We start from the raw sequence: 288,358 nt of genomic DNA, 5'->3' as shown, positions 1-288,358 counted from the left end.
CCTGTGATTCCACCCAGGGTTGACAGCAAGGATTTAACACTAACGAGAAGTTAACTCTCAGCCTGGATGGCATCACAAGTCCAAGAAACGTATATAGGACCATTTCATTGTCGCCTCGCAATAAAGGGGCGGCATCACCAAGGGGGGCAGCAGGCACCAACAAGGATGTCACATATGATATGTTACTGATTCGTGTTGAGACATTTAATCCTGCACAGTGTTGAGAACCGTGCAGTTTTTTTTTTAGCTGAAGAAAATTGGGATCCATTTTAGGAAGGCCCAAATAAGGCAAGCAAAAAATTGTTGATTAAGTTTAAACTTATACCATGCTTTAACTTTACAAGTTTGTGCCACTAAATGCATTCAACTATTGTACATGCTTGTAGTTGCATTTGTATGCCATTGACTCAACAGTAGCCTTGCAGTGCTGGGGACAAGGATTGTGTTCAAATCCCACTAAGTACAACATCTGAAAGGAGTTTCTATGTTCTGTGTTTGTGTGGGTTTCTTCAGATTGTTTCAGTTTCCTCCCGCTTTCCAAAGACATACTGACAGGGAATTGGAATTTAGATTGTGAGCCCCAATGGGGATAGTGATGGTGATATCTGTAAAAAATTAACGGTGCTATATAAGCAAGTAAAAATAAATAAGGTATAAAAACGAAAGAGTCACGAATTGGAGCCTGCTATGGCATAAGTCTAGTTAATTGAAGACCATGGTAATGTTCCCAATGTATATGCCAGACTCGACATGATTATAGCCAAAGTGAGAAAATTCCCATTAAAAATATTAAACACCTACAGGGAAATTCTTGAAGCATAAAATGATTTCAGTGTAATATGTTGAAGGAGAAAATGTCATTTTACCATAATTTAACTCCTAAAGTGCTTGCGAGACCAGAGCTACATTAATGAATTGGCAGTTATCATACATTATTTTTGGGTGACAAATGTAAAGTTACCTCAATAAATAAATGCAGCTTTCTAGAGATAGCATTTGTAAAGTGAAGAGCCGTAGAAATGTAATAACACATAGTGCTCCTAATGCAACTATCAATAACAGCTGTAGAGCACCTATTGATTTTTGCTCTCCGTACAAATGGCAGCAGCCTGCACTTATTTCTCGGTCTCATAAAACTATATCTCTGCACAGAGAATAGAGGGGAAAAAAGTTCACTCGCTAAAGTGCATCACTACAATATTGATGCACTTGAAAAAAAATATGCCACATACCAACTCTAAAGTCAATTCATTATGCTAACTTAATAAAAACAAAGTTGAATCTGAGCACATACTACTATGCTTTTAGCATTCCAGGAACGAATCTACTTAGAGCGTACACCTTTTAATTCCATAACAAAAAGTGGCCATTTCATTATATACATCTACCCAGCAGCGAGGTGCTTCCCTAGTAACCATGTAATGAAAGCCCTGAAATTACTTGGGGTGGCCTTGAAATGGTACTAAAAGGGATGCAGAAGGATTTTGCTCATTGTGATCAAATACATTTTAGAAATGTTATCCGCTTGTGAATCAATATTTCATTATATATATTTCATTATATAAACTGATAAATGATGAGTTTTGAATGCACAAAATATTTTTTACTCTGTAGTATAAATGGGCTGCTCTCTCCATAGTTTATATTTTTTAAGGTCAATAATTATGTGACCCACTAACATCTCCCTACACCGATGTAATTTCTCAGATGTCTGCATAATGATAATATTGTAGAAAGAGAGAGCACCAACATGAAAATTTAGTCTATATTATGAGCCAATTTTAGATGGTTGGCAGTCGGGAGATTATTGTAGCCATGCTTCCCCGTTTATGTCCTACCCATTTTGTGCCAATCTCTGCTTCAGTCTCCCAAGAACACTTCTACAATAAACCTTCCAGAATTGTTCTTTTGACGATTATGAGAGTCTGGGAGGTCTCTACTTTCTCCAGAAACCTCCTCGATGTTCCAGGGAGAGTTGGCAAGTTTGATTACATGTATTTAGTACATTTCAACTGTTTCACTTATGTCCAATTTAATTCTTGCAAATATATAGAGTATATAGCCAGTTTATATAATTTACCAAGTCTCAAGAGGCTCATGAGTAACACATATCTGTTGTTTTGGCCACCACGGATTTCAGCTGTGGGCTAGGAGAGAACATTGGGGGCAGCAGGGTATCTCTGTAAGGACACCATACAACCAAATTAATGGAGTTTTCAAACAATAAACATTTATCAGCTATCATATGGATAGCTGATGAATGTTTGAGCTCTTCAAGATCAATCTAGAATGGATGTCCTGAGCCACCTTTCCCTTTCAATGCATGACCACAGTGAGGAGAACTCTGAAACAACCAATGGTTGAACACTAGCCCTGATACTCATTGAAATAATTTCTAGGACTGATGGACACAACTGAATATAGAGTTTACCTCTTTCAACTCTACACGAAATGTAGCAGCAGTATGGCTGCTTGGCCACCATTACATTCAAGCTCCTTCTGACTTCAGTTCTGCAGATAGCAGGAACAGGGAATTTAGAAACTTTGATGTAATGATTATTATTATGCTTTGCTTATTTAACACCATCATATTCCACAGTGCTTTAAAGCCATCATTATCACTGTCCCCATTGGGGCTCACAATCTAAATTCCCTATCAGTATGTCTTTGGAGTGTAGGAGGAAATCAGAAAACCCAGAGGAAAGTCACCCAAACACAGGGAGATCATACAAACTCCTTGCAGATGTTGTACTTGGTGGGAATTAAACCCAGGACCCCAGCGCTGCAAAGCAACAGTGCTAGCCACTGAGCCACAACAAGTGTCACAAGGCTACAGCCCCACTATCAGTATTTGGTCAGTATTATTTCTCAGGAATAGGTCCAGAACCAGGAGTGGGTGATAAATACAGAATTGGTGACTTGTTTCTATTATACCTTTTCTCTGATTGTCCTTCACCTGGTTTTGGCTCCCACTCCTGAGAAAAAATACTGCCTGAATACTGACCAAATACTGATAGCGGGGCCGTGGCCTAAGGTTGAGGCTTCTAACAATAAGACTTTTCTTTTTATCTGTCCTTAGATAGGAGAGGTCTCAATTATTGTAAAGCCTTTTTAACTCTGGGGCAAGTAGAACCAGACAAGCCAAAAGCAGATTTTAACTTTTTTTGCCTGGGGTGACTAAAATTTGAATTTTGAGCAAGGAAATTTGGTAAGCACCAATATAGGGTTTCGTTTTTGTTTTTCTAGGTCATTACTCATTTTAAGATTTTTAAGAATACTTGGGTACTATGACTCCTTCTTCTGGTATTTTGTCATCAAAAAATCATTTAATACACTGACCCTTAAATAAGTGAAAACCACTAGAATGTAAACATGTGGTGAAGTTTAGAACTTTAATTGGAACCTGTAAGAATGCTGTTACAACTTGAGATTTTTGTCTTATTTTTAGTTCTAGTTCCAAATGAATTTAAAGGTCACATTATCACAGGTCTCCACAGTGAAAACTAAACCTTGGCCACCTCATGTGTCTTGCCAGGGTAGTCAGATGCATTGGCCCTTCCATCATCCTTCCACATCCAATGTTTTCTTTTAATACTTTTATTGGGATTTGGCTAATACTCATCTGGGCCCTTTGCCCAGCCCACTGTAGTCTTGACAAGATGTTGGCTAACCGCTGTACTTCCCTTGAACTTTTGCTCTAATAAATCACTAACATACATTGAAGTCAGCCAAGCATTGTAGCACATTTCCACATATAAACCAGAACTTTTGACTGAGTCTAACAAAGACTATGAGGAATTGAACACTTTTGTTATGTTTCAATGATTATTACAGCTGATTGCTGGGGACTCAACAGCCTGCAATCAGTTATTTCTTACCCAGTGAGGAAATATTATTCAAAAACTAATAGTTATGTAAAGTTTACTCCATTTTTCAATAACACTTTGGAACAACTTCATCAAAGTGTTCACAACAGTTTTCTTGTCTAAACACTTTGAAATGTATCAAATATTTTATGCAATGTGAAGTTACTCAAAATCTTTCCTATTTTTGGCATTTGCATGCCAGTTTGGAACAGCTACTCCAATATGGGCAGCGCTGGAGAGGAATGGGGGTGGGACAGGTTGTGGCTATGTTCACCCATCAAATTCTGCAAAAGTGCAGACGTTTCAAACTTCAAAAATACATTAGTAACAGTAGCATATATGGTGAGGAGCACAAAGGCCCATCCACTGAGAAGTTGCATCAAGATCATTAAGTGGCGTGCACCTTTTAATAAATTTGGCAAATTGTACTCCAGCAAAACTTTCATTAAGACTGACATGAGCAACGCCAGTCTTCTATAATTGGCTCCTATATGTTTAAATATGCTGCTTTTCACAGTTTTAAAAGTTGGATGCACATGAGCCATCTGGAAACTTTTGCAATTTTTTAGGGTCATATGCTCTACATTTTTGCCAAAAAATAGCAGTCTGGAGGGTCGTATATTAGGTGCAATGGAATCCACTAGCTTAATTGATTTAGTATATTTTGTATATAATATAATTTAAAGGGCATATGTATCCTAAAAATACAAGTCTACTGGTATCATGGTACAGAACAGGAGGATGAGCTGAGCAAATTGACATTTTTGTGCCAAAAGATTTGGTATAATTTTTAACTTGTTGATTGAAATCCCTGCTAATTTGGGGTTTAGGAGTCCAGGTGGGTAGTGTTGTTCTCGTACTGTCCATTGGACTCCTAAGACCAGGATAAGTAGAGGTTCAAATAAATAAATAAATTGGAAGTTATACTGAATCTTTTCCCATAAACCAATATACACTGCTCAAAAAAATAAAGGGAACACTTAAACAGCAGAATATAACTCCAAGTAAATCAAACTTCTGTGAAATCAAACTGTCCACTTAGGAAGCAACACTGATTGACAATCAATTTCACATGCTGTTGTGCAAATGGAATAGACAATAGATGGAAATTATTGGCAATTATCAAGACACATTCAATAAAGGAGTGATTCTGCAGGTGGGGACCACAGACCACATCTCAGTACCAATGCTTTCCGGCTGATGTTTTGGTCACTTTTGAATGTTGGTTGTGCTTTCACACTCGTGGTAGAATGAGACGGACTCTACAACCCAGAGAAGTTGCTCAGGTAGTGCAGCTCATCCAGGATGGCACATCAATGCGAGCTGTGGCAAGACGGTTTGCTGTGTCTGTCAGCGTAGGGAGGCTGGAGGCGCTACCAAGAGACAGCCTGTACATCAGGAGACATGGAAGGGGCTGTAGGAGGGCAACAACCCCACAGCAGGACCGCTACCTGTGCCTTTGTGCAAGGAGGAACAGGAGGAGCACTGCCAGAGCCCTGCAAAATGACCTCCAGCAGGCCACAAATGTGCTTGTGTCTGCACAAATGGTTAGAAACCGACTCCACGGGAGTGGTGCAAGGGCCCGACATTCACAGATGGGGGTTGTGCTCACAGCCCAACACCGTGCAGGATGCTTGACATTTGCCACAGAGCACCAGGATTGACAAAGTCGCCACTGGCGCCCTGTGCTCTTCACAGATGAAAGCAGGTTCACACTGAGCACATGTGACAGACGTGACAGAGTCTGGAGACGCCGTGGAGCGCGATGTGCTGCCTGCAACATCCTTCAGCATGACCGGTTTGGCAGTGGGTCAGTAATGGCGTGGGGTGGCATTTCTTTGGAGGGCCGCACAGCCCTCCATGTGCTCGCCAGAGGTAGCCTGACTGCCATTAGGTACCGAGAGGAGATCCTCAGACCCCTTGTGAGACTATATGCTGGTGCTGTTTACCTTGGGTTGCTCCTAATGCAGGACAATGCCAGACCTCATGTGGCTGGAATGTGTCAGCAGTTCCTGCAAGATGAAGGCATTGAAGCTATGGACTGGCCCACCCATTCCCCAGACCTAAATCCGATTGAGCACATCTGGGACATCATGACTCGCTCCTTCCACCAACGTCACATTGCACCACAGACTGTCCAAGAGTTGGGGGATGCTTTAGTCCTGGTCTGGGAGGAGATCCCATAGGAGACCATCCGCAAACTCATCAGGAGCATGCCCAGGCATAGTAGGGAGGTCATACAGGCACGTGGAGGCCACACACAATACTGAGCCTCATTTTGACTTGTTTTAAGGACATTACATCAAAGTTGGATCAGCCTGTAGTGTGTTTTTCCACTTTAATTTTGGGGGTGACTCCAAATCCAGGCCTCCATTGGTTAATAAATTTGATTTCCATTGATGATTTTTGTGTGATTTTGTTGTCAGCACATTCAACTTTGTACAGAACAAAGTATGCAATGAAAATATTTCATTTATTCAGATCTAGGATGTGTTATTTAATTGTTCCCTTTATTTTTTTGAGCAGTGTATTGATGTGTTCACCTCCCCCTGTTCTATAACATGATGCCGTTGATGATGTGATAGGAATAAAATAATTGTAAGATGGCAAATTTAAATAGGTGCCATATAAATAATATATAGCGATCATGCAAATATTTCATATTATGTGTTTAATATATTATATATATATTTTTTGTCTGTTAATAGATTATCAGTTTTGTTAGACTGCTTACATCAGTGTGCCACTGGTGCAAATTTCAGTGATTTAACTTAGTTTTGAGAATGCTAAACACATACATCTCCCTGGAAAAATCATACATAACATAGTAATAATTCTAATGGAAAAAAAACAGTCGATACCTTCAGCATGTTCAACTATGGCTCGTATGTTAGCATGTAAATAACATTATATTGTATTGTTCCAATACTGGAATAACTTACCGTATGTATTGATTGAGAAAACAATATAACCTGGTAACAGCTGTCTGGTTCTATAGGAGAAGTTTTAAAACTATAAATAAGGTGCAATCATTGAAGATTAGTCATATAATGCATAAGATCATTTTAAGCTTCATATTTTTGTGTGTTCTAGTAAAATGAAGCTTCACATTCACACATTAATTTACACATTTTTAGGCATTCTGTAAGTTGTGACAAGTGTACCATTAGCAATTACATTTACTTTTAAACAACTAATTGTAGCTAAGAAAAATTTGAGCATGAATTGAGTGGATTTGAGCCAAGTAATCCAATAAGAATTGACTGCAAGTCGAATTTTCTGAAAATCAAAGATCCCTGTGAATGCAATTTGAATCACGAGAATCTCAAAAATATAAAATTGTTATAATGCTTTGTCACATGGTCTACTACAGCCAATCAGAGGAGACTATCACAGACACTATAAAAGGTGAAGGCAGGGCCAGCAGCGGCCATTTTTAGGATTTTACAGCCTAGTGATAGGTGATCAGAGTATTACACATGGTGATATAACAAAGCCTAAATTTGATTGTGATATTTTACTGCAGTGCTGATGCATATAAAAAATAAAAGTGGTGGTCTCAGTCTTTGAATATTGCTCCAAAATATTCAAGGTATAAGGAGGTGCTGTGCTTGAATAGTCAGAATGACTGTGAATTGATTGATCTGTGATTTACTTCAGTAAAGCACCTTAATAACACCATGTCTATTAAACTTCACATACTAGAAATATGGAATATGGTTTAAAGCCCCTCTGTCCTAATTTTTGCTACTGTAGAAAAATCCTGAAATCAAGGCTTTTGAGCCTGAGAAAATTTACTTCCATCCTGATTTGTGAGATAGACAAGCTATCATTTGTTTTGTTTTTTTCTTTAATTTTCACATTCCATAAATTTAAACCAAAAAATCTGCCTCACATGTGTGAATGTTGTAGAAAAAAAATATTTTTCACACACTTCCTTGTTGTAATAATCCAATATTAGACCAAAATACACAATCTGAATACAGCATCCTGCTGCAGGTGCTTGGGACGGGAACCTCTATAGCATCATTTCTTGTGAAAGAGTCATGGCTTCTACCTTTTTGCACTGTTTGAGTATAAACACCAGCAAAAAAAGCTAAATTCCCCAGAAGGGGATAATTTTTTGACAATGTTTACAATTGAAGCAGCCTAAAAAGTCTGGTAAAAATGTCTCATACTGCAAAGTGTTGTTAAATGAGCTGTTGATTTTCACCGGATATCATCCGTTTTCACCTAGCTAGATATGTGGAGGTCACTTGAACATTAATTAGGCTATATTTGCACTAAAGAGCATGCAAGACATCGGCAGTGTCAGCCTATTGTGAGGTCCAGTGCAGAATTCCCAAATATCCATAAACTTACTAATGGCCAGCTATAAGTTAGATGTGCTCATTATAATTAGCATTCACAGACTTGCATTACAAATAATATTAAAGGACAACACTGTATATAATATAAAGGGAAGATACTATATGTAATAAGGGGCGATGGGGAAGAGGGAACAAACACATCTGAGTGGATGCCCAAAGCCAGGTTTTGAATAGATCTGTATATACATGCTATATATGATTGAGCAGTGTAAAGCTACACTGCCCAGTATAACCCCTACAAAGGTAACAGTATCCTGGGAACTGTTGTTTTACAGTGTTATCACCAGTCATAATCAATCTGCGGATCAGACAGTGATCAGAGGCAAAATAAAGTGTTACATTCAGTACCATTTAGGTGATGTCTACTTCGGAGTTGCTCTCTTTCTTTTCTTCTCCATCTGCCCTGTCCATCATAGTGACTCCTCTACAATTTGTCTCTGCAGTGTTTACTTCCTTGCCTTTGCTGCAGATCCACACATTGTGCCCCTGAAAATAGCAATATACACTGCTCAAAAAAATAATGGGAACATTTTAACACCCGAGTATAACTCCAAGTAAATCAAACTTCTGTGAAATCAAACTGTCCACTTAGGAAGCAACACTGATTGACAATCAATTTCACATGCTGTTGTGCAAATGGAATAGACAATAGATGAAAATTATTGGCAATTATCAAGACCCACTCAATAAAGGAGCAGTTCTGCAGGTGGGGACCACAGACCACATTTCAGTACTTTATGGCTGATGTTTAGGTCACTTTTGAATGTTGGTTGTGCTTTCACACTCGTGGTAGCATGAGATGGACTCTACAACCCACAGAAGTTGCTCAGGTAGTGCAGCTCATCCAGGATGGCACATCAATGCGAGCTGTGGCAAGAAGGTTTGCTGTGTCTGTCAGCGTAGTGTCCAGAGGCTGGAGGCACTACCAGTAGACAGGCCTGTACACCAGGAGACATGGAGGGGGCCCTAGGAGGGCAACAACCCAGTAGCAGGACCGCTACCTCCACCTTTGTACAAGGAGAAACAGGAGGAGCACTGCCAGAGCCCTGCAAAATGACCTCCAGCAGGCCACAAATGTGCATGTGTCTGCAGAAACGGTTAGAAACCGACTCCGTGAGGGTGGTATGATGGCCTGACGTCCACAGATGGGGGTTGTGCTCACAGCCCAACACCGTGCAGGACACTTGGCAATTTCTAAAGAACACCAGGATTGGCAAAGTCGCCACTGGTGCCCTGTGTTCTTCACAGATGAAAGCAGGTTCACACTGAGCACATGTGACAGACGTGAAAGAGTCTGGAGATGCCATGGAGAGCGATCTGCTGCCTGTGGGGTGGCATTTCTTTGTAGGGCTGGACAGCCCTCCATGTGCTCGCCAGAGGTAAGTGACTGCCATTAGGTACCGAGATGAGATCCTCAGACCCCTTGTGAGACTATATGCTGGTGCAGTTGGCCCTGGGTTCCTCCAAATGCAGGACAATGCCAGATCTCATGTGGCTGGAGTGTGTCAGCAGTTCCTGCAAGATGAAGGCATTGAAGGTATTGACTGGCCTGCCCGTTCCCCAGACCTGAATCCGATTGAGCACATCTGGGACATCATGTCTCGCTCCATCCACCAACGTCACGTTGCACCACAGACTGTCCAGGAGTTGGTGGATGCTTTAGTCCAGGCCTGGGAGGAGATCATCTGCAACCTCATCAGGAGCATGCCCAGGCATTGTAGGGAGGTCATACAGGCACGTGAAGGCCACACACAATACTGAGCCTCATTTTGACTTGTTTTAAAGATATTACATCAAACTTGGATCAGCCTGTAGTGTGTTTTTCCACTTTAATTTTGGGGGTGACTCAAAATCCAGGCCTCCTTTGGTTAATATATTTGATTTCCTTTGATGATTTTTGTGTGATTTTGTTGTCAGCACATTCAACTTTGTACAGAACAAAGTATTCAATGAGAATATTTCATTCATTCAGATCTAGGATGTGTTATTTCAGTGTTCCCTTTATTTTTTTGAGCAGTGTATATGTAATTCCAATTTTAAAGGGTGCAATGCATTTATAGTGGCAAACAGTGGTGCTTGAAAGTTTGTGAACCCTTTAGAATTTTCAATATTTTTGTTTACATTTCAACTAAATCTCTTTCAGATGCCCCTATACACCTATGCCCCTATAAATAAAGAGTATATCATTAGCCACTGTGCCACCAAAATATATATATCGTTAGCCACTGTGACTCCCTTAATATATAATTAACTACTGTGCAACCTAAATATATACAATTAGCTTCTGTGACTCCCTAAAGATATATAGTTAACCACTGTGCCCTCTCCCTCCACAACAATAATAAAAAAAATAAATGATCATTCACATTCCATGAGGGTAATATGCAACTTCTTCTCCTTGCAGTCCTGGCTTCTATTGGCCAGTGTCTTTCTGAATGAACTGAAGCTGCAAGTGACAGCTTCTTGCACCTCTACTGATACAATCAACTGTGTCCATAATAGTGTGTAGATACAAAAAGCCGTGGCCAGCCTCTTACCTCATCACCCACACTAAAGAAAAAACAACCTTTCATTTCATTGATCACATGTGTGCAGGCAAACCGGTGAGCAGTGTCAGTGATTTACTAAAGTAAGACGGCCATATAACTTGGACAAGGATCGCAACTAGTGTTGAGCCACCCCCGAAGTGTTCGGGTTCGGTTCGGTTCGTCGAACACCGGGATGTTCGAGGAACTGTTCGTCAAACTGTTCGTCGAACACCTTAGAACACCGTCGAACACCGTTAAAACCAATGGCAGGCAAACAAAAACACATAGGAACACATAGAAAACACCTTCAAAGGTGTCCAAAAGCTGACAAACTGCTCAGAAGACGCTTTCTTTACAAAAGCCGGCCGGCAATTCCGCAGCGGCATACACCGGTACCCGACAATTTAGACATGAAGGAATAGAGCATCACACATAGATTAGATAGATAGAAACATGTCAGTCACATATATATGAAGTACAGTGACAGTGTTGCTTACTGTACTTGTCATTTAGTGTAAAGGATTTATTAAAAAATATAATAGTGTTTTCGTGCACCGTCTCATTAAAAAAGCCGGCCGGCAATTCAGCAGCGGTACCCGACAATTTATAACAGACAGAATAGAGCTTCACACATAGATTAGATAGATAGAAACATGTCAGTCACATATATATGAAGTACTGTGACAGTGTTGCTTACTGTACTTGTCATTTACTGAAAAGGATTTATTAAAAAAAATAATAGTGTTTTCATGCACCGTCTCTTTAAAAAAGCCGGCTGGCAATTCAGCATCTGTACCCGACAATTTAGAATAGAAGGAATAGAGAATCACACATAGATTAGATAGATAGAAACATGTCAGCCACATATATACGAAGTACAGTGACAGTGTTGCTTACTGTACTTGTCATTTAGTGTAAAGGATTTATTAAAAAATATAATAGTGTTTTCGTGCACCGTCTCTTTAAAAAAGCCGGCCGGCAATTCAGCAGCGGTACCCGACAATTTATAACAGACAGAATAGAGCTTCACACATAGATTAGATAGATAGAAACATGTCAGTCACATATATATGAAGAACTGTGACAGTGTTGCTTACTGTACTTGTCATTTACTGCAAAAGATTTATTAAAAAAAATAATAGTGTTTTCATGCACCGTCTCTTTAAAAAAGCCGGCAGGCAATTCAGCATCTGTACCCGACAATTTATAACAGACAGAATAGAGCTTCACACATAGATTAGATAGATAGAAACATGTCAGTCACATATATAATAAGTACAGTGACAGTGTTGGTTACTGTACTTGTCATTTAGTATTAAAATAAAGGATTTATTATTAAAAAAAATTGGCGTGGGGTTCCCCGTAATTTTAGTCTCTAGCGGAGGTTAAGCAGACAGCTGGGGCAGATGTTTGAAGCCTGGGAAGGGGGTAATACCCACGGAGCTTCCCAGGCTACTAATATCAGCCCCCAGCTGAATACCTAGCCTTTACTAGCTATTAAAATGGAGGACCCCCCCCAAAAAAATGACGTGGGGTCCCCCCTAATTTAATAGCTAGCAAAGGCTAGGCAGACAGCTGGGGGCTGATATTAATAGCCCAGGAAGGGAGCCATGAATATTGGCCCCCTCCCAGGCTAGAAACACCAGCCGTCAGCCGCCCCAGAAATGGCGCATCCATAGGATGCGCCAATTCTGGCACTTAGCCTCGCTCTTCCACGCTGCCCTGGTGCGGTGGCAGGGGGTAAGAGGGTTGGGGTTGATGTCAGCTTATAATGCCAGCTGACATCAAGCCCAGGTTAGTAATGGAGAGGCGTCTATAAGACACCCCCATTACTAACCCCATAGTCAAAGTTAAAAAAAAAACACAAACACCCAGAATAAAGTCCTTTAATTGAAATAAAGACACAATTCTTTATTGTTCTAAATTAAACCATACTTACCATCACGCCCATTCCAGCTGAAGCCAACGATCTCCTGCAATAAAAGAAAAATAATAAAGCAACCTCATCCTTACCTTTCCATGGCTCCCACGACAGCTTCAGCTCTGCTACATCGAGATGACAGGCTGGACCGCAGCAGAAAGCTGCCATCCAGCCTGTCATCCCGCAGACACTGAGAAGCGCAGGCATGATTGCGCTCCTCAGTGTCTGACTGTGACGGCATCCAGATGAGCCGACAATGAACTCGGCTCACCTCATGTACGTCACTGACAGCGTGGGAAAATTCTCCTGCACTCAGCGCTTCAGCGTGAGAATTTTCCCACGCTGTCAGTGACGTGCATGAGGTGAGCCGAGTTCATTGGACATGACCTCGGCTCATCTGGATGCCGTCACAGCCAGACACTGAGTAGCGCAAGCAAGCCTGCGCTTCTCAGTGTCTGCGGGATGACAGGCTGGATGGCAGCGTTCTGCTGCGGTCCAGCCTGTCATCTCGATGTAGCAGAGCTGAAGCTGTCGTGGGAGCCATGGAAAGGTAAGGATGATGTTGCTTTATTATTTTACTTTTATTGCAGGAGATCGTTGGCTTCAGCTGGAATGGGCGTGACGGTAAGTATGGTTTAATTTAGAACAATAAAGAATTGTGTGTTTATTTCAATTAAAGGACTTTTTTCTGGGTGTTTGTGTTTTTTTTAAATACTTTACTAGAAATTCATGGTGGTCGTGTCTAATATTGGCGTGACCCCATGAATTTCGGGCTTAGGGCCAGCTGATAATGCCAAGCTGGCCTTAACCCCTTTATTACCCAGTGAGCCACCGCACCAGGGCCCTGGATGAGTTGGGTACAGCGCCAGAAGATGGCGCTTCTATGAACGTGCCACTTTCCGGGGCGGCTGCGGACTGCAATTTGCAGCGGGTGGGGCCCAGAAAGCTTGGGCCTCCCTGCGCTGCAGATTCCAGCCCCCAGCTGCCTAGTTGTACCTGGCTGGGCACAAAAATAGGGCAAAGCTCCACGTATTTTTTTATTAAATTCATGAAATTCATGGAATAATTAAGAAAAAAAGGGCTTCCCTATATTGTTGTGTCCGGCTAGGTACAAGTAGGCAGCTGGTGGTTGGGAGCAGCCCGTTCCTGCCTGCTGTACCTGACTGGACACAAATATAGGGCGAAGCCCCACATCAATTTTTTTTTCATTATTTCATGAATTTCCTTAAATAATTAAAAAAAAATTGACGTGGGGCTTCGCCCTATATTTGTGTCCAGTCAGGTACAGCAGGCAGGAACGGGCTGCCCCCAACCACCAGCTGCCTATTTGTACCTGGCCAGACACAACAATATAGGGAAGCCCTTTTTTAAAAAAATTATTTCATGAAATAATTAAAAAAAAATTGACGTGGGGCTTCGCACTATATTTGTGTCCAGCCAGGTACAGCAGGCAGGGACGGGCTGCCCCCAACCACCAGCTGCCTATTTGTACCTGGTTGGACACAACAATATAGGGAAGCCCTTTTTTTCTTAATTATTCCATGAATTTCATGAAATAATTAAAAAAAAAAATGCGTTGGGCTTCGCCCTATTTTTGTGCCCAGCCAGGTACAACTAGGCAGCTGGGAGCTGGAATCCGCAGCGCAGGGAGGCCCAAGCTTTCTGGGCCCCACCCGCTGCAAATTGCAGTCCGCAGCCGCCCCAGAAAACGGCGCGTTCATAGAAGCGCCATCTTCTGGCGCTGTACCCAACTCATCCAGGGCCCTGGTGCGGTGGCTCACTGGGTAATAAAGTGGTTAAGGCCAGCTTGGCATTATCAGCTGGCCCTAAGCCCGAAATTCATGGGGTCACGCCAATATTAGACATGACCACCATGAATTTCTAGTAAAGTATTTAAAAAAACACAACACCCAGAATAAAGTCCTTTAATTGAAATAAACACACAATTCTTTATTATTCTAAATTAAACCATACTTACCGTCACGCCCATTCCAGCTGAAGCCAATGTCTTCTGCAATAAAAGTAAAATAATTAAGCAACATCATCCTTACCTTTCCATGGTTCCCACGACAGCTTCAGCTCTGCTACATCGAGATGACAGGCTGGACCGCAGCAGAAAGCTGCCATCCAGCCTGTCATCCCGCGGACACTGAGAAGCGCAGGCATGCTTGCGCTCCTCACTGTCTCGCTGTGACGGCATAAAGATGAGACAAGCTCATGTAGAATGAACTCGGCGCACCTCATGCACGTCACTGACAGCGTGGGAGAATTCTCCTGCACTCAGCACTTCAGCGTGAAAATTCTCCCACGCTGTCAGTGACGTACATGAGGTCAGCTGAGTTCATTGGACATGAATGAGCTCACCTCATGCACGTCACTGACAGCGTGGGAAAATTCTCACGCTGAAGCGCTGAGTGCAGGAGAATTTTCCCACGCTGTCAGTGACGTGCATGAGGTGAGCTCATTCATGTCCAATGAACTCAGCTGACCTCATGCACGTCACTGACAGCGTGGGAGAATTCTCACGCTGAAGTGCTGAGTGCAGGAGAATTCTCCCACGCTGTCAGTGACGTGCATGAGGTGCGCCGAGTTCATTGGACATGAACTCGTCTCATCTTTATGCCGTCACAGCCAGACACTGCAGAGCGCAAGCATGCCTGCGCTTCTCAGTGTCTGCGGGATGACAGGCTGGATGGCAGCATTCTGCTGCGGTCCAGCCTGTCATCTCGATGTAGCAGAGCTGAAGCTGTCCTGGGAACCATGGAAAGGTAAGGATGAGGTTGCTTTATTATTTTTCTTTTATTGCAGGAGATCGTTGGCTTCAGCTGGAATGGGCGTGATGGTAGGTATAGTTTAATTTAGAACAATAAAGGAATGTGTCTTTATTTCAATTAAAGGACTTTATTCTGGGTGTTTGTGTTTTCTTTTAACTTTGACTATGGGGTTAGTAATGGGGGTGTCTTATAGACGCCTCTCCATTACTAACCTGGGCTTGATGTCAGCTGGCATTATAAGCTGACATCAACCCCAACCCTATTACCCCACTGCCACCGCACCAGGGCAGCGTGGAAGAGCGAGGCTAAGTGCCAGAATTGGCGCATCCTATGGATGCGCCATTTCTGGGGCGGCTGACGGCTGGTGTTTCTAGCCTGGGAGGGGGCCAATATTCATGGCTCCCTTCCTGGGCTATTAATATCAGCCCCCAACTGTCTGCCTAGCCTTTGCTAGCTATTAAATTAGGGGGGACCCCACGTCATTTTTTGGGGGGGGGTCCTCCATTTTAATAGCTAGTAAAGGCTAGGTATTCAGCTGGGGGCTGATATTAGTAGCCTGGGAAGCTCCGTGGGTATTACCCCCTTCCCAGGCTTCAAACATCTGCCCCAGCTGTCTGCTTAACCTCCGCTAGAGACTAAAATTACGGGGAACCCCACGCCAATTTTTTTTAATAATAAATCCTTTATTTTAATACTAAATGACAAGTACAGTAACCAACACTGTCACTGTACTTCATATATATGTGACTGACATGTTTCTATCTATCTAATCTATGTGTGAAGCTCTATTCTGTCTGTTATAAATTGTCGGGTACAGATGCTGAATTGCCTGCCGGCTTTTTTAAAGAGACGGTGCACGAAAACACTATTATATTTTTTAATAAATCCTTTACACTAAATGACAAGTACAGTATGCAACACTGTCACTGTGCTTCGTATATATGTGGCTGACATGTTTCTATCTATCTAATCTATGTGTGATTCTCTATTCCTTCTATTCTAAATTGTCGGGTACAGATGCTGAAATGCCAGCCGGCTTTTTTAAAGAGACGGTGCATGAAAACACTATTATGTGTGAAGCTCTATTCTTTCGGTTCTAAATTGTCGGGTACCGGTGTATGCCGCTGCTGAATTGCCAGCTTTTCATGTTTCACTGTTGGCACTTTTCCCATCGATTTGGGCAATCACTGTAATGCTACAACCACCATGGCTGTGGCATTACAGTGAGTGGCAGACAATCCCTTCATGATTGGTGCTCTAAATAGCGCCAGACATGCAGGACACGCTTTTGGTGCACGAACAGTTATCGAACATAACCTCGAACAGCCGAATTTTTTGCAAATCGTTCGGGTTCGTCGAACAACTCGAACACCACCCAAAACAGCTCGAATTTGAGATTGGCGAACAGTTCTAGTCGAACACCGCTCATCTCTAATCGCAACGCGATGCTTAGACTGGATGTCGGCTCTCCCCACCCGAGCTTGACAAAATGTGTTTCTATACAGCTGTCACACTCGGGTCGGGAAAGCCACTGGCCAGTCTGAGCACTGCATTGTGATCCTCATCCAAATTATACGGCCATCTGACTCTTCCCTAATACTGATTGGTCTGCCTGCACTCTCGGTGTCACTATGCACACCCTTCATCTCGGCTTTGGTAGCAGACAGATATGGCATATGCTGTGGCTATATCTATCCCCTTTTTTTCTGGCGTGTCTCTTAAGAACTGTGTTCTATTAATCTAGCTTGAGTACATTTGAGAGCATGGACTTTATATTCGGTGGGGCATTTGGTTGTCAATATGTTCGACTTATTCTTTTAGTCTCAATTGTCCAGAAAGAGCATGTTGACAATCCTGGCCTCGTGGCCAATGTGTAAACTTATATATTTCAAGAATTTGCTTTACTTTTAGAAATTAAAAAATTATATATTTTTCACAAGCCTATTTTTAAAATAAAAACATAATTCAAACAAAGTGACATTTTATGGTTGTTGATTGCTAATGAAGAAATCAATATACCTAAAATATATTATCCTTATTTACCTTAGTTGAGTAAATGGGTTCATACTCAAGCACCACTCCAGGGTTTTTTTTGTTTTATTTCACCACTGGAGTGGTGTCATTAATCTAAGTGTAATACTCACCAGCAGCCGTCTTCATCTGTTATCAGCGCCATTCCGGATGGTCTTCTGCAGTTTGTGACCTGCTGGATCGATACAAAAGTCCCTACTTAATTTAAGTCTATGAGAACCAGAATGAGGATCTCATAGACTTACACTGAGAACTTGTGACCGTTACCTCTGACTTCCGGTCAGTCAGAAGTTGTGATCAAAAGATAGTGGGGTGGGACCGGAGCGGTGCTGGGAAGAGCTGAAGATGGCATTTGGTAAGCATATTAATAGAATCAGGGAACTTAGATTATTGGCACCACCCTAGCGCTGAAAGAAAAAACACGATGGTGTGGTGCTTTAATGGCAGCTTATATATATATATATTTTCCTTTATAAAGCCACGTTCTGACGTTCAGTATTTGGTCAGTATTTTACATCAGTATTTCTAAGCCAAAACCAGGAGTGGTTGATAAATACAGAAGTGGTGACGTGTTTCTATTATACGTTTCCTCTGATTGTTCCTCTCCTGGTTTTGGCTTACAAATACTGATGGAAATTACTGATCAAATACTGAATTTTGAATGTGCCCTAAGTTATATGGTTTTAGTTATTATGTTTGTTTAATTAAAATATATTTTGCTTCTTCGGCTGCTTGAGACGATATACTAAACCAGCCCGGAACCTCAAGGCAGATATCATAAACAGCTCTCCGGTAAAGGACACTGCAAAGGAGAGCTTTTAATCTGATTGACGAAATAAATGGGACGTAATCTATCCTTCTGTTCAACAGTTTGCCGATGATATGAAAGAATTCCTGTTTGAGCCAGCACGGGACCGAAGAAGAAAAAAAAAATACAAAAAGAGAAAGAAAGGGTCCTTTTATCTTATCCCTGTCAGGTCCTCATTTCTTTTCTTTTTTTTTTTTGCAAAAGTTAAGTTTTTCATCATGGTTCAGGGGAGATCTTGTAAAACGTTCATTGAAAATTTCAGTGCAATTACAGTGTCAGACAGCAAGAAAAATTGCTTTTACTGAGTGAGAGTTGTCTGACAGATGCATTGTGGGAGAATTGATTTGCAAAAGGATAAGTGAACTGTCATTGTAGTCTTATCTGGTGACATCCACATAGATGTCATCTGATTTGTTAGGGGAGATTTGAATCAGACAACTGTGTTCAATACTAGACTGTATCTAGGTGAGTCTTGGGAGAAATTGCTCTTTTACTCTCTGTATGGGACATGCTCAATTGTTAAAGCTAGAAAAAAACAAAAACGGACAATGGCTGCAAAAAGTCAAAAAAAAATAAAAAGATACAAGGAAAAAAAAATCTTTATAGGCACTTGAGAAGAGCCTGGATTCTTTAAGCAGCAGGAAAGTATGTCAAATGCTGGAGAAAACCACATAGTGAAAAGATCAATCTAATCTACAGGCTCCATTAGTCTGATTTATAAGGGGAAGAGGTAACGCTGGTCCTTCGGTAGGGATAAAGCTACATTATTCTTGGGATTATGCAGCACAGAAGATGGAGAAAAAAAAACTTATACCAAGAAGATTTGTATTGGGACAGAGCTGGAATGAAGGGGATTTGTCAGGTAAATGTACCATGGAAAAAGCATTGCATTGTATTTAGAAAGTGGTGTAATTAATTAGGTCTTCATTAGCATGAGCAGAATGAATGTACGGCAGGATAAAAAAAAAATAATAAAATGATAAAAAATAGAATTATTGCTCTTAACCTTCTAGAAGTTTGATTTCTTTTTATTTATTTATTATTAGGTTTGTAGCCTTTTCTGCTACATATATTGCTGGTATTTAGATCACATTGCTATTGCTATCTCTGATAATTATGTAGGTCTCCAGGTCTCCTAGTGCTGCTTATCAGTACCCAGTATTGATGTTGTTTACACTTATTATTGCTCTTTATTTACTAATATATTTGTATGTCATTTAATTGTTTGTTTTTTTTCATGTTTAATGTCTGTTGCATAGATGTATGCCAAAAAAATAGCAAGCTTAAGAAAAGGTATCATTGTATAGATTGTTTTGGTTTCAAATATTATCTGTTGCCTCCGATACTATTATTTGATCGTTTTCAAAGTTAGAAAGCACATTCAGTGTTTTGCCAAGGACGAATATCCTGGCACTAAATATTCCCTTTTGTTTAAATCATACAACCTTGATTCAAGGGAAATAAATGAATGCCGATTAATTAAAATGAATACCATTTGAGGTCTTAAGACAAAAAAATAAAAAGTTATTATATTGGTTGATTATATAAAAAAAAATACAAAACAAAAATAAGAATAATATCAAAATATTATGGTACAATCATATGTTTCTCATAGGATTTGTTTGCATATTTTAATTACTTTTTCAATGTCACAATCATATATTTCTCATAGGATTTGTTTGCATGTTTTAATTACTTTTTCAATGCTTTTCATTGAATGCAATGTTGTGGTATAGCCAGCTAGGGCTTTGTATAGTGAAATAAATAAAAGTACCTTTTCTTTACAACTAAAAAGGTTATGTTGCACTAAATGTATCCTGTGTATCTCATCAAACGTTCATTTACTTCATTAAAGTGCAAAGCTGAATATATTTTCAATTGAACAAATCCCATAGGACTTGAGGATTAAAATGTGACAAAGATTTAGTGCTCAATAACTCAAGTGTCTACGCTTACTATACTTACTTGCTATAATTACACTAAAGCTTTCCAAAGCTGATTGCTGACTGAAAACTACACATGCTACTTAACATACTCTTCATTTATAACTATGAAAATTCCAACACTGTTTGCGTGAATCTGAAGATCCGAGAGTGTCAACAGAAAATGACGATCAGCCTTATGAATAGCATTTTCATAACATATCGTATTCGTATGCATCATAACATAGGTCCCATTAATGGAAAACAGTGACATCGGATAAGTCTAGACCCCTTTACTGTTTATTTATGGAGCATGCTCGCCACATTAAAACAAAAAAAAAACTTTTTTCTATAGCGTTTGTATATTGGCGTCACAAATAATTATATTTAAGGGAATAATAGATCACAGAAGACCATGGCAGAGTCTTCTGTAAACAGTCCATGTGAGGTCTTGTCATTGTTCTTGGTGTCTCTCAAGACTTTCTCTTTTGTGTGTATAATCAAGTATAAGCCACTCACTAGACCAATAATGGACATGAAAAAGGTTGGAGGATTGGGGAGTGGCACATAATACCTTGGGTTGACTGTTAACCTGTTGCCTGTTTTTAATAGAAACTAATATCAAGTCATGTCAAATAATGAAATAACTACAAAATTAAAAATTTATTTTTGAAGAAAGAACAAAATTAAAAAAAAATGTTTAAATACTGCACATAATATAAACAATAAACATATTGTTATTATTATAAAAAATACATAGAAGCATCTATATATTTTTTTTAATTACACAATTATTCTTAGTTTTTGGATCTTTTTAATCATTTTTTTTTCAATTTTGCCAGTTTTTATATCTTAACAGCTTGGATCCCTTTGGGATCCTTAAAAATATGACAATTTTTTTATGTTAGATTAATGAGTTATCTCATAAAAAAACAACCTTTTTGTATTTCCATATAACAGGAGAAGCATATAAAGGTACAGTAGGACTTCTAATGTCTTCCGCAATATGCCTCCATGGCTTCATACAATCTAAAGAATGGAAAGAGCCGTAATATGGTTTTGTGCAGAGATGTAACTTATAATAATTAAGCAGAATTAAATAGAACAACAATATGTCCGCATCATGGGTTTTGCATACAAAGTCCAAAGATTTAGGATCCATATATTAGTGTTAAGTGGAGAACCAGTAGCTGGATCCCCAACGAACTAACATAACAATTGTTCTATGTCACTGGTTGTTAGGAATTAAGCAAAAAAATTCAATGAATGTAAATAAAATTGGTACCGCTGAAAACGTCATCTTGTCCAGCAAAAAACAAGCAGCCATACAGCTCCATCATCCGAAAAATAAAAAAGTTATAGCTCACAGAATAAAACAATACAAAAAAATTCCTTTTTCTATAAAACACTTTTTATTGTGTAAAAGCGCCAAAAAATAAAAAAAAAATATAAATGTGGTACCGCTGTAAATGTACTGAACCGAAGAATAAAGCTGCCTTATCAATTTTACCACTCACAGAATGGCATAAAAGAAAAAAACCTCCCAAAATTTTGAATAGAAAGTGATCAAAAAATGACACATGCCTGAAATTGGTAACAATAAAAACATCAACTTGTCCCGCAAAAAACAAAAGCCATCACATGACTCTGTCAGCCGAAATATGGAAAAATTATAGCTCTCAAAACATGGCAATGCTAAAACTAGTCTTCGCAAAAAAAATGTTTTTTTTTAGTGTGTGACAGCTGTCAATCATAAAAACCCATTATCAATCTGGTATCTCTGTAATCGCATCGACCTGAAGAAGAAAGTCATGTAATCACCTATACCGCACGAGGAACAGCGTAAAAAATATATTTTCTAGGGTTAGGGTTGTGTTGGATTAGGGTTTGCTAGAGTTAGGGTTGTGCTAGGGTTAAAGTTAGGATTGTGCTAGGATTGGGCTTGGGTTGGAGATGGTGTTAGGCAAGGGTTAGGGTTGGGCTGGGGTTAGGGTTGGGCTATGGTTAAGGTTGTGCTAGGGCTATGGTTCGGGTTGTGCTAGGGTTAGGGTTAGGATTGTGCTAGAGTTGGGCTTAGGTTGGGCTAAGGTTGGGCTAGGGTTAGGGTTGGGCTGGGGTTAGGGTTGAGTTAGGGCTAGGGTTGTGCTAGGGCTAGGATTAGGGTTGTGCTATGGCTAGGGATAGGTTTGAGCTAGGGTTAGGGTTGTGTTAGGGTTGTGCTAGGGTTAGGGTTGTGCTAGTGCTAGGGTTAAGGTTGGGATAGGGCAAGGTTTAGGGTTGAGTTAGGGTTAGGGTTGTGCAAGAGGTAGGGTTAGTGTTGTGCTAGGGTTAGGGTTGGGCTAGGGTTAGGCTAGGGTTAGGGTTGTGCTAGGGTTAGGGTTAGAGTTGGTCTAGGGTTAGGGTTGGGTTAGGGTTAGGGTTGGGTTGAGGTTGGTATTTTTTCAAAAGTAAAGAAAAAAAATGATGACGATATGCTGACTAGGGTTGAGTAGAAGTGCTCGCTACTTGAGTTTGAATTGGGTGCTCAGGTAGGCATCGAGTATCACGGGTGCTCGAGTGACATGCTCAAGTCTCCGCCCCATATGTTTTGCAGCTGTTATACAACCAAAAAAACCTTGTGGGGACTGCCTGCCATGCACAAGCGATCCCCGCATGGATTTTTTTGGGTGTCTAACAACCGGGAAACATGTGGGGTGGGGACATGAGCATGTCACTTGAGCACCCGCGATACTTGGTGCATACCCGAGTACCCGATGCAAACTCAAGTAGCGAGCGCTTGTGCTCAAGACTAATGACAACTTATTCAATATGATGACCTAATGTTATCAAATTCTGTGTCGAACCTCTGGGTTCAAAATGTTCACTAGAACCCTTGATCAAATTCTTTAGTGGTCTAGTTTCCAAAATGGGGTCACTTGTGGGGTGTTTCTACTGTTTAGACACAGCAGTGGCTCCCCAAACACAACATGGTGTCCGCTAATTATTCAAGCAAATTTTACATTCAAGAAAGTCAAATAGTGCTCCTTCCCTTCTGAATCCTGCCGTATCACCCAAACAGTGGTTTTCCACCACATATGGGGTATCGGCTTACCTAGGAGAAATTGCACAACAAATTGCATGGTGCAATTTCTCCTGTTACCCTTATGAAAATGCAAAATTGGAGGCTGAAAAACATTTTTGTGGGAAAAATGTGAACATTTTATTTTTACGGCTCAATATTATAAACTTCTGTGAAGCACCTGGGGGTTCAAGGTGCTCACCACACATCTAGATAAGTTTCCTGAGGGGTCTAGTTTCCAAAATGGTGTCACTTGTGGGGGGATTCCACTGTTTAGGCACATCAGAGGCTCCCCAAATGCAACATGGGGTCCGCTAAATATTTAAGCAAATTTTACATTCAAAAAGTCAAAAAGCGCTCCTTCCCTTCCGAGCCCTGCTGTGTGCCCAAACAGTGGTTTTCCCCCACATATGGGGTATTGGCATGCTCTTGAGGAATTGCAAAAATTTTGGAGTCCATTTTTTCCTGATACCCTTGTGAAAATAAAAAAAAATGAAAGTCTAAATTAAATTTTTTGTGAAAAAAAATAAATGTTCATTTTTTTCTTCCACATTCCAAAAATTCTTGTGAAGTACCTGAACAGTTAATAAACTTCTTAAATGTGGTTTTGAGCACCTTGAGGGGTTCAGTTTTTAGAATGGTGTCACTTTTGGGTATTTTCTGTCATAAAGGCCCCTCAAAGTCACTTCAAATATGATGTGGTCCCAAAAAAAATGGTTTTGTAAATTTTGTTGGAAAATGAGAAATCGCTGGTCAACTTTTAGCTCTTATAACTTCCTAGCAAAAAAAAATTTTGGTTCCAAAATTGTGCTGATGTGAAGTAGACATGTCAGAAATGTTATTTATTAACTATTTTGTGTGACATATCACTCTGATTTAAGGGCATGAAAATTCAAATTTTGAAAATTGCGAAATTTTCGTCAAATTTCTGATTTTTTCACAAATAAACTCCAGTCATATCGAAATTTTACCACTATCGTGAAGTACAATATGTCACACAAAAAAGCAATCTCAGAATCAGTGGGATCTGTTAAAGCGTTCCAGAGTTATTACCTCATAAAGTGACAGTGGTCACAATTGTGTAAATTGGCCTGGTCATTAAAGTGCAAACCACCCTCGGGAGTAAAGGGGTTAATTGAATTTTCCAGGAAATAGGAACAGGAAAATTCTAATTTTGCTTGATCTGCTCATCTTTACTAGATGTTTTAATAGGTAATATTTCAAATAAGTGATGGACTTTGGGAAGAATAATATGGTCTCCCTCACTGTGCGAGAGTGCATTAAAACTTTTATAAGATCCTTACCCTATTGTACAGCACCCCAACACAGATAAACAAATGTTTCCTATCTTTATTTGATAGACTCTGGAGATGTCTTGGGTATAGATGTTCCTTTCTACACATTTGGTGGCTTTGCCCTAAGATACAATCTTATTGGATGAAAACAACAAAATGAATCTCTCATAAAGCTATGCCTGATGAAGAGACCTGAGTAGTCTCGAAAGCTTGCAATTTGTTACCATCTTTTCAGTTAGCCATTAAAAGGTATCAACCACTGAGGACTCTCAAATCTAAATATTTTTTATAAATCTAACACACCTTCCACCATTAGAACAAAAACAAAATATTTCTCAATCTGCCGGTAAGGCTAAGTTTACCCAAGTGTATAAAAAAATCACCTGATTTTCATCCAGAAAAGACAGTTTTCATCTGTATTGTCACTTGTATGCCATCCATGTGCAATGCATTTGGCCTTTGTTTTTTTGCATCAGCAGTGAATAAAATGTACCAGTTTCCTAAGTTAATAATTGAAATGTATCTGTAAAAATCTATAGGTGGTATACACACCTCACTGCTCACTTTGCTGGCCATCCCTTCTTTTTCCTGCCCGCCATCGAGTTCTCCGCACTCCAGAGTTATCACATCCCCCATCCCAGTATACACTCTAGGCCAGGGACTCTAACTTCCTGTTGATTCATAAAATTCATGTACATTAGCTACGATATGTAGACTATCTTTTGTATTAAACCATACTGTATTAAAGGTGTGACCTGTTAATGTAATCCTGCTTCTGATAGTAGAAAGCCATGCTGAATTTTTTTAATAAAAAAGCAAAAAATACTGTATGAGTCTCAAAAGTCCCCAATGGCCAGTGTAAAAATTGCAAGATCACTAATTTTGTCTTTTAATGAAGATTGTAATATGGAAAAAAACATTGGCAAAATAAAAAAAAATTTGAGTAACACAAAAACACGATTTAAACACTATTTTTTTTTCTGATTATAGCTGTATAGTTTTTTCAGTGCTTTATGGCATTATCCCAAAATGTATGTTTTCTCTTTTCACCTCTTGTCACTATCCAGCAGATTCACTTCAAAATGACTACTGAGCTACCTGCCCCTGCTTTTATGCAGGCTATGATAGATCCTCTTGATTGGCTGTACTGGACCATGTGTTGTGATAACTGCAAGGCATTATGGGCAAGTCCACAGAGCTATGCTTGAGGTCATTAGTGATGAGCGAGCATGCTCGCTACTGCTCGGTGCTCGCCCGAACATCTCACTGATCGAGAAGCTCGGCGCTCGCCGAATATTTCCGAGGTTGCTCGGCGGGAGCTCAGGTCCCCTCACTGCATGTTTGGCACTCTTTAGAGCGCCAATCAACATGCAGGGATTGCCTGCCACTCACTGTAATGTCGTAGCCATGTTGGTTGGGCATTACAGTGATTGGCTGGCCACACAGCATCATCAGGTCTATATCAGACCTGGCACCGCTGTGCTCGTCACAGTCACTCCGGAATCAGGCAGAGTAGGGAGAGGAGCTGCTGCGTCAGGGAGAGATTTTCTTGTGTATTAGGTAGTGTAGGGAGAAAAACATATCCATCTTAACAAACAGTCCTTTAGAGGACTAACTAATCCATCTGCAGAGATATCAGGCAGGCAGTGTATATAGGCAGGCAGGCAGGGTATATAGCAGACTGCAGTGCATATAGCACAAGAGGCTTCATTCCAATTCTGCCTACTGCTGCTGCTAGATATTTCTATACAAAGGCCCATGTCTCAGGGGCCATGAATACTTTTCTTTGGAGCTTAATCCTCATTATTTGCTTAAAAAGCAATCCAGAGAACACCATTATTCTGCGGCTTTTGCTTGTTGGCACTGCAGAATACAGCCAGGTCCTTACCATATTACAGCGCTAGAAATCCAGCTATTTAAAACCGTGTTTTCTCCGTCAAACGGATCACATATAACTTGTCAGAAAATACTGCCATTTCTGGCCTCCATTAAAAATTTCTTTCAGTGTGTCAGTGAAGCAATTCACTCCAGTTTACTGTTCAAACTACTTACCTACAGGGCAGGTATTTAAAACGGTGTTTTCTCAGTCACAATGATCACATATATACAGTGCCTACAAGTAGTATTCAACCCCCTGCAGATTTAGCTGGTTGACACATGCGGAATTTACTTGGCATTGTGACATTTGTACTGTAGATCAGCCTGGAAGTGGGAAATGCACTGCAGCAAATATTGTTGTTTTTTTTTTTTGTTTTTTTTTTTAAAAACGTTAAAAGTTAATTCAGAGTGTCATTTATTATTCAACCCCTCAAACCACAAGAATGCTGTTTGGTCCCCCTAAAGTATTAAGAAGTAGTTCAGGCACGAAGAATAATGAACTTCACATGTGTGGATTAAAGATCTCTTTTGCCAACCTTTTCTGACTATTTAAGACCCTCCCCAAACTTGTGAACAGCACTCAGACATGGTCAACATGGGAAAGACAAAGGAGCATTCCAAGGCCATCAGAGACAAGATCGTGGAGGGTCACAAGGCTGGCAAGGAGTACAAAACCCTTTCCAAGGAGTTGGGCCTACCTGTCTCCACTGTTGGGAGCATCATCTGTAAGTGGAAGGCTTATGGAACTACTGTTAGCCTTCCACGGCCTGGACAGCCTTTGAAAGTGTCCCCCCGTGCCGAGGCCAGGCTTGTCCGAAGAGTCAAGGCTAACCCAAGGACAACAAGGAAGGAGCTCCCGGAAGATCTCATGGCAGCGGGGACATTGGTTTCAGACAATACCATAAGTAATGTACTCCACCGCAATGGTCTCCGTTCCAGACGAGCCCGTAAGGTACCTTTACTTTCAAAGCGTCATGTCAAGGCTCGTCTACAGTTTGCTCATGATCACTTGGAGGACTCTGAGACAGACTGGTTCAAGGTTCTATGGTCTGATGAGACCAAGATCGAGAACTTTGGTGCCAACCACACACGTGACGTTTGGAGACTGGATGGCACTGCATACGACCCCAAGAATACCATCCCTACAGTCAAGCATGGTGGTGGCAGCATCATGCTGTGGGGCTGTTTCTCAGCCAAGGGGCCTGGCCATCTGGTCCGCATTCATGGGAAGATGGATAGCACGGCCTACCTGGAGATTTTGGCCAAGAACATCCGCTCCTCCATCAAGGATCTTAAGATGGGTCGCAATTTGATCTTCCAACAAGACAACGACCCAAAGCACACAGCCAAGAAAACCAAGGCCTGGTTCAAGAGGGAAAAAGTCAAGGTGTTGGAGTGGCCTAGTCAGTCTCCTGACCTTAACCCAATTGAAAACTTGTGGAAGGAGCTCAAGAATAAAGTCCACATGAGACACCCAAAGAACCTAGATAACTTGGAGAAGATCTGCATGGAGGAGTGGGCCAAGATAACTCCACAGACCTGTGCCGGCCTGATCAGGTCTTATAAAAGACGATTATTAGGTGTAATTGCAAACAAGGGTTATTCCACAAAATATTAAACATAGGGGTTGTATAATAATTGACCCACACTTTTATGTTTAAAATTTAATAAAATTCAACTGAGCAACATAACTTTTTGGTTTGTAAGATTTATGCTTCTGTTCATAAATCCTACTCTCGTTTGCAGTTTGAAGGCTCTTATTTGCATCTTATCAAACCAGCTAAATCTGCAGGGGGTTGAATACTACTTGTAGGCACTGTACGTTGTCAGAAAATACTGCCATTTCTGGCCTCCATTAAAAATTTCTTTTAGTGTGTCAGTGAAGCAATTCACACCAGTTTGCTGTTCAAGCTACTTATCTACAGGCCAGGTATTTAAAACTCTGTTTTCTCCGTCACGGATCACATATACGATGTCAGAAAATACTGCCATTTCTAGCTTCCATTAAAAAAAATTTTTCAGTGTGTCACTGAAGCAATTCACCGCAGTTTGCTGTTCAAACTAGTTACCTACAGGCCAGGTATTTAAAACTCTGTTTTTTTTGTCACACGGATCACATATACGTTGTCAAAAAATACTGCCATTTCTGGCCTCCATTAAAAATTTCCTTTAGTGTGTCAGTGAAGCAATTCACACCAGTTTGCTTTTCAAGCTACTTATCTACAGGCCAGGTATTTAAAACTCTGTTTTCTCCATCACACGGATCACATATACGTTGTCAGAAAATACTGCCACTTCTGTCCTCCGTTAAAAATTTCTTTCAGTGAAGCAATTCACACCAGTTTGCTGTTCAAACTACTTACCTACAGGCCAGGTATTTAAAACTTTGTTTTCTCCGTCACACGGATCACATATGCGTTGTCAGAAAATACTGCCATTTCTGGCCTCCATTAAAAATTTCCTTTAGTGTGTCAGTGAAGCAATTCACACCAGTTTTCTGTTGAAATTAGCTACCTACAGGCCAGGTATTTAAAACTGTGTTTTCTCCGTCACACGGATCACATATACGTTGTCAGAAAATACTGCCATTTCTGGCCTCTATTAAAAATTTCCTTTAGTCTGTCAGTGAAGCAATTCACACCAGTGTGCTGTTCAAGCTACTTATCTACAGGCCAGGTAATTAAAACTCTGTTTTCTCCGTCACACGGATCACATATACTTTGTCAGAAAATACTGCCATTTCTGACCTCCATTAAAAATTTCTTTCAGTGTTTCAGTGAAGCAATTCACACCAGTTTGCTGTTCAAACTACTTACCTACATGCCAGGTATTTAAAATTCTGTTTTCTCCTTCTCCGTCTCACAGATCACATATACATTGTCAGAAAATACTGCCATTTCTGGCCTCTATTAAAAATTTCTTTCAGTGTGTCGTTGAAGCAATTCACAGTCACTTAGCCACCACCACCACCACCACAGTCTTCCTCACGGTCAAGTCTCAGTAGCCGTGAGTCTGGACCGCATATTCCTCACCCTTATTCTCCTTCCTCCCGCCATGCTGAGTGCCCGGAGACAACTTATCCCACACTTGGACACTCTGAAGAGCTGCTCACTTTTCCTTTATTGATTCGGGCCTCTCACCCGGTCCACTTGAAATGGGGCAAGAGGAGATCGCATTTAGAGATGCCCAAATATTTGAGCAGCCACGGTCACACGAAGGTGACGGTGGGAAAGTGTCACAAGAGGTGGACGGTGATGAGACACAATTGCCAGAAAGTCAGGAGGAGGACCAGGGTGTGGAAATGGAAGACGAGGTGGTGGATGATATAGTAACTGACCCAACCTGGCAGGAGGACATGCAGAGCGAGGACAGCAGCACACATGGGGAGGAAGGCAGAGCACCCCAACAGGCAGGAAGAAGAAGTGTGGTGGCCACAGACAGAAGGCAGGTAACCGTTCCCTGTAACACCAACACGAAGAAAGTTGCCAGTACAACTGTTAGGTCTTCCCGAGTCTGGTTGTTTTTTAAAGACTCTGCCGATAACCCCAAAAAGGCCATTTGCACCACCTGGCAGGCCAGCATCAGCAGGGGTGGCAAAACGACCAGCCTGAACACCACCAGCATAATCAGGCACATGGCAGCAAAGCACCTGACTTTGTGGGTCGAACCCCAGGGTCCAGGAACATTGTCTGCAGGTGGCACCATTGCTTCTTCTGCTGTTGTGCATGCAAGCCAATCCCCTGTCCATGGTGCATGCAAAGATGCCTCCTGCCCTGCACCTGTCATTGCGTACTCTAAAGTAGCAGCATCAGGAATCACGTCCATGTCCTTGTCCCAGCGCAGCATTCAGTTGTCCATACCCCAGTCCTTGGAACGAAAGTGCTAATATGCAGCCAACACCCCACAGGCCACACTACTAAATTCTCACATTTCATGACTGCTTGTGCTCAAAATTTTGCCTTTTAGGCTTGTGGAGACGGAAGCATTCCGCAACCTGATGTTGCAGCGGCCATCCCTCGGTACTCGGTCCCAAGCAGCCACTATTTCTCCCGGTGTGCCATCCCCGCATTACACAAGCAGGTGTCCCAAAACATTAGCCGTGCCCTCAACAACGCAGTTACCGGGAAAGTCCACCTAACCACGGACACGTGGACAAGTGCTTGTGGGCAGGGACGGTACATCTCGCTGACGCCACACTGGGTTAACATAGTGGAAGCGGGGACCAAGTCAGACCTTGGAACGGAACACGTCCTCCCGACTCCAAGGATTGCGGGCCCTAGGTCAATCAGGGTTGCCCCCACAGTCTACAGCTCCTGCACCTACCCCTCCCATTGCACAGGCTCTGAGGCGTGGGGTACTCTCACAAGGAGTGCAAAGTTTTGGAAGATGCTGAGGGAGTACCTTGCCGACTGCAACAACATCCTCCGTGATTCCTCTGTGCCTTATAATTATTGGATATCCAAGCTGGATATGTGGAATGAACTGGCTCTCTATGCCTTGAAGGTCCTGGTCTGCCCTGCAGCCAGCATTTTATCAGAGCGGGTTTTTAGTGCCGCTGGTGGAATTATAACTTATAAGCGCATCCGCCTGACAACTGAAAATGCTGACAGGCTGACTTTTATAAAAATGAACAAGGGCTGGATTGTGTCAGACTTCTCTAGACACCGAATGATAGCAGCATAACATAAACTCAAGTCCAGTGTCTTTTTTGGGAGGTTTATTCCCATGCACCTTTTCACACCAACACATGGGTATACGCTTCCTGATTTTGGCTATTTGCTCTTGTCCTCCTCCTTCTCCTCATCCTCCACCACCATATCACCAGGGTGACCGTGGTCCGTGATGCAACACCCACATGATTTTTTTAAAGTGTGTTTATGATCTCCGTAGTATTGAGAGAGTATGTTCCATTAACCCTTTCGCCGGGCAGAGCTCCGAGTATTTATAGCTGCTCGGTGATATGGTTGAATCGCTCCCGTGTTCATGATTTGCAACTGTTTGACAGCTTTATTACATGTGAGGAATGTCTATTTCTTACACATTCCTCACATGTAATAAAACTGTCAAACAGTTGCAAATCATGCATACGGGAGTGATTTAACCTTATCACCGAGCAGCTATAAATACTCGGAGCTCGGCCTGAGCGTACTCGGACAAAACAAACTCGCTTAACACTAGATGCCCGTAAAAAATTTTTTTATACAGTATGTTCATGTATACCCCCCAGGGGTAAATGTTTGTCAGCCCATACACTTGTGCATGGGCATTGCAAGTATATGAGGCCCTCTCCTTTCTAATGGGAACATTTTTTTATGAAGCCACCCTCCACGTCTCTTCCAAGGGGCATTGAAGTGCCTCCAAATTTTTGGCAGCCCTTGCATTCACTGCATAGGCCGACACTATGGGAGACTCTCTCCTTTCTCATGGGAATTTGTCATTACTGTGGCCCTGATCTATGTCTCTTTAAATTGTTGGGTTTTTCCTAAATTTGGTCAGCCATTGGACTCACTGCATACCCTATAACTGTATAGCAGACTCTCTCCTTTCTAATGGAAACATGTCGTACTTGTTACTGTGGCCCTGCTCTAAGTGTCTTTAAATTCTTAGTGGGGTTTTTCCTAAAATTGGTCAGCCGTTGGACTCACTGCATACCCTATAACTGTATAGCAGACTCTCTCCTTTCTAATGGGAATTTTTCATACCTTGTTACTGTTGCCCTGCTCTATGTGTCTTTAAATTCTTAGTGGAGTTTTTTCCTATAATTGTTCAGCCTTTGGACTCACTGCATACCCTATAATTGTATAGCAGACTCTCTCCCTTCTAATTGGAATTTGTCGTTACTGTGGCCCTGCTCTATGTGTCTTTAAATTCTTAGTGGGGCTTTTCCTAAAATTGTTCAGCCATTATATAGTATTGCAGCCTGTGGGTGGGTGGGTGGCTGCCTGCATACTTGCGCTTGCATTCCAAGGAATGGGGTAGGGACAACTGAACGCTGCAGTGGGACAAGGACATGGACGGTGATTGTTGCAAGTCTGCAACGACAGGTGCATGGTGGGAGGCATCTTCGCATGCGCCAAGGATCACTTATGATGAGCACACTTTTAGGTAGTGACCTGGGAGTTAGAGATGCTTCCAGAGGTCTTCCCATGCTGTTCCCATGTCTTTTCAGCACTGTATGCATGTGTCTGATGACGTGTCACACACCACATGGCCAGATAAGGTTGTAAAATGTTAAAATGACATTTCCCAGTGAATGCATTTGTCTTTGTTGATAGCAATGCAAAAGTGCAAAAATGCATCAAAAACGCTATGTGTGAACATAGCCCAAGGTGTGGAGTAGTATTTTTGGTTTTGGTTATTTATTTTGACTTATATACAAGTCATTACCCTGGAAAGGATGTTCCTTAATATATTTACCAGGAAAATCAATTTTGGTTTTGTTTTTGTATGTTTTAATGTGAGTCCGTAAAAGTGGCGTAATACTCTGACAACATTGTTGACAGCAGTGACCTGCGAGTCAGAAATGCTTCCAGGGGTCTTCCCCATGCTGTTCCCATATCATTTGAGCACTGTTCCCATTGATTTGGGCAATTTTTAGGCCCTCTGCAGATCACCGGGGGGAGCCGCCTGAAAAATGCTCGAGTTTCCCATAGACGTACATTGGGCTCGTTGCTTTGGTCGAGCACCCGAGTATTCCAATTTGCTCGACCCAAGCAATGAGTACCCGAGCATTTTAGTGCTCGCTCATCACTAGAGGTCATGTTAGACTTTTATGGCTGATGTAATTTCCTGTAATGTGTAAAATGGATGTGGCTATTGTTGGCGATTGACTCGAATCGTTCAAATCTAATACATATATGTAACTCGTATATATATTAATATTTCTAAAGTATAAATATATATTGCAAAACTTTTTTGGCAGTTGTAAAATAAATTATGCGAAGTAAGAATGTTTTAAAATATAGAGAAATCATTAGTTTAACTTTTAAAGGAGAAAAGGAGGGCGCACTAGATCAAAATAATTAGTATATCAAAAAAGTTTATTTTATCAAAATAATTTAAAATATGTTATAGTATACAGTACAGACCAAAAGTTTGGACACACCTTCTCATTTAGAGATTTTTCTGTATTTTCATGACTTTGAAAATTGTACATTCACACTGAAGGCATCAAAACTATGAATTAACACATGTGGAATTATATACTTAACCAAAAAGTGTGAAACAACTGAAAATATGTCTTATATTCTAGGTTCTTCAAAGTAGCCACCTTTTGCTTTGATGACTGCTTTGCACACTCTTGGCATTCTCTTGATGAGCTTCAAGAGGTAGTCACCGGAAATGGTCTTCCAACAATCTTGAAGGAGTTCCTAGAGATGCTTAGCACTTGTTGGCCCTTTTGCCTTCACTCTGCGGTCCAGCTCACCCCAAACCATCTCGATTGGGTTCAGGTCTGGTGACTGTGGAGGCCAGGTCATCTGGAGTAGCACCCCACCACTCTCCTTCTTGGTCAAATAGCCATTACATAGCTTGGAGGTGTGTTTGGGGTCATTGTCTTGTTGAAAAATAAATGATGGTCCAACTAAACGCAAACCGGATGGAATAGCATGCCGCTGCAAGATGCTGTGGTAGCCATGCTGGTTCAGTATGCCTTCAATTTTGAATAAATCCCCAACAGTGTCACCAGCAAAGCACCCCCACACCATCACACCTCCTCCTCCATGCTTCACGGTGGGAACCAGGCATGTAGAGTCCATCCGTTCACCTTTTCTGAGTCGCATAAAGTCACGGTGGTTGGAACCAAAGATCTCAAATTTGGACTCATCATGATGGATAAGTATCTGCCTTTATTTATATATTATTTATGTGTATATATAGAGATACAGAGATACTTATACATTATGAAATATCATCAGGGAGTCATCTAACGGGCTGCAAATTTATGATATATATAATTGTATGCATAATTATATACAGTCATGGCAAAAAGTGTTGTCACCTTTGAAATTGTTCCAGAAAATGAAAATTTTCTCCCAGAAAATTATTGCAATTATACGATTTGTTATACACGTTTATTCCCTGTGTGTTTATTGGAACAACATAAAAGAAAACACATAAAAAGGCAAATTGAACATGATTTCACCAAAAAAAAATGGTCTGGACAAAATTATTGGCACCCTCAACTTAATATTTGGTTGCACACCCTTTGAAATTAATAACTGTAATCAATCTCTTCCTATAACCATCAACAAGCTTCTTATACAACTAAACTGGAATTTTGGACCACTCTTCTTTTGCAAACTGCTCCAGGTCTCTCAAATATGAAGGGTACCTTCTCCCATCAACAATTTTGAGATCTCTACACAGGTGTTCAATGGGATTTAGATCTGGACTTATTACTGGCCATAACTTCATAACTCTCTAGTGCTCTGTTTGCATCCTTTTCTGGGTGTTTCTTGAAGTATGTTTGGGGTCATTGTCCTGCTGGAAGACCAATGACCTTCGACGCAAACCCAGCTTTCTGACATTGGGCCCTACATTATGACCCAAAATCCTTTGATAATCTTCAGATTTCATGAAGCCTTGCACACAGATGCAGGAAAACAACCCCGAAACATCTTTGAACCTCGACCACATTATAGGCACTGTGTTCTTTTCTTTGTAGGCGTCATTTCATTTTGAGCAAATAGAATGATGTGCTTTACAAAAAAGTTCAATCTTGGTCTCATTTGTCCACAAGATGCTTTCCAAGAAGGATTTTGGCTTATTCACATACATTTTGGCAAACTTCAGTCCAACTTTTTGTGTCTCTCTGTGAGCAGTGGGGTCCTTCTGGGTCTTCTTGCATAGCGTTTAATTTCATTCAAATGTCAACGGATAGTTCGACAGCTGGCACAGAAGCACCCTTAGCTTGCAGGACAGCTTGAATTTCTTTGGAACTTGATTGGGTCCGTTTATTCACCATCCGGACTATCTTGTGTTGCAACCTTGCATCAATTTTTCTCTGCCGTCCATGTCCAGGAAGCTTACCAACAGTGCCATGGGTTGTAAACTTCTTTATTATGTTGCACACTGTGGAAAAAGAAACTTCAAGATCTGTCGAGATAGTCTTGTAACATTAAGATTGTTGATATTGTTCAACAATTTTGGTTTTCAAGTCCTCAGACAGTTCTCTTCTCCTCTTGCTGTTCTTCATGCTTAATGTGGCACACACAGACACACAATGCAAAGATTGAATCAATTTCTCCCCTTTTTATGTTTTCAGTTGAGATATTCATATTGCCCACACCTGTTACTTGTCAGAGGTGAGCTTGAACGAGCATCACATACTTAAAACAAAGTTGTTTACTTACAAGTTTGGAAACGTGCCAACGATTTTGTCAGGTCCATTTTTTTTAACTTATGTCCAATTTGCCTTTTTTCTCTGTATTTTTGTTTTGTTCCAATACACAAAATAAATAAACATGTGTATAACAAAACATTTCTAATTGCAATAATTTTCTGGGAGAAATTATTCATTTTCTGAAATAATTTCAAGGGTTCTAACACTTTTGGCCATGACTGTAAATATATGATAAGTGACTAGGGCTCTAGAAAAGGGAAAATTAAATATTTAGAATAAGAGCTAAACAAAAACATTTTGATGTACTGTCTTTTCATTAGTGTGTGCAACCAAGATGATGCAGTGTCTAAACCTCTGGTACTGCTTTAGCTGATTCAGTACAATATGAAATGAAAGGTGTCCCACAGGAATATTTAGCTGTGTGTCCATCTAACACTGCATTGAGAACTGAGACCATGTGTGAGGGTACAAGGTTGAAGGAAATGGGAATTCAGAATCATAAATAAGAAGTCTAGAAATTGGTGGCAAAGGAGGGAGAGAGGAGCAATTAAATGGATGCTTGTTGATTGACAGTTATCATGTTGAACTTCAAGAACACATAATGGGAGAGGGATGCATTCTATAGTCCCTACCTTGGGCATGAGAAGTGCTGCATCTGGAAACCAGGATCAAGTGCACATTCCCACCTATTGCCACAAGTTGTATCCTCATAATAAGGATTATCATTGTAAAGAGGGTGCATTTAGAAGACCTGACAATCAGCCAACAAGCATTTTTAATAGTGTTTGTTGGGGATTATCAGCCCATGTAAACATGAGTAAAACGCTAATTCATCAGGTGATTGGGACATTTAAAAAGGGGATGAGCAGGCAATAATATGATGTCGTATGTGGACAAAAAATATAATATTATCGATTGTTTGTTATCATCAATATTTGATGACATGTATAAAGCATTATTGGCTTCTACCGACTTGTCAATGACCAAGATCAGCACCATTAGATGTCACTGATGAATTTTGTTATCTTTATGTTTGGATGACTTTCTAGTATATGCCCCAATCCTAGCTGGGTAAGATGGCAGCTACCATTTCTTTGGTAGTAAGTCTTCTCAGTATCTCCTTCGCCACTGTTCTATCTTCTCCACTTTGACAATTGAGTCTTTCCTACTATAAGTAAAAATCTAGTTATTTACAGTCATATACTCACACATACAGTATATAACACTAATGCGCTCTTAATCCTAGTTTTGCATCTGTAAATTTAGTGAATAATTGCCATCTTTTATATAATTGCTGAGCTGAAAGTATAATTGCCTTTCCATTTCTTTATCTTTAGATTTTGCCCATGTAACATTTTAAAAAAAGATCTGAAACCCATTTACTGTTTCATTTTTGAAACCCTTCCCAAATTAATCAATGATTGAATGCGTTCCCATACACATGGAGAAATATTTAATTTACTTTCGCTGTGAAATAGATAAACAATATCTTTTGTATATCCCTGTTGAAACTCTTATCTTCTGCATAATTAATGGAGCCTTTTTAAGAACACTTTGGAAATATCCATCTTTTGTGGTAGTGAAAAGAATGACACAGTGATTATGTCTGTGAAAGATAAGTACATATGTGCTCTGTTAGATCATCAGAATTTAGGAATCTCAGCTACTCCTGCCTGTCCGTAATTTGGAACCAAACTATGAATGTAAAAAAAGGCAGAGAAAATATTAGTTCATAGTTTCTTAATACCGCAAAGAAAATGGAAATTACTTTGTGACTAAAACATTATTTTACAAAGCCAACCTAAAAACAATTTGTGCTTTATCGATTCATACTACTGTACTGTATAATAAGCTGAATAAAATAAAAATAATTGCAACTTAGAGAAAATCTAATGTACATTCATCCAGTAAATAGTAAAGTTGGCATTTTTTGCTAATATAATGAAAACTAGGAAAATACACTAAGGTAGATATTAAAATAATACATTATTAATATAATTTTTTCTTAATTAAAAGTATCTTGCTTAGTTCTGCAAGTCATAGCAACAAAATTTGAAATTGGATCTAGCCCAAAACTAATTGATCAAAATCTATAAACTAACTTTTATAAGACTATGTTGAAATTTTAGGAATACCCACATATACAACTTATTATTTTGCCTACATATAAATAATAGAAAGGGGTGTCCCACTCTAGCATGCACTACAGTTCCTACGTTCTGCAGGGGTTGGCCCTTAACTAAACACACATCAACGGTTTATTATAAGAGTATGCAAATCTTTCCCTGATTAATTCCATCATGTACTGTGTTATTATTGTGCACTGTAGATATATGATTAATATGAGCTTATACCTTATTTGGAAAGCAATCCATAAGAAATATTGGTGAGTGATTGGGTCCAATGTCAACTTTAACCCTACAATGCGTATCGGGGGCCTTTTAGGCTCCGGTGCTTACTTTTTTGCTATTATCTGCAAAATTACTTTAGTTAGAATTTTGAAACTCTAGGTATTCCTCAAGTATGTCATTGTTGGTAATATCCAGTTGTTCATATAATTTTTTTGATAGGCAATTTCGTGTAACAATACTTTTTTGGGGAAAACCACATCTGTACGGAACTGGGACCTTTTAGGCCCCTGCTATTTTTATCATGTACTCAGCAGTGTTTGTGTCTCAAGTTACTTTATTTGTAGTCAGGGTTGCTAGTGGAGGGGCCAAGGGGTGGATCATGCCATGTGAAGATGTCATGTGATTTTGGGAGGGAGTGATAAGGCCTAGAAGGAAGACGTATCGCTTCTGCAAAATATAAGTCTTGGAAAAATATCTTAAAAGAGGAACTTTATGCATATATTGGACTTTTACTGCTGGCAGAGAGTCAAAAATCGACTGATGTTCCAATCAGAGAATTATTTCTCGATCCACTTTCTTCTAATCCACACTACAAAGCGACAATGGCAGTGGACAGATTTGAGGAAATTAGAAGAAATATTCGATTTGATGATAAGCGAACTCATACAGCAAGGCCCTCGTTACGTAAAAGTGTAGATTTGTGATGACACGCATGCTAGGGTTAAATAGGGTTGTCTTCTGTCTTAAAGGGTTTTATTGTCAACAAGAAAATTTATCATATCTGCTGGATAACTGATACTTTTATGATAGGGTTGGTCTAAAGAGAGCTGTCAGGAAATCAAGTTATCTTGGATTTATCTAGAAGTCCCAAGACAGAGCATTTCAGAACCTCATTCTCAGATTGGTCAGATACCCACTGATCAAAAAGTTATCCCTTATCCTGTAACTAAATGATATCTTTTAATATTTAAAGGGAATCTGACCGGATCAACCTTTCAAAGCCGTATATATGAGCATGCAGGCCATAGAAAGTTGTATAAGATGATACATTGATATCATTGATGTTTTATTCCAAAGTAATCTACATTTTTTAAATATGTAAATAAGCTGTAAAGATCTATGGGCAGGGCATAGATCTCCATGAGAATCTGTCTCTAAAGATTACTGTAAATGAAAGTGTCGTTATCAGTGTGAGACATGTAATGACTGAGAGTCTGCTCTCCTGATCTACATGTCTCACACTGGTAATAGCCCCTTTCATTTAAAATAAGCTCTGGAGGAAGATTCTTGGGGAGATCTATGTCTGGCCCATAGATCTTTACATATTTAGCTAATATACAAATTAAAAAAAAACTGGATTTCTTTGGAATAAGTCATCGGATTGCAGATATCAGCATATAATTTTATTCAGCTTCCTATGACCTACATGTTCATATAGACGGCATAGGAGGGTTGATCCTACTGACAGATTCCCTTTAAAGTGCACCTGTCAGCAGGATTGTGCTTAGTAAACCACATACACTGCCAGGTGTACACTGAGTAAAATGATACCTTTGTTGATAAAATCCATCCAGTGTTTTTTTATAATCTTTATTTTAATTTCTGACATAATGAGATGCCCGTGCATCCTGCTGACAGGTGCGCTTTAAAGAGTCATTTTAATTTCCATTTCATAAATCAATAGTACACATGAAAATAAGAGATTTTATAATATATGTTATTGGAGAAATCTTCTTATTTTACCAACTGGGTTGATCTTTCACTATCAAATCATGGATAAAATCTGTATTCAGTGAAAACAGATTTTCACATTACTATGATAGGAAATGGCATTTGGTGCCTGTATTTATAGAGTATTATATGGAGGACGGAAGAGCTAGAGATGAACACAAACATTCTGCTGCAAGATCACCTGGAATGACAATTCTCCATAGAACTTTATGATCACAATTCTCCATAGAACTTTATGATCACCAACTGTCATCTCCTATCTCAGTAATGGTAAACACTGTATTCACTGGAGACAGATTCTACACACAAATTGAGAATATTGAGAGTCCAGGAGGTGAAAGAAGCTTATTTCTCTGATATACTAGATATACTACAAAGTTTCTTATTTTCATGTTTATTATTAATTTGTGAAAAAAATTAAAATAAAATGTACTCTTTAATTTTTTTCCAAGTACTTTCCATCTGCATCTAGAGGTCAGGGGCTCTTAAGAATCTAGTTGACAATGGATGCAAACTTTCAAGGTTTCTCTTCTTCAGGAATTTCATAAAATGTGTAACAATGAACACGTTAAACATGTCTGGTAAAAAAAAACACATGCTCATAAAGCATAAGGTAACTGAAAAATTATTCTTTTCTGTGATCTGATAAACCTCCTTCCTCCGTATTTGCTCTAAGCTTGATGGCAATTGGGCCTTTAGCTTTAGGGATGCTACGGATCTGTTATTGACAGTCCCTTAATAACCATATTATATTAGATCAGCTGCTTAGGTCAAAGCTAGAGTAGACAACATGCATGAAAAAAAGATATCTTTAAGGAACATTCACGGGTGGTTAGGCACATCATTATTTACCTAAATGTCTCCATGCAAAGGGTGTATTGGGCAAATTTTTTACCTCAAAATCGCCTATAGCCTCATTCAGATGTGCATTTTACACGTACATGTCCTATCTGTGCTTTCAATGATGGAATACATAAATATTAAAGGGGTTGTACAGCCTTAGGGTACAAGTCTGCAGTCACTTGATGTGCATGCTGTGAGGTGCCGGCACTAGGAGTGACAGGATCGTGACAAAGTATGCGATTTGCAATCATCTGGCCACATTTCGACTAGACATGTCTGGCCTCACTCAATACACTTGCATTGAGCAAGGCCTCGTACGACTAGTCAGCCTGTGACCGCATATATGCAAATCGCATATTTGAAGTTATGCGCTTGTCACTCCCGGCACCGAAGAATCATCACAGCGCGTAGTGTCCACGATGTGAGGATTCACAAGTCTGCAGTCACATAGAGTGACAGCTGACTAGTACCCTTAGGTCAGACGACCCCTTTAAAGAGGTTGTCCACTACTAGGACAACCCCTTCTTAAATATTATATTATATTCTCCCTTGTAAAATAACAATACCCTATACTCACCTCCGGTACTTGTGCCATTGCAGAAATGTCTGCAGCGGATCTCACATTATATTGTTACCCCATGTAAGCCCTGCAGCTTATCAATGGTCGCTAATAGGCTTCTTCGATCACAGTTCTTTTGGAGTCCAAGATTCATCCAAAGAAAACAAGAGCACAGCAGCTGAACAGCAACCACTCATTGTCTACTGGGCTCACATGGCATAAAGACGTCACAGGAGCCTCGAGAGGCCCGGCTCCGACATCACTGGAGCAGCTAAAAGTATGGGAGGTTATTGCAGAGTATTTTCATTTTACAAGGGGGAATATAGTATTTAAGAAGGGGTTGTCCTAGTAGTGGACAGTAGTAACCCCTTTAAAGTCTGTGGTGCTATTCACACGTCTATATTTCTAAGCAGATTTTGTATCAGCAAAAAAATCATGTCCATTTTTTATCAGAGTTGCAAATTAAAATTACCTATACAAGTCTTTGGGTCTGCGGAGATCACGGGCAGCACACGAATGGCATCAGGGTGCAGTCCGTGTGCTGTTCATGATTAACATCGTAAGGGAAGATTTGTCATGTATTTATTTTTCCCTAAGATGAAAAACTGATGGTAAAATCTGACACACTGATGAAACCCTGATGAAACTTGTATCCAAAACACTGATGACTCAGACTGCTTTTTATGTGCATGTAAAATCACGGACGTCTGAATGACGCCTTACCGAATGGCTGACCTCTTTTACCATTGCAGCCAATGACAATTTTGTATTTGTCGTTCTTTAACAATTTTAATTCTTCTAAGAGCCGTAACATTTTTATTTTTCTGTTGACATAAGCAGTATGAGAGGTTGGTTTTTTTTCAGAACGAGTTGAAGTTTGGAGTGATGCCTTTAATTTTAGCTTTCAATGTATGGTGAAACAGGAAAAAAATCCAATCAAAACGAAGTTGGAAAAAAAAATAATTCCGCATTTGTTTTTTGAGTTTTGATTTTACGGTGTTCATTGTATCATAAAAATGACATGTTTTTTTATTTTTTGTTATGATTTTTTTTTTTAATAAAGAATATATTCATATTTTTGATGCCTTTTTCTGACACTTGCAATGATTTCATTTTTCTGTCAATGGAGCTCTGTGAGAGCTTGATTTTTGCGTGGTGAGCTGACATTTTGATTCATACCATTTATGGGTACATATGAAATTTTGGTTGCTGGTTACTGATTTTTTTTAAGCAATTGTAGTGACAGAAAAGCTACAAATTAAATTTAGTTTTGCCATTATGATGTTTACTAATCGGGTTAAATTCATTAGCGTTTTTGATAGTTAAGATTTTTAAGGATGCAGTGATAAAAAAAAAACTAAAATGAATATCTTTGTCTTTACTTTTACTTGGGATCTGGGGAAAATGAGTTGAATTTTTAGAATTTTTGTTCATATAATAAAAACTTTTTCTATTTTTAACTTTTTTTTTTTTAGTCCCTTTAGGGGATTTGAACCTGTAATCATAAAATGAAATAGTGAAATTACGGATCTTCTATTAAGTTCCATCTAAAGCTGAGCTTCACAAAAGGACTAACATGGTAGACAACATCTGCAAGGAGTTTGTATGTTCTCCCCGTGTTTGTGTGGGCTTCCTCAGGGTTCTCTGGTTTCCTCCACACTCCAAAGACATAGTGATAGGGAATTTAGATTGTGAGCCCCAATGGGGACATTGCAGATAATGTCTGTAAATTGTCTGAATTGTAAAGCCCTGCGGAATATGTTGGCGCTATATAAATAAAAAGATTATTATTATTATAGTTACAGGGGCCTTCAGCAAATGATCGTGCTATTTAAATTCCGATATCAGATATTGACAGCGGCATTTAATTAGTTAAATGACAGCAATCGGAGCAAACTCCAACTGCTCCTGTTACAGGAAAATGTCAGCTATTTAAAGCAGCTAGTATTTTTCCCAGTTTGGTGCAGGCTCAACTCATGAGCCCGCTCTATTCACATGGACCCAATCTGTGGCATACTATTATGTCACACGTCAGGAACGGTTTAACAGACTAGGCTCCCCCTTTTTCTCCCTCCCCTATCTAATTTGTAGCTAATGGCTTTCAGCTGTGCTACCTATCATCTATTGCTCGTACACACATTATTTTTGGTCCGAGTTCTATCCGGTAAAAAAACGGATCACACTCGGTCCAATGTTATTCAATGGGGCTGTGCAGGTGACAATTATTTTCACTGACTGAATGTATCTGAAAAAAATTTCAGTGTGCCCCAGTTTCATCCATAAATGAGATGAGGCTCACTCATTGAAGTCTACTGGTGCGCAAAAAAATTGAATGTTGTACGGAGCCACAGTACAGAATCCAATTTTAACAGATACATTGCAGTTCTGTAACATAAGAAACTGTAAATGGTCTTGTAAATGATTGACAGCTGCTGCTGGAAAAAAGAGGATTGTATACGAACATCACACAGATGACAAGTGAGAAAATCATAGCCCCACTGTTCTGGATGAAAGATTTTTTACAGGTTTGTGTGAATCTACCCTAATTGTTCATCTGCACTGCCCCATTGAATAACATTGGTCAGAGTGCTGTCCGTTTTTTTTAACGAATTGCACTCGGACCGAAAATACGCATGTCTGCATGAGCCCTTGTTGTGAGCAGGGTAGGCGGAAGGCAGAGGAATAGATCCCGTCATAAATAAAGCAGATTCATATCTATGAGTCCAATGTTTTCCTTTATTGCTCCTATTGCTAAGTTCTGTTTGCGCAGTCTCTTAGGTTTTCTTCATTAATGGAGCAAAAAAAAATCAGAGACAAAAAGAAAAAAATGCAATTGAATTTGTTAATGAATCTTTTCAAGTTTTCTAATGTATAAGACAAAACTTTTTACAGGGGCTTCATTTGTACGCAGCATATTTCTGTGTAAAGTTATGCTCACGTGGCGTCTTGTTTAGGCTGCTTTGGAGTAAGTCCACTCCAAATGCCATCTGAAAAAGCGCTTAGAAAAAAAAACAAAACAAAGAAAATTTTCATTTCTATGAAAAAAAGGACTTGCTGTGCATATATGTTCAAGCTCAGTAGTATTTTGTCTTCAAAAACTTCACTCTTCAAAAGATGCCAATGCTAGAAATGAGCGAACCCTAAGTTCGGCGTTTGTACTGGACAGTTAGTGTCCGGTGCAAAAATCCAAACATAGGCTTCTCCTGGAAGTCCGTTGCAATTCTAGGAGTTCCGGGGGAAGTTCGGGAGAGAGAGATATTTTTCCAGTTCAAAAGTTCGAGTCCCTTTTGTTTTCAATGGGGTTTGACCCGAACCAAACTTTGGAATATAGTTCAGGGTCGTGTACTAGAACCCGAACTCCCATGGGTCCGCTCATTCATAGACAATACTTAAAAGAGGTGACCACGGCATTATTCAGGCATCTTTTACTCTGAAGACGTTTAATACTTTACAATGCAGATCAATCTGAAGGCTCAAAAAGCGTCTTGTTAGTTTTTATTCTTTAAAAACTACTATTGGATTCGTCATTGGTGAATGGAGTAAAAACTGCTAGCATAAAAACTTCTCCAAAAGTATTGGGAAAACTCCAAAAAAAACCACTGCCGGAATAAAAAAAGACCTATGGAAATGATCAAAATATGTTAAAAAAGATGCTTCAGGTTTTCAAAAATCTGTTGAAAAGGAGATTTTCCTGAAGCATCTTCCATTTGAAAATGATCTTTTTGGGCCACCTGAAAAGGACGTAATTTGCACATACCCTGGCTGTGCCTTTATGTAGTACAACCCCTGGCAAAAATTATCGAATCACCGGGCTCGGAGGGTGTTCATTCAGTTGTTTAACGTTGTTGAAAAAAAGCAGATCACAGACATAGCACAAAACTAAAGTCATTTCAAATGGCAACTTTAGGGCTTTAAGAAACACTAAAAGAAATCAAGATTAAAAATGTGGTACTCAGTAAGGGTAATTTTTTTCAGACCAAGCAGAGGAAAAAAATATGGAATCACTCAATTCTGAGGAAAAAATTATGGAATCACCCTGTAAATTTTCATTTCCAAAGCTAACACCTGCATCAAATTAGATCTGCTCGTTAGTCTGCATCTAAAAAGGAGTGATCACACCTTGGAGAGCTGTTGCACCAAGTGGACTGACATGAATCATGGCTCCAACACGAGAGATGTCAATTGAAACAAAGGAGAGGATTATCAAGCTCTTAAAAGAAGGCAAATCATCACGTAATGTTGCAAAAGATGTTGGTTGTTCACAGTCAGCTGTGTCTAAAATCTGGACCAAATACAAACAACATGGGAAGGTTGTTAAAGGCAAACATACAGGTAGACCAAGGAAGACATCAAAGCGTCAAGACTGGAAACTTAAAGCAATATGTCTCCAAAACAGGAAATGCACAACAAAACAAATGAGGAACAAATGGAAGGAAACTGGAGTCAATGTCTGTCACCTAAAGGAAATGGGATTCACATACAGAAAAGCTAAACATAAGCCATCATTAACACCTAAACAGAAAAAAACAAGGTTACAATGGGCTAAGGAAAAGCAATCGTGGACTGTGGATGACTGGATGAAAGTCATATTCAGTGATGAATCTGCATTGGGCAAGGTGATGATGCTGGAACTTTTGTTTCGTGCCATTCCAATGAGATTTATAAAGATGACTGCATGAAGAGAACATGCAAATTTCCACAGTCATTGATGATATGGGGCTGCATGTCAGGTAAAGGCACTGGGGAGATGGCTGTCATCACATCTTCAATAAATGCCCAAGTTTACATTGATATTTTGGACAGTTTTCTTATCCCATCAATTGAAAGGATGTTTTGGGATAATGACATCATTTTTCAAGATGATAATGCATCCTGCCATAGAGCAAACACTGTGAAAACATTCCTTGAAAGAAGACACATAAGGTCAATGTCATGGCCTGCAAATAGTCCGGATCTCAATCCAATTGAAAATCTTTGCTGGAAGTTGAAGAAAATGGTCCATGACAAGGCTCCTACCTGCAAAGCTGATCTGGAAACAGCAATCAGAGAAAATTGGAGCCAGATTGATGAAGAGTACTGTTTGTCACTCATTAAGTCCATGCCTCAGAGATTGCAAGCTGTTATTAAAGCCAGAGGTGGTGCAACAAAATACTAGTGATGTATTGGAGTGTTCTTTTGTGTGTTTGTTTTTCATGATTCCATAATTTTTTCCTAAGAATTGAGTGATTCCATAATTTTTTCCCTCTGCTTGGTCTGAAAAAAATTACCCTTACTGAGTACCACATTTTTAATCTTGATTTCTTTTAGTGTTTCGTAAAGCCCTAAAGTTGCCATTTGAAATGACTTTAGTTTTGTGCCATGTCTGTGATCTGCTTTTTTTCAACAACATTAAACAACTGAATGAACATCCTCCGAGCCTGGTGATTCCATAATTTTTGCCATGGGTTGTATAAGCCAGAATATTCCAGAATATACCATTCTGTCATCGTTTTTGCCTGGTTGAGATATAATAAAACAGGCGGGACACATCCAATATACACTATGTAAGCCCAATTACATTTTCAGATTTCCAACCCAAAGATGCCGATCACTGATATAATAAGACCCTATCACTGGTCGTTAACAAGACCCTATTATTGATACACTCATTCGTCTCCCGTACAGTTTTCATATTGTTAACAGCACATCCTTTTTAACTGGGATTTAGAGATCTGCTTAAATGATCTTGCTTGTTCATCGGTTGATTAGTGCCATTTTGACATGGGCCAATGATCAAGAACAAGCAATCAAGTGCTTGTTAGGGCTCGTGCACGTGACCATATTTTCGGATCGAGTGCTATTCATTAAAACGGATCACACTCGGACGAATGTTACTCAATGGGGCAGCAAAGGTGAACATTTTTTTTAACTGACCGAACCTGCATGTGAAAAAAATTGCAGCATGTATGATTTTTCTCCAAACATAAGATGAGACTCACCCATTCAAGTCTATGGGTGTGAGACAAAAAACAGATGCCACAGTACAGCATCCAATTTTTATGGATACATTGCAATTCAATAACATAGGAAACTGCAAATGATCCTGTAAAAGATTAATAGCTGCTGAGTAAAAAATGGATTGTATACCGATGACAAGTGAGAAAAAATCGTCCCATTTTTCTGAATATGAATTGGACTGATTTTTTATGCTGTTGTGTAACCTCAACCCCATAGTCTGTTTGGTTGGTCTCACTAACCGTTGTTTAAAAAGAGAAAAAAAATTTCTATAAAATTATTTTTTACCTCTTTTGGAAAAAATACAGGAAAATATCAGTTAAAGAAACCTTTATTGGACATTTCCAGTTCATTTTTTTTTCCAAATTTGACTTCTTAAATAAAGACAAACATACCAAAACCATATTTCTTTAATCATCTATTTTCTTATGATCATTTGCATGGATTATATATCCATATATTCTAATAATGCCTTTTTATAAGATATATAAAAAGTGTGAAGAAAGCGGTGGGCTTGTATGAGATTGCATAAATATTACATTTTTATCTCTATGATATATTTTCTTTGTCTTCGGGTTCAGTTACTTTCCTTGACTAAAACCAGACCACCCTTTTATCTGAGCTGGGTCATCCACACCTCATATATTCCCACAATTCATAGAGATAGAATATAAGACCCCAAGGAAAAAATATATATAATTTTAGCGATGGGAATTAATATCTCAGAAAAAGTGCAACCATTAGGTTTTAAACATTTTATTTAACTTTATTGTACAAAAGGTGAGTTTTATAAACACTGCTGGGCTTCGCTTAGATAGGAGTGCTGCATTGTCTTTCATTAAAAAAAGGAATAAAGGAAAAAGAGGATGAAATACAATAATTCAATTAATGGTTTTAACTTGTTTTTGATGTGTTTTTGTACTTTTGCATTGGTTTCAACCAAGACAAATGCATTCACTGGGAAACGTCATTTTAACATTTTACAAACTTATCTGGCCATGTGGTGTGTGACACATCATCAGACACATGCATACAGTGCTGACAAGACATGGGAACCGCATGGGGAAGACCCCTGGAAGCATCTCTGACTCCCAGGTCACTACCGAAAAGTGTGCTCATCATAAGTGATCCTTGGCACATGCGAAGATGCCTCCTGCCATGCACCTGTCGTTGCAGACTTGCAACAATCACCGTCCACGTCCTTGTCCCAGTGCAGCGTTCAGTTGTCCCTACCCCATTCCTTGGAATGAAAGTGTAAGTAGGCAGCCAGCCACCCACCCACAGGTTGCAATAGTATACTGCCAAATTTTTGACAGCTGTTGGCACTTGAAATGTGGCCTTTTGGGCTCGTGGAGGCGGAAGCTGTCCACAATCTTATGGCGGTGGAGACCGGGTATCCATAATTGGTCCCCGGCCGCCACTATTTTTCCCGGTATCTTCTCCGCCTTCCACAAGCACGGGTCCCACAACATTACCCATGCCCTCCCCAGTGCACTTACTGGGAAGGACCGCCTAACCACAAACACGTGGCCAGGGACGGTACGGAGCCATTCCACAGCTTTTTTTGCTGAGTTGTATTTCACCACAGCCATATTCTTTAGCTTGGTGAAAGGACTTGGGAAACCATATCTACTGAGCTGTCATTTCTCCCAGGAAGTCCTCTAAGGCTGCTTTCACTTGAAATGTGGCCTTTTGTGCTAGTGGAAGCGGAAACTTTTCATAACCTCATGCCGGCGGCAGCCCAGAGTCCATACTCGGTCCCCAGCCGCCATTATTTCTCCCGGTATCGTCTCCACCTTCTACAAACACGGGTCCCACAACATTCCCCATGCCCTCCCCAGTGCACTTAGTGGGAAGGACCGTCTAATCACAAACACGTGGACAGGTGAATGTCACCAGGGATGGTACAGAGCCAGTCCACAGCTTTTTTTGCTGAGTTGTATTACTATTTTGAACAGCAATCTGGAGTCAATTGCTTCACTGACACACTGCAACAATTATTTAATGGAGGTCAGAAATAGAGATGAGCGTTGTTCTACTCGAACTGTTCGCCAATCTCAAATTCGAGCTGTTTTGGGCGGTGTTCGAGCCGTTCGGCGAACACGAACGATTTGAGAAAAATTCGGCTGTTCGAGGTTATGTTCGATAACTGTTCGTGCACCAAAATCATAACTGGATTTTTTCTCAGTAATGATGAAAATTAATGTTAATACGCAGTTTGAGTGTACAGCGGGGTGGGGGGAGGGGCAGGGGATGGATCTCTGCAGGAATAATGAAGATCTCCATTTTTTTTTCTCTTTCCCGCATTTGCAGTGGGGAGGTGCAGTCTGTCAGCCTATCAGCAGCGCACACACGGAGCGAACTGCTGTTTTTCACACAAGCAAGGGCATGTGTCATTGGCAGTGTATGTCACATGTCCTTGCCCTATAAGACCAAGCCATTTTCCCCGTCGCCACCATTTTCTCACTGCTGCAGCTGCGTGTTAGACGGCACCGCTGTTGCTGTGTGCGCTATACCTTGTTAATTTCAAGCCAATTTTCGCACAAATCTACAGATAGCTTGGGAGTAGGGAATAGTTGTGATTGCAGTCCTTTTAAGGACTAGGTTACAGCATTTCCTACGACAATATCAGGCAGGTCTGTGCTCTTAAATAGATAGATTGTGGGAGTAAAGACTAATTGTAATTGCAGTCCTTTTCAGGACTAGGTTACATGAGTTCCTATCAGTTTTTGCCAGGCAGGTCTGTGCCAGTGCTGTGCAAGTTTATTTCAGAGCATTTGGCTGAATCTAGCAAAGCTAATCCTTTTTGGCCTATTGCAGAGTGTGTTAGTCAGTGGAGTAGCCTATCTGTGTTGCAAGATATACCACCTGTGTATAGAATACCAATTTTTTTACTGCACCTAGTGAAGTAAAATCTTTTGGGCATAGCATCATTCTATTAGTCTATCTATACTGACCTCCATCAGGTTGCAAATTGAATATAATTTTTTTCGGCATCTAGCTCTGAAAAAATATTTGGGCTTCTAGCAGTGTGTGGGACTTGTTCTATTAGTCCATCTATACTGACCTCCATCAGGTTGCAAACTGAATATAATTTTTTTCTGCATCTAGCTCTGAAAAAATATTTGGCCTTCTAGCAGTGTGTGGGACTTTCTCTATTAGTCCATCTATACTGACCTCCATCAGGTTGCAAATTAAAAATAATTTTTATCTGCATCTAACTCTGAAAGAACATTTGGGCTTCTAGCTGTGTGTGGGACTTGTTCTATTAGTCCATCTATACTGACCTCCATCAGGTTGCAAACTGAATATAATTTTTTTCTGCATCTAGCTCTGAAAAAATATTTGGCCTTCTAGCAGTGTGTGGGAATTTCTCTATTAGTCCATCTATACTGACCTCCATCAGGTTGCAAATTAAAAATAATTTTTATCTGCATCTAGCTCTGAAAAAATATTTGGCCTTCTAGCAGTGTGTGGGACTTTCTCTATTAGTCCATCTATACTGACCTCCATCAGGTTGCAAATTAAAAATAATTTTTATCTGCATCTACCTCTGAAAAAATATTTGGGCTTCTAGCTGTGTGTGGGACTTGTTCTATTAGTCCATCTATACTGACCTCCATCAGGTTGCAAACTGAATATAATTTTTTTCTGCATCTAGCTCTGAAAAAATATTTGGCCTTCTAGCAGTGTGTGGGACTTTCTCTATTAGTCCATCTATACTGACCTCCATCAGGTTGCAAATTAAAAATAATTTTTATCTGCATCTACCTCTGAAAAAATATTTGGGCTTCTAGCTGTGTGTGGGACTTGTTCTATTAGTCCATCTATACTGACCTCCATCAGGTTGCAAGCTGAATATAATTTTTTTCTGCATCTAGCTCTGAAAAAATATTTGGCCTTCTAGTAGTTTGTGGGACTTTCTCTATTAGTCCATCTATACTGACCTCCATCAGGTTGCAAATTAAAAATAATTTTTATCTGCATCTAGCTCTGAAAAAATATTTGGCCTTCTAGCAGTGTGTGGGACTTTCTCTATTAGTCCATCTCTACTGACCTCCATCAGGTTGCAAATTAAAAATAATTTTTATCTGCATCTACCTCTGAAAAAATATTTGGGCTTCTAGCTGTGTGTGGGACTTCTTCTATTAGTCCATCTATACTCACCTCCATCAGGTTGCAAACTGAATATAATTTTTTTCTGCATCTAGCTCTGAAAAAATATTTGGCCTTCTAGCAGTGTGTGGGACTTTCTCTATTAGTCCATCTATACTGACCTCCATCAGGTTGCAAATTAAAAATAATTTTTATCTGCATCTAGCTCTGAAAAAATATTTGGCCTTCTAGCAGTGTGTGGGACTTTCTCTATTAGTCCATCTATACTGACCTCCATCAGGTTGCAAATTAAAAATAATTTTTATCTGCATCTAGCTCTGAAAAAATATTTGGCCTTCTAGCAGTGTGTGGGACTTTCTCTATTAGTCCATCTATACTGACCTCCATCAGGTTGCAAATTAAAAATAATTTTTATCTGCATCTACCTCTGATAAAATATTTTGGCTTCTAGCTGTGTGTGGGACTTGTTCTATTAGTCCATCTATACTGACCTCCATCAGGTTGCAAACTGAATATAATTTTTTTCTGCATCTAGCTCTGAAAAAATATTTGGCCTTCTAGTAGTGTGTGGGACTTTCTCTATTAGTCCATCTATACTGACCTCCATCAGGTTGCAAATTAAAAATATTTTTTTTTCTGCATCTACCTCTGAAAAAATATTGGGCTTCTAGCTGTGTGTGGGACTTGTTCTATTAATCCATCTATACAGACCTCCATCAGGTTGCAAACTGAATATAATTTTTTTCTGCATCTACCTCTGAAAAAAATATTTGGGCTTCTAGCTGTGTGTGGGACTTGTTCTATTAGTCCATCTATACTGACCTCCATCAGGTTGCAAACTGAATATAATTTTTTCCTGCATCTAGCTCTGAAAAAATATTTGGCCTTCTAGCAGTGTGTGGGACTTTCTCTATTAGTCCATCTATACTGACCTCCATCAGGTTGCAAATTAAAAATATTTTTTTTTCTGCGTCTACCTCTGAAAAAATATTGGGCTTCTAACTGTGTGTGGAACTTGTTCTATTAATCCATCTATACAGACCTCCATCAGGTTGCAAACTGAATACAATTTTTTTCTGCATCTACCTCTGAAAAAATATTTGGGCTTCTAGCTGTGTGTGGGACTTGTTCTATTAGTCCATCTATACTGACCTCCATCAGGTTGCAAACTGAATATAATTTTTTTCTGCATCTAGCTCTGAAAAAATATTTGGCCTTCTAGCAGTGTGTGGGACTTGTTCTATTAGTCCACCTATACTGACCTCCATCAGGTTGCAAATTCAAAATAATTTTTTGTCTGCATCTAGCTCTGAAAAAATATTTGGCCTTCTAGCAGTGTGTGGGACTTTCTCTATTAGTCCATCTATACTGACCTCCATCAGGTTGCAAACTGAATATATTTTTTTTCTGCATCTTAGCCAGTGAATAGTTTTGGCCTAATACCACAGTTTGGCCACTCAGCTCTGCTCGGTTCCCATCCATTGCTTTTTTGTGCAAACAACTCCAGAGTTGTGAATTAGTTAACCACCAAAATGAGTGTAAAAAGGCCTGCTGCTGGTGGAAAGGGGAATAGGCGTATTGGGAAGGGGAAAAAAGGTTGTGTCCGTGGGGTAGGTGTTAAAGCAACAGTAACATCTGCAGAAGAAAGACCATCTTCCAGCCAAACTAAAATGTCTACTTCTTTTAGCGGACAATGTGATAAGATCCCTTTCTTACGGCCACGCCAATCGCTACAAATTCCAGATGAGGCACAAAAACAGCAGGTGCTTCAACGGATATCAAGTGCTCCTTTAAGTGGGCTCTCCTCCACATCAACTTCAACATCACAAATACTCCAGTCCTCAAAGGTGTCACCCCAATCGCACTTGCTTCCTCACAGCTCCCAAATCTCCAGCTGCCCGTCTGAGTATGAGGTAGAACAGATGGTTGAGTCTGCAGAGCTGTTTACTCATACTATAGCCTGGGAATCAGAGGTCGACTCCAGCGCTTCTGTGAATTCAGACGAGGAAATGATCTGCACTGATGCCCAGAATCTTTATGAGTCGGATCCAGGACCAGACGCAGAAGGTTCTGACCATAATGTAGACCCTCATTCCCAAACTGTAACTCCTGTTGGTGGAGACAATGAGGAAGACGATGATGAGACTCAAATACCTGATTGGAGCGACAACTTTAGTTTTTTGTCAGGGCAGGAACAGGTTGGCTCTGAGGACGACGGGTGTGATAACGCACAGGGTGATGATGATGAGGTTGGAGATCCCACTTACTGTCAACCCACAGTCAGCCAAGAGATGAGGTCAGCAGAGGAGGTGGAGGAAGATGCTAGTGACGACGAGGTCAGGTTGTGCCTTCCTGGACAGAGACGTAGTACTGGAAGCTCGTCAACAACTGCATCCTCAAACACAACTCTGCCTCTCACCACAAGTCGTGGTGGCTCTTCAGGTCGCATGGGTGCTAAGCCTTGCATAGCCTGGGCATTTTTTCAGATCGATAAAGATGACCCAACTCGTGTTATCTGTAACATTTGTCAGCAAAAGCTAAGTAGAGGCCAAAAAATACATAGTTTGAGTACTTCATGCATGAACCGGCACATGGACATGAAGCATAAGTTGAAGTGGGAAGCTCAGTGTGCTACAATGCGGCCTAGCCGGCCGGGCCAGCCACCGTCTGCCATATCTTGTGCATCCGCGGCCTCTTCATCCTCTGTGACTGGGGGGACAGCAGTCACACCTGTTTTGGGGCGCAGACCTGCCACCTCTTTACCCGCAACAGCCAGCGTGATGGGCAGGTCATCATTTTCTTTGGAGGTGGTAACACCAGCTGGTGTTGAGCGCTGTCCGACATCGATAGCACCACCTTTGGATCAAGGCAACCTAACATGTCCGCCTGCATCTTCCTCACAGACCGGCACTTTGCCGGGGACACCCTTATCAACCCCGTCTAAGCACAATAGCCAGCCCTCGGTCCCTCAGATGTGGACAAGTAAAAGACCATTTCCTCCTAGCCATGAGAAAGCTAAGAGGTTGAATTTCACCATCTGCAAGCTCTTGGCTACAGAAATGCTGCCTTTCCACCTGGTGGACACAGAGGATTTTTGAGACCTTATGTCCGTCGCAGTGCCCCAGTACCAGATGCCCAGTCGGCACTACTTCTCAAAGAAAGGTGTGCCTGCGCTCCACCAGCATGTCGCACACAACATCACCGCTTCTTTGAGAAACTCTGTGTGTGACAGGGTGCATTTCACCACAGACACTTGGACGAGTAGACATGGACAGGGGCATTACATGTCGCTTACTGGGCACTGGGTAACTATGGTGACAGCAGGACAAGGGGCTGCTGTCCAAGTCTTGCCGTCCCCACGAGTTGTGCGTCAATCCTCTTTATGTCAAAGTTCCTCCACTGCTTCTGCCTCCTCAACCTCCTCTCGGTCTTCCACCTGCACCCAAAGCCTGTCTGGTCATGCCACAAGCTTTCTAACTGCGCAGAAGGGATCCTGCACACCTCCTTACTATGCTGGCAGTAGGGCTCAACGTCATCAGGCGGTTTTTACTTTGAAATGTCTGGGAAATGTGAGTCACACAGCTGAGGAGTTGTGGTCAGCTCTGGAGAACCAATTTCATGAATGGTTGTCTCCATTGGACCTGAAACCAGGGAAGGCCGTGTGCGACAATGCTGCAAACCTGGGTGCGGCCCTTCGCCGGGGCAATGTCACACACGTGCCTTGTATGGCTCACGTGTTGAACCTGGTTGTCCAGCAATTTTTAGCCCACTATCCCAGACTAGATGGCCTTCTGCAGAGGGCACGGTCGCTGTGTGCTCACTTCCGCCGTTCGCATCCCGCAGCTCAGCGACTTAAATCTCTACAGAAGTCGTTGGGCCTGCCACTTCACCGGCTAAAATGCGATGTGCCTACCCGGTGGAATTCAACTCTGCACATGTTGCAGCGACTGTGGCAGCACCGACAAGCCCTGGTGCAATACGTTCTGACGTATAGCCTGGGCCAACGAGATCCACAGGTGGGGCAAATCACGCTGGAGGAGTGGTCTCAGATCAGGGACCTATGCACCCTTCTGCACAGTTTTGAAATGGCGACGAAGATGTTTAGTGCTGACGATGCCATTATCAGCATGACTATTCCGGTGATTTACATGCTGGAGCACATGTTAAACAGAATTCGGAGTCAGGTGGTGGCACAAGAGGAGGTGGAGGAAGTAGAGGAGGAGGAGTTGTATGCGGAAGGGCTAACATCTGCAAGGTCCAGACGGTCGGCAGCACCAAGGCGGCAGGCATGTGAGGGTGGGGGAGATGGTTTTACCAGGGCGCATGGTAGCAGCCAAACTAGTGAGGAAGGTGCAGGAGCCCAGGAAGAAGTGGAGGACAAACTGATGGAAGACTCATCAGATGAGGGAGACCTTGATCACATTTCTGTTGTGCGAGGTTGGGGGGAGAGGACAAAGGAAGGAAGCATGATTGTTACCTCGCCACCAACACAACAGGGACTTGGTGCTCCTGGATGCGCAACACACATGAGTGCCTTCTTGCTGCACTACCTGCAACATGACCCTCGAATTGTGAGAATTAGAAATAATCCTGACTACTGGGTTGCCACACTGTTAGATCCCTGGTACAAAAGTAAATTTGCAGAAATTATTCCTGCCATAGAAAGGGATGCACGCATGCAGGAGTATCAGCAGTGACTGTTGCAGAATCTTACATGTGCTTTTCCACAAAACACCAGTGGTGCACGTAGTGAATCTCACAGTTCCAACTTGCCAACCGTGGGACCGTCAAGTGTTCAGCACTCAAACCGTAACAGAACCACAGTATCTGCTGGTAACATCAATTTTGCGGAATCATTTCACCACTTTTTTAGCCCATCCTTTGCAAGGCCACAGGAGACAAGAAGTCTGACACATAGTCAACGCCTAGAGACGATGGTACAGGAGTATCTCCAAGTAAACATTGAAGCCATGACTGTGTCACTGGACCCTTGCTCTTTTTGGGCTTCCAATCAGGATAAATGGCCGGAGCTAGCCACTTACGCCTTGGAGATCTTGTCATGCCCCGCAGCCAGCGTTCTGTCTGAACGTGTGTTCAGCGCTGCTGGTGGTGTGCTGACAGATAAGCGCACGCGGCTCTCCACTGATAATGTAGACAGACTCACGTTCATAAAGATGAACAAATCATGGATCCGAAACGACTTTTCTACCCCTGTGTCATCCTGGGGAGAGTAAAAGCTTGATGATTGGTTAAAATCACCCTACCAACCATTTTAAGCTTTCAAATTACTAATCATGTTTATCTGTATCTTGGCTGGAAAATAATTTGGGCTTTGTAGCAGTGTGCAGCACTGATTCTATTAGCCATCTATAATAAGCTCCACCAGATTTAAAATTACTAATCATGTTTATCTGTATCTTGACTGGAAAATAATTTGGGCTTTGTAGCAGTGTGCAGCACTGATCCTATTAGGCCATCTATACTAAGCTCCACCAGATTTAAAATTAATAATAATTTTTAGCTGCATCTAGCCCGGAAAATAATTTTGGGGCTCCGAGATGCGCAAGACACATAAGTGCCTTCTTGCTGCACTACCTGCAACATGACCCTCATATTGTCAGAATTAGAAGTAATCATGACTACTGGGTTGCCAAACTCTTAGATCCCCCAAACTTTTCGATCAACCTTTTCATATTAATAAAGACCAAAAAAATTGTCATTTTTTAAATTATAAGCATTAGCAGGTTATTAGAAACTGAAATCAAACAGTTTTCAACTCAAAACTTAATTCTAGGTGATGTTACATTTTCACATAGGACCCCTTGTTCGAAAGGAGCTTCTGAACTCTCTCATCCATTGAATTTGTCAGGTTTTGGATGGTTTCTGCTTCAATAAGTTTGTCCCCTTTTATGCCCATATCAGCCAGAGATGCAGATGTTTTATGTGCAGCATGAGATGGTGCATTACCATGCAAAAAAATGATCTTGCTGTGAAATACACGGTTCTTCTTCTTGAACCATGGCAGGAAGTGCTGTTTGAGAAAATCCACATACATTATGGAGTTCATCTTTAGCGCCTTCAGGGATCCTAAAGGGGCCGACAATCTCTCTCCCCATGATTCCAGCCCAAAACATTACTCCACCTCCTCCTTGTTGGCGCTGTAGCCGTGTTTGCGTGGGGTGTCCATCAACCAGCCATCCTCCACTCCATCCATCTGGACCATCGAGCGCTGCACGGCACTCATCCGTGAACAAAACAGTTTTGAAATCAGTCTTCATGTAATGTTTAGCCCACTGGAGCCGTTTCTGCTTGTGTGAAGTGGATAGAGGAGGTCGACAGGATGGCGTATGCACAGCTGCAAACCTCTGAAGGACCCTGCATCTTGTTATTCGGGGGACGTTGGAGGCACCAGCAGCTTCAAAAACTTGTCTGCTGCTATGACAAGGCTTTTTTGCGCTGCTCTTTTAACCTGACGTAATTGCCTGTAGGAAAGAGTCCTCAATTTGCCCTTATCAGCACGCACACGTGTGTACTGTGAATCAGCTACATACTTCTTGATTGCCAAGACACTTCATCCTGATCATCGCACAATGTTGATTGTAGTCATGCCTTCACCTAAACACTCCACAATTTGTTGCTTCTCAGCAGCCGACACATCCTTTTTCTTTCTCATTTTGGCAGAAAATGTAGGCTGCTTAATAATGTGAGACAGCCTTCTTAAGTAGTCTTGCCTTTCATTGGACACACCTGCCAAGCTAATTAGCACAGGTGTCTGCAATTGCTTACAGTGATATAAAGAGCCCTGACACACATCACCATCAATGAGTTTAACTGACAAACAAATTCTTCCCTTATCACTCCTAAACACTTTTTGCATAATAATTTGGAACACAGTGTACATGTGCTTTTCCACAAAACACCAGTGGTTCACTTAGTGAATCTTACAGTTCTAACTTGCCAACCGTGGTCTGTATGGAGTTGTTCAATAAAGGGCCCAAAATTAAGATAACATAGATGGGAGAGGTCTCTATGAATAGGAATTCCTAAGTATTTGATACCCTGTGAGGGCCAGGCAAAGGGAAAGTTGGACTGGATGGAATCCTATATGGATTTGGGGAGGGAGACATCGAGGGCCTCAGACTTCGCTGCATTGAATTTAAAATTTGACCATGTAACAAAGTGATCTATTTCAGCCATAACAGCATGGATGGATATATGTGATTGAGTGATATATACTAGGACATCATCAGCAAATAGAGAGCACTTGTACTCGGTGCCTCCCACCTCAATCCACCTAATATTGGGGTTATGGCAAATTGATGAGAGCAGGTGCTCCGTCACTAGGATGTATAAGAGAGGGGACAGAGGACATCCCTGCCTTGTCCCATTGGTGATTGTGAAAGGTGATGAAAATGTTCTGATGCACCCCCTGGGCCTTGGGACACCCGGAGCCGGACCCTTTTTGGTGGATGCTGGTGGTTGTAGTCTTCGTGGCGGCGACCCGGTTCCATGGCTCAGGGTGGTCAAACCAGTGGCGGAACTATTTATGTGGTTTTGATGTTTAAATGTCCGACTACGCCACCCATGGATTGCGGTCAGAGTGAACCGTCGCTGCAGGGCAGACTGCTGAGGCTGGTGTTGTGGGTGCAGCAGAGTGCAGCATAACTCCCCACGGGAGGAGTATAGCCTCAGGGCAGTGTATGCGGAGGATGGGGGTGATGGTGCAGGGCAGCAGCAGTAACGACACGGAGTCAGTGATGCAGTCCAGGGCCTTTACTCACAGTTCTTATTATCCAGACCACGTCTGCAGGTAACGGCTGCCCACGTCGTACTGTGCTCACCAGGTGAGGGGCTCAGACAACTCCCAGATTACTTTGGAGCGCTTCACAGGACCCCCTTTGTGTGTCCTTTGTCTGGCCTTTCTTACCAACCCTTCTGTCCGGCTGCCTCGGGCCTCCTCTTGGTAAACTTGGCGCCAGTTTCCCTGACCCTATGTGGTGCCTTCCTAGCGGGTGTAGCGAGGGGCTGCGCCACATAAAATGTCACAGCCTCCGGTTTCTAGCTGAGGGTCATTTCCTGCCTCCACTAGTTTCGGGGACCGGTCTCCCCCTGTGGCCTGACCGCTCCACGCAGGTGGATTCAGGCGTGCGGTGGCGACTCGCCCATCCGCACCCCTGGGATCCCTTCATTCCTCATTCCTGGAGCCTTCTCCGATCCTCTTCCTTCCTTCTCCCTCTTCCAGGCCTGGGCCTCTGTTACTAGGCCCGCTTCCGGAGCAGAGCTCATGCAGAGCCCCTGCTCCCTGCCACTTCTGCTCAGACCTCTCTGCACTGAACTAAGATGGTGCCCACCTTTTATACTCCCTTCTCAATGCACCCAGGAACTGCTTCCTCCCTGCTCCTGCACTACAGGGTTCCCCTTCCTCAGTGTTCCCTCCCCCCACTCCAGCCAGGGACAGGGACTGTCGTGCCCATCTCAGAGGCATATTGGTCGCCCTGCCCCACGTCAATGTGGTGTAATGCATGCAGGTGTCGGGTCCTGATCCACACTCCATCCTTACCTGAGAGTGAGATATCACACCTCTGGGTGAGGTGCAATACCTCTGTAGCAACCGAGCCCTCAGGGTGCTACAGTTCCATTTATCTTCAGCCTAGGTGACGTATTGTGATACAGGGCCATGATTTTGGCTATAAAAGGGTCCCCTAGACCCCTACCCCAAGCTTTTTAAGAGAATCATATATGGCGTGCCAGGAGACTCTATGGAATGCTTTCTCAGCATCCAACGAGAGTATCTAATTACAAATTTTTAACTGCATCTAGCCCAGGAAATACTTTGTGCCTAGTAGCAGTGTCTGCTAGTCAGCGGATTATCCTGGCTGTTAAGCAAGCTACACCACCTGTAGTTTGGACACTTAATTTTTTCAAAGGAAATGCTTCGGGACCACGGGATACTCAGTGAAGAGCATCAGGAGGCACCCCAAGGCATAGGGGCTGGGACTGGCAGTAGGATGCCTTGCGGTGGACAGCCGAGCTCGATCCTTATAAAAGCTTTTTAACTGCAGCAGCTTTAGTGGACGCTACTGGAGCTGGAATTACGCGGCTGCTGGCATGAGACTTGCCCTCCAATAGATCCTTGTAAATGGATTTAAAGTGTATTCATTCAAATTAGAGAGACAATTTAAATTAAAAAGCTTAGAGCTGCCTCCACCACAGGGGGGCTCGCTCGACCCACCAGCGGACAGGCACCAGTATTGGGAGAGGGGGGCTGGCCGTCAGGGTTCACCGCGGCTCTGGCACAAACCCGGCGACACGGAGGTGGCACGGGAAGGAGCGGACTGAACGTGTCGGCTTCTCACTTTTTGGATTTTAGAAGGGCATGACATGCCTATATCTGTGTCTCCCCCTCCTTTTACTCCTCCACCTCTTTTCTTTTCGCATGACTATATGTACTTGTCACTTTTCCATGTGTTAGTTGTGTCTTCTGAGCAGTTCGTCAGCTTTTGGACACCGTTGAAGGTGTTTTCTATGTGTTTCTATGTGTTTTTATTTGCCTGCCATTGGTTTTAACGGTGTTCGAAGGTGTTCGACGAACAGTTCGACGAACAGTTCGGCGAACACACGGGTGTTCGACGAACCGAACCGAACTCGAACACTACGGGGGTGGCTCAACACTAGTCAGAAAGCTCAGTATCTTCTGAAAACGTATATGTGATCCGTGTAACGGAGAAAGCACAGTTTTAAATAACTGGCCTATAGGTAACTATTTTGAACAGCAAACCGGTGTCAATTGCTTCATTGGCAGGTTGAAACAAATTTTAATGGAGGTCAGAAATGGCAGTATTTTCTGAAAACATATATGTGATCCGTGTGACGGAGAAAACACAGTTTTAAATACCTGGCCTGTAGGTAACTATTTTGAACAGCAATCTGGTGTCAATTGCTTCATTGGCATGCTGAAACAAATTTTTAATGGAGGACAGAAATGGCAGTATTTTCTGAAATCGTATATGTGATCCGTATGACGGAGAAAACACGGTTTTAAATACCTGACCTGTAGGTAACTATTTTGAACAGCAATCTGGTGTCAATTGCATCACTGGCACACTGAAACAAATTTTTTACGGAGGTCAGAAATGGCAGTATTTTCTGAAAACGTATATGTTATCTGTGTGACGGAGAAAACACAGTTTTGAATAGCTGGATTTTTAGTGCTGTAATATGGAAAGGACCTGGCTGTATTCTGCAGTGCCAACAAGCAAATGGCGCAGAAAAATGGTGCTCTCAGGATTGTTTTTTAAGCAAATAATGAGGATTAAGATCCCAAAAAAATTATTCCTGGCCCCTGAGACCTGGACCTATTTCTAGAAATATCTAACAACAGCAGCAGCAGACATAACTGGAATGGAGCCTCTTGTCCTATGTGCACTGCAGTCTGCTATATACCCTGCCTTCCTGCCTCATATCTCTGCAGATGGATTAGTCCTCAGAAGGACTGTTTGCTGAGATGGATAGGTGTCTCTAATATAGTTTGGTACACCTACACTAACTAGAAACAAGCAAGTCTCTCCCTAGCTCAGCAGCACCTCTCCCTACATTGTCTGATTCCGGAGTGACTGTGATGAGCATGGCGGCGCCAGGTCTGATATAGACCTGATGACGCTGTGCGGCCAGCCAATCACTGTAATGCCACAACCAACATGGCTACGGCGTTACAGTGAGTGGCAGGCAATCCCTGCTTGTTCATTGGGAAAGAGCGCCAAACATGCAGGGAGGAGACTCGAGCTCCCGCCGAGCAACCCCGGAAATACTCGGCGAGCGCCGAGCATGTCGAGAAGTGAGATGCTCAGGCGAGCACCGAGCAGTAGCGAACATGCTCGCTCATCACTACTAGCAACCATTCAGAGACAACACTAGCAGATACCAATAAAGCTAAGCTCACAGTTTGTTACCATGGATTTCAGTCTTCATAAATGGTAGAACATTCTGTTAATGTATACTTCTAATTTTGCACGTAAATAATAATAATAATAGTAATAATAATTACCGATGCAAAAATTAAATGAAAATAACAATAATAATAATAATAATAATTCTTTTTTTCATAGGTAATTATTAACAAATATATACTAAAAAGAGTTTCTTTTCCATACATTTTTCCTGTATCTATTTGTTTAATTCTTAGTGATGAGTAGTGTTGAGTGATACCTTCCGATATCAGGAAATATCGGATCGGATTGGATCGGGCCGATACCCAAAAAGTATCGGATATCGCCGATTCCGATACCGGAAACCAATGCAAGTCAATGGGACACAAATATCGGAATGAAAATAAACCCTTTCTTTCCTTGTAGGTTAATTCTACATGAAGGAAAACAACTAACAATAATGTAGAATGTATTGGGGGAGGTGGTTGCCCAAATCGATGGGAACAGTGCTCACAGTGAAATATGAAAAGCCGGCAATTCAGCAGCGGCATACACCGGTACTCGACAATTTATAACAGAAAGAATAGAGCTTCACACATAGATTAGATAGATAGAAACATGTCAGTCACATATATATGAAGTACAGTGACAGTGTTGCTTACTGTACTTGTCATTTAGTGTAAAGGATTTATTAAAAAAAATATTAGTGTTTTCATGCACCGTCTCTTTAAAAAAGCCGGCCGGCAATTCAGCATCTGTACCTGACAATTTAGTATAGAAAGAATAGAGAATCACACATAGACTAGATAGATAGAAAAATGTCAGTCACATATATATGAAGTACAGTGACAGTGTTGCTTACTGTACTTGTCATTTAGTGTAAAGGATTTATTAAAAAAAATATTAGTGTTTTCATGCACCGTCTCTTTAAAAAAGCCGGCCGGCAATTCAGCATCTGTACCCGACAATTTAGAATAGAAAGAATAGAGAATCACACATAGATTAGATAGATAGAAACATGTCAGTCACATATATATGAAGTACAGTGACAGTGTTGCTTACTGTGCTTGTCATTTAGTGTAAAGGATTTATTTAAACAAAATATTAGTGTTTTCATGCACCGCCTCTTTAAAAAAGCCGGCCGGCAATTCAGCATCTGTACCCGACAATTTAGAATAGAAAGAATAGAGAATCACACATAGATTAGATAGATAGAAACATGTCAGTCACATATATATGAAGTACAGTGACAGTGTTGCATACTGTACTTGTAATTTAGTGTAAAGGATTTATTTAAAAAAATATTAGTGTTTTCATGCACCGTCTCTTTAAAAAAGCCGGCCGGCAATTCAGCATCTGTACCCGACAATTTAGAATAGAAAGAATAGAGAATCACACATAGATTAGATAGATAGAAACATGTCAGTCACATATATAAGAAGTACAGTGATAGTGTTGATTACTGTACTTGTCATTTAGTGTTAAAATAAAGGATTTATTAAAAAAAAAATTGGCGTGGGGTTCCCCTAATTTTAGTCTCTAGCGGAGGTTAAGCAGACGGCTGGGGCAGATGTTTGAAGCCTGAGAAGGGGGTAATACCCACGGAGCTTCCCAGGCTACTAATATCAGCCCCCAGCTGAATACCTAGCCTTTACTAGCTATTAAAATGGGGGACTCCCAAAAAAATGACGTGGGGTCCCCCCTATTTTAATAGCTAGCAAAGGCTAGGCAGACAGCTGGGGGCTGATATTAATAGCCCAGGAAGGGTGCCATGAATATTGGCCCCCTCCCAGGCTAGAAACACCAGCCCTCAGCCGCCCCAGAAATGGCGCATCCATAGGCACTACAAACACCCACATCTTGTCGCTTGACTTCTGTCCCAATTGCTAGGAGACCGCAGTACACCACTATTGAACCGAGAGCAGTGTCAAACGTTTGTTGGTTAGATAGCAGATAATGCTTCCAGTCACTTTGTCACCACCACAACCTGTCTTCCACACGGTCAAGTCTCAGTAGCTGTGAGTGTGGATCGCATATTCCTCACCCTGATCCTCCTTCCTCCCAACATGCCGAGTGCCCGGAGACAACTAATCCCTCACTTGGACACTCAGAAGAGCTGTTCACTTTTCCATTTGTGGATTCGCGCCTCTCGCCCGGCCAGCTTCAAGTGAGTCAAAAGGAGAGCGCGTGAAGCGATGCCCAAATATTGGAGCAGCCACAGTCACATGAAGGCAATGGTGTGAAAGAGCAATTACTGTCGCAAGAGGTGGATGATCATGATGTGACACAATTGCCAGAAAGTCAGGAGGAGGACCAGGGTGTGGAAGTGGAAGATGAGTTGGTGGATGATAAAGTAAATGACCCAACCTGGCAGGGGAACATACAGAGCAAGGACAGCAGCACACAGGGGGAGGGAGGCATATCACCACAACAGGCAGGAAGAAGCAGTGTGGTGGCCGCAGTCACAAGTGGCCAGAGACACAAGGCGGGAAAACGTTCCTCGTAATGCCAACACAATGGAAGTTGCCAGTACAACTGTTAGGTCTTCCCTATACTGTTTATTTTTTACATACACTGCAGATAACCCCAAAAAGGCCATTAGCAACACCAGCCAGGCCAGCATCAACAGAGGAAGCAAAACAAGCAGTCTGACCACCACCAGCATGATCAGGCACATGGCAGCAAAGCACCCGACTAAGTAGGCTGAACCCCAGGGTCCAGAAACAGTGTCATGGGTGACACCACTGCTTTCTCCACTGTTGTGCGTGCATGCCAATCCCCTGTCCATCGCGCATGCGAAGATGCCTCCCACCCTGCATGTGTCGGTGCACACTCCCAACTAGCACCATCAGCAAGCACGTCCACTTCCTTGTCCCAGTGCAGCATTCAGTTGTCCCTACCCCAGTCCTTGGAACGCAAGCGCAAATACGCAGCCAACGCCCCATAGGCCACACTACTAAGTTCCCACATTTCGCGACTGCTTGCGTTCTAAATGTTGCCTTCTAGGCTCATGTAAACGGAAGTTTTCCACAACCTGAAGGCGGTGGACGCCCCTCGGTACTTGATCCCAAGCCGCCACTATTTCTCCCAGTGTGCCGTCCCTGCATTACACGAGCATGTGTCCCACAACATTAACTGTACCCTCAACAAGGCAGTTGCTGGGAAAGTCCACCTAACCACGGATAGGTGGACAAGTGCTTGTGGGCAGGGACAGTACATCTCGCTGACGGCTTATAGTGGAAGCCGGGACCCAGTCGCACCTTGGGACGCAATCCGATGCAATCTAAGGCATATATTGTAAACACAGCGAAAAAACTATGAGAGTAATGTAAATAGATGACTTATCTTGCCCATAAGGAGATGGTCCAGGATGTATAATAAAGGTTTCAGCCTTTTATCAGTGTCCCAGTGTCTCCAATGGAGGACGTATCATGACCAGAGATAAAAAGTTGTCCCACATAGACAATAGAAGTGTGAAGCCTCAAGGAAATCGGATTGTGGTGCAATTAGGAATTAATTCTAGGGCGAGCCAGGATATTTAGAGATAGCCGGCATGCAGCAGGGGCTCCAAAATCACCAACTTTAATTAGGGTGCCAAACTCCGCAGATAGGCAGGAATCAGCATATAGGTAATAATTAAGGGCCTGGTCAGTGGTATATTCATTGTAGAGGTCTATGGAAGAGTGATCCTACTTGTTTGTTTTAATTATGCACTACAATCAATTTGTTCCCTGGGTAGCACTTATCCTTGTTAGGTACTGAAAGACTCGCTATATGATTCTATTTAATCCTTTCTACATGTATAAAGGAAGGGATTATTTGATTTTGATAAATGGTATACTAGCTGTGTGAGATAACCCCTTCCTTTTGCCAATAGGGCTCTGTGGAATAAACCAATAGAGTCCAGTACCTCTAGTGTAGTTTTTTCACAATAATATGTGTTAGGTGTCAGCTGGATCTGAAATTGGGCCAGAATCATCAGTGTAATCTGTGGTCTCCCATTCTGGTCCAGCCAGGGAAGATGCTGTTCAGCATCACCATCAGTCCCAACACCTAGCTAGTGCACAAGATGTATAAGCTGTATCTCGGGTCTTTGTTCCTAGTAGTGTTAAGCATAGGTTGCGGAGGGGAACAGGGCTGCTGCAGCCTAAGTCCAGGGTGCACTGCACTGAGCATGCCTGTGACATGGCGGACCGTGATTGTTGGTTTGGTTTCAGCTGATCCGGTGACCCGGTACCGCCTGATTGGCCGCGGGTGACGTCATCAGTAGTGCGACCAATAATGCGACTGTGGGCAGGGCTTAGTCTTTAAATAGCCCGACCACAAGCATGGCAGTGCGCTCTGATCATTCCATTTAGGTTGTGTTCATGTGTGGACGCTTGTCTGTTTGGGCTCCACATGCTCCCTAGCTGCTCTCCGTGACCTGCCGATGCCAGAGTTTGCTCGGCTGATTAGCACAGGTCACTTAGGCAGGCTCCAAGTGCTCCCTAGCTGGTCTCTCCGTGACCTGCTGATGCCAGAGTTTTCTCGGCTGATTAGCACAGGTCGCTTAGGCAGGCTTAGAAGTGCATAGGCAGGTAGTTCCCGTTTGGCAGTCTGGCTCCGGCAAGGGGGTTGCTATACACCCCGAGCAGACTGCGGGTTCCGTATCCCTGGCACCGCCTGTTAGCCACTTGGAGAGTTACTCCGCAGGCCGGTCACACTCCGGCTGGGAGCACGTACACTCCGGAGTGAGTCACACACATTTCCTAGCGCCTGCGGTGTAGTCTCTGTGCAGTCAACAGAGCTACGGCTGCGTTATTTGCCGCATATCTCCCGTGCAGTTAACGGAGATAGTGTGAATCCTTTCCCGTCCCGATGTGTAGTAACACTGGAGGGATTTATACTTTAAGTTGGTTGTTTTACATTCTTTCCCGGTGGGTGTTCGGCCGCAGTCATCTAGGCTGCACCACGGACCCCTGGTTCGGTTGCTTTCCATTTTAAGAAAATTGTTGCAACCGTCCCCCTAACAGTATCAGAGCGCCCGGGTCTAGCCGAACATGGCTGACAACCAGCAACTGCAGCGCTTTATACAACAACTTGAGGCCAGACTTAGGACTCTGGAACAAAATGTCCCGGTTGCTGATCTCACTGCAGTAGCTACCCAGGCAGCTTCACAGGCAGCTAATCTTGTTAACACGGCTGCGCTGAATGCTGCAGCAGCCGCTATTGCCCCATTACCCCGTTTTGCTCTCCCGGAAAAATTTTCTAGTGACAGCAGATACTGCAGAGGTTTTATTAATCTGTGCTCCATTCAGTTAGAGATGATGGAGCCACAGTTCCCCTCCAAAAGGGCCAAAGTGGGTTTTGTCATCTTGTTACTTTCTCACAGGGCTGTGGAGTGGGCTACCCCTCTGTGGGAGCGGAATGACCCAGTAGTGGCTAATGCGGGTCTCTATCTTAGAGCCCTAAAGAGTGTTTTCCTAGGTCCTCAGGTCACGCACGATACAGCTCTTAAGCTTCTTGGGTTGGTCTAGGGTTCGGCCACTGCCAGCCACTATGCCATCCAGTTCAGAACCTTAGCGGCTGAATTGGATTGGTCTGAGCGGTCGCTAATCCCGGTGTTCTGGAAGGGTCTGGCTGGGCATATTAAAGATGCTCTAGCTACCAGAGAGATTCCAATCTCTCTGTAAGATTTAATCACTCTCGCTAATCGAATAGATTTGCGTCATGCAGAAACCAAGTTAGAGCTGGAGGTCTCCAGACCTCGGTTTTGGCTGGCACCTTCATTCTCTAGACCTATTTCCAAACCCGCGGCTCCCGACCCGGAGTCTGAGGCTATGGATATATCCCGGACAAAGTCTAGGTCCCCTCGTTTCCGACCAGCACATCTCTTGGAGTATCCCATTAATAAGTGTTCCAAGCGGTCGGGAAACGAGTGTGTCTAACTGCCGTTGGAGGAGGTGTGTTAGATTCTGGGGATTCTTCCACCAAATTATTGTATGAGGTGACGTTGCTCTTCGGAACAACCATGGTTACTGCCAAGGCGTGGGTGGATTCTGGCGCCGATGGCAATTTTTTGTCATCAACTTTTGCCCTGAAGCACGCCATTCCTATGGAGTTACTGCAAAAACCAATGAACATTAGGGTAGCCAACGGTTCACTTCTGGACACGCAAATCACTCACCAGTCGGTTCCCCTCACCATGTTGTTTCCTCAGGGTCACTGGGAGGTTATCTCCTTTCTTATTATTCCCAGTGGATTGGATGAGGTGCTATTGAGTCTTCCATGGCTACGTTGTCACACTCCACACATTGACTGGAATAGGGGGAGAATTTCTTCCTGGGGTGAGAATTCTGTGTCTCAGTGTATGGTTACAACCGCCCGTAGTGTAGTCTCAGAGCCGTATACTGACTTGGCCGCTCTTGCTGTGCAACATCAGAGTTTTGCGGATGTCTTTTCCAAAAAGGCTGCTGAGACTTTACCTCCCCACCGACCGTATGACTGTCCTATTGATTTAGTCCCCGGTACGAAGCCTCCTCGCGGTAGGGTTTATCCTCTTTCTGTTCCCGAGACCCAGGCCATGTCAAATTATATCAAAGAGAACCTGGCCCGGGGGTTTATCAGAAAATCGGTCTCTCCTGCTGGAGCGGGGTTTTTCTTTGTCCAGAAGAAAGAGGGTGATTTACGTCCCTGCATTGATTACAGAGGACTAATTTCCATCACCATCAAAAATAAATACCCTCTGCCCCTTATTTCTGAACTGTTTGACAGGTTGCGAGGGGCTAACATCTTTACAAAATTGGACCTGCGAGAGGCATATAATCTTGTGCGAATCAGTGAGGGTGATTAGTGGAAAATGGCTTTTAACACTCGTGATGGTCATTATGAGTACCTCGTCATGCCCTTCGGGTTATGCAATGCCCCCGCTGTTTTTCAGGATTTTGTCAACGATATCTTTCGAGATTTGCTGCTATCATCCGTGGTAGTCTATCTTGATGACATTCTTATATTTTCCCCGGACCTCTCCACACACAGAGAGGATGTACGCAGAGTTTTCAAAAGCTTGCGTGCAAATTCTCTGTATTGTAAGCTGGAGAAATGCCAGTTCGAATGGGAGTCTCTACCATTCCTGGGTAACATTGTATCCAGTAAGGGATTGGCCATGGACCCACAAAAGTTGGTGGCGGTACAGAACTGGCAGGAGCCCCATTCCATTAAGGCGGTGCAACGCTTCATGGGGTTTGTCAACTACTACCTGCAGTTCATACCACATTTTTCCACACTGGTGGCTCCTTTGGCCGCTTTAACCAGGAAGGGTGCCAATCCCAAGAACTGGTCTAAGGAGACATCCGAGGCATTCCAGGAGATTAAATCCTATTTTTTTAGAGCTCCCATTCTCCATCGCCCGGATGTTGACAGACCATTCTTCCTGGAGGTTGACGCTTCCTCTGTAGGAGCAGGAGCGGTTCTCTCTCAAAAGAATGAACAGGGTCGGAGAAGACCATGTTTTTTCTTCTCCAAGACCTTCTCTCCAGCAGAGAGGAATTACATGATTGGGGGCAAAGAATTACTTGCTATTAAGATGGCTTTTTCAGAGTGGGGGTACCTCTTGGAGGGAGCTAAACACCCTTTCGTGGTATATTCCAATCATAAGAATCTCTCATATCTACAGACGGCGCATCGTCTTAACCCGAGGCAGGCCTGGTGGTCCCTTTTCTTTTCCCGATTCAATTTTTCCATTCACTTTCTAAAAGGGGAGAAGAACCCTCGGGCAGACGCTTTGTCCCGGTCTATGGATACGGTTTAGGACGAGGACGAGCCCAGGCTTATCGTTCCTCCGGAGAGTATGCGGACGGTGGCTCCAGTGTTCCTAAACCAGGTTCCTCCCGGGAGGACGTTCGTTTCGCCTGATCTACAAAATTAGGTGCTCTCCTTGGCACATGCCTCTAAGATCGGAGGTCATTTTGGGGTCAAACGTACCACGGAGTTTCTCCAACGGTCGTATTGGTGGCCTCGGTTGCCCCAGGATGTTAAGGAATACATTCAAGCGTGTGTCTCCTGTGGGAGAAATAAACCGTACCGTCAGAGGCCGGCTGGTCTTCTTCATCCGTTACCCGTGGCGGATAGACCTTGGGAGCTGGTTAGGATGGATTTCGTTTTCGAGTTACCTAAGTCCCGGGGAAACATGACAATATGGGTGGTTTCTGACCATTTTTCTAAGATGGTTCACCTGGTTCCTCTTCCTAGGGTTCCTTCTTCCTGGGTTCTGGCATCACTGTTCATTCATCACGTTTTCCGTCTCCACGGAATGCCTGATAGGATTGTCTGTGATCGGGGTCCACAATTTACCTCCCGGTTCTGAAGAGAATTGTGTAATTTGCTTAGCATTGAACTGAATCTTTCTACGGCCTATCACTCGGAGACCAATGGTCTGGTGGAACATACTAACCAGACTCTTGTGACATACTTGCGCCATTTCGTTTCTGCCAACCATAATGATTGGGCGATATTGCTTCCTTGGGCAGAGTTTTCTGTAAACAATTCAGTGGCGGACTCCACAGATCAGACTCCGTTTCTTTTGAATAATGGCCAACATCCACGCTTCCTATGCCAGTTTTCTCTGTGGAACCTGGGGTCAGAGATTGGGCTCTGGAGGTTTCGGGAGGTTTGGGACCATACCCAGGAGGCTATGTTGGCTTTCAAGAATCGGATGAGAGAGTCGGCTGACACTCATCGCCGTCCAGCCCCCGTATTCTCTCCGGGCGACAGGGTATGGCTCGCGGCTCGCAATATCAGAGGATGTGGGGAATCTGCTAAGTTTACCCCCTGTTTTATTGGCCCTTTCAAAATTTTGGCCCAAGTAAACCCCGTAGTGTACCATTTACAGTTACCACGACACCTGAAGATTCACAACACTTTTCATGTGTCGCTCCTTAAGCCCGTTCGCCTGACAAAATTTCCTGAATACCAACCTGCTTCAGATACCAGGGGTGATAATCTTGAGGTACAGGCAACTGTGGGGTCTAAGATGGTTCATGGGAAAAAATATTATCTGGTACATTGGAGGGATCATGGATCTGAAGATTGCTCCTGGGAACTGGGGGACCACATTCATGCTCCTCTGCTCATTGAGGAATATGAGCATCAAGTGGAAGGGGATGATAATGTTAGGTGTTGGCTGGATCTGAAATTGGGTCAGAATCATCAGTGTATTCTGTGGTCTCCCATTCTGGTCTAGCCAGGGGAGATGCTGCTCAGCATTGCCATGAGTCCCAATGCCTAGCTAGTGCACAAGATGTACAAGCTGTCTCTTGGTTCTTTGTTCCTAGTAGTGTTAAGCATAGGTTGCGGAGGGGAACAGGGCTGCTGCAGCCTAAGTTCAGGGTGCACTGCACTGAGCATGCCTGTGACATGGCGGACCGTGATTGGTGGTTTGGTGTTAGCTGATCCGGTGACCCGGTACCGACTTATTGGCCGCGGGTGACGTTATCAGTAGTGTGACTAATAATGAGACTGTGGGCAGGGATTAGTCTTTAAATAGCCCGACCACAAGCATGGCGGTGCGCTCTGATCATTCCATTTAGGTTGTGTTCTTGTGTGGACGCTTGTCTGTTTGGGCTCCACATGCTCCCTAGCTGCTCTCCGTGACCTGTCGATGCCAGAGTTTGCTCAGCTGATTAGCACAGGTCGCTTAGGCAGGCTCCAAGTGCTCCCTAGCTGCTCTCTCCGTGACCTGCCAATGCCAGAGTTTTCTCGGCTGATTAACACAGGTCGCTTAGGCAGGCTTAGATGTGCATAGGCAGGTAGTTCCCGTTTGGCAGTCTGGCTTCGCCAAGGGGGTTGCTAGACTCCCCGAGCAGACTGCGGGTTCCATATCCCTGGCACTGCCTGTTAACCACTTGGAGAGTTACTCCGCAGGCCGGTCACACACCGGCTGGGAGCACGTACACTCTGGCGTGAGTCACACACACTTCCTAGTGACTGCGGCGTAGTCTCTGTGCAGTCAACAGAGCTACGGCTACGTTATTTGCCGCATATCTCCCGTGCAGTTAACGGAGATAGTGTGAATCCTTTCCAGTCCTGGTGTGTAGTAACACTGGAGGGATTTATACTTTAAGTTGTTTTTTTTACATTCTTTCCCGGTGGGTGTTCGGCCACAGTCTTCTAGGCTCGGTTGTTTCCATTTTAATAAAGTTGTTGCAACCGTCCCCCTAACAAATATGTATATTGGTCTGCTTTTTAAAGAGATTTTTCTGATTAAAGGTTTTTTTTATTCTGAGGTTACATGTTAGCTACGTTTTTTCCTCAGAACAGTTGTTTTTTAATGTAAAAATAGGGCATTAGAGTTACTCCAAATTTTTGGCAGCCGTTGCATTCACTGCATAAGCAAACAGTATGGGAGACCGACTTCCTAATAATGAGAACATTGTTTTCATGAGGCCCATCAACCTCTAAGTCTCTTGCAAGGGACACTAGAGTTCCTCCACATTTTTTGCAGCTGTTGCATTCACTGCATAGGCAAACAGTATGGGAGACCCACTTCCTAATAATGGGAACATTGTTTTCAGTAGGCCCTCTGACCTCTACGTCTCTTGTAAGGGACACTGGAGTTCCTCCACATTTTTGGCAGCCATTGCATTCACTCCATTGGCAAACAGTATGAGAAACCCCCTCCTTTTTAATGGGAACATGTCATACTCATTTCTGTGACCCAGCTCCATGTATCTTTAAATTGTTAGTAGGGTTTTTCCTTAATTTTGGCAGCCATTGGACTCACTGCATAACCCTATAACTGGATAGCAGACTCTCTCTTATCTAATGGGAACATGTCGTTACTGTGGCCGAGCTGTATGTGCCTTTAAATTGTTAGTGCAGTTTTTCCCAAATTTTGGCAGCCATTGGACTCACTGTATACCCTATAACTGTAAAGGAGACCCTCTCCTTTCTAATGGGAACATGTCGTTACTGTGGCCCAGCTCTATGTGTCTTTAAATTGTTAGTGGGGTTTTTCCTAAATCATGGCAGGCTTTCGACTCACTGCATACCCTATAACTGTATAGCAGACCCTCTCCTTTCTAATGGGAACATGTCATTACTGTGGCCTGCTCTATGTGTCTTTAAATTGTTAGTTGGGTTTTTCCTAAATTTTCGCAGCCCTTGCTGTCATAGGATGGGCATTAACACTATAGGAGACCCACTCCTTTTTAATGGGAACATGTCGTACTCGTTACTGTAGCCCAGATTCATGTATCATTAAATTGTTAGTAGGGTTTTTCCTAACTTTTGGTAGCCATTGGACTCACTGCATACCCTATAACTGGATAGCAGACCCTCTCCTTTCTAATGGGAACATGTCGATACTGTGGCCCAGTTATATGTGTCTTTAAATAGTTAGTTGGGTTTTTCCCAAATTTTGGCAGCCCTTGCAGTCACAGCATGGGCATTACCACTAGTGATGAGCGAGTACCATAATATTCGCAATCGCTATATTCGTAACTAGTGTTGAGCCACCCCCGTAGTGTTCGAGTTCGGTTCGGTTCGTCGAACACCCGTGTGTTCGCCGAACTGTTCGTCGAACTGTTCGTCGAACACCTTCGAACACCGTTAAAACCAATGGCAGGCAAACAAAAACACATAGAAACACATAGAAAACACCTTCAAAGGTGTCCAAAAGCTGACAAACTGCTCAGAAGACATAACTAACACATGGAAAAGTGACAAGTACATATAGTCATGCGAAAATAAAAGAGGTGGAGGAGTAAAAGGAGGGGGAGACACAGATATAGGCATGTCATGCCCTTCTAAAATCCAAAAAGTGAGAAGCCGACACGGCCAGTCGGCTCCTGCCCGTGCCACCTCCGTGTCGCCGGGTTTGTGCCAGAGCCGCGGTGAACCCTGACGGCCAGCCCCCCTCTCCCAATACTGGTGCCTGTCCGCTGGTGGGTCGAGCGAGCCCCCCTGTGGTGGAGGCAGCTCTAAGCTTTTTAATTTAAATTGTCTCTCTAATTTGAATGAATACACTTTAAATCCATTTACAAGGATCTATTGGAGGGCAAGTCTCATGCCAGCAGCCGCGGTAATTCCAGCTCCAGTAGCATCCACTAAAGCTGCTGCAGTTAAAAAGCTTTTATAAGGATCGAGCTCGGCTGTCCACCGCAAGGCATCCTACTGCCAGTCCCAGCCCCTATGCCTTGGGGTGCCTCCTGATGCTCTTCACTAAGTATCCCATGGTCCCGAAGCATTTCCTTTGAAAAAATTAAGTGTCTAAACTACAGGTGGTGCAGCTTGCTTAACAGCCGGGATAATCCGCTCACTAGCAGACACTGCTACTAGGCACAAAGTATTTCCTGGGCTAGATGCAGTTAAAAATTTGTAATTAGATACTCTCGTTGGATGCTGAGAAAGCATTCCATAGAGTCTCCTGGCACGCCATATATGATTCTCTTAAAAAGCTTGGGGTAGGGGTCTAGGGGACCCTTTTATAGCCAAAATCACGGCCCTGTATCGCAATACGTCACCTAGGCTGAAGATAAATGGAACTGTAGCACCCTGAGGGCTCGGTTGCTACAGACGTATTGCACCTCACCCAGAGGTGTGATATCTCACTCTCAGGTAAGGATGGAGTGTGGATCAGGACCCGACACCTGCATGCATTACACCACATTGCCGTGGGGCAGGGCGACCAATATGCCCCTGAGATGGGCACGACAGTCCCTGTCCCTGGCTGGAGTGGGGGGAGGGAACACTGAGGAAGGGGAACCCTGTAGTGCAGGAGCAGGGAGGAAGCAGTTCCTGGGTGCATTGAGAAGGGAGTATAAAAGGTGGGCACCATCTTAGTTCAGTGCAGAGAAGTCTGAGCAGAAGTGGCAGGGAGCAGGGGCTCTGCATGAGCTCTGCTCCGGAGGCGGGCATAGTAACAGAGGCCCAGGCCTGGAAGAGGGAGAAGGAAGGAAGAGGAGCGGAGAAGGCTCCAGGAACGAGGAATGAAGGGATCCTAGGGGTGCGGACGGGCGAGTCACCACCGCACGCCCGAATCCACCTGCGTGAAGGGGTCAGGCCAAAGGGGGAGACCGGTCCCCGAACTAGTGGAGGCAGGAAACGACCCTCAGCTAGAAACCGGAGGCTCTGACATTTTATGTGGCGCAGCCCCTCGCTACACCCGCTAGGAAGGCACCACATAGGGTCAGGGAAACTGGCGCCAAGTTTACCAAGAGGAGGCCCGAGGCAGCCGGACAGAAGTGTTGGTAAGAAAGGCCAGACAAAGGACACACAAAGGGGGTCCTGTGAAGTGCTCCAAAGTTATCTGGGAGTTGTCTGAGCCCCTCACCTGGTGAGCACAGTACGACGTGGGCAGCCGTTACCTGCAGACGTGGTCTGGATAATAAGAACTGTGAGTAAAGGCCCTGAACTGCATCACTGACTCCGTGTCGTTACTGCTGCTGCCCTGCACCATCACCCCCATCCTCCGCATACACTGCCCTGAGGCTATACTCCTCCCGTGCGGAGTTATGCTATGCTCTGCTAAACCCACAACACCAGCCTCAGTGGTCTGCCCTGTAGCGGCGGCTCACTCTGACCGCAATCCACGGGTGGCGTAGTCGGACATTTAAACATGAAAACCACATAAATAGTTCCGCCACTGGTTTGACCGCCCTGAGCCACGGAACTGGGTCGCCGCCACGAAGACTACAACCACCAGCATCCACCAAAAAGGGTCGGGCTCCGGGTATCCCAAGGCCCAGGGGGTGCGTCAGAACATTTTCATCACCTTTCACAATCACCAATGGGACAAGGCAGTGATGTCCTCTGTCCCCTCTCTTATACATCCTAGTGACGGAGCACCTGCTCTCATCAATTCGCCATAACCCCAATATTAGGTGGATTGAGGTGGGAGGCACCGAGTACAAGTGCTCTCTATTTGCTGATGATGTCCTAGTATATATCACTCAATCACATATATCCATCCATGCTGTTATGGCTGAAATAGATCACTTTGTTACATGGTAAAATTTTAAAATCAATGCAGCGAAGTCTGAGGCCCTCGATGTCTCCCTCCCCAAATCCATATAGGATTCCATCCAGTCCAACTTTCCCTTTGCCTGGCCCTCACAGGGTATCAAATACTTAGGAATTCCTATTCATAGAGACCTCTCCCATCTATGTTATCTTAATTTTGGGCCCTTTATTGAACAACTCCATACAGACCACGGTTGGCAAGTTAGAACTGTAAGATTCCCTACGTGAACCACTGGTGTTTTGTGGAAAAGCACATGTACACTGCGTTCCAAATTATTATACAAAAAGTGTTTAGGAGTGATAAGGGAAGAATTTGTTTGTTTGTCAGTTAAACTCATTGATGGTGATGTGTGTCAGGGCTCTTTATATCACTGTAAGCAATTGCAGACACCTGTGCTAATTAGTTTGGCAGGTGTGTCCAATGAAAGGCAAGACTACTTAAGAAGGCTCTCTCACATTATTAAGCAGCCTACATTTTCTGCCAAAATGGGAAAGAAAAAGGATGTGTCAGCTGCTGAGAAGCAACAAATTGTGGAGTGTTTAGGTCAAGGCATGACTACAATCAACATTGTGCGATGATCAGGATGAAGTGTCTTGGCAATCAAGAAGTATGTAGCTGATTCACAGTACACACGTGTACGTGCTGACAAGGGCAAATTGAGGACTCTTTCCTACAGGCAATTACGTCAGGTTGAAAGAGCAGCGGCAAAAAAGCCTTGTCATAGCAGCAGACAAGTTTTTGAAGCTGCTTGTGCCTCCAACGTCCCCCGAACAACAAGATGCAGGGTCCTTCAGAGGTTTGCAGCTGTGCATGCGCCATCCTGTCGACCTCCTCTATCCACTTCACACAAGCAGAAACGGCTCCAGTGGGCCAAACATTACATGAAGACTGATTTCAAAACTGTTTTGTTCACGGATGAGTGCCGTGCAGCGCTCGATGGTCCAGATGGATGGAGTGGAGGATGGCTGGTTGATGGACACCCCACGCAAACACGGCTACAGCGCCAACAAGGAGGAGGTGGAATAATGTTTTGGGCTGGAATCATGGGGAGAGAGATTGTCGGCCCCTTTAGGATCCCTGAAGGCGCTAAAGATGAACTCCATAATGTATGTGGATTTTCTCAAACAGCACTTCCTGCCATGGTTCAAGAAGAAGAACCGTGTATTTCACAGCAAGATCATTTTTCTGCATGATAATGCACCATCTCATGCTGCACATAAAACATCTGCATCTCTGGCTGATATGGGCATAAAAGGGGACAAACTTATGGTGTGACCCCCATGCTCCCCTGACCTCTACCCCATTCAGAACCTTTGGAGCATCATTAAAAGGAGTGTCTATGATGGCGGGAGGCAGTTCACATCTAAGCAACAGCTCTGGGAGGGTATTCTGTCCTCATGCAAAACAATTGAAGCAGAAACCATCCAAAACCTGACAAATTCAATGGACGAGAGAGTTCAGAAGCTCCTTTCGAACAAAGGGTCCTATGTGAAAATGTAACATCACCTAGAATAAAGTTTTGAGTTGAAAACTGTTTGATTTCAGTTTCTAACAACCTGCTAATGCTTATAATTTCAAAAATGACCATTTTTTTGGTCTTTATTAAAATGAAAAGGTTGATCGAAAAGTTTGGGGGATCTAAGAGTGTGGCAACAGAGTAGTCATGATTACTTCGAATTCTGACAATATGAGGGTCATGCTGCAGGTAGTGCAGCAAGAAGGCACTTATGTGCCTTGCGCATCTCGGAGCCCCAAAATTATTTTCCGGGCTAGATGCAGCTAAAAATTATTTTTCATTTTAAATCTGGTGAAGCTTTAGTATAGATGGCCTAATAGGATCAGTGCTGCACACTGCTACAAAGCCCAAATTATTTTCCAGTCAAGATACAGATAAACATGATTAGTAATTTGAAAGCTTAAAATGGTTGGTAGGGTGATTTTAACCAATCATCAAGCTTTTACTCTCCCCAGGATGACACAGGGGTAGAAAAGTCGTTTCGGATCCATGATTTGTTCATCTTTATGAACGTGAGTCTGTCTACATTATCAGTGGAGAGCCGCGTGCGCTTATCTGTCAGCACACCACCAGCAGCGCTGAACACACGTTCAGACAGAACGCTGGCTGCGGGGCATGACAAGATCTCCAAGGCGTAAGTGGCTAGATCCGGCCATTTATCCAGATTGGAAGCCCAAAAAGAGCAAGGGTCCAGTGACACAGTCGTGGCTTCAATGTTTACTTGGAGATACTCCTGTACCATCGTCTCTAGGCGTTGACTATGTGTCAGACTTCTTGTCTCCTGTGGCCTTGCAAAGGATGGGCTAAAAAAGTGGTGAAATGATTCCGCAAAATTGATGTTACCAGCAGATACTGTGGTTCTGTTACGGTTTGAGTGCTGAACACTTGACGGTCCCACGGTTGGCAAGTTGGAACTGTGAGATTCACTACGTGCACCACTGGTATTTTGTGGAAAAGCACATGTAAGATTCTGCAACAGTCTCTGCTGATACTCCTGCATGCGTGCATCCCTTTCTATGGCAGGAATAATTTCTGCAAATTTACTTTTGTACCGGGGATCTAACAGTGTGGCAACCCAGTAGTCAGGATTATTTCTATTTCTCACAAATCGAGGGTCATGTTGCAGGTAGTGCAGCAAGAAGGCACTCATGTGTGTTGCGCATCCAGGAGCACCAAGTCCCTGTTGTGTTGGTGGCGAGGTAACAATCATGCTTCCTTCCTCTGTCCTCTCCCCCCAACCTCGCACAACAGAAATGTGATCAAGGTCTCCTTCATCTGATGAGTCTTCCATCAGTTCGTCCTCCACTTCTTCCTGGGCTCCTGCACCTTCCTCACTAGTTTGGCTGCTACCGTGCGCCCTGGTAAAACCATCTCCCCCACCCTCACATGCCTGCCGCCTTGGTGCTGCCGACCGTCTGGACCTTGCAGATGTTAGCCCTTCCGCATACAACTCCTCCTCCTCTACTTCCTCCACCTCCTCTTGTGCCACCACCTGACTCCGAATTCTGTTTAACATGTGCTCCAGCATGTAAATCACCGGAATAGTCATGCTGATAATGGCATCGTCAGCACTAAACATCTTCGTCGCCATTTCAAAACTGTGCAGAAGGGTGCATAGGTCCCTGATCTGAGACCACTCCTCCAGCGTGATTTGCCCCACCTCTGAATCTCGTTGGCCCAGGCTATACGTCAGAACGTATTGCACCAGGGCTTGTCGGTGCTGCCACAGTCGCTGCAACATGTGCAGAGTTGAATTCCACAGGGTAGGCACATCGCATTTTAGCCGGTGAAGTGGCAGGCCCAACGACTTCTGTAGAGATGTAAGTCGCTGAGCTGCGGGATGCGAACGGCGGAAGTGAGCACACAGCGACCGTGCCCTCTGCAGAAGGCCATCTAGTCTGGGATAGTGGGCTAAAAATTGCTGGACAACCAGGTTCAACACGTGAGCCATACAAGGCACGTGTGTGACATTGCCCCGGCGAAGGGCCGCACCCAGGTTTGCAGCATTGTCGCACACGGCCTTCCCTGGTTTCAGGTTCAGTGGAGACAACCATTCATGAAATTGGTTCTCCAGAGCTGACCACAACTCCTCAGCTGTGTGACTCACATTTCCCAGACATTTCAAAGTAAAAACCGCCTGATGACGTTGAGCCCTACTGCCAGCATAGTAAGGAGGTGTGCAGGATCCCTTCTGCGCAGTTAGAAAGCTTGTGGCATGACCAGACAGGCTTTGGGTGCAGGTGGAAGACCGAGAGGAGGTTGAGGAGGCAGAAGCAGTGGAGGAACTTTGACATAAAGAGGATTGACGCACAACTCGTGGGGACGGCAAGACTTGGACAGCAGCCCCTTGTCCTGCTGTCACCATAGTTACCCAGTGCCCAGTCAGCGACATGTAACGCCCCTGTCCATGCCTACTCGTCCAAGTGTCTGTGGTGAAATGCACCCTGTCACACACAGAGTTTCTCAAAGAAGCGGTGATGTTGTGTGCGACATGCTGGTGGAGCGCAGGCACACCTTTCTTTGAGAAGTAGTGCCGACTGGGCATCTGGTACTGGGGCACTGCGACGGACATAAGATCTCGAAAATCCTCTGTGTCCACCAGGCGGAAAGGCAGCATTTCTGTAGCCAAGAGCTTGCAGATGGTGAAATTCAACCTCTTAGCTTTCTCATGGCTAGGAGGAAATGGTCTTTTACTTGTCCACATCTGAGGGACCGAGGGCTGGCTATTGTGCTTAGACGGGGTTGATAAGGGTGTCCCCGGCAAACTGCCGGTCTGTGAGGAAGATGCAGGCGGACATGTTAGGTTGCCTTGATCCAAAGGTGGTGCTATCGATGTCGGACAGCGCTCAACACCAGCTGGTGTTACCACCTCCAAAGAAAATGATGACCTGCCAATCACGCTGGCTGTTGCGGGTAAAGAGGTGGCAGGTCTGCGCCCCAAAACAGGTGTGACTGCTGTCCCCCCAGTCACAGAGGATGAAGAGGCCGCGGATGCACAAGATATGGCAGACGGTGATTGGCCCGGCCGGCTAGGCCGCATTGTAGCACACTGAGCTTCCCACTGCAACTTATGCTTCATGTCCATGTGCCGGTTCATGCATGAAGTACTCAAACTATGTATTTTTTGGCCTCTACTTAGCTTTTGCTGACAAATGTTACAGATAACACGAGTTGGGTCATCTTTATCGATCTGAAAAAATGCCCAGGCTATGCAAGGCTTAGCACCCATGCGACCTGAAGAGCCACCACGACTTGTGGTGAGAGGCAGAGTTGTGTTTGAGGATGCAGTTGTTGACGTGCTTCCAGTACTACGTCTCTGTCCAGGAAGGCGCAACCTGACCTCGTCGTCACTAGCATCTTCCTCCACCTCCTCTACTGACCTCATCTCTTGGCTGACTGTGGGTTGACAGTAAGTGGGATCTCCGACCTCATCATCATCACCCTGTGCGTTATCACACCCGTCGTCCTCAGAGCCAACCTGTTCCTGCCCTGACAAAAAACTAAAGTTGTCGCTCCAATCAGGTATTTGAGTCTTATCATCGTCTTCCTCATTGTCTCCACCAACAGGAGTTACAGTTTGGGAATGAGGGTCTACATTATGGTCAGAACCTTCTGCGTCTGGTCCTGGATCCGACTCATAAAGATTCTGGGCATCAGTGCAGATCATTTCCTCGTCTGGATTCACAGAAGCGCTGGAGTCGACCTCTGATTCCCAGGCTATAGTATGAGTAAACAGCTCTGCAGACTCAACCATCTGTTCTACCTCATACTCAGACGGGCAGCTGGAGATTTGGGAGCTGTGAGGAAGCAAGTGCGATTTGGGTGACACCTTTGAGGACTGGAGTATTTGTGATGTTGAAGTTGATGTGGAGGAGAGCCCACTTAAAGGACCACTTGATATCCGTTGAAGCACCTGCTGTTTTTGTGCCTCATCTGGAATTTGTAGCGATTGGCGTGGCCGTAAGAAAGGGATCTTATCACATTGTCCGCTAAAAGAAGTAGACATTTTAGTTTGGCTGGAAGATGGTCTTTCTTCTGCAGATGTTACTGTTGCTTTAACACCTACCCCACGGACACAACCTTTTTTCCCCTTCCCAACACGCCTATTCCCCTTTCCACCAGCAGCAGGCCTTTTTCCACTCATTTTGGTGGTTAACTAATTCACAACTCTGGAGTTGTTTGCACAAAAAAACAATGGATGGTAACCGAGCAGAGCTGAGTGGCCATACTGTGGTATTACGCCAAAACTATTGGCTGGGTTAGATGCAGAAAAAAATTATTTTGAATTTGCAACCTGATGGAGGTCAGTATAGATGGACTAATACAAATAGTCCCACACACTGCTAGAAGCCCAAATATTTTTTCAGAGGTACTGTAGATGCAGATAAAAATTATTTTTAATTTGCAACCTGATGGAGGTCAGTATAGATGGACTAATAGACCAAGTCCCACACACTGCTAGAAGCCCAAATATTTTTTCAGAGCTAGATGCAGAAAAAAATTATTTTTAATTTGCAACCTGATGGAGGTCAGTATAGATGGACTAATAGACCAAGTCCCACACACCGCTAGAAGAATAAATATTTTTTCAGAGCTAGATGCAGAAAAAAATTATTTTTAATTTGCAACCTGATGGAGGTCAGTATAGATGGACTAATAGACCAAGTCCCACACACTGCTAGAAGCCCAAATATTTTTTCAGAGCTAGATGCAGAAAAAAATTATTTTTAATTTGCAACCTGATGGAGGTCAGTATAGATGGACTAATAGACCAAGTCCCACACACCGCTAGAAGCCCAACTATTTTTTCAGAGCTAGATGCAGAAAAAAATTATATTCAATTTGCAACCTGCTGGAGGTCAGTATAGAAGGACTAATAGAACAAGTCCCACACACTGCTAGAAGCCCAAATATTTTTTCAGAGCTAAATGAAGAAAAAAGTTATTTTTAATTTGCAACCTGATGGAGGTCAGTATAGATGGACTAATAGACCAAGTCCCACACACTGCTAGAAGCCCAAATATTTTTTCAGAGCTAGATGCAGAAAAAAATTATTTTTAATTTGCAACCTGATGGAGGTCAGTATAGATGGACTAATAGACCAAGTCCCACACACTGCTAGAAGCCCAAATATTTTTTCAGAGCTAGATGAAGAAAAAAATTATTTTTAATTTGCAACCTGATGGAGGTCAGTATAGATGGACTAATAGACCAAGTCCCACACACTGCTAGAAGCCCAAATATTTTTTCAGAGCTAGATGCAGAAAAAAATTATTTTTAATTTGCAACCTGATGGAGGTCAGTATAGATGGACTAATAGACCAAGTCCCACACACCGCTAGAAGCCCAACTATTTTTTCAGAGCTAGATGCAGAAAAAAATTATATTCAATTTGCAACCTGCTGGAGGTCAGTATAGAAGGACTAATAGAACAAGTCCCACACACTGCTAGAAGCCCAAATATTTTTTCAGAGCTAAATGAAGAAAAAAATTATTTTTAATTTGCAACCTGATGGAGGTCAGTATAGATGGACTAATAGACCAAGTCCCACACACTGCTAGAAGCCCAAATATTTTTTCAGAGCTAGATGCAGAAAAAAATTATATTCAGTTTGCAACCTGATGGAGGTCAGTATAGATGGACTAATAGAATGATGCTATGCCCAAAAGATTTTACTTCACTAGGTGCAGTAAAAAAATTGGTATTCTATACACAGGTGTTATATCTTGCAACACAGATAGGCTACTCCACTGACTAACACACTCTGCAATAGGCCAAAAAGGATTAGCTTTGCTAGATTCAGCCAAATGCTGTGAAAAAAACTTGCACAGCACTGGCACAGACCTGCCTGGCAAAAACTGATAGGAACTCATGTAACCTAGTCCTGAAAAGGACTCCAATTACAATTAGTCTTTACTCCCACAACCTATCTATTTAAGAGCACAGACCTCCCTGATAAAAGTCGTAGGAAATGCTGTAACCTAGTCCTTAAAAGGACTGCAATCACAACTATTCCCTACTCCCAAGCTATCTGTATATTTGTGCGAAAATTGGCTTGAAATTAACAAGGTATAGCGCACACAGCAACAGCGGTGCCGTCTAACACGCAGCTGCAGCAGTGAGAAAATGGTGGCGACGGGGAAAATGGCTTGGTCTTATAGGGCAAGGACATGTGACATACACTGCCAATGACACATGCCCTTGCTTGTGTGAAAAAAAGCACTTCGCTCCGTGTGTGCGCTGCTGATAGGCTGACAGATTGCACCTCCCCACTGCAAATGCGGGAAAGAGAAAAAAAAATGGAGATCTTCATTGTTCCTGCAGAGATCCATCCCCTGCCCCTCCCCCCACCCCGCTGTACACTCAAACTGCGTATTAACATTAATTTTCATCATTACTGAGAAAAAATCCAGTTATGATTTTGGTGCACGAACAGTTATCGAACATAACCTCGAACAGCCAAATTTTTCTCAAATTGTTCGTGTTCGCCGAACGGCTCGAACACCGCCCAAAACAGCTCGAATTTGAGATTGGCGAACAGTTCGAGTAGAACAACGCTCATCTCTATTCGTAACTAGTACTTTGTAAAAATTGCGTATTCGTTCCGAATAACGAGTACAATGTAAGTCAATGGGAAATGCGAGTAATTTTCTGCTGGAGCCTACAAAGGGGTCTGGTGGCCTGAGGAAAAGGCTGAAATGGATGGGAAAGAGATGAAACAGAATGGGAAGAGCCTGGAGAATGTGCTTACATGCATTTCTGACTCACATATGGTTTCTGGGAATAAGCTTGTCGCAGTATTACGCCACTTTTACAGACACACAAGAACAACTACCAAACCTTACCTAAATTGCATTTAACAGGCCAAAAAGGTTAAGAAAGTTTCCCCTACATAATCACTTGTAGAAGGCTAAATAAACCAGAGAAACCAAAAAATATCCCTTTTAGCCTTTGTTCACACATACTGTTGTGGCTTTTTTTCGTCTTTTACAATTGGGGGGGCGCTGACTTATACATTTTGTAGGTCCCTCTGTCATACATCATTTTTAGTACGCTATTCCCTAGCACTTTACAAGCACAGCTAGAACGCACCAGTTGGTATGTTGATCTTTGACCTGAGAGGCCATGCATGTGTTTTGGAGGGACAGCTGTTACTTAGACATTTGGGCGGTCCCTCCATCATTGAAACTCAGATAGTGGAATACATATTCCATAGCAGTTTACAATGTGCCTATTGTAGCATTAGGCTTGACCCTCCTCCTCCACCACCATGTGATGCTGCAGCCCTAAATTCAAATTTTCAGAGGGCCTGCAGTAGGCAGGAAAGCTGAGTTTTGTGAGAGCCCTCGTGTGGCCCTGAAGCATATATTTTGAAGTTCCCTCCTCTAGAAATTTTGGAGGTGCCTCTAGTATACATTTGAGAGTGCCCTGACTAATTCATATTGTAGGGCCCTCACTATTATTTAACTCATTTAAGGGCAGAGACTACAGAGAAAATGGCCAAGAGACATGGAGTAATAGAAGGTAGCAGTGAGTGCGGCCTGCGATCCTCAGGTATGGTTGAACTCTGTGAACTGGAAAAATAAAGCTGCACTAGTCAACTGGATGATGAGCTCAAACATATCACTTTTGCAAGTCAATTGACAAAGGATATATGGTGCCCCCCCTCCAGGATGAGTTGGAGAAGCCAGAAGAGTGAGAGCAGATTCTGTCTTGGATAGCAGACAAGGCCTCTACGCATTTGTCAAGCAGCAACAAATCTTCCACTACCACACAGTCTACTGTGGATACACAGAAGGCTGGCCCTTCCAATCCTGAAGCTGGTTTTCCTTCCTCCTGCCATTATCAGTCACAGGAGACATATGACCCAAGCTTGGCCGCTCCGAGGATCTGTTTGGTATGTATCCTTTGGTTAGCTCTGGCCTATCACCGTGCAGCATTGAAAAGGGACAAGAGGAGGTGGCGTGATTGATTTCTCAAGTATTTGAAGATCTACGGCCAGAAGAATGCCACTTAGAGAAACATCATTTACTGTCTCCAGAGGTGGAGGCTGATGATCATGAGACACAGTTGCCATCAGGTCAGCCTACAATGTCAACTGGGAAGGAGGATGAGATAGAAGACGAGGTGGTCGATGATGAGTCCACTGATACGACCGGGACCGTTGGCACGCATAGCCATGACAGCAACACAGAGGAAGATGGATATGTAGCACCAACACAGGCACCAAGGGGTCGTGGTTTGCCCAGAGTGAGAACTGGGTCAACTGTTCTCAAGAGCACACCCGCTGTGCGCCAAGTCAGGGCTAGGGGTCGTTCAGCTTTTGTGTGGATTTTTTTTTCTGAAAGTCCTTCAGAGAAAAACATTATTGTCTGTAGCATCTGCCATACCAAGTTGAGCACAGGCCAGGGCAAAGGCAACCTGAGCACCACCAGTGTGAGAAACCACATGACAGCCAAGCACCCCAGTAGGTGGGCGGAACACCAGGGTACCAAATCTGCGTCTGCAGGTCAAAACCAATATTAATAATAATAATAATAATAATAATACTCTTTATTTATATAGCGCCAACCTATTCCGCAGCGCTTTACAATTCAGAGGTTCATATTCAACAGTCATAAGTAACATAGCTAAAGATAATGCAATAATTAAAGCAAAAATAATGGCGACCCTGCTCATAAGAGCTTACGATCTACAATGAGGTGGGGGTGACACAAAGGACAGGGGCTTATTTACACTGATGGTCCAGCCATCTTGAGGGGATGAGGGATAAATAAAGGCTGCATGAGCTCATCAACAGCCAGTATCTGTAGTGCTTTTGGGTTCAATATAAACTTATGCCATGTCACCTGGGCTATGTCCTTCAGAATCTGCTGTTCAAGAAGCAGGCTCTCATACCTCCTGCCCACAAGCTGCGGTTGCTCACACACAACAAACATCAACCACATCCACTTCCTTGTGCCAGCAAAGCGTCAAATTGTCCGTGCCTGAGAGCTTGGAAAGAAAGCGTAAATACCCAGCCAGGCACCCACAGGCACAAATACTAAACTCACGACCTCACCTCGGCACTATGAACTCTCCTGAAGGAGAAGTCAGGGCCCACAGGAGCAGTCTCCGGTTCTCTGGTTGGCCCATCCAACCCTGCCGAGAAGCAGCCCTGCCTAAGAAAAGTGTGGGAAGGTTCCTGGACACTATATGGCTGTTTTTCTTTTACTGTGGACTGGCTCCGTACCATTCCTGGCCACATTCACCTGTCCACATGTTTGTGTTAAGTGCACTGGGGAGGGCACAGTCATTTTCTGGGACCCGCGCTTGCAAGTGCAAGCAAGCAGTCCAGAAATGTGGCAGTTTAGTATTACGGCCTGTGGAGGGTGGGTGGTTGGCTGCATACTTGCGCTTGCATTCCAAGTAACACAAAGCTAAGGAGATGGATGATCCAACCATCATGAATAATTTGGTCGTTGTCTACGAGACCAAGCACAATATTAACCCAGTGACATGCGTCAGTGAGATGTATCGTCCCTGGCCACATTCACTTGTCTACGTGTTTGTGGCTAGGCGTTCCTTCCCACTTAAGTGCACTGGGAAGGGCACAGGTAATGTTCTGGGACTAGTGCTTGTGGAAGGCGGAGATGATACCCGAAGAAATAGTGGCAGCTGGGGACCGAGTATGGACACCCGGCCGCCGCCGCCGCCGCCATGAGGTTGTGGAAAGCTTCCGCCTCCAAGAGCCTAAAAGGCAGCATTTCAAGTGCAAGCAGTCCAGAAATGTGGCAGTTTAGTATTGTGGCCTGTGGGTGGGTGGCTGGCTGCATACTTGCATTTGCATTCCAAGGACTGTGGTAGGGTCAACTGAACGCAGCAAAGGGACAAGGACGTGGACAGTGATGGTTGCAAGTCTGCAATGACAGGTGCAGGGCAGGAGGCATCTTCGCACATGCCATGGACAGGGGATTGGCGTGCACGCACAACAGCGGAAGAGGCAGTGGTGTCACCCGCAGACACTGTTTTTGGACCTTTGTGTTCGGCCCAACTAGTCAGGTGCTTTGCTGTCATGTGCCTGAGCATGCTGGTGGTGGTCAGGCTAGTAGTTTTGGTGCTCTTGCTGATGCTGGCCTGGCAGATGTTGCAAATTGCCTTTTTGGGGTTATCTAAACAGTCTTTAAAAAATAACCAGACTCAGGAAGAGCTAACAGTTGTACTGGCAAATTCCGTCGTGTTAGTGTTCTGGAGAGCAGTTGCCCGCCTAGTTTCTGTGGCCACCACACTGCTTGTTCCTGACTGTTGTGGTGCTACACCTCCCTCCCCCTCTGTGCTGCTGTCCTCTCTCTATACGTCCCCTTGCCAGGTTGGATTAGTGACTTCATCGTCCACCGCTTCATTTTCCACTTCCACACCCTGGTCCTCCTCCTGACTTTCTGTCCATTGTGTCTCACCATTATCCACTTCTTGCGACAGTACTTGCACTTTCCTACAGTCACTTTCGGGTGACCATGGCTCCTCAAATCGCTACATGTGATTTTCTGCTGCCCTGCTCGAAGCTGGCCGGTCGAGAGGCCCAAATTTGTGAACAGCTCTTCACAGCTCTTGGGGTAACCCTGGACTCAAACCTCTCCTTCAAACCACATAGCCAAGCTCTTTCCACTTCCGAGCGGACCAAGCGAGAGGCCAGAATCTATAAATGGAAAGATGAACTAAACAGCTCTTTGAAGTGTCCAAGTGTGGGATCAGTTGTCTCAGGGCACTCTGAATCGTAGGAGGAAGGAGGATCAGGGCGAGGAGGATGCTGACTCCAAGTAAAAAAAATCTCCCAGATCCGCACATACCTCAACCACGAATCTACAAAAACACTAGTGCACACGCTCATCATCTCCCTTCTCGACGACTGCAAACTCCTGCTGTGTGGCCTCCAATCTATCCTAAACTCTGTTGCCTGACTTATCCACCTGTCCCTTCGCTATTCCCTGGCCTCTCCTCTCTGTCAATCCCTTCACTGTGTCCCCATTACCCAGTGACTCCAGTTCAAAACCCTAACCTTGGAATGCAAAGCTATCCACAACTTGTCTCCTTACATCTGTGACCTAGTCTTCCGGGACTTACCTGCACGTAACCTCCGATCCTCAAAAGATCTCCTTCTCTACTCCCCTCTTATCTCCTCTTAACACAATCTCATGCAAGATTTCTCCCGTGCATCCCCCCTTCTCTGGAACTCTCTACCCCACCATTCCAGACTCTCGCCTACTGTTGAAATCTTTAAAAGGAAGCTGAAGACCCACCTCTTGCGACATGCATACAACCTACAGTAACCCTCGCTCCACCATACCACTGCAAGACCAGCTCTATCCTCACCTACTGTATCCTCACTCATGCCTTGTAGACTGAGCCCTCACGGGCAGGGTCCTCTTCTTTCCTGTACCAGTCGCTGTCACATTTTATTCAAGAATATTGTAATTGTTTTTGCGTTGTTTACCCCTTTTTCACATGTAAATTGCCATGGAATAAATGGCGATAAAGTAATAATAATAATGTGATCCAGATTCACATCTACTGAGACTGGACCATGTGGAACACAGGGTGGTAGTGGTGGCAAACTGACTGGAAACTTTATCTGCTATCCAACCATCAATCTTTTCACACTGCTCTGGTTTCAATAGTGGTTTTCCGTGGTCCCTTTTAAATTAGGTCAAGAAGGTAGTTTGGCATGACATGGGTGTTTGTTGTGCTCTCTCAGCAGGCACAGTCTCATCTTGCCCACGCCCTCTGTGTGCACTATCACCATCAACATAATGTCCACTTCCCCGTCCCTTGACACAGACCTTGCCCATTTTAAATGGAGTTTAAGATTTGTCACGTTGCCAAAAATGTCTGTATTATTACTGCAGTAATATAAGATCACGTCTGATGAGATGGCCACAGTTTTAGGCAGTGCCCTGGGAGTCAGAGATGCTTCCAGGGGTCTTCCCCATGCTGTTCCCATGTTACACACCACATGGCCAGATAAGGTTGTAAAATGTTAAAATGAAATTTCCCGGTGAATGCATTTGTCTTGGTAGAAAGATATGCAAAAGTGCAAAAAAGCATCAAAAAGCTACTTGTGAACATAGCCCAAGATGTGGAGGAGCATTTTTGTTTTTGGTTATTTATTTTGCCTTATATACAAGTCATTACCCTGGAAAGGATGCTCCTTAACATATTTCCCAGGAAAATCCATTTTGTTTTTGTTTTTGTATGTTTTATTGTGAGTCCGTAAAAGTGGCGTAACACCTCTGACAACATTACATTGTTTACAGCAGTGACCAGAGAGTAAGAAATGCTTCCATGGGTCTTCCCCATGCTGTTCCCACATCATTTGAGCACTGTTCCCATCGATTTTGGCAATTTTTAGACCCTCTGAAGACTGCTGGGAGGGGGGCACCAGAAAAATGCTCGAGTTTCTCATAGACTTACATTGGGCTCGTTACTCAGGTCGAGCACTCTAGCATTCCAATTTGCTCGACCCGAGCAATGAGTACCCGAGCATTTTAGTGCTTGCTCATCACTGGATGCCAACCAACTTTGTCTTTTGCATTCTACATTTTTGGATGGTAATTGCCTACAATCAATTTTCCAAAACTGTTCTTGATTAGTATAGAAAAAAATAGTTTGAGTTAGTTCCATAGGTCATTGTGGGTAATTTGATCGAAATGTATGCAAAGAATCGTAAAAAAATGGATTTATAGTAACCTTAGCTGTAATGCAATTTAAATATTGAAATATTACTTTGCAAGTGTGTTCCTAGATTGTTCTTGTCATTCAATCATAAGATGAGATAAGAGGTTTAGTCTTCATTCATGCATTTGTCTACTTTCCACATACACTATAAATGGCCATTATTTTAGAGACATCTAGTACTGCATTAGAGCTTCCTTGACCTTTAGAACCACAGGAATTCATCATAGCATAATTGCTCTAAATGTTAATATTGTTCTGGACTCAGTGATTAGCACTGTAGCATTGCAGTGCTCGGGTCCTGGGTTCGAATCGCTCCAAGAACACATCTGCAAAGAGTTTGTATTTTCTCCCCATGTTTGAGTGTGTTACCTCCAGGTTCTCGGGTTTCCTCCAAAGACATACTGATAGGGAATTTAGATTGTGAGCCCCAATGGGGACAATGATGTTAATGCCTCTAATGCACTGTGGAAAATAACAGCGCTACATAAGTGAGCAAATAGAATAAAATAAACAAATATTGTCCAATGCAGAGAGGACAACTTCTTGGACTTGTCGCAAATTAGATGGAGATACTGGCATGCTCTAAACAGTCCGGACTGGTGCCATAAGTGCTTTATAGGATTACGAACTGGGGATTATGAATTACCGGCATCGTGCACTGTAATTCTAACATAGTGTATATGGCTACCATGAAGGGATGAACTTGTTTGGACTTGTATTGTTAAGCCCTTCTATCCAAACGTCCATCCAAAGGACCCAGGTTATGCAAAGAAAACATTCCCAACTCTTTTCTTACTTCTTCCACTTTGACCTATTGATGCCTGACAGGAAGGGTTCATCCACTTATGATAATTGCTAGAGCTGAGTGAATCGATTTGATGCAAATCAAATTCATGTCAAATTTACTGAAAATCAAAGGCCCTGGAGAATTGAAACAATTTGTGATTGTGAATCATTTTGTGTGAATCACCAACTTCTATTTTGCACATTGCAGAGGATTTAATCAGCCAAAAATGACTCATATGAATTCAAGTGCCCCATTATAATTTGTATTGATCACATCACATGGTATAGAGAAACCCATCAGAATGTACTATCAAAGCCTGTATAAAAGAAGAAGCAGGGAATGCAGCAGCCATTTAAGAGTGATTCAGAATAATGGGAGGACATCAGAGCTCACAGCTCAGCAATAGAGAAAAGAAGAGAAAGTCATAAAACTTTGAAAAAATGCTCCAGACAGTAAAGGATTGTACAACAGTGCCACAAGAGAAGATGAATGTAGTAGTCTGTGAATAATACAGAGATTAGATTCATATGGGGAAAACATAAATAATAATAATATTTTTTTATTTTTATAAGGCCAACATATTCCACAACACTTTACATTTTAGAGGGTACTTGTACAAAAAATAAAGACATTAAAGAATAACACATAATTCAACAGATAAACAAGAGGAGAGAGGGCCCTGCTCACAAGCTTACAATCTATCCAAGACATAGGAGAGATGCTGGAAGCAGTGCTAGACTCAGTGTGATTGATCAGCGATCAGATGTAGACTGCATCTGTCCTGTTGAATTTGAATTATATATTGTGCTCTTCATACTTATTGCGCTAAGAAACAGCAGCCAGGCAACGCAACATTTTTCACAGAACAAAAAAATCTGAAATCAGTTTCAGTCATAAATGGTGTGCTTGTTTGCCAAAACCATTCTAAGTTTTGCATTTTCTGTGCAATTCTTGTTGTGAAAGAGGAAAAAAATTGTAAAAACTACAAAAGAAAATGACCTAAAATCTAGACAGTTAACTGCAACTGTCTTCCACACAAAACAAGCATGTGACAAACAAGTTAATTTTTGCACATCTGTTTTACTAGTCAGAATTTGCATCCATAATGACTACACTAATACAGTGTCATGTTGCAGATGATGGCCTTTTTTGAACATGTACTAATTTTCACATCCATGTCTAAACATACTGCAACAAACCCTGCCCTGGTTGCTAGATGGGGCCAGACTAATACTTCAGCTTTTAAATAACAGAGACTAGTTGTCTCTTTCTTGTCCATCTGTGTTTTGCTGCAGTGAGCTGGTATGTAATTAGTTCTCTGTTTGGAGACATTAGTGGGGCTTCCTTCTATACAAAACCCAGCAGACATTCTCTAGCTGCCAGTTATTTATTTCAGCTGCTAGAACTGGTTACTCTGATCATTTGCTCCTGTGTGCTATTTTGTATATCCTATAGTCTGACCTTGGCTTGTATTTTCACCATTCGCTTGTCCTCTGATTTTGTTCCTGATGTGACCCCTTTATATTGACCACGCTTTACAATACCTCTTCCCTCTGGTTTGCTCCTTCAACCAGCAGCCCTTCTATAGGAAGAGTACAGTGTAACCCGTTGTAAGACCAGAACCCTGTACAGAATTCAAAGGGTGATGGCCAGGGTTCCTCTGAAATCTGCCAGATGAAGTAGCTTTTGCCAATTCTGTAGGATGTAGCCTTTTTGAATCTGTGCGTATTTTTTAAAAACACCTTTACAACAGTACAAGCCACATCTATATTGAGGCCTGCTGCCACATTTTGATTTTTGTACTTGTACCTACCCACCTAGCATTTCTTATTATGGACTTTTTTGGCAAAAGTTGAATAATTGGGGGTGAAATGCAGGCCTTTGCCTACTTTGACTCTGGCAAGTGTATTAGTGGGGAGGCAATGGAATATATGCCACATCACTCATCTCAGTCAGAGTCAGATTCTGTACATGAAAAGTCTCTCAATGCTCTTTGTTATTAAATGGACTGTTGGTTACTCCCAGGTTACCATCTATTTCTACGGTGAGGTCACTTTGACATTATTAAGACTGTGATTACATTAAAGGGATTGAAAGCAGTTGGCTAAAATCCTAGGACACTTCAGAGTGTTATACTCATCTTTTCAAGGCAATTAGAGTACATGAAATCCGTGGATTTTTTTAAATATAATTTGTGGAATCTGGCGAATTTGAATTTCAAAATATTTTGTCATCTCTAATCTTTAAATATAAAACTTCTGTTTAGTGTTATTTTATAACTACGCACAATGTTGCCTCATTCTGGAGTGATAAATGTAACTTTCTTGTGACTTTTTAGTCATATATTAATAATCTGGCTTAATTTACATAGCTAACCACATCAACTTTATTCATGGTGCCTGGTTTATAGGGGCTCATTAAAATTCATACAGCAAGGGACAATGTGGTTGGCTTTCTGGGTAAATTAAAACTATTATTGGAGTCATTGTCATTGACTACGACACAGTGAAACTCTATGGGACATGCTGTGGCTGGTAAATTGAGATCTATGTTATGAATGAAAAACAGCCCCTTCTTTAATAAAAAAAAATCTTTACTACTCACAGTATGATTTTTACCATATAGTAGAAATGGTTGAATCTTTCAAAATTCAAATTCACTAGGTTTGGCGAAGTTTCCTCCTAAGTTTGATTTGTGACCTTGTGCAAGTATTCCAATTGAAAGACTTTCATGGTTTTTAAATTAAAAACTGGTCCAAAAATTATCCTTTTTAGTTAATTGTGATCAGGCAGAGGGTTCTGTATAGAACGCTGACTCAAACTGATGGTCCACTGTCAGAGGTAACATCAGAGGTAACATCATAATTCTGTTACTCTGACAACTGATGTGCCTATTTTCCATATGCAAATAGTCTCCGAGAGGAGGAGAACTTCAGTTATTTTCTATTTATTGGATGTCTTTACACAAGGGCCCAATTCATATTCAAAGGTAAATTTTATTGATAACAAAAAAGTTAAAAAGGACATAAAAAGTGAGCAAACCAAATACAAAGAAATAAGGTGGGTACACACGGATACGGTGCAAATACATTTATGTTAGATATACGATAAACATGTTATCCCTAACAATTCATAGATTTATATAAGCGACAAAGTCTTACAATACAATAAAATAGCAGATAACAGTCAGACATATTTGTACAAGTGTAAACTATAATTGTCTATAAATTCAAAGTATCTATCTTAGTATAATTGCATAATAGCATAATCACAGTTTATGTAACAATAGTACTGACATAAGGCTGAATTACACACTCCAAAGCATAAAATAAGTTAGTAACAGACTATGTGGCAACTGTATGCATAAAAAAAAGTGTGCCATACATTACCTTGGTAGTATCTCCGGGGACCCACCACACCTGATGGATGAAAGCATTATTGCTTTACTGCCGTATAAGTGGGATACTTTAGTTGTGTGTATATATATATCTATAATATAAGGCGGTATGCGTGTTTCTGTCTGAAGCCTCGATAGACTGCGCATGCGTGACGCGCAGTCTGGCTCCAGAGAGAAGCACGCATCCAGCCGTTACAGGAAAGAGGACGTGTATGGCGCCGGAGATCGCACGGTATGCGTAGACACTGTACGCATACTGCGATCTCCGACGCCATACTTACATACTTACCTGACCGGGAGGAGCGTTGCCGCAGCGCATCTCTTCTCTGGAGACCGGGGGCGGAGTGAAGGCGTAGGACCGGCGCGTGCGCATTGCGCTATCCGGCGCCATTTAACTGAAGACACATTTACAGTGCGTCTTCAGCAAAATGGCGCCGGACAGCGCGGTGCTCCGACGCTGCACTCCTCCCCCGGCCTCCGGCAGAGAGGACACAGCAGCGCTGGAGTACAGAGAAGAAAGGTGAGTATAACTGTTTATTTTTTTTGTATATGTGTACAGTGTGAAAGGGATGAGGGGCCACACATAACAGGATAGTGGGGTGAGGGGACCATGCATATATCAGGATTGGGGGGGTGAAGGGTACCACACATACCAGGATTGGGGGGTGAGGGGTACCACACATACCAGGATTGGGGTTGAGGGGTACCACACAGACCAGGATTGGGGGGTGAGGGGTACCACGCATACCAGGATTGGGGGGTGAGGGGTACCACGCATACCAGGATTTGGGGGTGAGGGGTACCACACATACCAGGATTGGGGGTGAGGGCTACCACGCATACCAGGATTGGGGGTGAGGGGTACCATGCATACCAGGATTGGGCGGTGAGGGGTGCCATGCATGCCAGTATTGGGGGGTGAAGGGTGCCACGCATACCAGGATTGGGGGGTGAGGGGTGCCACACATACAAGGATTGGGGGTGAGGGGTGCCACGCATACCAGGATTGGGGGTGAGGGGTACCACGCATACCAGGATTGGGGGGTGAGGGGCGCCACGCATACCAGGATTGGGGGGTGAGGGGTGCCACGCATACCAGGATTGGGGGTGAGGGGTGCCACGCATTCCAGGATTGGAGGGTGAGGGGTAACTCGCATACCAGGATTGGGGGGTGAGGGGACCATGCATACCAGGATTGGGGGGTGAGGGGACCATGCATACCGGGATAGGGAATGAGGGGTGCCACGCACACCGGAATTGGGGAAGTGGGGTGCCACGCATACCGGGATTGGGGATGAGGGGTGCCACACATACAAGGATTGGGGATGAGGGATGGAGTGCCATGCATACCGGGATGAGGGATGGGGTACCATGCATACCAGGATGAGGGATACCATACACACCAAGATAGTGATGAGGGGTGCCATACATACCAGGATGAGGGGTGAGGGGTGCCAAGCATAGAGGGGTGAGGGGTGCCACGCATAATGGGATTGGGGGTGAGGAGTGCCACGCATACTGGGATTGGGGGTGAGGGGTGCCACGCTTACCGGGATTGGGGCTGAAGGGTGCCATGCATACCGGGATTGGGGGTGAGGGGTGCCACGCATACCGGGATTGGGGATGAGGGGTGCCAGGCATACTGGGATTGGGGATGAGGAGTGCTATGCATACCTGGATTGGGGATGAGGGATGGGGTGCCATGCATACCAGGATGAGGGATACCATACACACCAGGATAGGGATGAGGGATGGGGTACCATGCATACCAGGATGAGGGATACCATACACACCAGGATAAAGGTGAAGGGTACCACACATACCAGGATTGGGGGTGAGGGCTACCACGCATACCAGGATTGGGCGGTGAGGGGTGCCACGCATACCAGGATTGGGGGGTGAGGGGTGCCACGCATATCAGGAAGGGGGTGAGGAGTGCCACGCATGCCGGGATTGGGGATGAGGGGTGCCACGCATGCCGGGATTGGGGATGAGGGGTACCACGCATGCTGGGATTGGGGATGAGGGGTGCCAAGCATGCCGGGATTGGGGATGAGGGGTGCCGCGCATGCCGGGATTGGGGATTAGGGGTGCCACGCATGCCGGGAATGGGGATGAGGGGTGCCATGCATGCCAGGATTGGGGGGTGAGGGGTGCCACGCATACCAGGATTGGGGGGTGAGGGGTGCCACGCATATCAGGATTGGGGGGTGAGGGGTGCCACGCATGCCGGGATTGGGGATGAGGGATGGGGTGCCATGCATACCAGGATGAGGGATACCATACACACCAGGATAGGGATGAGGGATGGGGTACCATGCATACCAGGATGAGGGATACCATACACACCAGGATAAGGATGAGGGGTGCCACGCATACTGGGATTGGGGGTGAGGGGTGCCACGTATACTGGGATTGGAGGTGAGGGGTGCCACGTATACCGGGATTGGGAGTGAGAGATAGGGTGCCATGCATACCAGGATGAGGGATACCATACACACCAGGATAGGGATGAGGGGTGCCACACATACCAGAATTGGGGGTGAGGGGTGCCACGCATACCAGGATTGGGGGTGAGGGGTACCACGCATACCAGAATTGGGGGTGAGGGGTGCCACGCATACCGGGACTGGGGGTTAGTGGTGCTACGCATACCGGGATTGGGGGTGAGGGGTGCCATGCATACTGGGATTGGGAGTGAGGGATAGGGTGCCATGCATACCAGGATGAGGGATACCATACACACCAGGATAGGGATGAGGGGTGCCATGCATACCAGGATTGGGGGTGAGGGGTGCCACGCACACCAGGATTGGGGGTGAGGGGTGCCACGCATACTAAGATTGGGGGTGAGGGGTACCACGCATACCAGGATTGGATGGTGGGGACACGATGGGGGCAGCACAAATACAAGGAGGGGGGCAGCACATACCAGCATGGGAGACCATATACCAATAAAAATGCTCGCCACCCGGGCATAGAATGGGTTCAATAGCTAGTATAAATATATATATTTATTGGATGTAGCAATCCTAAGTTTCAATATTGACCCTTTATAAGTTCTTGCCATTTGGCATAGGATAAGAAATCATACCAGAAACTCCATTTGCGATGTGTTTTGGGTTGTTTACCTCTCAGTGCAGAGCAGAAGACCTGACAAGGCAGATTAGAATCCTAAGGGAGGACGTTTCTGGTTTGGCTTCTTATCCTAATTCAAGTGGCAATGCTCATTAAAGGGACAATATTAATCTTTAGGATTGCTGCATCAAAAAGGCGGCACTAGAGTTCAAGACCTCTTCCTCTCTGGCATGGCTATTTGCATATTTAAATTCCCAGAAGAACATTTCATGGCTTATAATTCTCCGTACGCCATTTTGGCACTCCCCACAAGGAGAAACACTCAACCTTAGATGCCATATATTCAATAATGCGCTCCGCTTCCTCCCTACTAATGCTTTTGTTGAAGACAAAAGAGGTCAATTGTGGTGTGTATTTGGTGGCACTACCGCCTGGATGACAGGTGCCAGTGGTGATGTTGGTAAATCTGCTACTACTAGCGGTTTCCACTTTCTTAGCTGGCGTATGAGTTTCTTTTCTTTGCACTACCCCATCCATTGCCATTGCCATTTTTTAACAAACATTTTGTGCAACATCATGATTAACTTTTCTCAATCTTTTCAACCCCAATTATTCAACTTAAAAAGTGGTAGCAGGACATATTTGTAGAGTGTATGATAATTAAATCTATATTGAGTTATTTTCATGTTTGTCCTGACTGGGAGTTTCCTAGAGAAGCAACTGGTTTTGGCTGCTCCAAAACTTTACTAAAGTATCAACAACTTGAAAGCATATATTGCATATTTGGGATAGACATCAGAAATATTACTGTATGAATTATTTCAAGGAAATACTGTAAGTAGAATTTTATTTTAAGCTATCTTTTGTTTTTGTTTGTTTGTTTATTTTAGTTTTATTTTCTATTTTGTAGCCTTTCTAGAAAGTTTTGGGTTTCTTACCTTTTTAAAGCAATTGTCAAAAGGTCAGTGCCATTTAAAGATATATACCCATGATATTTCTTCTGTGAAAAATAGTTTTTCTCTGATGCACTCACCATAAGATTTGGCCTCTAATTTTTCAAAGCGAAATTGTGGAAATAGTATAACAGCTAACTTCAAGAACTTGTTACAACTCTTGCCCCGCACAATAACTTAATGCATGTTTTCATCATCTAATGCTATAGCATATCGCTAGCATAAGCTGTAACATTTTTTACATGATTTGATCGGTGGGAGTCATTATCAGAAAATGAAGAGACTGAGGTCTATTTTATGTACTTCCAGTTGTGGAAAAAACTGCAACACTGTTTTGTTCAAGGAATTGGACTAAGTTGTAGTCGCCTGCACAGTAAGTGGCAAGGAGTTTAGAGCAGGGAAACTTTGAACGTTGATTGTGCAACCAATCATTGGCCTTAGCATTAAATTTTTGCATGTATAGCAGCAGAGATTTACATAGGTTAATAACAATTATTTTATTAGGCTGTTTCTAATAAATCCCAACAACCTCTTTAGAGTGTGTTCACACTGCGTTTTTGGAGGCATAAAAATCTGGTGATTTTTTTCAAGAGGAATCCACCCCAGGAAATGCTGCTTTTTTGATACTTTGAAGCTCTTTGACTTAACAGTGTGAAGTTTGGAGCATATCACTTATATTTTTTCATGTGAGGCTTTCATGACCTAGTAGTAAAAAAACACTCAAAGTACTCATCAATATGCATAGCATATTTGAAATGGTTTTTGATGTGAATTTTTGAGCAGATCCGCTTCAACATACTCTTCAAAAAATGCAATCTGAATATATTCTTATGTTCATTAGACCCTAGACATTTTAATTATGAGACCTCAAATGCCTATATAATTAACCCCCATACACCAAAATTATAAGCCTCAGACCAGAACCTGTACCAAAAAGACCTCAGACTAGACCGCTTAATTAATTGACCTCTGACCAAAGTCCTTTAATATCAGACATCCACATCATACTATATAAACAAACAGAAAAAAATAGCAGAACCCAAACCTGCGTCTCTAACATTATTGGTCCTTGTATATGACATAGCTTAGTCCTGTTGGCCATAATTTGAAGTTGGGCTCTTGTAGAAATCACATTTTGGTTTGGCTGGTCAAATTGTTGGCTAATTTTTTAAAAAATACATTTTATAAACCAGAAAGTTACCGTAACCTATTGTCTAAACCAGATTAGGAACTTTACCCACTGAAATTATTTTCAGACATGTACTAAATCCGTTTATGCCTAGGCACAGTTTTACAAATTGGAACTGTATTAACAATGACACCATTTTTGCTCACATAACCCTTACCTTTCTGAAAAAGGTCCATTTTACTAAATATGCTCCACAGTTCATTAAACCATTTTCCTCTGTGGGTCGTTGATGCTTAGATCAATATATAATTATCATATTGTATAGTGGACAACCCACAACTCATTTGTTCAGTGTTGTTGCACTGTTGTAGACCAATTCCATTCATCTACAGGTGTTCAGTATTATCACCAGGCTCTCAGTTTCTTCAAATGTAGTGTGTCCTTAGCATTTCCTATTATCAGCAATGTGCGAAGATGAAAAACCAAGCCAAAACCACTTTACTATGACTATTGAAGAGCCCACTCACTCCCCAGGATGGTAGCTATTATTAGTAATTTCAATCACAAATTTGGACCATTAATGGATAGGAGCTCAACCTTTGCTCATCTGCAATGATATCAGTGGTGACCTGTGGCTATTGTCTATTAGCGCACTATTTATTTCTTTAATTACATTGATCATAGTATATAAGTAGACATGGACTTCAGCTCAATAAATGGTAAAAAAAAAAACTTAAGTGTACCTAAATTTCAATAATTTCAATGGAATGTGGCCCCGCATACAAAGCCTTTTGTGAGAACAGGGCATTGAGCCCCCTTTTTCTCTGTTGTAGTGGAGGGCCCAGCTGTCTGGCCTCCACCGATTATGCATTTGTTACATATCCAGTTGACAATATACTGTGGAGAAAATAAGTATTTGATACACTGCCGATTTTGCAAGTTTTCCTACCTACAAAGAATGGAGAGGTCTGTAATTTTTATTGTAGGTACACTTCACCTGTGAGAGACAGAATCTAAAAAGAAAAATCACATTGCATGATTTTTAAATAATTAAATTGCATTTATTGCATGAAATAAGTAATTAATAATCTACCAACCAGCAAGAATTCTGTCTCTCACAGATCTGTTAGTTTTTCTTTAAGATGCCCTCCTACTCTGCACTCATTACATGTATTAATTGCACTTATTTGAACTCATTACCTGTATAAATGACACCTGTCCACACACTCAATCAATCACACTCCAACCTCTCCACCATGGCCAAGACCAAAGAACTGTGTAAGGGCACCAGGGACAAAATTTTAGACCTGCATAAGGCTTGAATGTGCTACAAAACAATAGTCAAGCAGCTTGGTGAGAAGGCAACAACTGTTGGCACAATTATTAAAAATAGAAGAAACACAAGATAACTGCCAATCTTCTTCGGTCTGGGGCTCCATAAAGGATCTTGTCTCGTTGGGTAAGGATTATTCTGAGAAACGTCAGATATCAGCTTAGTACTACACGGGAGACCCTGATCAATCACCCGAAGAGACAACAGTCTCAAATATTATTGTTAATAACACACTACGCCATCATGGATTAAAATCCTGCATGGAATGCACTGTCCCCCCGCTCATGCTAACAGATGTCTAGGCCCATTTAAAATTCACCAGTAACCATCTGGATGATCCAAAGGAGGCTTGGGAGAAGGTCATGTGGTCAGATGAGAACAAAATAGAACATGAAGCATGGTAGGAGAAACATCATACTTTGGGGGTGCTTTTCTGTAAAGGGGACTGGATGACTGCACCATGTCAAAAGGAGGATGGTAGGGGTCATGCATTGTGATATTTTGGCCTTCAACCTCCTGCCCTCAGTAAGAGCATTGTAGATGGGTCAAGGCTGGGTCAATCAGCATGACAATAACCAAAGACACACAGCCAGGGCAACTAAGGTGTGGCTCTGTAAGAAGCATTTCAAGGTCCTGGAGTGGCTTAGCCAGTCTCCGACTTGAACCCAATAGAAAGTCTTTGGAAGGAGCTGAAACTCAATGTTGCCCAGCGACAGCCTCGAAACCTGAAAGATCTGGAGAAGATCTGTATGAAGGAGTGGGCCAAAATAGCTGCAGTGTGTGCAAACTTGGCCAAGAACTACAGTAAACATCTGACCTCTGTAATTGCAAACAAAGGTTTCCATACCAAATATTAAGTTCTGTTTTTCTATTGTTTCAAATACTTATTTCATGCAATAAAATGCTAATTAATTATGTAAAAATCATACCATGTGATTTTCTGGATATTTCTTAAGATTCTGTCTCTCACAGTTGAAGTGTACCTACGATAAAAATTACCGACCTCTCCATTCTTTGTAGGTGGGAAAACTTGCAAAATCGGCAGTGTATCAAATACTTATTTTCCCCACTGTATATTAGATGATCCTTTTAACACAATAATGCCCATGATGAATTCAGTTGTGCTCATGTTGTTTTTTCTTTTCTATTTCTCAAAAGACTGAACACCTCTATGGCATCCATAAGGCAGTCTTCATAGCTGTTTTGTTTAGGCTTCCATTAAGTCTATAAACAAATTGATATGTCTCGTCTGTCTGTACTGGTAACACAGTAAAAATATTGCAGCCTAGTAACTAAAATCATCTGTACAAATAAGCAAGATTTTGACATTTTAATGCACCAGTGTTTTGGCAAATTCAGCCATCTGACATAGATAGTGGATGAAGTAAAGGAGTGTGAGTAAACCTTAGGAATTTGGTCATCACACTAGTAATAGTGAGAATGAAATAAAACTTTATTTTTAATATGGGGGTATACATTAAAACATCTAAAGAGACATAAAAACATATACTGTGTATAAACACACAACCTACCATAATATAATCCCATAGAACAAAGTAGAAGATAGTCCATGTAATAAATACACTGATAGTCAAAGGTGTATACTAACAGAAATAGTGATGGTAAAGAAATTGGCTTGATCTCACCAGGTATAAATTGTTCTGGGCAGAAGAAGAAGAACACAAGAGAATCAGGACAGTTCCAGATTCAAGTATTGAAAATGATGATGATTTCTGTCCCATTTATACCCTATAGTAAAGTTACCTCATGTGAATGCTCCTGGCTTTAAAATGGCAGGACTTTTCTGTTCCCTACTAATTAAGGATAGACCCTATCATTCTCCTGATGCATTCCAATTAATCACTTGGATTCATCAGGGAAATTGGACATAGCTTCCTGGGACTGAAGTATGTAGCAGCCCTTTTAGTTTGAAGGGCCTGCCTTGTGCTGTTGCTCCATGGTGCAGGGTAGAATCCTATATCTGTGGACTAAAGCAATGGTGACTTTAAGGTAAACTTCCAAACTGGCGTCTGATGATATCTATGACATCAGCATCCAGGCACCAGTCTTGTATACAAAGTGGAAGTCTTCCTATAGCAGGTCCTTCTTCTTTGAACTGTATGTAACATCGCGAACAATACATGAACCAACAATACATGAACCAATCTGCTCTAACAAAATAATAGTTTCTCCACTGATCAATAGTGTTGATTAAGCTGGATCCACAATCAAAACAAAAATTCTATGGCCCCAATTCATCAAAGTGTTTACACAAGAAAACTAGCAGAACACACTTTTAAAAGTTGCAAAATTGTTGTACAACACAAAGTTGAGCAAAAATGTTCTAACTTACAGATTTTTTTCACCAGTTACAGGCAACTCTACTAAAATTGATGCAGTTGGGGAGGAGCCTGGACGGGCCGTGGCTATGCTCATCTGTCAAATTCATAAAAAGTGGCTGCGTTTTTAATGGAGACCCAAACATCACTAATAAATGGGATGCATCTCTCACTGAATGAGGCTCATTATGGTATATTCTTGCAAACCCTTCATTAATGCTTGCATATTAAATCCTCCAGAACAAGAGTGCAGTTCCTGGTAGACTCTGACCACAGCTAATAATATTGTCAACGAGATTAGGTCCTAGGGATGAGTGAACTGAATTGTAAAATTCGGGGTTCGTACTGGACACTTGGTGTCAGGTACCGAACTCCGAAAACAGATTTTTTTCCCAGAAGTAGGTTTTACTGTTCAGGTACAGTGGCGAGTAAAGTTTGCTGAAAGGGTGCATCGCAGCCAATCAATAATCTTTTAGGTTGTGGGCACTTCCATAGCCATCACAAGGATTGGCATGACTGTGATTGGCTGGTGCCACCCATGACCAGGCCATTGTGCTCTGACTAGCGCTAGGACAGTGTAAAATAAATAAATAAATGGAAAAAATGACGTGGGGTTTCCCCTATTTTTAATTTTAAATTAAGGAATTTGTCCCATGAAGAAAATCCCTTTTTCAACTCTAGCAATTTTTGAGCTTTTAAAATCCCCTGCAATCAGTCAAAATAGCCTATAGAAGCTGCAAACTACTAAGACTTCCCCTTCAAAGACTACTACAATGGAAATGAAGCACTACATTGCAACCATTCAGATGATTGATCGTTCATGTATTAAATGGATGGGCCACTTCTGCCAGAACACCAAGACATCATAGAGGACCCTTTTGTGATGTCCATGTACCTAAAAAAAATATATAGAGAGGAGTTGACTTTGCGGACAATCCCTTTATTGTAACCGAAAAGGTCTACTTAAATTTCTAATCTTTGCTTAAAAAAGGTTTACTCAATGGCTTATAACATTTTTGTCTATAAAACTCTACTTGTATCTTTTACAAAAATAACTCTCTGTGCAAAAGTTTGAGAGTTGAGACAGGTGTGGAAAGGATCTTGAAAGTTAAGAATGCTTTCAAAGTTAGAAGTCTTAATAATTTATTTTTAGCAATTAACATAATACAAACTGAATGAATAAAAAAGAAATCTAAATCACATCAATATTTGATGTGACAACTTGTGATGAGTGAGCGAGCTCGTCACTGCTCGTTACTTGTTATAGCATCAGTGTGCTCAAGATGCTTGTTATTCGGAGAGTATTTTTGAATGCTCGGGTGGAAGCTCGAGTTCCTGCCCCGCATGTTTGACGCTTTTTAGACATCAAATAAACATATGGGGATTGCCTGCCAGTTACTGTAATGCTGTAGCCATGTTGATAGTGGCATTAATGTGATTGGCTGGCCGCATAGCGTCATCATGTTTATATAAGACCGGGAGGCTATGCTCGTCACAGTCTACCAACGGAAACAGGCAGAGCAGGGAGAGGTGCTGCTGAACAAGGGACAGAGTTTTATCTGTGTATAGGCAGAGATTCAACACCACTCTTAGGCTGTGTGCCCACGATGCGTTTTTGGTGCGTATTTTGGTGGGTATTTGCAGCGCGTAAACGCTCCAGAAACGCATTGCATACCTTATCCCATGACTTCCTATGACGTTCTGCAAGTTCTGTGCACATGGTCCGTATTTTTTCTGCGCAGATTTTGCTCGCAGAAAAAATACGGACATGACCAATTCTTGTGCGTTTCTGCATGCGTATTTGCCTATACAATGCATTGGAAAAACGCATGGCAAATACGCATGCAAATACCCGTCAAATATGCATCAAAAACGCATGGAAAAACCGCATGCGTTTTTCTGCCAAGGAGATGCAGAAATGCTCAGGAAAATTTCTGCTTCATTTCTGCATCGTGGGCACTAAGCGTTAGGCTATGTGCCCACGATGCAGAAATGCTCCGGATTTTTTCCTGAGCATTTCTGCATGTCCCTGGCAGAAAAAACGCATGCGGATTGTACATGCATTTTTCCTGCCAGGGACAAGCGGATGTGAAAAGTTCTTCACATGCATTTCCACATGCGGGTTGTCAAGCTCTTTCCAAGCGATTTTAGCATCACTTGGAAAGTGCTTGACAACTTGGTCACACTATATAAATCCATGCAAACGGCATGGATTTAAACAGTGTGACTTTAAAGAATGGTAAAAAATAAAAAAATAAATCTATACTTACCTTCTGATGGCCCCAGCAGTCTTTATTCGCTCCGTCCTGGCTTGCCGGCAGCTCGTGGTGCACTGAAGGACCTGCCGACGTCAGCGTCGCGTGACCCGTCACATGATTAAATGACGTCAGCGCAGGTCCTTTAGTCCACCGTGATCTGCCGGCAAGCACAGACAAGGACACCGCGGGCCATCAGAAGGTAAATATAATATTTATTTTTTATTTTATTCTTTTTTTACAGGTTCTATGGTACCCGGGTCCGGAGGAAAGTCTCCTCTCCTCCAGACCCGGGTATCGTCCGCACATTGAAATGCTTAGATTCCGCATGTACAGATCCAGTGATGCGGAATCCAAGCGTTCCAATGCAAGTCAATGTCAGCGAAAATGCAGCGCTTCCGCAAAATAATTGGTAGTGCTGCATTTTTTTTCCGCAATGATAACCCACAGCGGAAATTTCCGCAGCATGTGCACAGCACATGCGGATTATCATTGGGGAACATGGCAGGCCTTCTACCATGTGTTTTTTAAGCGTTTCTGCAGCATTTTTGCCTCTGCGAAAACACTTAAAAAACGCATCGTGGGCACACAGCCTTATTTATTTCATTGCCGCTCACTATCTTGATCGAGTCCTCATAGGTTTGGAGAACTGCACAGATGTCAGACATCCATGCTCACTCATTAGCTTTTATGTGCGAATGCTGACCGGAATAGCGACAGACATGTTGAAGCTGGTATTCAACTACTGTCCTCTGCTGCTCGCAAAGCTTTGCCAGCATATGTAACATTGAATTCCAAAGTGTGGTGACATTGCACACCAGTCGGTGAGCTGAAAGCTGCAAATGCTGCTGTGGCACTGCCAGGGCAGTGGCAGCTGTAGCTGACTTGCAGAAACACGTGGTATACTTTCACAAGCAGCTCAGGCAGATCAGGGTATGTTTTGAGAAACCACTGAGCACGTGGGACAGGCATGGTACATTTGTGAAGTTGCCAAGCTTCAGAGCCACCACCAGGTTACGGCCATTGTCACACAAGACCATGCCTTGCTGTAGGTTAAGGGGTGAGAGCCACTGATCAGTCTGGTCTGTTAGACCTTTCAATAACTCTGCGGCAGTGTATGGTTTGTTACCTAAGCAGATTAGCTTCAGCAGAGCCTGTTGGTGCTTTGCCGAGGCAGTGCTCTAGTGCTTCCAGCTTGCAACTGATGTTGACGTTTTGGAGATGGAGGATGAGGAAGAGGAGAAGGTGAAGTAACAGTGCCCACAATATTGGATGTCGGTAGCCTGTGTTCTCTCCCAGGGTCCGACTCGGTCCCGGCTTCCACAATATTCACCCAGTGTGCCGTCAGGGAAATGTAGAGGTTCCTGGCCACAAGCACCTGTCCACATGTATGTGGTTAAGTGGACCTTCCCAGTAACAGCATTGGTGAGGGCACGGATGATGTTATGGGACATGTACTTGTGTAAGGTGGGGATGGCACACCAGGAGAAATAGTGGTGGCTGGGGACCGAGTACCGGGGGACTTCTGCCACCATGAGGTTGCAGAAACCTTCTGTCTCCACAAGTCTAAATGGCAACATTTCCAAGGCAAGCAGTCTGGAAATGAGGCCATTTAGTACTGTGGCCTGTGGTTGGGTGGCTGCGTATTTACTCTTTAGGAGCAGAATAAATAAACAGTTCAAGAATTGCTTTTATTTATTCATTTATGTACATAGTTCATCGTGCAGTATAAGTGATTACAGATTTATTCTTCAGGTCAGTACAATTTACATCTTTTATGCTTTGATACTTTTGTACACTAAAAGTGAGTACGCTACTATTCCAACTGCGAATCTGGAGACTCCTGATGATGTATTTCCTTCCTATTGACTATCGGGTATTGAATATACATATGGTGGTGCATTGGCTTTTCATGATTGGCTCTTGAGAGCTTTCCAATTTGATGGACACTTCTCATTGGAAAGAGTGTTGTTGTTGTCAAGGTGGTTTATTGGACAGTATATTTGCCATTGAGATGGTATGTCTGATTGGCTAACTGCATCAGCTATGTCACTAACCTAATCTTTAAAAGGTCTGTATGCCCACGAGGAGGCTCATTATAGCCTCATTCCCCTGATGACGCCAGAATGGTGAAACATGTTGGGGAAGCTTTGAGTTTTTAACCTGCAAATACAATTGACTTTCATAGCTTACTATGCTTTCCAATATATTGAGGGACTGCAGCCACAATCTATAGCAAATGACAAATAGATATTGATATTAGCAATTCTGTTAGGAAGCATTTGTAATGAGATGGAAATGCTGCCCATATTCCCAATTGAAGAATATGTGTATTATTGATGTGTAATGTGAACTGTGAAATGAATTATGTTGTTAATATTGTATTCTGCCCAGCAACAGGTAGTTGACAGGGACAGATAAAGTTAATGGTTGGAACTTGCCCAGAGTGGGAGGGGTTAAGCTTAAGGGACAGAGACAATTTCCTGTGAGAACGTCAGAAAGGGTCCAGTATGCAAAGAAAAGATGTAAGATCTAGTGTGAGCAGTGCCGCATGATGTGGGTGTCCCTAACGAGAGAGGAGACAAAGAAAAAAAGAGAAGTGACCAAAGGAATAGAGTGATCGATCAGAAACGCCTAGCAGTATGGTCCAGAGGTTATAACTAGCAGAGGTAATGGGCCTAGATGGGACAGAGTACGTAAGAAGAAGAGAGTGCCTCAGGCGGGAGTTCCAGAGCATCAGAGACAAAGAAGATAAGTATCGGCCATACTGGCAATATACAGTAGTTCCCTAAAGGGGAGAGAAGATGTGGAGCCGTGGGTTGAGAATAGTAACTCTTACTTACTGGACTGTAATATTGAGCTGGACTGTGGTGAAGTGTAAAGGAATGCTGAAGATAGAGAACAAGAGAAAAGAGGAAAGAATTGATACTGTATGTGGAAAATGCTCTGTATTGTAAAAGAAACATTCATCAAGATATGTGCCCACGTTCTCCTGCATATAATCCCTCCCAAGTTATCATTGAGTAAAAAGTTTATTTTTGACTGGTGGTCTCCCTCATTGAACTGTCAAACATTTGGTCCTGGCCAACCAAAATCATTGGTTACATGCGGGCTGCAAGGAAGTAGCACCTCCATAGCACAAGTCCACACATCCAGCCAGGACCCCCACTTTCAAGTAACGTGACAGGGCATAAGAGATGAGTACCTCGCACAGGACTATTGCCTCCGCCCTGTGTACATTTAAACGGTCTTTAAATGCTAATAGTGAGAGAATTAATATACCCAGCAAGGATCTCCAATCATATTTTGTGTTTCTTAACATTAAGTTTAGAGATTCCCTTTTTTAATTTTTATAGATTAAAAGTTAAATTTTAATCATATTGTGAAGGATGATGGGATTTAATGACAGCTTACAATCATCCTTTAAGCATGTGTAGTTGTATTGAGACACCTGGCCAGCTTCAAACCAAGGAATGTCATCCCCACTAGCTAGCTTGTAAGCTACTACAGGAAGACTCCCTGTGTATCCAACCATGTGGTCTCCTTTGTTTCAGACAGCTATAATTCCATATCGAGTTATGGAAATACTATATGTCCTAGCCATACTTTGAGTATATTTCCGAGATCCCCAGGACATGGAAAATGTCCGCCTGGGTCTTGACCCATTTTAGCCCATAGGGATAGGGAGATACATAGAACGGCTATTAGGAAACAGATAGCACAGCTGTATTTAGTCTCCAAGAGTTGCAGGGGTCTGGCAGGATCCGATTACACCAGGACCGCCTCCCTAGGACCGTCAATTAAGGAGTTATGACCCATCTGAAGTTATTGAGTTATTATCTGCCAGGGACACAGGGAAGGGATTCAGGTTCAACGCAGGAGGCAGGAGGGAAGTGACCCAGAGGAGTTAAATGCTGCTGCAGATTTTGGCCTAGTGCATTTTATCTGGGAGGTTGCAACGACATATTGTGTGGGGAAAAGTCACACAACTGAGGGAAACACAAGCCTCCCATGTAGAAGCACCTTCCCTGCAAGCCAGGTCTTTCATCTGACAGGTAACTGACTCTTAATATTTGCATACTTTTGTACAACTACTATTGTATTTGCATCTCTGACCTGACCATTATATATGTTTAATCCTTGTGTATATAGTGTATTCTCTAGTGTGCCCTTAAGGCGATAAAATATATAATTTAACCTTGAGCCGCTCTTTTATCTCGATCCATGAATCCACATGTCCATTATTCGGTTAATTCTCATGCTGCCGGGGCTGGTTTCTGGCCTGATATAAATCTCATTAACGGACCAGGGCTTATACCAAATAGGAACTAGTGACAGCTCTACCAGGTTGATAAGGTTCTGTTTTTACTGGGGCTAGTGTAAGGTGCTTCTCAGCCTGTCAGGGGTGTGAGCGAGTGTGGTGCCACATCAGTGCCTGAGTGGGCCTCCTCTTCTCACTCTTGGTACCTACCTGAACCTGTACGGAGAGGATGTGTCTGTGTAAAACTCTACCAATCTGACCTTATGTATCCCTGAGGGGGTGTGGAACGTCACGTTGGTGCAAAATGCAGATCCGTATCACGTAATCCGTCTCAAGTAATAGCGACGTCAGGCAGTAGGTGAGGTGGGGATCCTTCACACATAGTCTTTAGAACAGGGATTCATTTGCCTTTGGCAGTTATAGTTGTGAATTGATTGTTTCTACATAGACTGTGAAACAGTATCTATATGATGTGTGTAAACAGTATGCTATGACCACATATGGAGTATCACTGTATTCAGGAGACAATGCTAAACAAATTTTGGAAATTTGGACCATTTTCTCCTGACACTCTTACGAAAACCAGAAATTTGGGGCTGAAGCAACATATTTGCGAAAAAAAAGGTGGAGTATTTTACAGTCCAAATTCAATGAATCACTTGTGGTTTTAAAATGCTCACTGCCTCTGTACATAAATTCCATGAGTTTCTAAAATGGTGTTACTTGGGGGGTTTTCTGCTTTTTATGGCACTACAGTGCCTTTCCAAATGCAGCATTGCAGCCACAATTTGTTGCAGAAAAAATGGCGCTTTTTCTCTTCCAAGCACAGCCGTGCTTTCAATCAGTAGTTTCCGACCACATGTGGGGCATCAGCATATTCAGGAGAAAATGGACCCCACAATTTATACTGTTACTTTTGATAAAATTAAAAATTTGAGGCTAAACAAACATCTTCAAAGAAAAAACGTAATAACTAATTTTCAGGCCTAAATTTGGAAAATTCTTTGAGGAACCTATGGATTCAAGGTAGTCATCACAAACCTACATGAATTCCTTAATGAGGGTACTTCCCAAAATGTGACCACTTGTGGGAGGTTTATGCTGTTTTGGCACCCCAAGGGCTTGACAAATGTGATATAGTTTCAACAATTTATTGAAGCCAATCTTGAGCTCCAGAAATCAAATAGTTCTTCTTTTCCAAGGCCTGTCTTGGGCTCAAACCACAGGACTCAGACGAAATTGCAAAACAAATTGTTGGTCAATTTTCTCCTATTACTCTTGTGAAAATGAAACATTTGAAGCAAAAAAGCAACATGTTAGTAAAAAAAATGTCATTTTTCATTTTTTTGTTCCAGTTTACATCAATTCCTGTGAAGCACCAAAATAATTAATAAACTTTCTGAATTTTTTCTTGAATACCTTTCGGGTACAGTTTTTAAAATTATGTCCTTTCTGTGGGTTTTCTGACGAATAGGCCCCTCATTGTCATTTGAAAAGTGATGTGGTCCCTAAACCTATAGGTTTTGTAAATTTCACTGTAAAAATGAAAAATCACTGCTAAACTTTTAATCCTTCTAACATCTCAACAACAAAAAAGTTTTTTTTATATACACTGACGCTGATGTGTAGTAGAAATATAGTAAATGTTATTTATTAACTATTTTGTGTGGTATGACTATCTGTTTTAAAAGTTTAAAATATTCCAAGTTTTAAAATTGAGAATCTTTTAAATTTTTCGGCAATTTTTTAATATTTTTTATGAATAAATGCAAATGTCAACTTAAATTTAATACTATCGTAAAGTACAATGTGTTGCTAAAAAATATTCTCGATTTATGTGGAAGCATTACAGAGTTATTACTACATAAATTAAAACATGACAGATTTAAAAATTTGACCTGGTCATGAAGGTGACTTTGGTGGTATGGGGGTTAAACAATGTTGTAAAGAAGAGAGGGACAAAATTCCGCCAGAATGATGTGAGAAACTGATAGTCATGCGTAAAATGATTATTTCAAGTTTTAGGTAGCAGAAGTGGTTCTGGAAGCTGTAGGGTTCATGGGTTGTACCTAATTATATGTTACCTGGATATCCAGCTGTTTTATGGATAAAACATTTCAAAAACAGTTTATTGGTAGAGTTAAATAAAAACACAAGATTCCCAGTACTACAGAAAAAATATATATATTTGAGAGCTTTTCCTACATGTTTGAAACTGAATCTCAGTCCTTATGGATTTTTCCACTGAATCACTTTCACGCTGTTCTTCTTCAGAAATGCAACAGATGTGTGTTTTGGATCATTGTTATGTTGGAAAAGTTAACATCTACCAAGGGCACGGAGTGATGGCAGCATTTTCTATTGCAATATAGAGCAGTCTATCTGTGCATTCATGATACCATTAAACAAATATAGCTCCCACCAGTGGCACTCATGCAGCCCCACATAAGGATACTGCCACCTTCATGTTTCACTGCAGGCACCATGTATTTTTCTAAATTCATATTTGCAAACACATGTGGACTATCACTTATAATATTATTTTCTACTACATACTCCTGTAGTTGCTGGCTTAAAAGCCCTTCAGACATTTGTCCCACAATGGATGTTAAGCTTGCTAGTCTATAATTACCCAGAAAAGGCCTGGAGTCCTTTTGGAAAATGATCACCACGTTAGCTTTGTGCCAGTTGCTTGGCATAATGCAAGTCACTAGAGAGTCTCTAAAAATTATGCACAGGGGCACAGCAATAAGTGAGCGGAGTTCTTTAAGAACTCTCTAGTGTAGTCTCTCTGGGCCTTGTTCATATTGATTTTATTTACCTTCGCTGGGACTATATTTACATTTAACCAACTGAGTTTATTATACACTGCTCAAAAAAATTAAGGGAACACTCAAATAACACATCCTAGATCTGAATGAATGAAATATTCTCATTGAATACTTTGTTCTGTACAAAGTTGAATGTGCTGACAACAAAATCACACAAAAATCATCAATGGAAATCAAATTTATTAACCAATGGAGGCCTGGATTTGGAGTCACCCCAAAAATTAAAGTGGAAAAACACACTACAGGCTGATCCAACTTTGATGTAATGTCCTTAAAACAAGTCAAAATGAGGCTCAGCATTGTGTGTGACCTCCACGTGCCTGTATGACCTCCCTACAACGTCTGGGCATGCTCCTGATGAGGTTGCGGATGGTCTCCTGTGGGATCTCCTCCCAGACCTGGACTAAAGCATCTGCAAACTCCTGGACAATCTGTGGTGCAACATGACGTTGGTGGATGGAGCGAGACATGATGGTTCCAGATGTGCTCAATCAGATTCAGGTCTGGAGAACGGGCAGGCCAGTCCATAGCTTCAATGCCTTCATCTAGCAGGAACTGCTGACACACTCCAGCCACATGAGGTCTGGCATTGTCCTGCATTAGGAGGAACCCAGGGCCAACTGCACCAGCATATGGTCTCACAACGGGTCTGAGGATCTCATCTCGGTACCTAATGGCAGTCAGGCTACCTCTGGCGAGCACATGGAGGGGTGTGCGGCCCGCCAAAGAAATGCCACCTCACACCATTACTGATCCACTGCCAAACCGGTCATGCTGAAGGATGTTGCAGGCAGCAGATCGCTCTCCACGGCATCTCCAGACTCTGTCACGTCTGTCACATGTGCTCAGTGTGAACCTGCTTTCATCTGTGAAGAGCACAGGGCGCCAGTGGCAACTTTGCCAATCCAGGTGTTCTGTAGCAAATGCCAAGCGTCCTGCACTGTGTTGGGCTATGAGCACAACCCCTATCTGTGGACGTCGGGCCCTCATGCCACCCTCATGGAGTTGGTTTCTAACCGTTTATGCAGACACAAGCACATTTGTGGTCTTCTGGAGGTCATTTTGCAGGGCTCTGGCAGTGCTTCACCTGTTCCTCCTTGCACAAAGGCAGAGGTAGTGGTCCTGCTGTTGGGTTGTTGCCCTCCTACGGCCCCCTCCACGTCTCCTGGTGTACTGGCCTGTCTCCTGGTAGCTCCTCCAGCCTCTGGACACTACGCTGACAGACACAGCAAACCTTCTTGCCACAGCTCGCATTGATGTGCCATCCTGGATGAGCTGCACTACCTGAGCAACTTCTGTGGATTGTAGAGTCCGTCTCATGCTATCACAATTGTGAAAGCACAACCAACATTCAAAAGTGACTAAAACATCAGCCAGAAAGCATTGGTACTGAGATGTGGTCTGTGGTCCCCACCTGCAGAACCACTTCTTTATTGAGGGTGTCTTGATAATTGCCAATAATTTCTATCTATTGTCTATTCCATTTGCACAACAGCATGTGAAATTGATCGTCAATCAGTGTTGCTTCCTAAGTGGACAGTTTGATTTCACAGAAGTTTGATTTACTTGGAGTTATATTCTTTTGTTTAAGTGTTCTCTTTATTTTTTTGAGCAGTGTATGACATACTAAGAGTCTCAAAGATTAGTTCTAAACTTTATGCACCCCAGTTTTTATGTTATTGTCCATATTTGAGTCATTCAGCCTTGTTTTCATGATGAAGGTATGGTTTTTGGCAACAATTCTTCTATGAAAGCCGCTTCTTGCCAGACCTCTCCAAGCAGTAGATTGGTGTAGCTGATTTCCAATGGTTGCTAACCACGTCTGATCTGATGGTACTGCTGGACATCTTCCTATTTTGAAGAAAAGTAAGCATGTGTTTCAAGTTTTCTTTGCTGACCTCTGTATTTATGGTCGTCAACATTGCACATTTCTTTGGGTTCTCAATATTGAAAAATACAGCCAGATACTTATCCATCATGCAGTACCATCAGGGAGGCATCTGATTGGCTCCAAATTTATTTTTTAGCAGGTCTACAACTTCAAACATACAGCCAATGTCAGTAAAAATTGTCATCACTGTAAACAAAAACATGGAATCTGGGAAGTGATGATATGGACCCCACAAAGCCCTGATCTTGAAGTCATCCAATCTGTCTCGGATTATATAAAGAGACAGAAGGATTTGCACAAGTGACATCCCAGAATATCTGTGGTTAGTTTTTCAATTTTCCAAGATATTGTGAACAACCTCCATGCCAAGTTGCTTTAAAAATTGTGTGCAAGTGACAAATGTGCCTAGAAGAATTGAGTTGTACAGAAGGCAAAGGGTGGTCACACCAAATATTGATGTGGTTTACATGTTTCTTTGGATTTTATTATTTGATAATAAAAAACTATTAACACCCCTATTTATTAAAACAATCATTCTTTGAAGCAGTTTTTCACACACCTGCCTAGAACACTTACACAGTCACAGTATATATATATATATATATATATATAGTGATTCAAAGCCCTGTCTTATTATTTTCATTTATGTTGTGCCTTAACAATGGTGACAAAAATGTACTCTACATTTATAGCATGACACTATAATCTTGCCTGTCGTTTTTCAAAGATGGCCTCTTTGTCTAGAATAAAGCAAACAATGGAGACGATTCTATGCTTTTCCCATCCAATACAATGTGACATCTGCTTTTCAGCTCCTCCAACACACTGACAGCCACCGGGTATTTTTTTCCTATTCTGACAACTTAAATATACCACCTCCATGTTCTTATAATGGTAGGTGTATACAGAAGATATCAGGACACGTTGCTGTAGATCTATACATGTTTGCAAAGGACTGCTAGCAACTTAATTATCAGTGTAAAATGCTTTGTACTGATAAAATAAAAGGTTATGGTTTTAAAATATGTTTTTGATATAAGAGATGTTGAAGGTGAGAAAGGAGCAGTAGTTGATCTTGACAGAGATGTCTATTTTATCAACCATGCTCACGGCAATTATCTACAGCCATGCATAATAGTGTGGATGGTAGATTGTTTTTTAGAATTTCATCATTAATTATGTCATTGTTTTCTTGTCTTTTCTCAAGTTTTGATTTTTTTTTTCACTTTTACAGTTATATCTGTCTGATCCCAATATGGCAAGCCACAACAGCTGCAAACTAAAATTATTGAGGAGCTTATCTGCTTAATGAAACAGGGATATGATAGGGTAGGTTTGTCTTCCATGAGTCTAAGTAAAATTTAAAGTTATTCAACAAGGCAAATAAGCAAAAATTGAGGGAAATGGAAGTCTTTTCCAATAAGAGCTTTCAATCTACATGAAAACAATGGTTTTCCTTTAGCTTCTTATTATTTTTGCTTTGTGCTTTTTGTTTTAGATCACAAAGGTCTAAAGTTCTGATTGAGTCTAAGGTAGATGATTAATAAATAGATAGATAGATAGAAAGATGGATAGATACAGTGGGGGAAATAATTATTTGATCCCTTGCTGATTTTGTAAGTTTGCCCACTGACAAAGACATGAACAGTCTATAATTTTAAGGGTAAGTTAATTTTAACATTGAGAGATAGAATATCCCCCCAAAAAATCAAGAAAATCACATTGTATAAATTAGATACATTTTTTGCATTTTGCTGTGAGAAATAAGTATTTGATCCCCTACAAACCATTATGAGTTCTGGCTCCTACAGACCAGTTAGACGCTCCTAATCAACTCGTTAGCTGCATTAAATACAGCTATCTTACATGTCACCTGTATAAAAGACTCCTGTTCACAGACTCAATTAATCAGTCAGACTCTAATCTCTACAACATGGGCAAGACCAAAGAGCTTTCTAAGGATGTCAGGGACAAGATCATAGACCTGCACAAATCTGGAATGGGCTACAAAACTATAAGTAAGACGCTGGGTGAGAAGGAGACAATTGTTGGTGCAATGGTAAGAAAATGACTGTCAGTCGACATCGATCTGGGGCACCATGCAAAATCTCACCTCGTGGGATATCCTTGATCATGAGGAAGGTGAGAGATCAGACTAAAACTACACGGTGGGAACTTGTTAATGATCTCAAGGCAACTGGGACCACAGTCACCAAGAAAACCATTGGTAACACATTACGCCTTAAAGGTTTAAAATCCTGCAGTGCCCGCAAGGTCCCCCTGCTCAAGAAGGCACAGGTGCAGGCTGGTCTGAAGTTTGCCAATGAGCAGCTCGATGATTCTGTGAGTTATTGTGAGCCATGGTCAGATGAGCCAAAAATTGAGCTCTTTGGCATTAACTCAACTCGCTGTGTTTGGAGGAAGAAGAAGGATGAGTACAAACCAAAGAACATCGTCCCAACCATGAATCATGGTGGGGGGAACATTATACTTTGGGGGTGCTTTTCTGAAAAGGGGACATGATGACTGCACTGTACTGAATGGAAGATGGATGGGGTCATGTATCGCGAGATTTTGGCCAACAACCTCCTTCCCTCGGTAAGTGCATTGAAGATGGGTCGTGGCTGGATCTTCCAGCAAGTCAATGACCCAAAACATACAGCCAAGGCAACAAAGGAGTGGCTCAAAAAGAAGCACAGTAAGGTCATGGATTGGCCTAGCCAGTCTCCAGACCATAATCCCATAGAAAACGTATGGAGGAAGTTGAAGCCCCGAGTTGCCAAGCGACAGCCTCAAAATCTTAATGATTTAGAGATGATCTGCAAAGAGGAGTGGACCAAAATTCCTCCTGACATGTGCGCAACCCTCATCATCAACTACAGAAAACGTCTGACTGCTGTGCTTGCCAACAAGGGTTTTGCCACCAAGTATTAAGCGTTGTTTGCCAGAGGGATAAAATACTTATTTCTCACTGCAAAATCCCCAAAAAATTATCCAAATTATACAATGTGATTTTCTTGATTTTTTTTGGATATTCTATCTCTCAATGTTAAAATTAACCTACCCTTAAAATTATAGACTGTTCATGTCTTTGTCAGTGGGCAAACTTACAAAAACAGCAAGGGATCAAATACTTATTTCCCCCACCTTAGATAGATAGTTAGATAGATAGATAGATAGATAGATAGATAGATAGATAGATATAGTAGATGTCATCTCATATTTCAGCTATGGTAAAACCTGTCTTCACTAAATACAAATTATACAGATTTTACTAGTGATGAGCAAGCATGCTCGCTACGGCTCGGTGCTCGCCCGAGCATCTCACTGCTCGAGATGCTTGGCGTTCGCCGAGTATTTCCAGGTTGCTCGGGCGGGAACTCGGGTCCCCTCCCTGCATGTTGGCGCTCTTTAGAGAGCCAATGAACATGCAGGGATTGTCTGCCATGCACTGTAATGCCATAGTCATGTTGGTTGTGAGCATTACAGTGATTGGCTGGCCACACAGAGTCATCAGGTCTATATAAAACCTGGCACCGCCATGCTCTACACAGTCACTCGGGATCAGACAGTGTAGGGAGAGCTGCTGCTGCGTCAGGGACAGATTTGCTTGTGTATTAGGTAGTGTAGGGAGAAAAAGCATACATTACACATATCCATCTTAACAAACAGTCCTTCTGAGGACTAATCCATCTGCAAAGATATCAGGCAGGCTGGGCGTATAGGCAGGCAGTGTATATAGCAGACTGCAGTGCATATAGCACAAGAGGCTACATTCCAATTCTGCCTTCTGATGCTTTTAAATATTTATATACAAAGAGCCAGGTCTCAGGGGCCAGGAATACTTTTCTTTGGATCTTAATCCTCATTATTTGCTTAAAATGCAATCCAGAGAACACAGTTTTTCTGCGCCATTTGCTTGTGTAGGGAGAGGTGCAGCTGTATCAGGGACAGATTTGCTTGTGTATTAGGTAGTGTAGGGAGAAAAAACATGCATTACACATATCCATCTTAACAAACAGTCCTTCTCAGGACTAATCCATCTGCAGAGATATAAGGCAGGCAGGGTGTATAGGCAGGCAGTGTATATAGCAGACTGCAGTGCATATAGCACAAGAGGCTACATTCCAATTCTGCCTTCTGCTGCTGTTAAATATTTCTATACAAAGGGCCAGGTCTCAGGGGCCAAGAATACTTTTCTTTGGATCTTAATCCTCATTATTTGCTTAAAACGCAATCCAGAGAACACCGTTTTTCTGCGCCATTTACTTGAGTAGGGAGAGGTGCTGCTGTGTCAGGGACAGATTTGCTTGTGTATTAGGTAGTGTAGGGAGAAAAAACATACATTACACATTTCTATCTTAACAAACAGTCCTTCTGAGGACTAATCCATCTGCAGAGATATCAGGCAGGCAGGGTGTATAGGCAGGCAGTTTATATAGCAGACTGCAGTGCATATAGCACAAGAGGCTACATTACAATTCTGCCTTCTGCTGCTGTTAAATATTTCTATACAAATGCCCAGGTCTCAGGGGCCAGGAATACTTTTCTTTGGATCTTAATCCTCATTATTTGCTTAAAAAGCAATCCAGAGAATACAATTTTTTCTGCGCCATTTGCTTGTTGGCACTGCCGATTACAACCAGGTCCTTTCCATATTAGAGCGCTAGAAATCCAGCTATTTGAAACTGTGTTTTCTACGTCAAACGGATCACATATATGTTCTTCGACACAGCTTCCATTCATAGATGAACAGCTTACTCTTCTCTTTCCACAGCTGTATGGTCTCCTCTGGAGCATCTGGGTCAGGGTATGAGTCGGCTCGTGTCACCAACTCTTTGACTAGGTGGACGGCCGGGTCACTGTCTTGTGTTTCTGCCCATCCGTGATGGGGCAAGGGATTGAACGTGACCTCTTTGGAGGCAGAGTACCTGTCTTTCACACAGTGGGAGCACTGAGTTATCCCATGACTGTGGAAAGTGGGGATTTCTATCTCTTAAAGTTCTTCTGGGTCTTCTCCCCCATCTGGCAAGTTAGGCATCCTGGATAGTGCATCTGCGTTGGCATTCTTGCGCCCAGCCCGGTACTTGATGGTGAATTCATAATTGGAAAGTCGGGCCATCCATCTCTGCTCCAGGGCACCAAGTTTCGCAGTGTCCAGGTGTGTCAGCAGGTTGTTGTCTGTGAATACGGTGAACTTGGAAGAGGCGAGGTAATGCTTAAAGCGCTCTGTCGCTGCCCATACCACTGCGAGGAACTCTAGCTTGAAGGAGCTGTAATTTTCATGGTTCCTTTCTGTTGGCCGGAGCTTCCTGCTGGCATAAGCAATTACGCGCTCTCTGCCCTGCTGGATCTGGGACAGCACCGCTCCCAGTCCCACGTTGCCCGCGTCCGTGTGGAGGATGAAGGGCTCGCCATAATCAGGGTAAGCCAGGATCTCGTCCCCCGTGAGGGCCATTTTCAGCTGGTGGAAGGACTCATCTTCTAGCTTGTCCGATTTGAGCGGCGGCTTCTGGTTTTTGGCCATCTTGGACTGGCCTATCAGGAGGTCCTGCATGGGTGCCGCCATCTTGGTGAAGCCTGGAATAAATCTTCGATAGTAGCCTACCAACCCGAGGAACTGCTGCACTTCCTTTACGGTGGAGTGTCTTGGCCAGTCCTTGATTACTGTGATTTTATCGGGGTCTGGAGCTACACCGTCAGCGCTCACCACGTGCCCCAGGTACTGTACCTTGGGTTTCAACAGATGACATTTTGAGGGCTTCACCTTTAGACCAAAGCCAGCCAGGGCGTCAAACACTTCCGCCAGGTGCTTCAGATGGTCCTCATACGTCTGGGAGTATACAATGACGTCATCCAGGTACAGCAGGACCGTCTCGAAATTCTTATGCTCCAGACAGCACTCCATCAACCGCTGGAAGGTTCCTGGGGCGTTGCAGTTGAACTCGCTGAGGCCCATCGGGGGGGTGAATGTGGTCTTCTCCTTTTCCGCCTCTGCTACAGGAACCTGATAGTACCCACTAGTAAGATCCAGAATAGAGAAATAGTTAGCAGATTTTAACGCAGCTAGTGACTCCTCTATCCTGGGTAGCAGGTATACATCTTTGTGTGTTATGCGGTTGATTTTCCTGTAGTCTACACACATTCTCATAGTGCCATCCTTTTTCTTTACAAGAACTAATGGAGCTGCCCAGGGGCTACAACTGTCTCTTATTACCCCAGCCTCTTTCATTTCTCGCAACATCCCTTTGGCATTTTGGTAGTGTGCAGGGGGTACAGGCCGATACCTTTCTTTAATGGGTGGATGGTCTCCCGTGGGGATATGGTGTTGAACCCCTTTTACCTGCCCGAAGTCAAGTGGATGTTTACTGAAGACCCTTTCGCATTCCTGTACCACCCGGTACACTCCTTGTTTTTGGTGTGGAGGGGTGGAGTCAGTGCCCACATGCAGCTTCTGACACCAGTCCTCCATTTGCCCCTTGGAGCCGTTATCCTCCGCCTGTTGGGATGGAGGCAAGGGTTCCACTGTTTTTATAGAATTCTGGTTGACAGTGAACAGTTTGGCTAGGGTGGCATACCGGGGCAAATGGACTTCTCTCTCCCCAATGTTTAGGATGCGGACGGGTACCCTCCCATGGCGGACATTAACCACCCCCCGGGCTGTCAAAATGGTGGGCCTACTGTCAGAGTAGACGGGCTCTACCAAGGCCTGGTAATCTCTACCCCTTAGACCATTAACTGCCCTGCAGCATATCATCATTTCACTTTTTGGGGGCATGGCGAATGGGAATGGGTCACTCATCCTAACACTACCAATTTCACCACCAGACAGTTCTACCTGTTGTCTTTTCATCAGGGCTCGGATCTCCCTCTGTAGAACCCGCTGCAGGCTGGAACTGGCGGTTTCCGCAACCTGCTGCAATAAGACAATTATCTCTGCAACACAATTTTCAATGACATTAGTGCCTAAAGTTATCATAGGATGACTTTCTCGGCGATCAATATCGACAATAATCAGTCCTTGTGCTGGCAGTTCGACTTTGCCAACCTTTATGGTCACTTCTTTGAACCCCACCTGAGGCACGGGTTGACCATTGCTGGCATAAATGCTCAAATGTTCGTCTGGACGGCGGGTGATGTCAGAGTCAGTCCAGTACCATTTGAAAAGAATGTAGAGGATGGTGGTCACCAGGGATCCAGTGTCCAGCAATGTGCTCATTGGAAAGCCGTCCAGCACGACAGGTAGGACCGGTCGTCCTCCCACATATTTGTCTCGCCAGCTTGATCGGCCTGGTGGCCTATTGCCTGGGGGTTGGCCCTCTGCCCCAGGTTTTGCTCGTTTAAATGACAGTACCTTGCATAATGTCCTAGCTGGTTGCAGCGGCGGCAGATGGGTTATCCGTTCTGGTCGTAGCGGTCGCTGTTCCTCCCTCTGGATGGTGGAATCCTCTTCTGTCGGCGCCACGGGACGTCCTCCGGACTGGAAGCCAGCTGGATCTTTCCTTTGGGAGACACCTGCAAGGACTGTACAGTTTTGGTTAGCGTAGCTACACTTTTGGTTAACTCTTGGACCTGATGGTGCAGGTCTGTAGATGGGGCATTGTCCAGAGTCTGCGCATCAACTCCTACAGGCTCCGGGGAAAAGGGTGCCACCTCCTGGTGGTAGGTGATAGCTGGGCGCCGGTCAGCTGTAGCGCCACCTGGTGCTGGTTCCGGTAGCACCCGGATGGCTCTGTCCTTAAACTGAGCAAAGTCCAAGTCAGGGTTTTGCAGGGCCATTATGCGCAGCTGGGTTCGGTGGGCGCTGGACAGTAAACCCTCAATAAATTGTTCGGTTAACAGTCTGTTTTCATCTCGCACACTGTCAGGGTCTACCTGTTTGATAGCCCTCAGCGCCTCCTGCAGGTTTAAAGCATAGTCCCGTACACTGTCCTGTGCCCATTGTTTGCACCCATAAAACTTCATTTTTATCTTTGCGGTGGTGCAGGTGTCAAAAGTGTCCTTTAGGCGGGCCAGTATCTCCTTTACAGTCCCTTTTTCTCTGGCTGACCAGGATTTTACCCCTCTCTGGGCTGCACCAATCAACTGGCCTATAAGGATGCTCACTTTCTGCTCCTCGGACAGGGGATATACCTTAAACATGCAGCTTAGTCTCTCTTTGAAGTCACTCAGGGTGTGCAACTCTCCTGAGTAGAGATGAGCGTTGTTCTACTCGAACTGTTCGCCAATCTCAAATTCGAGCTGTTTTGGGCGGTGTTCGAGCCGTTCGGCGAACACGAACAATTTGAGAAAAATTCGTCTGTTCGAGGTTATGTTCGATAACTGTTCGTGCACCAAAATCATAACTGGATTTTTTCTCAGTAATGATGAAAATTAATGTTAATACGCAGTTTGAGTGTACAGCGGGGTGGGGGGAGGGGCAGGGGATGGATCTCTGCAGGAACAATGAAGATCTCCATTTTTTTTTTCTCTTTCCCGCATTTACAGTGGGGAGGTGCAATCTGTCAGCCTATCAGCAGCGCACACACGGAGCGAAGTGTTTTTTTTTCACACAAGCAAGGGCATGTGTCATTGGCAGTGTATGTCACATGTCCTTGCCCTATAAGACCAAGCCATTTTCCCCGTCGCCACCATTTTCTCACTGCTGCAGCTGCGTGTTAGACGGCACCGCTGTTGCTGTGTGCGCTATACCTTGTTAATTTCAAGCCAATTTTCGCACAAATCTACAGATAGCTTGGGAGTAGGGAATAGTTGTGATTGCAGTCCTTTTAAGGACTAGATTACAGCATTTCCTACGACTTTTATCAGGCAGGTCTGTGCTCTTAAATAGATAGATTGTGGGAGTAAAGACTAATTGTAATTGGAGTCCTTTTCAGGACTAGGTTACATCAGTTCCTATCAGTTTTTGCCAGGCAGGTCTGTGCCAGTGCTGTGCAAGTTTTTTTCACAGCATTTGGCTGAATCTAGCAAAGCTAATCCTTTTTGGCCTATTGCAGAGTGTGTTAGTCAGTGGAGTAGCCTATCTGTGTTGCAAGATATACCACCTGTGTATAGAATACCAATTTTTTTACTGCACCTAGTGAAGTAAAATCTTTTGGGCATAGCATCATTCTATTAGTCCATCTATACTGACCTCCATCAGGTTGCAAATTGAATATAATTTTTTTCTGCATCTAGCTCTGAAAAAATATTGGGCTTCTAGCTGTGTGTGGGACTTGTTGTATTAGTCCATCTATACTGACCTCCATCAGGTTGCAAACTGCATATATTTTTTTCTTCATCTACCTCTGAAAAAATATTGGGCTTCTAGCTGTGTGTGGGACTTGTTGTATTAGTCCATCTATACTGACCTCCATCAGGTTGCAAACTGAATATATTTTTTTCTGCATCTACCTCTGAAAAAATATTGGGCTTCTAGCTGTGTGTGGGACTTGTTGTATTAGTCCATCTATACAGACCTCCATCAGGTTGCACACTGAATATATTTTTTTCTGCATCTACCTCTGAAAAAATATTGGGCTTCTAGCTGTGTGTGGGACTTGTTGTATTAGTCCATCTATACTGACCTCCATCAGGTTGCAAACTGAATATATTTTTTTCTGCATCTACCTCTGAAAAAATATTGGGCTTCTAGCTGTGTGTGGGACTTGTTCTATTAATCCATCTATACAGACCTCCATCAGGTTGCAAACTGAATATATTTTTTTCTGCATCTACCTCTGAAAAAATATTGGGCTTCTAGCTGTGTGTGGGACTTGTTCTATTAATCCATCTATACAGACCTCCATCAGGTTGCAAACTGAATATATTTTTTTCTGCATCTACCTCTCAAAAAATATTGGGCTTCTAGCTGTGTGTGGGACTTGTTGTATTAGTCCATCTATACTGACCTCCATCAGGTTGCAAACTGAATATATTTTTTTCTGCATCTACCTCTGAAAAAATATTGGGCTTCTAGCTGTGTGTGGGACTTGTTCTATTAATCCATCTATACAGACCTCCATCAGGTTGCAAACTGAATATATTTTTTTCTGCATCTAGCTCTGAAAAAATATTTGGCCTTCTAGCAGTGTGTGGGACTTTCTCTATTAGTCCATCTATACAGACCTCCATCAGGTTGCAAATTGAATATAATTTTTTTCTGCATCTAACCCAGCCAATAGTTTTGGCCTAATACCACAGTTTGGCCACTCAGCTCTGCTCGGTTCCCATCCATTGTTTTTTTGTGCAAACAACTCCAGAGTTGTTAATTAGTTAACCACCAAAATGAGTGGAAAAAGGCCTGCTGCTGGTGGAAATGGGAATAGGCGTGTTGGGAAGGGGAAAAAAGGTTGTGTCCGTGGGGTTGGTGTTAAAGCAACAGTAACATCTGCAGAAGAAAGACCATCTTCAAGCCAAACTAAAATGTATACTTCTTTTAGCGGACAATGTGATAAGATCCCTTTCTTACGGCCACGCCAATCGCTACAAATTCCAGATGAGGCACAAAAACAGCAGGTGCTTCAACGGATATCAAGTGCTCCTTTAAGTGGGCTCTCCTCCACATCAACTTCAACATCACAAATACTCCAGTCCTCAAAGGTGTCACCCCAATCGCACTTGCTTCCTCACAGCTCCCAAATCTCCAGCTGCCCGTCTGAGTATGAGGTAGAACAGATGGTTGAGTCTGCAGAGCTGTTTACTCATACTATAGCCTGGAAATCAGAGATCGACTCCAGCGCTTCTGTGAATCCAGACGAGGAAATGATCTGCACTGATGCCCAGAATCTTTATGAGTCGGATCCAGGACCAGACGCAGAAGGTTCTGACCATAATGTAGACCCTCATTCCCAAACTGTAACTCCTGTTGGTGGAGACAATGAGGAAGACGATGATAAGACTCAAATACCTGATTGGAGCGACAACTTTAGTTTTTTGTCAGGGCAGGAACAGGTTGGCTCTGAGGACGACGGGTGTGATAACGCACAGGGTGATGATGATGAGGTTGGAGATCCCACTTACTGTCAACCCACAGTCAGCCAAGAGATGAGGTCAGCAGAGGAGGTGGAGGAAGATGCTAGTGACGACGAGGTCAGGTTGCGCCTTCCTGGACAGAGACATAGTACTGGAAGCACGTCAACAACTGCATCCTCAAACACAACTCTGCCTCTCACCACAAGTCGTGGTGGCTCTTCAGGTCGCATGGGTGCTAAGCCTTGCATAGCCTGGGCAATTTTTCAGATCGATAAAGATGACCCAACTCGTGTTATCTGTAACATTTGTCAGCAAAAGCTAAGTAGAGGCCAAAAAATACAAAGTTTGAATACTTCATGCATGAACCGGCACATGGACATGAAGCATAAGTTGCAGTGGGAAGCTCAGTGTGCTACAATGCGGCCTAGCCGGCCGGGCCAACCACCGTCTGCCATATCTTGTGCATCCGCGGCCTCTTCATCCTCTGTGACTGGGGTGACAGCAGTCACACCTGTTTTGGGGCGCAGACCTGCCACCTCTTTACCCGCAACAGCCAGTGTGATTGGCAGGTCTTCATTTTCTTTGGAGGTGGTAACACCAGCTGGTGTTGAGCGCTGTCCGACAACGATAGCACCACCTTTGGATCAAGGCAACCTAACATGTCCGCCTGCATCTTCCTCACAGACCGGCAGTTTGCCGGGGACACCCTTATCAACCCCGTCTAAGCACAATAGCCAGCCCTCGGTCCCTCAGATGTGGACAAGTAAAAGACCATTTCCTCCTAGCCATGAGAAAGCTAAGAGGTTGAATTTCACCATCTGCAAGTTCTTGCTGCCTTTCCGCCTGGTGGACACAGAGGATTTTCGAGACCTTATGTCCGTCGCAGTGGCCCAGTACCTGATGCCCAGTCGGCACTACTTCTCAAAGAAAGGTGTGCCTGCGCTCCACCAGCATGTCGCACACAACATCACCGCTTCTTTGAGAAACTCTGTGTGTGACAGGGTGCATTTCACCACAGACACTTGGACGAGTAGGCATGGACAGGGGCGTTACATGTCGCTGACTGGGCACTGGGTAACTATGGTGACAGCAGGACAAGGGGCTGCTGTCCAAGTCTTGCCGTCCCCACGAGTTGTGCGTCAATCCTCTTTATGTCAAAGTTCCTCCACTGCTTCTGCCTCCTCAACCTCCTCTCGGTCTTCCACCTGCACCCAAAGCCTGTCTGGTCATGCCACAAGTTTTCTAACTGCGCAGAAGGGATCCTGCACACCTCCTTACTATGCTGGCAGTAGGGCTCAACGTCATCAGGCGGTTTTTACTTTGAAATATCTGGGAAATGTGAGTCACACAGCTGAGGAGTTGTGGTCAGCTCTGGAGAACGAATTTCATGAATGGATGTCTCCACTGGACCTGAAACCAGGGAAGGCCGTGTGCGACAATGCTGCAAACCTGGGTGAGGCCCTTCGCCGGGGCTATGTCACACACGTGCCTTGTATGGCTCACGTGTTGAAACTGGTTGTCCAGCAATTTTTAGCCCACTATCCCAGACTAGATGGCCTTCTGCAGAGGGCACGGTCGCTGTGTGCTCACTTTCGCCGTTAGCATCCCGCAGCTCAGCGACTTACATCTCTACAGAAGTCGTTGGGCCTGCCACTTCACCGGCTAAAAGGCGATGTGCCTACCCGGTGGAATTCAACTCTGCACATGTTGCAGCGACTGTGGCAGCACCGACAAGCCCTGGTGCAATACGTTCTGACGTATAGCCTGGGCCAACGAGATCCAGAGGTGGGGCAAATTACGCTGGAGGAGTGGTCTCAGATCAGGGACCTATGCACCCTTCTGCACAGTTTTGAAATGGCGACGAAGATGTTTAGTGCTGACGATGCCATTATCAGCATGACTATTCCGGTGATTTACATGCTGGAGCACATGTTAAACATAATTCGGAGTCAGGTGGTGGCACAAGAGGAGGTGGAGGAAGTAGAGGAGGAGGAGTTGTATGCGGAAGGGCTAACATCTGCAAGGTCCAGACGGTCGGCAGCACCAAGGCGGCAGGCATGTGAGGGTGGGGGAGATGGTTTTACCAGGGCGCATGGTAGCAGCCAAACTAGTGAGGAAGGTGCAGGAGCCCAGGAAGAAGTGGAGGACGAACTGATGGAAGACTCATCAGATGAAGGAGACCTTGATCTCATTTCTGTTGTGCGAGGTTGGGGGGAGAGGACAGAGGAAGGAAGCATGATTGTTACCTCGCCACCAACACAACAGGGACTTGGTGCTCCTGGATGCGCAACACACATGAGTGCCTTCTTGCTGCACTACCTGCAACATGACCCTCGAATTGTGAGAATTAGAAATAATCCTGACTACTGGGTTGCCACACTGTTAGATCCCCGGTACAAAAGTAAATTTGCAGAAATTATTCCTGCCATAGAAAGGGATGCACGCATGCAGGAGTATCAGCAGAGACTGTTGCAGAATCTTACATAATTTTTTTGCACAAAATACCAGTGGTGCACGTAGTGAATCTCACAGTTCCAACTTGCCAACCGTGGGACCGTCAAGTGTTCAGCACTCAAACCGTAACAGAACCACAGTATCTGCTGGTAACATCAATTTTGCGGAATCATTTCACCACTTTTTTAGCCCATCCTTTGCAAGGCCACAGGAGACAAGAAGTCTGACACATAGTCAACGCCTAGAGACGATGGTACAGGAGTATCTCCAAGTAAACATTGAAGCCACGACTGTGTCACTGGACCCTTGCTCTTTTTGGGCTTCCAATCTGGATAAATGGCCGGAGCTAGCCACTTACGCCTTGGAGATCTTGTCATGCCCCGCAGCCAGCGTTCTGTCTGAACGTGTGTTCAGCGCTGCTGGTGGTGTGCTGACAGATAAGCGCACGTGGCTCTACACTGATAATGTAGACAGACTCACGTTCATAAAGATGAACAAATCATGGATCCGAAACGACTTTTCTACCCCTGTGTCATCCTGGGGAGAGTAAAAGCTTGATGATTGGTTAAAATCACCCTACCAACCGTTTTAAGCTTTCAAATTACTAATCATGTTTATCTGTATCTTGGCTGGAAAATAATTTGGGCTTTGTAGCAGTGTGCAGCACTGATTCTATTAGGCCATCTATAATAAGCTCCACCAGATTTAAAATTACTAATCATGTTTATCTGTATCTTGACTGGAAAATAATTTGGGCTTTGTAGCAGTGTGCAGCACTGATCCTATTAGGACATCTATACTAAAGCTTCACCAGATTTAAAATTAATAATAATTTTTAGCTGCATCTAGCCCGGAAAATAATTTTGGGGCTCCGAGATGCGCAAGACACATAAGTGCCTTCTTGCTGCACTACCTGCAGCATGACCCTCATATTGTCAGAATTCGAAGTAATCATGACTACTGGGTTGCCACACTCTTAGATCCCCCAAACTTTTCGATCAACCTTTTCATTTTAATAAAGACCAAAAAAATGGTCATTTTTGAAATTATAAGCATTAGCAGGTTGTTAGAAACTGAAATCAAACAGTTTTCAACTCAAAACTTTATTCTAGGTGATGTTACATTTTCACATAGGACCCCTTGTTCGAAAGGAGCTTCTGAACTCTCTCGTCCATTGAATTTGTCAGGTTTTGGATGGTTTCTGCTTCAATTGTTTTGCATGAGGACAGAATACCCTCCCAGAGCTGTTGCTTAGATGTGAACTGCCTCCCGCCATCATAGACACTCCTTTTAATGATGCTCCAAAGGTTCTGAATGGGGTAGAGGTCAGGGGAGCATGGGGGTCACACCATAAGTTTGTCCCCTTTTATGCCCATATCAGCCAGAGATGCAGATGTTTTATGTGCAGCATTATCATGCAGAAAAATGATCTTGCTGTGAAATACACGGTTCTTCTTCTTGAACCATGGCAGGAAGTGCTGTTTGAGAAAATCCACATACATTATGGAGTTCATCTTTAGCGCCTTCAGGGATCCTAAAGGGGCCGACAATCTCTCTCCCCATGATTCCAGCCCAAAACATTACTCCACCTCCTCCTTGTTGGCGCTGTAGCCGTGTTTGCGTGGGGTGTCCATCAACCAGCCATCCTCCACTCCATCCATCTGGACCATCGAGCACTGCACGGCACTCATCCGTGAACAAAACAGTTTTGAAATCAGTCTTCATGTAATGTTTGGCCCACTGGAGCCGTTTCTGCTTGTGTGAAGTGGATAGAGAAGGTCGACAGGATGGCGCATGCACAGCTCCAAACCTCTGAAGGACCCTGCATCTTGTTGTTCGGGGGACGTTGGAGGCACAAGCAGCTTCAAAAACTTGTCTGCTGCTATGACAAGGCTTTTTTGCCGCTGCTCTTTCAACCTGACGTAATTGCCTGTAGGAAAGAGTCCTCAATTTGCCCTTATCAGCACGCACACGTGTGTACTGTGAATCAGCTACATACTTCTTGATTGCCAAGACACTTCATCCTGATCATCGCACAATGTTGATTGTAGTCATGCCTTGACCTAAACACTCCACAATTTGTTGCTTCTCAGCAGCCGACACATCCTTTTTCTTTCCCATTTTGGCAGAAAATGTAGGCTGCTTAATAATGTGAGACAGCCTTCTTAAGTAGTCTTGCCTTTCATTGGACACACCTGCCAAACTAATTAGCACAGGTGTCTGCAATTGCTTACAGTGATATAAAGAGCCCTGACACACATCACCATCAATGAGTTTAACTGACAAACAAACAAATTCTTCCCTTATCACTCCTAAACACTTTTTGCATAATAATTTGGAACACAGTGTACATGTGCTTTTCCACAAAACACCAGTGGTTCACGTAGTGAATCTTACAGTTCTAACTTGCCAACCGTGGTCTGTATGGAGTTGTTCAATAAAGGGCCCAAAATTAAGATAACATAGATGGGAGAGGTCTCTATGAATAGGAATTCCTAAGTATTTGATACCCTGTGAGGGCCAGGCAAAGGGAAAGTTGGACTGGATGGAATCCTATATGGATTTGGGGAGGGAGACATCGAGGGCCTCAGACTTCGCTGCATTGATTTTAAAATTTGACCATGTAAAAAGTGATCTATTTCAGCCATAACAGCATGGATGGATATATGTGATTGAGTGATATATACTAGGACATCATCAGCAAATAGAGAGCACTTGTACTCAGTGCCTCCCACCTCAATCCACCTAATATTGGGGTTATGGCGAATTGATGAGAGCAGGTGCTCCGTCACTAGGATGTATAAGAGAGGGGACAGAGAACATCCCTGCCTTGTCCCATTGGTGATTGTGAAAGGTGATGAAAATGTTCTGACGCGCCCCCTGGGCCTTGGGACACCCGGAGCCGGACCCTTTTTGGTGGATGCTGGTGGTTGTAGTCTCTGTGGCGGCAACCCGGTTCCGTGGCTCAGGGCGGTCAAACCAGTGGCGGAACTATTTATGTGGTTTTGATGTTTAAATGTCCGACTACGCCACCCGTGGATTGCGGTCAGAGTGAACCGCCGCTCCAGGGCAGACCGCTGAGGCTGGTGTTGTGGGTGCAGCAGAGCGTAGCATAACTCCCCACGGGAGGAGTATAGCCTCAGGGCAGTGTACGCGGAGGATGGGGGTGATGGTGCAGGGCAGCAGCAGTAATGACACAGAGTCAGTGATGCAGTCCAGGGCCTTTACTCACAGTTCTTATTATCCAGACCACGTCTGCAGGTAACGGCTGCCCACGTCGTACTGTGCTCACCAGGTGAGGGGCTCAGACAACTCCCAGATAACTTTGGAGTGCTTCACAGGACCCCCTTTGTGTGTCCTTTGTCTGGCCTTTCTTACCAACCCTTCTGTCCGGCTGCCTCGGGCCTCCTCTTGGTAAACTTGGCGCCAGTTTCCCTGACCCTATGTGGTGCCTTCCTAGTGGGTGTAGCGAGGGGCTGCGCCACATAAAATGTCACAGCCTCCTGTTTCTAGCTGAGGGTCGTTTCCTGCCTCCACTAGTTTCGGGGACCGGTCTCCCCCTTTGGCCTGACCCCTCCACGCAGGTGGATTCGGGCGTGCGGTGGCGACTCGCCCGTCCGCACCCCTGAGATCCCTTCGTTCCTCGTTCCTGGAGCCTTCTCCGCTCCTCTTCCTTCCTTCTCCCTCTTCCAGGCCTGGGCCTCTGTTACTAGGCCCGCCTCCGGAGCAGAGCTCATGCAGAGCCCCTGCTCCCTGCCACTTCTGCTCAGACTTCTCTGCACTGAACTAAGATGGTGCCCACCTTTTATACTCCCTTCTCAATGCACCCAGGAACTGCTTCCTCCCTGCTCCTGCACTACAGGGTTCCCCTTCCTCAGTGTTCCCTCCCCCCACTCCAGCCAGGGACAGGGACTGTCGTGCCCGTCTCAGGGGCATATTGGTCGCCCTGCCCCACGGCAATGTGGTGTAATGCATGCAGGTGTCGGGTCCTGATCCACACTACATCCTTACCTGAGAGTGAGATATCACACCTCTGGGTGAGGTGCAATACCTCTGTAGCAACCGAGCCCTCAGGGTGCTACAGTTCCATTTATCTTCAGCCTAGGTGACGTATTGCGATACAGGGCCGTGATTTTGGCTATAAAAGGGTCCCCTAGACCCCTACCCCAAGCTTTTTAAGAGAATCATATATGGCGTGCCAGGAGACTCTATGGAATGCTTTCTCAGCATCCAACGAGAGTATCTAATTACAAATTTTTAACTGCATCTAGCCCAGGAAATACTTTGTGCCTAGTAGCAGGGTCTGCTAGTCAGCGGATTATCCCGGCTGTTAAGCAAGCTACACCACCTGTAGTTTGGACACTTCATTTTTTCAAAGGAAGTGCTTCGGGACCACGGGATACTCAGTGAAGAGCATCAGGAGGCACCCCAAGGCATAGGGGCTCGGACTGGCAGTAGGATGCCTTGCGGTGGACAGCCGAGCTCGATGCTTATAAAAGCTTTTTAACTGCAGCAGCTTTAGTGGACGCTACTGGAGCTGGAATTACGCGGCTGCTGGCATGAGACTTGCCCTCCAATAGATCCTTGTAAATGGATTTAAAGTGTATTTATTCAAATTAGAGAGACAATTTAAATTAAAAAGCTTAGAGCTGCCTCCACCACAGGGGGGCTCGCTCGACCCACCAGCGGACAGGCACCAGTATTGGGAGAGGGGGCTGGCCATCAGGGTTCACCGCGGCTCTGGCACAAACCCGGCGACACGGAGGTGGCACGGGCAGGAGCGGACTGAACGTGTCGGCTTCTCACTTTTTGGATTTTAGAAGGGCATGACATGCCTATATCTGTGTCTCCCCCTCCTTTTACTCCTCCACCTCTTTTCTTTTCGCATGACTATATGTACTTGTCACTTTTCCATGTGTTAGTTGTGTCTTCTGAGCAGTTTGTCAGCTTTTGGACACCTTTGAAGGTGTTTTCTATGTGTTTCTATGTGTTTTTGTTTGCCTGCCATTGGTTTTAACGGTGTTCGAAGGTGTTCGACGAACAGTTCGGCGAACACACGGGTGTTCGACGAACCGAACCGAACTCGAACACTACGGGGGTGGCTCAACACTACTCCTGAGTACTGGGGTAGCCACGCTGCTCCCGGGATATAGGGCATTGTGAATGGCATCACCGCGGCAGCGGCCGCGCCGGCGGTGGAAGTCCCCTCCATATCCAGCGTCTTCCTCCCCCCTAGTGAACCATGGCCTACCTTCCTTCTCTTTTCCTCCATAGGCCGCAGTTCCGCAGGCGATGGTCTCCTTGTAGGACCTGGCGTCGCACTCGTCTGACGTCAGCAGTCGCTGGGGCTCCTTCCAGGACCTGGCGTTGCGTCAGCGCGCGGGACGGGGCTTTAAACTTCACGCATTTCCAGCAGTTCCACCCCTCTTCTTCCCGCGCGGCGACCAAAAAATGGCGGATGATGGCGGGAAAACGACAGCAGATGGCGGGAAAACATCACCACGGTATACGACACAGTCTGTGAAGGCACGCAGTACCCGGTGGTAGCGGGCACGTAATCCTGCCAACTACGCCAAAGTTGACGCGCCCCCTGGGCCGTGGGGGTACCTGGAGCCGGGCCTTGTGGATACTGGGGGTAGTAGTCACCATGGCGACAACCCCGTCCATGACCCAGGGCGGTCAAACCAGGGTAGTCTATGTGTATCTGGTTTAAATAGTCCGACTACACCACCTGTGGATTGCGGTCATTGGTAACTGCCGCTGCGGAGCAGTCCACTGAAGCTGGTGATATATGCAGCAAGGTAGTGTAACTCCCCACAGGAAGAGTGTAGCTTCAGGGCAGCGTAAGTGGATGATGGTGGTGATAGTGCCTGGATCAGTAATAACAACACAGAGTCTTTGCAGTGCGGTCCTGGGATCTTTACTGGTGGTAATTATATAGGCCCCAACGGGAGTACTTGCTAGGGATGAGGGCCTGGTCAGTCTGGGAGCAATCCTAGAATTCCCCTGGCCAGGTGGAGTTGTAGGCCTGCCATTCTGACTGAACTCTTTGGCTATCCCGCTTATAGTCGTATTGTAGCCCACGTTCCTGAGTGTGACGAGCTGTGCTCACCCGTATGGCTGGCGACAGGTCTACAAAAATGGGGCTGTACCAGAAGGCCCTTTTTGCGGAACTATTAAAGAAATTCCCATCTGAAAACGCTGGTGGCAGAGGGCACACTTCGTTGAAAAACCAAGGAGTACAGGCGAGAGAGACACAACTTCAATCCAGCAGAGGCAGGGGAACACTGTCGAAGTTCTGGGAGAGTTTTCTCAGACCCTTCCATTACACAGGCTCTGAGGCGTGGGGTACTCTTACAAGGAGTGCAAAGTTTGGGAAGATGCTGAGGGAGTACCTTGCCGACAGTACCAACGTCCTCCGTGATTCCGCTGTGCCTTATAATTATTGGGTATCCAAGCTGGATACATGGAATGAACTGGCTCTCTATGCCTTGGAGGTCCTGGCCTGCCCTGCCACCAGCGTTTTATCAGAGCGGCTTTTAGTGCTGCTGGAGGAATTATAACTGATTAGCGCATCCGCCTGTCAACTGAAAATGCTGACAGGCTGACTCCTATAAAATTGAACAAGGGCTGGATTGGGCCAGACTTCTCAACACCACCGAATGATAGCAGCGCAACATAAACTCACATCCAGTTTCTTTCCTTGGGAGGTGTATTCCTGATTTTGGCTATTTGCTCTTATCCTCCTCCTTCTCCTCATCCTCCACCAACATATCACCAGGGTGACCATGGTCCGTGATGCAACACCCACATAATTTTTTAAAAGGGTGTTTATGATGCCTTTAAAAAAAATAATTTATACAGTATGTTCATGTATACCCCTCAGGGGTAAATGTTTGTCAGCCCATACACTTAGTGCATGGGCATTACAAGTATAGGAGGCCCGCTCCTTTCTAATTGGAACATTTTTTTATGAGGCCCTCCTCCTCGTCTCTTCCAAGGGGCATTGAAGTGCCTCCAAATTTCTGGCAGCCCTTGCATTCACTGCATAGGCCAACAATATGGGACTCTCTCCTTTCTAATGGGAATTTGTCATTACTGTGGTCCTGCTCTATGTGTCTTTAATTTCTTAGTGGGGTTTTTCCTAAAATTGGTCAGTCATTGGACTCACTGCATACCCTATAGCTGTATATTAGACCCTCTCCTTTCTAATGGGAACATGTTGTACTTGTTACGATGGCCCTGCTCTGCTTGTCTTTAAATTCTTAGTGGGGTTTTTCCTAAAATTGGTCAGTGGTTGGACTCACTGCATACCCTATAACTGTATAGCAGACCCTCTCCTTTCTAATGGGAACATGTCGTACCTTGTTACTGTGGCCCTGCTCTGTGTGTCTTTAAATTCTTAGTGGGGTTTTTCCTAAAATTGGTCAGCCGTTGGACTCACTGCATACCCTATAACTGTAGAGCAGACCCTCTCCTTTCTAGTGGGAACATGTCGTACTTGTTACTGTGGCCCTGCTCTGTGTGTCTTTAAATTCTTAGTGGGGTTTTTCCTAAAATTGGTCAGTCGTTGGACTCACTGCATACCCTATAACTGTATAGCAAACTCTCTCCTTTCTAAATGGAATTTGTCGTTACTGTGGCCCTGCTCTATGTGTCTTTAAATTCTTAGTGGGGTTTTTCCAAAATTTTGGCAGCCCTTGCAGTCACAGCATGGGCATTACCACCCGCTCCTTTATAATGGGAACATTTTTTTTACTGAGACCCTCCTCTATGTCTCTTCAAAGGGGTATTGGGTTGCGTCCAAATTTTTGGCAGCCCTTGCAGTCACTGGATACGCAATAACAGTATAGGAGACCCACTTGTTAATAATGGGAACAACAAAACATCGCCGGCTGATGGCTCTCTAACAATAGCGAGGGCCGACTGCTGACCTTTTAAGAATAGTAAGGGCCGTCTGATGGCCCTATAAAAATAGGCTTTATGAATTTCAGAGTCCCTCCATCATAAATAAAACAGGGTGTGTCTGATGATGTGTCACACACCACATTGCCAGATAAGGTTGTAAAATGTTAAAATGACATTTCCTGGTGAATGCATTTGTCTTAAAAAATAACGTAAAAAAACCAAAACAATGGGATCTTTCCTTAGTATAAAAAACAGCGTCACCAATTTAACCTCAATGTAATCACATTGTTCAGCTCATGCACCTCCTCCTCCATCTGCGAAATGACTACATCAGTCACAAGCTCACAGCACTGCAGCACTGCCTTGGCCAAGCGGCAACAGGCTGTGCTGAAGATAACATGCTTAATGCTTAATTGACAAACCGCCCAGTGCTGCAGAGTTGTTGAAAGCTGTAACACAGCAGCCTGATCTGTGGCTCTCACCGCTGAGCATACATCCAGGCATGGTCATGTGTGACAATGGGCGGAACCTGGTGACGGAGAAATGACAGCCGGGGTAGATATAGTTTCCCTCTATGCCAGTCATTTCACAGAGCTAAAGAATATGGCTGTGGTGAAATACAACTCCCACTGAGAATCTGTTTCAGATTAAAAAACATAGTGCTCACCAGAGGATTTGATTCTGAGGGATAACCTTTCTCACCCGCTCAAGAGCCCCATAGCAGCAGTAAAGTTAGCACTATCATGAACTCTCCTGAGGTAGAAGCCAAGGCACACCAGATGATTCTCTGGTGGGAACATTCAACCCTGCCGAGAAGTAGTCCTTGCTAAGAAAAATGTGTGGGAAGGTTCCCGGACACTCTATTTTTACTGAGGAGGAAACACACGCAAACAAGGGGAGAACATACAAAGTCCTTGCAGATGTTGTCCTTGCTGGGATTTGAACCCAGGATCCCAGTGCTGCAAGGCTTCAGTGCTAACCACTGATCCAATGTGCTGCCATTCACCCTCTAATATCTAACAGGCTGGAGAAACTTGCACCTACTGCCACTCTATCTTCAGCTCCTTTGTGAGAAAATGTATTTGGGCAGCCACTCAGTCTACCAAATAAAATTCCTGAGAAGGAAATTGGGGATGGCTTCGCTACTGGTACTGGGGGCAGTGCTAATACAATGGCGTTGTACCATAGTTTGCTGGAAATATTCCAGGCTGGTAGGAGGCAAGCAAATTCCCCCAGAAAAGTACCAGCAGTAATGTTCAGGCCACATTTCAAGCGCAAGCAGCTTTAGAGGACTTCCTGGGAGAAATGACACGCAGGGTAGATACGGTTTCCCTCTATGCCAGTTCTTTCACCGAGCTAAATACAACTCTCAGCAAAAAAAAGTTGTGGACTTGCTCCATACCGTCCCTGGCCACATTCACCTGTCCATGTGTTTCTGGTTAGGCGGTCCTTCCCAGTAGGTGCACTGGGGATGGAACGGGTAATGTGGGACCCGTGCTTGTGGAAGGCGGAGCATATAACGGGAAATATAGTGGCAGCTGGGGACCAAGTATGGACACCCGGCCGCAGCCGGCAAGAGGTTATGAAAAGCTTCCACCTACACGAGCCTAAAAGGCCACATTTCAAATGCAAGCAGCTGTCAAAAATTTGGCAGTCTAGTATTGCAGCCTGTGGGTGGGTGGCTGCCTGCATACTTACAATTGCATTCCAAGGAATGGGGTAGGGACAACTGAACGCTGCAGTGGGACAAGGACGTGGACAGTGATTGTTGCAAGTCTGCATTGACAGGTGCATGGCGGGAGGCAGCTTCGCATGCGCCAAGGATCACTTATGATGGGCACACTTTTAGGCAGTGACCTGGGAGTCAGAGATGCTTCCAGAGGTCTTCCCCATGCTGTTACCATGTCTTTTCAGCACCGTATGCATGTGTCTGATGATGTGTCACACACCACATGGCCAGATAAGGTTGTAAACTGTTAAAATGACATTTCCTGGTGAATGCATTTGTCTTGATTGAAAGCAATGAAAAAGTGCAAAAATGCATCAAAACGCTACGTGTGAACATAGCCCAAGTTGTGGAGGAGTATTTTTGGTTTTGGTTATTTAGTTTACCTTATATACAAATCATTACCCTGGAATGGATGTTCCTTAACATATTTCCCAGGAAAATCCATTTTGGTTTTGTTTTTGTATCTTTTATTGTGAGTCTGTAAAAGTGAGGTAATACTCTGACCACGTTGCTGACAGCCGTGATCTGGGAGTCAGAGATGCTTCCAGTGGTCTTTCCCATGCTTTTCCCATATCATTTGAGCACTGTTCCCATTGATTTGGGCAGTTTTTAGGCCCTCTGCAGACCGCCGGGTGGAGTCGCCTGAAAAATGCTCGCGTTTCCCATAGACTTACATTGGGCTCGTTGCTCGGGTCGAGCACCCGAGTATTCCAATTTGCTCGACCCTAGCATTTTAGTGCTCGCTCATCACTAGATTTTACGCATGAGTTGAGAATAAAAGATCAGTCTAGAAGGAAAAAAAAGCAGATATCTTGGATAAAATAATATTAGAAAGTTGCATATTTTCATGTGCATTTTTGATGCATAAAATAACAATTAAAACTACGGTTACACTTTTGGAGGGTGTTTTTAGAGTGTAATAATAGGATCAGCAATATAAATTTCTAAATGTCTTTCAAAAGCAGGAATCATTTTCATTGTTATTTATTTCCCGCCCAGCGTTGCCTGCTTCTGTTTGACTGACAGACAGTATGTTGTGTGACTTCAAGTAAGGAAGTCGACAGTCAAGCAGAAAGTGGTGGCACTAGATGGGGAATAGAGCTGGAGTGACAGAGGCTTCAAATCTACAAATAGCTCTTTAGCCTCATTTATATTAATTCAAACCACAGATTTTTTGGCAATGGTTGTACCTACTGGTCATGTAAAGGTATTGCTGTATTTTTCTCTGAAAGAGCGACATGCACATATAAATAGTTTGAGGAGGGGAAATCATGCTGACAGATTGACTTTAAGTAATTTTTGCAGTGTCTAGGACAAACTTCAGTGTATACAATATTTCTTTTGCAGAAGGTGGAACTTCATGTGAATCACTCACAGATGAGGTTTAACAGTGACTTAAATCCATAGGTGTGCCAAGAAAATCCTTTGTAAAATCTATGACAGGGAAATCACTTTCTATGTATATTATTGGTGCCCTCATAAATGGGGGCAATATGTCCTTTCAGGCCCCAGATGAGATTGAATTTTCTGCATATTTTGGAGTTTTTCCTCCACATGAAATTCCCTTCCTGCTTTTATCATGCAGTTTCCATATACAGAATACTTGCAATCTTTGCAATGACAGGTTCCAGCAACAATTCACCTGCTCAACGTCAACAGAGCAGCTCTTCCTCTTCCGGGCTGCTCTGACGAAAGGGCATGACTGTGGACCTCATGCTGATTGACAGCCGGCTCCTCACAGTAAGGCTACGTTCACATGTTCAATATTTGGTCAGTATTTTACCTCAGTATTTGTAAGCCAAAACCAGGAGTGGAACAATCAGAGGAAAAGTATAATAGAAACACATCACCACTTCAGCATTTTTTCACCCACTCCTGATTTTGGCTTACAAATACTGATGTAAAATACTGACCAAATACTGAGCGTATCAACATGGCCTTAGTCAGTGGGGAGCCAGTTGTCAATGATGACATAAGCAGTCAAGCCCCATCAACAGAGCAGAGCAGAAGAAAAGCCGTTGCTCTGTTAAAGTGGCATTAGCGGAAGCTGTTGACTTGCCGGCAGGAGCGGTCTGTGACTATTTTGTGCTGGCAGAGATCAGCGCTGAGCACAACATGCAGGTAGGCAGAAACTAACTGCCTGTTAGTTTTTAGGCCCATAATAAAAAAAAAATTGTCCTAGACAACCCCTTACATATTTTTGTAATTGGGAAATGAGTATGTTTGCAATGACCGGAGAGCACAGCTGGAAAGAGACCATTCCCTTTCCACCCATTCTTTGCTCCACTATGTGTTTACCACCGTACCTTGAGGTGCCAGGGCACAAGAAACCTACTACTAGTCCCTTTTCCAGGAAGTTCTGGGATATTTGTTATATATAATATACAATACATCCCTGCTGCTGCAGACTTTTTTGACCGAAAAAGATTTTGAATAAGTCTGTTCCAATACATAAAATTACCGTACGTATAAATTCTAAAGTTATGAAATGTAAGATGAAAAAAGAATCTTTTCTATCGAAGTTCAACTGATTTTATTGAAAGCTGTTGTACGGTCCCCACCATAGAACACTAGGACTTGTCTTTCCTTCCTATACGAAACTCTGTTTCTACTTGTGATGTTACGAAATACTTCACTATTATAGTAAAACAAGAGTTTATTACATGGCCAAGTAAGACGATCTTTAGAAAAATGCACAAGTGCTTTGAAACAACATAAAAACTACTTAATTCAATCTTCTCTCATACAATTTCTATCAGAGAGAACAGACACAGCTTGTTAAATTAACAAAGAATGTAGGCTTTCCATTCATAGACAAAGTGTCCTCATTGAAATGCTTGTTCTAAAGCTCCCTATTCTCCGTACTCGTTTTTCTGTGTGAGAGGAAACACGACTCCATAGAGACTCTGTTGATTTTGTTTTATGTTAATTGGCTGTGTTCTTTGAGATTCACAGACTTGGTGTCACCTAAATGGCACACACTTGGTATTGTCTTGTTGTGTGGAAAAGGTAGATGGAGGGAGGAGGAGTAACATTAAACAGGTGGAGAAGGGTAAAATGGTATTATCAATGGTATTATCAAATGTTTCATGGATCAAGGATCTGGCTAAAGTCCATTGCGAAGAAGGCCAATTGCTTTGTGGAGATTATTTTAAGCATTAGGTGTTAGGTTACTTGCAAGTCCTGAAAATGGCGTAGTGTACGATGGCTTTGTAGACTGATACCCAATGATCGACTTGTTAAATCTAAAGTCTTTTGAATTTAAAGACTTAAATGAGCAAATGCTTATACCCTACTAATTGTACTGAATGGTACAAGTGCTGCTTAGACCTCCTCAGCCAGTTATACTTTGTATTACCATGGTCATTCTTTATTGTGCTCGGGAAATCAGGAGGATCTGACATAAGCTTTTAGTGTAGACGTTGTCTTGATAAGTAGGTCACCACTTGTACTAGATTTACAACATTTGCAACAGTAAAGTTTCTGTGGTTCACAGGTCACAGCTGACAATCAAACACAGGACAGACAAGTAAGAATATCTTTTTCTTAAGAGTATCTGTCAACAGATTTTTCATTACAGCTTAATACATTTCTCCATAGCAGTAATATCACCCAGATGCCATACTCTCAAGTGCAGGTTTTTCTGCGTGTGTCAGTGATGTGCTGCCTAAAATCAATGGCTACATTCAGTTTAGGACTTCCCAGAGGTCATCATATTTGTATTTTATCTATTCTCAGCCTTGGGTGGCTTTTGCTGCTGAAAATTTTAAAAGGTGATCATATATATTTATTAGTAATCAGCCAACAATTATTCCTGCCAACCTTCCAATTCATATTCACAATAGGTTTGGCTAAGGGTGTGTCACATTTACACTTGGACCTGTTAATGTGATGCTTGCTTCTGTCACCAGGCGCCACTGTATTCATTCTGTGTGCAGCGCTGATGATGGAGGAGATGACATGAACAGAAGCTTTGAGTGGCCTTTCCCTTGCTTCTCAAAACGAGAACTATCTGAATGCCACCAGCATGGGGTGGCCGTGCAGCACGCAGTGGCCGTACATGTTCTTCTTCCTGTCTCCTTTGTTCTCTCGCTCGCTGCACTTTCAGGTGTATTTACATAGACAATAATAGAATGAATTCAAGTGGAATAGAATTTTACTTGAATGCTACAAAAATCTACGTTCGACAAAATGTAGATTTTTTATAATTCTCTTCCATGCGGATTAAGTAAAATGACTGGTCGCCATTTCTCGGAATATTTTAAGGTCATCAAATAGTTAAAAAATAAAAAAAAATACTTATACTCATCTTATTGCTCATTTCTCCATCTCTTCCACTCCTCACCGTTACTTGTCTGATCCTCACTGCATCTTCTTAGCGCTGTGTTCACTGAAATCCAATGACCACTCGTGTTAAGCTGGGACTTCCTGCTCTGATGAGACCCAGGATGTTTTCCCATGTGCTAGAGTCACGGCACAAATCATGACATCATGAAGGCACTATCTTTCATGCTTTTGTGCAGAACCCTCCCTGAGCTCACTAGAGCCAGGAGTTCTGGCATAGCATGAGGAGGGCCGGTAATTTCAGTGCAGTAATAAGAAGAATCGACATGGCCCGGACGGGTGATGGTAAGGAGTAGAGGAGATTGAGAGGTGTAAGATAAGGTGAATAAAAGTATTTTTTTTTTTGGTTTTTTTACATCTTAAGTTTATTTTGTCCTGGAGAGACCCCAAAGCATAATAAGGGACATTAAATTTGCAGATAATAACTTCTTAACAATCTAATTTCCCAGTAATATAATCACAACAGCCAAATTCAAATTTTGTTTGATCTGCTCATCTCTAATCAATAATGATTTTTTACCAAGCTAAAAACATTTTCTCAGTGGATGAACAAATGTGTTGCTCATTCATCAATAGATTGGCTGCCTTTTCATACAGACCAATTATTAGGAAATGCGCTTTCCTAGTAATGCTCATCTACTATATAATCGGCTTATCCCGTCTGTCTGTCCGTCCAGGAAATCCCGTGTCGCTGATTGGTCCGGCCGCGGCCAATCAGCGACGCAGGATTTCAGAACAAGATGGCGGCCGTTAGCGGCTCATCTGCCGCACGGAGGTCAGCGGTGATGAAACCGGGAGATGACCGGCGCTAGCCAGTCATCTCCCGGCTGCTCGCAGCAGAAGTACCCCGACCGGCGGCCTAGGCGGCGCCACTCTCCGGTCCTCCCTTCACACTTGCCGTTTGGAGATAAGCAGCCCTAGCCGCTGATCTCCCGACGGTAGCCGCATGGAGGTCAGCGAAGATGCAGCCGGGAGATGACCAGCGCTAGCAGCGGAAGTACCCGCACAGGCAGCGCCGCTCCCCGGTCCTCACTAACACGGTTCGCTGATTGGTCACGGCCGCGACCAATCAGTGATATTGGCGCGAAATTTAAAACAACGCTGTCCTGATTGGTCGCAGCCAGCCGGCGGCGACCAATCAATGACTGGCGCAGCCCGGCCGCGAATTGGTGCCGGATTTGAAACACACAGGCCACCGTCGGGAGATCAGCAGCTACGCAGCCGGGAGATGATCGGTGCTAGCAGGTCATCTCCCGGCTGCTCGCAGCAGAAGTACCCCGCCGGTGGCCTCGCTCCCTGGTCCTCCCTTCACACTTGCCGCGTGGTCAGCGATGTTGTCACAAACAGTATTGATAACATGACGTAATTACAAAATTCATTAGGGGCCCCGGGGGGATACATTGGGGGGTTAATTTAAAGTAGTGCACAACCCATTTAAACACTGCTTCGCTGATTAGTCGCGCCCGGTCGGCGCACACATATTCTAGAATACCCGATGCGTTAGAATCGGGCCACCATCTAGTTTCATGATAATTGGCCAGTGTAATTGCACAGTATGTGCATGGTCCAATTTTTACTGAAGAACTAAAAACTATTCACACCTAGATAGTTTATTTTGTATCTAGTTTATATGCTCTATTAAGATCCACTAGAGCAGATAATTTGGGCAGAAAAATTAAAATAAAATAATATGCATGAACACAACTGTAAAGGGTTAGCTTATCTTTTTTCTATCTGTTCCTCCTTTGTTCCTCCAGATACAGTATAAATGGATGTCGTGGCATTCAATACACAGATGCTATGATAGTGCAGGCATGTCTGAAAGTTTATTTTAAAGATTTAAAGACTTCTGCCCCAAGCAAGCACTTTTTGATTGTATGCAAATCTATCAACTTTTATTTAAAGGCCCGTTGACATGAACAATACAAACTTTATAGGACGAGAACAATGGTCATTATTATCATTTTTTGATCATCAATAACTATAGATTATATAAATGAAAGTATGATAATAGAAAATAGAAAAATTAGTTAAAGAATGCCTGGAGACCTATATATGTATTTGTTAATTATTATAATAGTTGCCTACCTTGGACCCATCATATGAACAGAGCAATGGCTAGAGAAGGACATCATGGTAGGAAGAATAGAAGGAACAAAGCTGATAGGAAGATCAGTAACTCGATGGCTTGATACTATCAAGATAACAGTGGAGAAGACCTTGGTGGACCTATCTAGGTTTACTCTCACTAGCGCTGGCGTTAATGAGGTGACCGGAGTTCATCGGCTATGAACGTCGATCACCTTTTGACATCAGAACTCGACACTGAAGTGAAGTTTTCAGGCTCAGCTCAGTGTCTCCTGGATTCACAGTTGAGTGGTCACATCATGACACCACTCAGCCATGAGATCTAGATGTAGCAGAGTTGGACCACGTTGTGGTACAAATGGATTATTGACAGGTGAGAAATATGGTGTTTTATTATTTTTATCTTTACAGTAATAAATAGATTAAAAAGGGTGTGGAGTGTTTCTTTCAAATAAAGGAGTCTGTGTTTTTATTTCAATTATATTACTTCACTCTCTGTGTTTTTATTACATTTAACTATGGGGTTAGTAATGGGGGCGTCTTAGACGCCTCTTCATTACTAACCTGTGGGCTTGATGTCAGCTGACATTACGAAGCTGACATCAACCCCAAAAACATTACCCCACTTGCCAGCACACCAGGACAAGTGGAAAGAGTCGGGCAAAGCGCCAGAATTGGCTCATCTAATAGATGTGCCTTTTCTGGGGCGTCTGCGGGCTGCTATTTTTTGGCTGGAGAAGGCCAATATCCATGACCCCTTCCCATTCTGAGAATACCAGCCCCCAGCTGTCTGCTTTAGATTGGCTGATTATCTAAAATGAAGGGACCCCACTCTGATTTTTTTAATTATTTATTTAAATAATTTAAAAAAATGACTTGGGACCCCTCTATTTTTGATAACCAGCCAATATAAAGCTGACTGCTGGGTGCTGCAGCCCGCAGCTGTCAGCTTTACTTGTGCAAATAAAGCACAAATAGAGCGGACTACATGTAATTTTTTTTTACAATGTGTCCTGGCCAATGCTTGCCATGGCTATAATTGAGCAGGAAGTGCCCACACCGAAAAAAGCTTGTTGATTGGCTGTGCTACAGCCTTTCAATAAACTTTGTTCTGGCTGCTGAACCCAAACAGTTGCATGGACTTCCTGGAGAAGTCTGTGTTCAGGCTCTGTGCACGGACACTAGGTGTTTGGTTCGGACCTCAAACTTTTCCGTTCGGGTTCATCCATCCCTAATGCAGAAAGAAGAGTCTAACAAATCTAAGAAAACAATGAAGTTTTGATTCTTTAATTAAAACATGTATTAAACTTAAATTTGAATAAAATTTCTGGAGAAAAAAAATTGTTTCCACCAATTCTTCTTATACCATGCAATCATTGCTTGTGCTTGATAAGCTCTTGGCATATATGACAAGCAGGTCTAAAGAGTTCCATTCACCTGTTGGATGTCATTAATGTGTTCAACTGGCATTCATCAGGAAGGTATACATGATATAGAGGAAAAAGGGGAAAGGAATTCCAGCTTCATAAATAGTCTACTTCTTGAAGCTCATCAAGAGAATGCCAAGAGTGTGCAAAGCAGTCATCAAAGCAAAAGTTGGCTACTTTGAAGAACCTAGAATATAAGACATATTTTCAGCTGTTTCACAATTTTTTGCTAAGTATATAATTCCACATGTGTTAATTCATAGTTTTGATGCCTTCAGTGTGAATGTACAATTTTCATAGTCCTGAAAATACAGAAAAATCATTAAATGAGAAGGTGTGTCCAAACTTTTGGTCTGTACTGTATATGGTAGTCCATCAATAAGATTACAAATGATGGTCATCTGATCTGATTACTAAAAAGCATGCAAATACATCAAAAAACAAACAAAATCTCAGACAGTGCATTAAAATGACGAGAACAAAAAATGTAATTCAAATTGATTGATAATGGAACAATAGTTCATGGCGCATTTTCAATCCATCCGGAACGCGTGTGTTCAAATTGTACATCCAGAAAACCTCACGGTCCAATAGGCGTCTCCTGATGTCTCCGCCTCTTGGATTCATGGACAACCTAGGCTACATGTCTTAGCCTATGTCGGGCAATACAATATTGCATGCTGCTAGTGGACATTCACAACACACAATTAAAGTGATTTCGGTGGGTGAGTTCACCAGAATTAAACGCAATTGTAGCGACACAAGTAAACTAAATAGAGAATTTATGGAATGTAGGACTAAACTTAAAAATAGGGGATATCCATCCTGGACTCTCAATAGAGCAGATAATATAGTTCGTAAGAAGAACACAATGGATTTAAAGTTCCAGATAACAATAAAATTAATGTTAATGCTCGAAAAATTAAAAAGTCAGTAGTTTCCTTAAAATTCAGTCCATAATTCTATCAGATTAAACGAATTATCATGAAATACTTACCCATTTTGCATGAGAATACCATCATGTCCAATATTCTGGATTTTGGGTGTCTGGTGGTAGCCAAAAGGGCACAAAAGCTAGGCAGTATTTTGTCTCCCAGCTTCCAGAATCCTGCAAAAAAAATGCCATACTTGGTTTAATTGCAGGAGTTTTTACAGGTGCGGTTTTGGCTGCTGTGGTATGTGTAGCTTTGTTTTAGTTGCAAAAAGTTTTTCCAACACAGATGAGTCACAGCAGTATGGTGTACAAAGTTACATCAAATGCAATAGTGATCATGTTATCTATGTAATGAAATGTGCCACATGCAATAAATTATATGCGGACTGTACTATACGTAAACTAAAGAAACGTATTGCGGAGCATATAGGTGATATTTGTAATTTAAATGAAACTAACCGTAATGTTTCTTATGCTTCAAGACATTTCATTAAATTCCACAACAGGAATATATCTTCTCTTCAGGTGTACAGCATAGTGAGGTTGTCCATGAATCCAAGAGGCGGAGACATCAGGAGACGCCTGTTGGACCGTGAAGTTTTCTGGATGTACAATTTGAACACATGCATTCCGGATGGATTGAACATGTGCCGTGAATTATTGTTCCATTATCAATCAATTTGAATTGCGCTTTTTGTTCACATCATTTTTATGTATTGTCGGAGATTTTGTTTGTTTTTTTTATGTATTTGCATGCTTTTTAGTAATCAGATCAGATGACCATCATTTGTAATCTTATTGGTGGACCACCATACATATAGAACCTTGGTGTCAATATGTAGGTAGCTCTGATAAAGAACGCAGGTCTGTTACTTTTGAAACCCGTTGCTCCTAGTCCTGATATGGAATTTGATTATAGAATCTGCTTTTAAAGAATACATTTTGGTCTATTTATGAAGCTGGAATTCCTTTCCCCTTTTTCCTGTAAGTTGTGCAATGAGTGGTTCCTCGTGTTCCGCGCTTCAGGACGCCTGAGTCTAGGTGAGCTAGTGTTTCTTTAATTTATACATGATATACCTTTTCTACAGCGTGTGGTTGACTGTACTTTTGTATATAGATGTATCCTCTGCAAGTACTTTGTGCAATACATGTTTTTTTTCACATGAGAACCTATTTGTAATATATGCCAGTGTATTATGCTCAGAAGGGAGAACGAGGGCTATGCCAAACCTGAAATGTGTTAGCGTTTGTAACATCCCTGGCGGCGTGCTGGCATGGCTTACCATCTCGCACCATGCAAGACCGCCAACTTACCTATCAGTCCAGGCTGTGCACTATACTGTTATACCGTTATTAGCGGCGGCGCTGGTACTTTCTGATTCTTAAAGTTACAGTGTGTGCAGTCCTAATGCAACCCCAGCCTATTGCTGTGAGTCACTGGATACTTAAACCTCCCCCACCCAGAGGGAGGTGCCTGAGCACCACTTTCTTTCAGTGTGATCTGTGCAACTGAGTTGCTAGTTCCTGTCCTGTATCTTGTCTGTTTCCGCCACCCCGGAGGCTGTGAACCCAGGCCCGTTGCCTGCATCTGTGACTTCTAGTCTATTCCTGCCCCCCTGGGGGATGATTACCCAGGCTCATTCCCGTATCTCATTCCAGTGTCAGTTCCTGTCTGAACTGTGTCCTAGCCCGTTACCTGTGTGTCTCTATGTCCGATCCTTCCCTTTTCCTGCAGTGACTGAACCAGTACCTAACTCCAACATGTTGTCTCTGTACTTCTGTTCATGAGCTTTGTGTCCACTCGCTACTTCATTGCAAGTACCTTGTGTGTATCTGGTTCTGCTTGTCCAGTTTCCCTGCCTCCGCTTCTACCTTCTGTGTTCTAGCTACCTTCCTGTGTTTCCCAGTCTGTTCCATGTGTACAGAGCCCTGTCCTGTCTGCCTGCACCTGTGGCTCTGCTCTGCTCTGCTCTGCTTGCTCTCCGCACCTGCAGCTTTGCTCTGCTCTGCCCTGGTCTGCTTGTCCTCCGCACCTGCGGCTCTCCTCTGCTCCACTTGTCCTCCTCCCCTGCGGTTCCGCTCTGCTCCGCTTGTCCTCCGCACCTGCAGTTCTGCTCTGCTCTGCTCCGCTTGTCTTCTGCACCTGCAGCTCTGTTCCTGTATCCCAGTCTGTACTGGTCCCTATCCAGCCTGTTTTCCTACCTGCCAGTACAGGCCTGTTTATATACCAGCCGAGCCTGCTATTACCCGCCTGTCTTCATACCAGCTGTGCCTGCCAGTACCCACCTGTCTGCATACCAGCCGTGCCTACCAGTACCCACCTGTCTGCATACCAGCCTAACCTGCCAGTTCCTGCATTCCCCACTGTAGGTCAACAGCTGTGACCAGGGTCTGGCCTTGGAGTAGCACCTGGGCCACCTCCCACGTCCCTCCTCGGACCACGGAGTCGATTAAGCCGTCGTGTGTTTATGGTCAAATATGGCGAGGCCCCTAGTTACGCCCCTCCAGGCACTCCTCGGTTCCTGGCCCAATGGGACCACTAACCATGATCACGCCAGTCAGTCTGGGTGTGAGCGTAACAGCATTTTTATTTTTTGCACAGGCTATGATTGCCAATATGAAGCTTTTATGATGCTGTGAATAAAGTTACAATTAATTTTAATCTCCAAGTGTTGGACCTTATTTGTTTTTCAATGTGTCGCTTTACACTGATTCAATGGGTTAAGATGGTTCCATCTGATACATATACATAAATGCTGGTATTCCTTTATGAGACAATTTTTTTAAGATTTTATTACATTTTTAAAGGGGTTGAACCAGAAATGTTTAATATATGACCGAACGTGAGTGTAATATTGTAGAATAGAAATTGCCACTTAAAATAACATCTTTGTATAGAAAGAGAACAGTAAAATATCCTATTCAAACAGACGGAAACACCGTGTGTTACTAAAGTAAAGTTACAATATCTAAGTACAATGGATTTGAAGGTTATTCTGCTCGGTACTGACAAGAGATGAATTATTGAACGACGTTGAAAAAGTCTTTGTGAGTTATAATTGAAATCATTATGCCTTCTGGGACATGTACCAGATGAGAAGTGTGACATCTTTTGACAACAACAGCATTCTGGCTGTTTTGTACATAATTTAGATCATCTTAATGAATATTTTAAGTTGTATCATTTTAGTATGAATTATCATACATGTATGTTTGGAATCACATGGGAGGCGGGCTATAACTTTGGTTTTGAAATGCGTCCTATGCATAATTTATTGATTATGCTGGAATAAATTCATCTGCATCAGAGATTAAATAAAATTGAGATCACAAAATCTTTTGAAATTAAAATTTGCGAAAATTACCAAATTTTTCTAAAAATATTCAACCTAATTCAAATGATTTGCCACAAAGCCACAAATCAAGAGCTGCAAATCCTCAAATCCTCCAATTGTCATGAAAAATGTGTATGACCCTATTCTCTTTTTATTACTAGTCTTGTTCACTTCTGTGCTTTCATGCACACTATCTAACATTTTTGTATATTTTTTTATTACTTTTTTTTTAAGTTAGCCCCCCTCCTTTGCCAAAAATGTAATTTATGATGTAACCCTAAAATACTAAAACAATAATAAACATCTGTACAAGTTTCATCAGTTCTTTATGGCTTTCTATCTCCATAGCTAAACTGTGAGCTGTGACGTCCTCTCACTATCCAGATTTACCAAAAAATGGTTTCTGCATATCCGATTTCTGCTTTTATGCATGCTATAATTCTCCTTATGATTGGCTGTGTGAAAGCTGCAAGGTATTATGGGGAAACTTGCCTGAGGTCATGTGATTATTCTCTGACTGATGCGGTCATCTAAAATATGTAAAATGGCAGTGGCCATTTTAGGCGATCCACGTGAATGGGATTGAAAAATTGCTTGAATTCACGTTTTGCTCATCTTTATAAATAAGGCAATCTATGCAGAGCAAGAAATGATTTTTGTGTGAAGCTCAGATTGGTGTGCATTTATTAAGTAGTCGCCATCATCAACAGTGATTTACATGATTAAGCTTATATGTTTTCAGATTTATGCTATTGACTACCATCTAAGACATCTTGATGACCACAAAGGAAGGGACTTTAAAGATACATACATGTTCCAACATTTCTCTGTGTGACACATTTGATATACTTTCTTCTAAATATACAGTTTACTACAAAAAGTTATTGGGCCCAATTTACTGATGTGGGTTTGTCTTGACCTTGGTATTAATTGGTATTGACTTTGGTATTAATTGTGCCAATTTCAGCAACATTTTGCACAGGGACACCACCATGGATTTAGGGATCCCATGCAGTCAAGGAATTTTAGCTCCTGTCCAACCACATGTGCTGTTGACGATGATATCTATACATAGAAATATCTTAACAATCATTCTGGGTGCTTGGAAGTATGTCAGGCCTGTCTAACAAACTATTAAATTACCACTGATCACCTTCTATGTAGCTGATCAGCAATCATTTAACATTTGCCATCAGCTAGGGTAAAAACCCTCCAAGTTTGCACTGTTTGCATGTACTGTAGGACAAGATTATTAAATCTGCCCATTGCAAGCAGCCTGTGATGTTTTTATAGCCAGAGAGATAAAAGTTCTGACATGTGAGGTGTAAGATGCATAAACTCTTCAATATTGAATTTGCAACAAAAGTCATGAAATTGTAGACACCACATGATCGATGTTAATGTTAATGATATGCTGATATGATATAGTCATTATCGAGAATGAGCGCCACGTTCAGAAATCCCCACACCTACATCCTTGGCTGCTATCAGTGAGGTTCTAAATGGTTGTCTGAAGTATGTTCTGCTGCACTGACTGCACTTGGGGAGCAAATCATCAAGATCCACTGCTGTCAGCACTCTTTGCAATTTTCATCCATTGATATCCCAAATCTGCTAGATGAAAGACAAGTCTTGAGATGCTGCAGGCCATGGTAGCACTTTAGGCCATGCAGGCTACTCAGTAGCATGAACAACATACGGCCTGGCATTGTATTGTGGACACATTAGAGAAAATGGCAGTACCAATGTTTTTTTTATATTATTTTTTTTATTTGCTTATATAGCACCATTACTTTTGGTTTGTGTAGACACTGTTTAATGCCTTAGGCTTGGCATGTGATGTCCAATACTGCTTGAAGTGCTGAATAGATCAATTATGGAACTAGTGGTATGGCCAATTTCTCTAAAGTGTCTCAGTAACAACAAAGTCAGGCCGCATGTTTCTCGTGATACTGTGAGCAGCTTGCCTGGCCTAAATGTGCTACCATAACCTGCAGCTTCTCCCAACATGTCTCCCTTCGAGCAGTTGCTGGCAGAAAATATTGATGATTTGCCCAAGTGCATTCTGCGTGGTAGAGCATTCCTCAGACAACCATTAATAATGTCATGGATAGCAGCCAAAGTATGTAAATGCAGGGATTTCTGCATGTGGTGCTCGTACACAAAACTGAATACATCGAGCTGGTTTGAAAATTTTGGCCCCGATTCTTCAAAGTGTTTTCACCAGAAAAATAATTTAGCAACATTTGTCATTTTTACGCCCAAGCTGGGGTGGTATGGTGGCAGAACGGGGCAGGAACTCCACAGCACACCTATTATTATTATTTATTATTATTATAGTGCTATTTATTTCATGGCGCTTTACATGTGAAAAAAGGGGTATACATAGCAAAAACAATTTCAAAAATATTGAACAAAAATGCAACAGCAAACTGGTACAAAAGGAGAGAGGACTCTGCCCACGAGGGCTCACAATCTACAAGGGATGGGCAAGGATACAGTAGGTTAAGGTAGAGCTGGTCATGCAGTGATGTGGTGGAGTGAGGATTACTGCAGGTAGTAGGCTTGTCGGAAGAGGTAGGTCTTCAAGTTCCTTTTGAAGGTTTCCAAGGTAGGCGAGAGTCTGATGTGATGGGGTAGAGAGTTCCAGAGTAGGGGGGATGTACGGAAGAAATCTTGTATGTGATTGTAGGAGGAGGAGATAAGAGGGGAGTAGAGAAAGAGATCTTGTGAGGATTGGAGGTTACGTGTAGGTAAGTACCGGGAGACTAGGTCACAGATGTATGGAGGAGACAGGTTGGGAATGGCTTTGTATGCCATGGTTAGGGTTTTGATCTGGAGTCTCTGGGCAATGGGGAGCCAGTAAACTGATTGACAGAGGGGAGAGGTGGGGGATTAGCGGGGGGACAGGTGTATTAGTCGGGCAGCAGAGCTTAGGATAGATTGGCGGGGTGCGAGAGTGTTAGAAGGGATACCACAGAGCAGGAGGTTGCAGTCGTCGAGGCAGGAGATGATGAGAGCATGCACTAGAGTTTTTGCAGATTCGTGGTTGAGGAATGTGCAGATCCGGGAGATATTTTTGAGTTGGAGTTGGCAGGAAGTGGAAAGGACTTGAATGATGAATTCAGTTTCATCAATGTTAAGTTTTAGAAATCTCGCAGGGAAGAAGGATGAAATTGCAGACAGACATTGTGGGATTCTGGTTAGTAAGGAGGTGATATCAGGTCCAGAGAGGTAGATCTGTGTGTCATCAGCATAGAGATGATACTGAAAGCCGTGGGACTCTATGAGCTGTCCCAGGCTGAGAGTGTAGATGGAGAAGAGCAGAGGTCCTAGGACTGAACCTTGGGGGGCACCGACAGATAGGGGGCGAGATGCGGAGGTGGTGTGTGAGTGGGAAACACTGAATTTCCTGTCTGTTAAGTATGAGGAAATCCAAGATAGGGCCTCATCTTTGATGCCAAGAGGTGAGAGAGTCTGTAGTAAGATGGAATAGTTCACTGTGTCGAAGGCAGATGACAGGTCCAGGAGGAGGAGGATAGAATAGTGTCGCTTGGATTTGGCAGTTAGTAGGTCATTGGTGACTGCAGTTTCAGTAGAATGGTGCTGTCGGAAGCAAGACTGTAAGCAAAGAGGGAGCAGGAGGAGAGGTGGGAGGACAGTTCAAAATGGACTTGTTGTTCAAGTAGTTTTGAGGCATAGGGGAGATGTGATATTGGGGCGAAAGCTAGTCAGGGATGATGGGTTGAGGGAGGGCCTTTTGAGGATGGGTGTGATCAGGGCATGTTTGAAGCATGATGGGAAGACACCAGTTGTTAGTGACAGGTTGAAAAGGTGGGTTAGAATTGGGATGAAGACTGTGGTAAGGTTAGGGATGAGGTGGGACGGGATTGGGTCAAGTTCACAGGTGGTGAGGTGTGACTTGGAGAGTAAAGAGGAAAGTTGATCTTCCATAATGGTGAAGAAATTGGTTTTGGAGGAGGAGGATGAGAAGGGGCTGTTGAGACTTTAGGCAAAAGCTTTGTCTGATGGTATCAATCTTCTGTTTGAAGAATGAGGCAAAGTCCTCGGGTGAGATGAGAGAAGAGGGAGGAGGCTCTGGGGGACGAACGAGAAAATTTAAAGTGTTGAATAGCTGTTTAGGGTTGTGAGACAGGGAGGATATGAGAGATGAGAAGTAGGTTTGTTTTGCTGCAGTGAGTGTGGACTTGAAAGTGGTGAGGGATTGTTTGAATGCGATGAAGTGTTCGTTGGAGTGCAACTTTTTCCATCTCCGCTCAGCAACCCTGGAGGCCCATCTCAGTTGTATTCCATGATAAGCTGTGGTATAACTTACACCAGGAAATCTTATGCTAGCCTCTCATTGGAGTGAGATTTGTGGTGAGGCACACGGTGGCGCATGCCACTTTTCATATGCACCTGATTCATTAAGAGACGTTTGCCTCTTAATCAAGACCGCCATTATTCACATCGGTCTTGAAGAATTGGAGACTTTCTATTTTTTTTATCATTTGAATGATTTTACAACTTTTCCTTTTAGGTGTTGCAATTTCAAAGTTGACGAGTGTAGATGACAGAACACATCAAGTGATTGTGTGACACTTATGTAGCTCCATGTGCCATCTAATACTGCTGTGCTGCCCCAAGATACTACCTCATAAAATCCCAGCCACAGTGCCACCTAATACCTCAGCACTGGTGCAACTAATACTATTTTTGATGCACTGCCACAGGTTCCCACCTAATGGTTATGCTGGTTTTTATCGTATCTTTAATGTGCCTTTCTCCCAGATGGGGTCAGAAGTAGAGATGAGCGTTGTTCTACTCGAACTGTTCGCCAATCTCAAATTCGAGCTGTTTTGGGCGGTGTTCGAGCCGTTCGGCGAACACGAACAATTTGAGAAAAATTCGGCTGTTCGAGGTTATGTTCGATAACTGTTCGTGCACCAAAATCATAACTGGATTTTTTCTCAGTAATGAAGAAAATTAATGTTAATACGCAGTTTGAGTGTACAGCGGGGTGGGGGGAGGGGCAGGGGATGGATCTCTGCAGGAACAATGAAGATCTCCATTTTTTTTTCTCTTTCCCGCATTTGCAGTGGGGAGGTGCAATCTGTCAGCCTATCAGCAGCGCACACACGGAGCGAAGTGCTTTTTTTCACACAAGCAAGGGCATGTGTCATTGGCAGTGTATGTCACATGTCCTTGCCCTATAAGACCAAGCAATTTTCCCCGTCGCCACCATTTTCTCACTGCTGCAGCTGCGTGTTAGACGGCACCGCTGTAGCTGTGTGCGCTATACCTTGTTAATTTCAAGCCAATTTTCGCACAAATATACAGATAGCTTGGGAGTAGGGAATAGTTGTGATTGCAGTCCTTTTAAGGACTAGGTTACAGCATTTCCTACGACTTTTATCAGGGAGGTCTGTGCTCTTAAATAGATAGGTTGTGGGAGTAAAGACTAATTGTAATTGGAGTCCTTTTCAGGACTAGGTTACATGAGTTCCTATCAGTTTTTGCCAGGCAGGTCTGTGCCAGTGCTGTGCAAGTTTTTTTCACAGCATTTGGCTGAATCTAGCAAAGCTAATCCTTTTTGGCCTATTGCAGAGTGTGTTAGTCAGTGGAGTAGCCTATCTGTGTTGCAAGATATACCACCTGTGTATAGAATACCAATTTTTTTACTGCACCTAGTGAAGTAAAATCTTTTGGGCATAGCATCATTCTATTAGTCCATCTATACTGTCCTCCATCAAGTTGCAAATTAAAACAAATTTTTATCTGCATCTACAGTACCTCTGAAAAAATATTTGGGCTTCTAGCAGTGTGTGGGACTTGTTCTATTAATCCATCTATACTGACCTCCATCAGGTTGCAAACTGAATATAATTTTTTTCTGCATCTAGCTCTGAAAAAATATTTGGCCTTCTAGTAGTGTGTCGGACTTTCTCTATTAGTCCATCTATACTGACCTCCATCAGGTTGCAAATTAAAACTAATTTTTATCTGCATCTACAGTACCTCTGAAAAAATATTTGGGCTTCTAGCTGTGTGTGGGACTTGTTGTATTTATTAGTCCATCTATACTGACCTCCATCAGGTTGCAAACTGAATATATTTTTTTCTGCATCTACCTCTGAAAAAATATTTGGCCTTCTAGTAGTGTGTCGGACTTTCTCTATTAGTCCATCTATACTGACCTCCATCAGGTTGCAAATTAAAAATAATTTTTATCTGCATCTACAGTACCTCTGAAAAAATATTTGGGCTTCTAGCTGTGTGCGGGACTTGTTGAATTAGTCCATCTATACTGACCTCCATCAGGTTGCAAACTGAATATATTTTTTTCTGCATCTACCTCTGAAAAAATATTTGGCCTTCTAGTAGTGTGTCGGACTTTCTCTATTAGTCCATCTATACTGACCTCCATCAGGTTGCAAATTAAAACTAATTTTTATCTGCATCTACAGTACCTCTGAAAAACTATTTGGGCTTCTAGCAGTGTGTGGGACTTGTTCTATTAGTCCATCTATACTGACCTCCATCAGGTTGCAAACTGAATATATTTTTTTCTGCATCTACCTCTGAAAAAATATTTGGCCTTCTAGTAGTGTGTCGGACTTTCTCTATTAGTCCATCTATACTGACCTCCATCAGGTTGCAAATTAAAACTAATTTTTATCTGCATCTACAGTACCTCTGAAAAAATATTTGGGCTTCTAGCAGTGTGTGGGACTTGTTCTATTAGTCCATCTATACTGACCTCCATCAGGTTGCAAACTGAATATATTTTTTTCTGCATCTACCTCTGAAAAAATATTGGGCTTCTAGCTGTGTGTGGGTCTTGTTCTATTAATCCATCTATACTGACCTCCATCAGGTTGCAAACTGAATATATTTTTTTCTGCATCTACCTCTGAAAAAATATTTGGCCTTCTAGTAGTGTGTCGGACTTTCTCTATTAGTCCATCTATACTGACCTCCATCAGGTTGCAAATTAAAACTAATTTTTATCTGCATCTACAGTACCTCTGAAAAAATATTTGGGCTTCTAGCAGTGTGTGGGACTTGTTCTATTAGTCCATCTATACTGACCTCCATCAGGTTGCAAACTGAATATATTTTTTTCTGCATCTACCTCTGAAAAAATATTGGGCTTCTAGCTGTGTGTGGGTCTTGTTCTATTAATCCATCTATACTGACCTCCATCAGGTTGCAAACTGAATATATTTTTTTCTGCATCTACCTCTGAAAAAATATTTGGCCTTCTAGTAGTGTGTCGGACTTTCTCTATTAGTCCATCTATACTGACCTCCATCAGGTTGCAAATTAAAACTAATTTTTATCTGCATCTACAGTACCTCTGAAAAAATATTTGGGCTTCTAGCAGTGTGTGGGACTTGTTCTATTAGTCCATCTATACTGACCTCCATCAGGTTGCAAACTGAATATAGTTTTTTCTGCATCTACCTCTGAAAAAATATTGGGCTTCTAGCTGTGTGTGGGTCTTGTTCTAATAATCCATCTATACTGACCTCCATCAGGTTGCAAACTGAATATATTTTTTTCTGCATCTACCTCTGAAAAAATATTTGGCCTTCTAGTAGTGTGTCGGACTTTCTCTATTAGTCCATCTATACTGACCTCCATCAGGTTGCAAACTGAATATAATTTTTTTCTGCATCTAGCTCTGAAAAAATATTTGGCCTTCTAGTAGTGTGTCGGACTTTCTCTATTAGTCCATCTATACTGACCTCCATCAGGTTGCAAATTAAAACTAATTTTTATCTGCATCTACAGTACCTCTGAAAAAATATTTGGGCTTCTAGCAGTGTGTGGGACTTGTTCTATTAGTCCATTTATACTGACCTCAATCAGGTTGCAAACTGAATATAGTTTTTTCTGCATCTACCTCTGAAAAAATATTGGGCTTCTAGCTGTGTGTGGGTCTTGTTCTATTAATCCATCTATACTGACCTCCATCAGGTTGCAAACTGAATATATTTTTTTCTGCATCTACCTCTGAAAAAATATTTGGCCTTCTAGTAGTGTGTCGGACTTTCTCTATTAGTCCATCTATGCTGACCTCCATCAGGTTGCAAACTGAATATAATTTTTTTTTGCATCTAGCTCTGAAAAAATATTTGGCCTTCTAGTAGTGTGTCGGACTTTCTCTATTAGTCCATCTATACTGACCTCCATCAGGTTGCAAATTAAAACTAATTTTTATCTGCATCTACAGTACCTCTGAAAAAATATTTGGGCTTCTAGCAGTGTGTGGGACTTGTTCTATTAGTCCATCTATACTGACCTCCATCAGGTTGCAAACTGAATATAATTTTTTTCTGCATCTACCTCTGAAAAAATATTGGGCTTCTAGCTGTGTGTGGGTCTTGTTCTATTAATCCATCTATACTGACCTCCATCAGGTTGCAAACTGAATATAATTTTTTTCTGCATCTAGCTCTGAAAAAATATTTGGCCTTCTACTAGTGTGTCGGACTTTCTCTATTAGTCCATCTATACTGACCTCCATCAGGTTGCAAATTAAAACTAATTTTTATCTGCATCTACAGTACCTCTGAAAAAATATTTGGGCTTCTAGCTGTGTGTGGGACTTGTTGTATTAGTCCATCTATACTGACCTCCATCAGGTTGCAAACTGAATATATTTTTTTCTGCATCTACCTCTGAAAAAATATTTGGCCTTCTAGTAGTGTGTCGGACTTTCTCTATTAGTCCATCTATACTGACCTCCATCAGGTTGCAAATTAAAAATAATTTTTATCTGCATCTACAGTACCTCTGAAAAAATATTTGGGCTTCTAGCTGTGTGCGGGACTTGTTGTATTAGTCCATCTATACTGACCTCCATCAGGTTGCAAATTCAAAATAATTTTTTTCTGCATCTAACCCAGCCAATAGTTTTCGCCTAATACCACAGTTTGGCCACTCAGCTCTGCTCGGTTACCATCCATTGTTTTTTTGTGCAAACAACTCCAGAGTTGTGAATTAGTTAACCACCAAAATGAGTGGAAAAAGTCCTGCTGCTGGTGGAAAGGGGAATAGGCGTGTTGGGAAGGGGAAAAAAGGTTGTGTCCGTGGGGTAGGTGTTAAAGCAACAGTGGCATCTGCAGAAGAAAGACCATCTTCCAGCCAAACTAAAATGTCTACTTCTTTTAGCGGACAATGTGATAAGATCCCTTTCTTACGGCCACGCCAATCGCTACAAATTCCAGATGAGGCACAAAAACAGCAGGTGCTTCAACGGATATCAAGTGCTCCTTTAAGTGGGCTCCCCTCCACATCAACTTCAACATCACAAATACTCCAGTCCTCAAAGGTGTCACCCAAATCGCAATTGCTTCCTCACAGCTCCCAAATCTCCAGCTGCCCGTCTGAGTATGAGGTAGAACAGATGGTTGAGTCTGCAGAGCTGTTTACTCATACTATAGCCTGGGAATCAGAGGTCGACTCCAGCGCTTCTGTGAATCCAGACGAGGAAATGATCTGCACTGATGCCCAGAATCTTTATGAGTCAGATCCAGGACCAGACGCAGAAGGTTCTGACCATAATGTAGACCCTCATTCCCAAACTGTAACTCCTGTTGGTGGAGACAATGAGGAAGACGATGATAAGACTCAAATACCTGATTGGAGCGACAACTTTAGTTTTTTGTCAGGGCAGGAACAAGTTGGCTCTGAGGACGACGGGTGTGATAACGCACAGGGTGATGATGATGAGGTCGGAGATCCCACTTACTGTCAACCCACAGTCAGCCAAGAGATGAGGTCAGCAGAGGAGGTGGAGGAAGATGCTAGTGACGGCGAGGTCAGGTTGCGCCTTCCTGGACAGAGACGTAGTACTGGAAGCACGTCAACAACTGCATTCTCAAACACAACTCTGCCTCTCACCACAAGTCGTGGTGGCTCTTCAGGTCGCATGGGTGCTAAGCCTTGCATAGCCTGGGCATTTTTTCAGATCGATAAAGATGACCCAACTCGTGTTATCTGTAACATTTGTCAGCAAAAGCTAAGTAGAGGCCAAAAAATACATAGTTTGAGTACTTCATGCATGAACCGGCACATGGACATGAAGCATAAGTTGCAGTGGGAAGCTCAGTGTGCTACAATGCGGCCTAGCCGGCCGGGCCAACCACCGTCTGCCATAACTTGTGCATCCGCGGCCTCTTCATCCTCTGTGACTGGGGGGACAGCAGTCACACCTGTTTTGGGGCGCAGACCTGCCACCTCTTTACCCGCAACAGCCAGCGTGATTGGCAGGTCATCATTTTCTTTGGAGGTGGTAACACCAGCTGGTGTTGAGCGCTGTCCGACATCGATAGCACCACCTTTGGATGAAGGCAACCTAACATGTCCGCCTGCATCTTCCTCACAGACCGGCAGTTTGCCGGGGACACCCTTATCAACCCCGACTAAGCACAATAGCCAGCCCTCGGTCCCTCAGATGTGGACAAGTAAAAGACGATTTCCTCCTAGCCATGAGAAAGCTAAGAGGTTGAATTTCACCATCTGCAAGCTCTTGGCTACAGAAATGCTGCCTTTCCGCCTGGTGGACACAGAGGATTTTCGAGACCTTATGTCCGTCGCAGTGCCCCAGTACCAGATGCCCAGTCGGCACTACTTCTCAAAGAAAGGTGTGCCTGCGCTCCACCAGCATGTCGCACACAACATCACCGCTTCTTTGAGAAACTCTGTGTGTGACAGGGTGCATTTCACCACAGACACTTGGACGAGTAGGCATGGACAGGGGCGTTACATGTCGCTGACTGGGCACTGGGTAACTATGGTGACAGCAGGACAAGGGGCTGCTGTCCAAGTCTTGCCGTCCCCACGAGTTGTGCGTCAATCCTCTTTATGTCAAAGTTCCTCCACTGCTTCTGCCTCCTCAACCTCCTCTCGGTCTTCCACCTGCACCCAAAGCCTGTCTGGTCATGCCACAAGCTTTCTAACTGCGCAGAAGGGATCCTGCACACCTCCTTACTATGCTGGCAGTAGGGCTCAACGTCATCAGGCGGTTTTTACATTGGAATGTCTGGGAAATGTGAGTCACACAGCTGAGGAGTTGTGGTCAGCTCTGGAGAACCAATTTCATGAATGGTTGTCTCCACTGGACCTGAAACCAGGGAAGGCCGTGCGCGACAATGCTGCAAACCTGGGTGCGGCCCTTCGCCGGGGCAATGTCACACACGTGCCTTGTATTGCTCACGTGTTGAACCTGGTTGTCCAGCAATTTTTAACCCACTATCCCAGACTAGATGGCCTTCTGCAGAGGGCACGGTCGCTGTGTGCTCACTTCCGCCGTTCGCATCCCGCAGCTCAGCGACTTACATCTCTACAGAAGTCGTTGGGCCTGCCACTTCACCGGCTAAAATGCGATGTGCCTACCCGGTGGAATTCAACTCTGCACATGTTGCAGCGACTGTGGCAGCACCGACAAGCCCTGGTGCAATACGTTCTGACGTATAGCCTGGGCCAACGAGATTCAGAGGTGGGGCAAATCACGCTGGAGGAGAGGTCTCAGATCAGGGACCTATGCACCCTTCTGCACAGTTTTGAAATGGCGACGAAGATGTTTAGTGCTGACGATGCCATTATCAGCATGACTATTCCGGTGATTTACATGCTGGAGCAAATGATAAACAGAATTCGGAGTCAGGTGGTGGCACAAGAGGAGGTGGAGGAAGTAGAGGAGGAGGAGTTGTATGCGGAAGGGCTAACATCTGCAAGGTCCAGAAGGTCGGCAGCACCAAGGCGGCAGGCATGTGATGGTGGGGGAGATGGTTTTACCAGGGCGCATGGTAGCAGCCAAACTAGTGAGGAAGGTGCAGGAGCCCAGGAAGAAGTGGAGGACGAACTGATGGAAGACTCATCAGATGAGGGAGACCTTGATCACATTTCTGTTGTGCGAGGTTGGGGGGAGAGGACAGAGGAAGGAAGCATGATTGTTACCTCGCCACCAACACAACAGGGACTTGGTGCTCCTGGATGCGCAACACACATGAGTGCCTTCTTGCTGCACTACCTGCAACATGACCCTCGAATTGTGAGAATTAGAAATAATCCTGACTACTGGGTTGCCACACTGTTAGATCCCCGGTACAAAAGTAAATTTGCAGAAATTATTCCTGCCATAGAAAGGGATGCACGCATGCAGGAGTATCAGCAGAGACTGTTGCAGAATCTTACATGTGCTTTTCCACAAAATACCAGTGGTGCACGTAGTGAATCTCACAGTTCCAACTTGCCAACCGTGGGACCGTCAAGTGTTCAGCACTCAAACCGTAACAGAACCACAGTATCTGCTGGTAACATCAATTTTGCGGAATCATTTCACCACTTTTTTAGCCCATCCTTTGCAAGGCCACAGGAGACAAGAAGTCTGACACATAGTCAACGCCTAGAGACGATGGTACAGGAGTATCTCCAAGTAAACATTGAAGCCACGACTGTGTCACTGGACCCTTGCTCTTTTTGGGCTTCCAATCTGGATAAATGGCCGGAGCTAGCCACTTACGCCTTGGAGATCTTGTCATGCCCCGCAGCCAGCATTCTGTCTGAACATGTGTTCAGCGCTGCTGGTGGTGTGCTGACAGATAAGCGCACGCGGCTCTCCACTGATAATGTAGACAGACTCACGTTCATAAAGATGAACAAATCATGGATCCGAAATGACTTTTCTACCCCTGTGTCATCCTGGGGAGAGTAAAAGCTTGATGATTGGTTAAAATCACCCTACCAAACGTTTTAAGCTTTCAAATTACTAATCATGTTTATCTGTATCTTGACTGGAAAATAATTTGGGCTTTGTAGCAGTGTGCAGCACTGATCCTATTAGGCCATCTATAATAAGCTCCACCAGATTTAAAATTAAAAATAATTTTTAGCTGCATCTAGCCCGGAAAATAATTTTGGGGCTCCGAGATGCGCAAGACACATAAGTGCCTTCTTGCTGCACTACATGCAGCATGACCCTCATATTGTCAGAATTCGAAGTAATCATGACTACTGGGTTGCCACACTCTTAGATCCCCCAAACTTTTCGATCAACCTTTTCATTTTAATAAAAACCAAAAAAATGGTCATTTTTGAAATTATAAGCATTAGCAGGTTGTTAGAAACTGAAATCAAACAGTTTTCAACTCAAAACTTTATTCTAGGTGATGTTACATTTTCACATAGGACCCCTTGTTCGAAAGGAGCTTCTGAACTCTCTCGTCCATTGAATTTGTCAGGTTTTGGATGGTTTCTGCTTCAATTGTTTTGCATGAGGACAGAATACCCTCCCAGAGCTGTTGCTTAGATGTGAACTGCCTCCCGCCATCATAGACACTCCTTTTAATGATGCTCCAAAGGTTCTGAATGTGGTAGAGGTCACGGGAGCATGGGGGTCACACCATAAGTTTGTCCCCTTTTATGCCCATATCAGCCAGAGATGCAGATGTTTTATGTGCAGCATGAGATGGTGCATTATCATGCAGAAAAATGATCTTGCTGTGAAATACACGGTTCTTCTTCTTGAACCATGGCAGGAAGTGCTGTTTGAGAAAATCCACATACATTATGGAGTTCATCTTTAGCGCCTTCAGGGATCCTAAAGGGGCCGACAATCTCTCTCCCCATGATTCCAGCCCAAAACATTACTCCACCTCCTCCTTGTTGGCGCTGTAGCCGTGTTTGCGTGGGATGTCCATCAACCAGCCATCCTCCACTCCATCCATCTGGACCATCGAGCGCTGCACGGCACTCATCCGTGAACAAAACAGTTTTGAAATCAGTCTTCATGTAATGTTTGGCCCACTGGAGCCGTTTCTGCTTGTGTGAAGTGGATAGAGGAGGTCGACAGGATGGCGTATGCACAGCTGCAAACCTCTGAAGGACCCTGCGTCTTGTTGTTCGGGGGACGTTGGAGGCACAAGCAGCTTCAAAAACTTGTCTGCTGCTATGACAAGGCTTTTTTGCCGCTGCTCTTTCAACCTGACGTAATTGCCTGTAGGAAAGAGTCCTCAATTTGCCCTTATCAGCACGCACACGTGTGTACTGTGAATCAGCTACATACTTCTTGCTTGCCAAGACACTTCATCCTGATCATCGCACAATGTTGATTGTAGTCATGCCTTGACCTAAACACTCCACAATTTGTTGCTTCTCAGCAGCCGACACATCCTTTTTTCTTTCCCATTTTGGCAGAAAATGTAGGCTGCTTAATAATGTGAGAGAGCCTTCTTAAGTAGTCTTGCCTTTCATTGGACACACCTGCCAAACTAATTAGCACAGGTGTCTGCAATTGCTTACAGTGATATAAAGAGCCCTGACACACATCACCATCAATGAGTTTAACTGACAAACAAACAAATTCTTCGCTTATCACTCCTAAACACTTTTTGCATAATAATTTGGAACGCGGTGTACATGTGCTTTTCCACAAAACACCAGCGGTTCACGTAGTGAATCTTACAGTTCTAACTTGCCAACCGTGGTCTGTATGGAATTGTTCAATAAAGGGCCCAAAATTAAGATAACATAGATGGGAGAGGTCTCTATGAATAGGAATTCCTAAGTATTTGATACCCTGTGAGGGCCAGGCAAAGGGAAAGTTGGACTGGATGGAATCCTATATGGATTTGGGGAGGGAGACATCGAGGGCCTCAGACTTCGCTGCATTGATTTTAAAATTTTACCATGTAACAAAGTGATCTATTTCAGCCATAACAGCATGGATGGATATATGTGATTGAGTGATATATACTAGGACATCATCAGCAAATAGAGAGCACTTGTACTCGGTGCCTCCCACCTCAATCCACCTAATATTCGGGTTATGGCGAATTGATGAGAGCAGGTGCTCCGTCACTAGGATGTATAAGAGAGGGGACAGAGGACATCCCTGCCTTGTCCCATTGGTGATTGTGAAAGGTGATGAAAATGTTCTGACGCACCCCCTGGGCCTTGGGACACCCGGAGCCGGACCCTTTTTGGTGGATGCTGGTGGTTGTAGTCTTCGTGGCGGCGACCCGGTTCCGTGGCTCAGGGCGGTCAAACCAGTGGCGGAACTATTTATGTGGTTTTGATGTTTAAATGTCCGACTACGCCACCCGTGGATTGCGGTCAGAGTGAACCGCCGCTACAGGGCAGACCGCTGAGGCTGGTGTTGTGGGTGCAGCAGAGCGTAGCATAACTCCCCACGGGAGGAGTATAGCCTCAGGGCAGTGTATGCGGAGGATGGGGGTGATGGTGCAGGGCAGCAGCAGTAACGACACGGAGTCAGTGATGCAGTCCAGGGCCTTTACTCACAGTTCTTATTATCCAGACCACGTCTGCAGGTAACGGCTGCCCACGTCGTACTGTGCTCACCAGGTGAGGGGCTCAGACAACTCCCAGATAACTTTGGAGCACTTCACAGGACCCCCTTTGTGTGTCCTTTGTCTGGCCTTTCTTACCAACACTTCTGTCCGGCTGCCTCGGGCCTCCTCTTGGTAAACTTGGCGCCAGTTTCCCTGACCCTATGTGGTGCCTTCCTAGCGGGTGTAGCGAGGGGCTGCGCCACATAAAATGTCAGAGCCTCCGGTTTCTAGCTGAGGGTCGTTTCCTACCTCCACTAGTTCGGGGACCGGTCTCCCCCTTTGGCCTGACCCCTCCACGCAGGTGGATTCGGGAGTGCGGTGGCGACTCGCCCATCCGCACCCCTGGGATCCCTTCATTCCTCGTTCCTGGAGTCTTCTCCGCTCCTCTTCCTTCCTTCTCCCTCTTCCAGGCCTGGGCCTCTGTTACTAGGCCCGCCTCCGGAGCAGAGCTCATGCAGAGCCCCTGCTCCCTGCCACTTCTGCTCAGACTTCTCTGCACTGAACTAAGATGGTGCCCACCTTTTATACTCCCTTCTCAATGCACCCAGGAACTGCTTCCTCCCTGCTCCTGCACTACAGGGTTCCCCTTCCTCAGTGTTCCCTCCCCCCACTCCAGCCAGGGACAGGGACTGTCGTGCCCATCTCAGGGGCATATTGGTCGCCCTGCCCCACGGCAATGTGGTGTAATGCATGCAGGTGTCGGGTCCTGATCCACACTCCATCCTTACCTGAGAGTGAGATATCACACCTCTGGGTGAGGTGCAATACGTCTGTAGCAACCGAGCCCTCAGGGTGCTACAGTTCCATTTATCTTCAGCCTAGGTGACGTATTGCGATACAGGGCCGTGATTTTGGCTATAAAAGGGTCCCCTAGACCCCTACCCCAAGCTTTTTAAGAGAATCATATATGGCGTGCCAGGAGACTCTATGGAATGCTTTCTCAGCATCCAACGAGAGTATCTAATTACAAATTTTTAACTGCATCTAGCCCAGGAAATACTTTGTGCCTAGTAGCAGTGTCTGCTAGTCAGCGGATTATCCCGGCTGTTAAGCAAGCTACACCACCTGTAGTTTAGACACTTAATTTTTTCAAAGGAAATGCTTCGGGACCATGGGATACTCAGTGAAGAGCATCAGGAGGCACCCCAAGGCATAGGGGCTGGGACTGGCAGTAGGATGCCTTGCGGTGGACAGCCGAGCTCGATCCTTATAAAAGCTTTTTAACTGCAGCAGCTTTAGTGGACGCTACTGGAGCTGGAATTACGCGGCTGCTGGCATGAGACTTGCCCTCCAATAGATCCTTGTAAATGGATTTAAAGTGTATTCATTCAAATTAGAGAGACAATTTAAATTAAAAAGCTTAGAGCTGCCTCCACCAGAGGGGGGCTCGCTCGACCCACCAGCGGACAGGCACCAGTATTGGGAGAGGGGGGCTGGCCATCAGGGTTCACCGCGGCTCTGGCACAAACCCGGCGACACGGAGGTGGCACGGGCAGGAGCGGACTGGCCGTGTCGGCTTCTCACTTTTTGGATTTTAGAAGGGCATGACATGCCTATATCTGTGTCTCCCCCTCCTTTTACTCCTCCACCTCTTTTATTTTCGCATGACTATATGTACTTGTCACTTTTCCATGTGTTAGTTGTGTCTTCTGAGCAGTTTGTCAGCTTTTGGACACCTTTGAAGGTGTTTTCTATGTGTTTCTATGTGTTTTTGTTTGCCTGCCATTGGTTTTAACGGTGTTCGAAGGTGTTCGACGAACAGTTCGATGAACAGTTCGGCGAACACACGGGTGTTCGACGAACCGAACCGAACTCGAACACTACGGGGGTGGCTCAACACTAGTAAAGACTAATTGTAATTGGAGTCCTTTTCAGGACTAGGTTACATCAGTTCCTATCAGTTTTTGCCAGGCAGGTCTGTGCAGTGCTGTGCAAGTTTTTTTCACAGCATTTGGCTGAATCTAGCAAAGCTAATCCTTTTTGGCCTATTGCAGAGTGTGTTAGTCAGTGGAGTAGCCTATCTGTGTTGCAAGATATACCACCTGTGTATAGAATACCAATTTTTTTACTGCACCTAGTGAAGTAAAATCTTTTGGGCATAGCATCATTCTATTAGTCCATCTATACTGACCTCCATCAGGTTGCAAATTAAAACTAATTTTTATCTGCATCTACAGTACCTCTGAAAAAATATTTGGGCTTCTACCTGTGTGTGGGACTTGTTGTATTAGTCCATCTATACTGACCTCCATCAGGTTGCAAACTGAATATATTTTTTTCCTGCATCTACCTCTGAAAAAATATTGGGCTTCTAGCTGTGTGTGGGTCTTGTTCTATTAATCCATCTATACTGACCTCCATCAGGTTGCAAACTGAATATAATTTTTTTCTGCAACTAGCTCTGAAAAAATATTTCGCCTTCTAGTAGTGTGTCGGACTTTCTCTATTAGTCCATCTATACTGACCTCCATCAGGTTGCAAACTGAATATAATTTTTTTCTGCATCTAGCTCTGAAAAAATATTTGGCCTTCTAGTAGTGTGTCGGACTTTCTCTATTAGTCCATCTATACTGACCTCCATCAGGTTGCAAATTAAAACTAATTTTTATCTGCATCTACAGTACCTCTGAAAAAATATTTGGGCTTCTAGCTGTGTGTGGGACTTGTTGTATTAGTCCATCTATACTGACCTCCATCAGGTTGCAAACTGAATATATTTTTTTCTGCATCTACCTCTGAAAAAATATTGGGCTTCTAGCTGTGTGTGGGACTTGTTGTATTAGTCCATCTATACTGACCTCCATCAGGTTGCAAACTGAATATATTTTTTTCTGCATCTACCTCTGAAAAAATATTGGGCTTCTAGCTGTGTGTGGGTCTTGTTCTATTAATCCATCTATACTGACCTCCATCAGGTTGCAAACTGAATATAATTTTTTTCTGCATCTAGCTCTGAAAAAATATTTGGCCTTCTAGTAGTGTGTCGGACTTTCTCTATTAGTCCATCTATACTGACCTCCATCAGGTTGCAAATTAAAACTAATTTTTATCTGCATCTACAGTACCTCTGAAAAAATATTTGGGCTTCTAGCTGTGTGTGGGACTTGTTGTATTAGTCCATCTATACTGACCTCCATCAGGTTGCAAACTGAATATATTTTTTTCTGCATCTACCTCTGAAAAAATATTGGGCTTCTAGCTGTGTGTGGGTCTTGTTCTATTAATCCATCTATACTGACCTCCATCAGGTTGCAAACTGAATATAATTTTTTTCTGCATCTAGCTCTGAAAAAATATTTGGCCTTCTAGTAGTGTGTCGGACTTTCTCTATTAGTCCATCTATACTGACCTCCATCAGGTTGCAAACTGAATATATTTTTTTCTGCATCTACCTCTGAAAAAATATTTGGCCTTCTAGTAGTGTGTCGGACTTTCTCTATTAGTCCATCTATACTGACCTCCATCAGGTTGCAAATTAAAACTAATTTTTATCTGCATCTACAGTACCTCTGAAAAAATATTTGGGCTTCTAGCTGTGTGTGGGACTTGTTGTATTAGTCCATCTATACTGACCTCCATCAGGTTGCAAACTGAATATATTTTTTTCCTGCATCTACCTCTGAAAAAATATTGGGCTTCTAGCTGTGTGTGGGTCTTGTTCTATTAATCCATCTATACTGACCTCCATCAGGTTGCAAATTCAAAATAATTTTTTTCTGCATCTAACCCAGCCAATAGTTTTGGCCTAATACCACAGTTTGGCCACTCAGCTCTGCTCGGTTACCATCCATTGTTTTTTTGTGCAAACAACTCCAGAGTTGTGAATTAGTTAACCACCAAAATGAGTGGAAAAAGGCCTGCTGCTGGTGGAAAGGGGAATAGGCGTGTTGGGAAGGGGAAAAAAGGTTGTGTCCGTGGGGTAGGTGTTAAAGCAACAGTAACATCTGCAGAAGAAAGACCATCTTCCAGCCAAACTAAAATGTCTACTTCTTTTAGCGGACAATGTGATAAGATCCCTTTCTTACGGCCACGCCAATCGCTACAAATTCCAGATGAGGCACAAAAACAGCAGGTGCTTCAACGGATATCAAGTGCTCCTTTAAGTGGGCTCTCCTCCACATCAACTTCAACATCACAAATACTCCAGTCCTCAAAGGTGTCACCCAAATCGCACTTGCTTCCTCACAGCTCCCAAATCTCCAGCTGCCCGTCTGAGTATGAGGTAGAACAGATGGTTGAGTCTGCAGAGCTGTTTACTCATACTATAGCCTGGGAATCAGAGGTCGACTCCAGCGCTTCTGTGAATCCAGACGAGGAAATGATCTGCACTGATGCCCAGAATCTTTATGAGTCGGATCCAGGACCAGACGCAGAAGGTTCTGACCATAATGTAGACCCTCATTCCCAAACTGTAACTCCTGTTGGTGGAGACAATGAGGAAGACGATGATAAGACTCAAATACCTGATTGGAGCGACAACTTTAGTTTTTTGTCAGGGCAGGAACAGGTTGGCTCTGAGGACGACGGGTGTGATAACACACAGGGTGATGATGATGAGGTTGGAGATCCCACTTACTGTCAACCCACAGTCAGCCAAGAGATGAGGTCAGCAGAGGAGGTGGAGGAAGATGCTAGTAATGACGAGGTCAGGTTGTGCCTTCCTGGACAGAGACGTAGTACTGGAAGCACGTCAACAACTGCATCCTCAAACACAACTCTGCCTCTCACCACAAGTCGTGGTGGCTCTTCAGGTCGCATGGGTGCTAAGCCTTGCATAGCCTGGGCATTTTTTCAGATCGATAAAGATGACCCAACTCGTGTTATCTGTAACATTTGTCAGCAAAAGCTAAGTAGAGGCCAAAAAATACATAGTTTGAGTACTTCATGCATGAACCGGCACATGGACATGAAGCATAAGTTGCAGTGGGAAGCTCAGTGTGCTACAATGCGGCCTAGCCGGCCGGGCCAACCACCGTCTGCCATAACTTGTGCATCCGCGGCCTCTTCATCCTCTGTGACTGGGGGGACAGCAGTCACACCTGTTTTGGGGCGCAGACCTGCCACCTCTTTACCCGCAACAGCTAGCGTGATTGGCAGGTCATCATTTTCTTTGGAGGTGGTAACAGCAGCTGGTGTTGAGCGCTGTCCGACATCGATAGCACCACCTTTGGATCAAGGCAACCTAACATGTCCGCCTGCATCTTCCTCACAGACCGGCAGTTTGCCGGGGACACCCTTATCAACCCCGTCTAAGCACAATAGCCAGCCCTCGGTCCCTCAGATGAGGACAAGTAAAAGACCATTTACTCCTAGCCATGAGAAATCTAAGAGGTTGAATTTCACCATCTGCAAGCTCTTGGCTACAGAAATGCTGCCTTTCCGCCTGGTGGACACAGAGGATTTTCGAGACCTTATGTCCGTCGCAGTGCCCCAGTACCTGATGCCCAGTCGGCACTACTTCTCAAAGAAAGGTGTGCCTGCGCTCCACCAGCATGTCGAACATAACATCACCGCTTCTTTGAGAAACTCTGTGTGTGACAGGGTGCATTTCACCACAGACACTTGGACGAGTAGGCATGGACAGGGGCGTTACATGTCGCTGACTGGGCACTGGGTAACTATGGTGACAGCAGGACAAGGGGCTGCTGTCCAAGTCTTGCCGTCCCCACGAGTTGTGCGTCAATCCTCTTTATGTCAAAGTTCCTCCACTGCTTCTGCCTCCTCAACCTCCTCTCGGTCTTCCACCTGCACCCAAAGCCTGTCTGGTCATGCCACAAGCTTTCTAACTGCGCAGAAGGGATCCTGCACACCTCCTTACTATGCTGGCAGTAGGGCTCAACGTCATCAGGCGGTTTTTACATTGAAATGTCTGGGAAATGTGAGTCACACAGCTGAGGAGTTGTGGTCAGCTCTGGAGAACCAATTTCATGAATGGTTGTCTCCACTAGACCTGAAACCAGGGAAGGCCGTGTGCGACAATGCTGCAAACCTGGGTGCGGCCCTTCGCCGGGGCAATGTCACACACGTGCCTTGTATGGCTCACGTGTTGAACCTGGTTGTCCAGCAATTTTTAGCCCACTATCCCAGACTAGATGGCCTTCTGCAGAGGGCACGGTCGCTGTGTGCTCACTTCCGCCGTTCGCATCCCGCAGCTCAGCGACTTACATCTCTACAGAAGTCGTTGGGCCTGCCACTTCACCGGCTAAAATGCGATGTGCCTACCCGGTGGAATTCAACTCTGCACATGTTGCAGCGACTGTGGCAGCACCGACAAGCCCTGGTGCAATACGTTCTGACGTATAGCCTGGGCCAACGAGATTCAGAGGTGGGGCAAATCACGCTGGAGGAGTGGTCTCAGATCAGGGACCTATGCACCCTTCTGCACAGTTTTGAAATGGCGACGAAGATGTTTAGTGCTGACGATGCCATTATCAGCATGACTATTCCGGTGATTTACATGCTGGAGCACATGTTAAACAGAATTCGGAGTCAGGTGGTGGCACAAGAGGAGGTGGAGGAAGTAGAGGAGGAGGTGTTGTATGCGGAAGGGCTAACATCTGCAAGGTCCAGACGGTCGGCAGCACCAAGGCGGCAGGCATGTGAGGGTGGGGGAGATGGTTTTACCAGGGCGCATGGTAGCAGCCAAACTAGTGAGGAAGGTGCAGGAGCCCAGGAAGAAGTGGAGGACGAACTGATGGAAGACTCATCAGATGAGGGAGACCTTGATCACATTTCTGTTGTGCGAGGTTGGGGGGAGAGGACAGAGGAAGGAAGCATGATTGTTACCTCGCCACCAACACAACAGGGACTTGGTGCTCCTGGATGCGCAACACACATGAGTGCCTTCTTGCTGCACTACCTGCAACATGACCCTCGAATTGTGAGAATTAGAAATAATCCTGACTACTGGGTTGCCACACTGTTAGATCCCCGGTACAAAAGTAAATTTGCAGAAATTATTCCTGCCATAGAAAGGGATGCACGCATGCAGGAGTATCAGCAGAGACTGTTGCAGAATCTTACATGTGCTTTTCCACAAAATACCAGTGGTGCACATAGTGAATCTCACAGTTCCAACTTGCCAACCGTGGGACCGTCAAGTGTTCAGCACTCAAACCGTAACAGAACCACAGTATCTGCTGGTAACATCAATTTTGCGGAATCATTTCACCACTTTTTTAGCCCATCCTTTGCAAGGCCACAGGAGACAAGATGTCTGACACATAGTCAACGCCTAGAGACGATGGTACAGGAGTATCTCCAAGTAAACATTGAAGCCACGACTGTGTCACTGGTCCCTTGCTCTTTTTGGGCTTCCAATCTGGATAAATGGCCGGAGCTAGCCACTTACGCCTTGGAGATCTTGTCATGCCCCGCAGCCAGCGTTCTGTCTGAACGTGTGTTCAGCGCTGCTGGTGGTGTGCTGACAGATAAGCGCACGCGGCTCTCCACTGATAATGTAGACAGACTCACGTTCATAAAGATGAACAAATCATGGATTCGAAACGACTTTTCTACCCCTGTGTCATCCTGGGGAGAGTAAAAGCTTGATGATTGGTTAAAATCACCCTACCAACCGTTTTAAGCATTCAAATTACTAATCATGTTTATCTGTATCTTGACTGGAAAATAATTTGGGCTTTGTAGCAGTGTGCAGCACTGATCCTATTAGGCCATCTATACTAAAGCTTCACCAGATTTAAAATTAAAAATAATTTTTAGCTGCATCTAGCCCGGAAAATAATTTTGGGGCTCCGAGATGCGCAAGGCACATAAGTGCCTTCTTGCTGCACTACCTGCAGCATGACCCTCATATTGTCAGAATTCGAAGTAATCATGACTACTGGGTTGCCACACTCCTAGTTCCCCCAAACTTTTCGATCAACCTTTTCATTTTAATAAAGACCAAAAAAATGGTCATTTTTGAAATTATAAGCATTAGCAGGTTGTTAGAAACTGAAATCAAACAGTTTTCAACTCAAAACTTTATTCTAGGTGATGTTACATTTTCACATAGGACCCCTTGTTCGAAAGAAGCTTCTGAACTCTCTCGTCCATTGAATTTGTCAGGTTTTTTATGGTTTCTGCTTCAATTGTTTTGCATGAGGACAGAATACCCTCCCAGAGCTGTTGCTTAGATGTGAACTGCCTCCCGCCATCATAGACACTCCTTTTAATGATGCTCCAAAGGTTCTGAATGGGGTAGAGGTCAGGGGAGCATGGGGGTCACACCATAAGTTTGTCCCCTTTTATGCCCATATCAGCCAGAGATGCAGATGTTTTATGTGCAGCATGAGATGGTGCATTATCATGCAGAAAAATGATCTTGCTGTGAAATACACGGTTCTTCTTCTTGAACCATGGCAGGAAGTGCTGTTTGAGAAAATCCACATACATTATGGAGTTCATCTTTAGCGCCTTCAGGGATCCTAAAGGGGCCAACAATCTCTCTCCCCATGATTCCAGCCCAAAACATTACTCCACCTCCTCCTTGTTGGCGCTGTAGCCGTGTTTGCGTGGGGTGTCCATCAACCAGCCATCCTCCACTCCATCCATCTGGACCATCGAGCGCTGCACGGCACTCATCCGTGAACAAAACAGTTTTGAAATCAGTCTTCATGTAATGTTTGGCCCACTGGAGCCGTTTCTGCTTGTGTGAAGTGGATAGAGGAGGTCGACAGGATGGCGCATGCACAGCTGCAAACCTCTGAAGGACCCTGCATCTTGTTGTTCGGGGGACGTTGGAGGCACAAGCAGCTTCAAAAACTTGTCTGCTGCTATGACAAGGCTTTTTTGCCGCTGCTCTTTCAACCTGACGTAATTGCCTGTAGGAAAGAGTCCTCAATTTGCCCTTATCAGCACGCACACGTGTGTACTGTGAATCAGCTACATACTTCTTGATTGCCAAGACACTTCATCCTGATCATCGCACAATGTTGATTGTAGTCATGCCTTGACCTAAACACTCCACAATTTGTTGCTTCTCAGCAGCCGACACATCCTTTTTCTTTCCCATTTTGGCAGAAAATGTAGGCTGCTTAATAATGTGAGAGAGCCTTCTTAAGTAGTCTTGCCTTTCATTGGACACACCTGCCAAACTAATTAGCACAGGTGTCTGCAATTGCTTACAGTGATATAAAGAGCCCTGACACACATCACCATCAATGAGTTTAACTGACAAACAAACAAATTCTTCCCTTATCACTCCTAAACACTTTTTGCATAATAATTTGGAACGCAGTGTAAATGTGCTTTTCCACAAAACACCAGTTGTTCACGTAGTGAATCTTACAGTTCTAACTTGCCAACCGTGGTCTGTATGGAGTTGTTCAATAAAGGGCCCAAAATTAAGATAACATAGATGGGAGAGGTCTTTATGAGTAGGAATTCCTAAGTATTTGATACCCTGTGAGGGCCAGGCAAAGGGAAAGTTGGACTGGATGGAATCCTATATGGATTTGGGGAGGGAGACATCGAGGGCCTCAGACTTCGCTGCATTGATTTTAAAATTTTACCATGTAACAAAGTGATCTATTTCAGCCATAACAGCATGGATGGATATATGTGATTGAGTGATATATACTAGGACATCATCAGCAAATAGAGAGCACTTGTACTCGGTGCCTCCCACCTCAATCCACTTAATATTGGGGTTATGGCGAATTGATGAGAGTAGGTGCTCCGTCACTAGGATGTATAAGAGAGGGGACAGAGGACATCACTGCCTTGTCCCATTGGTGATTGTGAAAGGTGATGAAAATGTTCTGACGCACCCCCTGGGCCTTGGGACACCCAGAGCCGGACCGTTTTTGGTGGATGTTGGTGGTTGTAGTCTTCGTGGCGGCGACCCGGTTCCGTGGCTCAGGGCGGTCAAACCAGTGGCGGAACTATTTATGTGGTTTTGATGTTTAAATGTCTGACTACGCCACCCGTGGATTGCGGTCAGGGTGAACCGCCTCTACAGGGCAGACCGCTGAGGCTGGTGTTGTGGGTGCAGCAGAGAGTAGCATAACTTCCCACGGGAGGAGTATAGCCTCAGGGCAGTGTATGCGGAGGATGGGGGTGATGGTGCAGGGCAGCAGCAGTAACGACACGGAGTCAGTGATGCAGTTCAGGGACTTTACTCACAGTTCTTATTATCCAGACCACGTCTGCAGGTAACGGCTGCCCACGTCGTACTGTGCTCACCAGGTAAGGGGCTCAGACAACTCCCAGATAACTTTGGAGCACTTCACAGGACCCCCTTTGTGTGTCCTTTGTCTGGCCTTTCTTACCAACACTTCTGTCCGGCTGCCTCGGGCCTCCTCTTGGTAAACTTGGCGCCAGTTTCCCTGACCCTATGTGGTGCCTTCCTAGCGGGTGTAGCGAGGGGCTGCGCCACATAAAATGTCAGAGCCTCCGGTTTCTAGCTGAGGGTCGTTTCCTGCCTTCACTAGTTCGGGGACCGGTCTCCCCCTTTGGCCTGACCCCTCCACGCATGTGGATTCGGGCGTGCGGTGGCGACTCGCCCGTCCGCACCCCTGGGATCCCTTCATTCCTCGTTCCTGGAGCCTTCTCCGCTCCTCTTCCTTCCTTCTCCCTCTTCCAGGCCTGGGCCTCTGTTACTAGGCCCGCCTCCGGAGCAGAGCTCATGCAGAGCCCCTGCTCCCTGCCACTTCTGCTCAGACTTCTCTGCACTGAACTAAGATGGTGCCCACCTTTTATACTCCCTTCTCAATGCACCCAGGAACTGCTTCCTCCCTGCTCCTGCACTACAGGGTTCCCCTTCCTCAGTGTTCCCTCCCCCCACTCCAGCCAGGGACAGGGACTGTCGTGCCCATCTCAGGGGCATATTGGTTGCCCTGCCCCACGGCAATGTGGTGTAATGCATGCAGGTGTCGGGTCCTGATCCACACTCCATCCTTACCTGAGAGTGAGATATCACACCTCTGGGTGAGGTGCAATACGTCTGTAGCAACCGAGCCCTCAGGGTGCTACAGTTCCATTTATCTTCAGCCTAGGTGACGTATTGCGATACAGGGCCGTGATTTTGGCTATAAAAGGGTCCCCTAGACCCCTACCCCAAGCTTTTTAAGAGAATCATATATGGCGTGCCAGGAGACTCTATGGAATGCTTTCTCAGCATCCAACGAGAGTATCTAATTACAAATTTTTAACTGCATCTAGCCCAGGAAATACTTTGTGCCTAGTAGCAGTGTCTGCTAGTCAGCGGATTATCCCGGCTGTTAAGCAAGCTGCACCACCTGTAGTTTAGACACTTAATTTTTTCAAAGGAAATGCTTCGGGACCATGGGATACTTAGTGAAGAGCATCAGGAGGCACCCCAAGGCATAGGGGCTGGGACTGGCAGTAGGATGCCTTGCGGTGGACAGCCGAGCTCGATCCTTATAAAAGCTTTTTAACTGCAGCAGCTTTAGTGGACGCTACTGGAGCTGGAATTACCGCGGCTGCTGGCATGAGACTTGCCCTCCAATAGATCCTTGTAAATGGATTTAAAGTGTATTCATTCAAATTAGAGAGACAATTTAAATTAAAAAGCTTAGAGCTGCCTCCACCACAGGGGGGATCGCTCGACCCACCAGCGGACAGGCACCAGTATTGGGAGAGGGGGGCTGGCCGTCAGGGTTCACCGCGGCTCTGGCACAAATCCGGCGACACAGAGGTGGCACGGGCAGGAGCGGACTGGCCGTGTCGGCTTCTCACTTTTTGGATTTTAGAAGGGCATGACATGCCTATATCTGTGTCTCCCCCTCCTTTTACTCCTCCACCTCTTTTATTTTCGCATGACTATATGTACTTGTCACTTTTCCATGTGTTAGTTATGTCTTCTGAGCAGTTTGTCAGCTTTTGGACACCTTTGAAGGTGTTTTCTATGTGTTTCTATGTGTTTTTGTTTGCCTGCCATTGGTTTTAACGGTGTTCGAAGGTGTTCGACGAACAGTTCGACGAACAGTTCGGCGAACACACGGGTGTTCGACGAACCGAACCGAACTCGAACACTACGGGGGTGGCTCAACACTAGTCAGAAGCAGTATAACACTATTATATTTTATAAAGCACCCTATAAGATGCTTCAAAATTGTCTTTTATATACAGTGCCTACAAGTAGTATTCAACCCCCTGCAGATTTAGCTGGTTGACACATGCGGAATTAACTCGGCATTTTGACATTTGTACTGTAGATCAGCCTGGAAGTGGGAAATGCACTGCAGCAAATTTTTTTTTTTTTTTTAACGTTAAAAGTTAATTCAGAGTGTCATTTATTATTCAACCCCTCAAACCACAAGAATTCTGTTTGGTCCCCCTAAAGTATTAAGAAGTAGTCCAGGCACCAAGAATAATGAGCTTCACATGTGTGGATTAAAGATCTCTTTTGCCAGCCTTTTCTGACTATTTAAGACCCTCCCCAAACTTGTGAACAGCACTCAGACATGGTCAACATGGGAAAGACAAAAGAGCATTCCAAGGCCATCAGAGACAAGATCGTGGAGGGTCACAAGGCTGGCAAGGGGTACAAAACCCTTTCCAAGGAGTTGGGCCTACCTGTCTCCACTGTTGGGAGCATCATCCGCAAGTGGAAGGCTTATGGAACTACTGTTAGCCTTCCACGGCCTGGACAGCCTTTGAAAGTGTCCTCCCGTGCCGAGGCCAGGCTTGTCCGAAGAGTCAAGGCTAACCCAAGGACAACAAGGAAGGAGCTCCGGGAAGATCTCATGGCAGTGGGGACAGTGGTTTCAGTCAATACCATAAGTAACGTACTCCACCGCAATGGTCTCCGTTCCAGACGAGCCCGTATGGTACCTTTACTTTCAAAGCGTCATGTCAAGGCTCGTCTACAGTTTGCTCATGATCACTTGGAGGACTCTGAGACAGACTGGTTCAAGGTTCTATGGTTTGAAGAGACCAAGATCGAGATCTTTGGTGCCAACCACACACGTGACGTTTGGAGACTGGATGGCACTGCATACGACCCCAAGAATACCATCCCTACAGTCAAGCATCATGGTTGCAGCATCATGCTGTGGGGCTGTTTCTCAGCCAAGGGGCCTGGCCATCTGGTCCGCATCCATGGGAAGATGGATAGCACGGCCTACCTGAAGATTTTGGCCAAGAACCTCCGCTCCTCCATCAAGGATCTTAAGATGGGTCGTAATTTCATCTTCCAACAAGACAACGACCCAAAGCACACAGCCAAGAAAACCAAGGCCTGGTTCAAGAGGGAAAAAGTCAAGGTGTTGGAGTGGCCTAGTCAGTCTCCTGACCTTAACCCAATTGAAAACTTGTGGAAGGAGCTCAAGAATAAAGTCCACATGAGACACCCAAAGAACCTAGATAACTTGGAGAAGATCTGCATGGAGGAGTGGGCCAAGATAACTCCACAGACCTGTGCTGGCCTGATCAGGTCTTATAAAAGACGATTATTAGCTGTAATTGCAAACAAGGGTTATTCCACAAAATATTAAACATAGGGTTTGTATAATAATTGACCCACACTTTTATGTTTAAAATTTTATAAAATTCAACTGAGCAACATAACTTTTTGGTTTGTAAGATTTATGCTTCTGTTCATAAAACCTACTCTCGTTTGCAGTTTGAAGGCTCTAACTTATTTGCATCTTATCAAACCAACTAAATCTGCAGGGGGTTGAATACTACTTGTAGGCACTGTATATATATATATATATATATATATATATATATATATATATATATATATATAAAATATATTGAAGACAGCACCATTTAATCATTACTCACTAGTGGGTGCCAGGCCTCCAAACAGTCTGTCCAAACTGTCGCATATCACAAGAGAGTATATCAAAAGGCAGCACTCCAAATAATCTTTAGAAAAAGTGGACTTTAATGAGCCCAAGAAGCAACGTTTCGGTTCACAGAACCTTTTTCAAGCAGAAAACGTTGCTTCTTGAGCTCATTAAAGTCCACTTTTTCTAAAGATTATTTGGAGTGCTGCCTTTTGATATACTCTCTTACTTATATATATATATATATATATATATAATATATATATATATATATATATATTTATATATATATAATATATATATACAGTTATATGAAAAAGTTTGGGCACCCCTATTAATCTTAAGCTTAATGTTTTATAAAAATTGGTGTTTTTGCAACAGCTATTTCAGTTTGATATATGTAATAACTGTTGGACACAGTAACGTTTCTGCCTTGAAATGAGGTTTATTGTACTAACAGAAAATGTGCAATCTGCATTCAAACAAAATTTGACAGGTGCATAAGTATGGGCACCCTTATCATTTTCTTGTTTTAAATACTCCTACCTACTTTTTACTGACGTACTAAAGCAGTTTTTTTGGTTTTGTAACCTCATTGAGCTTTGAACTTCATAGCCAGGTGTATGCAATCATGAGAAAAGCTACTTAAAGTGGCCACTTGCAAGTTGTTCTCCTGTTTGAATCTCCTCTGAAGAGTGGCATCATGGGCTCCTCAAAACAACTGTCAAATGATCTGAAAACAAAGATTATTCAACATAGTTGTTCTGGGGAAGGATACAAAAAGCTGTCTCAGAGATTTAACCTGTCAGTTTCCACTGTGAAGAACATAGTAAGGAAATGGAAGAACACAGGGACAGTTCTTGCTAAGGCCAGAAGTGGCAGGGCAAGAAAAACATCAGAAAGGCAGAGAAGAAGAATGGTGAGATCAGTCAATCCTCAGACCACCTCCAGAGAGCTGCAGCATCAACTTGCTGCAGATGGTGTCACTGTGTATCGGTCAACTATACAACGCACTTTGCACAAGGAGAAGCTGTATGGGAGAGTGATGCGAAAGAAGCCGTTTCTGCAAGCACGCCACAAACAGAGTCGGCTGAGGTATGCTAAAGCACATTTGGAGAAGCCAATTTCTTTTTGGAAGAAGGTCCTGTGGACTGATGAAACCAAGATTGAGTTGTTTGGTCATACAAAAAGGCGTTATGCATGGCGGCAAAAAAAACAAAGCATTCCAAGAAAAACACTTGCTACCCACAGTAAAATTTGGTGGAGGTTCCATCATGCTTAGGGGCTGTGTGGCCAATGCCGGCACCGGGAATCTTGTTAAAGTTGAGGGACGCATGGATTCCACCCAGTATCAGCAGATTCTTGACAATAATGTTCAAGAATCAGTGATAAAGTTGAAGTTACGCAGGGAATGGATCTTTCAGCAAGACAATGATCCAAAACACCGCTCCAAATCTACTCAGGCATTCATGCAGAGGAACAATTACAATGTTCTGGAATGACCATCCCAGTCCGCAGACCTGAATATCATTGAACATCTGTGGGATCATTTGAAGAGGGCTGTCCATGCTCGGCGACCATCAAACTTAACTGAACTGGAATTGTTTTGCAAAGAGGAATGGTCAAAAATACCTTCATCCAGGATCCAGGAAATCATTAAAAGGTACAGGAAGCGACTAGAGGCTGTTATTTTTGCAAAAGGAGGATCTACTAAATATTAATGTCACTTTTCTGGTGAGGTGCCCATACTTATGCACCTGTCAAATTTTGTTTGAATGCAGATTGCACATTTTCTGTTAGTACAATAAACCTCATTTCAAGGCAGAAACATTACTGTGTCCAACAGTTATTACATATATCAAACTGAAATAGCTGTTGCAAAAACACCAATTTTTATAAAACATTAAGCTTAAGATTAATAGGGGTGCCCAAACTTTTTCATATAACTGTAGGTGTGATTCCTAAATGGGAAGGGTTTATGGTGATAAACGTCTAAAGCTTTCAAAAAACTTGTCTCCAATCTATATATCAATAGACCCAAATAGACTGTATTCTCCATGGACACAAGAAAGGTGATGATGGAGATAAAAGATGAAGAGCTGAGAGGTGTTAGGATGATGCCTGCAGACAGGAGACAATGTTGTCTCCATAAACCTCAATCTGTCACAAGAGTGCAATCGTCATATAGAGAAACCATGAGCAGATGCTGCTTCATCTACTAATGTGCCTGTAATAGTGCGGGGCTCAGGATGTAGAATATAAACCAGCTGTTGCAGCCAGTGAAGTTGTGCAGCCCATCACTCACATTGTGACCGTGCTTTAGTAATTGGTTACGTTTCCTTGATAAAGTTTATCTTCTCCACGGTCATTGATTTTCTTTCTTATTCAGCTAAGAGCAGCACATGGTCTGTCACTTTAAATGCCAATTGTATTAATGAGATTGACCAAAATGTAGTTTGCCAATTGCTCTTAAAATAAGGCTGCATACACATGCAGGGAAATCCTGCAAGATTACGTGATTGTGCAGGGAAAAAAGTGGTGGTCTTGTCATGTTTTACTGTTGTAAAATCACCTGCAAGATCAAGCTGTTTGTAAGTAGCCTTTAATATGAAATGTGTAGCAGTACCCCCATTTGTAAAACTGGTGTCATATAGTTAATGGTCTCTTCAGGTACCAAAACCCAGGTGCCAGGACCTTTACCTCTCCAGTTTACATAGCCAAAACCCTAAGTATGATTCCAGATGTTGTTCTATGTAAAGTCTTGTGGCACAGGCTATGTTCATTATTAATGTTTTTAAGAGTTGTAAAGTGGTCGATCTGAGAAGAACATGGTATGGTTTTCTGAATAAGATGCCCTTGATGCATCTGTTTTGGTGATTATAGTCAACAGTATGTCCCCAAGCAAGCTTAGGATTTTTATTCTGCCAACTAGACATTGCTCTGTATTGGTGAGGGCCAAGTACTCAAAAACAGTTGTATATGGACCATTGTCAGGCTTAGCTAATATGCCTAGTATACTTATGCACAAAAGTTATGAGACTGACACAAATTTTGGTATTCACGAAGTTTGCTGCTTCAGTATTTTTAGGTCTTTTAGTCAGGTTTTTCTATGGTTACTGAAGTATAATTATCTGCATTTCATAAATTTTTAAACTTTTACTGACAAATACAACAAGTTTATGGATAAACTCAATATTTGCAATGTTGACTCTTATTTTTGAAGACTTCTGCCTTTTTACCCCGCAGCTGGATATCAGCTTCTGGGCCAAATCTTGATTCATCACAATTCATTCTTGCCTCATCAGAACTTGGAGTTTATCACAATTTCTGTGTTTTTGTTTGTCCACCCAATTTTTGAGGATTAACCCCAGGTTTTCAATGGGATTGAGATTTAGAGAGTTTCCTGGAAATGTTTTTTTTTCACTCAGCCACTTTATCATTTTTGCCTTGTGACATGGTCTTCATCATGCTGGCAAATCAGCAGACTGCTTGGGACATATGATTGTACACTGAAGAAAAGGTGAGCGCTACCATGAGTCCTGTTTAACGATGAACTGATCTTTTGAAATTTGAATTTGCCAGCCAGCTTTGAAAATGTTCACAATAACATTGACTTGCAGCAAAACATACATGTGGGAAGAGGAAAGAGAGAAAGAAAAAGAGAAGCAGAGAAAGAACCCTGCTGATCAAAAGAACTTACACTCTACCAATGAGAATGACTTAGTCAGTGAATCTAGAGATAAATAACCACTCTGCCATATAAACTATGCTTCACTGGGATCCGCTGATCTTTGATGGCCCAGATACCAACCACCACTGTTCAAGGTATGATAATCTGTTAGATGTATTAGCTAAGTAGTCAAACAAAAAAACATTAGCCTGCTCGCCGATGCTTCAACAATGTGGGAAATGATGACTGCAATCCTTGTTTCGCAATGAGGATTTAGCCAACTCATAATCAAAGATTAGCAAATCAACTCAAAATAAATTGATACAATCCAATATACCCCATTTTTTAAATTACTTGAACACCAATAATTCTAACCTTCAAGTCACAAATTTCTTTCATGATGATGAGTCCATTATGTTTTTGTACCTTTGTTTGACAGGCAAACATGGTTTCCAAATTACTAGCAGCACCAATAGGAAGAAAACATCAGGAAACACCATACTGCATGCTCATAGTTTCTATCCCCTTCACACAATAAAATCCATCCTGGTTGGTGAGCTCATTAGAGACAAAAGAAATTGTAGTGACTAGAGGGCCTTTCATAGAGAATCGCATATTATCCAACAGCGGTTAAAAAACAGAAACTATCCCGTGTGGTCCTTAAGATGAGCAAAAGCATAGTAAATTCTAAAACTCGACAAGAGCTGATGGTTCTCAATTCCAGAAATCCTACTAGTTTATCTCCACAGAAACCTTCTTTGATTCTCACGTATAACACTCATTTCAAAGCTGTTTCTAATATGGTCAATGTAATTTACATATTCTTAGGGATGATATTACCATGGATTCCATATTGAAAGATGGCATAAGAATTGTCTCCAGAGGTGCACCAACTATTGGAAGCTCCTGTCACCGAAGCCTATACTGTTTGGATACACACTATCGTCCTCAGCATTGGCTTTCTATCGATGGTTATTTTAAATGTGGTCAATCTCTTTGCAAAACATGCGCATATTCAAATTTTGATGGTTCAAAAACTTTCAAAATCAAAGATTTTCTTAATTGTAATTCAGATTATATAATTTATATCATAGAATGTTGTGTCTACAGTATAATCTCAAATGTATTGGGTCCACCATTAGAAAATTAAAATCAAGAATAAGACAGCGTCTTTATGATGTCAACCAATACAATAACTGTAATGTATTCAATGTATCCAAGCATTTTATCTCAGTACACAGTAGACAAGTATCAGATTGTTTTGTTTATGCTGTAGAACACATCCTCAAACACACACGTGGTGGAGACAGAGAAAAAACCTTACGAGATAGGGAATTACTTTGGATCTTTCTCCTCAATACACGAATACCTGTAGGATTAAACTTAAAATGAGAAATCATGTTACATTATTATTTTGGTACATGCTTATATTTATGTATTTAATTGATGCATGTTTTTTCCTTTTTTTCTGCTTTTTCTTATTTGAAATATTGTTTTTAAACTGCACCGCATTCAGTTTCTTTTTTCACAAGGTTTTGTTTCTCATTTGTCCGGGAGCTTCAATTGCCCTACATTGCCTTCTTGACAGGGTCAGGGTTCAGCTTTATCAGATGCTTGATAATTAATTAATTATTGTAACTATGCAGTAACTTTAAAATGCCATCCTCTCTGCCTCTCACTTCATCAGACCGAGTCTAAGAACGCTGCAGTCGTTCAAAATGCGTCCAGTATCCTTACCCCCTCACACCCCTTATCCTCAATCATGCCTATGCCTAGGTGTACCATAGTGTTGCCATAGTGTGGCCATGCTTGCTTTAATTAATAAGTAAAGAATTTTGATTTTATGGATTGAAGCTGGATTCACTTCCTTCACAAGTATATTGCACTCACCATACTCCTCCATACAGTATAATACACTCCCCATAGTCCTCCATATAGTGTAATGCGCTCCTCGGAGTCCTCTACACAGTATAATGCACTCCCCATAGTCCTCCATATGTTCTAATGCACTCCCCATAGCCCTTCATACAGAATACTGCACTCCTCATAGTCCTCCACACAGTATAATGCACAGCCCAAAGGTCTCCACACAGTATAAGTCACTCCCCATAGTCCTCTATATATACTGCTCAAAAAAATAAAGGGAACACTTAAACAACAGAACATAACTCCAAGTAAATCAAACTTCTGTGAAATCAAACTGTCCACTTAGGAAGCAACACTGATTGACAATCAATTTGACATGCTGTTGTGCAAATGGAATAGACAATAGATAGAAATTATTGGCAATTATCAAGACACCCTCAATAAAGAAGTGGTTCTGCAGGTGGGGACCACAGATCACATCTCAGTACCAATGCTTTCTGGCTGATGTTTTGGTCACTTTTGAATGTTGGTTGTGCTTTCACACTCGTGGTAGCATGAGACGGACTCTACAATCCACAGAAGTTGCTCAGGTAGTGCAGCTCATCCAGGATGGTACATCAATGCGAGCTGTGGCAAGTAGGTTTGCTATGTCTGTCAGCGTAGTGTCCAGAGGCTGGAGGCGCTACCAGGAGACAGGCAAGTACACCAGAAGATGTGGAGGGGGCCGTAGGAGGGCAACAACCCAGCAGCAGGATCGCTACCTCCGCCTTTGTGCAAGGAGGAACAGGAGGAGCACTGCCAGAGCCCTGCAAAATGACCTCCAGCAGGCCACAAATGTGCATGTGTCTGCACAAATGGTTAGAAACCAACTCCATGAGGGTGGTATGAGGGCCCGATGTCCACAGATGGGGGTTGTGCTCACAGCCCAACACTGTGCAGAATGCTTGGAATTTGCCACAGAACACCAGGATTGGCGAAGTCACCACTGGTGCCCTGTTTTCTTCACAGATGAAAGCAGGTTCACACTGAGCACATGTGACAGACGTGACAGAGTCTGGAGACACCGTGGAGAGCGATCTGCTGCCTGCAACATCCTTCAGCATGACTGGTTTGGCAGTGGGTCAGTAATGGTGTGCGGTTGCATTTTTTTGGAGGGCCGCACAGCCCTTTATGTAGCCTGACTGCCATTAGGTACCGAGATGAGATCCTCAGACCCCTTGTGAGACCATATGCTAGTGTGGTTGGCCCTGGGTTCCTCCTAATGCAGGACAATGCCAGACCTCATGTGGCTGGAGTGTGTCAGCAGTTCATGCAAGATGAAAGCATTGAAGCTATAGACTGGCCCGCCTGTTTCCGAGACCTGAATCTGATTGAGCACATCTGGGACATCATGTCTCGCTCCATCCACCAACGTCACATTGCACCACAGACTGTCCAGCAGTTGATGAATGCTTTAGTCCAGGTCTGGGAGGAGATCCCACAGGAGACCATCCGCAACCTTATCAGGAGCATGCCCAGGCGTTGCAGGGAGGTCATACAGGCACATGGAGGCCACACACAATACTGAGCCTCATTTTGACTTGTTTTAAGAACATTACATCAAAGTTGGATCAGCCTGTAGTGTGTTTTTCCACTTTAATTTTGGGGGTGACTCCAAATCCAGGCCTCCATTGGTTAATAAATTTGATTTCCATTGATGATTTTTGTGTGATTTTGTTGTCAGCACATTCAACTTTGTACAGAACAAAGTATTCAATGAGAATATTTCATTCATTCAGATCTAGGATGTGTTATTTGAGTGTTGCCTTTATTTTTTTGAGCAGTGTAGTATAATGCATTCCCCATAGTCCTCCATATAGTATAATGCACACCCCATAGTCCTCCATATAGTATAATGCACACCTCATAGTCCTCCATATAGTATAATGCACTCCCCTTAGTCCTCCATACAGTATTATGGCCACTACAATGTACTCACTGATTTAAAAAAAAAATACAATACTCACCTCTCTTCCTCATTCCCTCGCTGCTCTGGTGTCCACAGCGAGCGTTCTGAAAAACCACAGACCTCAGTCCTAGGTCTCCTCATTTTCTCTCTATATACTGCCCTATTGGACAAACCTTCTGCAAATTTGGTTTTCAGCACCATCTCTATGCTGATGACACCTAATTATACATATTTTCTACTGACATCACCCCCACATTGCTGAAAAATACCAATGATTGTCATTCGGCTGTCTCGAATATTATGTCCTCCTCTATCAGATATTGAATAGTTCAAAAACTGAACTTCTAGTGTTTTCTGCCTCTACAAATCTACCTAAACCTAATATTGCCATTTGTATGCATGGTTCTACCATAACTCCCAAACAGCACACCTGCTGTCTTGGGGTTACATTTGACTCAGATCTTTCTTTCACTCCTTATATCCGGTCACTCGCTCACTCATAACATCTCCACGTCAAAAACATTTCTAAAATTCTACCTTTTCTTACCTTTGACACTGCAAACACTCTTACTGTTTCTCTTATTCATTATCATCTGGATTATTGCAATCATTTACTAATTGGTCTCCCTCTTACTAAACCCTATACTCTCCAATTTATCCTGAATGCAGAAGAGAGGAGCATATTTCTGCCCAGCCTCTTCATCAATGCCTCCACTCTGTGCCATTCATTGCACTGGTTGCTAGAGATGAGTAAATAAATTTGAGTGACTCTGAATTGTACTCAAAAATCTGCATTTGCCAAAATGATATTTTTTTTGCTATGTCTCATCTTTGATCCCCAGCATGAGAGGCAAAGGAAATTCAGCATCACTGAAGGTGATCAGAAGATGCAACGGGGACCGGACGGCTGATGGTGAGGAGCTAGGGTTCCAGAGAGTTGAACAATGAGGTGAGTATAAGGATTTTTTTACATTTTTTTTACATATTAAATTTTTTATGCTCTGGGGTCTGAAGAGACCTCAGAGCATAATAAGGCACACTCAATTTGTGGATATTAAGCTCTGGAAATGTAATTTCCTTGGAAAATCCGTGCAAACATGAGAATTCGAATTTTGCCTGATCTGCCCATCTTTTGTGGTTGCAGATCCACTACATAGTACAACATAAACTGATCACTCTCATACATTTCTTCCCTCCTCTCCTCCCATTCCGATAATGACCTAAGACTAACGTTCTCTAAAATCCAAACCTCCCACTTCTGTCTCCAGGACCTCTATGATGCTGACCCAGTTCTCTGGAACACATCTAGACAATTTGGTTAATTGCCAGTTGCCAAAGTTTTAAGCATGCCCTGCAAGCGCATTTCTTTAAACAGGCTTATCACTTCCACTCACTAATGTAACTATTCCCTTTTCTCCCTTTTTTAAACTTTTCTCAGAATTCCTCAGAAATCTCTTTCCACACCCTACATGCACCCAATAGCATTTTATATCTGTATTTATACAGATACTGTCTGGTGAGTGATTCATGCGGCATTATTGGAACGACCCTATTTATTATACTGATGGCTGGCCCATACACGACGCATCTTTTTTATCTTTTGTGCTACCCATATTTCCTCGTTGATTGTAAGCTTGTGAGCAGAGCTCTCACTACCATTGGTAATTGTTAAATTATGTGTCTCTCTGTACTGTCTTATCTTCTTTGTACACGTCCCTCCTGATTTGCATGGTGCTGTGCAAAATGTTGGAGCAATAGAAATAACAAAATTTATTATTATCAAAAACATATTTCAATTTCCTTTATATTTGTCTCATCGATGCCAACTCTCAATGACATCAGAGATGACATCAGAGATTGGAGGGCCAGCATACAGTAACACTAGCCTCTATAGAGACAAATAGTCTTGGCAGCTCCAGGCCCTGACACACGCCAGCTGCAGAGTGACACAAAAGTCACAGCCAATGAACCTACATCTTGGGAAGATATATCTCAGATCTCAGAAGGAAAGCTATAAATGAATAAAGGCTACAAAAGGAAGAAATTAACAACAAAGTATGTGTCTAGCACTTGTAGAAAGGGAATAGTTAACACTAAAACCAAGCATATTGGTGAGAAGCTCTTGCTCCTGAGGAATCTTCAAGAACAAGGACTTTTGGACTTGTAGTACTGCCCACTTGAGGAAATGGCTACAGATATTTTTGCAAAACCAATGACTGCTGAGAAAGATGTTTCGGGCCGATGAAGAGGCTAGGTCTAAGACAATGTGTCTTAGTTGTAGAGAAAGACGGTTGGAGGATATAAAAGCTGCAGATTTACGCTGGAAGGATTGTATTAGACTGGGGATGGCGCTATGTTAATAGTTAAAGAATCTTAATACCGCACTGGATGACCTCTTGGCTTGTTTGCATCGGTTTCTCTTGTGGTGTCCAAGCTGCTGATGATGAAGATGTTGCTGAATGTGCCAAGTAAAACATATCATTCTTCAACAATGTCTGAGTGCTGGATGATTCTGCTGAAAGCTGAAATCTGCAACACACATGACACTATATTATGAAGATATTCTCCTCGAGTAACAAAGTTTTAATTGGGAACAATACGTCCAAAATGAGATGGTGCCTGTGTCATGGCATAATGTTTTTTGCTAAATTCCATATGATCCTATATATGCGTTTGGGATGTATTAGATCCCAACTTCTTTTGCATTATGCTTCTGTACTGCTATGAGGTTAAAATATGGCCTATTTGTTATAATTGTACAAGTAAAATGCAGCAGATCCTCTCAGATGGCAGGACATGTAAGTGATAGTACATTTTATATATATTCTGTAGAAGCATCACCCTGTAGATAACTCACACACTGGAGCGCAATCATCTGAAACTACAACCTCGGAGGAAAGTTTCAATAATTAATCACTTTTTATTTTATTTTTTTGCTTTATTAATGTGCTGGTATAATCCGTCTTGTGTGACATTACATTCTTCTAAGTTGGAAATTAGTGTCACATGTCAGCTATAAAAACAGGTGTAATTAGATGTGGTATACTTGTAAAATAGGATAATTAAATAATTGATGGGTTCAGAGGATAACTATCTCTCCTCTTGTAATACAGAAGGCAGTTCTAATATTCACTTATTTGCACTTTATATATGGGAATTGTTAGGTAGGCACTTCTCTTACATAATAGTATTGCTGGAATCCCTCCTTTGATTGGAATGATTATTCTGCATCACTGCATGTACAGTACAGACCAAAAGTTTGGACACACCTCATTTAAAGATTTTTCTGTATTTTCATGACTATGAAAATTGTACATTCACACTGAGGGCAACAAAACTATGAATTAACACATGTGGAATTATATACTTAACAAAAAAGTGTGAAACAACTGAAAATATGTCTTATATTCTAGGTTCTTCAAAGTAGCCACCTTTTGCCTTGATGACTGCTTTGCACACGCTTGGCATTCTCTTGATGAGCTTCAAGAGGTAGTCACCGGAAATGGTTTTCACTTCACAGGTGTGCCCTGTCAGGTTTAATAAGTGGGATTTCTTGCCTTATAAATGGGGTTGGGACCATCAGTTGTGTTGTGTTGTAGTCAGGTGGACTAGACTGTTAGAATTTGTATTATGGCAAGAAAAAAGCAGCTAAGTAAAGAAAAACGAGTGGCCATCATTACATTAAGAAATGAAGGTCAGTCAGTCCGAAAAATTGGGCAAACTTTGAAAGTGTCCCCAAGTGCAGTTGCAAAAACCATCAAGCGCGACAAAGAAACTGGCTCACAAGAGGACCAACCCAGGAAAGGAAGATCAAGAGTCACCTCTGCTTCTGAGGATAAATTTATCCGAGTCACCAGCCTGCGAAATCGCAGGTTAACAGCAGCTCAGGTTAGAGACAAGGTCAATGCCACACAGAGTTCGAGCAGCAGACACATCTCTACAACAACTGTTAAGAGGAGACTTTGTGCAGCAGGCATTCATGGTAAAATAGCTGCTGGGAAACCACTTCTAAGGAAAGGCAACAAGCAGAAGAGACTTGTTTGGGCTAAAGAACACAAGGAATGAACATTAGACCAGTGGAAATCTGTGCTTTGGTCTGATGAGTCCAAATTTGAGATGTTTGGTTACAACCACCGTGTCTTTGTGCGACGCAGAAAAGGTAAACGAATGGACTCTACATGCCTGGTTCCCACCGTGAAGCATGGAGGAGGAGGTGTGATCGTGTGGGGGTGCTATGCTGGTGATACTGTTGGGGATTTATTCAAAATTGAAGGCATACTGAACCAGCATGACTACCACAGCACCTTGGAGCGGCATGCTATTCCATCCGGTTTGCGTTTAGTTGGACCATCATTTATTTTTCAACAGGACAATGACCCCAAACACACCTCCAGGCTGTGTAAGGGCTATTTGACCAAGAAGGAGAGTGATGGGTTGCTACGCCAGATGACCTGGCCTCCACAGTCACCAGACCTGAACCCAATTGAGATGGTTTGGGGTGAGCTGGACCGCAGAGTGAAGGCAAAAGGGCCAACAAGTGCTAAGCATCTCTGGTAACTCCTTCAAGATTGTTGGAAGACCAATTCTGGTGACTACCTCTTGAAGCTCATCAAGAGAATGCCAAGAGTGTGCAAAGCAGTCGTCAAAGTAAAAGGTGGCTACTTTGAAGAACCTAGAATATAAGACATATTTTCAGTTGTTTCACACTTTTTTGCAAAGTATATAATTCCACATGTATTAATTCATAGTTTTGATGCCTTCAGTGTGAATGTACAATTTTCATAGTCATGAAAATACAGAAAAATCTTTAAATGAGAAGGTGTGTCCAAACTTTTGGTCTGTACTGTATAAGTCCTATAAATATATGGAGTCGCGAAACCCACCAAAGTATAAATATAAAAATGTATTCAATTTTATTAAAAAGAAGGAAAAAAAGGTATAAGCAGCGCACCGTTAACCCCTTAAGGACCTTGGGTTTTTCCATTTTTGCGCTTTCGTTTTTTGCTCCCCTTCTTCCCAGAGCCATAGCCTTTTTTTTTTTGGTCAATATGGCCATATGAGGGCTTAATTTTGGCGAGACGAGTTGTACTTTTAAATGCCATCACTGGTTTTACCATATAGTGTACTGGAAAAAGTGAAAAAATTCCAACTGTGGTGAAATTGCAAAAAAATGCAATTCCACGGTTGTTTTTTGTTTTTTTCTTTACCACATTCACTGAATGCTAAAACTGACCTGCCATTATTATTCTCCAGGTCAATACGAGTTCGTAGACACCAAACATGTATAGGTTATTTTTTATTTAAGTGGTGAAAAAAAAATCCAAAGTTTGCTAGAAACAAAAATAAATGGCGGCATTTTCCGAGACCCGTAGCGTCTCCATTTTTCATGATCTTGGGCCGGTTGAGGGCTTATTTTTTGCGTGTCGAGCTGAAGTTTTTATTGATACCATATTGTGATAAATCCAATGATTTGATCGCCCGTTATTGCATTTTATTTCAATATTGCGACGACCAAAAAAATGTAATTCTGGCGTTTAGAATTTTTTTCTCGTTACGCCGTTTATCTATCGGATTAATTATTTTTTTAAATTGATAGATCGGGCAATTCTGAATGCGTCGATACCAAATATGTGTATGTGGGAATTTTTTTATTATTTTATTTTGAATGGGGCGAAAGGGGGGTGATTTAAACTTTTATTTATTATTTTTTTTTTTATATTTTTAAAAACATTTTTTTTACACTTTCTGTATGGCTTCAATAGTCTCCATAGGAGACTAGAAGCTGCAGTTTCTTGATCATTTCTACTGCATACAGGCGACGAGCAGATCGCCTGTATGTAGGAGAAATGCTCCTGTGCTATGAGCGCTGACCACTAGGTGGCGCTCATAGCTAGCGAGACATGACAACCACAGGGGTCTGCTGCAGACCCCGGTTTGCCATATCCACCCATGACTGACCTGCCATTTCGTGACGGGGTCACTGATTGGTGGGGCTAAGGCCGCGCTTCCGGCGCGGCGCTGTTAAATGCCGCTGTCAGAGATTGACAGCGGCGTTTAACTGGTTAACAGCCGCGGGTGGATTGCGATTCCACCTGCGGCTGTTGTGGGCACATGTCAGCTGTAAGAATCAGCTGACATGTGCCCGGTTCAGTGCGGGCTCAGCGCCGGAGCCCTCACTGAACCGGGGGTGATGGTCTGGAGCATACAAATACGCCCCAGGCTTTAAGGGGGTTAAAGATATATCCAGGTGTATCCCAGAAGCGAGGAATCACACCTTTGCTTGATGTCTGGTGAATGTGCATAGAGAAAACGATCCAGCTTCCAGTCCAAAGTTGTTAAAAAATATGTCCTGTAATGAAGAATAGTTAAAATACACAGCACGCTGGGATACACATATGAGTGTGAATGCGGATATGGGGAAAACATGTTAGAACACCAAACGCATTTTGAATGCACACTGCATTCTTAAACTTGGTCACCAGTATATGAAAATAAAACATCATCAGGGGGCAGAGGCTGCGGTCACTGTCGCAGCCTCTGACCCTTTCCTGAAGCGAAGTGTCATCAGTGACCTCTGTTTCAGGGGTTGAGCTAGTTCCTTCTCTACTAAGCATGTGCCGGTTGTCAATTCCAAAGTATGCTCAGTAGATTCTTGTCACTGTGCAATATGCACAGTGACAGTGCGCTCTTCCACCGGCTCTAATCAGAAATAAGGAGCGGGCAAGAAAGGGCACTGTCAGTGCGTGTTGCAAGAAGAATTAACAGCGTGATGTCACTTATGGGAGCGGCGCTGATCTATACACGTTGGGTATTTCTGCTGATTTGAGCTGTCAACAGAGAGTGCGCTGTCACAGTACACTCCACAGTGCACATCTTTCTGGGACTAGCCCAGCTCCTGAAACGAGCGTCACTGATGACACTTCATTTCAGGCAGGGCAGAGGCTGCAGCAGTTACTGCAGCCTCTACCCCTGATGATAGTTTGTTTGAGTATCCAAGCAAATACTGGGATCCTCAAACAAAGCGTTATCAAAATGGAAGTGAAAAAATAAAGTGAAAAGCAGTCAGATAGTGTATTTAGGGAAGGATAGGGAATTTTTAATTAAAGCATATTAGAAAATAGTTTTGATTATGGCATTGAATAGATACGTTTTTTTATGAAGGAAAGGCAGAGACACTCTATTGACATCTCTGCTTTTGTTTATTGTATTTACAGTAGAGTTAGTGCAAATGTATTTGCATGTCCCATTCTTTCAGCCAACGGTGTTCTGTTAGAGGAAGTATCGATTCTTACCTAGCAGCATCCCTGGTTCTTGACTGGCTGATCTGGAGTGACATCACATGTGTGTCGCGCCGCAGCGATGTTAAAAAAAATAAATAACTAAAATCAATTCAAGATAAATATGAATAAAGCAAACTAATAAAAATATAGCAATTGCTAGTTTAAATCACAATATGCGGCTCCGCCCTATAAAAAATATGTATTCCATAAATAAAAATAATTTTTAATAGAAAATTGACCAAAAAAATATGACTATTAAAGAAAACATAAGAAATAAGCTGGATGTATCATGAAGAAAAAAGTTATTTGAAATAATTTAACATTTATTTTAATAAGCAAATCAAAAAAAAATATCTTTAGAATGCTTAAAAATAAATGCACAAAAAACCCTAATAATATTCTTGGTCGTCAACCCCAAAAATTGCCTAGTCTTGAACTGGCTAATACAGATTACTATTTCAGCCTAAATTGCGATTTCAGAGGGCAAAATTGCTCTATAGTTAAAAATTTGAAGAGTTGAGCAGATCAGGCAAAATTCAAATTCGCATGTTGGCACGGATTTTCCAGAGTAATTCGAAATTATTCTACTTTACTTTAATGTCTGTTATTATGCTTTCCAGATGTCAGAGAATAATAAACGTAAGATGTAAAAAGTAAGAAAAATCTTTATACTCATCTTATTCCTAACTCTTTGGCCCCTTTGCTACTCACCGTCACTCATCCAGTCACCACTACATCTTCTTATCCCTACTTGCAAGCGTGCAAACGTTCATGACATAATGATGTGCAATGTCATCTTACATGCGCAGAAGAGTAAGAGACCTGGGCATTTCAATGTGAGTGACAGTAACAAAAAGATACTGCGAGGATTGGACGAGTGACGGTGAGAAGCGAATGTGCCAAAGTGGTGAGTATAAAGATTTTTTTTTTTATCCTTTTGACGATCAGTGGCCAACATCTTGTTGAAGCTGCGTGGAAGTGAATTATAAAATCTGCATTTCGCGAATGCAGATTTTTAAAAAATTATAGTAGAATTCAATTCCATTCGAATATCCTGTATTTATTAATCTCTAGAAATTTGCCTTAAAGAAGTTGTCCGGTACTTTAGATTACCTCCCCCAATGTATACCCCCCAGGGCCCCTAAAGATTTTTGTAAATACCTTCCGTTGCAGATACTGCCTGTGAGTGGCGCTATTCTTGGCCGCTCACAGGCATCACGTGACCCCGCGCTGAAGTCATGACAAGTGAGGTGTAACTCAGCGCTGGGGTCCCTGCGTAGCTGCTGGTTTGTGGGTGGGGTTACCCCCCGCATCACATCCAGCATCCACGGCGCGCTTTCCCAATGAATGGGGAGAGGCAGAACGCACGATGGATGCCGGGTGTGAAGCGGTGTGGTAACCCCACCCACAACCTGGCATCCACCGTGGAAGCGGAAGACAGAGACCCCGACTACTGCCAGCACTTGTCGTGACATCAGCGGATGTCAGAGCCGGCTGCAGCCGGGGGTCAGGTGATGCCAGTGATATTGACACTCACAGGCAGTATCTGCATCGTAAGCTAATTACAAAAATCCTTAGACGCCCCGGAGGGATACATTGGGGGGGGGTAATCTAAAGTACTGGACAACCCCTTTAATAAACAGCTTATGAAGTGATTTTTCACACATTTCATTTTATGGAAATGTAATGGACTGTCTAGTACTTGATATTGATTATCTGTTGGACATATCAATAAAATCAGCTTGGTGTGAGTTCGACACCTGCTACCCCAAAAGACCTGTGGATACCAACAGTTAAGCTGCAGTACATGTGAACAGCCACAATACAGTGTAATAAGCTGCGGTATGTCTTACTCATTGGCATCAGCCAATCACCTGTCGCTCTGAATACTTGATGACATAGTGTGTCCGTGGCGAACTAGGCCAGTTATTTTGTCCCTGATCAAAGCTGTCAGGTACACATGAATCGGCCAATTTATGAGCTAAGATTTCTCATTTATTTCTATTTTCTACAGCAGTAATGATATTCATATTTCATACTTCATATTTACATACTCAGCATTACAGAGTGCTACTTTGTTTGTTCATTGTACATGGAGGTAGCTCCTCTTAGTAAGCACCTGTTCACACCTATTTCTTGTAGTGGAATTGCCGTCATTTTCTTTGTTACTAGATTTAAGCTTTGACTGAGCACTCCACCCCCATGCCGCAGGTGGTTTTAATTGCATCAGGATCTTATTTTCCCACACATAAGCAGACGGATGTCCCTTAGAGAGGTATTCACGATGTTAGGTCCTGACATCGAGAAACGTCTTATCGCAGCTGTCAGGTACACATGAATTGGCCAATTTATGCGCTAAGATTTCTCATTTATTTCTATATTCTACAGCAGTAATTCTATTCATATTTCATACTTCATATTTACATTACATGCGCTAAAATTTCTCATTTATTTCTATTTTCTACAGCAGTAATGCTCTTTATATTTCATACTTCATATTCACATACTCAGCGTTACAGAGTGCTACTTTGTTTTTTCATTGTATATGGAGGTAGCTCCTCTTAGTAAGCACCTGTTCACACCTATTTCTTGCAGTGGAAGTGCCATCATTTTCTTTGTTACTAGATTTAAGCTTTGACTGAGCACTCCACCCCCATGCCGCAGGTGGTTTTAATTGCATCACGATCTTACTTTCCCACACATAAGCAGATGCATGTCCCTTAGAGAGGTATTCACATTGTTAGGTCCTGACATCGAGAAACGCCTTATCGCGGCTGTTAGGTACACATGAATTGGCCAATTTATGCGCTAAGATTTCTCATTTAGTTCTATATTCTACAGCAGTACTGCTATTCATATTTTATACTTGATATTTACATGCGCTAAAATTTCTCATTTATTTCTATTTTCTACAGCAGTAATGCTATTCATATTTCATACTTCATATTTACATACTCAGCATTACAGAGTGATACTTTGTTTGTTCAGAAAATATACACAGTCCAGGAATATCTGAACCTGGCTGTTCAGGTGGTGCTTCTATTTTTGCTGAAGTGAAGTGAAGTCAGGTTAGTGCAGAGGCAGATAAAACATCTCTTCTCTCATGTCAATTATACTGTAGTCTCTGAGGCCTTGGTTACTTGTGGCTGTAGCACTGGCACAGGTGGGAGAGAAATGGCTCTGCAAGGAGTGGAGAAGGGTCTTTTAGTCAGATGTGAGATCTGAAGGCATCTGCTTGGCAAAGGCTTTGCCAAACAGGGAACACAGCTTATTCTGATAATGCACCAATTTTGACTCCCTTTGACAAACCTGAAAAAAATTCCTCCACTTTACTTTCACAGAGATGGTTTAAAGACATGGGCTAGCCAATAATAATCCCTTTATTTGATGCTAATAATACACCCTTCATAAAGTTCATTTCCTCCCAGCAGCCAGGTATTCACATAACTCTAGAACGCTATTAATCTGTAGACTAGCCTCATATCTACAGGTTAATAGCTTATTTTGACCTGACTGCTTCCCTTTAAATGTCTATTTTTATTTTGAACAACATTCCTCCATGCTTTGCAAAAAGTATATAACAAGAAATGCTAATTAGATAAACATTCAAAAAGCCAACATCTACAACAATGCATTATATAATTCTGGCATGTACCGATATAAAATTTGACGAGTAAGTCTAGGTTCACAATAACACAGTGCTATCTACTGAACATTGGGGTTTCTGGCGGAATTCCATATTTTTGTGCATATCTGAAAAAGATGAACACTGCTAGGATTGAGGTATACAGTGTCTACAATGACTCTGGCGGTTTTATTCAAGTGAGTGCCAATGTTGTGGCTTTGCTGGGTTTCCCGTCAAAATTCAAATACACTGCCTGAGATAATTAGTCTCTGGTTAGGAAGTGACATATGCTTCAAATATTATTAAAATACAAAGCTTCTATTGAAAATTCATATATTAAAAATTCCTAAAATTAAAAATAATAGAGGATTGCTCAATTAAAGCATACAGAGATCATGCAGAGATGTACAATAGATATATGGTGGGTACGGAAAGTATTCAGACCCTTTTATATTTTTCACTCTTTGTTTCATTGCAGCCATTTGGTAAATTCTAAAAAGTTCATTTTTTTTCTCATTAATGTACACTCTTGAATGAAAAAAAAGCAGAAATGTAGATTTTTTTGCAAATTTTTTCAAAATGAAAAACTGAAATATCACATGGTCATAAGTATTCAGACACTTTGCTCAGACACTCATATTTAAGTCACATGCTGTCCATTTCCTTGTGATACTCCTTGAGATGGTTCTACTCCTTCATTGGAGTCCAGCTGTGTTTAATTAAACTGATAGGACTTGATTTGGAAAGGCACACACCTGTCTATATAAGACCTCACAGCTCACAGTGCATGTCAGACCAAATGAGAATCATGAGCTCAAAGGAACTGCGCAAGGAGCTCAGAGACAGAATTGTGGCAAGGCACAGATCTGGCCAAGGTTACAAAAGAATTTCTGCAGTACTCAAGGTTCCTAAGAGCTCAGTGGCCTCCATAATCCTTAAATGGAAGACGTTTGGGACCACCAGAAGTCTTCCTAGACCTGGCCATCCAGCCAAACTGACCAATCATGGGAGAAGAGCCTTGGTGAGTGAGGCAAAGAAGAACCCCAAGAGCACTGTGCTAGAGCTCCAGAGATGCAGTAAGGAGATGGGAGAAAGTTCCACAAAGTCAACTATCACTGCAGCCCTCCACCAGTTGGGCCTTTATGGCAGAGTGGCCCGAAGGAAGCCTCTCCTCAGTGCAAGACATAGGAAAGCCCACATAGAGTTTGCTCAAAAACATATGAAGGACTCCCAGACTATGAGAAATAAGATTCTCTGGTCTGATGAGACGAAGATAGAACTTTTGGGTGATAATTTTAAGCGGTATGTGTGGAGAAAACCAGGCACTGCTCATCACCTGCCCAATACAATCCCAACAGTGAAACATGGTGGTGGCAGCATCATGCTATGGGGGTGTTTTTCAGCTGCAGGGACAGGATGACTAGTTGCAATTGAAGGAAACATGAATGCGGCCAAGTACAGAGATATCCTGGATGAAAACCTCTTCCAGAGCGCTCTGGACTTCAGACTTGGCCGAAGGTTCACCTTCCAACAAGACAATGACCCTAAGCACACACCTAAAATAACAAAGGAGTGGCTTCAGAACAACTCTGTCATCATTCTTGACTGGCCCAGCCAGAGCTCTGACCTAAACCCAATTGAGCATCTCTGGAGAGACCTGAAAATGGCTGTCCACCAACGTTCACCATCCAACCTGATGGAACTGGAGAGGATATGCAAGGAAGAATGTCAGAAAGTTCAGGTCGGGTACCAAAACATGAACTTCCACAGGTCCGCTCATCCCTAATATCCAGTTATCAATGCTTAAAGTTACAGTGGATGTGCATTTACTTACAGCCATAAAAAGTGTAAAGGGAAAGGGTCTGCATGTCCCGTAGCTACCACCCCGATGATGCCGTTTTGCCACGCTTCTTCTAGGGGGCGTTTCCCATCAAAGTATAATTTTCTGGGGATTTCAATAGAAAACCCAACGCAGTGATTGACTGAGAGCACTGTACTGCATATATGTAAACTTAAACAGGTGAGTAAAAGAAAAATATTTGTCAGATCCAACTTTGTGATGTAGACAATCGCAGTCTGGGTTTTGGGAAATTTTGTTTTGGCTTCCAGCTGTTTTCTAGTGCTTTAAGAATGAAGAAAATAAAATGTGTAGCTAAAATGCAGCAGGACAGATGACAATTCTATTTCTTCCTCACCCCACCACTCCTCCCAGTCTCCCATTAACTGAATCTTTGGATTATTTGAAGACTACTACTGTAAATTTCTTCATTGTTGTACAGCACATTACTGTCTGAAGTATTTGTATAAAGTTTTAGGACTTTCTCTACCTAACTATATTGCTAAACTATGAGCTATAATGTCATCATTAGACCCAGATGTCAGTAAGTGCAAGGTGCGCAATTACAGCTGCCACTCTAGATGACTGAAACCATGCTGGAGCCACCCCTATGACTAGAAGCTGAACGCTGCCAGGGAGAATAAAGATAATTTCCTCTTGGCCGCAGAGCTCTCAGTGTAGGTACTACACAGTGTCGGAACGCTATTAACCTGCAGATTATCCCCATATCGACAGGTTTTTAGCGTTTTTTACATGACAGGTTCTCTTTAAGCTAAGATTAGACTCACACTTCCTGTTCTGTACAAAAGACTTTTCAACAGTCTCATTATCATTACAGACAGCCGAATTGCAATGACAGATATCTCTATATACAGGAAATTGCACAGGATCTTTCATTCACAATAGGCGATGTCACAGCTCACCTCCTCTTCCCTGCACAATGACCTTTGTCCAAAATAAAGCATCAGCAGTAAAAATTCTATGCAAGTCAATAGGGTCAGAGTCAGTTTATTGCTGCCTATGTCCATGTGACTACTGAAAAGAACAGGAAGTATAAGTCTAGTACTAGGTTTAGTGGCCAGTGTGTAGATGGCAAGATTCTATTGCATTTTTATTACTACAGATCGTGATATGGTAAATAAAAAAAAATGGATTTACTATAAAACAGTGCTTAAGTAGTTCTGAAAATATTTACTCACATTTCAGATAAATGAATTTTCATTGAATGAATGAATGAATACAGTACATTGAAAAATTTTGAATCGCTTTCATTCAGATATGGCCTCAATGCATGTCATACAACGCTTAGCAAACGTCTTTCTTAAAATTAATTGAAATAAATTGTTGTATTTTACTAATTCACTCAAAATATCTTCCCAAAATAATGCAGGACAAAGCCTGTAAAAAGATGAGGACTTACTGAATAATGACTTGTTGAATGTTACAAAGTAATCACTTATAAAAGAAGAGATTATGGCAGTGAAAACATTAGAATTTAAGGGGCTTTAGTGGTTCTGGGCCGAGAATGCCAAGAGAGGATCCCGACCTCTTACTACAGAATGGTAATAGCAGATGTCACTTTAACAGTGACAGCTCTGAAGTGAGAGCGCACTAATCTCTGTTTGCAATACCCACAGCTTAAACAAAAATTTGCATTGATTCCTAAGCTTGGGATAAGCGTCAACTGTCTAAAAATGTGAAGAATGTCCCATCACTTAACTCCTGAGATAGTCCAGCAGATCATACCTTTACCTTAACATTTCTGGACAAAGAATCATATACTGTAGCTTTCAACCTACAGTCATAATGTCTCAGTAAGCATTTAGTTTAGGGTGAGGCACATTTGATACCTTTTCCTAATTTTACTGAAATAAATAAAAAAAACTTGCCTGACATCTATTGTGTATGTGTATGGGTTCCTCTCAACCATACCTTGCTTGATGATTGGGGAGAAAACAATTGACAGTATACAGTGACATGTAAAAGTTTGGGCACCCCTGGTCAAAATTACTATTATTGTGAACAGTTAAGCAAGTTGAAGATGATATGATCTCTAAAAGGCCTAAAGTTAAAGATGACACATTTCCGTTGTATTTTAGGCAAAAAAATATATGTATTGTCATTTTTAAAATTACAAAAAGCAAAATAGGCCATTGCAAAATTTTGGTCACTCTTGGAGATTTGTGTGCTCAGATAACTTTGACCAAGGTTTCAGACCGTAATTAGCCTATTAGGGAAATGGCTTGTTCACTATCATCGTTAGGAAAGGCCAGGTGATGCAAATTTCCCAGCTTTATAAAAACCCAGCCTCCTCTAACCTTTTGCCAAAAAAACAGCAGCCGTGGGTTCTTCTAAGCAGCTGCCTAGCACTCTGAAAATGAAAATGGCAGAGGCTCACAAAGCAGGAGAAGGCTATAAGAAGATAGCAAAGTGTTTTCAAGTTACCTTTCCTCCATTTGAAATGTAATTAATAAATGGCAGTTAACAGGAACAGTGGAGGTCAAGATAATGTCTGGAAGACCAAGACAAATTTCAGTGAGAGCTGCTCGTAGGATTGCTTGAGAGGCAAATCAGAACCCCCACTTGATTGCAAAAGACCTTCAGAAATATTTAGCAGACTCTAGAGTTGTGATATATTGTTCTACTGTTCAGAGATACCTGCACAAATATGGCCTTAATGGAAGAGTCATCAGAAGAAAACCTCTCCTGTGTCCTCACCATGAATTTCAGTGTCAGAAATACGCAAAAGAAAATCTGAACAAGCAGAAGCATTTTAGAACCAAGTCCTGTGGATCGATGAGGTTAAAATAGAACTTTGGCCACAATGATCAAAGGTATGTGTGGAGAAAAAAAGGCACAGAATTTCAGGAAAAGAACATCTCACCAACCATTAAGCATGGGGCTGGATCAATCATGCTTTGGGATTGTGTTACAGACAATGGCACAAGGAACATTTCAAGGGTAGAGGGAAAAATGGATTCAATGAAATTACAACAAATTCTTGATGCAAACATAACAAAATCTGTAAAAAAGCAGAAGTTAAAAAGAGGATGGCTTCTACGAATGGATAATGATCCTAAACACACCTCAAAATTCCCAATAGGCTACCTCAAAAGGCGCAAGCTGAAGGTTTTACAATGGCCCTCACAGTCCCCTGTTCTCAAAATCACTGAAAATCTGTGGCAAAACCTTAAAATAGCCATGCATGCAAGATGACCCAGGAATCTCACAGAACTGGATGAATTTTTGAAGGAAGAAATTATGAAAATCCCTCAAACAAGAATTGAAAGACTCTTGTCTGGCTACAAAAAGCGTTTACAAGCTGTGATACTTTCAAAAGAGAGTGCTACTATGTATTAAAAATTGCAGGGTGCCAAAACTTTTGCATCGGCCTATTTTCCTTTTTGTAATTTTTTAAAAGTAAAAAATATATTTATTTTTTTTGCCTAAAATGCAAAAGAAATGTGTCATCTTTAACTTTAAGCCTTTAAGAGATAATTTCATCTTCAACTTGCTTAACTGTTCACAATGATAGTAATGTTAACCAGGGGTGACAATATTTTTACATGCCACTGTAACTTCAAACATCTCATCTATTTGCTCTAGAGAAAAGTTTGATCAATTTGCAGAGGATTGAGTATGAGTCGAATCTTATCATACCTTGTACAGTGGTAGTCAGTACCTGGGACATCACAGATTAGCAGTTACCAGGGGAGCAGAGTTTGTTCAGCAGAGTCGATTTCCAACTCCAGAGTCACTGGGTAAGTCTCTCTCTCAGCTGTAGAGTGTAAGCTCTTATGGTTAGAGGGGTTCTCTGTCTTTCTCTGTCCTGCAGTGTAAGCCCTTAAGGTCAGAGGGGTTTGTTCTCTATCCTTTATAGTGTCTGCTCTTATGGTCAATGGGGTCCTCTCTCTCTCTTTCTCCTGTATAGTGTCAGCTCTTGTGGTCAGCATGGTCCTCTCTCTCCCCCTCCTGTAGAGTGTCAGCTCTTATGGTCAGTGGGTCCTTTCTTTCCCCTGTAGAGTGTCTCCTCTTATGGTCAGCAGGATCCTATCTCTCCTAAAAGGTATAAGCCCTTATGGTCAGTGAGATTTTCTCTCCTCTCCTCCACGTGAATTTTGTGAGCAATTACAAGCTTTCCAGTATTGAAATCCATGCAAATTTATTCGCTGTGAATCTAATTTTTTGAGGAAATTTGCCGAAGATGGCGAGTTCGAATTTCAAAAGATTCGCTCCTCTCTGCTTTGTTCTCAGGGAAGATAAACCCTCTCAGAAATGTTTTGCATCAGATTATTACCCTCCACCCTTCAAAATACAGGAACAATCGGGTGAGTGTTGTGTATGGAGAAATCGGGAGACATATGTGACACCCCAGGGGTCTGGTTGCCACAGTAATAGAGATATTATGTCTGAGAGCAAGTGGGAGGTTTCTCTGGTCAGGAGCCCTAAACATGCAACACGGCCCACCCAGACCTGGGAGGGGAGGAATCTGCCCTTATAAACTGGGTCTGGGGCGGGATTAGCGAGTGAAGCTGCAGACAGAGACAGAGCCTGCAGAACAAGCAGAGCAGTCAGAGCCTGGAGAGGGAAAGTGAGATCAGGAGCTCTGTAGGAGCAGCAGCTGAAGGCCAAGGACTGTGAGCAGAGATATAGCTCGCCCTGGATGAAGTTACTAAAACCGGACACAGGAGTCCGAGGCTGTGGGGACTGATATATACCCAGCAGCAGAAACCAGCCGGCAGGGGATTCGACCCGAGCAACGAGCCCAATGTTAGTCTATGGGAGACCCGAACCTTTTTGCGGCGGCTCCCCCGGCAGTGTGTAGAAAGCCTAAAAAGTGCCCAAAACGATAGTGACAGTGCTCAAATGACATGGGGGCAGCATGGGGATCGCCCCTGGAAGCATTTCTGACCCCCAGGTCACTGCTGTCAACAACGTGGTCAGAGGTATTAAGCCACTTTTACAGGCTCACAATAAAACGTTCAAAAACGAAAGTGAAAGTGCTTTCCTGTGAAATATGTTAACCCCTTAACGACCATGGGTCTTTCTGTTTTTGTGTTTACCTTTTTTGCTCCCCTTCTTCCCAGAGCCAGAACTTTTTTAATTTTCGTTCAATATGGCCATATGAGGGCTTATTTTTTGCGGGACGACTTGTACTTTTAACCACCATCACTGGTTTTACCATATCGTGTGCTGGAAAATGGGAAAAAAATTCCAAGTGCAGTGAAACTGCAAAAAATGCAATTCCACAGTTGTTTTTTTGGGTCCTTTTTTTACCACGTTCACAGATTGCTAAAACTGACCTGCCATCATTATTTTCCAGGTCGTTACGAGTTCATAGACACCAAACATGTATAGGTTCTTTATTATTTAACAAAACCTACAAAAGACAAAAGACAAAAATATATCTCATACCCTACCATCATTATATATAAATGTAAAGCAAAGTTGCATAATAAATATAGGGTACTTAGTGAACTATTTTTGATCAAAAAAAGTATACAAGCCGTCCCACCAGCGGCAAGGTGACCCTAAATTGGGACGGTACCTATACTGCCTATATTAAAAACCTTACTGTATATCAAAGTTGAAGCAATGCATATAAAAGGGTAGACAAATAGGACCTCAGTTCACATTGCCTGGTTTTTTGTCTTGTTTGCATTCTGTGCAATTTAAGGGTGTGGCATCCCCTTTGTTGAGCTGACTGGTTATATGTAGCTTACCACGGGCCTGGGTGGTCTGGAGTTGGGACCCGGTCCTATTTGTCTACCCTTTTATATGCATTGCTTCAACTTTGATATACAGTAAGGTTTTTAATATAGGCAGTATAGGTACCGTCCCAATTTAGGGTCACCTTGCCGCTGGTGGGACGGCTTGTATACTTTTTTTGATCAAAAATAGTTCACTAAGTACCCTATATTTATTATGCAACTTTGCTTTACATTTATATATAATGATGGTAGGGTATGAGATATATTTTTGTCTTTTGTCTTTTGTAGGTTTTGTTTCTTTTTTGCTAGTGTGAACATGCTCCTATTTCTTGCATGTCTACCATCTTAGACCTCAGTTCACATTGCCTGGTTTTTTGTCTTGTTTGCATTCTGTGCAATTTAAGGGTGTGGCATCCCCTTTGTTGAGCTGACTGGTTATATGTAGCTTACCACGGGCCTGGGTGGTCTGGAGTTGGGACCCGGTCCTATTTGTCTACCCTTTTATATGCATTGCTTCAACTTTGATATACAGTAAGGTTTTTAATATAGGCAGTATAGGTACCGTCCCAATTTAGGGTCACCATGCCGCTGGTGGGACGGCTTGTATACTTTTTTTGATCAAAAATAGTTCACTAAGTACCCTATATTTATTATGCAACTTTGCTTTACATTTATATATAATGATGGTAGGGTATGAGATATATCTTTGTCTTTTGTCTTTTGTAGGTTTTGTTTCTTTTTTGCTAGTGTGAACATGCTCCTATTTCTTGCATGTCTACCATCTTAGACCTCAGTTCACATTGCCTGGTTTTTTGTCTTGTTTGCATTCTGTGCAATTTAAGGGTGTGGCATCCCCTTTGTTGAGCTGACTGGTTATATGTAGCTTACCACGGGCCTGGGTGGTCTGGAGTTGGGACCCGGTCCTATTTGTCTACCCTTTTATACGCATTGCTTCAACTTTGATATACAGTAAGGTTTTTAATATAGGCAGTATAGGTACCGTCCCAATTTAGGGTCACCTTGCCGCTGGTGGGACGGCTTGTATACTTTTTTTGATCAAAAATAGTTCACTAAGTACCCTATATTTATTATGCAACTTTGCTTTACATTTATATATAATGATGGTAGGGTATGAGATATATTTTTGTCTTTTGTCTTTTGTAGGTTTTGTTTCTTTTTTGCTAGTGTGAACATGCTCCTATTTCTTGCATGTCTACCATCTTAGACCTCAGTTCACATTGCCTGGTTCTTTATTATTTAAGTGGTGAAAAAAAAATCCAAAGCTTGCTAAAAAAAAACCCAAAAATGACGCCATATTCCGAGACCCTTAGCTTCTCCATTTTTCGGGATCTGGGGCCAGGTGAGGGCTTATTTTTTGCGTGCCAGGCTGACATTTTTATTGATACCATTTTGGGGTAGATCCGATGTTTTGATCGCCCGTTATTGCATTTTATTGCAAAGTTGTAGCGACCAAAAAAACTTAATTCTGGCGTTTAAAATTTTTTCTCGTTACGCCGTTTACTGATTGTATTAATTCTTCTTTTATATTGATAGATTGGGCGATTTTGAACGCGGCGATACCAAATATGTGTATGTGGTTTTTTTTTATATATATATATTTTATTTTGAATGGGGCGAAAGGGGGGTGACTTAAACTTTTATATATTTTTTATATTTTTTATTTTTTTAAAAACTTTTTTTTTACACTTTCTGCTTGCTTCTATAGTCTCCAGAGGAGACTAGAAGCAGCAGTTGTCTGATTGCTTCTACTGCATACAAGCGATGAGCAGATCGCTTGTATGCAGGAGAAATGCTCACTTGCTATGAGCGCTGACCACTAGGTGGCGCTTATAGCAATTGAGACATGACAACCACAGGAGTCTGCTGCAGACCCTGAGTTGTCATGCCCACCCATTGGTGACCCGCGATCACGTGACGGTGTCACTGATGGACGGGGCTTAGAACTCCCGGAAGCGCGAGTTAAATGCCACTGTCAGAGATTTAACATGTTAACAGCCGCGGGTGGATTGCGATTCCAATAATCAGCTGACATGTGCTCGCTTCAGTGCGGGCTCACCGCCGGAGCCCCCGCTGAACCGGCCTTCCCGACCTGGTGCGTACTATTACTGACCAGGTCGGAAAGGGGTTAAGGAACATCCTTTCCAGGGTAAAGACTTGTGTATAAGGTAAAATAAATAACCAAAAACAAAAATACTCCTCCACACCTTGGGCTATGTTCACAAGTAGCATTTTTTATGCGTTTTTGCACGTTTGTATTGCTTTCAACCGTGACAAATGCATTCACCGGGAAATGTCATTTTAACATTTTACAACCTTATCTGGCCATGTGCTGTGTGACACATGCATACAGTGCTAAAAAGACATGGGAACAGCATGGGGAAGACCCCTGGAAGCATCTCTGACACCCAGGTCACTGCCTAAAAGTGTGCCCATCAGAAGTGATCCTTGCCGCATCAGAAGATGCAGACTTGCAACTATCCCCGTGCAAGTCCTTGTCCCAGGGCAGTGTTCAATTGTACCTCCCCCATAACTTGCAATACAAGCGCAAGTATGCAGCCTGCCACCCACCCACCCCCAGGCTGCAATACCATACTGCTAGCTTGCTTGCACTAGAAATTGGGCCTTTTAGGCATGTGGAGGTGGAATCTGGCCACCACGTCATGGCTGCGTCGGTAGCCTGGTATTCATACTCAGTCCCCAGCCGCCCGGCGGCCGGGTGTCCACGCTTGGTCCCCAGCCGCCAGGGGGCGGCCGGATGTCCATACTCAGTCCCCAGCCGCCCCGCGGCCGGGTGCCCCCACACTGTCCCCAGCAGCCCCTATTTGTCTCGGTGCGCCTTATACACAAGCGCGCATACCAAAACATTACCTGTGCCCTCCCCAGTGCATTTAGTGGGAAGGACAGCCTAATCACAAACACGTGGACAAGTGAATGTGGCCAGGAATGGTCCATCTCACTGACGCCTTCACACTGGGTTAATATTGTGGAAGCCGGGACACAGTTGGACACTGGGATGCAACACGTCCTCCAGACATAGAGGATTGCGGGTCCTGGGTCAATCAGGCTTCAACACAAAGTTCAGAAGGTAGACAGCAGCAGTGGTCGGCCTCCTACACAACGAGTAAATTATTCATGATCATGAGGCCATCCACCTCCTTAGTTTTCTGTTCCTTGGAATGCAAGCGCATGTATGTAGTAGCAGCTAGGCCTGAGGTGGTCAGATTTTGGCGCATATTCTACCTCCTTCGAGGATTGCTGGATGTTTTCCTGCTACTATCCCAGTTCTATGACTCCCGTTAAAACAAAGCTTCAGGTGATGAATGATGGATGAGGTGGTGGCAAAGGAGAAAGAGCAGGAGGAACAGGGACCATTCACATCAATATCAGGCCAGCCAACCACACATGTCTTGTAGGATATGTTTCTGTACCAAAAGGAGCGGTTCAGCTACACAGTTATAAGGCATACAGTGAATGCAATGCCTACCAAAAATTTTGAGGCACTCCAATGCCCCTTGGAAGTGACATGGAGGTCAGAGGGCCTTAACTAAACCGTTTTTTCCATTTATAGCAACTGGGTCTCCTGTACACTGTTGGCTTAAGCAGGGAATGGAAGGCTTTCCAAAAATTATTAGGCACTGCAATGCCCCTTGAAACAGACGTGGATTACAGCGTATTAAAAACCTTCTACCCATTATTGGGGAGTGGGTCTCCCTTAGTGTTCACCTATGCATTGAAAAGCAAAGGCTGACAAAAATTAGGAGGAAATGCAGTGCCCGTTGCAAGAGTCATGGAGGTTAGAGGTAATTAAAAACAACATGTCAATGCCCCTTGGAAGAGCTGTGGAGTTCAGAGTGGTTTAACAAGACGGTTTAAATGCCCCTTAGAAGAGACGTGGAGTTCAGAGTGGTTTAACAAGACAGTTTTAATGCCCCTTGGAAAGAGATGTGGAGGTCACAGTAGCTTAACAAGATGGTTTTAATGCCCCTTGGAAGAGACGTGGAGTTCAGAGTGGTTTAACAAGACAGTTTTAATGCCCCTTGGAAGAGTGGTGGAGGTTACAGTGGAATAAAAAGACAATATCAATGCCCCGTGGAAGAGACGTGGAGGTCACAGTAGCTTAACAAGACGCTTTTAATGCCTTTTGGAAGAGTGGTGGAGGTCGCAGTGGAATAAAAAGACAATATTAATGACCCTTGGAAGAGACGTGGAGGTCACAGTAGCTTATCAAGACAGTTTTAATGCCCCTTGGAAGAGTGGTGGAGGTCGCAGTGGAATAAAAAGACAATATCAACGCCCTGTGGAAGAGACGTGGAGGTCACAGTAGCTTAACAAGACGCTTTTAATGCCTTTTGGAAGAGTGGTGGAGGTCGCAGTGGAATAAAAAGACAATATTAATGACCCTTGGAAGAGACGTGGAGGTCACAGTAGCTTATCAAGACAGTTTTAATGCCCCTTGGAAGAGTGGTGGAGGTCGCAGTGGAATAAAAAGACAATATCAACGCCCTGTGGAAGAGACGTGGAGGTCACAGTAGCTTAACAAGACGCTTTTAATGCCTTTTGGAAGAGTGGTGGAGGTCGCAGTGGAATAAAAAGACAATATTAATGACCCTTGGAAGAGACGTGGAGGTCACAGTAGCTTAACAAGACGATTTTAATGCCCCTTACAAGAGCCATGCAGTACAGCATATTAAAAACATTATTCCCATTATTGAGGAGTGGGTCTCCCATAGTCTTTGCCTATGCCTTCCAAGCAAAAGCTGCCAAAAATTAGGAAGGGGGAACTTGCAATGTTCCTTACAAGAGCCATGCAGTACAGCATATTAAAAACATTATTCCCATTATTGGGGAGTGGGTCTCCCATAGTCTTTGCCTATGCCTTCCAAGCAAAAGCTGCCAAAAATTAGGACGGAGGAAGTTGCAATGCTGGCAACATGGACCACGGTCACCCTGATGATATAGTGGTCGTGGAGGCTGAGAATAAGGAGAAGAGCAAAAAACAGCCGAAATGAGGAAGCGTATACCCATGTGTGGGTGTGAAGCGATGCATGGGAATACACCTCCCGAAATAACACAGTGGATTTGACTTTATGTTACTCTGCTGTCATTTGGTGGTGATGAGAAGTCTGGCCCAATCCAGCCCTTGTTCATTTTGATAAGGGTCAGCTTGTCAGCATTGTCAGTTGACAGGCAAGTGCGCTTATCAGCTATAATTCCCCCAGCGGCACTAAAAACACGCTCCGATAACACGCTAGTGGCAGGGCAGGCCAGGACCTCCAAGGCATACAGAGTGAGTTCATTCCAAGTGTCCAGCTTGGATACCCAATAATTAAAAGGCACAGAGGAATCACGGAGGACGCTGGTACTCACTCACCATCTTTTGAAACTTTCCACTCCTTGTGAGAGTACCCTGCGCCTCAGGGCCTGTAAGCTGGGCAGGTCTCAGAAAACTGTCCTAGAACATTGACCGTGTTCCCCTGCCTCTGCTGGATTGGAGTTGCGTCTCTCTCGCCTGTATGCCTTAGTTGGGCAGCGAACTGTGACCTCTGCCGCTACCGTGTTCAGATGGGAATTTTTTTAACAGTTCTGCAGCAAGGGCCTTCTGGTACTGCCCCATGTTTGTAGACCTCTCCAACTCAGGAATAAGAGAGTGAAAGTTCTCCTTGTAGAGGGGGTCTAAAAGTGTCATCAACCAGTAATGACTGTCACCCAACATTTTGACAATGCGAGGGTCACGGTTAAGGCAGCGTAACATAAAGTCAGCCATGCGTGCCAGACTGGTAACGGGCAAGAATTCCGTGTCCTCGCACAGATGACGACTGACCATGCTCTCCTCCTCCTCCTCTACCTCCTCCCCCCTGTCCTCAGGCCACCCACGCTGAACCGACGGTATGACACTTGTACAGGTACTACTGTCTACAACGCATGATAGCAGCTCCTGTTCTACCTCCTCCTCCTCCTCCTCTCCCTCATTGTCCCCCAATGCACGTTGGGATGAGATGAGGCTGGGCTTTGTGTAATCGCCCGCTACGGCTTCTTGATCCATCTCATCATACTCTGGCTGCAATGCCTCCTCTTTAATTCTCTGCAGAGAGCGTTGCAAAAGGCAGACAAGTGGGATGCTGACAAAAATGATGGCGTCATCGCCACTCACGATCTTGGTGGCCTCCTCAAAGTTTGTCAGGATGGTACATATGTCAGACATCCAGGTCCACTCCTGAGCTCTTATGTGTGGAGTCTGACCTGAATATCGACGGCCTTGTTGCAGCTGGTACTCCACAACTGCTCTCTTCTGCTCACAAATCCTTTGCAACATGTGGAGGGTAGAGTTCCAACGTGTGGGGACATCACACACCAGTCGGTGTGCCGGAAGCTGCAAACGCTGCTGCAACACAGCAAGGGTGGTGGAAGCTGTAGCCGACTTGCGAAAATGAGCTGACAGGCGGCGTACTTTCACGAGCAGATCTGGCAACTCGGGGTACGATTTAAGAAACCGCTGAACCACGAGGTTAAGCACATGAGCCAGGCATGGTACGTGTGTGATCTCACCTCGCCTCAGAGCCGCCACCAGGTTACCGCCATTGTCACACACGACCATGCCGGGATGTAGGTTCAGAGGTCTCAGCCACAGATCTGCCTGCTCTTTCACAGCTGTCCACAACTCACAAGCAGTGTGAGGTTTATCACCTAAGCTTATGAGTTTCAACACAGCCTGTTGCCGCTTGGCGGAGGCAGTACTGCAATGCTTCCAGCTTGTAACTGATGTGGTGATATCTGAGATGGAGGCTGAACATGAGGAGGAGGAGGATGATGCGCAGGAGCTGTACACTGTGGGGGCAACTCTGACTGACATAGGGCCCGCAATCCTCGGTGTGGGGAGGATGTGTTCCGTCCCAAGGTCCGACTGGGTCCCGGCTTCCACTATGTTTACCCAGTGTGTCGTCAGAGAGATGTACCGTCCCTGGCCACAAGCACTTGTCCACGTGTCCGTTGTCAGGTGGACTCTCCCAGTAACTGCGTTGTTGAGGGCACGGAAGATGCTTTGGGACACGTGTTTGTGTAGTGCGGGGATGGCACACCGGGCAAATTAGTGTCGGCTGGGGACCGAGTACCGAGGGACGGCCACCGCCATAAGATTGCGGAAAGATTCCGTCTCCACCAGCCTAAAAGGCAGCATTTCCAAATCAAGCAGTCTTGAAATGTGCGAATTTAGGACTAGAGATGAGCGTAGTTCTACTCGAACTGTTCGCCAATCTCAAATTCGAGCTGTTTTGGGCGGTGTTCGAGCCGTTCGGCGAACACGAACGATTTGAGAAAAATTCGGCTGTTCGAGGTTATGTTCGATAACTGTTCGTGCACCAAAATCATAACTGGATTTTTTCTCAGTAATGATGAAAATTAATGTTAATACGCAGTTTGAGTGTACAGCGGGGTGGAGGGAGGGGCAGGGGATGGATCTCTGCAGGAATAATGAAGATCTCCAATTTTTTTTCTCTTTCCCGCATTTACAGTGGGGAGGTGCAATCTGTCAGCCTATCAGCAGCGCACACACGGAGCGAAGTGCTTTTTTTCACACAAGCAAGGGCATGTGTCATTGGCAGTATATGTCACATGTCCTTGCCCTATAAGACCAAGCCATTTTCCCCGTCACCACCATTTTCTCACTGCTGCAGCTGCGTGTTAGACGGCACCGCTGTTGCTGTGTGCGCTATACCTTGTTAATTTCAAGCCAATTTTCGCACAAATCTACAGATAGCTTGGGAGTAGGGAATAGTTGTGATTGCAGTCCTTTTAAGGACTAGGTTACAGCATTTCCTACGACTTTTATCAGGCAGGTCTGTGATCTTAAATAGATAGATTGTGGGAGTAAAGACTAATTGTAATTGGAGTCCTTTTCAGGACTAGGTTACATCAGTTCCTATCAGTTTTTGCCAGGCAGGTCTGTGCCAGTGCTGTGCAAGTTTTTTTCACAGCATTTGGCTGAATCTAGCAAAGCTAATCCTTTTTGGCCTATTGCAGAGTGTGTTAGTCAGTGGAGTAGCCTATCTGTGTTGCAAGATATACCACCTGTGTATAGAATACCAATTTTTTTACTGCACCTAGTGAAGTAAAATCTTTTGGGCATAGCATCATTCTATTAGTCCATCTATACTGACCTCCATCAGGTTGCAAATTGAATATAATTTTTTTCTGCATCTAGCTCTGAAAAAATATTTGGCCTTCTAGCAGTGTGTGGGACTTTCTCTATTAGTCCATCTATACTGACCTCCATCAGGTTGCAAACTGAATATATTTTTTTCTGCATCTACCTCTGAAAAAATATTGGGCTTGTAGCTGTGTGTGGGACTTGTTCTATTAATCCATCTATACAGACCTCCATCAGGTTGCAAACTGAATATAATTTTTTTCTGCATCTACCTCTGAAAAAATATTTGGGCTTCTAGCTGTGTGTGGGACTTGTTCTATTACTCCATCTATACTGACCTCCATCAGGTTGCAAATTGAATATAATTTTTTTCTGCATCTAGCTCTGAAAAAATATTGGGCTTCTAGCTGTGTGTGGGACTTGTTGTATTAGTCCATCTATACTGACCTCCATCAGGTTGCAAACTGAATATATTTTTTTCTGCATCTACCTCTGAAAAAATATTGGGCTTCTAGCTGTGTGTGGGACTTGTTCTATTAATCCATCTATACAGACCTCCATCAGGTTGCAAACTGAATATAATTTTTTTCTGCATCTAGCTCTGAAAAAATATTTGGCCTTCTAGCAGTGTGTGGGACTTTCTCTATTAGTCCATCTATACTGACCTCCATCAGGTTGCAAACTGAATATATTTTTTTCTGCATCTACCTCTGAAAAAATATTGGGCTTCTAGCTGTGTGTGGGACTTGTTCTATTAATCCATCTATACAGACCTCCATCAGGTTGCAAACTGAATATAATTTTTTCTGCATCTAGCTCTGAAAAAATATTTGGCCTTCTAGCAGTGTGTGGGACTTTCTCTATTAGTCCATCTATACTGACCTCCATCAGGTTGCAAACTGAATATAATTTTTTTCTGCATCTAGCTCTGAAAAAATATTTGGCCTTCTAGCAGTGTGTGGGACTTTCTGTATTAGTCCATCTATACTGACCTCCATCAGGTTGCAAACTGAATATAATTTTTTTCTGCATCTAGCTCTGAAAAAATATTTGGCCTTCTAGCAGTGTGTGGGACTTTCTCTATTAGTCCATCTATACTGACCTCCATCAGGTTGTAAATTAAAAAAAAATTTTATCTGCATCTAGCTCTGAAAAAATCTTTGGGCTTCTAGCTGTGTGTGGGACTTGTTCTATTACTCCATCTATACTGACCTCCATCAGGTTGCAAATTGAATATAATTTTTTTCTGCATCTAGCTCTGAAAAAATATTTGGCCTTCTAGCAGTGTGTGGGACTTTCTCTATTAGTCCATCTATACTGACCTCCATCAGGTTTTAAATTAAAAAAATTTTTTATCTGCATCTAGCTCTGAAAAAATATTTGGGCTTCTAGCTGTGTGTGGGACTTGTTCTATTACTCCATCTATACTGACCTCCATCAGGTTGCAAATTGAATATAATTTTTTTCTGCATCTAGCTCTGAAAAAATATTGGGCTTCTAGCTGTGTGTGGGACTTGTTGTATTAGTCCATCTATACTGACCTCCATCAGGTTGCAAACTGAATATATTTTTTTCTGCATCTACCTCTGAAAAAATATTGGGCTTCTAGCTGTGTGTGGTACTTGTTCTATTAATCCATCTATACAGACCTCCATCAGGTTGCAAACTGAATATAATTTTTTTCTGCATCTAGCTCTGAAAAAATATTTGGCATTCTAGCAGTGTGTGGGACTTTCTCTATTAGTCCATCTATACTGACCTCCATCAGGTTGCAAATTAAAAATAATTTTTATCTGCATCTAGCTCTGAAAAAAATATTTGGGCTTCTAGCTGTGTGTGGGACTTGTTCTATTACTCCATCTATACTGACCTCCATCAGGTTGCAAATTGAATATAATTTTTTTCTGCATCTAGCTCTGAAAAAATATTGAGCTTCTAGCTGTGAGTGGGACTTGTTGTATTAGTCCATCTATACTGACCTCCATCAGGTTGCAAACTGAATATATTTTTTTCTGCATCTACCTCTGAAAAAATATTTGGGCTTCTAGCTGTGTGTGTGACTTGTTCTATTACTCCATCTATACTGACCTCCATCAGATTGCAAATTGAATATAATTTTTTTCTGCATCTAGCTCTGAAAAAATATTGGGCTTCAAGCAGTGTGTGGGACTTGTTGTATTAATCCATGTATACAGACCTCCATCAGGTTGCAAACTGAATATAATTTTTTTCTGCATCTAGCTCTGAAAAAATATTTGGGCTTCTAGCAGTGTGTGGGACTTGTTCTAATAGTCCATCTATACTGACCTCCATCATGTTGCAAACTGAATATAATTTTTTTTGCATCTAGCTCTGAAAAAATATTTGGCCTTCTAGCAGTGTGTGGGACTTTCTCTATTAGTCCATCTATACTGACCTCCATCAGGTTGCAAACTGAATATAATTTTTTTCTGCATCTAGCTCTGAAAAAATATTTGGCCTTCTAGCAATGTGTGGGACTTGTTCTATTAGTCCACCTATACTGACCTCCATCAGGTTGCAAATTCAAAATAATTTTTTGTCTGCATCTAGCTCTGAAAAAATATTTTGCCTTCTAGCAGTGTGTGGGACTTTCTCTATTAGTCCATCTATACTGACCTCCATCAGGTTGAAAACTGAATATAATTTTTTTCTGCATCTAGCTCTGAAAAAATATTTGGCCTTCTAGCAGTGTGTGGGACTTTCTCTATTAGTCCATCTATACTGACCTCCATCAGGTTGCAAACTGAATATAATTTTTTTCTGCATCTAGCTCTGAAAAAATATTGGGCTTCTAGCTGTGTGTGGGACTTGTTGTATTAGTCCATCTATACTGACCTCCATCAGGTTGCAAACTGAATATATTTTTTTCTGCATCTACCTCTGAAAAAATATTGGGCTTCTAGCTGTGTGTGGGACTTGTTCTATTAATCCATCTATACAGACCTCCATCAGGTTGCAAACTGAATATAATTTTTTTCTGCATCTAGCTCTGAAAAAATATTTGGCATTCTAGCAGTATGTGGGACTTTCTCTATTAGTCCATCTATACTGACCTCCATCAGGTTGCAAATTAAAAATAATTTTTATCTGCATCTAGCTCTGAAAAAAATATTTGGGCTTCTAGCTGTGTGTGGGACTTGTTCTATTACTCCATCTATACTGACCTCCATCAGGTTGCAAATTGAATATAATTTTTTTCTGCATCTAGCTCTGAAAAAATATTGGGCTTCTAGCTGTGTGTGGGACTTGTTGTATTAGTCCATCTATACTGACCTCCATCAGGTTGCAAACTGAATATATTTTTTTCTGCATCTACCTCTGAAAAAATATTTGGGCTTCTAGCTGTGTGTGTGACTTGTTCTATTACTCCATCTATACTGACCTCCATCAGATTGCAAATTGAATATAATTTTTTTCTGCATCTAGCTCTGAAAAAATATTGGGCTTCAAACAGTGTGTGGGACTTGTTGTATTAATCCATCTGTACAGACCTCCATCAGGTTGCAAACTGAATATAATTTTTTTCTGCATCTAGCTCTGAAAAAATATTTGGCCTTCTAGCAGTGTGTGGGACTTTCTATATTAGTCCATCTATACTGACCTCCATAAGGTTGCAAACTGAATATAATTTTTTTTTGCATCTAGCTCTGAAAAAATATTTGGCCTTCTAGCAGTGTGTGGGACTTTCTCTATTAGTCCATCTATACTGACCTCCATCAGGTTGCAAACTGAATATAATTGTTTTCTGCATCTAGCTCTGAAAAAATATTTGGCCTTCTAGCAATGTGTGGGACTTGTTCTATTAGTCCACCTATACTGACCTCCATCAGGTTGCAAATTCAAAATAATTTTTTTCTGCATCTAGCTCTGAAAAAATATTTTGCCTTCTAGCAGTGTGTGGGACTTTCTCTATTAGTCCATCTATACTGACCTCCATCAGGTTGAAAACTGAATATAATTTTTTTCTGCATCTAGCTCTGAAAAAATATTTGGCCTTCTAGCAGTGTGTGGGACTTTCTCTATTAGTCCATCTATACTGACCTCCATCAGGTTGCAAACTGAATATAATTTTTTTCTGCATCTAGCTCTGAAAAAATATTGGGCTTCTAGCTGTGTGTGGGACTTGTTGTATTAGTCCATCTATACTGACCTCCATCAGGTTGCAAACTGAATATATTTTTTTCTGCATCTACCTCTGAAAAAAAATTGGGCTTCTAGCTGTGTGTGGGACTTGTTCTATTAATCCATCTATACAGACCTCCATCAGGTTGCAAACTGAATATAATTTTTTTCTGCATCTAGCTCTGAAAAAATATTTGGCCTTCTAGCAGTGTGTGGGACTTTCTCTATTAGTCCATCTATACTGACCTCCATCAGGTTGCAAATTAAAAATAATTTTTATATGCATCTAGCTCTCAAAAAATATTTGGGCTTCTAGCTGTGTGTGGGACTTGTTCTATTACTCAATCTATACTGACCTCCATCAGGTTGCAAATTGAATATAATTTTTTTCTGTATCTAGCTCTGACAAAATATTGGGCTTCTAGCTGTGTGTGAGATTTGTTGTATTAGTCCATCTATACTGACCTCCATCAGGTTGCAAACTGAATATATTTTTTTCTGCATCTACCTCTGAAAAAATATTGGGCTTCTAGCTGTGTGTGGGACTTGTTCTATTAATCCATCTATACAGACCTCCATCAGGTTGCAAACTGAATATAATTTTTTTCTGCATCTAGCTCTGAAAAAATATTTGGCCTTCTAGCAGTGTGTGGGACTTTCTCTATTAGTCCATCTATACTGACCTCCATCAGGTTGCAAACTGAATATAATTTTTTTCTGCATCTAGCTCTGAAAAAATATTTGGCCTTCTAGCAGTGTGTGGGACTTTCTCTATTAGTCCATCTATACTGACCTCCATCAGGTTGCAAACTGAATATAATTTTTTTCTGCATCTAGCTCTGAAAAAATATTTGGCCTTCTAGCAGTGTGTGGGACTTGTTCTATTAGTCCACCTATACTGACCTCCATCAGGATGCAAATTTAAAATAATTTTTGTCTGCATCTAGCTCTGAAAAAATATTTGGCCTTCTAGCAGTGTGTGGGACTTTCTCCATTAGTCCATCTATACTGACCTCCATCAGGTTGCAAACTGAATATTTTTTTTTCTGCATCTACCTCTGAAAAAATATTTGGGCTTCTAGCTGTGTGTGGGACTTGTTCTATTAGTCCATCTATACTGACCTCCATCAGGTTGCAAATTGAATATAATTTTTTTCTGCATCTAACCCAGCCAATAGTTTTGGCCTAATACCACAGTTTGGCCACTCAGCTCTGCTCGGTTCCCATCCATTGTTTTTTTGTGCAAACAGCTCCAGAGTTGTGAATTAGTCAACCACCAAAATGAGTGGAAAAAGGCCTGCTGCTGGTGGAAAGGGGAATAGGCGTGTTGGGAAGGGGAAAAAAGGTTGTGTCCGTGGGGTAGGAGTTAAAGCAACGGTAACATCTGCAGAAGAAAGACCATCTTCCAGCCAAACTAAAATGTCTACTTCTTTTAGCGGACAATGTGATAAGATCCCTTTCTTACGGCCACGCCAATCGCTACAAATTCCAGATGAGGCACAAAAACAGCAGGTGCTTCAACGGATATCAAGTGCTCCTTTAAGTGGGCTCTCCTCCACATCAACTTCAACATCACAAATACTCCAGTCCTCAAAGGTGTCACCCCAATCGCACTTGCTTCCTCACAGCTCCCAAATCTCCAGCTGCCCGTCTGAGTATGAGGTAGAACAGATGGTTGAGTCTGCAGAGCTGTTTACTCATACTATAGCCTGGGAATCAGAGGTCGACTCCAGCGCTTCTGTGAATCCAGACGAGGAAATGATCTGCACTGATGCCCAGAATCTTTATGAGTCGGATCCAGGACCAGACGCAGAAGGTTCTGACCATAATGTAGACCCTCATTCCCAAACTGTAACTCCTGTTGGTGGAGACAATGAGGAAGACGATGATGAGACTCAAATACCTGATTGGAGCGACAACTTTAGTTTTTTGTCAGGGCAGGAACAGGTTGGCTCTGAGGACGACGGTTGTGATAACGCACAGGATGATGATGATGAGGTTGGAGATCCCACTTACTGTCAACCCACAGTCAGCCAAGAGATAAGGTCAGCAGAGGAGGTGGAGGAAGATGCTAGTGACGACGAGGTCAGGTTGCGCCTTCCTGGACAGAGACGTAGTACTGGAAGCACGTCAACAACTGCATCCTCAAACACAACTTTGCCTCTCACCACAAGTCGTGGTATCTCTTCAGGTCGCATGGGTGCTAAGCCTTGCATAGCCTGGGCATTTTTTCAGATCGATAAAGATGACCCAACTCGTGTTATCTGTAACATTTGTCAGCAAAAAGCTAAGTAGAGGCCAAAAAATACAGAGTTTGAGTACTTCATGCATGAACCGGCACATGGACATGAAGCATAAGTTGCAGTGGGAAGCTCAGTGTGCTACAATGCGGCCTAGCCGGCCGGGCCAACCACCGTCTGCCATATCTTGTGCATCCGCGGCCTCTTCATCCTCTGTGACTGGGGGGACAGCAGTCACACCTGTTTTGGGGCGCAGACCTGCCACCTCTTTACCCGCAACAGCCAGCGTGATTGGCAGGTCATCATTTTCTTTGGAGGTGGTAACACCAGCTGGTGTTGAGCGCTGTCCGACATCGATAGCACCACCTTTGGATCAAGGCAACCTAACATGTCCGCCTGCATCTTCCTCACAGACCGGCAGTTTGCCGGGGACACCCTTATCAACCCCGTCTAAGCACAATAGCCAACCCTCGGTCCCTCAGATGTGGACAAGTAAAAGACCATTTCCTCCTAGCCATGAGAAAGCTAAGAGGTTGAATTTCACCATCTGCAAGCTCTTGGCTACAGAAATGCTGCCTTTCCGCCTGGTGGACACAGAGGATTTTCGAGACCTTATGTCCGTCGCAGTGCCCCAGTACCAGATGCCCAGTCGGCACTACTTCTCAAAGAAAGGTGTGCCTGCGCTCCACCAGCATGTCGCACACAACATCACCGCTTCTTTGAGAAACTCTGTGTGTGACAGGGTGCATTTCACCACAGACACTTGGACGAGTAGGCATGGACAGGGGCGTTACATGTCGCTGACTGGGCACTGGGTAACTATGGTGACAGCAGGACAAGGGGCTGCTGTCCAAGTCTTGCCGTCCCCACGAGTTGTGCGTCAATCCTCTTTATGTCAAAGTTCCTCCACTGCTTCTGCCTCCTCAACCTCCTCTCGGTCTTCCACCTGCACCCAAAGCCTGTCTGGTCATGCCACAAGCTTTCTAACTGCGCAGAAGGGATCCTGCACACCTCCTTACTATGCTGGCAGTAGGGCTCAACGTCATCAGGCGGTTTTTACTTTGAAATGTCTGGGAAATGTGAGTCACACAGCTGAGGAGTTGTGGTCAGCTCTGGAGAACCAATTTCATGAATGGCTGTCTCCACTGGACCTGAAACCAGGGAAGGCCGGGTGCGACAATGCTGCAAACCTGGGTGCGGCCCTTCGCCGGGGCAATGTCACACACGTGCCTTGTATGGCTCACGTGTTGAAGCTGGTTGTCCAGCAATTTTTAGCCCACTATCCCAGACTAGATGGCCTTCTGCAGAGGGCACGGTCGCTGTGTGCTCACTTCCGCCGTTCGCATCCCGCAGCTCAGCGACTTACATCTCTACAGAAGTCGTTGGTCCTGCCACTTCACCGGCTAAAATGCGATGTGCCTACCCGGTGGAATTCAACTCTGCACATGTTGCAGCGACTGTGGCAGCACCGACAAGCCCTGGTGCAATACGTTCTGACGTATAGCCTGGGCTAACGAGATCCAGACGTGGGGCAAATCACGCTGGAGGAGTGGTCTCAGATCAGGGACCTATGCACCCTTCTGCACAGTTTTGAAATGGCGACGAAGATGTTTAGTGCTGACGATGCCATTATCAGCATGACTATTCCGGTGAATTACATGCTGGAGCACATGTTAAACAGAATTCGGAGTCAGGTGGTGGCACAAGAGGAGGTGGAGGAAGTAGAGGAGGAGGAGTTGTATGCGGAAGGGCTAACATCTGCAAGGTCCAGACGGTCGGCAGCACCAAGGCGGCAGGCATGTGAGGGTGGGGGAGATGGTTTTACCAGGGCGCATGGTAGCAGCCAAACTAGTGAGGAAGGTGCAGGAGCCAAGGAAGAAGTGGAGGACGAACTGATGGAAGACTCATCAGATGAGGGAGACCTTGATCACATTTCTGTTGTGCGAGGTTGGGGGGAGAGGACAGAGGAAGGAAGCATGATTGTTACCTCGCCATCAACACAACAGGGACTTGGTGCTCCTGGATGCGCAACACACATGAGTGCCTTCTTGCTGCACTACCTGCAACATGACCCTCGAATTGGGAGAATTAGAAATAATCCTGACTACTGGGTTGCCACACTGTTAGATCCCCGGTACAAAAGTAAATTTGCAGAAATTATTCCTGCCATAGAAAGGGATGCACGCATGCAGGAGTATCAGCAGAGACTGTTGCAGAATCTTACATGTGCTTTTCCACAAAACACCAGTGGTGCACGTAGTGAATCTCACAGTTCCAACTTGCCAACCATGGGACCGTCAAGTGTTCAGCACTCAAACCATAACAGAACCACAGTATCTGCTGGTAACATCAATTTTGCGCAATCATTTCACCACTTTTTTAGCCCATCCTTTGCAAGGCCACAGGAGACAAGAAGTCTGACACATAGTCAACGCCTAGAGACGATGGTACAGGAGTATCTCCAAGTAAACATTGAAGTCATGACTGTTTCACTGGACCCTTGCTCTTTTTGGGCTTCCAATCTGGATAAATGGCCGGAGCTAGCCACTTACGCCTTGGAGATCTTGTCATGCCCCGCAGCCAGCGTTCTGTCTGAACGTGTGTTCAGCGCTGCTGGTGGTGTGCTGACAGATAAGCGCACGCGGCTCTCCACTGATAATGTAGACAGACTCACGTTCATAAAGATGAACAAATCATGGATCCAAAACGACTTTTCTACCCCTGTGTCATCCTGGGGAGAGTAAAAGATGGATGATTGGTTAAAATCACCCTACCAACCGTTTTAAGCTTTCAAATTACTAATCATGTTTATCTGTATCTTGGCTGGAAAATAATTTGGGCTTTGTAGCAGTGTGCAGCACTGATCCTATTAGGCCATCTATACTAAGCTCCACCAGATTTAAAATTAATAATAATTTTTAGCTTCATCTAGCCCGGAAAATAATTTTGGGGCTCCGAGATGCGCAAGACACATAAGTGCCTTCTTGCTGCACTACCTGCAACATGACCCTCATATTGTCAGATTTCGAAGTAATCATGACTACTGGGTTGCCACACTCTTAGATCCGCCAAACTTTTCGATCAACCTTTTCATTTTAATAAAGACCAAAAAAATGGTAATTTTTGAAATTATAAGCATTAGCAGGTTATTAGAAACTGAAATCAAACAGTTTTCAACTCAAAACTTTATTCTAGGTGATGTTACATTTTCACATAGGACCCCTTGTTCGAAAGGAGCTTCTGAACTCTCTCGTCCATTGAATTTGTCAGGTTTTGGATGGTTTCTGCTTCAATTGTTTTGCATGAGGACAGAATACCCTCCCAGAGCTGTTGCTTAGATGTGAACTGCCTCCCGCCATCATAGACACTCCTTTTGATGATGCTCCAGAGGTTCTGAATGGGGTAGAGGTCAGGGGAGCATGGGGGTCACACCATAAGTTTGTCCCCTTTTATGCCCATATCAGCCAGAGATGCAGATGTTTTATGTGCAGCATGAGATGGTGCATTATCATGCAAAAAAATTATCTTGCTGTGAAATACACGGTTCTTCTTCTTGAACCATGGCAGGAAGTGCTGTTTGAGAAAATCCACATACATTATGGAGTTCATCTTTAGCGCCTTCAGGGATCCTAAAGGGGCCAACAATCTCTCTCCCCATGATTCCAGCCCAAAACATTACTCCACCTCCTCCTTGTTGGCGCTGTAGCCGTGTTTGCGTGGGGTGTCCATCAACCAGCCATCCTCCACTCCATCCATCTGGACCATCGAGCGCTGCACGGCACTCATCCGTGAACAAAACAGTTTTGAAATCAGTCTTCATGTAATGTTTGGCCCACTGGAGCCGTTTCTGCTTGTGTGAAGTGGATAGAGGAGGTCGACAGGATGGCGTATGCACAGCTGCAAACCTCTGAAGGACCCTGCATCTTGTTGTTCGGGGGACGTTGGAGGCACCAGCAGCTTCAAAAACTTGTCTGCTGCTATGACAAGGCTTTTTTGCCGCTGCTCTTTTAACCTGACGTAATTGCTTGTAGGAAAGAGTCCTCAATTTGCCCTTATCAGCACGCACACGTGTGTACTGTGAATCAGCCACATACTTCTTGATTGCCAAGACACTTCATCCTGAACATCGCACAATGTTGATTGTAGTCATGCCTTGACCTAAACACTCCACAATTTGTTGCTTCTCAGCAGCCGACACATCCTTTTTCTTTCCCATTTTGGGAGAAAATGTAGGCTGCTTAATAATGTGAGACAGCCTTCTTAGGTAGTCTTGCCTTTCATTGGACACACCTGCCAAACTAATTAGCACAGGTGTCTGCAATTGCTTACAGTGAAATAAAGAGCCCTGACACACATCACCATCAATGAGTTTAACTGACAAACAAACAAATTCTTCCCTTATCACTCCTAAACACTTTTTGCATAATAATTTGGAACACAGTGTACATGTGCTTTTCCACAAAACACCAGTGGTTCACGTAGTGAATCTTACAGTTCTAACTTGCCAACCGTGGTCTGTATGGAGTTGTTCAATAAAGGGCCCAAAATTAAGATAACATAGATGGGAGAGGTCTCTATGAATAGGAATTCCTAAGTATTTGATACCCTGTGAGGGCCAGGCAAAGGGAAAGTTGGACTGGATGGAATCCTATATGGATTTGGGGAGGGAGACATCGAGGGCCTCAGACTTCGCTGCATTGATTTTAAAATTTGACCATGTAACAAAGTGATCTATTTCAGCCATAACAGCATGGATGGATATATGTGATTGAGTGATATATACTAGGACATCATCAGCAAATAGAGAGCACTTGTACTCGGTGCCTCCCACCTGAATCCACCTAATATTGGGGTTATGGCGAATTGATGAGAGCAGGTGCTCCGTCACTAGGATGTATAAGAGAGGGGACAGAGAACATCCCTGCCTTGTCCCATTGGTGATTGTGAAAGGTGATGAAAATGTTCTGACGCGCCCCCTGGGCCTTGGGACACCCGGAGCCGGACCCTTTTTGGTGGATGCTGGTGATTGTAGTCTCCGTGGCGGCGACCCAGTTCCGTGGCTCAGGGTGGTCAAACCAGTGGCGGAACTATTTATGTGATTTTGATGTTTAAATGTCCGACTACGCCACCCGTGGATTGCGGTCAGAGTGAACCGCCGCTCCAGGGCAGACCGCTGAGGCTGGTGTTGTGGGTGCAGCAGAGCGTAGCATAACTCCCCACGGGACGAGTATAGCCTCAGAGCAGTGTATGCGGAGGATGGGGGTGATGGTGCAGGGCAGCAGCAGTAACGACACGGAGTCAGTGATGCAGTCCAGGGCCTTTACTCACAGTTCTTATTATCCAGACCACGTCTGCAGGTAACGGCTGCCCACGTCGTACTGTGCTCACCAGGTGAGGGGCTCAGACAACTCCCAGATAACTTTGGAGCGCTTCACAGGACCCCCTTTGTGTGTCCTTTGTCTGGCCTTTCTTACCAACCCTTCTGTCCGGCTGCCTCGGGCCTCCTCTTGGTAAACTTGGCGCCAGTTTCCCTGACCCTATGTGGTGCCTTCCTAGCGGGTGTAGCGAGGGGCTGCGCCACATAAAATGTCACAGCCTCCGGTTTCTAGCTGAGGGTCGTTTCCTGCCTCCACTAGTTTCGGGGACCGGTCTCCCCCTTTGGCCTGACCCCTCCACGCAGGTGGATTCGGGCATGCGGTGGCGACTCGCCCGTCCGCACCCCTGGGATCCCTTCATTCCTCGTTCCTGGAGCCTTCTCCGCTCCTCTTCCTTCCTTCTCCCTCTTCCAGGCCTGGGCCTCTGTTACTAGGCCCACCTCCGGAGCAGAGCTCATGCAGAGCCCCTGCTCCCTGCCACTTCTGCTCAGACTTCTCTGCACTGAACTAAGATGGTGCCCACCTTTTATACTCCCTTCTCAATGCACCCAGGAACTGCTTCCTCCCTGCTCCTGCACTACAGGGTTCCCCTTCCTCAGTGTTCCCTCCCCCCACTCCAGCCAGGGACAGGGACTGTCGTGCCCATCTCAGGGGCATATTGGTCGCCCTGCCCCATGGCAATGTGGTGTAATGCATGCAGGTGTCGGGTCCTGATCCACACTCCATCCTTACCTGAGAGTGAGATATCACACCTCTGGGTGAGGTGCAATACCTCTGTAGCAACCGAGCCCTCAGGGTAATACAGTTCCATTTATCTTCAGCCTAGGTGACGTATTGTGATACAGGGCCGTGATTTTGGCTATAAAAGGGTCCCCTAGACCCATACCCCAAACTTTTTAAGAGAATCATATATGGCGTGCCAGGAGACTCTATGGAATGCTTTCTCAGCATCCAACGAGAGTATCTAATTACAAATTTTTAACTGCATCTAGCCCAGGAAATACTTTGTGCCTAGTAGCAGTGTCTGCTAGTCAGCGGATTATCCCGGCTGTTAAGCAAGCTACACCACCTGTAGTTTTGACACTTAATTTTTTCAAAGGAAATGCTTCGGGACCACGTGATACTCAGTGAAGAGCATCAGGAGGCACCCCAAGGCATAGGGGCTGGGACTGGCAGTAGGATGCCTTGCGGTGGACAGCCGAGCTCGATCCTTATAAAAGCTTTTTAACTGCAGCAGCTTTAGTGGACGCTACTGGAGCTGGAATTACGCGGCTGCTGGCATGAGACTTACCCTCCAATAGATCCTTGTAAATGGATTTAAAGTGTATTCATTCAAATTAGAGAGACAATTTAAATTAAAAAGCTTAGAGCTGCCTCCACCACAGGGGGGCTCGCTCGACCCACCAGCGGACAGGCACCAGTATTGGGAGAGGGGGGCTGGCCGTCAGGGTTCACCGCGGCTCTGGCACAAACCCGGCGACACGGAGGTGGCACGGGCAGGAGCGGACTGAACGTGTCGGCTTCTCACTTTTTGGATTTTAGAAGGGCATGACATGCCTATATCTGTGTCTCCCCCTCCTTTTACTCCTCCACCTCTTTTCTTTTCGCATGACTATATGTACTTGTCACTTTTCCATGTGTTAGTTGTGTCTTCAGAGCAGTTTGTCAGCTTTTGGACACCTTTGAAGGTGTTTTCTATGTGTTTCTATGTGTTTTTGTTTGCCTGCCATTGGTTTTAACGGTGTTCGAAGGTGTTCGACGAACAGTTCGACGAACAGTTCGGCTAACACACGGCTGTTCGACGAACCGAACCGAACTCGAACACTACGGGGGTGGCTCAACACGGGGGCGTTAGCTGCGAATTTCCGCTTTCGTTCAAAGGTCTGGGATATAGACAATTGAACGCTGCGGTGGGACATGGACGTGGACGTTGATGCTGTTTCTTGAGAAACTGCCATAACAAGTGAAGACTGAGAGGAGGGGGCATCTTTACATGCAGTATGGACAGGGGATTGCCTTGCACACACAACAGGGGGTTCTATTGCATGCACAACAGTGGAAGAAGCAGTGGTGACACCCGCTGACACTGGTCGTGGACCCTGGGTTTCGCCCCACAAAGTCGGGTGTTTGCTGCCATGTGCCTGATCATGCTGGTGGTGGTCAGGCTGGTAGTTTTGTCACCCCTGCTGATGCTGATGCTGGCATGGCAGGTGGAACATATGGCCTTTTTGGGGTTATCAGCAAAGTCTTTAAAAAAATTCCAGACACTGGAAGACCTACCGCTTGTACTGGCAACGTCCCTCGTGTTGGTGTTATGGGGAACGGTTGCCTGCCTTCTGTCTGCGGCCACCACACTGCTTCTTCCTGCCTGTTGGGGTACTCTGCCTCCCTCCCCCTGTGTGCTGCTGGCCTCACTCTGCATGTCCTCCTTCCACGTTGGGTCAGTTACTAGATCATCCACCACCTCCTCCTCTTCCACTTGCGCACCACGATCCTCCTCCTCACTTCCTGGCAATTGTGTCTCGTCATCGTCCACCTCTTGTGACAGATTGCCAACGTCGACTTTCTGTGGCCGTGGCTGTTCAAATATTTGGGCATCGCAACATGGGATCTCCTCTTCCCCCACTTCAAGCATATCAGGCGAGGGGCCCAAATATGGAAATGGACCAGTGAACAGCTCTTCAGAGTGTCCAAGTGTGGGATCACTTGCTGTCTGACGACACTCGGCATGGTGGGAGGAAGGAGCATCAGGGTGAGGAGGAGTATGCGGTCGAGACTCACGGCTACTAAGAGTTGACCGTGTGGAAGACAGACCAGAGGTGGTGGTGCCCAGGTAACTGGAAGTATTGTCTGCTATCCAATTAATAACCTGTTCACACTGATCAGTTCTCAATACTGGTGTTGTTCTGTGCTTCCCTAGTAATTCGGTCAAGAAGTGGGAGCGAGAAGATGTGGCTGTTGGTTGTGGCACATTTTCACCTTGGCCACGGCCCCGTCCTCTACATGCACCATCACCAGAACGTCCACTTCCACGTCCCTTGCCCATTGTAAATGAAGTAACATAGCTTACACTTGCACTATCAATGGAAAAAGGGTAATAAAGAGTAGATTAGAACCGTGGAAGAGGAAAACCACAGTTATTGCTTACTGGTGTATACCAGGCTTTTTAAAATATATATATATTTGCGGCTGAACAGTGAGCGACACACTCAAACTGTTTTTTTTAGATACAAATGGCCCAAAAGTGGATAATACAGAGGTTTGTACCGTGGAACTGCAAAACCACACTTGTATTTCTCGGGCCTACACCAGACTATTTTCAACAGATATATTTGTGTCTGAAAAATCAGGGAGACACTATTATTTTATTTTTTTTACAGCAAAAAATGCAAAAAGCAGGATAATAGAGATTTTTTACCGTGGAACAGCAAAAGCACACTTCTGTCTCTCTGGCCTACACCAGACTATTTTCAACAGATATATTTGTGTCTGAAAAATCAGGGAAACACTATTATTATTTTTATACAGCAAAAAATGCCAAAAACAGGATAATAGAGATGTTTTACCGTGGAACAGCAAAACCACAGTAATAATTTACTGGCATATACCAGACTTTTTTAAATATATATATTTGCGGCTGAACAGTGAGCGACACACTCAAACTGTTTTTTTAAGACACAAATGGCCCATAGAACTGCAAAACCACACTTCTATTTCTCTGGCCTACACCAGACTATTTTCAACAGATATATTTGTGTCTGAAAAATCAGAGGCACATTTTTTTTTTTTGGGGGGGGGGGGGACACCAAAAGGTTAATAAGATGGGTATTTGTACATTGTGAAGGAGGAAAAAAAAAAGAGGATTTAGATAAAAAAAAGGATTTTTCCTGGCCCCCGGGACCTGGAGCTAAGTCCAGCAATTTCAGCAACAGGAGCAGCACACAGGACTGTAATGCAGCGTTTGCTGGTATAACCACTGCGTCTCCTATACAGCCTGCCTGCCTGCCTGATATACCTGGGATGGATATTAGTCCTGAGAAGGACTGTTTGTTTGATCTGGCAGCCTTTACAGACCCTACAATAACTATTTTGCAGGATATATCTCTCCCTAAATCAGCAGCGCTGTCCCTACACTGTCTGATCCGGAGCGACTGTGTCCAAGATGGCGGCGCCCGGTTTTAAATACTCGAGGTGACGCTGTGCAGCCAGCCAATCACTGTAATGCCCACAAACAACATGGCTGCGGCATTACAGTGACTGGCTGGCAATCCCTGCATGTTCATTGGCTCTGTAAAGAGCGCCAAACATGCATGGCGGAGACCCGAGCTCCCGCCCGAGTAACCCGGAAATGCTCGGTGCTCGCCGAACATCCCGAGTAGCGTGATGCTCGGGCGAGTACCGAGCAGTGTCGAGCATGTTCGCTCAACACTAGTGAATATCTATCATTGTAATATCTATGTATGTATCTATCTATCTGTAATAGAAGAAAAGTCTTTCAGAGAATCAATGCGAGATGTATGTAGGAGAAAGAGCGCCATCTGGTGAGCATTTCAAGTTTGCACACTGGACCTGGTCAGGTGACCTCCAGCAGAGGATTTCAAAATTTAACGGTCAAGCGCGCAGTGCCTGAGGTGATTTCGGCGCCAGACACAGAGAGAGACGTGACGCAGGCCGGACGCGCTGAAGGAACCAGCGAGACAGACCGGGGTGAGAGACCCATAAGGCAAGAAGGGTGGCTGCCGGTGAACAAGTGCAGGATTCAGCACAGCGGTCCCTCGGGCGTCACGGCTACGGAAGAAGACCGGGACTTGGATACGCTTTTAAGGAAATGTACAAGACCCTACTACCCACGACGTGGTAAACCGCCTCGATTGACAGGACAAAGAGAGGATAGAAACGAGTCATGCCGGAGAGATCTCGTCAGCAGCAGCCGACGAGTGTCATCACTGAAAAGGGCTGTCACTTCAACCGCTCCCCCACGGTATCGGGAACAATCGGGTTTAGGGTATCAGGTTGGGAGGGGGACGGGTGAGGTGGAACAAGCCAAACGGTATCTAATTGACTTTGTCACAAAAAGACTTAAAGGCCTAGCGGGAAAAACCGGAGACCCCCGCTAGGGCCATTTGGACTTCAGTGATTAATCCCATATTTGTGCTAGATACAGTATTTTAGAGAAGGATTTTATTGCTACTGCTATTGCTATTGTTATTGCTATTGTGATATTGTTCTCATTACTAACCCCTGCTGCAATCCTTGTCAGCTTGTTTAATATATAAATTGTTATTTATAGCTATTTGATTGCCCTCATTTTGTGACTCTGCGCATTGCATTCTGACACTTGCATTACATATCTATCTATCTATTATCTATCTATCTATCATCTATCTATCTATTATCTATATATCTAACTATTATCTACCTATTTATCATCTATTTATTATCTATCCATCTATCTATCTATCTATATGATTTTCTATTAATCCACAACCATCCACTTAAGTGATGATCATGCAAGCAGAAAATAATAGCTTTTAGTATTTCTGTCACTACAACTAATAAAAATAATAATAATATATCTAACAAAAAGAAATAGTAAAATAAATTCATAACATTTTTAAGTAAACTAGAAAGACGTTTTATAGATTTCCTCACATATAATTATAATATTAATATTATTGTATAAATATAAAGAAGACGAGGTAAGAATACAAATAGGAGTCAATTAAATCTATTCACAGCTTATTCTTAAGGAAAACAAATATCTGTTCTGTATTTTTCGCACCATTCAGTGAATGTATTTTCTTTCTGTACCATCAATGTAAACAATGAAGAAATATTCTGTCTGCTCTGTAGGAACAAAAAAGTCATGAAAAAAATATAGGGGCAGTGAAGAGTGATTGACAGCTGGCGCTATTTCATGTCTAGAAAAACATACATAACGACACATCCATACGCTCTCAGGCCAATAATACGGGCGATAATTGCTACAGTCATTTGTGTGCATCTCCCCCTGGTTAGGGTGCTACTAGATTATTTCGAAAGCTAGGAATGCAGCTGTAACCTTTTCATTGCCTAATCCAACTGTCACAATATGTGGCACATTCTTGAGTCATTTTATTGGTGATGGAAATATGTACAGTATATTCTCTCAGTAGACTTTATACTTGATTATTTGTATTCAACGTTTAAGCGTTAATTTTACTAATTTGCCACAACATGTTTTCATTCATGTTATATATTATTTATATAAATGTATATTATTTGTGATTTTGGATATTTTATTATTTTTAAAAACACATATAAAGTCAGTTGTCCAACTCTATGATTTTTTTACAATGCTATAAAATAAAAAAAACTGGTAATACCCACTTTACCAATTGCTTGCAGCTCTCATGCTGATGCATCCCAGGTCAGCTGGCTCCAGTAATGTTGTGGCAAAAATGTCATGAAGCCACTGCAGCCAAACTTTATCCTCAATAATGTTGTTATGTCAGTGGTACAGCCATTGAATGGCTGCAGATGTCATATGTTGAAAAGCCGCATTGTTATTACTATACCTGGGTAAATGCAGACAGGCGGGGATCAGATCAGCACAGGAGCAACCGAGGATTGATCCATTTGTTATTTTAGACCTTTGTAAGCTATTTGTTAAAAAATGTTATATACAGTTATATGAAAAAGTTTGGGCACCCCTATTAATCTTAAGCTTAATGTTTTATAAAAATTGGTGTTTTTGCAACAGCTATTTCAGTTTGATATATGTAATAACTGTTGGACACAGTAATGTTTCTGCCTTGAAATGAGGTTTATTGTACTAACAGAAAATGTGCAATCTGCATTCAAACAAAATTTGACAGATGCATAAGTATGGGCACCCTTATCATTTTCTTGTTTTAAATACTCCTACCTACTTTTTGCTGACTTACTAAAGCACTTTTTTTGGTTTTGTAACCTCATTGAGCTTTGAACTTCATAGCCAGGTGTATGCAATCATGAGAAAAGCTACTTAAAGTGGCCACTTGCAAGTTGTTCTCCTGTTTGAATCTCCTCTGAAGAGTGGCATCATGGGCTCCTCAAAACAACTGTCAAATGATCTGAAAACAAAGATTATTCAACATAGTTGTTCAGGGGAAGGATACAAAAAGCTGTCTCAGAGATTTAACCTGTCAGTTTCCACTGTGAGGAACATAGTACGGAAATGGAAGAACACAGGGACAGTTCTTGTTAAGGCCAGAAGTGGCAGGCCAAGAAAAACATCAGAAAGGCAGAGAAGAAAAATTGTGAGATCAGTCAAGGACAATCCTCAGACCACCTCCAGAGAGCTGCAGCATCAACTTGCTGCAGATGGTGTCACTGTGCATCGGTCAACTATACAACGCACTTTGCACAAGGAGAAGCTGTATGGGAGAGTGATGCGAAAGAAGCCGTTTCTGCAAGCACGCCACAAACAGAGTCGGCTGAGGTATGCAAAAGCACATTTGGAGAAGCCAATTTCTTTTTGGAAGAAGGTCCTGTGGACTGATGAAACCAAGATTGAGTTGTTTGGTCATACAAAAAGGCGTTATGTATGGTGGCAAAAAAACACAGAATTCCAAGAAAAACACTTGCTACCCACAGTAAAATTTGGTGGAGGTTCCATCATGCTTTAGGGCTGTGTGGCCAATGCCGGCACCGGGAATGTTGTTAAAGTTGAGGGACACATGGATTCCACTCAGTATCAGCAGATTCTTGAAAATAATGTTCAAGAATCAGTGACAAAGTTAAAGTTATGCAGGGGATGGATCTTTCAGCAAGACAATGATCCAAAACACCGCTCCAAATCTACTCAGGCATTCATGCAGAGGAACAATTACAATGTTCTGGAATGGCCATCCCAGTCCCCAGACCTGAATATCATTGAACATCTGTGGGATCATTTGAAGAGGGCTGTCCATGCTCGGCGACCATCAAACTTAACTGAACTGGAATTGTTTTGTAAAGAGGAATGGTCAAAAATACCTTCATCCATGATCCAGGAACTCATTAAAAGCTACAGGAAGCGACTAGAGGCTGTTATTTTTGCAAAAGGAGGATCTACTAAATATTAATGTCACTTTTCTGGTGAGGTGCCCATACTTATGCACCTGTCAAATTTTGTTTGAATGCAGATTGCATATTTTCTGTTAGTACAATAAACCTCATTTCAAGGCAGAAACATTACTGTGTCCAACAGTTATTACATATATCAAACTGAAATAGCTGTTGGAAAAACACCAATTTTTATAAAACATTAAGCTTAAGATTAATAGGGGTGCCCAAACTTTTTCATATAACTGTCGTTAGACAATTCCTTTAAGGAGCTGTCATATCAGAGAATATAGATGTTATGCGAGGGGTTTCCTTATGACCCTACTCTATTTGCTCTGCTAACAAGCAGAGGTTTGTGTCCAGATGGAATTAAAATCTCTATATATTATCTAGACATCCATTCACCTGGTTTCCCTTGTAGAGACTACTGCATGGGAAATGATTAAGTCTCAGAAAATGCCTCTTCACACACAATCCCTTTACGTGATCCAAGAATCTTGCTTTAAACGGGTTGTTTTATTACAGACAATTTACATAGTATTGACAACTCAACACGGATCATTTGATCCCCAAAAACCAAAGATAAGTGTATCTGGCAAAATTTGAATTTGCCAGATCTCACAAATTTTCATAGGAAATTCAATTTGAAACAGATGTTTTCTGCAAATTCAATGTTCCTTATTATACTCTAGATCCTATATAATAATAAACGTAATATGTAAAAAAAAATAGTAATACTTTTGCTCCCCTTAACGGTCACCTATCTGGCCCCTCTGCTTCTCACTTTTCCTTGTCTTGAGCATCTTCTTATAACCACTGCTTATGCTGAAATCCCAGACATCTTATTGCTATGCCAGCCTATCATTACATGTGCTGTGAACTTACTCGCGTCTGCACAGAACTATGCTGGGCCTGATCAGCGCTGGAAATCTCAGACTAGCGTAAAGAGGCCCAAGATTTTTGTGCTCGTGGCTATGATAAGAAGATATGATGAGAACCAGACGGGGGACAGTAATAAGTAGAGGGGCCAGAAAGGTTAGCAAGAAGTTGAGTATAAGTTTTGTTTTTGTTTTTTTTAACCTTTTGATAGCCCTATTGTTGCTCAGCTGTCTGCCACTTTGCTGTATGAGCGTGGAGACAATTTGCAAAAGAATCTACAATTTGGTGAATGCAGATTTTTGTAAAATTTGATTAGAATTCAGTTCCACTTCAATAAATTCTCTCATCTCTACACACCATCAATTCAACTTAAAAGGATTGTCTGAAACAAGACAACCCTTTCAAAAAAATTAAATACAGAAATGAGAGAATCTGCTTATTCCAGGAGAACAAAATCTCTCCATGCTTTTGTGCATAGCAGAACATGATCAATCAATAGGCAACTTTGGCTCACCAATCTCACAAAAAAGTTGAGTCAAACTTTCAGGGTTGCAGAGCTGGAAGAAAACATACTCAAAGGAAGACTATCGCATTCAAGCAGTTTATTTTAAATTCAAATTTACACTCTACTACGACTCTTATATCTTGTATAGCTCAACAAGGTCAAGATTATCACTCCCAGAGTAATTTTAAACAAACAAAAAAACTCAAGCTGTATAGGCCAAGTTTAAAGGAAGATAAATAGACACATATAAAATCAATATAGTTTATTTCAATAGTTTTAAAATATATTTTTTATATAAAAAACAGGTGCCTTCAAATATTACAACAACCAAACCTCCAACATAGCTCTATTAGTACATGAAAATTAGCCCATCCATGGCAATTTTGATTCATAGATCCAATATTGCACTAACCCTATTATAAAGTGCTGTTGCCAATTAATCCGTGAATGAAAAATGCATATAGAACTCCCCTGAAACAAGGTAAAGTGCAAGTGCAAAAAAAAGGGGGGGGGTTGTTTTAAGTATGTGGAAAGATTAGCATCAAAGTAGCAGCACAACACAAGAATATTTTACAAACAGAAGTTCAAATATTGGAGCATATAGCCCCTATATGCTATAAGTAAGTCAGCAGATAAGTACAAGGTATAAATGCATCGGGCTTAAGCATATCAAATGTACTAATTACTAAGGCTGTGCATATAGTGTAGCTACATATAGGGTGTGTTATGACAAAACATTAAAGCCAGTGGAGAGTACTCACATATATTAATTCACCATCCCTCCTCTGATCAACTTATTGAATTAATATATGTGAGTACTCTCCACTGGCTTTAATGTTTTGTCATAACACACCCTATATGTAGCTACACTATATGCACAGCCTTAGTAATTAGTACATTTGATATGCATTAGCCTGATGCCTTTATACCTTGTACTTATCTGCTGACTTACTTATAGCATATAGGGGCTATATGCTCCAATATTTGAACTTCTGTTTGTAAAATATTCTTGTGTTGTGCTGCTACTTTGATGCTAATCTTTCCACATACTTAAAACAACCCCCCCTTCCTTTTTTTGCACTTGCACTTTACCTTGTTTCAGGGGAGTTCTATATGCATTTTTCATTCACGGATTAATTGGCAACAGCACTTTATAATAGGGTTAGTGCAATATTGGATCTATGAATCAAAATTGCCATGGATGGGCTAATTTTCATATACTAATATAGCTATGTTGGAGGTTTGGTTGTTGTAATATTTAAAGGCACCTGTTTTTTATATAAAAAATATATTTTAAAACTATTGAAATAAACTATATTGATTTTATATGTGTCTATTTATCTTCCTTTAAACTTGGCCTATACGACTCTTATATCTTCCCTATCCACAGCCCCAGTTCCTAAATAATTACAAATTCTGACTCTGATTACTGAATTTGCTTCATATTTCTAAAACAAGATTGACCCCATTAGAGAAAGCTTTAATCTACGATCCCCAAAATCCCTCTGCATCACAGCTCAATGTTTTTCTCCCATAACTTTTTTCCCACCATCGCTAAAGGAAAGCTTGCCACGATTCTCTCGAAATCTCATCTCACGACTTTTGCACTTTACCCTATCCCAATCCCATCAACTCCCTAAATTTACTGCTGTGCTTATCCCAACCCTAATCTATCACTTCAACTTGTCATTAATCTTCAGGGCCCTCCTTTCTTTTTCAAACTCACAGCTATCACACCCATCCTCAAGAATTCATCCCTTCACCCTCCACCCACTCTCATCCAGCACATTCTTCAACTAACTACAATTCTGCTGCTGTGGCCACCACTGTACTGATGCGATCCTACCCAAAGTCACAAATGACCTGCAGTCTGTCTAAGCTGATATACAATACTTTGTACTGCTCCTCATTGACCTGCCCTCTGCCTTTGACATAGTCAACTACTCCTTCACAAAACAGATCCTCTCATCCATTGACATCACATTTATGTCCCTTTCCTGGATCTCCTCATACTTCACTAACCACACATATGATGTCTGCTATTCTCACACTAAATCCACATCTCATCACCTTTTTGTTGGCGTCCCTCAAGGCTCTGTCCTAGCACCCCTAATCTTCTCCCTCTACACCTTTTATTCTGGGGTAACTCATACAGTGTCATGGCTTTCAGTACCACTTGTATGCTGATGATACTGCAGTCTACCTATCTGACCCATATATCATCTCTCTGCTGTAAAGAATCCCAGCATGTCTAGCAGCTAAATATACCTTTTTCTCTTCACGCTTTTATGTAATTCGGTATTCCCGGTATTCAGCACTGGATACACGGCATGATCCTCTTTCCACCTTCCCAAAGAAAATATTATGGATGGATACTGTACTGTTAGTTCTGAGGTGAAGTAATAGCATCATTGGTTAAAAGTAATGGAGAATAGACTGAATGGATGGCTGCACAGTGGTGAGTTAGGTTAGTTAACATGAAGCAGTTGAAGACCTCAAATTTGGTAATAAAAACATTTAGAATTAATGGTTGGGGGGCTATATAGACTCAAAACTCCTCAATATAAAACAATAAATCCAAGCAATATGTGATTCTTGGTAATAGGCTAGAGCACGACTTAACTAATGGTTAGCCGCTAGGGCTTGGATGAAGCCTAGGTTGAGTAAAGATGCCTTTACTGTTTGGCGACTAAAGATATTTTATGTTGGTTAAGGGCCATTTGTCAATGGCTGATGACTTTGAGAACCTCGTTTCTGTACTATGATGGCAATATGTTAATGTTAACATTGAAGCAATGACTGGAAGAGGAATCTTATGTGTAAGAAATCTTATTGATGCATTGTATATTATTTATGTTGATAAAAAGGTGCTATGGATTTTCTGAATCCATTCTGGTTCCATGTCAATATTGTTATTGGAGCTTCATTTTTTTCTTTTTATGCAAACCATTGGTCCATAAAAAATAAAAATATGAACAGCCTTACAGATTTTAGTATCCCAAGTACTGACAACACCAAACTATGTAGGATATTAAAATCTGATCTTGACGTTACAATATTGCAGAACGATCTGGATAAGATGACTGACTGGGGAAACACTTGGCAGATGAGGTTCAATGTAGATAAATGTAGAGTAATGCACCTAGGACAGAGTAATCCTATTGCTGCATGCACATTAAATGGGAGTGTACTCGGGACTACAGAACAGGAGAAGGTCTTGGGTATTCTGGTTACAAGTAAGCAGAGCAGCAGCACTCAATGTCAAGCAGCAGCCACAAAAGCAAAGATTTTAGGATGTATAAAAAGAGAAAATCCCGCAATCCCAACGTATTGTTACCCCTTTATAAATCACTGGTGAGGCCACAACTGGAATATAGGGTCCAGTTTTGGTCTCCCCATTTTAAAAAGGATATTCCGATGTTAGAGTCAGTTCAAAGGCGGGCAACTAGATTATTACAAGGGATGGAGGCATCTTATATGATGGGAGGTTGAAAAAGTTGAGCTTGTATAGCTTAGAAAAACGACGCCTCAGAGGAGATCTCATTTACATGTATAAATATATGTGTGGTCAGTACAAAGGACTAGCACATGACTTATTCCTTCCAAAGACCATACTAAGGACCAGGGGCACTCATTATGGGTGGAAGAAAGGCGATTCCAGCAGCTAAACAGGAAAGGGTTCTTTACAGTCAGAGCAGTTGGACTGTGGGATGCCGACCACAAGAGGTAGTGATGGCCGACACTATAACAGCTTTCAAAAAAGGGCTGGATGAATTCCTTGATACACATAACATTGTGGGTTACAGTTAAATTAAATAAAATGTTACACCTATAGTAGTACTCATAATTAGGTTTGATCCAGGGTTCTTGGACTGATCGCCTTTTCTCAGGGTTCAGAAGGAATTTTTCCCCTGTGACACAAATATTCTGAATGTGTCCTGGGGTTTTTGCCTTCTTCTGGTTCAACAGATTTAGGCAAAGGGATTTTAGCAATACTATTATTAAAATCACAAGAGTAATATAAAATATAAAACTAATTAAAAAATGTAATTATAAACGGGTTCATTTTTAATTGTAATAGTGCAGCAATAATAAAAATGGCAATAATAATAATACATTTGTGAGACCTAGTCCCAGTTAGTTAGTATGTTAGTGTAGGGAGTACAATTGGGGGAGGAAGTTTGAACTTGATGGACCTAGGTCTTTATTTAACCTACATTACTATGTTACTATGTAAGTATCATTACAACTGAGCCTTTGAAAATGTGGCTTCCACAAGAGTCTGTGCCAATGCCAAGTTTAAGTATGCCTCTTTTTGGAAACTCAAGCATATCGGTGAAAATTAGAGATGATTGAGCCAATTCGATGCAAATTGAATTTGGGTCAAATTTTTCAAAAATTATAGATCCCGACAAATTCAAACAATAGGTAATTTGATTTGCGCCAAAATGCCCCAAAAATGCCCAGTGACTTTTTACATATTGCAGAAGGTATGGAAACTGTAAGTTGAGTATTATTTCTTTTGCAATTTTAGGCAATTGTAAATAGCTTGTAAAACATTCCTTGTAGTTGGACAGTCTCTATATACAGTACAGGCCAAAAGTTTGGACACACTTCATTTAAAGATTTTTCTGTATTTTCATGACTATGAAAATTGTACATTCACACTGAAGGCATCAAAACTATGAATTAACACAGTGGAATTATATACTTAACAAAAAAGTGTGAAACAACTGAAAATATGTCATATATTCTAGGTTCTTCAAAGTAGCCACCTTTTGCTTTGATGACTGCTTTGCACACTCTTGGCGTTCTCTTGATGAGCTTCAAGAGGTAGTCAGCGGAAATAGTTTTCACTTCACAGGTGTGCCCTGTCAGGTTTAATAAGTGGGATTTCTTGCCTTATAAATGGGGTTGCAAAAACCATCAAGCGCTACAAAGAAACTGGCTCACATGAGGACCGCCCCAGGAAAGGAAGACCAAGAGTCACCTCTGCTTCTGAGGATAAGTTTATCCGAGTCACCAGCCTCAGAAATCGCAGGTTAACAGCAGCTCAGATTAGAGACCAGGTCAATGCCACACAGAGTTCTAGCAGCAGACACATCTCTACAACAACTGATAAGAGGAGACTTTGTGCAGCAGGCCTTCATGGTAAAATAGCTGCTAGGAAACCACTGCTAAGGACAGGCAACAAGCAGAGGAGACTTGTTTGGGCTAAAGAACACAAGGAATGGACATTAGACCAGTGGAAATCTGTGCTTTGGTCTGATGAGTCTAAATTTGAGATCTTTGGTTCCAACCACCATGTCTTTTTGCGACGCAGAAAAGGTGAACGGATGGACTCTACATGCCTGGCTCCCACCGTGAAGCATGGAGGAGGAGGTGTGATGGTGTGGGGGTGCTTAGCTGGTGACACTGTTGGGGATTTATTCAAAATTGAAGGCATACTGAACCAGCATGGCTACCACAGCATCTTGCAGCGGCATGCTATTCCATCCGGTTTGCGTTTAGTTGGACCATCATTTATTTTTCAACAGGACAATGACCCCAAACACACCTCCAGGCTGTGTAGGGGCTAAGAAGGAGAGTGATGGGGTGCTACGCCAGATGACCTGACCTTCACAGTCACCAGACCTGAACCCAATCGAGATGGTTTGGGGTGAGCTGGACCGCAGAGTGAAGGCAAAAGGGCCAACAAGTGCTAAGCATCCCTGGAAACTCCTTCAAGATTGTTGGAAGACCATTTCCGGTGACTACCTCTTGAAGCTCATCAAGAGAATGCCAAGAGTGTGGAAAGCAGTCATCAAAGCAAAAGGTGGCTACTTTGAAGTACCTAGAATATAAGACATATTTTCAGTTGTTTCACACTTTTTTGTTAAGTATATAATTCCTCATGTGTTAATTCATAGTTTTGATGCCTTCAGTGTGAATGTACAATTTTCATAGTCATGAAAATACAGAAAAATCTTTAAATGAGAAGGTGTGTCCAAACTTTTGGTCTGTACTGTATGTAATATGAAAAAATAAAAACTAAAGTCCAATATAATAACTGATATAAAAATGTGTAAAATACAACATGAATGGAAACATTTTGCAAACTAGTATTTTTTTGCACAGAATTCCAGCACAAATGGTGAATTTTAAAGTTTAAGTCGTACAAAGAGCATTTGGTGAATTTTGCCATTAACAATAAAATGGTAATTAATAATAATAATAGTAATAATAATAATATATTAATATGATTTTGTATTAGCTACTAGCAACTTTCCATAAATTTGCAGCTCGAACTTGTGCACTCCCCAGATGTATGTAGAAAATACAAATATGATAGGGGAGATGGCAAATTAGAGATGGGCTGCATTATGAATCATCCAATCTAGAAAAGTGCTCCATAACAACAGCTCCTTAGAAGGTACATTTATTCTTGCAAAGCTTCACGCTACAAAATACAGAAAGCACTTCTCCATTTAATAAAAAGCAAAAGGTATAAAAATACAACTATTCATTACAGCAGAAGCACAAATAGAAAGTATGCAAGGGCAAAAAGGAAAAAAAAATGCGAGGAACATAAAAAAGAAAATGTGCACTACCTGCTCAGGGGCTGCACAGTGCTCTCTGTGTCTATATTTAATACCTCCTTAGCAGCTGTACTAAAACGCTGCTTCACTTAATAAAAGAAAGCACATGCTAAAAAGATCTCTCATCATTTGAAATCACTCCATATTAGGCCGTGCAATTTAAAATACTGGAGTGGTTCACTGTTTCATAAAAAGCCTCTGCTTGAGGGTGGTCAATTTCTAGGTCTGCTCAGTGTAAAGCGTTTTCAAATTGTTAGTTTCATTTTTATAAGCACTTGGAATTCGGTTCTAAACTTCAGCGCCTTTAAACATTTAAAACACTTGAAAGAGTTTTGCTTGCAAAAATTATATTATATTCCCTTTTATACGGGTGAAAGAAAGGATCGATGTGGAAATGTGAGCGCAGGGAAATACAGAAAGGGCAAAGCAATGTTATGTTACTTATTACTACTGTATACAGTATGTTTAATATTTTGATGGCTATGTTGTACACTTGACTTTTTTTATATTTAATTTTTGGATTTTTCATTGTAGTTATAATTGACTATAAATTATCAGATACTATAGGTCTTTATATGTAGTGGAGATGGACTTGTGCTCATCTCCTCCCTTCACTAGCCTTAGCCATACACAAGGGAAAGTCAGGGAGAGGCATGCGTGCAGCGATTGGTGAAGAGCCAATATAGGGTTGGTAGTTGAGACAGGGTGAAGCTAGACCAGACTAGGAGGTCTCCAATCCCCCCTTTCCCTAGTGTCTGGGCTCCCTTTCCCTTTTACCTCTGTGTTCCGCTAAGTCTTTCCCACACCTTGAGTGACAATCTATATATCTCTCTAATATATTTTTATCTATTATCTATCTATATCTATCTATCTAATGCTCTGTTATATATCTATCTCTATCTAATCTATCATCTATCTATTTATCTATCTATCCAATATTTATCTGTCTATCTATCTCTCTATTACATATCTATCGATTATCTATCTACCTATCTATCTATCTCATATCTATCTCTATCTGTCTATATATTGTCTATTTCATATCCATCTTTATCAAATCAAATCAAATGGGCTTTATTGGCAACACTAAGTTCATGTTAGCATTGCAAAAACAAGTGGTAAAATAATTGGGGGATAGGGAAAGGGACACATCTAAGATGGAGTATCTGGGTCCATGACATATTAGGCTCCTCTTAGTCTGTGGCAGGCACTGACATATTGCGCTGCTATGGCCGCTTCACTTTCCTCTTCCCCCAGGCAGTTTCTCTTCCTCCTCCATGGAGGTGAAGTCTCATGAAGTGAGTGTCCCTCACTGTGGAGTACTTGGGACACCTCAGCAAGAAGTGGGCCTCATGCTTCATGGCCTCCTGGGGACACTGCTGGCATTCTCTGCGCTTTTGGGGCATGAAGTTCTGTCGGTGCCGCCCGGATTCAATGAGTAGGCCATGGGCGCTTAGTCTGTACTGGTTCAGGATCTGTCACTCTTTGGGGTTTGCGAGTTTCTCTAGATATGGGGCCAGTTTGCATTCCCTCTGTAGGTTCTGGTATATCGTCAGTTTCTGTGATTTGGTAATACCGTTCCTCCAGATGCTAAGATATTCCTCTTTGCCTTTGTGTACCATCTTCTAGATTTCGCCTTTTGTCAGGCCATGTAGGTTGGTGCCTTGGTCAGGCTGGTTTGGGGTGATTTGTGCTAGGGGGCTTCGCTCTTCTAGGGCTTACTGGTGTAGCAAGGCTTTGTAATCTATCTTCTATCTATCTCTCTGTTTTATATCTATCTCTATCTATTATATATTTGTTACTCTATCTACCTATTATCCAAAAAATTAAGGCAGTACACCCGCCCGAGTAACCCGAAAATGCTCGGTGCTCGCCCAACATCCCGAGTAGTGAGATGCTCGGGCGAGTACCGAGCAGTGTCGAGCATGCTCGCTAAACACTAACAGATAGATAAAAAGAAAATTGAAGGCAGCACATGCAAACCATTCAATAGCTCAGGTGGTAAAAAGCCTTCCAGGCATGGACCAATCCTGCATATATTAGCAAAAAAATTAAGGCAGTACACCATTTAGAAAAAATAGAAATTTTGATTTTAATAGCCCTTAGGGTCTCAGCGATATTTCGGGTTCAACTGAGAACCTTTTGGCTTGAAATAGTTTCTCATTGAACCGAAACATCGCTTAGCCCCTATGGGCTATTAAAATCACAATTTCTATTTTTTCTAAATGGTGTACTGCCTTCATTTTTTTGCTAATATATGCAGGATTGGTCCATGCCTGGAAGGCTTTTTAGCACTTGAACTATTGAATGGTTTGCATGTGCTGCCTTCAATTTTCTTTTTATCTATCTATTAGTGTTGAGTGAGCGTGCTCAACACTGCTCGGTACTCGCCAGAGCATCTTACTACTTGGGATGTTGGGCAAGCACCGAGCATTTTGGGGTTACTCGGGCGGGAGCTCGGGTCTCCGCCCTGCATGTTTGGCGCTCTTTACAGAGCCAATGAACATGCAGACATTGCCAGCCAGTAACTATAATTCCGCAGCCATGTTGGTTGTGGGCATTAGAGTGATTGGCTGGTGGCACAGCATCACATCGAGTATTTAAAATCGGGCGCCGCCATCTTGGACACAGTAGCTCCGGATCAGACAGTGTAGGGAGAGTGCTGTTGAGTTAGGGAGAGATTTATACTGTGAAATCAAACAAACAGTCCTTCTGAGGACTAATATCCTTCCCAGATATCAGGCAGGCAGGCTTTATAGGAGACGCAGTGGTTATACCAACAAACACTGTGTAACATACTTGGCGGCGTCCTTGCATAGTGGACCATCTCCCACTGTGCAAGAGCGTGCACTTGATCTCCAGTCCAGACTGCCACTCTGGCTTCTTTCCATGTTGTCTGCTTTGCTTTGCTCTTGCTGTTTAGGGCGACACCCGCCGAACTTCCTGATTCTTGTAGCTGCTGCAGACACACCCCTAATGCGTCCTCAGCCTATTGCTGTCTGTCACCTGGTATTTAAACCAGCTCCTTCTTGGAATCCATGCCTGAGCATCTTGTTCTGTCAGTTGGCTTCTGGTCGCTGACATGCTAGGTCCTGTCTATGTTTCCTGCCTTACGGTATCAGTTCCCGTGTCTGAACTGTGTCCTGTCTGTGCACTCTAGTCAGCTGTCTCTCTGCCTTCCTGGAGGCTGTATTTCCAGGCCTGTCTAAACACGCTCCTAGCCTGTTTGTCTCGCCCTCTGGGGGCCGCATACCCAGACTCGCTCCTGTATTTGTTGCAGTAAAGTTCCTGTCTGAACTGTCTCCTAGCTTCCTACCTGTTTTGTCTTTATACCCGTTTGTTCCCTTTTTCTGCAGTGTCTGAACCAGCGCTTGGCTTTACCTAGGCTCGTTCCTGCATTTTGTTGCAGTAACTGTTCTTGTCTGAACTGTTTCCTAGCTTCTTACCTGTTTTGTCTTTATGTCCGTTTGCTCCCTTTTTCTGTAGAGTCTGAACCTGCACCTAACTTCTACTCGTTGTCATTGTACTTCCGTTTGTGAGTTGGAGTCCTTTCGCTACTTCTTTGCAAGCACCTTGTGTGTATCTGGTTCTGCTTTTCTTTTTTCAGTCTGTTCCGTGTGAACAGAGCCCTATCCCTTTTGCTTTGTCTTTGTTTACCTCTTCGGCGATTTATCTCAGCCTTGTCCACCGCGTCTGCGGTTTCGCTCTGCTCAGCCTTGTCCACCGCGTCTGCGGTTTCGCTCTCCTCAGCCTTGTCCACCGCGTCTGCAGTTTCGCTCTGCTCAGCCTTGTTCACCGCGTCTGCGGTTTCGCTCTGCTCAGCCTTGTCCACCGCGTCTGCGGTTTCGCTCTGCTCAGCCTTGTCCACCGCGTCTGCGGTTTCGCTCTGCTCAGCCTTGTCCACCGCGTCTGCGGTTTCGCTCTGCTCAGCCTTGTCCACCGAGTCTACGGTTTCGCTCTGCTCAGCCTTGTCTACCATGTCTGTGGTTTCTCTCTGCTCAGCCTTGTCTACCGCGTCTGTGGTTTCGCTTAACTTTGTTTGTTTACCGCATCTGCGGCTCTGAACTCGTCTCTCAGTCTGTACTGGACACTACCCAGCCTGCGCTCTAGTCTGCCTGTTCCTGTATTCCCTGGTGTGGGTCAACAGCCGTGTCCGGAGTCTGACCTGGAGTAGACCCTGGTCCCTCTGCTCAGTTCCTCCCTGGTGCACTGGCGTCGGATCGGGCAGATACTTAGTTATGCCCCTCCAGGCACTCTCCGGTTCATGGCACAGTGGAACCACTAAACACGCACACGCCAGTCAGTCCGGGCGTGTGCATTACACACTGCATTACAGTCCTGTGTGCTGCTGCTGCTCAAATTGCTAGACTTAGCCCCAGGTCTCAGGGGCCAGGAAAAATCCTTTTTTTTTCATCTAAATCCGCTTTTTTTATTTTTTTTCCTCAGTCAGACTGTATAAATACTCATCTTATTAAGCTTTTGGTATTCCCCCCCCCCCAAAAAAAAATGAGTGTGTCTGTGAGTGTTCATACATAAATATATCTGTTTAAAAGAGTCTGGTTTCGGCAAGATAACTAGAACTGTGGTTTTGCAGTTCCACGGTTCAGATCTCTGCATTATCCACTTTTATACATTAAAAAAAAAACAGTTTGAGTGTCTCGCTGACTGTTCAGACACAAATATATCTATTTAAAAAAGTCTGGTATATGCCAGGAAATTAGAACTGTGGTTTTCCTCTTCCACGGTTCAAATCTGGGTGTTATCCACCTTTTTGCCTTTTTTCCATTAAAGAAAACAGTTTGAGTGTCTCGCTGACTGTTCAGACACAAATATATCTGTTTAAAAGATTCTGGTGTAAGCCAGAGAAATATAATTGTGATTTTCCTCTTTCACGGTTCAAATCTGGGTGGAATCCACCTTTTTGCCTTTTTTACATAAAAAAAACAGTTTCAGTGTCTCGCTGACTGTTCAGACACAAATATATCTATTTAAAAGAATCTGGTGTAAGCCAGAGAAATATAATTGTGATTTTCCTCTTCCACGGTTCAAATCTGGGTGCTATCCACCTTTTTGCCTTTTTTTACATAAAAAAAAACAGTTTGATTGTCTCGGTGACTGTTCAGAAACAAATATATCAATTTAAAAAAGTCTGGTATATGCCAGGAAATTAGAACTGTGGTTTTCCTCTTCCACGGTTCAAATCTGGGTGTAATCCACCTTTTTGCCTTTTTTCCATAAAAAAAAACAGTTTGAGTGTCTCGCTGACTGTTCAGACACAAACATATCTGTTTAAAAGATTCTGGTGTAGGCCAGAGAAATAGAACTGTGGTTTTCCTCTTCCACTGTTCAAATCTGGGTGTTATCCATCTTTTTGCCTTTTTTCCATGAAAAAAAACTGTTTGAGTGTCTCGCTGACTGTTCAGACACAAACATATCTGTTTAAAAGATTCTGGTGTAGGCCAGAGAAATAGAACTGTGGTTTTCCTCTTCCACTGTTCAAATCTGGGTGTAATCCACCTTTTTGCCTTTTTTACATAAAAAAAAAACAGTTTGAGTGTCTCACTGACTGTTTAGACACAAATATATCTAAGTAAAAGATTCTGGTTTGGCCAGAGAGCTAGAACTGTGGTTTTCCTCTTCCACGGTTCAAATCTGGGTGTAATCCACCTTTTTGCCTTTTTTACATAAAAAAACAGTTTGAGTGTCTCGCTGACTGTTCAGACTCAAATATATCTATTTAAAGAAGTCTGGTATATGCCAGGAAATTAGAACTGTGGTTTTCCTCTTCCACGGTTCAAATCTGGGTGTAATCCACCTTTTTGCCTTTTTTCCATAAAAAAAACTGTTTGAGTGTCTCGCTGACTGTTCAGACACAAACATATCTGTTTAAAAGATTCTGGTGTAGGCCAGAGAACTAGAACTGTAGTTTTCCTCTTCCACGGTTCAAATCTGGGTGCAATCCACCTTTTTGTCTTTTTTACATAAAAAAAAAACAGTTTGAGTGTCTCACTGACTGTTTAGACACAAATATATCTAAGTAAAAGAATCTGGTTTGGCCAGAGAACTAGAACTGTGGTTTTCCTCTTCCATGGTTCAAATCTGGGTGTAATCCACCTTTTTGCATTTTTTACATAACAAAAACAGTTTCAGTGTCTCGCTGACTGTTCAGACACAAATAAATCTGTTTAAAAGAATCTGGTGTTGGCCAGAGAACTAAAACTGTGGATTTCCTCTTTCACGGTTCAAATCTGGATGTAATTCACCTTTTTGACTTTTTTCCATAAAAAAAACAGTTTCAGTGTCTCGGTGACTGTTCAGAAAAAAATATATCTATTTAAAAAAGTCTGGTATATGCCAGGAAATTAGAACTGTGGTTTTCCTCTTCCACGGATCAAATCTGGGTGTAATCCACCTTTTTGCCTTTTTGACATAAAAAAAAACAGTTTGAGTGTCTCGCTGACTGTTCAGACACAAACATATCTGTTTAAAATATTCTGGTGTAGGCCAGAGAAATAGAACTGTGATTTTCCTCTTCCACGGTTCAAATCTGGATGTAATCCACCTTTTTGCCTTTTTTACATAGAAAAAAGAGTTTCAGTGTCTCGCTAATTGTTCAGACACAAATATATCTCTGTAAAAGATTCTCGTGTAGGCCAGGTAAATAGAACTGTGGTTTTCCTCTTCCACGGTTCAAATATGGATGTAATCCACCTTTTTGCCTTTTTTACATAAAAAAACAGTTTCAGTGTCTCGCTAACTGTTCAGCCACAAATATATCTGTTTAAAACAATCTCATGCAGGCCACAGAAATAGAACTGTGGTTTTCCTCTTCCCCAGTTCAAATCTGGATGTAATCCACCTTTTTGCCTTTTTTACATAAAAAAAAACAGTTTGAGTGTCTTGCTGACTGTTCAGACACAAATCTATTTAAAAAAGTCTGGTATACGTCAGGAAATTAGAACTGTGGTTTTCCTCTTCCACGGATCAAATCTGGGTGTTATTCCACCTTTTTGCCTTTTTTCCATTAAAAAAAACAGTTTGAGTGTCTCGCTGACTGTTCAGACACAAATATATCTGTTTAAAAGATTCTGGTGTAAGCCAGAGAAATATAATTGTGATTTTCCTCTTTCACGGTTCAAATCTGGGTGGAATCCACCTTTTTGCCTTTTTTACATAAAAAAAACAGTTTCAGTGTCTCGCTGACTGTTCAGACACAAATATATCTATTTAAAAGAATCTGGTGTAGGCCAGAGAACTAGAACTGTGGTTTTCCTCTTCCACGGTTCAAATCTGGGTGCTATCCACCTTTTTGCCTTTTTTTACATAAAAAAAAACAGTTTGAGTGTCTCGGTGACTGTTCAGAAACAAATATATCAATTTAAAAAAGTCTGGTATATGCCTGGAAATTAGAACTGTGGTTTTCCTCTTCCACGGTTCAAATCTGGGTGTTATGCACCTTTTTGCCTTTTTTCCATAAAAAAAAACAGTTTGAGTGTCTCGGTGACTGCTCAGAAACAAATATATCTATTTAAAAAATTCTGGTATATGCCTGGAAATTAGAACTGTGGTTTTCCTCTTCCATGGTTCAAATCTGGGTGTAATCCACCTTTTTGCCTTTTTTACATGAAAAAAAACAGTTTGAGTGTCTCGCTGACTGTTCAGACACAAATATATCTGTTTAAAAGATTCTGGTGTAGGCCAGAGAACTATAACTGTGTTTTTTCTCTTCCACGGTTCAAATCTGGGTGTAATCCACCTTTTTGCCTTTTTACATAAAAAAAAAACAGTTTGAGTGTATCTCTGACTCTTTACACACAAATATATCTGTTTAAAAGATTCTGGTATAGGCCAGAGAACTAGAACTGTGGTTTTCCTCTTCCACTGTTCAAATCTGGGTGTTATCCACCTTTTTGCATTTTTTACATAAAAAAAAAACAGTTTCAGTGTCTCGCTGACTTTTCAGACACAAATATATCTATTTAAAATAGTCTGGTATACGGGAGGAATTTAGAACTGTGGTTTTCCTCTTCCACGGTTCAAATCTGGGTGTAATTCACCTTTTTGCCATTTTTACATAAAAAAAAACAGTTTGAGTGTCTCGCTGACTGTTTAGACACAAAAATATCTGTTTAAAAAATGTTGGTGTAGGCCAGAGAAATAGAACTGTGGTTTTCCTCTTCCATGGTTCAAATCTGGATGTAATCCACCTTTTTGCCTTTTTTACATAGAAAAAAGAGTTTCAGTGTCTCGCTAATTGTTCAGACACAAATATATCTCTTTAAAAGATTCTCGTGTAGGCCAGAGAAATAGAACTGTGGTTTTCCTCTTCCACGGTTCATATCTGGATGTAATCCACATTTTTGCTTTTTTTAACATAAAAAAAACAGTTTCAGTGTCTCGCTAACTCTTCAGTCACAAATATATCTGTTTAAAAGAATCTCATGTAGGCCACAGAAATAGAACTGTGGTTTTCCTTTTCCACGGTTCAAATCTAGGTGTTATCGACCTTTTTGCCTTTTTTCCATATAAAAAACAGTTTCAGTGTCTCACTGACTGTTCAGACACAAATAAATCTGTTTAAAAGATTCTGGTGTAGGCCAGAGAACTAGAACTGTGGTTTTCCTCTTCCCCAGTTCAAATCTGGATATAATCCACCTTTTTGCGTTTTTTGCATAAAAAAAAACAGTTTGAGTGTCTTGCTGACTGTGCCGACACAAATATATCTATTTAAGAAAATCTGGTATACGTCAGGAGATTAGAACTGTGGTATTCCTTTTCCATGGTTCAAATCTGGGTGTTATCCACCTTTTTGCCTTTTTTCCTTAAAAAAAAACAGTTTGAGTGTCTCGGTTACTGTTCAGAAACAAATATATCTATTTAAAAAAGTCTGGTATACGCCAGGAAATTAGAACTGTGGTTTTCCTCTTCCACGGTACAAAACCCTGTGTAATCCACCTTTTTGCCTTTTTTACATAGAAAAAACAGTTTCAGTGTCTCGCTAATTGTTCAGACACATATATATCTCTTTAAAAGATTCTCGTGTAGGCCAGAGAAATAGAACTGTGGTTTTCCTCTTCCACGGTTCAAATCTGGATTTAATCCACCTTTTTGCCTTTTCTACATAAAAAAAACAGTTTGAGTGTCTTGCTGACTGTTCAGACACAAATATATCTATTTAAAAAAAATCTGGTTTACGCTAGGAAATTAGAACTGTGGTTTTCCTCTTCCATGGTTCAATTCTGGGTGTTATCCACCTTTTTGCCTTTTTTCCATAAAAAAAACAGTTTGACTGTCTCGTTGACTGTTCAGACACAAATATATCTATTTAAAAAAATCTGGTATACGTGAGGAATTTAGAAATGTGGTTTTCCACTTCCATGGTTCAAATCTGGGTGTAATCCACCTTTTTGCCTTTTTTACATAAAAAAAACAGTTTGAGTGTCTCGCTGACTGTTCAGACTCAAATATATCTATTTAAAGAAGTCTGGTATATGCCAGGAAATTAGAACTGTGGTTTTCCTCTTCCACGGTTCAAATCTGGGTGTAATCCACCTTTTTGCCTTTTTTCCATAAAAAAAACTGTTTGAGTGTCTCGCTGACTGTTCAGACACAAACATATCTGTTTAAAAGATTCTGGTGTAGGCCAGAGAAATAGAACTGTAGTTTTCCTCTTCCACGGTTCAAATCTGGGTGCAATCCACCTTTTTGCCTTTTTTACATAAAAAAAAAACAGTTTGAGTGTCTCACTGACTGTTTAGACACAAATATATCTAAGTAAAAGATTCTGGTTTGGCCAGAGAGCAAGAACTGTGGATTTCCTCTTTCACGGTTCAAATCTGGATGTAATTCACCTTTTTGACTTTTTTCCATAAAAAAAACAGTTTCAGTGTTTCGGTGACTGTTCAGAAAAAAATATATCTATTTAAAAAAGTCTGGTATATGCCAGGAAATTAGAACTGTGGTTTTCCTCTTCCACGGATCAAATCTGGGTGTAACCCACCTTTTTGCCTTTTTGACATAAAAAAAAATAGTTTGAGTGTCTCGCTGACTGTTCAGACACAAACATATCTGTTTAAAATATTCTGGTGTAGGCCAGAGAAATAGAACTGTGGTTTTCCTCTTCCATGGTTCAAATCAGGGTGTAATCCACCTTTTTGCCTTTTTTCATAAAAAAAACAGTTTGAGTGTCTTGCTGACTGTTCAATTGCAAAAAGAACTTCGGCACTCCATACATGAAAATATAAGGAATATTGTATCTAGACTAATGTCACTTTGAAAAATGAAGGTTTTTTGCGCATAATTTGGCCAATTTATGTGTGCCCATCAACCACGACAAGGTCACCTTCGTATGATGGGAAACTACGCTACGCTACCACTGGATATGCCACTCTTGGGCTGTAAGCCTGTATGGACAATATGTCTTTGCTTGGGCTTTTAACCTACAATGTATGGGCTGGTAGAGCTAGTTAAAACCACCTGTGACTGAATGGGAGGGACACATGGTCAGAAAAAAAGGCTGTCAAACTTCTAATAGTGTGAACACGTACCTGCTGCAATGCTCCAGGAGCGGGATCCCAAAAATGATTAATAGAAAAAAGAGAGGGGTCGCTCACTGGTCTATTCGGGTGCTCTGAAGAAAAGAGTAATATCAATTGCAAAAAGAACTTCGGCACTCCATACATAAAAATATAAGAAATATTGTATCTAGACTAATGTCACTTTGAAAAATGAAGGTTTTTTGCGCATAATTTGGCCAATTTATGTGTGCCCATCAACCACGACAAGGTCACCTTCGTATGATGGGAAACTACGCTACGCTACCACTGGATATGCCACTCTTGGGCTGTAAGCCTGTATGGACAATATGTCTTTGCTTGGGCTTTTAACCTACAATGTATGGGCTGGTAGAGCTAGTTAAAACCACCTGTGACTGAATGGGAGGGACACATGGTCAGAAAAAAAGGCTGTCAAACTTCTAATAGTGTGAACACGTACCTGCTGCAATGCTCCAGGAGCGGGATCCCAAAAATGATTAATAGAAAAAAGAGAGGGGTCGCTCACTGGTCTATTCGGGTGCTCTGAAGAAAAGAGTAATATCAATTGCAAAAAGAACTTCGGCACTCCATACATGAAAATATAAGTGGCATATCCAGTGGTAGCGTAGCGTAGTTTCCCATCATACGAAGGTGACCTTGTCGTGGTTGATGGGCACACATAAATTGGCCAAATTATGTGCAAAAAACCTTCATTTTTCAAAGTGACATTAGTCTAGATACAATATTTCTTATATTTTCATGTATGGAGTGCCGAAGTTCTTTTTGCAATTGATATTACTCTTTTCTTCAGAGCACCCGAATAGACCAGTGAGCGACCCCTCTCTTTTTTCTATTAATCATTTTTGGGATCCCGCTCCTGGAGCATTGCAGCAGGTACGTGTTCACACTATTAGAAGTTTGACAGCCTTTTTTTCTGACCATGTGTCCCTCCCATTCAGTCACAGGTGGTTTTAACTAGCTCTACCAGCCCATACATTGTAGGTTAAAAGCCCAAGCAAAGACATATTGTCCATACAGGCTTACAGCCCAAGAGTGGCATATCCAGTGGTAGCGTAGCGTAGTTTCCCATCATACGAAGGTGACCTTGTCATGGTTGATGGGCACACATAAATTGGCCAAATTATGCGCAAAAAAACTTCATTTTTCAAAGTGACATTAGTCTAGATACAATATTTCTTATATTTTCATGTATGGAGTGCCGAAGTTCTTTTTGCAATTGATATTACTCTTTTCTTCAGAGCACCCGAATAGACCAGTGAGCGACCCCTCTCTTTTTTCTATTAATCATTTTTGGGATCCCGCTCCTGGAGCATTGCAGCAGGTACGTGTTCACACTATTAGAAGTTTGACAGCCTTTTTTTCTGACCATGTGTCCCTCCCATTCAGTCACAGGTGGTTTTAACTAGCTCTACCAGCCCATACATTGTAGGTTAAAAGCCCAAGCAAAGACATATTGTCCATACAGGCTTACAGCCCAAGAGTGGCATATCCAGTGGTAGCGTAGCGTAGTTTCCCATCATACGAAGGTGACCTTGTCGTGGTTGATGGGCACACATAAATTGGCCAAATTATGCGCAAAAAACCTTCATTTTTCAAAGTGACATTAGTCTAGATACAATATTTCTTATATTTTCATGTATGGAGTGCCGAAGTTCTTTTTGCAATTGATATTACTCTTTTCTTCAGAGCACCCGAATAGACCAGTGAGCGACCCCTCTCTTTTTTCTATTAATCATTTTTGGGATCCCGCTCCTGGAGCATTGCAGCAGGTACGTGTTCACACTATTAGAAGTTTGACAGCCTTTTTTTCTGACCATGTGTCCCTCCCATTCAGTCACAGGTGGTTTTAACTAGCTCTACCAGCCCATACATTGTAGGTTAAAAGCCCAAGCAAAGACATATTGTCTATACAGGCTTACAGCCCAAGAGTGGCATATCCAGTGGTAGCGTAGCGTAGTTTCCCATCATACGAAGGTGACCTTGTCGTGGTTGATGGGCACACATAAATTGGCCAAATTATGCGCAAAAAACCTTCATTTTTCAAAGTGACATTAGTCTAGATACAATATTTCTTATATTTTCATGTATGGAGTGCCGAAGTTCTTTTTGCAATTGATATTACTCTTTTCTTCAGAGCACCCGAATAGACCAGTGAGCGACCCCTCTCTTTTTTCTATTTCTGACTGTTCAGACACAAACATATCTGTTTAAAATATTCTGGTGTAGGCCAGAGAAATAGAACTGTGGTTTTCTTCTTCCACGGTTCAAATCTGGGTGTTATCCACCTTTTTGCCTTTTTTACATAAAAAAAAAGTTTGAGTGTCTCGCTGACTGTTCAGACACAAATATATCTGTTTAAAAGATTCTGGTGTAGGCCAGAGAACTTAAACTGTAGTTTTCCTGTTCCACGGTTCAAATCTGGGTGTAATCCACCTTTTTGCCTTTTTTACATAAAAAAAAAACAATTTGAGTGTCTCACTGACTGTTCAGACACAAATATATCTGTTTAAAAGATTCTGGTGTAGGCCAGAGAACTAGAACTGTGGCTTTCCTCTTCCACGGTTCAAATCTGGGTGTAATCCACCTTTTTGCCTTTTTTACATAAAAAAAAACAGTTTGAGTGTCTCGCTGACTGTTCAGACACAAATATATCTGTTTAAAAGATTCTGGTGTAAGTCAGAGAAATAGAACTGTGATTTTCCTCTTCCATGGTTCAAATCTGGGTGTAATCCACCTTTTTGCCTTTTATCCTTTAAAAAAAGACAGTTTGAGTGTCTTACTGACTGTTCAGACACTAATATATCTATTTAAAAAATCTGGTATATGCCTGGAAATTAGAACTGTGGTTTTCCTCTTCCACGGTTCAAATCTGGGTGTTATCCAACTTTTTGCCTTTTTTCCACAAAAAAAAAACATTCTGGTGTAGGCCAGAGAACTATAACTGTGGTTTTTCTCTTCCACGGTTCAAATCTGGGTGTAATCCACCTTTTTGCCTTTTTCCATAAAAAAAAAACAGTTTGAGTGTATCGCTGACTCTTCGCACACAAGTATATCTGTTTAAAAGATTCTGGTGTAGGCCAGAGAACTAGAACTGGGGTTTTCCTCTTCCACGGTTCAAATCTGGATGTTATCCACCTATTTACCTCTTTTCCATAAGAAAAAACAGTTTGAGTGTCTTGCTGACTGTTCAGACACAAATATATCTTTTTAAAAAAGTCTGGTTTACGTCAGGAAATTAGAACTGTGGTTTTCCTCTTCCACGGTTCAAATCTGGTTGTTATCCACCTTTTTGCCTTTTTTCCATAAAAAAAAACAGTTTGAGTGTCTCGGTTACTGTACAGAAACAAACATATCTATTTAAAAAAGTCTGGTATGCGCCAGGAAATTAGAACTGTGGTTTTCCTCTTCCACGGTACAAATCTCGGTGTAATCCACCTTTTTGCCTTTTTTACATAGAAAAAACAGTTTCAGTGTCTCGCTAATTTTTCAGACACAAATATATATGTTTAAAAGATTCTGGTGTAGGTCAGAGAAATGGAACTGTGGTGTTCCCCCTTCCTCGGTTCAAATCTGTGTGTAATCCACCTTTTTGCCTTTTTTATATAAAAAAAACAGTTTCAGTGTGTCACTAACTGTTCAGACACAAATATATCTGTTTAAAAGATTCTCATGTAGGCCAGAGAAATAGAAATGTGGTTTTCCTCTTACACGGTTCAAATCTGGGTGTTATCCACCTTTTTGCCTTTTTTCCATAAAAAAAAAACAGTTTGAGTATCTCGGTGACTCCTCAGACACAAATATATCTATTTAAAAAAGTCTGGTATAAGCCAGGAATTTAGAACTGTTGTTTCCATCTTCCACGGTTCAAATCTGGGTGTTATCCACCTTTTTGCCTTTTTTCTATATAAAAAACAGTTTGAGGGTCTCGCTGACTGTTCAGACACAAACAAATCTGTTTAAAAGATTCTGGTGTAGGCCAGAGAAATTGAACTGTGGTTTTCCTCTTTCACGGTTCAAATCTGGGTGTAATCTACCTTTTTGCCTTTTTTACATAAAAAAACAGTCTCAGAGTCTTGCTAACTGTTCACACACAAATATATCTGTTTAAAAGAATCTCACGTAGGCCACAGAAATAGAACTGTGGTTTTCCTCTTCCACGGTTCAAATCTTGGTGTTATCCACCTTTTTGCAGTTTTTCAATATAAAAAACAGTTTGAGTGTCTCGCTGACTGTTCAGACACAAATATATCTGTTTAAAAGATTCTGGTGTAGGCCAGAGTACTAGAACTGTAGTTTTCCTCTTCCACGTTTCTAATGTGGGTGTAATCCACTTTTTTGCCTTTTTTACATAAAAAAAAAAACAGTTCGAGTGTCTCGCTGACTGTTCAGACACAAATATATCTGTTTAAAAGATTATGGTGTAGGTCACAGAAATAGAACTGTGGTTTTCCTCTTCCCTGGTTCAAATCTGGGTTTTATCAACCTTTTTGTCTATTTTACATAAAAAAAAAAAAGTTTGAGTGTCTTGCTGACTGTTCAGACACAAATATATCTGTTTAAAAGATTCTGGTGTAGGCCAGAGAAATTGTACTGTGGTTTTCCTCTTCCACGGGTCAAATCTGGGTGTAATCCACCTTTTTGCCTTTTTTACATAAAAAAAAACAGTTTGAGTGTCTCGCTGACTGTTCAGACACAAATATATCTGTTTAAATGATTCTGGTGTAGGCCATAGAAATAGAACGATGGTTTTCCTCTTCCCTGGTTCAAATCTGGGTTTTATCAACATTTTTGCCTTTTTTCCATAAAGAAAGACAGTTTGAGTGTCTTGCTGACTGTTGAGACACAATTATATCTTTTTAAAAAAGTTTGGTATACGCCAAGAAATTAGAACTCTGGTTTTCCTCTTCAACTGTTCAAATCTGGGTGTTATCCACCTAATTGCCTTTTTTCCATAAAAAAAACAGTTTCAGTGTCTTGCTAATTGTTCAGACACAAATATATCTCTTTAAAAGAATCTCAGGTAGGCCATAGAAATAGAACGGTGGTTTTCCTCTTCCACAGTTCAAATATGGGTGTTATCCACCTTTGGCCTTTTGTCCTGAAAAAAATACTGTTTGAGTGTCTCGCTGACTGTTCAGACACAAATATATCTATTTAAAAAAGTCTGGTATATGCTAGGAAATGAGAACTGTGGTTTTCCTCTTACTCGGATCAAATCTGAATGTTATCCACCTTTTTGCCTTTTTTCCATAAAAAAAAACAGTTTGAGGGTCTCGGTGACTCTTCAGACACAAATATATCTATTTAAAAATGTCTGGTATAAGCCAGGAAATTAGAACTGTAGTTTTCCTCTTCCACGGTTCAAATATGGGTGTTATCCACCTTTTTGACTTTTTTCCATTAAAAAAAATAGTTTGAGAGTCTCGCTGACTGTTCAGACACAAATATATCCGTTTAAAAAAATCTGGTATACGCCAGGAAATTAGAACTGTGGTTTTCCTCTTCCACGGTTGAAATCTGGGTGTTATCCACCTTTTTGCCTTTTTTCCATAAAAAAAAACAGTTTGAGTGTCTCAGTGACTGTTCAGACACAAATACATCTATTTAAAAAAGTCTGGTATATGCCAGGAATTTAGAAATGTGGTTTTCCACTTCCACGGTTCAAATCTGAATGTAATCCACCTTTTTGCCTTTTTGACATAAAAAAAAACAGTTTGAGTGTCTCGGTGACTGTTCAGACACAAATAAATCTGTTTAAAAGATTCTGGTGTAGGCCAGAGAAATAGAACTGTGGTTCTCCTCTTCCACGGTTGAAATCTTGGTGTAATCCACCTTTTTGCCTTTTTTACATAAAAAAAAAACAGTTTGAGTGTCTCGCTGACTGTTCAGACACAAATATATCTGTTTAAAAGATTCTGGTGTAGGCCACAGAAATAGAGCTGTGGTTTTTCTCTTTCACGGTACAAATCTGAGTTTTTATCCACCTTTTTGCCTTTTTTCCTTTAAAAAAAACAGTTTGAGTGTCTCGCTGACTGTTCAGACACAAATATATCTGTTTAAAAGATTCCGGTGTATGCCAGAGAAATAGAACTGTGGTTTTCCTCTCCCACGGTTCAAATCTGGGTGTAATCCACCTTTTTGCCTTTTTGACATAAAAAAAAACAGTTTGAGTGTCTCGTTCACTGTTCAGACACAAATATCTGTTTAAAAGATTCTGGTGTAGGCCAGAGAAATATAACTGTGGTTTTCCTCTTCCACGGTTCAAATCTGGGTGTAATCCACCTTTTTGCCTTTTTTGCATGAAAAAACAGTTTGAGTGTCTCGCTGACTGTTCAGACACAAATATATCTTTTTTTTATCCACGGTTCTAATCTCTTTTTTATTAGCCTTTTGCCATTGATAGCGCGAGTGTGAGCTATTTTACTTAATTTACAATGGGCAAGGCGCGTGGCAAGGGACGTGGAATTGGATGTTCTGGTGATGGTGTGTGCAGAGGACGGGCCCGTTGCCAAGTTGAAAATGTGCCACAACCAATGGTCACATCGTCTCTCTCTCAGTTCAAAACCAAATTACTAGGGAAGCACACAACACCACTATTGCAAACTGATCAAGGTGAACAAGTTATTAATTGGATAGCAGATAATACTTCCAGTCACCTGAGCACCACCACCTTCGGTCTGTCTTCCACACGGTCAACTCTTAGTAGCCGTGAGTCTCCACCGCATACTCCTCCTCACCCTGATGCTCCTTCCTCCCACCATGCCGAGTGTCGTCAGACAGCAACTGAACCAACAGTTGGATACTCTGAAGAGCTGTTCACTGGTTCATTTCCATATTTGGGTCCCTCGCATGCTCCGCTTGAAGTGGTGGAAGAGGAGATCCCATGTATAAGTGGCCAAATATTTGAACAGCCACGGCCACAGGAAGGCGACGCTGGCAATTTGTCACAAGAGGTGGACGATGATGACACACATTTGCCAGAAAATCATGAGGAGGGCCAGGGTGCGGAAGGGGAAGTTGAGGTGGTGTATGATATAGTAACTGACCCAACCTGTCAGGAGGACATGCAGATAAAGGACAGCAGCACACAGGGGGAGGGAGGCAGAGTACCCCAGCAGGCAGGAAGAAGCAGTGTGGTGGCCGCACACAGAAGGGGGCAACCGTTCCCCGTAACACCAACACGAGGGACGTTGCCAGTACAACCGGTAGGTCTTCCAGAGTCTGGAATTTTTTTAAAGACTCTGCTGATAACCCCAAAAAGGCAATTTGTACCACCAGCAGGCCAGCATCAGCAGGGGGGAAAAACTACCAGCCTGACCACCACCAGCATGATCAGGCACATGTCAGCAAAGCACCTGACATTGTGGGGCGAACCCCAGGGTCCACGACAAATGTCAGCGGGTGTCACCACTGCTTCTTCCGCTGTTGTGCATGTAAGAGAACCCCCTGTTGTGCATTCAAGGCAATCCCCTGTCCATACTGCATGCAAAGATGCCCCCTCCTCTCAGTCTTCACTTGTTATGGCAGTTTCTCAAGAAACAGCATCAACGTCCACGTCCACGTCCCACCGCAGCGTTCAATTGTCCATATCCCAAACCTTTGAACGAAAGCGCAAATTCGCAGCCAACGCCCCACAGGCCACAGTCCTAAATTCGCACATTTCACGACTGCTTGCATTGGAAATGCTGCATTTTAGGCTGGTGGAGACGGAATCCTTCCGCAACCTTATGGTGGTGGCCGTCCCTCGGTACTCGGTCCCCAGCCGACACTATGTTGCCTGGTGTGCCATCCCCGCACTACACAAGCACGTGTCCCAAAACATCTGCTGTGCCCTCAACAATGCAGTTACAGGCTGAGTCCACCTGACAACGGACACGTGGACAAGTGCTTGTGGCCAGGGACGGTACATCTCTGTGATGACACACTGGATAAAGTGGAAGCCGGGACCCAGTCGGACCTTGGGATGGAACACATCCTCCCCACACCGATGATTGCGGGCCCTATGTCAGTCAGTGTTGCCCCCACAATGAACAGCTCCTGCGCATCATCCTCCTCCTCCTCCTCCTCATGTTCAGCCTCCATCTCAGATATCACCACATCAGTTACAAGCTGGAAGCACTGCAGTACTGCCTCAGCCAAGCGGCAACAGGCTGTGCTGAAACTCATAAGCTTAGGTGATAAACCTCACACTGCTTGTGAGTTGTGGACAGCTGTGAAAGAGCAGGCAGATCTGTGGCTGAGACCGCTGAACCTACATCCCGGCATGGTCGTGTGTGACAATGGCCGTAACCTGGTGGCGGCTCTGAGGCGAGGCGAGATCACACACGTACCATGCCTGGCTCATGTGCTTAACCTCGTGGTTCAGCGGTTTCTTAAATCGTACCCCGAGTTCCCAGATCTGCTCGTCAAAGTTCGCCGCCTGTCAGCTCATTTTCGCAAGTCGGCTACAGCTTCCGCCACCCTTGCTGTGTTGCAGCAGCGTTTGCAGCTTCCAGCACACCGACTGGTGTGTGATGTCCCCACATGTTGGAACTCTACCCTCCACATGCTGCAAAGGATTTGGGAGCAGAAGAGAGCAGTTGTGGAGTACAAGCTGAAACAAGGCCGTCGATATTCATGTCAGACTCCACACATAAGACCTCAGGAGTGGACCTGGATGTCTGATATATGTACCATCCTGACAAACTTTGAGGAGTCCACCAAGATGGTGAGTGGCGATTATGCCATCATTAGCGTCAGCATCCCACTTGTCTGTCTTTTGCAATGCTCTCTGCAGAGAATTAAAGAGGAGGCATTGTAGCCAGAGTTTGATGAGATGGATCAAGAAGCCGTAGAGGGCGATTACACACATCCGAGCCTCATCTCATCCCAATGTGCATTGGGGGACAATGAGGAATAGGAGGAGGAGGAGGAAGAACAGGAGCTGGTATCATGTACTGTAGATGGTAGTACCTGTACAACTGTCATACCGTCAGTTCAGCGTGGGTGACCTGAGGACAGGGGGAAGGAGAAGGAGAGCATGGTCAGTCGTCACCTTGGTGAGGACACGGAAGTCTTGCCCGTTACCAGTCTGGCACGCATGGCTGACTTTATGTTACGCTGCCTTAACCATGACACTCGCGTTGTCAAAATGTTGGGTGACAGTCATTACTGGTTGGTGACACTTTTAGACCCCCACTACAAGGAGAACTTTCACTCTCTTATACCTGAGGTGGAGAGGTCTACAAAAATGGGGCAGTACCAGAAGGCCCTTGCTGCAGAACTGTTAAAAAAATTCCCGTCTGAACACGCTAGCGACAGTGGTCACAGTTCGTTGACCAACCAAGGCATACAGTCGAGAGAGACGCAACTCCAATCCAGCAGAGGCAGGGGAACACTGTCAACGTTCTGGGACAGTTTTATGAGACCCACCCAGCTTACAGGCCCTGAGCCGCAGGGTACTCTCACAAGGAGTGGAAAGTTTCAAACGATGGTGAGGGAGTACCTTGCCGACCGTACCAGCATCCTCTATGAATCCTCTGTGCCTTTTAATTATTGGGTATCCAAGCTTGACACTTGGAATGAACTCGCTCTGTACGCCTTGGAGGTCCTGGCCTGCCCTGCCGCTAGCGTGTTATCGGAGCGTGTTTTTAGTGCTGCTGGGGGAATTATAACTGATAAGCGCACTCGCCTGTCATCTGACAATGCTGACAAGCTGACCCTTATCAAAATGAACAAGGGCTGGATTGGGCCAGACTTCTCATCACCACCAAATGACAGCAGAGTAAAATAAAGTCAAATCCACTGTGTTATTTCGGGAGGTGTATTCACATGCATCGCTTCACACCCACACATGGGTATACGCTTCCTCATTTCGGCTGTTTTTTGCTCTTCTCCTTATCCTCAGCCTCCACCACCACTATACCATCAGTGTGACCGTGGTCCATGTTGCCAGCAATGCAAGTTCCTCCATCCTAATTTTTTGCAGCTTTTGCTTGTAAGGCATAGGCAAAGACTATGGGAGACCCACTTCCCAATAATGGGAAAAATGTTTTTAATTTGCTGTACTGCATGGCTCTTGTAAGGAGCATTGCAAGCTCGTCCTAATTTTTGGCAGCTTTTGCTTGGAAGGCATAGGCAAAGACTATGGGAGACCCACTCCCCAATATTGGGAATGATGTTTTTAATATGCTGCACTGCATGGCTCTTGTAAGGGGCATTGCAAGTAGAGATGAGCATTGTTCGACACGAACTGTTCTCCAATCTCAAATTCGAGCTGTTTTGGGCGGTGTTCGAGCCGTTCGGCGAACACGAATGATTTGAAAAAAATTTGACTGTTCGAGGTTATGTTCGATAACTGTTCGTGCACCAAAATCATAACTGGATTTTTTCTCATTAATGATGAAAATTAATGTTAATACGCAGTTTGAGTGTACAGCGGGGTGGGGGGAGGGGCAGGGGATGGATCTCTGCAGGAATAATGAAGATCTCCATTTTTTTTCTCTTTCCCGCATTTACAGTGGAGAGGTGCAATCTGTCAGCCTATCAGCAGCGCACACACGGAGCGAAGTGCTTTTTTTCACACAAGCAAGGGCATGTGTCATTGGCAGGGAATGTCACATGTCCTTGCCCTATAAGACCCAGCCATTTTCCCTGTCGCCACCATTTTCTCACTGCTGCTGCTGCGTGTTAGATGGCACCGCTTTTGCTGTGTGCGCTATATCTTGTTAATTTCAAGCTAATTTTCGCACAAATCTACAGATAGCTTGGGAGTAGGGAATAGTTGTGATTGCAGTCCTTTTAAGGACTAGGTTACAGCATTTCCTACGACTTTTATCAGGCAGGTCTGTGCTCTTAGATAGCTAGGTTGGGAGTAAAGACTAATTGTAATTGCAGTCCTTTTCAGGGCTAGGTTACATCAGTTCCTATCAGTTTTTGCCAGGCAGGTCTGTGCCAGTGCTGTGCAAGTTTTCTTCACAGCCTTTGGCTGAATCTAGCAAAGTTAATCCTTTTTGGCCTATTGCAGAGTGTGTTAGTCAGTGGAGTAGCCTATCTGTGTTGCAAGCTACACCACCTGTGTATAGAATACCAATTTTTTTACTGCACCTAGTGAAGTAAAACCTTTTGGGCATAGCATCATTCTATTAGTCCATCTATACTGACCTCCATCAGGTTGCAAATTGAATATAATTTTTTTCTGCATCTAGCTCTGAAAAAATATTTGGGCTTCTAGCATTGTGTGGTACTTGTTCTATTAGTCCATCTATACTGACCTCCACCAGGTTGCAAATTTAATATAATTTTTTTCTGCATCTAGCTCTGAAAAAAATATTTGGGCTTCGAACAGTGTGTGGGACTTGGTCTATTAGTCCATCTATACTGACCTCCATCAGGTTGCAAATTAAAAATAATTTTTTTCTGCATCTAGCTCTGAAAAAATATTTGGGCTTCTAGCAGTGTGTGGGACTTGTTCTAATAGTCCATATATACTGACCTCCATCAGGTTGCAAATTGAATATAATTTTTTTCTGCATCTAGCTCTGAAAAAATATTTGGGCTTCTAGCAGTGTGTGGGACTTGTTCTAATAGTCCATCTATACTGACCTCCATCAGGTTGCAAATTGAATATAATTTTTTTCTGCATCTAGCTCTGAAAAAATATTTGGGCTTCTAGCAGTGTGTGGGACTTGTTCTAATAGTCCATCTATACTGACCTCCATCAGGTTGCAAATTGAATATAATTTTTTTCTGCATCTAGCGCTGAAAAAATATTTGGGCTTCTAGCAGTGTGTGGGACTTGGTTTATTAGTCCATCTATACTGACCTCCATCAGGTTGCAAATTAAAAATAATTTTTATCTGCATCTAGCTCTGAAAAAATATTTGGGCTTCTAGCAGTGTGTGGGACTTGGTCTATTAGTCCATCTATACTGACTTCCATCAGGTTGCAAATTAAAAATATTTTTTTTCTGCATCTAGCTCTGAAAAAATATTTGGGCTTCTAGCAGTGTGTGGGACTTGTTCTATTAGTCCATCTATACTGACCTCCATCAGGTTGCAAATTGAATATATTTTTTTTCTGCTTCTAGCTCTGAAAAAATATTTGGGCTTCTAACAGTGTGTGGGACTTGGTCTATTAGTCCATCTATACTGAACTCCATCAGGTTGCAAATTAAAAATAATTTTTTTCTGCATCTAGCTCTGAAAAAATATTTGGGCTTCTAGCAGTGTGTGGGACTTGTTCTATTAGTCCATCTATACTGACCTCCATCAGGTTGCAAATTGAATATAATTTTTTTCTGCATCTAACCCAGCCAATAGTTTTGGCCTAATACCACAGTTTGGCCACTCAGCTCTGCTCAGTTCCCATCCTTTGTTTTTTTGTGCAAACAACTCCAGAGTTGTGAATTAGTTAACCACCAAAATGAGTGGAAAAAGGCCTGCTGCTGGTGGAAAGGGGAATAGGCGTGTTGGGAAGGGGAAAAAAGGTTGTGTTCGTGGGGTAGGTGTTAAAGCAACAGTAACATCTGCAGAAGAAAGACCATCTTCCAGCCAAACTAAAATGTCTAATTCTTTTAGCGGACTGTGTGATAAGATTCCTTTCTTACGGCCACGCCAATCGCTACAAATTCCAGATGAGGCACAAAAACAGCAGGTGCTTCAACGGATACCAAGTGCTCTTTTAAGTGGGCTCTCCTCCACATCAACTTCAACATCACAAATACTCCAGTCCTCAGAGGTGTCACCCCAATCGCACTTGTTCCTCACAGCTCCCAAATCTCCAGCTGCCCGTCTGAGTATGAGGTAGAACAGATGGTTGAGTCTGCAGAGCTGTTTACTCATACTATAGCCTGGGAATCAGAGGTCGACTCCAGCGCTTCTGTGAATCCAGACGAGGAAATGATCTGCACTGATGCCCAGAATCTTTATGAGTCGGATCCAGGACTAGACACAGAAGGTTCTGACCATAATGTAGACCCTCATTCCCAAACTGTAACCCCTGTTGGTGGAGACAATGAGGAAGACGATGATGAGACTCAAATACCTGACTGGAGCGACAACTTTAGTTTTTTGTCAGGGCAGGAACAGGTTGGCTCTGAGGACGATGGGTGTGATAACACACAGGGTGATGATGATGAGGTTGGAGATCCCACTTACTGTCAACCCACAGTCAGCCAAGAGATGAGGTCAGCAGAGGAGGTGTAGGAGAATGCTAGTGACGACGAGGTCAGGTTGCGCCTTCCTGGACAGAGACGTAGTACTGGAAGCACGTCAACAACTGCATCCTCAAACACAACTCTGTCAGTCGTGGTGGCACTTCAGGTCGCATGGGTGCTAAGCCTTGCATAGCCTGAGCATTTTTTCAGATCGATAAAGATGACCCAACTCGTGTTATCTGTAACATTTGTCAGCAAAAGCTAAGTAGAGGCCAAAAAATACAAAGTTTGAGTACTTCATGCATGAACCGGCACATGGACATGAAGCATAAGTTGCAGTGGGAAGCTCACTGTGCTACAATGCAGACTAGCCGGCCGGGCCAACCACCGTCTGCCACATCTTGTGCATCCGTGGCCTCTTCATCCTCTGTGACTGGGGGGACAGCAGTCACACCTGTTTTGGGACGCAGACCTGCCACCTCTTTACCCGCAACAGCCAGCGTGATTGGCAGGTCATCATTTTCTTTGGAGGTGGTAACACCAGCTGGTGTTGAGCGCTGTCCGACATCGATAGCACCACCTTTGGATCAAGGCAACCTAACATGTCCGCCTGCATCTTCCTCACAGACCGGCAGTTTGCCGGGGACACCCTTATCAACCTCGTCTAAGCACAACAGCCAGCCCTCGGTCCCTCAGATGTGGACAAGTAAAAGACCATTTCCTCCTAGCCATGAGAAAGCTAAGAGGTTGAATTTCACCATCTGCAAGCTCTTGGCTACAGAAATGCTGCCTTTCCGCCTGGTGGACACAGAGGATTTTCGAGACCTTATGTCCGTCGCAGTGCCCCAGTACCAGATGCCCAGTCGGCACTACTTCTCAAAGAAAGGTGTGCCTGCGCTACACCAGCATGTCGCACACAACATCACCGCTTCTTTGAGAAACTCTGTGTGTGACAGGGTGCATTTCACCACAGACACTTGGACGAGTAGGCATGGACAGGGGCGTTACATGTCGCTGACAGGGCACTGGGTAACTATGGTGACAGCAGGACAAGGGGCTGCTGTCCAAGTCTTGCCGTCCCCACGAGTTGTGCGTCAATCCTCTGTATCTCAAAGTTCCTCCACTGCTTCTGCCTCCTCAACCTCCTCTCGGTCCTCCACCTGCACCCAAAGCCTGTCTGGTCATGCCACAAGCTTTCTAACTGCACAGAAGGGGTCCTGCACACCTTCTTACTATGCTGGCAGTAGGGCTTAACGTCATCAGGCGGTTTTTACTTTGAAATGTCTGGGAAATGTGAGTCACACAGCTGAGGAGTTGTGGTCAGCTCTGGAGAACCAATTTCATGAATGGTTGTCTCCACTAGACCTGAAACCAGGGAAGGCGGTGTGCGACAATGCTGCAAACCTGGGTGTGGCCCTTCGCCGGGGCAATATCACACACGTGCCTTGTATGGCTCACGTGTTGAACCTGGTTGTCCAGCAACTTTTAGCCCACTATCCCGGACTAGATGGCCTTCTGCAGAGGGCACGGTCGCTGTGTGCTCACTTCCGCCGTTCGCATCCCGCAGCTCAGCGACTTACATCTCTACAGAAGTCGTTGGGCCTGCCACTTCACCGGCTAAAATGCGATGTGCCTACCCGGTGGAATTCAACTCTGCACATGTTGCAGCGACTGTGGCAGCACCGACAAGCCCTGGTGCAATACGTTCTGACGTACAGCCTGGGCCAACGAGATCCAGAGGTGGGGCAAATCACGCTGGAGGAGTGGTCTCAGATCAGGGACCTATGCACCCTTCTGCACAGTTTTGAAATGGCGAAGAAGATGTTTAGTGCTGACGATGCCATTATCAGCATGACTATTCCGGTGATTTACATGCTGGAGCACATTTTAAACAGAATTCGGAGTCAGGTGGCGGCACAAGAGGAGGTGGAGGAAGTAGAGGAGGAGGAGTTGTATGCGGAAGGGCTAACATCTGCAAGGTTCAGACGGTCGGCAGCACCAAGGCGGTAGGCATGTGAGGGTGGGGGAGATGGTTTTACCAGGGCGCATGGTAGCAGCCAAACTAGTGAGGAAGGTGCAGGAGCCCAGGAAGAAGTGGAGGACGAACTGATGGAAGACTCATCAGATGAGGGAGACCTTGATCACATTTCTGTTGTGCGAGGTTGGGGGGAGAGGACAGAGAAAGGAAGCATGATTGTTACATCGCCACCAACACAACAGGGACTTGGTGCTCCTGGATGTGCAAGACACATGAGTGCCTTCTTGCTGCACTACCTGCAACATGACCCTCGAATTGTGAGAATTAGAAATAATCCTGACTACTGGGTTGCCACACTGTTAGATCCCCGGTACAAAAGTAAATTTGCAGAAATTATTCCTGCCATAGAAAGGGATGCACGCATGCAGGAGTATCAGCAGAGACTATTGCAGAATCTTACATGTGCTTTTCCACAAAACACCAGTGGTGCACGTAGTGAATCTCACAGTTCCAACTTGCCAACCGTGGGACCGTCGAGTGTTCAGCACTCAAACCGTAACAGAAACACTGTATCTGCTGGTAACATCAATTTTGCAGAATCATTTCACCACCTTTTTAGCCCATCCTTTGCAAGGCCACAGGAGACAAGAAGTCTGACACATAGTCAACGCCTAGAGACGATGGTACAGGAGTATCTCCAAGTAAACATTGAAGCCATGACTGTGTCACTGGACCGTTGCTCTCTTTGGGCTTCCAATCTGGATAAATGGCCGGAGCTAGCCACTTACGCCTTGGAGATCTTGTCATGCCTCGCAGCCAGCGTTCAGTCTGAACGTGTGTTCAGCGCTGCTGGTGGTGTGCTGACAGATAAGCACACGCTGCTCTCCACTGATAATGTAGACAGACTCACGTTCATAAAGATGAACAAATCATGGATCCGAAACGACTTTTCTACCCCTGTGTCATCCTGGGGAAAGTAAAAGCTTGATGATTGGTTAAAATCACCTCACCAACCGTTTTAAGCTTTCAAATTACTAATCATGTTTATCTGTATCTTGGCTGGAAAATAATTTGGGCTTTGTAACAGTGTGCAGTACTGATTCTATTAGGCCATCTATACTAAGCTCCACCAGATTTAAAATTACTAATCATGTTTATCTGTATCTTGGCTGTAAAATAATTTGGGCTTTGTAGCAGTGTGCAGTACTGATTCTATTAGGCCATCTATACTAAGCTCCACCAGATTTAAAATTACTAATCATGTTTATCTGTATCTTGGCTGGAAAATAATTTGGGCTTTCTAGCTGTGTGCAGCACTTATTCTATTAGGCCATCTATACTAAGCTCCACCAGATTTAAAATTACTAATCATGTTTATCTGTATCTTGGCTGGAAAATAATTTGAGCTTTGTAGCAGTGTGCAGTACTGATTCTATTAGGCCATCTATACTAAGCTCCACCAGATTTAAAATTAATAATAATTTTTAGCTGCATCTAGCCCGGAAAATAATTTTGGGGCTCCGAGATGCGCAAGACACATAAGTGCCTTCTCGCTGCAATACCTGCAACATGACCCTCAGATTGTCAGAATTCTAAGTAATCCTGACTACTGGGTTGCCACACTCTTAGATCCCCCACACTCTTCGATCAACCTTTTCATTTTAATAAAGACCAAAAAAATGGTCATTTTTGAAATTATAAGCATTAGCAGGTTATTAGAAACTGAAATCAAACAGTTTTCAGCTCAAAACTTTATTCTAGGCGATGTTACATTTGCACATAGGACCCCTTGTTCGAAAGGAGCTTCTGAACACTCTCATCCATTGAATTTGTCAGGTTTTGGATGGTTTCTGCTTCAATTGTTTTGCATGAGGACAGAAAACCCTCCCAGAGCTGTTGCTTAGATGTGAACTGCCTCCCACCATCATAGATACTCCCTTTGATGATGCTCCAGAGGTTCTAAATGTGGTAGAGGTCAGGGGAGCATGGGGGTCACACCATAAGTTTGTCCCCTTTTATGCCCATATCAGCCAGAGATGCAGATGTGTTATGTGCAGCATGAGACGGTGCATTATCATGCATGAAAATTATCTTGCTGTGGAATACACGGTTCTTCTTCTTGAACCATGGCAGGAAGTGCTGTTTGAGAAACTCCACATACATTATGGAGTTCATCTTTACCACTTCAGGGATCCTAAAGGGGCCGACAATCTCTCTCCTCATGATTCCAGCCCAAAACATTACTCAACCTCCTCCTTGTTGGCGCTGTAGCCGTGTTTGCGTGGGGTGTCCATCAACCAGCCATCCTCCACTCCATCCATCTGGACCATCGAGCGTTGCACGGCACTCATCTGTGAACAAAACAGTTTTGAAATCAGTCTTCATGTAATGTTTGGCCCACTGGAGCCGTTTCTGCTTGTGTGAAGAGGATAGAGGAGGTCGACAGGATGGCATACGCACAGCTGCAAACCTCTGAAGGACCCTACATCTTGTTGTTCGGGAGACGTTGGAGGCACCAGCAGCTTCAAAAACTTGCCTGCTGCTATGAGAAGGCTTTTTTGCCGCTGCTCTTTTAACCTGACGTAATTGCCTGTAGGAAAGAGTCCTCAATTTGCCCTTATCAGCGCGCACACGTGTGTACTGTGAATCAGCTACATACTTCTTGATTGCCAAGACACTTCACCCTGATCATCTCACAATGTTGATTGTAGTCATGCCTTGACCTAAACACTCCACAATTTGTTGCTTCTCAGCAGCCGACACATCCTTTTTCTTTCCCATTTTGGCAGAAAATGTAGGCTGCTTAATAATGTGGGACAGCCTTCTTAAGTAGTCTTGCCTTTCATTGGACACACCTGCCAAACTAATTAGCACAGGTGTCTGCAATTGCTTACAGTGATATAAAGAGCCCTGACACACATCACCATCAATGAGTTTAACTGACAAACAAACAAATTCTTCCCTTATCACTCCTAAACACTTTTTGCATAACAATTTGGAACACAGTGTACATGTGCTTTTCCACAAAACACCAGTGGTTCATGTAGTGAATCTTACAGTTCTAACTTGCCAACCGTGGTCTGTATGGAGTTGTTCAATAAAGGGCCCAAAATTAAGATAACATAGACGGGAGAGGTCTCTTTGAATAGGAATTCCTAAGTATTTGATACCCTGTGAGGGCCAGGCAAAGGGAAAGTTGGACTGGATGGAATCCTCTATGGATTTGGGGAGGGAGACATCGAGGGCCTCAGACTTCGCTGCATTGATTTTAAAATTTGACCATGTAACAAAGTGATCTATTTCAGCCATAACAGCAGGGATGGATATATGTGATTGAGTGATATATACTAGGACATCATCAGCAAATAGAGAGCACTTGTACTCGGTGCCTCCCACCTCAATCCACCTAATATTGGGGTTATGGCGAATTGATGAGAGCAGGTGCTCCATCACTAGGATGTATAAGAGAGGGGACAGAGGACATCCCTGCCTTGTCCCATTGGTGATTATGAAAGGTGATGAAAATGTTCTGACGCGCCCCCTGGGCCTTGGGACACCCGGAGCCGGACCCTTTTTGGTGGATGCTGGTGGTTGTAGTCTCCGTGGCGGCGACCCGGTTCCGTGGCTCAGGGCGGTCAAACCAGTGGTGGAACTGTTTATGTGGTTTTGATGTTAAAATGTCCGACTACGCCACTCGTGGATTGCGGTCACAGTGAACCGCCGCTGCAGGGCAGACCGCTGAGGCTGGTGTTGTGGGTGCAGCAGAGCGTAGCATAACTCCCCACGGGAGGAGTATAGCCTCAGGGCAGTGTATGCGGAGGATGGGGGTGATGGTGCAGGGCAGCAGCAGTAACGACACGGAGTCAGTGATGCAGTCCAGGGCCTTTACTCACAGTCCTTATTATCCAGACCACTTCTGCAGGTAACGGCTGCCCACGTCGTACTGTGCTCACCAGGTGAGGGGCTCAGACAACTCCCAGATAACTTTGGAGCGCTTCACAGGACCCCCTATGTTTGTCCTTTGTCTGGCCTTTCTTACCAACCCTTCTGTCCGGCTGCCTCGGGCCTCCTCTTGGTAAACTTGGCGCCAGTTTCCCTGACCCTATGTGGTGCCTTCCTAGCGGGTGTAGCAAGGGGCTGCGCAACATAAAATGTCACAGCCTCCGGTTTCTAGCTGAGGGTCGTTTCCCGCCTCCACTAGTTTCGGGGACAGGTCTCCCCCTTTGGCCTGACCCCTCCACGCAGGTGGATTCGGGCGTGCGGTGGCGACTCACCCGTCCGCACCCCTGGGATCCCTTCGTTCCTCATTCCTGGAGCCTTCTCCGCTCCTCTTCCTTCCTTCTCCCTCTTCCAGGCCTGGGCCTCTGTTACTAGTCCCGCCTCCAGAGCAGAGCTCATGCAGAGCCCCTGCTCCCTGTCACTTCTGCTCAGACTTCTCTGCACTGAACTAAGATGGTGCCCTCCTTTTATACTCCCTTCTCAATGCACCCAGGAACTGCTTCCTCCCTGCTCCTGTACTAGAGGGTTCCCCTTCCTCAGTGTTCCCTCCCCCCACTCCAGCCAGGGACAGGGACTGTCGTGCCCATCTCAGGGGCATATTGGTCACCCTGCCCCACGGCAATGTGGTGTAATGCATGCAGGTGTCGGGTCCTGATCCACACTCCATCCTTACCTGAGAGTGAGATATCACACCTCTGGGTGAGGTGCAATACCTCTGTAGCAACCGAGCCCTCAGGGTGCTACAGTTCCATTTATCTTCAGCCTAGGTGACGTATTGCGATACAGGGCCGTGATTTTGGCTATTAAAGGGTCCCCTAGACCCCTACCCCAAGCTTTTTAAGAGAATAATATATGGCGTGCCAGGAGACTCTATGGAATGCTTTCTCAGCATCCAACGAGAGTATCTAATTACAAATTTTTAACTGCATCTAGCCCAGGAAATACTTTGTGCCTAGTAGCAGTGTCTGCTAGTCAGCGGATTATCCCGGCTGCTAAGCAAGCTACACCACTTGTAGTTTGGACACTTAATTTTTTCAAAGGAAATGCTTCGGGACCATGGGATACTCAGTGAAGAGCATCAGGAGGCACCCCAAGGCATAGGGGCTGGGACTGGCGGTAGGATGCCTTGCGGTGGACAGCCGAGCTCGATCCTTATAAAAGCTTTTTAACTGCAGCAGCTTTAGTGAATGCTACTGGAGCTGGAATTACGCGGCTGCTGGCAAGAGACTTGCCCTCCAATAAATCCTTGTAAAAGGATTTAAAGGGTATTCATTCAAATTAGAGAGACAATTTAAATTTAAAAGCTTAGAGCTGCCTCCACCACAGGGGGGCTCGCTCGACCCACCAGCGGACAGACACCAGTATTGGGAGAGGGGGGCTGGCCGTCAGGGTCCACCGCGGCTCTGGCACAAACCCGGCGACACGGAGGTGGCACGGGCAGGAACGGACTGGCCGTGTCGGCTTCTCACTTTTTGGATTTTAGAAGGGCGTGACATGCCTATATCTGTGTCTCCCCCTCCTTTTACTCCTCCATCTCTTTTCTTTTCGCATGACTATATGTACTTGTCACTTTTCCATGTGTTAGTTGTGTCTTCTGAGCAGTTTGTCAGTTTTTGGACACCTTTGAAGGTGTTTTCTATGTGTTTCTATGTGTTTTTGTTTGCCTGCCATTGGTTTTAACGGTGTTCGAAGGTGTTCGACGAACAGTTCGACGAACAGTTCGGCGAACACACGGGTGTTCGACGAACCGAACCGAACTCGAACACTACGGGGGTGGCTCAACACTAATTGCAAGTTCCTCCATCCTAATTTTTGGCAGCTTTTGCTTGTAAGGCATAGGCAAAGACTATGGGAGACCAACTCCCCAATAATGGGAATAATGTTTTTAATATTCTGTACTGCATGGCTCTTGTAAGGGGCATTGTAAGTTCCTCTGTCCTAATTTTTGGCAGCTTTTGCTTGGAAGGCATAGGCAAAGACTATGGGAGACCAACTCCCCAATAATGGGAATAATGTTTTTAATATTCTGTACTGCATGGCTCTTGTAAGGGGCATTGCAAGTTCCTCCATCCTAATTTTTGGCAGCTTTTGCTTGGAAGGCATAGGCAAATACTATGGGAGACCCACTCCCCAATAATGGGAATAATGTTTTTAATATGCTGTACTGCATGGATCTTGTAAGGGGCATTGCAAGTTCCTCCGTCCTAATTTTTGGCAGCTTTTGCTTGGAAGGCATAGGCAAAGACTATGGGAGACCCACTCCCCAATAATGGGAATAATGTTTTTAATATGCTGTACTGCATGGCTCTTGTAATGGGCATTGCAAGTTCCTCCGTCCTAATTTTTGGCAGCTTTTGCTTGGAAGGCATAGGCAAAGACTATGGGAGACCCACTCCCCAATAATGGGAATAATGTTTTTAATATGCTGTACTGCATGGCTCTTGTAATGGGCATTGCAAGTTCCTCCATCCTAATTTTTGGCATCTTTTGCTTGGAAGGCATAGGCAAAGACTATGGGAGACACACTCCCCAATAACAGGAATAATGTTTTGAATATGCTGTACTGCATGGCTCTTGTAAGGGGCATTAAAATTGTCTTGTTACGCTACTGTTACCTCCCCATCTCTTCCCAGGGTCATTGATATTGTCTTTTTATTCCTTTGGGACCTCCACGTCTCTTCCAAGGGGCATTCATATTGTCTTTTTATTCCACTGCGACCTCCACCACTTTTCCAAGGGGCATTAAAACCGTCTTGTTAAGCTACTGTGACATCCACATCTCTTCCAAGGGGCATTAAAACCATCTTGTTAAACCACTCTGAACTCCACAGCTCTTCCAAGGGGCATTGAAATGTTGTTTTTAATTACCTCTAACCTCCACGACTCTTCCAACGGGCATTGCATTTCCTCCTAATTTTAGTCAGCTTTTGCTTTTCAATGCATAGGCGAACACTAAGGGAGACCCATTTCCCAATAATGGGTAGAAGGTTTTTAGTATGCTGTAATCCACGTCTGTTTCAAGGGGCATTGCAGTTCCTCATAATTTTTGGAAAGCCTTCCATTCACTGCTTAGGCCAACAGTGTACAGGAGACCCAGTTGCTATAAATGGAAAAAACGGTTTCGTTAAGGCCCTCTGACCTCCATGTCACTTCCAAGGGGCATTGGAGTGCCTCAAAATTTTTGGTAGGCATTGCACTCACTGTATGCCCTATAACTGTGTAGCCGAACTGCTCCTTTTGGTACAGAAACATATCCTACAAGACATGTGTGGCTGACAGGCATGATATTGATGTGAATGGCCCCTGTTCCTCCTGCTCTTTCTCATTTGCCACCACCTCATCCATCATTCATCACCTGAAGCTTTGTTTTAACGGGAGTCATAGAACTGGGATAGTAGCAGGAAAACATCCAGCAATCCTCGGAGGAGGTAGGATATGCGCCAAAACGCTGACCACCTCAGGCCTAGCTACTACTACATACATGCGCTTGTATTCCAAGGAACAGAAAGCTAAGGAGGTGGATGGCCTCATGATTAGAGATGAGCGGTGTTCGACTAGAACTGTTCGCCAATCTCAAATTCGAGCTGTTTTGGGCGGTGTTCGAGTTGTTCGACGAACCCGAACGATTTGCAAAAAATTCGGCTGTTCGAGGTTATGTTCGATAACTGTTCGTGCACCAAAAGCGTGTCCTGCATGTCTGGTGCTATTTAGAGCACCAATCATGCAGGGATTGTCTGCCACTCACTGTAATGCCACAGCCATGGTGGTTGTGGCATTACAGTGATTGCCCAAATCGATGGGAACAGTGCCAACAGTGAAACATGAAAAGCCGGCAATTCAGCAGCGGCATACACCTGTACCCGACAATTTAGAACCGAAAGAATAGAGCTTCACACATAGATTAGATAGATATAAACATGTCAGCCACATATATACGAAGTACAGTGAAAGTGCTGCTTACTGTACTTGTCATTTAGCGTAAAGGATTTATCAAAAAAAATAATAGTGTTTTCATGCACCGTCTCTTTAAAAAAGCCGGCCGGCAATTCAGCAGCGGTACCCGACAATTTAGAATAGAAAGAATAGAGAATCACACATAGATTAGATAGATAGAAACATGTCAGTCACATATATATGAAGTACAGTGACAGTGCTGCTTACTGTACTTGTCATTTAGCGTAAAGGATTTATCAAAAAAAATAATAGTGTTTTCATGCACCGTCTCTTTAAAAAAGCCGGCCGGCAATTCAGCAGCGGTACCCGACAATTTATAACAGACAGAATAGAGCTTCACACATAGATTAGATAGATAGAAACATGTCAGTCACATATATATGAAGTACAGTGATAGTGTGGGTTACTGTACTTGTCATTTAGTATTAAAACAAAGGATTTATTATTAAAAAAATTGGCGTGGGGTTCCCCTTAATTTTAGGCTCTAGCGGAGGTTAAGCAGACGGCTGGGGCAGATGTTTGAAGCCTGGGAAGGGGGTAATACCCACGGAGCTTCCCAGGCTACTAATATCAGCCCCCAGCTGAATACATAGCCTTTACTAGCTATTAAAATGGGGGACCCCCCCAAAAAAATGACGTGGGGTCCCCCCTAATTTAATAGCTAGCAAAGGCTAGGCAGACAGCTGGGGGCTGATATTAATAGCCCAGGAAGGGAGCTATGAATATTGGCCCCCTCCCAGGCTAGAAACACCAGCCGTCAGCCGCCCCAGAAATGGCGCATTCATAGGATGCGCCAATTCTGGCACTTAGCCTCGCTCTTCCACGCTGCCCTGGTGCGGTGGCAGGGGGTAATAGGGTTGGGGTTGATGTCAGCTTATAATGCCAGCTGACATCAAGCCCAGGTTAGTAATGGAGAGGCGTTTATAAGACACCCCCATTACTAACCCCATAGTCAAAGTTAAAAAAAACACAAACACCCAGAATAAAGTCCTTTAATTGAAATAAAGACACAATCCTTTATTGTTCTAAATTAAACCATACTTACCGTCACGCCCATTCCAGCTGAAGCCAACGATCTCCTGCAATAAAAGAAAAATAATAAAGCAACCTCATCCTTACCTTTCCATGGTTCCCACAACAGCTTCAGCTCTGCTACATCGAGATGACAGGCTGGACCGCAGCAGAACGCTGCCATCCAGCCTCTCATCCCGCAGACACTGAGAAGCGCAGGCTTGCTTGCGCTGCTCAGCGTCTCTCTGTGACGACATCCAGATGAGCCGAGTTCATGTCCAATGAACTCGGCTCACCTCATGCACGTCACTGACAGCGTGGGAAAATTCTCACGCTGAAGCGGTGAGTGCAGGAGAATTCTCCCACGCTGTCATTGACTTGCATAAGGTGAGCTCATGTCCAATGAACTCAGCTCACCTCCTGCACGTCACTGACAGCGTGGGAGAATTCTCCTGCACTCAGCGCTTCACCGTGAGAATTCTCCCACGCTGAAGCGCTGAGTGCAGGAGAATTTTCCCACGCTGTCAGTGACGTGCATAAGGTGAGCTCATGTCCAATGAACTCAGCTCACCTCCTGCACGTCACTGACAGCGTGGGAGAATTCTCCTGCACTCAGCGCTTCAGTGTGAGAATTCTCCCACGCTGAAGCGCTGAGTGCAGGAGAATTTTCCCACGCTGTCAGTGACGTGCATGAGGTGAGCCGAGTTCATTGGACATTAACTCGGCTCATCTGGATGCCCTCACAGAGAGACACTGTGGAGCGCAAGCAAGCCTGCGCTTCTCAGTGTCTGCGGGATGACAGGCTGGATGGCAGCGTTCTGCTGCGGTCCAGCCTGTCATCTCGATGTAGCAGAGCTGAAGCTGTCATGGGAACCATGGAAAGGTAAGGATGATGTTGCTTTATTATTTTTCTTTTATTTCAGGAGATCGTTGGCTTCAGCTGGAATGGGCGTGACGGTAAGTATGGTTTAATTTAGAACAATAAAGAATTGTGTGTTTATTTCAATTAAAGGACTTTTTTCTGGGTGTTGTGTTTTTTTTAAATACTTTACTAGAAATTCATGGTGGTCATGTCTAATATTGGCGTGACCCCATGAATTTCGGGCTTAGGGCCAGCTGATAATGCCAAGCTGGCCCTAACCCCTTTATTACCCAGTGAGCCACCGCATCAGGGCCCTGGATGAGTTGGGTACAGCGCCAGAAGATGGCGCTTCTATGAACGCGCCATTTTCCGGGGTGGCTGCGGACTGCAATTTGCAGCGGGGGTGGCCCAGAAAGCTTGGGCCTCCCTGCGCTGCGGATTCCAGCCCCCAGCTGCCTAGTTGTACCTGGCTGGACACAAAAACAGGGCGAAGCCCCACGTCAATTTTCTTTAAATTATTTCATGAAATAATTAAGAAAAAAAGGGCTTCCCTATATTGTTGTGTCCGGCCAGGTACAAATAGGCAGCTGGTGGTTGGGGGCAGCCCGTTCCTGCCTGCTGTACCTGGCTGGACACAAATATAGTGCGAAGCCCCACGTCAATTTTTTTTTAATTATTTCATGAATTTCCTGAAATAATTTAAAAAAATTGAAGTGGGGCTTCGCACTATATTTGTGTCCAGCCAGGTACAGCAGGCAGGAACGGGCTGCCCCCATCCACCAGCTGCCTATTTGTACCTGGCCGGACACAACAATATAGGGAAGCCCTTTTTTTCTTAATTATTTCATGAATTTCATGAAATAATTAAAAAAAAAGTACGTGGGGCTTCGCCCTATTTTTGTGTCCAGCCAGGTACAACTAGGCAGCTGGGGGCTGGAATCTGCAGCGCAGGGAGGCTCAAGCTTTCTGGGCCCCCCCCCGCTACAAATTGCAGTCCGCAGCCACCCCGGAAAATGGCGCGTTCATAGAAGCGCCATCTTCTGGCGCTGTACCCAACTCATCCAGGGCCCTGGTGAGGTGGCTCACTGGGTAATAAAGGGGTTAGGGCCAGCTTGGTATTATCAGCTGGCCCCAAGCCCAAAATTCATGGGGTCACGCCAGTATTAGACATGACCGCCATGAATTTCTAGTAAAGTATTTTAAAAGAACACAACACCCAGAATAAAGTCCTTTAATTGAAATAAAGACACAATTCTTTATTGTTCTAAATTAAACCATACTTACCATCACACCCATTCCAGCTGAAGCCAACGATCTCCTGCAATAAAAGAAAAATAATAAACCAACCTCATCCTTACCTTTCCATGGTTCCCACGACAGCTTCAGCTCTGCTACATCGAGATGACTGGCTGGACCGCAGCAGAACGCTGCCATCCAGTCTGTCATCCCGCAGACACTGAGAAGCGCAGGCATGCTTGCGCTCCTCACTGTCTCGCTGTGACGGCATCCAGATGAGCCGAGGTCATGTCCAATGAACTCGGCTCACCTCATGCACGTCACTGACAGCGTGGGAAAATTCTCACGCTGAAGTGCTGAGTGCAGGAGAATTCTCCCACGCTGTCAGTGATGTGCATGAGGTGAGCTCATGTCCAATGAACTCAGCTCACCTCCTGCACGTCACTGACAGCGTGGGAAAATTCTCCTGCAATCAGCGCTTCAGCGTGAGAATTTTCCCACGCTGTCAGTGACGTGCATGAGGTGAGCCGAGTTCATTGGACATGAACTCGGCTCATCTGGATGTCGTCACAGAGAGACGCTGAGCAGCGCAAGCAAGCCTGCGCTTCTCAGTGTCTGCGGGATGACAGGCTGGATGGCGGCGTTCTGCTGCGGTCCAGCCTGTCATCTCGATGTAGCAGAGCTGAAGCTGTCGTGGGAACCATGGAAAGGTAAGGATGAGGTTGCTTTATTATTTTTCTTTTATTGCAGGAGATCGTTGGCTTCAGCTGGAATGGGCGTGATGGTAAGTATGGTTTAATTTAGAACAATAAAGGATTGTGTCTTTATTTCAATTAAAGGACTTTATTCTGGGTGTTTGTGTTTTTTTTAACTTTGACTATGGGGTTAGTAATGGGGGTGTCTTATAGACGCCTCTCCATTACTAACCTGGGCTTGATGTCAGCTGGCATTATAAGCTGACATCAACCCCAACCCTATTACCCCCTGCCACCGCACCAGGGCAGCGTGGAAGAGCGAGGCTAAGTGCCAGAATTGGCGCATCCTATGAATGCGCCATTTCTGGGGCGGCTGACGGCTGGTGTTTCTAGCCTGGGAGGGGGCCAATATTCATGGCTCCCTTCCTGGGCTATTAATATCAGCCCCCAGCTGTCTGCCTAGCCTTTGCTAGCTATTAAATTAGGGGGGACCCCACGTCATTTTTTTTGGGGGGTCCCCCATTTTAATAGCTAGTAAAGGCTATGTATTCAGCTGGGGGCTGATATTAGTAGCCTGGAAAGCTCCGTGGGTATTACCCCCTTCCCAGGCTTCAAACATCTGCCCCAGCCGTCTGCTTAACCTCCGCTAGAGCCTAAAATTAAGGGGAACCCCACGCCAATTTTTTTAATAATAAATCCTTTATTTTAATACTAAATGACAAGTACAGTAACCAACACTATCACTGTACTTCATATATATGTGACTGACATGTTTCTATCTATCTAATCTATGTGTGATGCTCTATCTTTCTGTTCTAAATTGTCGGGTACAGATGCTGAATTGCCGGCCGGCTTTTTTAAAGAGACGGTGCATGAAAACACTAATATTTTTTTTAATAAATCCTTTACACTAAATGACAAGTGCAGTAACCAACACTGTCACTGTGCTTCTTATATGTGTGACTGACATGTTTCTATCTATCTAATCTATGTGTGATGCTCTATTCCTTCTTGTCTAAATTGTCGGGTACCGGTGTATGCCGCTGCTGAATTTGCCGGCCGGCTTTTTTAAACAGAGTGTCTTCTGAGCAGTTTGTCAGCTTTTGGACACCTTTGCAGGTGTTTTCTATGTGTTTCTATGTGTTTTTGTTTGCCTGCCATTGGTTTTAACGGTGTTCGACGGTGTTCTAAGGTGTTCGACGAACAGTTCGACGAACAGTTCCTCGAACATCCCGGTGTTCGACGAACCGAACCGAACCCGAACACTACGGGGGTGGCTCAACACTACTCATGATCATGAATAATTTACTCGTTGTGTAGGAGGCAGACCACTTCTGCTGTCTACCTTCTGAACTTTGTGTTGAAGCCTGATTGACCCAGGACCCGCAATCCTCTATGTCTGGAGGACGTGTTGCATCCCAGTGTCCAACTGTGTCCCGGCTTCCACAATATTAACCCAGTGTGAAGGCGTCAGTGAGATGGACCATTCCTGGCCACATTCACTTGTCCACGTGTTTGTGGTTAGGCTGTCCTTCCCACTAAATGCACTGGGGAGGGCACAGGTAATGTTTTGGTATGCGCGCTTGTGTATAAGGCGCACCGGGACAAATAGGGGCGGCTGGGGACCGTTTATGGATACCCGGCCGCCCCCAGGCGGCTGGGGACCGTGTGTGGGCACCCTGCCGTCGGTTGGCTGGGGACCGAATATGGACACCGGGCCGCCCCCTGGCGGCTGGGGACCAAGCGTGGACACCCGGCCGCCAGTTGGCTGGGGACTGAGTATGGATACCAGGCCGCCGACGCAGCCATGATGTGGTGGCCAGATTCCGCCTCCACATGCCTAAAAGGTACAATTTCAAGTGCAAGCAAGCAAGCAGTATATTATTGCAGCCTGGGGGTGGGTGGGTGGCAGGCTGCATACTTGCGCTTGCATTGCAGGGAATGGGGGAGGTACTGTACAATTGAACACTGCCCTGGGACAAGGACTTGAACAGGGATAGTTGCAAGTCTGCTACGACAGGTGCAGAGCGGGAGGCATCTTTGCATGTGCCATGAACAGGGGGTTGGCGTGCACACACTACTGCAGAATAGACTGTCCTTCCCACTAAATGCACAGGGGAGGGCACAGGTAAAGTTTTGGTATGCGCGCTTGTGTATGAGGCGCCCTGTGACAAATAGGGGTGGCTGGGGACCGAGTATGGACACCCGGCCGCCCCTTTGTGGCTTGGGAACGAGTGTGGACACCCGGCCGCCGGGCGGCTGGGGACTGAGTATGGATACCAGGTCGTCGACGCAGCCATGACGTGGTGGCCGGCATCTGCCTCCACATGCCTAACAGGCCTCATTTCAAGTGCAAGCAAGCTAGAAGTATGGTATTGCAGCCTGGGGGTGGGTGGGTGGCAGGCTGCACACTTACGCTTGCATTCCAAGAAAACAAAGCAGATGCTAACTTCTATCATCATCATCATGCTCCTCACCTTGGCACTCTCAACTTCCCTAATGGAGAAGCCAGGGCCCACCGGAGGAGTCTGGTTGTCTGGTGGACTAATCCAATGCTGCCCTAAAGCAGGCCAGGCTAAGAAAAGTGTGGGGAAGGTTACCGGGACAAATAGTGGCAGCTGGGGACTGAGTATAGAGACCTCGATGCCGAAGCAGCCATGAGGTAGTGGCCAGCTTCGGCCTCATCCAAACTAAAAGGCCCCATCTCAAGTGCAAGCTAGCAGTATAGTATTGCAGCCTGTGGGTGGGTGGGAGGTTGGCTGCATATTTGCGCTTGCATTGCAAGGAATGGGGGAGAAACAATTGAACATTGCCCTGGGACAAGGACTTGCACGGGGATAGTTGCAAGTCTGCATCTTCTGATGCGGCAAGGATCACTTCTGATGGGCACACTTTTAGGCAGTGACCTGGGTGTCAGAGATGCTTCCAGGGGTCTTCCCCATGCTGTTCCCATGTATTTTCAGCACTGTATGTGTTAGGAGGGCGGTTGCAGACAACTTTATTAAAATGGAACGCAACCGACCCCGGGATCCGCGATGCAGCCTGAAGTACTGCTGCCGAACACTTTCCGGGTGGAAAGTAAAGTAACCAACTTAAATGTTAAACCCTTCCGTGTTACTGCACACAGGAACGGGTATAGCGGTTTGCTCTATCTCCGTTAACTGCACGGGAGAAGAGTGACCGGGATAGCACCTACTTAACTGAAAAACCACTCCGTGTTAATGCACACGGAGCGGGTTTCAGCGGTTCACACAATCTCAAAGAACCGCAGGGAGATGTGCGACCGGGGGAAAAGCAGTAGCCCTGTCTTCGATACATGCGCTACGCTGTAGGAATTGATGCTAAGATGCGTGTGACTCACGCCGACCGGTAAGTGCCCTCTGCCGGCATGCTACCAGACAGAGGAGTGTTTCTCCACGTGGTCCTGAAGGCTGCTCGGGGTGTAAGGTGACCCCCACTGACAGAGCCAGTCTGCAAGGCGAAGCTACCTGCCTACTTCCACTAGCCTGCCTCTATGGAGCTAGCCTGCCTAGCAGAAACTACACGTGGAGCACAGACGTCCACACACCAGCATCATGCTCTATGATCTGAGCGCACTGCCATGTTTGTGGGCGGGACTTTTAAAGACTAAGCCCTGCCCCACTGTCGCACCATTGGTGACATCACCTGTGACCAATCAGGTGGTGCCAGGTCACCGGATCAGCTGGTTCCCTAACCACCAATCACGATCCGCCATGTCACGGGCATGCTCAGTGTGATGCATCTTGGACTTAGGCTGCTGGAGCCCTGACTCCCTCCGCAAGCTATACTTCATAGTGCTAGGCACAAATACCCAAGATACAACTTGCACATCTCGTGCATTGGCTAGGCGTTGGGACCGACGGTGATGCTATGCAGCATCAGCCCTGGCTGAACCAGAATGGAAGACCACAGAAACCGCTGATGACTCAGAACCCATTTCTGATCCAGCAAGCGCCCAGCGCCTAACATTATCCCCCCTTCTATCCTCCCCCTCCACTTGACGCTCATATTCCTCAATGAGCAGGGGAGCATGAATGTGGTCCACTGGCTCCCAGGAGCGATCCTCAGATCCATGACCTTTCCCCCAAACCATCTTAGACCCCACAATTGTCTGCACCTCGAAATCATCACCCCTGGTGTCTGGAGTAGATTGGGGTTCCGAAAATTTTGTCAGACGAACCGGCTTGAGAAGCGACACATGAAAGGTGTCATGAATCCTCATGTGTCAAGGTAATTGTAACTGGTACACTGCGGGGTTTATTTGGGCCAGGATTCTGAAAGGACCAATAAAACGGGGTGCAAACTTAGCGGATTCCCCGTGTACTCTGATGTTGCGAGCCACACTCTGTCGCCCGGGGAGAATACGGGGGCTGAACGACGATGAGCATCAGCCGACTCTCTCATCCGATTCTTAGAAGCCAAAATAGCCTCCTGGGTATGATCCCAAACCTCCCGCGTCTCCAGAGCCCAATCTCTGACCCTTGCTTCCACAGAGGAAATCGGCATAGGAACCGGGACTCGCGGATGTTGGCCATGATTTAAGAGAAACGGAGTCTGGCCCGTGGAATCCGCCAATGCATTGTTTAAGGCAAACTCTGCCCAGGGAAGAAATATCGACCAGTCATTCTGGTTGGCCGAAACAAAATGGCGCAAGTATGTCACCAGCGTCTGGTTAGTGCGTTCCACCAGACCATTGGTCTCCGGGTGATAGGCAGTGGAAAGATTCAGTTCAATGCTGAGCAAATTACACAATTCTTTCCAAAACCGAGAGGAAAACTGTGGTCCTCGGTCACAGGCAATCCTATCAGGCATGCCGTGGATAGAAAACGTGACGAATGAACAATGATGCCAGAACCCGGGAGGAAGGGACCCTAGGCAGAGGGACCAGGTGAACCATCTTAGAGAAATGGTCAGACACCACCCATATAGTCGTATTTCCCCGGGACTTAGGCAATTCAACAATAAAATCCATCCCAACCAGCTCCCAAGGTCTATCCGCCATGGGTAACGGATGAAGAAGACCAGCCAGCCTCTGACCGGACAATTTATTTCTCGCAGAGGAGACACACGCTTGGACATACTCCTTAACTTCCTGGGATAACCGAGGCCACCAATACGACCGTTGGAGAACTCTGTGGTACGCTTAACCCCAAAATGACCTCCGATCTTAGAGGCATGTGCCCAGGACAGTACCTCATTCTGTAAATTTGGAGGAACGAACGTCCTCCCGGGAGGAACCTGGTTTAGAGACACTGGAGCCAGCGTCCGCATACACTCTGGCGGAACAATGAGCCTTGGCTCGTCCTCATCCTCAGCTGTATCCATAGACCGGGACAAAGCGGCCGCCCGAGGATTCTTTTCTCCTTTTAAAAAATGAATGGAAAAATTGAATCGGGAAAAGAAAAGAGACCACCTGGCCTGCCTCGGGTTAAGACGCTGCGCCGTCTCTAGGTATGAAAATTTTTTTTTATTATCGGAATATACCACGAAAGGATGCTTAGCTCCCTCCAAGAGGTACCTCCATTCCGAAAAAGCCATCTTAATAGCCAGCAACTCTTTGTCACCAATCGTATAATTCTTCTCTGCTGGAGAGAAGGTCTTGGAGAAGAAAAAACATGGTCTTGTTCGACCCTGTTCATTCTTTTGGGAGAGAACCGCTCCTGCTCCAACAGAGGAGGCATCGACCTCCAGGAAGAATGGCTTTTCCACATCCGGGCGATGGAGAATGGGAGCTCTAGCAAAGTAGGATTTAATCTCCCGGAATGCCTCGGATGTCTCCTGAGACCAGTCCTTGGGATTGGCACCCTTCCAGGTTAAAGCTGCTAAGGGAGCCACCAGGGTGGAAAAATGTGGTATGAACTGCCGGTAGTAGTTAATAAAGCCCATGAAGCATTGTACCGCTTTAAGAGAATGGGGCTCCTGCCAGTTCTGTACCGCCACCAACTTTTGTGGATCCATAGCCAATCCCTTACTGGATATGATGTAGCCCAGGAACAGTAACGACTCTCGTTCAAACTGACACTTCTCCAGCTTACAATACAAAGAAATTGCTCGCAATCGTTCGAAAACCCTGCGAACATCCTCTCGGTGTGTGGAGAGGTCCGGGGAAAAAATAAGAATATCATCGAGATAGACTACCACGGAAGATAGCAGCAAATTCCGAAAGATATCGTTGACAAAATCTTGAAAAACCGCAGGGGCATTGCATAATCCGAAAGGCATGACGAGATACTCGTAATGGCCATCACGAGTGTTAAAGGCTGTTTTCCACTCGTCGCCCTCACGGATTCGCACTAGATTATATGCCCCTCGCAAGTCCAGCTTAGTGAAAATATGAGCCCCTCGCAACCTGTCAAATAGCTCAGAAATAAGGGGCAGATGGTATTTATTCTTGGTGGTGATGGCATTTAATCCTCTGTAATCAATGCAGGGACGCAAATCACCCCCTTTCTTCTGGATGAAGAAAAACCCCGCTCCCACAGGGGAGACCGATTTTCTGATAAACCCCCGAGCCAGATTCTCCTTGACATAGTCAGACATGGCCTGGGTTTCGGGTACAGACAGAGTGTAGCCCCTACCCCAAGGGGGCTCAGTACCGGGAATCTGGTCAATAGGGCAGTCATACGGTCGGTGGGGAGGTAAAGTCTCAGCAGCCTTTTTAGAAAAGACATCTGCTAAGCTCCGATATTGCACAGGCAGAGCGGACAAGTCGGGAGAAGGCCCAATAACACCTCATCTAACCCCCTGGGATAATAAGGAAGGAGATAACCTCCCGGTGACCCTGAGGAAATGACATGGTGAGGGGAACAGACTGGTGAGTGATTTGTGTATCCAGCAGAGAACCATTGACCACTCTGATGTTCATTAACCTAGACAGTAACTCCATAGGAATGGCATGCCTCTGGGCAAATGCTGAAGACAAACAATTGCCATCAGCTCCAGAATCCACCCACGCCTTGGCAGTAACCATGGTTGTTCCGAAGGACAACGTCACCTCATAAAGTAATTTGGAGGACGAAACCCCTGAATCTAACACACCCCCTCCAACGGTGGTTAGACACCCTCGTTTCCCGACTGCTTGGAGCCCTTATTAACGGGGTACTCCAAGGGATGTGCAGGTCGGGAACGAGGGGGCTTAGACTTAGTCCGGGATATGTCCATAGCCTCAGGCTCCGAGTTGGGAACCGTGGGTTTGGAAATAGGCCTAGAAAAAGCGGGTGCCAACCGAAACCGAGGTCTGGAAACCTCCAGCTCTAACTTGCGTTCTGCATGACGCAGATCTATTCGGTTTGCAAGTGTAATTAACTCTTCCAGAGAGGTTGGAATCTCCCTGGTAGCTAGGGCATCTTTAATATGCCCAGCCAGCCCCCTCCAAAACACCGGGATTAGCGACCGCTCTGGCCAATCCAGTTCAGTCGCAAAGGTTCTGAACTGAATGGCATAGTGGCTGGGGGTGGCCGAACCCTGGGTCAACGCAAGCAGCTTAAGAGCCGTATCATGCGTGACCTGAGGCCCCAGGAAAACACTTTTTAAGGTCCTAAGAAAAAGACCTGCATTAACCACGACTGGATCATTCCACTCCCACAGTGGAGTAGCCCACTCCAGAGACCTGTGGGAGAGCAATGAGATGATATAACCCACTTTGGCTCTCTCGGAGGGGAATCGTGCCTCCATCATCTCCAAGTGTATGGAGCATAAATTAATAAAACCCCTGCAGAATTTACTGTCCCCAGAAAATTTCTCTGGGAGGGCAAAGCGGTGTAATGGAGCATTTCCATTGGTGGCAGCCGAGTTAATCATATTGGCTGCTAGAGAAGCCGCCTGGGTAGCTACTGCAGTGGTATCAGCAAACGGGACAGCTTGTTCCAGAGACCTGAGTCTGGTCTCCAGTTGCTGTATATAGCGCTGCAGCTGCTGATTGTCGGCCATGATCGGCAAGACCCTGGCGCTGAGATACTGTTAGGAGGGCGGTTGCAGACAACTTTATTAAAATGGAACGCAACCGACCCCGGGGTCCGCGATGCAGCCTGGAGGACTGCTGCCGAACACTTTCCGGGTGGAAAGTAAAGTAACCAACTTAAATGTTAAACCCTTCCGTGTTACTGCACACAGATACGGGTATAGCAGTTCGCTCTATCTCCGTTAACTGCACGGGAGAAGAGTGACCGGGATAGCACCTACTTAACTGAAAAACCACTCCGTGTTAATGTGCACGGAGCGGGTTTCAGCGGTTCACACAATCTCAAAGAACCGCAGGGAGACGTGCGACCGGGGGAAAAGCAGTAGCCCTGTCTTCGATACATGCGCTACGCTGTAGATATTGGCGCTAAGATGCATGTGACTCACGCCGACCGGTAAGTACCCTCTGCCGGCGTGCTACCAGACAGAGGAGTGTTTCTCCATGTGGTCCTGCAGGCTACTCGGGGTGTAAGGCGACCCCCACTGAAAGAGCCAGTCTGCAAGGCGAAGCTACCTGCCTACTTCCACTAGCCTGCCTCTATGGAGCTAACCTGCCTAGCAGAAACTACACGTGGAGCACAGACGTCCACACACCAGCATCATGCTCTATGATCTGAGCGCGCTGCCATGTTTGTGGGCGGGCCTTTTAAAGACTAAGCCCTGCCCCACTGTCGCACCATTGGTGACGTCACCTGTGACCAATCAGGCGGTGCCAGGTCACCAGATCAGCTGGTTCCCGAACCACCAATCACGGTCCGCCATGTCACGGGCATGCTCAGTGTGATGCATCTTGGACTTAGGCTGCCGGAGCCCTGACTCCCTCCGCAACCTATACTTCATAATGCTAGGCACAAACACCCGAGATACAACTTGCACATCTTGTGCATTGGCTAGGCATTGGGACCGACGGCAATGCTGTGCAGCATCAGCCACAGCTGAACCAGAATGGAAGACCACAGAATCCGCTGATGACTCAGAACCCATTTCTGATCCAGCAAGTGCCTGGCGCCTAACAGTATGCATGTGTCACACAGCACATGGCCAGATAAGGTTGTAAAATGTTAAAATAATATTTCCCGCTGAATGCATTTGTCACAATTAAAAGCAATGCAAAAACGCATAAAAAATGTTTCTTGTGAACATAGCCCAAGGTGTGGAGGAGTATTTTTGTTTTTGGTTATTTATTTTACCTTATACGCAAGTCTTTACCCAGGAAAGGATGTTCCTTAACATATTTCACAGGAAAACAGTTTCAGTTTAGTTTTTGAATGTTTTATTGTGTGCCCATAAAAGTGGCTTAATGCCTCTGACCACGTTGTTGACAGCAGTGACCTAGGGGTCAGAAATGCTTCCTGGGGCGATCCCCATGCTGTCCCCATGTCATTTGAGCACTGTCACTATTGTTTTGGCCACTTTTTAGGCTTTCTACAGACTGCCGGGGGTGACGCCGCAAAAATGCTCGGGTCTCCCATAGACTAACATTGGGCTCGTTGCTCGGGTCGAGCTCCCGAGTATCACGGTGAGCTCGGCCCGAGCTTCGAGCACCCGAGCATTTTAGTGCTCGCTAGTGTTGAGCATTCCGATACTAAAATATCGGGTATCGACCGATATTCGCGGTATCGGAGTTCCGATACTGAGTTCCGATACTTTTAGAATATCGAATACCGGAATCGGAAGTTCCCATAATGCCTGCGCTCTGCAGTGTCTCTGAAGGATGACAAGCTGGATGGCAGCGCTCAGCTTACTGTACTTGTCATTTAGTGTTAAAGGATTTATTTAAAAAAATAATAGTGTTTTCATGCACCGTCTCTTTAAAAATGCCGCTGGCAATTCAGCATCAGTACCCGACAATTTAGAATAGAAAGAATAGAGCATCACACATAGATTAGATAGATAGAAACATGTCAGTCACATATATAAGAAGTACCGTGATATTGTTGATTACTGTACTTGTCATTTAGTGTTAAAATAAAG

This window comes from Phyllobates terribilis, unplaced genomic scaffold (assembly GCF_046119375.1).
Source record: "Phyllobates terribilis strain yellow unplaced genomic scaffold, ASM4611937v1 Scaffold_1__5_contigs__length_1240528914, whole genome shotgun sequence".
Lineage (NCBI taxonomy): Eukaryota > Metazoa > Chordata > Amphibia > Anura > Dendrobatidae > Phyllobates > Phyllobates terribilis.
Note: the sequence above shows the minus strand (reverse complement) of the source record.